This window comes from Zootoca vivipara, chromosome 13, assembly GCF_963506605.1.
Source record: "Zootoca vivipara chromosome 13, rZooViv1.1, whole genome shotgun sequence".
Taxonomy (NCBI): domain Eukaryota; kingdom Metazoa; phylum Chordata; class Lepidosauria; order Squamata; family Lacertidae; genus Zootoca; species Zootoca vivipara.
In genome coordinates this window covers 51,016,058-51,244,452 of record NC_083288.1, presented here as the reverse complement: position 1 = coordinate 51,244,452, position 228,395 = coordinate 51,016,058, and the positions used below count along the sequence as shown (strand labels likewise).

Here is a 228,395-nt window from a genome sequence, read left to right as displayed (position 1 = left end):
CAAGATTTCCGGTTGCTGGGCCTTAAAACCTACACACCTGAACTGTTACTAGTTTATTTCTCTCCTTCCTTTCAACTATCCTGGAATTCAGGTTAGTATTAAGTAAAGCCAAGCAGCTTGAGAGTCAGTGTGGCGTGTGTTCAACTAGGACATAGGAGACCAGGGTTCAAATCCAAACACAGCCATGAAGCTCACTCACTACTGAGCAACCTCTGGCCAGTCACTCTCCCACCTTAGCCTACCTCACTGGGCGTGTTGTGAGACCTACGTGTTGCCACCTTCAGCTCCTTGGAGGGAAGGTAAGATATGAATGTACAGTAACAAGTAATATAATAGGTCTGTGTGAAGAATGGCTGAGCTGAAATGGGAAAAGCCCACCTCTGTAATAAGGGCCCAGAGAGGGGTGGAAAGTGTATGGTCCAAGGTCTAAGAACTCACATAGGAACTTCTTGCCAAGTGATCAAACCGGTCACAGGAAAAGCCGAGTTGAGATTCAATTCCTTCTTTCTTGATCCTGAAATGGCAGGCTACTATATATCTTCAGGTGCTGCTGCAAATTCTCAGGCGTGTCTAATCTAATAAAATAGTGTGACGTTTACTCGAGCGTTTACACTGCTGCAAGCAGGTCCAGAAAAAGTCATGTATCTTGGATCTCGGGAGATGGGAAAAGCTCCATTATGTGCTTTGCAATTTGAACAATGAGCATCAAATCTCCCCAGAGGGAAAGTGAAGTGCTGCTTGAATCCACAAAAATGCAGGCCTTTCCAGGCTAATGAGGTTATCTTTCTGCTGCTGATCAGTAACCCTGAATAGCCCTCATTTGGAGCCTGAGCATTCTTCCACCCCTCTAAGTTTTTGAGGCCAACACCCTGCTTAACAACCCACCTTCCAAAACGCTGCCTGGAGAACTAGCAGCCATTATTCTGCTAAGAGGGTCTTGCCCGTCACTTCTCACCCAAGAGTTGTGGTCTAGTCACCTCTTCCTCCATGTAGGTGGCAACTGCCCATGTACACACGCAGGATCTGGTCCTGGGATTCTAGTCTAGAATACCTACCCCTGGGATAGCTCAGTCAGTACAACATGAGACTCTTGATCTCAGGGTCATGGGTTCGAGTCCCACATTGGGCAAAAGATTCCTGCATTGCAGGGGGTTGGACTAAATCAGGCATGTCCAACAGGTAGATCGTGATCTACCGGTAGATCACTGGACGTCTGTGGTAGATCACCGGTAGATCAGTGGCTCCCCCCAAAGAAGCTAAAACTTTGGCTCCCCTAAAAAAGCTCAGCATCTTTGACCTGCACCCCTTATATGACCTGAACTACCAAAAATAGGGCTTTCCTTCCTAAAAAAAGTTCAATGTTGCTTTCCTCTTCCCTAAAGAAGCACAACAACTTTGACCTGAACCCCCCAAAAAGGGGGGTAGATCACTGCCAGTTTTTAACTCTGTGAGTAGATCGCAGTCTCTTGGAAGTTGGCCACCCCTGGACTAGATGATCTACGCGATCCCTTCCAACTCTACATTTCTATGATTAAAAGTAGCCGCCCCATCACCCATTTATTTGGCAAGCCACTTTGCAACCAGATCCCAAACCCCTGCAAACACAGAGAGCCAGTGTGGTGTAGTGGTTAAGAGCTGTAGACTCGTAATCTGGGGAACCGGGTTTGCGTCTCCGCTCCTCCACATGCAGCTGCTGGGTGACCTTGGGCTAGTGCTAGTCACACTTCTCTGAAGTCTCTCAGCCCCACCCACCTCACAGGGTGTTTGTTGTGGGGGAGGAGGGGAAAGGAGATTGTTAGCCGCTTTGAGACTCCTTCGGGTAGTGATAAAGCGGGATATCAAACCCAAACTCTTCTTCTTCTTCTTCTTAACCCCACTACTACAAGTTCACTCCCCAGGTATTTGCAATTTTAAATTGCAAAATTCCCAATTAACACCGGGACGCCGATAACTCTTCCTCAATCAGTACAATCACGCAGAAAATCTCTAGAGGCTCAATTTTTCTCTTTATATATATATTTTTAATTAGCATTCCCCATCCCCTCTGGTTACAGAAACTGCCAGGCAGAGCACAGCCCTGATAGGAGCAAACTCAGGGCGCGGTAGTGAAGATGCAAGATTGAAATGGGGGAGGAACTTTTTTTTCCCCCCGTTGAGTATTTGAGACCTCCTACCCCTTAAAAAAAATGGGGGTGGGGAAGAGAGAGAGGAGGGGAAAAATGGTATATGGGAGGGAGAGAAGGGGGGGAACCACCAAAAGAAAAAAAGAGGTATTTTATTTTAGCCACAACCACCTCAAAGAAAGCCCAGAGCGAGGGAAGGGGAACAGGAGGAAGAAGTGTGATTAGGCATAATGGAAGGAGGTTTAAAGGGTGAGAGAGAGGGAGGAAAGAAAGAAAGAAAAAGAAAGACCCTCCCCTTTCCTGGGACAAAAAGGCTCTTTAACATAAAATCAACAACAAACAACAACAAAAAGTGCAGGTCCCTTCAGGAGCACATGCCCCCTGGTGGCAGCAGGTGGAGGCACGCCTTACATGCTGCCATAGACGCTCTCGTCGCTGTAGGCAATGTACAGGAAGAAGTCCTCCTCGTGATGTTCCTGGAAAGGGGGGCGGGAAGAGAAGAGGAAAACACTGGAGCCAAGGTGTAATTCAGGAAGGGGTACAAGCAGGCAGAGACCAGGGACAAAGGTGCCAAGGTTCAATCTTAAGCCTTTCTGCCAGCTCAGAGTAGACCAGTCAGAGTCCTCTACTTCCCAGGCATTTGGTAGTTCCACTGCCCTGAGAAGTTCAAGGGGTGGTGGCCCAGAAGGGAGCCTGCTCTGTGGCAGCTCCAGAGGAGGGGAACTCCCTCCCCAGAGAGATGTGCCTGGCACCTTCACTGTGTAGCTTGCATCACTTGCTGAAACCCCCCCCTCTTTGCCCTGGCCTTTGACAGCTCAGAGGCAGCGTGGTATTCAATGCTAGCAGCTCCACGAAAATGAATGGGCTTAAATTAATATGCCCATAACCTTTAATGGGTCTACTCACAACAACAAGACTGGCATTCAATACCACCACTTGCAGTTTTAATGACCCGCCCTCTTCTTTGGTCCACATAGGAACAGATTCTAGGCTCGGTGGACTAACAGTCACCAACAGCTAATTCAACCCTAATTCACGTCTACCTCTCCACTCCTGCACATGGTAATACGAATTTACTCCACGCTTTGGTTTCAAGCGGGGGGGGGGCAGGGGTGGTGTGGCAATACATCCCCCCTCCTCCCGTTTTCCCTTCTGAATGCTGCAGCTGGTTCAACCCCTTTCTTTTAATTCCCCTAGTTTGTTTTGTTTTCCCCCAACCTGTTTGCTACCCATTAACTGAACATTTCAAAGACTGTTGCAGAGTGCCATTTCTCGGGTGATGCACATTTTCTTAAAAAAAAAAACCCTGTGCAGGAGACATAAGGCACACCCCACCTGGTAGAGCTGCCCCATGGTGGCGCTGGTTGGGGGGATGACGTTGTTGACGAAGAAGAAGAGGGCGTCCTCTGCTCGGAGGTGGATTCTTTTCCGGATCAGGAAGTAGAACTGCCCAACTGAAGAAGAGAAAAGGGGGGGGGGAGAAAATGGATCTGTTAGCTGAAGGAGTAGAAAACTACAGAGATTAAGACGAGATCTTGACATGCCAACGAGCTGCACCCAATTTCATCAGGTGCCACAAACCTAGGTCTCCGAAATCAGCGGGGATCGCCCAGACAGCTTCATCCAGCCCTCCACTTGACCCTCCGATGTGCGGACATCTTGCCCCCTCCCCTTACCAAAGGATGAACAAGGAGGTGACCCCCTACCCCATGGGTAGGCAAACCAAAGCCCGGGGGGGGGGCTGATCCAGCCCAAACGCCTTCTAAATCCAGCCCGCGGACGGTCCGGGAATCAGTGTGTTTTCACATGAGTAGAATGTGTCCTTTTATTTAAAATGCATCTCTGGGTTATTTGTGGGGCATAGGAATTCATTCATTTTTTTCCTCCAAAATATAATTCAGCCCCCCCAAAGGTCTAAGGTACAGTGGACCAGCCCCCTGCTGAAAACGTTTGCTGACCCCTGCCCTACCCCCTCGTACAGCCAACTGCCCCAATCCTCGGACTGGGGCCCTGTGCCCCGTGCCATTCAACTGGGCACGTACCTGTGAGGTCTGACGGGACAAGGTATTTCTTCTTGTCCAGGTCTCCTATCCGGGCCTTGGGCGCCTTTTCCACAATGACCTGCAAAGTTGGGAGAGAAGGAGAGGCTGGGTCAGCGAAGGGCAGAGAGGAAGAGTTCACGCAGCAGCACCAAAACATTTCCTAATTACAGGAACGGTTGAGCAACCGGACGAGTTGTTCGAGGAAGAGGTGAGGCCGGCCGGCCGGCCGGCCTGCCAAGAGAAGCTTTTGCTGGTGACAGTGGGAAGTTGGAAAGCCGGTCACAGCAGGGCTGAGACAGCGTGACTCATGGGAGGCCTTGAGAAGATGAGGAAATGTTTCAGCAGGATAGAGCCTCAGAACCCCGGGCCAAAGCAGAGGTCAGATTTAGTACGGAAGAGCCTGCTGGATCAGACCAATGACCCATTCAGTCCAGGATCCTGTTCTCACGGTGGCAATCCTGCAGGGAACCTGTAAGCAGGATTCGAACACAAGAGCCCTCTCCCCTCCTGTGGTTTCCAGCAACTGGCATTCAGAAGCATAGCCATCATAACTAGTAACTGTCAACAGCCCTCTCTTGCTCCATGAATTTGTCTAACCCTCTTTTAAAGCCATGCAAGTTGGGGGCCATCCTGTACAGAGGAGCTGCAAACCTCCTTTTATATGTCCTGAATCCTGTCCAGGAATTTCCTCTGCTTGGCTAAGTGTAAAGGTTGCAAGAATAGCAAACAAACCGAGAGGAGGCGGGGACAGCCTCATTCACAACTATTCCCGGAAGAGAAAGAAAGAAAGAAAGAAAAGCTAAACATTTGCACACAGGGGATTGCAAGCGGCTCCCTGAGATGATTAAATGTCACCAGAGATTTTTAGGACTTTTTAGGACGTCATTCCCAGCGCACCTCCTCCCAAGCAACCTGCTAAGGCAGCCTTTTCCCTTCTGCAAAAGATTGCCAACTTTTCCTTTAAGTAGCTGAGCTCCTGTGCTTTTAACAAATGACAACAGGCAGAAATTAAACAGGTGTACCTCTCCCCATCATGCATCCCCAGGCTGAGGAAAGGGAAGCATTATCACCTGCTGAATGAATTCTTGTCAACCAGGCAGCTCATAAAGGGATGAGATCCTTGGCCAGGAGAAGGTGGAATGCTTCATTCCAAATCTGACAGATCACCCACCTTTTTCGGGGTGGGGGAATAAAAAAGCTTTCCGTCTGTCAAAACCTTCGTGCAATACAGCTGAGGAAGCCTGGGAAAGAGTCCAGAACCTCCACAACCTGCATATGAGGCCCCAAGATTGCTCCAACTGCACCTTTGCTTGAAAGGCTAGTTTTGTTTTTCTTTTCGTTGTTAGTCAGGGAGGAGTTCAAGTAATCAGATACCAGAAGCCACGTGGAAACCTTCCGTTAGCCGGGAGCCCTCCAGGTTTGTTTTGGACTACAGCTCCCATCAGCCTCTGGTGGGAGTTGCACTCCAAAACAACTGGAGGGGCACCAGGTTGGCAAAGGCTGTGTGGGATAAACAACATCAGCAACATGGGGATAACAACAGAGTCAAGATAGATATGTTCCAGACAGCAATGGCTTGGGGAGAGCAGTCGGCAAGCAGGAGAAGCATCACTCTGATCTACATTAAGGGTCCCCCATTAGAAAAAGATGGGCCTGGAATAAGGCTCTAGCTTCCCCCTTCCTTGCATTATTTATTCATTACATTCACATCCAACCTTTTTCGCTATGGACCTTGAGGTTCAACGACCCTGTGAGGTAGGGAGAGTGCCTGGCTCAGGGTCACCCAGTGAGCTTAATGGCTGAGTGGGGATTTGAACCCTTGTCTCCCATGTCCTAGTCCAACGCTCTAACTCAGGGGTCACCAACCTAAGGCCCGGGGGCCGGATGCAGCCCAATCGCCTTCTCAGTCCGGCCCGCGGATGGTCCGGGAATCAGCGTGAGTAGAATGTGTCCTTTTATTTAAAATGCATCTCGGGGTTATTTGTGGGGCATAGAAATTAGTTCATTTCCCCCCCCCAAAAAAAACAGTCCTGTCCACCACATACCGGTAGTCTGAGGGACGGTGGACCAGCCCATGGCTGAAAAAGGTTGTTGACCCCTGCTCTAACCACTACGGCATCCTGGCCCACATTTGGTAATCAGGACGTTCCATTTTGTTCCCCTGGAAGGGTTCCTGTGCCGTTATAGGGTTGCAAAATGGAGAGGAAGAGATTCTCAGGCATCGTGCGTGGGGGGGGGGGGGGTTGAGCTTTGCTTTCATTTCTGCAAAACCATCAGGCGAAGCAATAAGGGCCTCAGACCAGGCCAATCTGACTGTGTGGCAAGGTTGTTTTTCCACCATAACCACCCAGAAGAAGGGGGAGGGATGACACCACAAAGCAAAGCACCGCCTCCCAAAATTCTTTTATGATGCCATCTCTCTCACTTCCTTCAAGACCCACTTCTGCCTCCAGTTCGTACTCTGTAGAGCGTATCGATGGCGATTATAAATGAGAGAGCTGCAGAAAGGAAGTATACAACCTGTCCCCAGTCTCCGGAACAGAGCAGGCCATAAATCAAAATGATAGGAAAGCTCTTGTTCTCTTGCCACAGCGTTCTCGCCATGGCTGTTCTCCGTACGCATAAAACATATACGTATGGCAACGCTTCATACGCCTGGCAAAAGCGGCTGCAGTATACGCACTGTCTAGGACACATTTACTCCAGCCTAAATCCCACAGACTCGAGGGGGGGGGCGTCCTCCTTGGGGCCTGCTGGGTGTACCAGAACTGCACAGCCCAAGTCTGTTTAAAAAGAAAGTCCTTAAATGTGCCCCAAGTTCCTTTCCGTATTTTCAAGGGTAACCCAATCCCTGTTTACTCCAGAGAAGCCACCCCCTTCCCCACCAATACTATCCTCCCTTAGCACCAAGGAGATCACTTCCGCTTGTTGTTTGTCTGTTCACAAGCCAACTTTGAAGGAGGCGCGGAAGTCTTGCATTTTGCTCCATTTGCGCCGCTCTCCAGCCTGCAGGACTTCTCGCTAAATCCCGCCCTTCCTCCCAAAGGAGCCCCGATCTTACATATTTTAAAGCTGCCCTTATTTTGCGAAGTGGGGAGGGGCGACTGCCGGAACAAAACAAGGCGCGGGGGTTTCCCCTCCCTGGGACTTCTCTTTGCCCTGGAAGCAGGGAGGGTTTAATGAACAGCGCATATACTACGTATTATTCCTATTGTTTTGTAAGCCGCCCGGGGAAGTTTAATGTATGGGGGGAAGCACAAAAATAAAATAAAAACACCAGCAGCTGGAGGAGGAAACAGTACTTTGGGGGGTCCAAATAGGATCGCCTATTGCAGTGACCGCCGCCCTTTGTTTTGTAAGCCGCCCGGAGCGCTTTGTAAGACGTGGGAGGGCGGCGCCCACAAAGGGAGCGGAGGGAAGCAAAGGGGGTCGGAAATCCCCTTTAGGATCAGAGGTGGGTGGGAAAGTGGGGCGCGCGAGGGGGGAGGGGCATTAAAGCGAGGAAGGGGGCAAAGGGGTATCTCTCTCTCTCTCTGGGGCGGAGGGATACGGGAAGGTGCGTTGTGTCGGGATTGAGGGGGGTCCCCTGCTCCCCCTTCTTTTCCTCCGCGCTCCTCTCGGACTCACCGGGACTCGGTCCGGGTACTTCTTTCGGATCTTCTCCCCCTCCGAGCGGCGCTTCTCGAACGGGTGCTCCTCCTTGTACACGAACTTCATGGCGGCGGCAGAGGCGGCCGGGCGAGGAGGCGACGGAGATGGACCAGCTGACGGGGCCGCGCCACACACACTCACGCGCACTCACGCAGGCGCGCGAGGAGACGCCTCCGCCTCCGCCACCTCCCCTCTCTCTCTCGCGCGCAGGGATACGCGGCTCAGCCCAGGGGGCGGAGCAAGCCTCGCGGCCGCCAACCACAACGCCGACAGCGTAGGCGCTGCCCTCGGAGGCGGTGCCGCGCCGCGTCGCCGGCGCAAGCGGCGAGCGAGAATACGGAGAGCCGTTGGTGGCTCCTCTCCTCTCACGAGCGTCCGTTAGAACGTGGGAGAGACTCCGCCGCCGCCACTGAGGGAGGCTTTGCGGCCTCCGCTTTCCCCCCCCCTCCGGCAGCTAGCGAGGGCGCTAGGCCCGCGGAGGAGGCGGCGGGACAGCCCTCCCTGCGCTAGTCGCGTGGCTGCGAGGGCGCCATTTCCACGCAGGTGGCGCAGTTTGCGGTAGAGAGGGGGCAGCTCGCGCTGGCGGAATAGCGGAAGGCGGCTGGCGCTTCAAGCCCCGCCGGCCTTTCCCAGCCCCGCAGCCGCCCGGTTGTGAGGTCCAGGGGCCGGCCCTGCCCGCGAACATCTCTCAGGGCCCCCGGTGTGGTGTCAAAAGTGTTACGTCAAATGGGATTCACGAACGCGAACGGCGCAAGCGCTGCGCCGCTGGCGTGCCATTTTGACACCAAAACAAAGTAGTCCGGGGGGGCGCCATTCCTCCTCTCTCTCCGGGGAAGGGGTCGCGTCGAGGGGGGTGGAAAGCGGGGCGGCCGAGGGCTCAGGCACCCCTAGCCGGCGATGTAAAACCGGAGGGTGTTGTTTTTATTTTTAAAAATGAGGTGCGGAAGGATCGGGAGGCGATGGCGGCGAAGCGACTCGTCATGTGACTGACGTCAGCGGAGAGGAATTGTCACGTGTACCCGCCCCGGAAAACAGTTGCGGAAGGAGGGGGAGCCAGTCACGTGAATGGCGACCAATGGGGGGAGGGGAGGGGGAGGACAGCCTTCCTGTTGCTCTGGCAGGACGCCTGGCCTTCCCTTCCTCCCCCCAAATGGGAGCCCTGCAGTGCCAATAAATAACCCTTCTCGGGACACGAGGATCAACCGGGATCCAGCAGGGGGCAGCTTAGCTCAGGCACAAAAACAGGTTGGTGGGGGGAGGAGGATGCTTTGCCTATATTTGGGGGGAAAGCTTCTCCACCCCCACCCCCTTTTTGGATACTGGCTGGTGGAGAAAGCGCCCCGCGGTGGAAATGCAAGCAATTAAATCAAACCTCCCCACCTCCTGAGAAAGCCCCCCCCCCAAAAAAAACCCCACTCAGCGGCTGGCTGGCTTTCTTCCTAAGAAGGTGGGTTCTACCTTTTGCCTCCCTTTCACTATCTGTGCCACTTCCTAGCAGAGGGAGGTGCGAAGAAAAACAAGCTGAAAAGAGGAGGAAGAGAAACTAATCAAAGGAGAGGAACCATTTCTCTGCAAGCTGGAGCCTGCTGGGCACAGGTGGACTTAGGGTTGCCAGACTCAATAGTGGACAGGACTTCTGTGCCTTTAATTGCCCTGCTCTCTGCAGACCCTTTGCTTGGAAATTAAACAAAGGCTCTGCTGGTTTCTCTTAAAGGTTTCCAGACTCAAAAGAGAGCAGGGCAATTAAAGGCACAGAAGTCCTGTCCTCTATTGAGTCTGGCAACCCTAGGTGGACTGGTTACCCAGGCACCAGGGGATATCACAATTAACAGCAACATGGGAGATGGTGGCTTTACAGACCCCATCTGCAGCAGGCCTCCAGCAGTGTAGCCATTCACTCCTGGGCACAAAGGTGCTTGGTAACTATCTGTCCCATTTCATTGCATCTACTCCAAGCCCCAGGGATAAAAAGTTGCTGAAAGGTGAGGAATTGAAGGAAGAGATAAAGGCACTCTAGGGAAACATCCCAGCACAGATGATTTAGCTCAAAGCCTCATTTCTAGCACAGGGGGACAAGCATTTTGACAGTGCTATTTAGAGTTCCCATGTCTGGGCTGGGCCTTAAATTAAAAACTCAAACCTAGTTTCAAAGCAAGTATGTTGCTCTTAAGCCTTTTCTGCCAACAACTTCATTTTCTAGGAAGGTGCTATCCTTCGCTCTGCTAGTGTAATTAGACGGGTAGGAAAGTATCTCTCTCCCTTCCTCAAACATTGCAGAGCCCTGGAATGTACCACCCTGGCCTGTGAGACTGAGGCTAAAGGGCATTACTATCACCTGTAAAGAGAGGAATCTATTCTCTGCCCCCCCACAAGCCCACCTTCCTCATAACTATTTCCCTCACTGATCTATCTTACCAGCTCCAACTATAAATAACAGTGAACCCTGCTCTACCCCTACGCAGACAATACTCCCCCCGTGAAACCCCCATCAATGTACAGGTCTCAATTTGGAAGGGAGATGAATTAAGATCTCAAAACCAGTTGTACTGCAAAACCAGCCAGCCACTCAACCAATGCGATCTGCTCCATTCCCCATCGGCAATAAGAACTCCTGAAAATCATTTAGGGTTGTCGGGTTGGTTTTTTTTTTCTCACCTCAGTTCAAGGCTATAATATCTCATCATTCGATCCCTCCCTGTCCCCCCAAAAAAGTCAAAAATAAAATAAAACATGGGGCAGATTGGAAGGAGTGGCCTCCTCAACACAAATCCAATGGAGGGGGAAAAGGGGGGTGGGAAGAAGAGACACTCCTACTAAAAAAAGGGGGGGACACACAAGACTTTGGGATGGGTGTGTGTGGAGAAATTAAACCAGGTCTGTCAATCATCTAAAAAATAGATGGCCTTAGATGAAAGGGCTTCTCTCTTTATCAAGAGTGTAGGGAGGGAGAAGAAATGAAAACAAAGGAAAATAGATCTTTGTACAGGGAGCTCGGTCTTTAAAATGAGAAAACGCAGCCTCGTCTCAAAGTGTCCGTCGCACTCCTCCGTGCGGCTGGCTTGTTTCACCCCCTTTCTTGTACATCTGCCTCCCCCCCAAGCAGTTGGTGCCATCGTGCCAATGGCGCCAGCCCCGCTGGCTGCCCTGCAAGAGTCATGACCAGTCCCCCAGCGGGCGGGGCGGTGGTCAGCGGTGCAGCTGGCTGGCGCAGGGAGAGGCGGGCGGGGCTGCCCACCGGCTCACGTTGAGGGGCGCTGGCTGGCTCACTCCCAGCTCCTCCCCTCCTGGTTGGCTGAGTCCGGACACGTTCGCCAGAGTCCAAGCGACCAAGGCGGGGGGGTCACGATGGCGGGATAAGGCAGAGGTCGCGGGCCAAGCCCTGAAGAAAGGAGGAGCCACCGTCACCAAAGGCGATGCTGGTGCAGGTTCCGGCTCAACACCGACCGCACGTCAGCTGTGAACCTGGAGGGGGAGGAAGCAGGGGAGAGACGAGAGTAAGAGCCACGCAAGGCCTGCATTTTCCACGGGATTCAGTCTCGCACATCAACCAGTTCTAGGGCAATAAAGATCGCATACAAGCAAAGCGACAACCAGACTCGAAAGCCTGCACAAGAGGGGAGGAGACCACAGTTGGAACACCGTGTGTGCAATTCGGGTCACCACCGCTCGAAAACGCCACTGTAGTAATGGAAAAGGTCCAGAAAAATGCAACCCAAACAATTATGGAACTCCCTGCCGCAGGAGGCAGCAGTGGCCACTAGCTGGGATGATAATAATAATAATAATAATAATAATAATAATAATAATAATAATAATAATATATTTATACCCCGCCCATCTGGCCGGGCTTCCCCAGCCACTCTGGGCGGCTTCCAACAGAAAAATAAAACACAGTAATCTATTAAACAATAAAAGCCTCCCTGAACAGGGCTGCCTTCAGATGTCTTCTAAAAGTCTGGTACAGTAGTTGTTTTCCTCTTTGACATCTGTTGGGAGGGCGTTCCACAGGGCAGGCGCCACCACTGAGAAGGCCCTCTGCCTAGTTCCCTGTAACTTTGCTTCTCGCAACGAGGGAACCGCCAGAAGGCCCTCAGTGCTGGAACTCAGTGTCCAGGCAGAATGATGGAGGTGGAGACGCTCCTTCAGGTATACTGGACCAAGGCCGTTTAGGGCTTTAAAGGTCAACACCAACACTTTGAATTGTGCTCGGAAACGTACTGGGAGCCAATGTAGATCTTTCAAGACCGGTGTTATGTGGTCTTGCCGGCCGCTCCCAGTCACCAGTCTAGCTGCCGCATTCTGGATTAGTTGTAGCTTCCGGGTCACCTTCAAAAGTAGCCCCACGTGGAGCGCATTGCAGTAGTCCAAGCGAGAGATAACTAGAGCATGCACCACTCTGGTGAGACAGTCTGCAGGCAGGTAGGGTCTCAGCCTGCGTACCAGATGGAGCTGATAGACAGCCGCCCTGGACACAGAATTGACCTGCGCCTCCATGGACAGCTGTGAGTCCAAAATGACTCCCAGGCTGCGCACCTGGTCTTTCAGGGGCACAGTTACCCCGTTCAGAACCAGGGAATTCTCCACACCTGCCCGCCTCCTGTCTCCCACGAACAGTACTTCTGTCTTGTCAGGATTCAACCTCAACCTTTAAAAGAGGATAGGACAAATTCACGGAGGAGGAGGGCTACCGATGGCTGCTAGCCAGGATGACTATGCTCTCCCTTCACAGTGAGAGGCAGCAATGCTTCTGAATGCCAGTTACTGGAAACCACATGAAGGGAGAGGGCTCTTGTGCTCGGATCCCGCTCCCTGGTTTCCCCTTAGGGCATCTGGTTGGCCACTGAGAACAGGATGCTGGGCTAGACCGGGCATTGAACAGAGCCAGCAGGCTATTATGTTCTTATGAAACACACACACACACACACGGCTCTTCTAGAAAGACCCACAGAATCCCCGTTTTCTCCTCCCAGCTCCACCCCAGAGCTTTACCTCAAGGCATCAAGCATGGGGAGCAAGTTGAGAAGTGCTGTGTCACTGGGATCGCTGAACCAGGACTTGATAGGTATTGCGTTATCTGCCGAACACACAGAGAGACACAAACACAACCATCACTGCGCTTGAACCACACCCTGCCCCCTCTGTCCAAACCTTTGCTTTGGGTCAAACCACTTAAGATTGCCGGGGGGAGGAGAGAGATACAGAAGGGGCTTGTACAGCCGAAGAATCTTTTGTGTGTGCATGCGCACGCACACACAAATCCCAAAGTGGAGTTTTAGCCTTGCCTTATTCCCAATACACAAGCACTGCGGGGGACTGAACAGAGAACACTTACAACATATTCCTGCATCACTACGGATTGAAAGAGATGACCCCTTAAGATACATTTTTTACACAATTTTAAAAAATAAGGTATGTATAGTTGCACCCGCAATTGCAGGTGTATTTTTTTTTTAATTAATCTGGCTGCCCGGCAAATGCTTGTTGCAAAAAGGAAGCTCCCATTAACTGTACGTGCCCTAAGGTGATGCAAATCCTTGTGAAGGAACTCACTTTCATTAAAGGCTAGAGAGAGAAGACTTGGTTCTATTGGACCACATCAGAATGGCTTGCCAGATCTGCTTGAGCGTAACAGACAACTCAAAAAAGCGGAAGCAGCAGGAAGACGAGAAGAACGCTTGCTGCATATAAGCAGAGAACTAAGCAGGATGCTTCAATACCATCAAATGAAATAATTTTCTCAGCTGGTGAAAATGAAGAACAAATAGCCGATGCCCAAGTTATGAATGGACATTAGGAAAACCAAGACAGAGTGCAACACATTGGAAACGCATAATGTTGCTAGGCAGAGCATCGGATATAGTGTTGGTCTGTGTGTGACAGCTGCCATCGCCGCTGCTGGTTTGATCACTGAAGAAGACGAGACACTTGTAGATGATCGCAATAAAGTCAAGAGCCCAAGAAAAAGTGATGAAATCCCTGGATCAGGAATTTGATTAACTCCTGTCAGAAGGGTGAAATTGACTTCATCTTCTTTGATGGCTGCCAAAATAAAACTAAAGTTATGCTGAAAGCGGACAATTCAGATAAGCCGCCCTCCAGCATTGTCACAGAACAGAATTATCGCAGTTTAAGATGATTTTTTAAATTTAAAAATGTTAAAAATTGGGGGTTGTCTTATACATGGATAGTGTTGAGGGGTGATGGGCGATTGGTTGCAGCCACGAGCAGGAGATTGTCAGTGGTTATTTGGCAAGTCATTGGCGGCTGTGGCAGGGCCTGCTGTTGATCGGCTGCCGCTGCAGCAATTGTGTGGGCGATTGGCGGCGAGCGGGCAGACGATTGGTGGCTTTGGAAATTGTGAGCGTCAGTCACAAAAAAAATTGTGAGCGTCGGTCACAAAAAAAAGCTCAACAACTCACGGTAATCTCCCCCCCCCCATTTTCTTAATTTGGAGTCCCCCAAAATAGGGGTCGTCTTATACACGGGGGGGGGGGGCGTGTTATACATGGAAAAATACAGTATTCCGTGAGAGGTGAGCCGGGTGGAAGACATCTCTACCACTTCACTCAAACAGAGAAAAAACAAGTTGAAGTTATTGCTGATAATCTTGTGGATTTCATGAAGGGTGTTGAGATTGCAGGCCATTGGAGGCGATTCTACAATTGATAACACTGGCTCGGAGAGCGGTACCATGCAGTGGGTAGAGGTCAAGCAGGGTCGTAAGCTGATCTGGTTTGCTTGTGCCCTCCACGCACTGCGACACTTGATCGCAGCACTCGATGGAAGACCTTGTCTAACAAGCAAGTAAGACAGGCAACATTGGCAAGATGCTACACACTGCTACAGAACTTGAAAGTGATCCTCCATGTACCAAACTCTCCATTGCAGAGCCTCTCACTTCACTGAGTGGCAATGCCGTAAAGCAATGGTCCTCAACCTTGGGCCCCCAGATGTTTTTGGCCTACAACTCCCATGATCCCTAGCTAGCAGGACCAGTGGTCAGGGATTATGGGAACTGTAGTCTCAAAACATCTGGAGGCCCAAGGTTGAGGACCACTGCCGTAAAGGATCTGTCTACTGATCAAGTGCACAGGTATTGGATCACACAGGAAAATTGGTCCAGTGAGCCATTCAAGGTGGTTAACAACAGCAAACGGGCGTTGTCGCATATGGGTTTCAAAACATGGCCTCAAAGGCAGCACCCTCAGCAACTTAAGACTGATACATGTGTACCTGCTGGTTCAACATCAAAGTAGAACACTTTTGGGTGGAGGGCCCAAGCCACATCTTGTTTCAGCCGCAAAGAGTGAGGCTGCAAAAGGAGGTTGTCGTGGAAGGTGTTTGGCCAACCACCCAATGCTCAGCATGGCATGCATTTAGCAAAATGATAATCCAGACACTCTTGTGCTCAGGTGACTGTGAGGAGAGGACAGCTGGAGTCCAAAATATCGGTGACTTGAGGTGTGGAGATGATGACATGATCTTTGTGTACCATCCAAGGAAGACACTTTCCAGCAACCCCAGCGCTTCATCCCTGTTGGGAGCTGACATACTGGTCTGACAGGCTATAGGAACCTCCTTTGACATGTAAACTTGCTGCAGTGGAAGTAAGTTTGCAAATTTTACAATGGCCTTGTCATGCTTAGTCTATAGCGAGGCGCGTGAAACAAGTCACGGAGGCAACAGGTAGGGTGTAACTCATGAGAAGCGTGAGGCATGTATCAGAGGCCAAGAAGTGAGCATTTGATGTCCAAGGATGCAACTTCTTGTTTGCATTTCTTCTTAGCTGATGTCATTACTTCCTGATGTTGTTTTGTGATTACAAGTACGCTTAGGAGGATATGTTTCATGCAGAGAAACTAAAATGTTTACAGCATCACCAGACATTTTCAGAAGGTAAAATTAAAAATATTTGGTTTACCAAAAGCAGTTTACGTGCTTTTTAATCGAACGTAGACTTGCCAAGTTCGTACAAAAAGAATAGCAGATTTGAATTCTTCGCACCCGAAAACGTGTTTGTAAGATACCTCGCTGAATATACAGTGGTACCTCGGGTTAAGAACTTAATTTGTTCTGGAGGTCCGTTCTTAACCTGAAACTGTTCTTAACCTTAACTTTAGCTAATAGGGCCTCCCGCTGCCGCCAGAGCACGATTTCTGTTCTCATCCTGAAGCAAAGTTCTTAACCCGAGGTACTATTTCTGGGTTAAGCGGAGTCTGTAACCTGAAGCGCCTGTAACCCGAGGTACCACTGTATCTGCAAGAATTCACCCCCTAAAATGGCATGCCCTCCTGTGGGAATGAGTGGCTCGCTCCTTAAGTACTCGGGGACAGGAGTGAGAAGGGGGAAGATGCAGCAGGACCACCATGTGACGCCCTGGGCTCCAAAGAGCGGCCCCTCACCCAGGCAAGCAGACCCACTGGTCAAGGGCACAGGAAGCCACCCCTCACCCGCCACCCATTTTCACGTGGGGCAAAGGGGACAGCAGGTCAAGCCCCCTACCTGGATGGCTCCTGTAGGCTCCTGGCGAATTGTCCAGGATGACTATGCTGGACAAGTCGTTATGGACGACGGAAAGGTCTTTGATGTAACTGCCCAGCTCCAAAGTGCAGTGCTGGAAGGAGAAAGAGAGGGGGGGGAGGTATGTTTGCACACAGGACAGAAATAGCAATCCTCTCTTAAACTGGACAGGGCTGCAGCTTGGTGGTGACGGGTGGGTGACTTGTGGAAGTCTGCTGTTAAGTTCAGCACACCTCAACCCGTGTGGACTTACCTTCCAAGTTCCGGACTGCAGAATCCGGGACTGGCAGCCATTTGACACCGGAAGTTGCGTCGATGTAACTTCCGGTGTCGCTTTGCCCTTCTATGGGCACCAAAAATGGCCGCCGCCAACACCGGAAGTCACGTCTATGCACTTCCGGACATGCGTAGATGCGACTTTTGAAGCTGGCGGCAGCCATTTTTGGTGCCCATAGAAGGGCAAATCGGAAAGAAAAAAATGGCCGCCGGCAGAAAATAACGGAGAAAAACAGGAGACGAAGTGATACGGGGGACCACCGGGAAAAGGTAAGTAAAAAAGGGGTTTTCCCGGGGAAAACGGGAGACTTGGCAGCTATGGTGATGGATCAGCAGATGATGCAGAGCCCCAGCTGGGTCTTCAGGGGTTTCCTGCTCCCAGCAGAACCGCTTCTTCCAGAGTCCCACGGTTAAGGGGAAATCTCTTCTCCCACACTGTTTAAAGTGTTCATTATTTCCAGACACAAGGCAAAGCTTAATGCCACTATGGACGACTTCATACAGTTCTTCTGTATGAGTAAAGATGCATATGTACGGAGAGAAAGCTATTGCCATGCTAGCTGACACCGCTGTGTAAAACCCACAGCCTCCCCTCCCCTGACTCTCACAGATTCAGAGTCGGACCCTGACAGCAAAGCAGGAGAGCATCAGGACGGGACTTCACATAATGAAAGCAATGCCCCAGAGACTATTATGCCCGTCTCTGCATTCCTGAACCAATGGGAGGGCGAGTGACTCAGCCAGTCAAGCCTTGCTGGCGTTGCTACGGTAACCCCAGTGCACCTGGCACCCTTATCCCAGAACGTCCAGATGTGCCCCTCATTTGGCAGCAAGCAAGCCGAGGTAGAGAGCCTTCCCTCTGAGCCACGGCTACATTGCCAGGGTGGACCCTGCTTCCCCACTCCAGAAGCTGTTTCACAGCCCCAACGTACAGCTAGCCATAAGGGGCAAAGGACTCACCTGTCTGTAGTATCTTCTCTTTAGGATGCTCCTATTATTGTCTAGCTTGTCGGCCACAGCAGAGCCATATATTTCCATGCTGGCCGTGAAGACCACCAGCTCATACCACTGGCTCACCTGAGTTGGCGGGAGGAGGAGGAGAAAAGGAAACAGAGAGGAAGAAGTCAGAGGGGAGCCCCCTTTCTCCTTCACACATAAAAAGAAGCCCCTTTCACTCTCGCAGGCTCCTTTCCAGGCAGATGAAAGCCCAAGATTTGGACAACTTTCACCCGCACATAATCCAAGTTAGACTTTCAGGAAACGCCATCAAATCTCCCCAAACCTTCCAGGCCCTCCCAATACAGATTACATTTAAGCATCACTTAAAACTTGTTGGTCTGAAAAGCTCATTATGAAGGGATTGTGGCAGAGTTATTACCCCAGCCCCTCCAAAGAATGACAGCCAAGGCAAGAGTGCAGCAGGCACCCATTATTAGTCCTGCAAGAGAAGGGGTGTGCAGAAGCACCCCCCCTCTGTTCTCAGTCCTTAACAGAAGAAGCTGCTCCCTGCTCATAGCTCCTATCAGCCTGCAACAAGAGCCTTGTGACGCTTTGGGGGGCTTTCAGTGAACACCTCTTCCTCTTTCCCAGCCTCCGGAAGACTCTTCCTCCCCTCTGGCAGCTTCTCAGGTTCTGGCCAGCCCTCGCACTCTTAAGTCTAAAGCTAAGTAATGATGGCGCCAGGCAAGCCTCCCTGGGGAGAGCATTACACAAGTGCGGAGCCACCACTAAAAAGGCCCTCTTATTGTGTCGCCACCCTCCGCAATACCTGGAGCTCAGGTGATAGTTGCAGTGTTTGGGTTGGTGCATGTGCTTTTATGTATTCCATGCTTTGCACCCTTCCCTGGATTTGAAGGAGATGTTGACTAGCCTTAGTAAGCAAAGTAAACACGAGCTCCACAGGCCCGCTTCAAATTTTTCCGAGTTTCCAGGAAGAAGGGGGAAGTTTTCAGAGAGAAAGTGAAGAGGAAAGGGACTACTACCCTACAGAAGGTGGGACGAATTGCTTTGAGCAGGATTAACGTGGATTAGGCTAGACAGGTGCCGGCAATTAGAGGCAAGGCTGGCTGATCCAGTTGGGTGTGGGATCAGCTCTCCACCCTTGAACCAGACAAGGCAAGGGTGGAGCAGGCCAGAATGGATTTAGCACACCAGCTCCTCTCCCAGGCAGAGCTGGCTCTGGGAAGATGCATCCCTGGGCATGTGCATCACTCAAATTCAATACATTTCCGGGTGATGCGCATGGGCAACGCACAACACAATGTCTTCCCAGTTGCCCTGGCCGCTACTCACCCCCCACCAATGTCACTACACCACCCTCCAAGTAAACTTTTCCCAAGCTGGAACCCTCCCTACGTTTTGGACTACAACTCCCATCAGCCCCTGCCAACAGGCGCTGACGGACAGGCACGGTGGAGGACAGAGTCCTTCAGCATCCGCAGTGTGCCGGGTTTGCTCATCCCTGCTTGGCAGTTTCTCCACGGAGCTCAGTGAGGGGAGGAGGATGGGCCTCCCGATATAGTCCAGCTCAAGGGTGTGAAGCTCTGGACTGGAGGAGCATGCCCAGTGAATCCGTGGCAGTGTAGTGGTCACAGCTGTGGGTTCAAATCCGCACTTGGCCACGTGCAGCACGCTGGGGTGAACTTGCAGGCCGGTTGCTATCACTTTTAATAAATAATAACAATAATGGCAATGTTATATAATCAGTAAAATAAAATAAATAAAAGATCCGTCTCGCGCACAAGCTTCTTACCACTTCTAGGAAAAAGTCCACGTGAGGCCTCTTGTGTACAAAAAAGCGGACTGGATGTTTGTCTATGACAACCTGGAAACAGAGGAAGGCCTTTTAGTCAAGGCCCGGCAAAACAAAATAAAGCCCAGAGCCTTCCTGATGCTGTGGACTACAACAGCCGGTGGCTGGGGCTGATGGGAGTTGTAGTCCCAACACCAGCAGGAAATCGGCAGGTGGGTGAAGATAACTCACTGACAAGTTATCTTAGGGCTCCGTAGCTGCCTCTGATCCTCACAAAACGAGGCCAAGCAACCCCAGTGGCTGGTGTGGGTTGCTGTGGGAACTCCGGGGCTTCACCTAAGCCAAGGCAGCTGCTTTCTAAAGCCAGGAAAACAGCCCTGGACATGTGAAGAATGCAGACTGGCTGGTGAAGAGATCCTCTGTGATGGCTGCACCACCGCAAACTGGCTCAAGGTTGCTAACCCTCCCTGCTGCACCTTGCGGAGGCCAAGAAGGCCTCCTCCTCCTCCCTTGAGCCTACACAGCTGCTGTCAAGGGAGTGTGCAGGTCAGTAACCACAGAGTTCAAAGATGGAGTTAACTCTTTGTTAGCTGAAAAGCAGGATCTCCACAGACTTGACTGAGTGTCAGGCTCAGGCCTAATGAGCAAAACAGCTTGTTCCCAGGAGTCTCCCTCCATGAAAACCAGTGGCAGAGACTGAAGGCCCCCTCCTCTCCCCAGGACTTTCCCCAAGCAATCAGAGACAATATACCGTGTTTTCCTGTGTATTAGACTCAAAAATCATGTCAAAAAACTGGGGTAGTGGCATGGATAGTGGATGGGATAGTGGCATGGAGGGGAAGCTGTGCCCGGCGGCTCGTGCTCTAGGGAGCTTCCCACCCACATTGGCATGGGCGGGAGCGGCTGCCCACTTTGCCAACCCCCAGCAACGGCCCTGCTGGGGTGATGGTGCGCGTGCAATTCCCCCTTAAAAAAAGCTCAACAACTTTGGGCCATCTCCCCTCATTTTCTTTTAATTTAGTCCCCCCCAAAATAGGAGGGGGCATCTTATGCATGAGGGCGTCTTATACACCGAGAAATACGGTATGTGCACATCATCAACCTCTCCTCCACCCTCTTCATGCCTCTTCAGGTTCTGGAAGACAAGGGTGGAGAGGAGCTGTGACTCTCCGCCTGTCTCTTGGGCTCCCACCCTCCTGCTTCAGCTTTTTCCTCTCCCAGCTCACTAAGCCCTGTTACCCCTTGGGCTTCCGACACCTCCTCCTCCCCGTTTCCTCGCTCTTGACCACTCGTCGTCATCCCACCACCAATCCCCGGGCTCTGAGCCTTCTTCCCTGGGTGGTTCTGGAGATGGATCCTCCCACCATTCCTCTGCGTCCTTCGAGCCCCTGCCCTCTGCGCCCCTTGCGCCGAGCTCCTTCTGCACCCAAGAACGGCTCACCTTAAGGATGAAGTCGGGTGGAGTGCCAGGCCTCACCGTGGGCCGCAGGACTCCGTCGTGATGGGAGTGGATCAGCGTCTCATCCAGGTCGAGCACAAGGATCTTCCTCTTCACCTGGTCTGGTGGAGGTGGGGAGAAGAGTGTCAAGACAAACAGCTCAGTGCCCTACACACCTCCCTCTTTCCAGTGCTCTGGGGAAAGCCTGGGTCAGGGGGAGGGAACCAGGGAGACACCCCCCTCCCCACGGGGCAATGTACTTACTGAGGCGCTCCCGTGAAACTTTGGAAAGGGGAAGAATGTCGTAGCGCACCGTCTGGTACTGTATCACCTGCCGGACAGACACAGGTAAAGGGGGGGGGGTTATGAAGGGTGGCCCAGAGAGAACATCTGAAGGGCCAGTGTTAGAAATTAGGCAGATGCCAGGCGCGTTTTGCGACCAGCACTGGTCCACCTGCAGCCCTGTGGAGATCTCTGGACGCCAGGTTGGCGACGGACATTTCCATCTGGCTGGCCCCTCAAACCTTCTTAAGCAGGTGAGCAGCAGAGCTCATTTCTTGCATTTATCTCCCACCTTTTCCTCCAAGGAATACATGGTCCGGTCCACTCATCAGTTAATCCCTACAACGACCTTGTGAGGTAGGTGAAGAGGCAGCGACTGACTCCAAGGTCACTAAGGACTGTGCTAGGATTTGAACCCAGAACTCCCAGGTCTTCGTCTGACACACTCACCACTGCAACCACCCTGACTTCCTAGAATCCTTCTGCTATGGGGCAGCTCTATAAATTAAGTGGGTAAATAAATATGGGGGGAGCAAAATGTCACATAGAGAAGAAATATTTTCCTTGAAGCTTGAATTTCTCTTATTCGGGATTGGTTGACTGGATGTAAATCGCTTTGAGACGTTTTCTTTAAGATATATGTAAAGCGGTATAGAATTGAAATTAATAATAATTTGCACTGCATGAACAAAATAGCGCCCCTAGACATTCCGTTGTGGCAACCGTAGCTGAGGTTTAAGGTGCCCTTCTGGCGATTAGCTTATATATACGAATTTCTAACACTGCAGAAGGCAGGACACTCAAGACCAGAAAAGCTGGATATCAAGAGAGGTCTCACCCTGCCTGCATCGCCTCCCTAACCAAGCCGCTTATTCCAGGCCCAGCTGAGAGAGGCAGTTGTCACTACTGATGCTGACAGCCTCCAGGATACCCTTGTGACAGAAGTTTTCCATCTCTGCAGATTTAGGACTTTTTAAAAGGCAAACCCCACAGCAACCAGCCTGGCACCTGGCACTTAGCTGTTTTGAAAGCCGACCCTCTTCCTACTTCCAAGGAAACCGCTATGAAGTGGGGGGCCTGGCCACTTGCTCATTTCCGCTGAATTCTGCTTAGCAGGAAAAGGGTGTCAACTCCACGCAGCTTGGAAAGGAGAAGCTGGGTGAACTGTGCAGGGCACCCTCCCCGCACCCAGGCTGTGCGTTCTCCACACATTTGAGAAGCTCGCTGGACGTGACCAAAGGGGCCAGCCATGGCCTCCCTCAGGCTAGCCTACCTCTCAGGGTTGTTGCTGCAGGGATTAAATGGTGGTGGTGGTGGGGAGCCATATACGCCACCTTGGAAGAGAGAGAGTATAAATGCAACAAATTACAAACCCAAGTTGCAGCCAGCAGAGTATTCTGGACCAGCAGAAACATTATACAGAGAATCCCGCAAGCAAATCACACACACACCCCAAGTTCTCGGGTATCCTCCCCCCACAATTCACTCTCATATCTCTCGCCAAAAGACCTTCCGTTTTTTGGATTTGTTTTTTTTCAAAAGGCAAGAACAAAAGAAGCTGCCTTGTACCAGTTTGGCCTATTTGTCCACAGAGCCTAGTACCGCCTGCTCTGGCTGGCAGAGGCAGACTGTTCCCGTCACCTTCCGGCAGAGATCCTTTTAGCAGAAGGCGGCCCCGGGGATAAAAACCTTCTGAATGCCAAGCAGATGCCCTGCCACCGAGCCAAGGGCCCTCTCCTTAAACGGAGAGCAGTGAAGGGACTGAGCTCTGAACCAAAAGGTCTGCCTTAAGAGAGTCACTTTTGCCCTGAGCAAATTCATTTAGGCAAGTCGAACTCCCAGTCTCTGTCCCAGCCGGTGGGAGGAGAATACTGATCCACCCTCCAAGGTTGCCATTAAGGAAGGATTCTTGACGTAACACTCTGCCTGCATTCCAGGATTTTTCCTGGATTTTACCACCGGACCTGCCTCAGAGGCCAGGAAGGGACACACCAGGTAGCCAGGTTGCTGTTTGACTGATCAACAAACCACTTCTCAGCCAGAAGCTATCATCAAAGTGGCGTAAAGGGGGGGAAATGATTACACTCCAGAAGTCATTTCTACCATTATACAGTTAAAATGCTGCCATCTACCTTCGGGGAATCATAGTACTGTAGAGCTGGAAGGGACCCCGAGGGTCATCTTATATGGGGATTTGAACCCCTTTCTCCCAGGCCACAGTCCAGCACTCTAACCCCCGCGACGCACTGCCTCTTGCGAAAGGCCCCCTGCCCCCAGCTGCACAATTTCCACACCGAGAGTGCAGAAGGCCTTCGGATATTCACACCATGCCTCCTGGAGCATCTCTGGAGAAAAGGCCTCTAGGAAACGGGATGGGGAGGGCTCAGAGCCCATGCCAAAGAAGGCCCCTGCAGATGCCAAGCCCTCTCTGGTTTGGAGGGTCTCCGACAGCCACAGAGGGCAGGTAAGGTCTCAGCTGCCAGCCAGAGCTGACTGCACTGGGCCAGAGAGGCCAATGGTATGACTCTCCACACAGCGGCTCCTCATCTCGTGCCTGTCCAGGTCTATTTTTGCCTTCCACCTGCTGCTTTTCCTCAAAAGGCTCCTCTGCAAGGGCACATGGATGGCCGCAGGCCCAGGGGTCTGTCTCTCGCTCTCTTCCCGCCCCCCCCCCCCCGACCTGGCCTGCCTCCTTACCCACCCACACTCGCTCACATGAAAGCTGCCCCCTCAACTGCCCTTGGCAGGCACCTGCAAGTCCCATGCCTGCGGCCGACACCCTCCCACCCCACGTGGTCCCCTCCCAAAATTAGCCAGGGGCAGCCTCTTGCGACTGGGAAGCCAGCCAGAGGCCAGGAGGCACCTGTCCCAGAAGAAGGCACTGGAACTGGGGGGCTGGAAGGAGCGATAGCAGGGATTGGAGGCCCAAGGAAACAGAGCAACCTCGGGGTGCAGAGGGGGGGTGGGGATCAAGGAGCACCCTGGGCCCCAAACCATTATAATGGGGGCAGCCCTGTCTCTTCTCTCTCTCTTTCTCTCTCTTTCTCTCTCTCTCTCCTATACACCCTTGGTGAGAGGCCATCTGGGGCCATGGCAGCAGATACTACAGTTTAGCTCAGTGTTTCTCAAACTTGGGTCCCCGGCTGTCGCTGGACTACAATTCCCATCACCCCTGACCACTGGTCCTGCTAGCTAGGGGTGATGGGAGTTGTAGTGCAAAAACATCTGGAGGGCCGAGTTTGAGAAACACCGGTCTAGCTAGTCCTTCCTATGCTTTGACCTGACACCCAGTGTGGCACAGTGGTTAGAGTGCTAGCCTTAGTACCTGGCTGGAAGACCAAGGTTCAAATCCCCAGGCAGCCATGAAGCTTTCTGGGTGTGGCCTTGGGCCAGCCACTCACTCTCAGCCAGTGTTAAAAACTCAAGATATAAAAGCCAGTTGCCAAATGGCACCTTAAATCTAGGTTTCAGTCATCACAACGGAATATCAATTTGCCAGGGGGGTTGGACTAAATGACCCTCAGGGTCCCTTCCAATGCTAAGATTCTCAACTACGTTCCTTGATTGTCATTCCTTGACAACAATTCACTTGCCCCAGTATGCAAGGAGGAGAAACACACAGTGAAATGGAAATGGTATTAACTATGGTCCAAGGCAGAGGTTTTTAAACGGAGATTGCCAACCTGGTGCCCAAAAATCTCTGCGTAGTTGCAATTGGACCTGTGCCAGTAGCATAATTTGCCTGGTGCCTGGTTAATTCCTAACACTGCTCTCAGGCTAACCTACCTTGCAGGGTTGTTGGGAGGATAAAGTGGGGGCGGGGGGAAATGTATGTACACCTCCTGAGGGCTCCTTGGAGGAAAGGTGAGATATAAATGTCTTCTCACACAGACAGAAAAGTTGGCAGAGAGGTGTAAGCAGCAGAAGTCAAGAGTCCAAGCCTTGAAGCACATGTCAGTGTGAGCGTCCTGGGGGCACCTCTACCTTCCCCCTCTTATCAAACAGATGGTGGAGGGAGGGATTTATGAGGCACATGTGGACTTAACCCTCTACTCCAGAGTAACCCCACTCCCCGTGGGTTGCTCTCGTAAAGACGGCCTGAGAAACTAAACCAGAGGCTTTACTTCCTCTCCAAGTCGCTGGGGCCTCAAAGTGCAGAACCTCACCATCACTTTGAGAGAGCTTCGGAACTTGTTGTGAAAGGAAGTTTCTGGGGTTTGGTGTTGACAAGTGGGTTGTTATTTTAAAAAAAGAAAGAAAGCCTGTGTGCATTTAAGTTTTCTCTTACTAGAGAGAGGCTGAAGAACAAAGAGAAAAGAAGCCGAGTGAAGAAAGAGACGGCTTTTGCACTCCCCATGTCACACATTGTTTGGGTTTGTGCTCTGGGTGGGACGGAAAGGGGTGCCCTTAGCCGCCTGACGCAGAAAGACAGACAGACAGACAGACATCTGGTCTGGCCTGGCGTCATTTGCTAGCCGTTTCTTTGGGTTACCAGATGAGCCTGACAATTCCTCAAGAACCCGGCACAACACGCCACTCAGCTCCCAGCTTCACCTGCCACAAATTTCACCCTGGACCTCAACATTCAAGAGCTAATTCTGCAGTGGCACCCGGAGGGAGGAGCCCGCTTCTGCCCAGGGCCCTCCTTGCTCAGGCTCCTAGAAGCTCAGCGCTGGAGTCTAGGAAAAGGAAACATCCGAAGGGCGGGTATTAACATTAACAGCAAAAGCATTGCCATTGCCTTGTCTACTGTCACCAAGCCACTCTAATTATTTCTTCTGATATGACTGTTCCCTACCCTCTCTCCTCAGACGTCTGCCTCTGAAGACGATGCAGAAACTTCAGCTGGTGTAGAATTCGGCAGCCAGGTTGCTCACCGCAGCAAGAAGGTTCGAGCATGTAACACTGGGCTGGCTGCCAATTAGTTTCTGGGCCCACTCCAAAGTGCTGGTTTTGACCTATAAAGCCTTAAACAGGTCAGGACCATAATACCTCAAGGACCACCTCTCCGCATAGGAACCAACCCAGACCCTGTGATCAGCACCTGAGGCCCTTCGTCATGTGCCTCCTCCACGAGAGGACAGGCCTTTTTTGCAGTGGCTCCCTGTTTGTGGAATGCTCTCCCCAGGGAGGCTCGCCTAGCACCTTCATTACATATCTTTAGGCACCAAGCAAAAATGTTTTGGCTGATTGACATCCTATGGCCTCCTAAATACGTTCAGGCCATGGGAGGGATTATCGGTTTGATTTTGTTCCTGTTTTTATTAAGTATTTTCTGCTCTCATTTTTTATTTTTATGTTGTGAACCGCCCTGGGATCTTCGCATGAAGGGTGGTATACAAATTTAACAAGTAAAATAAAAAAAACTCCTGAGCTGCCTTGGAAAAAAATCCAACATCCACTTTCCTTGTCTCCTAGAAGGGGAACAGACACTCCCAATCACAACCTTTCTGTTAGGAGGAACGCCCCCAGCCTCACTCAAGACTAGGCTCCCTCCACCCTTGGCAATTTGCTGCACTCCAGATACCCTGAACTACCACTCCCAGCCAGGACTAGGTTAGGGAAGGTTGGTCAACAACACCAGTCAGCATTGGGGGGGGGGGAGCAGCTACTCTCAGGGGAGCAACCAGATGGACTGGGTGCATTTAGGGTGTCTGGAGGCAGCTGGGGTGTGTGGATGGTGGCCAACTAATTGAGGTTGAACCCCAACAAGACAGAAGTACTGTTTCTGGGGGACAGGGGGATTCACTGGTCCCAAATGAAGTAACTGCTCCAAAATGACCAGGTGCACAGCCTGGGAGTCGTTTTGGACTCACTGCTGTCCATGGGGGCACAGGTCAATTCTGTGTCCAGGGCCTGGACAGAGCGGTTTGGCAAAGCATCATAGATTCTCATGCCAGCCAACAGTAAAGCACAGAGTGGGCAGCCTAAATGGGTTTCAAACCCTTCACGTGCTCAACTCCCCACAGTCTAAACAGGAATCAGAGGGAAACAAGGTACTGTTCCGCTGGATGACTTCTCCCAAAGCACCCTGCCGTCGCCAACCCCAAGGAGGAGATCCAGGCTGATCCAGCAGTAGCTGTGCATGGAAGGAAAGACAGCAAGTGGGAGTCACACAGGCAGGCAGGCAGGCAGGCACACACACACACACACACACACACACACACACACACACACGGCACTTGCTTCCTTATATTTCTGCCAACAGCAAACTTTTGGAACACACACACGCGCGCCACAGTGAGGGCATGGCATCCCTGGTGCCCCACAGCTATCTTGAACGGCAAGTATTTTAAGCATATCTTGAACGGCAAGTATTTTAAGCACTCTTCCCCAGCAGCTGTCCCAGGACCAGCAGGGAGACCAAAGGGCTTCAAGGTAGCTCCTCCGCCTCATGATATCCCAACCTAATTTCCCCCAAAACTGGTAATCCAAAACCAACACCTGTAGAAACCAGCCGCACAGATATAAAATTATCAGTGTGCCACCTGGTAATAAACTCCCTGCCATATGCCAGCAGCATCTAGACAGAGCTGCTTCACACACACACACACACACACACACACACACACACACACACCCCTACCCTCCACATATTTCACACATATTTCACAGCTTCAAGTACAGTATCTTATTAGTCAAGTGTCAAAGAAATGGGCTCACGAACCAGTCTAGTTTGGGCTTGAAACTCTCAAGTGCAAACACGGCAACCTGCTTAACTGTGAGTGTGGTGAAAGTGTGGTGAAAAGCTTATCCTGCAAGAAGGAAGAGATGAAGGCTGCCTCCCCCAACAACATGCTCCAGTTGCAACTGTCCCAGCATTCACCCGGTCAAGATTTATTTCAATTTTACACACAAGGTAATCGAGATGGAGTGATCTATAGGAGAACCGTGCACTACACCCGAGAATCCCACGTCTAAAGCCAGCCCAATACTTGAACTGCACCCAGAGTCCTCAGCATGGTAGGGGCACAAGGAAGGAAACAGAGGTCCGTGGGAAACTTAGGAGAAGGAAAACTTCAGGTACCCTTTCATAATTAGGTACAGGTTGTCCCTCTCTCACACAAACGCAGGCAGAAAAACAACAATGGCTGTAGCTAAAGGAGCAGTCAAGCTTGCCTCAGTATGCAAGGAGAACACTGAAATCTAAACAAACACTGAAATATCCAGGATCTCAAGCTTCACACTTCCTGTCTCCATGAAAACCAAAGCACCCGGGTTTCCCCTTCAAATCCCTTCTAATATTTGTTAACAGAATCAATGGACCTCAGTGTTGTTCCCACCCTCCAAAATCATCTGAAACAAACAGAAATAATGGAAATCCAAGGATGAAAAAAAAACAGATTGTGACCCCCTCAGGCTGGAAATCGCAAAGAAAATTGTTTTGTAGTTCCTACTGCTTCTAGTTTCCTTTTTGTCCAGTCCCAGTTCACATATGCGGCAGGGGTGTACTGAACTGGGGTGTAAAGCAGAAATAGCAAATGGGTGCCCTCCAGACACTGAGGATTACAAACTCCCCCCCCCCCCCGCAGCCCTAGCCAGATTGGCCAAACGACAGGGAAGATGAGGTTTGCAGTCTACGACCATCTAAAGCCGTTGAGAGAAAAAATAAAGTGGCAATCCCTGCAGATTGATTCCTAATGATATCTGAGAAAAGCACCCAAAGTTTGATGAAACTGTGAGCTGAAGGAACAGGAAACTGCACGGCACCATTAAGCGTTATAAGTGTATTAATCGGTGTAAACAAGTTTTACATACGTATAGTTTGTAAAGGAATTTCAGGCTCAACACACAGGCCTGATGTTTTGTTTCAACTTAGCTCCCAATCTCAGAAATACCCTTCCTCTAAGGCCAAATGGGTTCATGGGGAAGTTACCCCCCCCCTGTTTTGGTACCCCATTGTTTTCCTATAAACTACTTCTGCTGTGACCTACGGTAAGGAAGCCTCTTCCAACACTGTATGCTCCAACTGTTTTGGACTGTAACTCTCCTGCAGCATTTGGGTTAGCTATATTCCAAAACCAAGTTGGGAAAGGGTGGCTTTCAAGAAGCCACTTCAGAAGTGTTAAGTTACGTACTACACTTTTAAACTGGGCGACACGTTCACTCGCTGCTATTCACTATCTCCACTATCTGGGCTTGTGAGTGTTTTAGGGTACTTCTTGTTTTCTTTAAAGCTGAAACGACACTTGCAAAACTTTTAGTAAAACATCCGCTGCAGGGTCAATGGTGAGACATTGTAACGACCGGCTGAAAAACCATGGACCAAATTTGAAAAGGGACTTGAACTGTCAGCAAAGTCTGAAACCGGTGCATTTCCTCGCTAGCTCAATTTTAACAGCATCTGAACTGTTTGCCACAACACGAACCAGACACCAATCACCTTAGGGTACCTCCAGCAAGGGGAGACGCCTGAGCCAAGGCCTTGGTACAAACCCCAGGCCAGGATTCTCAGCTCTACACTTGGACCTCACTCACACAAACAAGTAAAACCCATACCCAGGAAAACTCAACAAGATGTTAAGTCGTTATGACCTTCCACCCTGGCCAAAACTTCGTCCATGGAACTAGGCAGGTACGCACAAAGTAAGGTATGCACAAATACCTTCCTCTATGCAAACACACCCCTCGAAACAACTTTCAAGGAAATAGGGAGCATGTATGTAGTAGCTATGTAGCTCACAGGTAGAGCATCTGCTTTGCATGCCAAAGGTCCCAGATTCAATGACACCTTGGAGAGTTGCTGCCGGTCAGCACAAACAACAGCGAGCGAGGAGGACCAATGGTTCTGACAAGAAGGCAGCTTCCTATGCTCTTATGTTGGGCTGGCGGAGGGTCACTCTGGTCGGGAGGGCAGAGAGTTGCAAACCGAGGAGGATTCCTAGCTTGAGGCGACCCCACGCTCCCTGCCGCTTTAGAGGGGCGGCGGCGGAGGGGGCCAGCGTCTGACTTTTAAAAGGGAAAGCTCGCTCTGCACATCCTCAGAGGCACTCTTGCCCTTGGAGCGCGGGAAGGCAGGGGCTCTTTCCAACCCGGAAACGACACCCACCCACCTCGGGGGTCGGGGGGCTATACTCACGGTGCGGGCCTGCCGCCGCAGCAGGTACAGCAGGAAGCCCCAGAGCTTGGCGGCGAAGGCGAGGAAGGCCCGGAGGCCCAGCAGGCACTGCGAGCGCATCATCCCGCCGGCGGGGCCCGCCGCGCCCCCGGCCCGGCCCAGCTCCGCCAGCTTCCAGCGGGGAACGGAGGCCGGGCGGAAGGAAGGAGGGGAGAAGGGGGAGCGGAGAGGAGGAAGAGAAGGAGCCGGGGAGGGCGGGAGGGGGGAGGGGAAACCGAGGCGGGCGAGGGGCCGCCGCCCTCCGCCTCAGCCCGTGCCCGCGGGCGCCGCCATCTTAACTCCCCGCTGTCGGTCGCTACCGGCTTTAGGGGGGAAGCGCTCCCCCCCTCCCCCGCCGCCGACCGTAGTCCTCTTCTTCGGTCCGCTTCCGGGGCAACCGACCCAGCGCCAGAGACTGCTTCCGGGGGCGTGCGGCCGCGTCCAATCAGAAGCGGAGGGAGTCGCAGCCACGGCGCCGACGAGAGCACTGCGCCTGCGTTGAGCGCTGGAGGAGACGGTTAAGTAGCGGGAGTTGGAGCGTGTGGCGGTGGGGGGCGGGTCGGGGGAAGAGGCATGCGCGAGGACAGAGCCGCGCATGCGGCCAAGGTTGGGGTCTAGGAGGGCGGTGTTGCGCACGCGTGAAACGAAACACACAGAAACACAGCCAGCTGAAGGAAAAAACCACGAGGGTGAAGTGAGCAGGCGCGCGCTGATTAGAGAGTCTTCAAGTCTGAGCATGCGCTGAACGCACTTGGAGGCGGGGGGAAACAACGGAGAGGGAAAGGCGCTTGCGCTTAGAAAGCAACACGCTCGCTTGCGACTACAGTAGATGTATAGGGATAGACCCACACGCAGAGTGTTCCTTCCGGACACAACATGCATTTTTAAAAAATATATATAAATAAAAATAAATTAAATATTCCCCTGCTGGGAAAGTCGCTCATAGAAAAGAAGCGAGAAAGCCGGAATTTTTTGCACAACTCTGATTGGGCACGAGCACAAAGAGACTGCAGCTAGAGTGCCCACTCGGGTCTTGTTGTGCTTGGCAAATGTATTTTTGCTTTTCTTTTTCAAATACAGGTTTGGAGATGGGGCTGGACTGGCCCCCCAAGTCCTCTGTCCTCACCCAGGCTTCCCACCCGCCTCCTGCCACTTAACTGTCTCCTCCAACCTAATCCTCGTTTAAAGCCATCTAGATTGGCGGACATTGCTGCCTCCAGTGGGAGGGAGTTCCGTAGTTTAACTCTGTGCTGGGTGAAGAAGTGATTCCCCCATCCCCGGGGCAGCAAGTGCTGTGTCCAAAAAGGTGGTGGGCTTTTTGTGGTAGGAGGAGGGTCCACGCATGAATACTGGGGAAGCCCATCTTAGAAGGTAACAGGTGTTGTTGCAAAGGTGAAGAGGGTTTAGAATTAGAAGAATCAGACTATGGCACCAGGAAGGTTAAACCATGGGTTGTCAAAAAAAGGAAGAGGGGAGAACCTTTGAAGCATAAGCAGGCAGCTTTCAGAAAGAAACCACACTTCTTTGAAAGCAAGCGAGGCTGTCTGAAAATAAGAAACTCTCTGCTACTAGAGATTCAGCCTCCGCCTTCCGTGCCAACTTTCAAACGTCTGCTGAAAACCAATTCTCTTTTGCAAGGCCTAGGCAGGCAGTTTAAGAATATATCGTTCCACAATGGTTAACTGACATCTGTTTTTAACTTTTCATGGGCTTATTTGATGGCTTTATGTATTCATTGCTGCAAACCACTTTGATATCTTGTATACGGCAGTATATAAATAATTTTATATAAGAAAATAAGGAACATCCAAAACATTTATAAAGTAAGCCTGCCATACGCCCTGGATTTCCCGGACATATCCAGGATTTGTCCTTCGGAAATAGCGCCTGATTTCCGAAAATCATTCGTGAAAACCCGAGTGGAAGGCAACCCGTGCCAGAAGTGTCGATTTTTTTGGCGAATTCCCTATTATAAAGGAGCATAGCTTCATACTTTCACAACACGCTAGAACAGAATTTATGTTTGGTTGTAAAGAAAACCCAACACGGAATATTTGCCAAACAAACTATTGTGTGAAAAATATTGATATGGGTGTGATATGTCAATTTTTCCTAAAAATAAAATAAAAAATAAATCACCAATCCATGTCTGGTTTTTTTTAAAAAAATCTTAATTTGTTTATCCTCAAAAAAAAAAGTTCTTTCCACAGAATAATTTCCTGTGTTAACCCCCTCCTCTTTGCATACCCATAACAGGACGGGATCAGGATTGTGTCCATTTAGCATGTAAAAGAGATCGATTGTGGCAGCTCCTGAAAGGACACCCAGAAGTCTTCCCCCCTCCAGGGAGGATTCCTTCCTATTGGCTGTGCACATCTATTCCCAAGGCGAGGGATAAATTCCCCTTCGCAGGTAGGTCCAAGGCGGATGTTCTTGTGGGAAGAAGCCGAGAGGGGGCCATCCAAGACGGCGGCTTTCTATAAGGCACCGGAACGTTCCATTCGCAGCCAACTCTCCATCGCTCACACATCCAAGTCGTCGTCTGGGTCTTCCTCATCTATGTCATCTGCGGCATCCGGTTCGTAATAGATCTTCCCCTGGCTGGTCGGCGTCAGAAGCAGAGATGACTTTCTGTGACAGGACGAGAAGGGGCGGTTAGAGGCAGGGTGGAAATGCCGGTCAGAGAACAGCCTTGCCCCCTGGGTGGTTTTGAACTACAACTCCCATCAGCCCCTGCCCGTGCAAAATTTTAAAAACTACATAAAACATAAATCAGGTCACGAACATCCAATTTCTAGTGCTGCCCAAAAGTCCCTCTGGAAGTTGTTAGGAAGTTGCAGCCATGGGCATCCTTTTTTTTTTTTTTACAAAGAGTAAGGTCCCGTCTGCGCTTTTAACGTTTAAAGCCATTTCTTGCCATTTTAAACAGTCATGGCTTCCGCCCCAGGGAATCCTGGGAACTGTGTTTGGTCCAGGGTGCTGAGAGTTGCCAGGAGACCCTCCTGTTCTGCTCGGAGAGCTGCAATTCGCAGAGTGGTTTTAACAGAATGGTTTTCACAGTCTATCCCTCTTCCCAGGGAATTCTGGGAAACTAACTCTGAGAGCGGAAGTGGAGGGGCTCCTACATTAAACACAGTTTAAAACAATTTAAAATGACAGGAATAAGGCAGGTCATGAAAATATACACCTCAAGGAGGTCACAGAAGGCCTGTGCAAAGAAGAGCGCCCGGTAGCTTAATAGTGAAGGTGCCGGAAGCACCTCTGTGGGGAAGGAGTTCCACAACGTAGGGGCCACCACAGAGAAGGCCTTCTCATAGGCTGCTGTTCCCACCCCACAAACTTCTGAAGGTGATGGAATAACCAAGGGGGCTTTCTCCCCCGAAATCGGGACCTGAGAGTGACCGCAGGGAAGGAGGTGGCCTGCCAGGCATTGAGGCCTGAATTCGAGTTCTGTAAGCTGTTTGCATAAAATACAACCCGGATAAAAACAGCAGACTTGAAAAGCAAACGTGCAGAGTAAAATTCTATGTCTGGGCAGGCTTTTAAGGTTTTTAATTGGGCTGTGAAAGCAAGTCAAAAACACTTGGCAAATATAGTAAAGGTAAAGGGGCCCCTGACCATCAGGTCCAGTCGTGTCCGACTCTGGGGTTGTGGCGCTCATCTCGCTCTATAGGCCGAGGGAGCCGGCGTTTGTCCGCAGACAGCTTCCGGGTCATGTGGCCAGCATGACAAAGCTGCTTCTGGCGAACCAGAGCAGCGCACGGAAACGCCGTTTACCTTCCCGCCGGAGCGCTCCCTATTTATCTACTTGCATTTTGATGTGCTTTCGAACTGCTAGGTGGGCAGGAGCTGGGACCGAGCAACGGGCGCTCACCCCGTTGCAGGGATTCGAACCGCCGACCTTCTGATCGGCAAGCCCTAGGCTCTGTAGTTTAACCCACAGCGCTACCTGGGTCCCAAATATATTTGCAAATGTAGACAACAATAAATCCACTTCCCCCCGACCGAAGGACTTACTTTTTGTCACTGAACTGGTATGGGAGAGGGACGGACTCCTTGGCCCGGCGTTCAGCCTCCGACAGGCGCAGGTTAAAGGTCAAGTTGGCGGCTGGGTCAGCCTGAGAGGGGAAGAAGCCCAGTCAATACCAGCACAGCAATGGGACAGCCGCTAGAAATCTCAGCCTTGGAACATGGGTGAAATGCGTACAAATTTAATGTGGCAGAAGCGGGTGGGCCTGAAACCCTAGTGCCGCGCCAGCCAAGATGGTTACATTGCACCTTCCCTGTTGCAAGCGGTGTGTCTCTGTATGCCAGTTGTTGGGAATCTCAGGTGAGGAGAGTTGCTGTTGCATTTGGGTCTTTCTTGCGGGATTCCCTTTCCCCCAAGGAAAGAACGCTCAGAGCCTGGGGAGTGGGACAACGATGAGTGGTCAGGGGAAGAAGACTGGGAGGAGGACGGGCCTGAAGGGGTAACAAGGCTTAGTGAGTGGGGAGAGAAATCCAAAATCAGAGGCAGAAGATGAAGCAGGAGGGAGGCCAAGAGGCAGAAATAGGTCAGGCTGGTGCAGATTCACGGGGGTCTTCCCCTCCTGCTGTAACAAGCTCCCCCCAGTCTCCCAGAACCAGAAGAGGGCTGAAACGGGCGCAGCTGCAACAGGATTCGCGCAGGCGCAGTCTCCAATCGCTTGGGGAAAGCCCTGGAGAGAACGGGACCTGGATGGCTGTGGGGAGGTGGGGACTTTCCGTCTCAGCAACTGATTCACAGACCTACCCAGCTGCTGTGCTCATTGCGCCTGACAGCCAAGTCTGTGAAGATTTGTGTTTTTTTTCTAATAAAGAATTACCGTATTTTTCCGTGTATAAGATATTTTTTCCTTAGAAATAATTGAGAGTCGTCTTATACACGGAGAGCAGGGGGGGACGGGCAATCGGTGGCAGCAGCCAGCAGGAGATTGGCGGTGATTTGGCGTGTGATTGTTCGCTGCGGCAAGGCCTGCTCTGACAACTGGCTGTGGCTGCAGCGATGTGTGAGATTTGCATCAGCGGGCAGGCTGTAGAGCAATTGGTGGTGTTGACACCCCCCCCAAAAGCTTGGCAATCTCCCCCCCCCCAAAAAAACCCTCAACAACTTTGGGCAATTCCCCCCCCTAAAAAAATTGTTGCGGTCCAAAAAATTAGGGGTCGTCTTTATACGTGGGGGCATGTTATGCACAGAAAAATACGATAACTCCATTTTCAAACTCTGTGATTTACTTGACAGGAGCCAGGGCATAGTAGCCATTAATAGCCCTCTCCTTCACGAGATGGCCATTTCTGCCATGAGTTTATGTTCTGCGTGAAGGGCTCTTAAAACCTTTCCTGAATCTCCCAACACTCAGTTTCGTTGGCAGTCCACGAGTTCTAGCGTTACGAGAGGAGGGGGAAAAGCTTTGCCTGAAACCCCGGAGAATCGCTGCCAATCGGTGTAGACCAGGCATGGCCAAACTGGTCCCTCCAGCTGTTTTGGGACTACAATTCCCATCATCCCTGACCCCTGGGTCCTGTTAGCTAGGGATGATGGGAGTTGTAGTCCCAAAACAGCTGGAGGGGCAAGTTTGGCCATGCCTGGTGTAGACAATACTGAGCTAGATAGGCCAAAGGCAGGTTCCTATGTTCCAAGCAAAGAAAGGAGGTTCCGGATTCCCAGCCCCCACCTTACCATGTTCAGTTTCTGTTAATTGGTTCTCATGGGAAACTTACAGATTCTGGCTTCACACAATTAACTCAAGGCAGTGCCAATTTACTCTTGGCAGAAAGCCAAGGTCTGCCTGGCCTGGCAACAGCTCTCTGGTTGGTTAATGACCAGCACTGAACTCTGTTATCTAGGAATGCTAGCAGTTGTTTCTTGTTGGGTGTTAGGAGTAGGAGTGCTGCGTGTGGTTGGGGAGAGAGAGAGAGAGAGAGAGAGAGAGGATTTATTTTGCTTTGCTTTGTATGCAGAAACTCTGCTGGTTTTATTTGCTTTTAATAAATCCTGTAAATAGTTATTCTGCGTCTAGCCGACTAGTCATTTCCACCTCAACTTGCTTCTGCGCTGTGCAGGAAAACTCTGCTACGTTTGGGCTAAAGCCACTAGAGCTATGCCTGACACTTCAAAATTCTAAGATACCATTCCTCCACTTGCAGACTCGCCCAACACAACCTCCCTGGTGCAGGCGGCCGGCTCGTGAGCCCCAGAGCCCACAGAGCTGGATGCTTAACTAAATAAGCAAGCAAGGTCACTTACCGTAGGTGAGGCTTTGCCATCCTCTGAACGGCCCCCTTCGGAAACGCCGTCCTGCGGCAGCTCACCAAGGTGCTTCAGGAGGAAACCCGGAAGGAGAGTAAAGCGTTCTTTCTGGAGGAGCAAAGGAAGGGCGGGGGGTGTCAGGAGCAGGTCAGCAATAAATCACACCTAGTAAGGGAAGTTAACTCTTGGTGCAAGGAAACCGGGTCTTCTCAGGGGGCAGGACTTCCACCTGTTGCTCCGCCCACTTGTGCCCACCCCACTGCACTCCACAGTCATATTCCTGACACCTGGCCAGCCTCACCTTCCGCAGCACTTTGCCGCCTTTCTTCCTGTGCAACGTGACAGCGACTCGGGGAGCCTCGTCCCCCTGGGACGCATTCCACGGCGCTGGCTCGAGAGCCACCACAACGCGAGCCAAAGTATGCAAGGTTTCTAGCTGTCCAAGCTGGTGCAAGTCGCCATGGAGGAGGATCACCAGCCGGGCAATTTTCAGACCTGCAGAAGATCAGGAAATGTTGGGAAAGCCATGAGACCTGTCATGTCAGCTCCACTTCCTGTTACAACACCAGCAAGTGCAAAAGGCTTTCTCTTCTTTTTTTAAATATATTTTTATTAAAGATGTCTTAGTTTACAAAAAAATACATGTGTTGTCTTTTTCCCCAAGTTGTGTTTTCTACAAATCAGTTCCATTTGTTGTGAGACACTGGTGTTACATACAGTGTTAGACAGGGGTCAGCAAACTTTTTCAGCAGGGGGCCGGTCCACTGTCCCTCAGACCATGTGGGGGGCCGGACTATATTTTGAGGGGGGGGGAGTAAATGAACGAATGCCTATGCCCCACAAATAACCCAGAGATGCATTTTAAATAAAAGGACACATTCCGCTTATCTAAAATCACGCTGATTCCCAGACCGTCCGCGGGCCGGATTTAGAAGGCAATTGGGCCAGATCCTGCCCCCCAGGCCATATCACCCCTTAACCTTCTCTTCTCCAGGCTAAACATACCCAGTTCCCTAAGCCGTTCCTCATAAGGCATCGTTTCCAGGCCTTTGACCATTTTGGTTGCCCTCTTCTGGACACGTTCCAGCTAGTCAGTATCCTTCTTGAACTGTGGTGCCCAGAACTGGACACAGTACTCCAGGTGAGGTCTGACCAGAGCAGAATACAGTGGTACTATTACTACCCTTGATCTAGACGCTATACTCCTATTGATGCAGCCCAGAATTGCATTGACTTTTTTAGCTGCTGCATCACACTGCTGACTCATGTCAGGTTTGTGGTCTACCAAGACTCCTAGATCCTTTTCACATGTACTGCTATCAAGCCAGGTGTCTCCCATCCTGTATTTTTGCCTTTCTTTCTTTTTTTTTTTTTTTGCCCAAGTGAAGCCGTCTTCTTCTATTTGTCCTCATGTCAGTTTCAGTTTATTTGTTAGTTTTTCTAATAAGGCTGTTTCCCATACCATTTGATACCATTGGTCCATGTTTACTCCTGACAGGTCACCCTGTCACCCTAAGGGAAGTAATGGCCTGGAAATGATGCCTTATGAGGAACGACTTAGGGAGCTGGGTATGTTTAGCCTGGAGAAGAGAAGGTTAAGGGGTGATATGATAGCCATGTTCAAATATATAAAAGGATGTCATATAGAGGAGGGAGAAAGGTTGTTTTCTGCTGCTCCAGAGAAGCGGACACGGAGCAATGGATTCAAACTTCAAGAAAGAAGATTCCACCTAAACATTAGGAAGAACTTCCTGACAGTAAGAGCTGTTCGACAGTGGAATTTGTGGAGTCTCCTTCTTTGGAGGTCTTTAAGCAGAGGCTTGACAGACATATGTCAAGAATGCTTTGATGGTGTTTCCTGCTTGGCAGGGGGTTGGACTGGATGGCCCTTGTGGTCTCTTCCAACTCTATGATTCTATGATTCTAGGTCTCTCCAGTGTCTGGCTATGATGTTTCTGGCTGCTGAGAGTAGGTGGGTTTCGAGCTCTTTATGATGTGAGTGGGCGTTATTATATTGGGAGATGTTTACTAGATTGCAGCAGCCTTTTGACACCCCCCCCAAGACCTCAGCAATCAGGCAGGGATATAAGGGAGCAGGCTGTCCCCAAAGTATCCTGGACCTAAAGTTGTTAAGGGCCTTCTAAATGCATACAAGAAAATTAACGTCAGAAGAGTCCCGCTGGATCAGGCCAATGGCCCATTTAGCCCAGCATCCTGTTCTCACAGTGGCCAATCGGGTGCCCATTATGGGAAATCTGCAAGCAGGATCCGAGCACAAGAGCCCTCTCCCCTCTTGTGGTTTCCATCAACTGGCAAGTCAGAGGCATTGACTCTGGAGGCAGAGCACAGCTAGTAAGCTTTGAAAGCCCTCTCCGCCATGAATTTGCCCAACCCTCTTTTAAAGCTACCCTAGGCTTCCTTGAAAACATCTCCCCTCTCATCTCTCACCAGCAGCCTTTGCTCTCCTAGGCAGCTGCGGAAGGACCTGGCAGACGCCAGCAAACGGCAAGCGGAGAAGCAGCCAGCTCAGCGAATCCAGCACGACCGTGGCAGGGCCTGGAGACCCTGCAGCCAGGCGGCCCACCAATTCCAAGGCAGAGAAGTCCCCCAGGGTCAAGCCGCTGGGCTCCCCGGCCCAGCCCAGGGGATCCCGGAAGGCATCGTGGAACCGTATCCTTGGATAAAACAGATAATAATAATAATCACCGCCAATGGGCCAGATTAAGGCAGGACTATCTCTAGAGGAGAAAGAAAATCCTACAGGAAAACTGTTACATTATAGAAACCAGGTGTGTGTGTTTAAACCAGTGTTTCCCAAACTCAGTTCTCCAGTTGTTTTTGGACTTCAATTCCCATCATCCCTAGCTGGCAAGACCAGTGATCAGGGGTGATGGGAACTGTAGTCCGAAAACAGCTGGAGACCCAAGTTTGGGAAACGCTTGTTCAAATCTACTTACCAAAGTTTCTAAGCATTCAAGGGAAAACACCTTAAAGCCTTAAAATTTTAATTTTTCTTTGGTCATGCATTTCTAACGAGAGCATCTACCTCTGTTTGTACGATAAATCTGTTTAATAATTAAATCTCTTGTTTATTTCATTATATATATTTAATTAAGTTTACTAACTGCATACATTAAAAGGTAAAGGGACCCCTGACCATTAGGTCCAGTCGTGACCGACTCTGGGGTTGCGGCGCTCATCTCGCGTTATTGGCCGAGGGAGCCGGCGTACAGCTTCCAGGTCATGTGGCCAGTATGACAAAGCCGCTTCTGGCGAACCAGAGCAGCGCACGGAAACACCATTTACCTTCCCCTCTGTAGCGGTACCTATTTATCTACTTGCACTTTGACGTGCTTTTGAACTGCTAGGTTGGCAGGAGCTGGACCGAGCAACGGGAGCTCACCCTGTTGCGGGGATTCGAACTGCCGACCTTCTGATCGGCAAGCCCCAGGCTCAGTGGTTTAACCCACAGCGCCATTACATAATATTAATTGACACTTTAATTTGCAATATCATAGCTGCCAAGTTTTCCCTTTTCTCGCGAGGAAGCCTATTCAGCATAAGGGAAAATCCCTTTAAAAAAGGGATAACTTGGCAGCTATGCAATATGGAAATGTAATTCAGCGTGTGGCCCGCGGGTCCTACGTTGAAGTGCTCTGGCGGCCCACTTGGTATGGAAAGTTGGACCGTCCCATTCTAAGCGGCGTGCAATTTTTTTTAAAAAACACATGCAATGGGTAAGATCAATTGGAATTAATCACGAAAGCACAGAGTGTCTCTAACACTGTTCACAACATACAATTACAATATAAAAATTGCAAAATGCATCATCAAAACAGGAACGAAAACAAATAATCGCCCCTCCCACAACACATGTCAATCATCCAAAGGCCGGGTTGAAGAGGAACGTCTTCAGCTGGTGCCTAAAGGTGTATAATGAAGGCACCAGGTAAACCTCCCTGGGGAGAACATCCCACAAATGGGGAGCCACCGCACTGCAGAAAAGGCCCATTCTCAAGTTGCCACCCTCTGAACCTCTATGAAGAAAGGTCTCCGATGATGATCTCAGGATCCTAGCAATGACACCCCTGAGGACCTCGATGACCAGGCAGGTATATAAGGGAGGTATCCAAGACCCAAGTAGTCCCAGGCTTTGTGAATTCATTCAAGAACCTTGAACATGGCCTGGGGTCATAGGGGCAGTCAGTGCAAGCTTTTAAGCACTGCAGTGATGTGCTAGCAATGGTCTGTTCCCATCAACAAGCCCAACTGCAGCACTTTGCATGGGCTTGAACCTCCAGAACAGGTCTAAGGGTAGCTCCACATAGAGCATGTGCCTTAAGCGGGTCTGGAGGTTACCAGCGCATGAAACACACCGGCCAGCCTATGCCAGTGGCTTTCTCGCACTCACCGGGAGGTGACTTGGGCGCTGAATCCAGTCTTGAATTCTTCTTCCGGGACCTCAAAGCTGAAAACGTGAACAGATTCGCCCCTAAAGGAGGAACGGGGGGAAGAGCTGATTATGCTTTCAGGGGAGAGAGGAAGGGGTCCCTTCACGGTCCAAAGCAGAAGAAAGCAAAGATGGAGGGCAAGAAGATGGCGATAAGGTTGGGCTTCAGAGGGAGAACGTGGGCTAGGTTCAAGACTGCTTTGGTGATCCACACTTGTCTGAAAGGATTAGGGTGACATATTGCGGTTATCGAGCATCAGGAGTGGCGGGGTTGGAGGTGCAAATCTCGTTCAGAAAGTCACAACTTATTCACATTGTGAACTTATTCAAATGTGAATAAGTTTTGGTGTATTTTATTTTTATTTTTTTATGTGCTTTTTTGTCTTTCTGTAGTAGTTTTTTGGTCTTCTGTCTTTTTAATGCAATTTTTATAAAATCAATAAAACTATTTTTTTTAAAAAAACAAACAGAAAGAACTCACAACTTAAAGTTTGATGTCACCAATAAGGGCATATCAAATGACTACAGTGGTGCCTCGCTAGACGAATTTAATTCGTTCCACGGGTCTTTTCTTATAACGAAAAATTCGTCTAGCGAATCCCATAGGAATGCATTGAAATTTTTTGATATTTTTTTTTTTTGCCCATAGGAACGCATTAATTGAATTTCAATGCATTCCTATGGGAAACCGCGATTCGCTAGACAAATTTTTCATAAAACGAATTCGTCTAGCGAGGCAACCTCCGCTCGAAAAATCCTTTCGTTAAGCGGAAATTTCATTTAGCAGGGCATTCGTTAAGCGAGGCACCACTGTATTTCAGTTTGGGTACCAACTGGCGCTACACCCACAATACAACAGGAAATATTATTATTAGTATAACTGAAAGTTTACAGGCCACTATTCCATAAAGCTGCACTCAGCAGCACACATACCCCTCTGCACCTTATATTTCCAGCCACTCATAAGATTCCCCCTCTCCCCTGTATATGATCTTTTGAGGATTTCCTCGTGGATCTGGAGAGAGGACGGTTGGAGCTGCCTTGCCCGCCCACCCAAACCATGCCTGGTGGTGGTGGTGGTGGTGGTAGTGGGGAGTGAGCTAAGTGCCCAAAATCTCAAAGGCGAATTTCACCCACCTTTGGGCCGACGCTTCCACGAAACTCTTGAGGAGGGTGCGGCCCTCGCAGGCGACGGAGTCTGCAGGAGGAAAACCAGGGATGAACGGAGAACAGATTGACCACCTGAAGTCTTCCCGTTATAATAATAATAATAATTCACTATTGGTACCCCACCCTTCTGACTGGGTTACTGCAGCCACTCTGCGCAGCTTCCAGCATATACAGGTGAAACTCGGAAAATTAGAATATCGTCGAAAAGTGCATTTATTTCAGTAATGCAACTTTTTTAAAAAATTTTTTACATATGCTTTCTTTTCGAAATTCCACAGTAATCATTCAAATAGTTACAATAATACAAAAATAGACATAAATAAAAATCGCTATTACATTTCATTAATGACATTCCATTTATAATTGACCTGCCTAATGACAAATAACTACAATTACAACAAATAAAGGCTTGACATATCTTGCTTTGCATGTCATGCATCTATCTCATAGATTGGTTTCACCTTTTAAGTTTCATTACTGAAATAAATGCACTTTTCGACGATATTCTAATTTTCCAAGTTTCACCTGTATAAAAACAAAATAAAGATTGCCTCATACACCACCTTCTGCCTTCATTCCCCTCCAGGACCCCACTCTTTCACCTGAATCCTCCCAGACCACACCTCTCCCTTAATCCCCTGCCCCACGACCCCTCCATTCCCACAGCAGCTGCTAGCAAAGTGGGGCAAGAGACTCCCCTCCCCTAAACCTTACAGAATTGCAGAGTTGGAATTGGATCCCCTGGGACATCTAGTCCACCCCCTTGCAATGCAGGAATCTCAGCTAAGGCCTCCCTGAAGGGTGGGTCCCTGCCCCGCCCCATCCCAGTAGGGAGGTCCTCCTTCTCTTCCCTCCCCCACCTCACCTTGGATAAGGACGAGACCCTCGGCCCCTCCGGCCACCAGCTCCCCAAGCATGCCTCCCCCGCCCCTCTGCGCGGACGCCTTCGTCCTCGCTCACGCCGCCCGGCGCACTCCACTGACGTCACTGTACGGACAAGCGGGCCGCAGCGCGAGAGAGCCGTCTGCGAAGGCCCTTTGTACGGAAAGCCGTACATGGGCGATGCCATGTTGAGGGAGGCGGTTAGGAGGCACCCCCCCCCTCCTCGATGCCGGATTGAAGTGACCTGAGGGAGAATAATTCCCCTGCAACACGGGAGGCCCTCCCCATAATTAAAATAGCTGCCGTGAACGCGGCTTTGAAACGCAAAGGGTCCTGTCTCTGTGTATGCAGAGAGAGGAGGTGTTTTTTTTTTGGACAGGCAGAAGTCGGGACGCCTTAAAAAGGTCTTCATTTGTCTGACTGGTGGGGGCTGACGGGAGTTGTAGTCCAAAACAGCTGGAGGGCGCCAGGCTCGCTTGCAGGTATCCTTTTTGGGAAATATTTGCTGAACGAGAGACGCTGCGCCTTTCGAAGCAGCAGCTGGAGTTAAAAACGGTAAACCGCCTTGGCATAAAGGCGGTATGTGAATGCAATGAATGAATTCACAATAAAGAAGCAGAACATGTACAAGAGAGCATGGCACTATCCTGGGGGAGATTCAACCTGTTGAATTTCTGCCTGCCGTTTGGTGCTTACATATCCGACAGGCGCCTTTTATATTGTTTCGTTGGTGCCTTTGAAGACCTCCCTTTTGCAATATGCGTTTTTAAGTGGGTCTTTTCGGCGCCTGCTGAATACCTTCCTCTTCCAGCAAACCTTTTAAGTAGATATTTCTCAGGTTGCATCGGCTTTAGAATTGTTTCAACATAGGGAAGCATGTTTTAAATAATGTATGAGATTTTGTAGTGGTTGGTTGCTGTTTTTTGGTGATGCTTTGAGATATTTTATATAGGAAGCGATTCATAAGTGGAATTAAATGAGGCAAGTCTCCAATAGGCAGAGAACCAAGTCAGCGACCCTACTGGGCTCAGGCGAAAGGGGGCTGTGGAATGGGTAGGAAATGGGTGGTTGCAGTGATGATTCTAAAGTGGAAGAAAGATCACACACACGTATTGGGGCTTGTGCAATTAAGTTCTACCTAGATTAGATCCACTGAAATCAATGGGCATGACCATGCCCTCACATTGGATATAACCTACAGATCATCCTAATCTGTGAGCAGCGAGATTAATCCAGGGATTCCAGTGTTTTCTGTTTCTGTGGTGTCTTAAGGATTTGTGGTTTTATTTACATATGCAGCGTATACGAACTGAGCATAGGATGGAAAGGCTCAACGCATTAACATCCCGCCGGATCTTCCTTTTACATTAGTTGCAGCTTTGAATTTACCACAGCATATCTGTGCCTCCAACTTCCAGCCTTTCCGGCTCATCTCATGGAGATCACACTCTGCTGTTCTCCTCCCTAGAAGCTAGATATTGAGTGGAGAAAGGGCCCACCCATTAGCCTGGATGGGACCACCCCTGAGTGAGAACAGTACAGTATAGGTGGGTTCCCACAAAGCAAGACACAAGTGATAACAGCAAGAACCTTTATTGAGCTACATAACTGGGAAAAGGGGGCAAAGCAACTGCTTATATACATTCCTGAAAGCCTGGGCCACTCCCACTCCCGACGTGATTGGCTGTCTAAACTTCCAAGCTGCAAATCACAACTCAAGAGTTCAAGAGCCAATGGCAGAGGCCCCAATCCTGAAATGTTCTGTGATTGGACATTATGTATCGAATCAGAACACAGGAGCTCAGATTCCTTAGTCCGGACTCAAGCTCAGGCAAACAGACCCACTGAATACATAACAGGAACCATCACTTGGCAACGTTTTGGGGTGCTGATGAGGACATTTAAATGGCCAGCTAAGGCAATTCTCTTGCAAAGATGCTTGTCTGACTAGGTTCAGCAGCAACAGAATCCTCTGTTAGAGTCAAACCCTCACTGGGTAGAAGACCCAAAAAATTGGGGACTCAGAGCATCATCCAGACTGACCCCACACACACCCGCCCAAACACACAACAATACAATTGCACAGAGGCAAATCCACTTTCAACTTGTTTTATTAACACGTGCACACACAAAATTAATTACAACTCCCCACTGAGAAGCATCACCCCCCGAATCTCTGGTACACGAACTGGGTTATCATGGCAAAAAGGACGAGAGCAAGCGAAGATACGACGATAATCAGTGCCATTACCATCCCGGAATCCTTCATCATCACTGCAAGGAGGAACAGCAAAACTCCAGTGAGGATCATTTTCTCTTTTTTTTAAAGGCCCTGTTCACATTGTTTTTTTTCCAAATGCGATATAGCAGGGTGCTAGCTAAGGGGGGACGGTTTGGGCCCAGATAATCTGAAAGATCACATCTCCCTTTACAAACCTGCCCAGGCGCTAAGGATCATCAGGTGAACACCTTCTCTGGATCCCATCAGCATCATGCTTAGGGGTGAAACGAGAGCCTTCCCTGTGGCTGCTCCCAGATTGCAAAATTTCCTCCCAAAGAGAGATTAGACTGCCTCTCTCCTTGTTGTCCTTCCCCCAAGCAGGCCAAGATCTTCCTGTTCAGACAGGCCTTTGGAAACTAAGGAGCAGATTATGCTGGTGGCTGGGCCTATTTTGGAGCTGTGTCGCAGAGCAGCAGACCCTCCAAGTGTCCCTATTTTCCAGGGGCATCCCTGATTTAGAGAAGCCACCCCAGTTTCTGATTTCATCCCAGAATGTCCCCCTTTTCCTTCGGGTGTCCCTATTTTCATGGAGAAACATTGGAGGGTATGGAGTCATCGGACCCCCGAGCTATCTGAAGGCAATCCTGTATAGGGAAAGGTTTGTTTTTTTTAAAAAAAAAAAAGTTTAATGTTTTTATTATATATGTTGGAAGCTGCCCAGAGTGGCTGGGGCAACCCAGTCAGATGTAAAATAAAAAAAATTCCTTCAGTAGCACCTTAAAGACCAACTAAGTTTATATTTTGGTATGAGCTTTCGTGTGCATGCACACTTCTTCGGATACCAGTCAGATGTGTGAGGTATAAATAGTAAAATCATCATTATGGAATGGGACGTCCCTATTTTCATCGGAGAAATGTTGGAGGGTGTGGAGCAGGGGTCAGCAAACTTTTTCAGCAGGGGGGCGGTCCACTGTCCCTCACACCATATGGGGGGCCGGACTATATTTTTTTGGGGGGAGAGAACGAATTCCCGGATTTAGAAGGCGATTGGGCCGGATCCGGCCCCCGGGCTTTAGTTTGCCCTGTATGGAGACTACCTTGGAAGGCAGTAGGTTATATTTTCCTTGGTGGTTTTAAAGCAGATATTGGATGGCCATCTGCCAGGGATTCTTTAGCTGCATTTCCTGCATTGCAGGGGGTTCGATTGGATGACCCTTGGGGGATCCCCTTCCACTTCTACAATTCTACACTGTGCCTACAAAGCTCCCCCTTTCATGTTGTTTGGGCAGCCCTGGGATCCTGGCGACAGGGACCCTGCTGCAGAAAGAGTTAATGGTCTTTGGCCATCTGAGTCCTCTCTACTATTGGGAGTAACCAAGCAAGGGAGGGGCAGATTCTCAAAGAAGACCAAGAGCCGAAGGATAACAAGCTCGTGTAGCCCTGCTGGGCTGCCCAGAGGAAGCACAGCAGGGAAAGGAGTACGACAAGGTTGTATATTATCTCCCTGCTTATTTAACTTATATGCAGAATTCATCATGCGGAAGGCTGGACTAGATGAATCCCAAACAAGAATTAAGATTGCCGGGGGAAATATCAACAACCTCAGGTATGCAGATGACACAACCTTGATGGCAGAAAGTGAGGAGGAATTAAAGAACCTTTTAATGAGGGTGAAAGAGGAGAGCGCAAAAAATGGTCTGAAGCTCAACATCAAAAAAACAAGATCATGGCCACTGGTCCCATCACCTCCTGGCAAATAGAAGGAGAAGAAATGGAGGCAGTGAGAGATTTTACTTTCTTGGGCTCCTTGATCACTGCAGATGGCGACAGCAGTCACGAAATCAAAAGACGCCTGCTTCTTGGGAGAAAAGCAATGACAAACCTAGACAGCATCTTAAAAAGCAGAGACATCACCTTGCTGACAAAGGTCCGTACAATAGTTAAAGCTATGGTTTTCCCAGTAGTGTTGTATGCAAGTGAGAGCTGGACCATCAAGAAGGCTGATCGCCGAAGAATTGATGCTTTTGAATTATGGTGCTGGAGGAGACTCTTGAGAGTCCCATGGACTGCTGGAAGAACAAACCTATCCATTCTTAAGGAAATCAGCCCTGAGTGCTCACTGGAAGGACCGATCCTGAAGCTGAGGCTCCAATACTTTGGCCACCTCATGAGAAGAGAAGACTCCCTGGAAAAGACCCTGATGTTGGGAAAGATTGAGGGCAGAAGGAGAAGGGGATGACAGAGAATGAGATGGTTGGACAGTGTTCTCAAAGCCACCAACATGAGTTTGACCAAACTGCGGGAGGCAGTGGAGGACAGGAGTGCCTGGCGTGCTCTGGTCCATGGGGTCACGAAGAGTCGGACACGACTAAACGACTAAACAATAAATGCAACAACAAAGCCCCGCTGCATCTCACGTGCCGACTTGTGCTTCACAATCACCACTTTCTCCTCTGCTTTTGGAACTGTGCTCTGGGTTGAAGCAGGGGTGATATCCTCATTGGACTCCGTTTGAATTAAAGATGAGTTCTCTGTAAGTGAAGAAAAAGGAAGAGGAGGAAGGAGGAGGAGGAGACTTCTGTAACTTTCCAGATTCCTGTGATTCATTCTTCAACGTTCTGCATGTGGGGAAATTCCCCTCCGGGGGGGTGGGTGGGGGGTGGTTCAAGTACAAAGGCTCACCTCAAATCCCCAAGGCTTCATTCAACAATGCAATTCCAGACAGTTCAGAGAGTCTGTGAGAGCATTTCCATTAGGACAGACACAAACAGACAAAACTACAACACAATTCAAAGTGTTGGTGCTGACCTTGAAAGCCCTAAACGGCCTCCGCCCAGTATACCTGAAGGGGCGTCTCCACCCCCATCGTTCAGCCCGGACACGGAGGTCCAGCTCCGAGGGGGCCTTCTGGCGGTTCCCTCCCTGCGAGAACCGAGGTTACAGGGAACCAGGCAGAGGGCCTTCTCGGTGGTGGCGCCCGCCCTGTGGAACGCCCTCCCATCAAGATGTCAAGGAAATAAGCAACTATCGGACTTTTAGAAGACATCTGAAGGCAGCCCTGTTTAGGGAAGCTTTTAATGGTTAATGCTGTATTGTGTTTTTAACATTCGGTAGGGAGCTGCCCAGAGTGGCTGGGGAAACCCAGCCAGATGGGCAGGGTATAAATAATAAAATTAATTATTATTATTATTATTATTATTATCATCATCATCATCTTAGCTCTTTATCCTTTGCCCAACCCCATTGTCCCACCATCTCATCCAAAAACACTCTTTGGGGAAAAAATTTTTACTCAGCCCTTTTTTTTTTACTGTACATGTTTGAACCCTCCTTATACCTTATCTACAGTTGTTTTCCACTTTAACATTCAGCTGTTACATTCCTCTTTAACCATTTGCCAGTTCTGTGGTCGGGCTTCATTACTGCATATGAGCCACTGGTCTCAACAATAATTTAACAGAAATTCCACCTCACCCGTTCACCAGTAACTCAAAAGGAGAATTAAATAAAAGACGACGCATGACTCTTTCCCTTGAACCCATTATAACCATCAAGCTAAGGCTCCAGTGGTGGCCAAACTCAGCCCTCCTGACGTTTTGGGACTACGATTCCCATCATCCCCGACCACTGGGTCCTGTTAGCTAGGATGATGGGAGTTGTAGTCCCAAAACATCTGGAGGGCCAAGTTTGGCCGCCACTGAGCTAAGCCAAAAGACACGCCCCACGTTTTTAGGTCAGCGTTCCCTCTCCAGATATTTTGAACTACAACTCCCATCACCCAGGACAATTGGCTAAGCTGACTCAGGATGATGGGAGTTGTAGTCCAAGGCATCTGGAGGGCATCGGAGGGAGGCTCACCAATATATACCCATGATGCTTTTGGTTTCAGGGACACCTGCCTTGCTGCCAATAGACATTTCTTTTCTGTCGCCCAGCAGCTCTTCTCAGTTTCGCCAGCATCTCGGAGCCTTTTGCTTCATCGATATTCCTTGAGCCTCCTAAGGGCATCTGCCTGGGAAAGAGAGAACATCAGTCTGGGGGGAAAAACAATTTACATGAAAGGGCGAGGGTGCATTGTACCAAAGCTACAGACTTAAAAGGCCCATTCAAATAATTCTGGGCCACTGCTTCCTACAGGCAGCACATCAGCTAACCTATGGAACCCGCGGCCATAGGCTCAGAAATACAGGTGTTGCTCAGGTTTGTCGTTCCCTGCCCACCACGCCCAACCACACCTGCACCAGGTGAACTAAAACTCTTCATCCCTCCCACCCCAAATCACATATGCCTGTCCTGCTCTCCAGTTCTCATGGCTTGGAGGGGCGAACAAGGAAGTGTGGTAGCCTGCTCTCCTATTGCGATAATAAATATTCCCACAGCTTGCCTTAAATGGTGTGTTGTCCTTAAAAAGCCTAAGATATACTACTGGTTGGGGATCTGCATTTTCTACCTTCTGGTCCCTCGTAACTGGCAGGTGGCCGTGGCTACAACATTAATCATAGAATCATAGAATTATGGAGTTGGAAGAGACCACAAGGGCCATCCAGTCCAACCCCCTGCCAAGCAGGAAAACCATCAAAGCATTCCTGACATATGCATGTCAAGCCTCTGCTTAAAGACCTCCAAAGAAGGAGACTCCACCACACTCCTTGGTAGCAAATTCCACTGCCGAACAGCTCTTACTGCCAGGAAGTTCTTCCTAATGTTTAGGTGGAATCTTTTTTCTTGTAGTTTGAATCCATTGCTCCGTGTCCGCTTCTCTGGAGCAGCAGAAAACAACCTTTCTCCCTCCTCTATATGACAACCTTTTATATATTTGAACATGGCTATCATATCACCCCTTAACCTTCTCTTCTCCAGGCTAAACATACCCAGCTCCCTAAGCCGTTCCTCATAAGGCATCGTTTCCAGGCCTTTCACCATTTTGGTTGCCCTCTTCTGGACACGTTCCAGCTTGTCAGTATCCTTCTTGAACTGTGGTGCCCAGAACTGGACACAGTACTCCAGGTGAGGTCTGACCAGAGCAGAATACAGTGGTACTATTACTTCCCTTGATCTAGACGCTATACTCCTCTTGATGCAGCCCAGAATTGCAAGCCAAGATAGAGGATATCTGTGGCCCTGCAAGTCTTCTGGGACTCCAGCTGTCGTCAGCCCCATCACCGGCCCTGAATTAAGGGGCGACACTCTGCAGGTGCCCAGAGACACTCTGGCCACATTCACACTATAAAACACTAAGATGCCACCTTAAACAGTCATGGCTTCCCCCAAAGAATTCTGGGTACTGTAGTTTGTTATGGATGGGTCCTGAGCAGGGTCCCCAAACTAAGGCCCGGGGGCCGGATGCGGCCCAGTTGCCTTCTATATCCGGCCCGCGAAAGGTCCGGGAATCAGCATGTTTTTACATTAGTAGAATGTGTTCTTTTATTTAAAATGCATCTCTGGGTTATTCATTCATATTTTTTTCCAAAATATAGTCCGGCCCCCCACAAGGTCTGAGGTACAGTGGACCGGCCCCCTGCTGAAAAAGTTTGCTGACCCCTGGGTCCTGAGACTGGTTAGGAACACCCCCCGTTGCTTTCCTTCTAGAATAAAGAGGTTGCTGTTGTTATAGTAAGACTAAGAGCCACATTCCAAAACAGTGCTTTTCTTCCAGGACAAAAGATGCCGGTACCCTCAAGTACCCCCAGAAAAAAAGCACAGGGAATCCCCCGTATCCCCTCACAATTACGGTAATCAAATTCCCCGGGAAGAGGGACTGGTGGTTAAACCACACCAAAAACTGTACGTCTCTGAGGGGAATAAGGATCACTTTAAAAAAAGATAAAAATTAAAACCAACCTTAGCTCACAGAATTATTTTGGGGAAGCCATGGCTGTTTTTAGAAAACATCGAAAGGCAGCCCTGTTTAGGGAAGTTTTTAATGTTTGATGCTTTATTCTATTTTTAATATTTTTTGGGAAGCCGCCCAGATTGACTGGGGAAACCCAGCCAGACGGGCGGGGTATAAATAAATTTATTATTATTATTTGATATATTACCACTTTAAATGTTTATGTGGTAATGATGACAATAAGCCTTTGTATTTGTGATTTCCCTGTCTTCCAGAATGGAAGTTGCACCAACAAATATAGGTTTTCCCAGCTCAAGTCAACCTGCGAGGTCATTCCTTATAGGGGGCCAGCCATCCCCTGTTCGCAGGCCCATTACCCTCTCTCCCCAAATACCTTTCACAATTTGTTGCAAGCCTTGGACAATGACACTCAATGAGGACGGCAGACGGCAGGCTGGGCTCAGCTGTGGTGGGAACAGGCCTTTCCGCTTTGTAAAACAAAATATTTCTGTAGATCATGGTGGCCGGAGTCAGCTGTTGGGAGAATAAACAGAACCACACCGCAGCATTGATCATTTGCACACACAAGCCCAGGTGTCAGGGTGATGGACACAACTCTAAGCCTTAATCCACACCTGCAATTAATTTTTATTTTATTCATTGCATTCGCAGCCCGCCATTTTCTCGAAGGAGCTCAACACATGGTTTGCTCCCTCCTCATTCAATTGCACAAGGTAGGTTCGGCTGAGAGACACCCGGTGAGCTTCACAGCCAAGTGGAGGGATTCGAACTCTGGCCTCCCAGGTCCCTGCAACCATTGCGCCACACTGCCTCTTGTTGGCAAGCAATGGGGAATTCCCAGGCGCACCAGGCTTGAGAAATCCTCAGGCAGCCCAAAGGCAGGAAAGGAAAGCCCGACATTTGTCTGTTCCCGACATTTCAACATCGGCCGGAAGGAAGAATGCAGAAGACAGAGGAGGAAGCCTAACAGCTCACCTGGACCTGGGAGCCGCACGCTTGGAGGGCAACCGCAAAAACCACCGTTTCTTTTTCGAGGCTCGTATAAGGACAGTCTCCCAGGGTCAGGTCACTGGGTTTCACCAGCTCTTCGGCTCCTGGGCTTCTCTCCACCGACACAATAACTTGGGACTGGTCACATTTCACCTTCACCCAGTAAGGCCCAGTTTGCTGAGCCCACCAGGTCTGGGTCGAAGGAAACCACTGTCCTGTATGAACTCTCAGTGGGACTGGCATCACCCCCATAGCTAAGCAAACTAACAGCAAGCCATAGCCCCCCATTCTGCATACCCTACAAGGCCTTCTGTAGCCCATAAAGGAGAAAATACCCCTAGCAGCAGCTTTTTATAGCCTCACCTGCATCAGGTGATTAACAAGTTTTCTCCCCTCCCACCCTTCATCACACACCTGACTTAGACCAAAAGGTGATTGCTATGGAGTATTTTCCTCTCATGGTATGAGATGGTTAGAGCTCCAGTTTCCAAGGCTCATTTGTCATTTTTCCAGTCCTGTGGAACTCTCTGCCACTAGAGAGTCAGCAGGTGTCTTATGTTCTTGACTCTTAAATGCCTGCCGTAAAACTTTCCTATTCCAGCAGGTTACGCAGGCAATTATCTTTCCACAACAGTTACCTGTTTTTCATTTTCTATATGGTTCTTGTTGTATGGTTTTATGTTACAGTTAGTGGGACGCGGGTGGCTCTGTGGGTTAAACCACAGAAGTGGCTTAGTCATGCTGGCCACATGACCCCGGAAGCTGTACGCCGGCTCCCTCGGCCAGTAAAGCGAGATGAGCGCCCCAACCCCAGAGTCGTCCGCGACTGGACCTAATGGTCAGGGGTCCCTTTACTGATGTCAATAATGTAATTTGCTGTAACATTACATTATTATATCATGTAATGTCCGCGGAGGACCTTAAGGTCCACAAATAACATTTTGGAGATCCCGAGCCATAAGGTGCTTAGTTTGGCCTCAACTAGGGCAAGGGCCTTTTCAGTACTGGCCCCGACTTGGTGGAACGCTCTCACAGACCAGGGCCCTGCGGGATTTGACATCTTTCCGCAGGGCCTGCAAGACGGAACTGTTCCGCCTGGCCTTTGGGCTGGACTCAGTCTGACCCCTATGTTTTCCTCCCTTATGGTTTTGATTTGGGCTACTTTAAAATGAGGCTGCATAAAAATTTTTTTTTAATTTAAACTGTATTTTAACCCGTATTTTAATTGTTTTTCTTTCTTTTAAGTCTTATTGTAATTTTACTAGTGTCAGCCGCCCTGAGCCCGGTTTTGACTGGGGAGGGTGGGGCATAAATAATTTTTTTTCTTGTTATGTTATTATTAGTATTGTTATCATTAATGATCAATTATTGTTGACACATTGAAATATTGCACTTGCATCGCTGTCCTATCCTATTATTAAATATCAATAAGCAAAATAATTGTTGACGCATTGGAATTTTAACAACAACGTATTAATATGTCAGGTAGAATTAATAATGACTGAATAAATAAATAAATAAATAAATACATAAATAAATATCATTTATGCATTTGGTGTTTTAATGCAGGTTGTAACCCGCTTTAAGGTCCCCCCCGCCTTAAAAATATAAAGCGGCATGGGAATGAAATGAACAATAAATTGTCATTATTAGACACTGATTACACCACCGACTCCCTCGCTTCTCCCAGATAGAGGGTTGTCCCTGCTGCCGTAAAGCGCTCCTGCCGGAAAAGAAAAGACGGAAAAGAAGGCACGCAGCCGCGGCGCCAGCCTGCCGTAAAGCGCGCCACCGCCGCGCTCCTCCGTCCGTCCGTCCCTCCCTCCTGCCGTAAAGCGTTCCGTGCGCCGGAGCGCCCTCCTGCCGTCAAGCGGGTCGGCGGAGGCATGCCCTTCTGCCGTCAAGCGCGGCCGTCCGTCGCGCGCGGCTGTGCGCCCTGGTGCCTCCGCCGTGGGTGGGGGGGAGGCGGCGGAGGGGGCGGCCTGGTCCGGGGGGCGGGATGCTGGGCGGCGGCCTCGGCCCGGGCGGGGAGCGGCCGGGTCCCGGCTCGGGGGTCTCTTCGGCGCTGCCGCTGCTCCACCCTCGCACGGGGCGGCTGGTGACGGTGTCTCGGGGCGGCCGCAGCGCCGCCCGCTCGCAGCCCGGCCAGGAGTTCAACCACGGGCTCGTCCTCAGCAGGGAGCCCCTCGCCCCGGGGGCCGTCTTCACCGTCCGCATCGACAGGAAGGTGAGGGGGGGGAGCAGGGAGGGATGCGCTTGTTGGGTTACAGCGAGGTGAAGATCAGGGTAGGCGGAGGTGGGGGGGGATGTAAGGAGAGTGGGGTACGTGGAGGGTAGGTGAGGGGGATAACTGAGGTAACGGTGGCAGAAGATGAAAGGTTGAAGATCAGGGGATGTGGAGGGTAAGTGGGAGGGTAACTGGGGGTAAGAAGAGTGGGGTATGTGGAGGCTGTGGGGGTAACTGGGGTAACTGGGGGGTAAGATGAAAGGTTGAAGATCAGGGTATGTGGAGGGTGGGGGAATGTAAGAAGAGTGGGGTATGTGGAGGGTAAGTGGGAGGATAACTGGGGTAACGGGGATAACGGGGGGGGGGGGGTAAGATGAAAGGTTGAAGATCAGGGTGGGTAGGGGGTGGGGTGACTGGGGGGTTAGGAGAGTAGGGTAAGGGGAGGGTAAGTGGGGTGAATAACTGGGGTAAGATGAAAGGTTGAATATCAGGGGATGTGGAGAGTGGGGGATGTCAGAAGAGTGGGGGATGTGGAGGGTAAGTAGGGATAACTGGGTTAAGATGAAGGGTGAAGATCAGGAGATGGGGTGACTGGAGTAGCTGGGGGGTAAGAAGAGTGAAGAGTGGAGTATGTGGAGGTCGGGTGGGGGGAAAGTGGGGAGATAACTGGAGTAAGGTGAAGGTTGAAGAGCAGGATATGTGGAGAGTGGTGGGATGGGAGAATAGCTGAGGTAGGAAGAAGGTTGGGCTGGGAGTGGGGTGGGAGCTCAGCTGGGCTTGTATGTAGGAAATCTCACTTTTATCCCCCCCCCAAAAAAAAACTGTGGCAAGTGCCAGAGGGAGGGAGGGGCAACGGTTGCAGGTGGGGCAACCGGAGGAGTGGAAAGCAGGGTGTTCGGAGGGTGGCTGAGTGGGAGACGTGTTGGGGTAACTGTGGGTAGGAAGAAGGGCGGAATAAGCAGGGTAAATGCAGGGTAAGATGAAGAAGGAAGATCAGGGTGTGTGGAGGGTGATTTGGTGGCAACTGGGGTGTGTAGAGCATGTGGGGCTGGGAGATCAGCCTGTGGGGTGCAGAGATGAGTGGGGTGGAATGGAGGTATATGAGAGGTAAAGGGAGGTTGAGGTCTGTGCGGAGGAAGAAGAATGTGAGCTCCAAGGGTCCATATGAGGCTGTATTCATGGTCCTCACCCCACTGCATTTGGTGCTAACAACAACCCTGTGAGGTAGGCTACACTAAGGGAGAATAGAGGCATCAGGGGCAAGAGGTGACTGAGAGGGAGTGGGGAAACAGGTTATGGGAAGTAAGGGCCACGTGTGCCGAGTTCAAGAGCAGTGAGGGCCGAGAATGGATCACTTACTCTAAGAGCCAACGTCAGTTGTCTGTGTACAGTAGACAAACTGGAGCCACAGGAAAACAAGAGAGGATGGCGTCTCCATTTAGAAAGGGACTGCAAATTTAAAATCCAACATGTATCATAATGCCGTTTCGCAAATCTCTGGTGCAACGACCTATGGAATGCTGTGTACAGTTCTGGCTGCCTCGCTTCAAAACATGTGGAGTTGGGAGAAGTTCAGAAGGTGGAGAAAAGTTTTTCTCATTTCCATAACAGTATTTTCATAACGCCAGGAAGCTGAACAGTTGGAAGGGTCAGGGCAGACAAAGAAAAGTACTCCTTCACACAGCGCTTTGTTAAGCTATGGAACTCACTGCCACAAGAGGTCGCGTTGCCCACCCACCTGAATGGCTTTAATAATGGATTGCACAAATAGCCTATCAGTGCCATCTAACCACAATGGTTTAGCATTCTCCCTCCACTCCCAGAGGTGGGATGTCTTGGAATACCAGCTATTGGGAATCAGGGCAGGGGGTGCGCAGAAAATGCTCTTGTGCTCAGACTTGTGGCCTTCCCTTGGGGGCTTCTGGTTGGCCACTGTGAGAACAGGATGCTGGACTAGGTAGTTTGTTGGCCTGATCCAGATGCAGGCCTCTTCTGATCTCACATGTCGGCAAAGATAGGCGTATTCTAGGAAAGGGCTTATCTGTCTGGGAAAAAGCCCTGCAATGGTGCTCTCTGTCTGCTTGCAAATTTTGAAATGATTCTGTCTGTCCGCTCTTCCCTTTGTATCCAGGGCAACCTAGGACGTGAAAAGCAGCAAACACAATTGCTTGTTTTGAACGAGCTCAGATGGGGAAGTGGGCATGGTCAGCTAAGGCAGAAGAAGTTTTTTAAATTTTATTTCCTGGCCTGGAGGAGAGTGTTTGCCTCCAAGGTGCCATGGGGGCTTCAATTTGGAGAAGCAGGACCCTGGACTAGTTGTCCTTCTGTCTGACCCGGAGCTGCTGATATGATATGATCATTTCCTGAGCAGAGAAAGAGAGGGTGCTAATTCTGGCCCAATACCCAATTTCTAAACATTTTCCTTCTCTCCTTCCTAAATTAGAATTCTCCTAGGTAGCTCAGGAGAGCTGGGGAGGGGGGTGCAGATTTGTTTTTTTTTAATTAAAAGAAATCATATGGTGGAGGGGGAAAATGGCTCATTTTTAAAGTTTTCTTTTACATCCCACTTGAGAGCTGTTTCTCCTTAGAGGCCTTAACTCCAGGCGCTGTTGACTTGAGCCTGTCAGCTCAGGAAGTACCCCTGTGCAGGTTAAGAGTGCTATTCCTTTGAAAAAGGGCTGCACCCGTTGAGTATTAATTATGGTTTTGTATGGTCCTTTGATTAGAATCTGTATTTGTTTCAACTGTGATTTATTTCTGCTCCCTGCAGTCAGGGAAGGGTGGGCTGTAAGTACGTAAAATTAAAATAAATAAGTAATAGAACTGTAGAGCTGGGAGGGCCCCATGAGGGTCATCTAGTCCAACCCCTGCAATTCAGGAATCCTGCCTGTGGTCATCCCTGGGTGGGCTCGAATCACTAACCTTCTGGTCAACAGCCAGGCGCACTGACCCATTGCGCCACACTACGGCTCTAGCAGCCCCAGCCAGCACAGGTCAAGTGGTCAAGGATGATGGGAGTTGTAGTCTAAAGCAGCAGGAGGCCGCCATCTTGGCTACTGCCCCTGTTGTAAGCAAAAGCAGGGTCTTCCGTTGCAGGGTGCGGTGACTCTGCCTTCATATCTTCCTCTTCCTCCTTTCTGCCAGTGTTTGGAATTCCCTGGGCGGTTTGCTACTGACGCCGGTCCAGTTGCAGCTGCGCGGAGATTTCCGGGCACCGGGTTGGCAACCGACGTCTCCATCGAGCCAGCTGACTCATGCGCAGCAAAAGGCGCATGTCTTGTGCACCTGCGCTGCCGTGCAAATCGCAGACCCCTTGCTGGGCATCTTAGTCCTCCCTTGTCACATCAATGAATGTGTAGGGCTGAGTGCAGAGATATTTGACTTTGCTGCAGCCGTTCCACCCAAACGGAACTCACAAACCACCGTTTAAAGACCTCTGCCCTAGCCCATAGTCAATACTATTTCCATTTTCCCTGTGTGTGTGTGTGTGTGTCTCTCCTTCTTGCATACCTGGAAAGCAGGTGGCGCTGTGATCTAAACTAGTGTTTCTCAACCAGTGTGCCTCCAGATGTTTTGGGACTACAACTCCCATCATCCCTAGCTAGCAAGACCAGTCGTCAGGAATGATGGGAGTTGTAGTCCCAAAACATCTGGAGGCACACTGGTTGAGAAACACTGATCTAAACCACTGAGCCTCTTGGGCTTGCAAATCAGAAGGTCGGCTGTTCGAATCCCTGTGACGGGGTGAGCTCCTGTTGCTCTGTCCCAGCTCCTACCAACCTAGCAGTTTGAAAGCACGCAAGTGCAAGTAGATAAATAGGTACCACTGTGGCGGGAAAGTGAAAGGTGTTTCCGTGCGCTCTGGTTTCCGTCACAGTGTGTGCCAGAAGCAGTTTAGTCATGCTGGCCACATGACCTGGAAAGCTGTCTGTGGACAAACACTGGCTCCCTAGGCCTGAAAGCGAGATGAGCGCTACGACACCATAGTCGCCTTTGACTCGACTTAACTATCCAGGGGTCCTGTTGTAAGAACAAGCTACAATCAAGCAATATAGTAGAATCAATCAGATTGGAAGGGATCCCCAAGGGTCATCCAGTCCAACCCCCTGGCAAACAGCCGTTCCGTTGTAGCGACCATGTAACCCAGGTTTAAGGGGCCGCTTGGCACCTAGCTTATATATATCTATGAGTTCCTAACACGGGTCTCTGCCTCCTGCAGGTGAATTCCTGGAGCGGCTCCATCGAGATTGGCGTGACGGCTTTGGACCCGAACCACCTCGACTTCCCCAGCAGCGCCACGGGACTCAAGGGCGGCTCCTGGATCATCTCGGGCTGCTCGGTGCTGCGGGACGGGCGCTCTATCCTGGAGGAGTATGGGCAGGACCTGGACCAGCTGGGCGAGGGTGACCGCGTGGGGATCCAGCGCACAGCCAACGGGGAGCTGCGCCTCTGGGTCAACGGGCAGGACTGCGGCGTGGCCGCCACGGGCATCCCCCTCCACGTCTGGGCCGTGGTGGACCTGTACGGCAAGTGCACCCAGATCACGGTGGTGCCCAGCAGCCCCGAGGAGGCGGAAGAGGGAGTCACTCACGAGGAAGGTACCTGCAAGGCATCTCGGGCATGTGGCCGCTTGGTTAGAGGCCAAGGTTGCAGGTTCGATCCCCGTAAGGCACAGCCGCCTATTCCTCCATTGCAGGGGGTTGGGCTAGACTAGAGGATCCTTGGGGGTCCCTTCCAACTCTGTGATACTTTTCCTTCCCCCTTTTCTAATGTTAAATTTCATTTTTTTTATTTTGACAAAGAAATAATCCTAAATAAGAATGAAAATGTGCACCCCACCTCTGAGACCATTCCATTGTAACCATCCAACCTCCCAAAATTTCAACACCTCTTGCGATGGTTTGATCCCTCTCCGTTTTGACACTACAAATTCTACAAACACCTTCCGTATCTCCTCGAAATAATTTCTCCTCCGTATTCCCCATCTTACCTTCACAGCACATGTTAATTTATCATAAATAGCTATATCCCATACCTCTTTATACCATTCTTCCATTTTATATTCCCCTTGCCCCTTCCGCTTCCTAGCTATAGTAATTCGTGCAGCCGTCAATAAATTTGCGAACAAGTCCTTCATAGCCTGTGAACCTTCCACCCCATTGTATATCGATAACAATGCTACCTCTGGACTTTCAGTTGGCTTGAACCCGGTGATTTCTGTTATCTCCTTAAACCCCCTTTGCCAGAAAAAAATGTACATATTTACACCCCCACCGCATGTGAACATAATTCCCGGTTTCCTGGCACCCCCTCCAACATAACATTGAATATTCCTTGTTCATTTGATTTAATCTGACTGCTGTTAAATACCATCTCCAAACTAATTTATAAGAATTTTCTTTTATCGTTATAGACAACATTTTGCAACGTACGATTCTCTTATATTTCCCCCCAGCTTTGACTATCTATTTGCCCTGTTGTCTCCTCTGCCCACAAAACGTCACACATTCAAAGGCTGCCTTCAGATGTCTTCTAAAATAATTGTTATGTCCTTGACATCTGATGGAAGGGCAACTTACAGAGCAGGTGCCACTACCAAGAAGGCCCTCCCTGGTTCCCTGTAGCTTCCCTTCTGCCAGTTAGGGAACCTCCAGAAGGCCCTCGGAGCTGTATCTCTGTGTCCGGGCTGAATGATGGGGGTGGATACAGGGCCGAATAACAGCTGAAGAACCCCCAACAGACGGCCATGAAGCCTTTAAAAACCTCCAAGGAATGAAAGTCCACTACCTCCCAACGGAGACCGTTCCGCCGTCGAACAGCTCTTACTTACCCTCAGAAAGGTCTTCCTAATGTTTAGTTAGAATTTCTTTTCTTACCACTTGAATCCCTTGGTTCAAGTCCTCCCCTCCGGAGCAGCAGAAAACAAGCTTGCTCCTCTTCTCCAGGTTAAGCATCCCCAACTCCTTGAACCGTTTCCCAAACTCTCTCTCCCCCCCCCCCCAATCTTGGTTGCTCCTCCTCTGCACACATTGGGTGTTAATTGGTTTTTTTAAAAAAATCGTTGCATCCAATTATTCAACAATAATTGGATCATTATTCAACAACTAGTGTAATTCAGCCCGTTGAATAAACGGGTGCTAGAACATCCCGGGGTTCGGAGTAGCGCTTGTGCAGCGCTTCTCCGAACCCCGGGACCTGTCCTTGTTGTCGGCGGCAGGGGGACAGGAACGAAGGAGGAGAAAGCAGCCCTTTCTCCTCCTTCCTTCCTCTCCCCCAGCCGCCGATAGGAAGGAGACATCCCGGGGTTCGGAGAAGCGCTTGCGCAGCGCTTCTCCGAACCCCGGGACCTGTCCTTGCCGGACACACACACACTCTCTCCCCCCCCCCACTGCCAATGCTCAGTCCGGCTGGGAGCAGCGGTTGGCGGCCGCAGGAAAACGGTAGGTGGGGGGTGGGGAGAGCGCGCGTGTGTGTGCATGCAGTCTCTGCATCCAATCCCTGTGTCTGTGGGGCACATGCGCAGTAGCGTGGACACAGGGACACAGGGAATCTGGACGCAGAGACACTTGCACTTTATTATATAGGATGATGGGAATTGTAGTCCTAATGATTCATCATGTCATGAACACTTTAGCTGAGATTCCTGCATTGCGGGGTGGGTGGGGTTGGACTAGATGACCCTTGGGGTTCCCTTCCAACTCTACAATTTGATGAGTGGGATGAATCCCGGAAGGAATTTGCTGAGATGTCGCTGCAGTCGGTTCGGTCTGGCCGTTGAAGCTGGGGGATTTGCTTTGTGTTGTGTTCCCTGGTGGCCTGGCTTACTTGCTTAAGGGTGAGACAAGATGAGAATCGAAGGCGACTCAGCCCAGTGCCTGTAATAGTGGATTAATATTAGATTAGCATTGCCTTAGGCAAATTCATGAGGGACAAGGTTATCAATGGCTACTAGCCAATTTGGCTATGCTTGGAGGCAGCAATGATTCTGGGTACCAGGTGATGGAAACCTCCGGAGGCGAGAGTGTGGGTCTTGTGTTCGAATCCTGTTTGAGGGTTTCGATTGGGCCCTCTGCATGGCCGCTGTGAGAATAGGATGCTGGACTAGGTGGGCCACTGGCCTGATTTGGCAGGACTCTCATTGTGCTCTTATGACCCACCTGGAGCCGGAGCCACTTTCTCTGCTTTTGGCAGACAGACGTGCCGTGATCTGAATCGTGGGGGCCGATCTGATTCTGTAATAGCGCCAGAGGGATCTGTGCACTGCAGTTAGAGGGCATTGCAGGTGGTGTTGAGTCGAATCCCTCACCTCCTTTCCCCGTAATTTTGCAGCGCTGGACCTGCCTTGCAACCAGAACCGGCCGGATAAATTTCCCAACAGCCTGGAGTCGGAGAACGGTGAGCATTTCCTTTCCGCTCTGGAGGACTTTGGGGGCCACCCACTACAGCTGCATGCCTGGAGATTTGGGAGGGCCTAAAGGAATAGGTGCTTCACACAGCAAACTGTGGAACTCACTGCCACAAGAGGCGGTACGAAGATGAGGCAAAGTGACGGAGGAGAGGGCCATCGATGGCCAATGGCCGTAGACAAATTAATACTGCCCGTGGCGACTGTGCTCTGCCTCCTGTTTGGGAGGCCGCTTGTCTCTGGGTTCCAGTTGCTGTGAATCACAAAGGGGGAGAGGGTCGCACTCAGGTCCTGCTAGTGGGTTTCCTGTGGGGGTGTCTGGGTGGCCCCTGTGAGATCACGGTGCTGGACTTTGAGGAACTGCTCTGAGATCTACAGCTAAAGGGCAGTATGCAACACATTTAATAGAGGCATCTCTCCACTTCCGCAGGAGTTATGTTCCCAGGTACCATGCGTCTACGCAAAATGGCATATGGGGGGAGGCCTCCCCCTAAGAAGCCTGTAAACACCCTCTAAACTTCTGGAACCCCTTGAAAAGGCCAAACGTTCAGTGCAAAGGCTCATGGGATTTCCCTTGCAAAGGCTCCCAGGACTGCTAGCCATTTCCCTGCTCTTTTGGCACTATTTTCTCAGTTTAAATCCATTTATTTGTCGACGCTGTGCATATACGCAGTCACACACAATTTGGCCACACGATGCAGGGACCCAGGTGGCGCTGTGGTTAAACCACTGAGCCTAGGGCTTGCTGATCAGAAGGTCGGCGGTTCGAATCCCTGTGACGGGGTGAGCTCCCGTTGCTTGGTCCCAGCTCCTGCCAACCTAGTAGTTCGAAAGCACGTCAAAATGCAAGTAGATAAATAGGAACCGCAACAGCGGGAAGGTAAACGGCGTTTCCATGTGCTGCTCTGGTTTGCCAGAAGCGGCTTTGTCATGCTGGCCACATGACCTGGAAGCTATACGCCGGCTCCCTCGGCCAATAATGCGAGATGAGCGCGCAACCCCAGAGTCAGTCACGACTGGACCTAATGGTCAGGGGTCCCTTTACCTTTTACCCTAAGTGGGGAGATGCCTGTAAATAAGAGAAAATAATAAATAAAGGATGGGTTGTTGGCCTGATTCAGCTTTCCTTATGCTCTTTGCCCCATTGACATTGGGAACAAAACAGGGCCCTGTAATTGGGCATGCGTTGGGGACCCCTGGTGTAGAAAGGACGTTTAATATTGCCACAGTGTTTGGTGGTCTTTCCTCTGTGTGTGAAGAAATACCTTCTGCCTTCCTGTGGGCTGATCTTAGGAATTCCAGGGTCCTTTGCTCCCAGTAGATGTGCTGAGATCTTGGGAGCTATTTTGGAGTGTGTACCAAGGAGGGTCTTGCCCCCTTCTTAACAACGCTCTCCTCCTCCTCCTCCTCCTCCTCCTCCTCCTCCTCCTCCGGCCTGCAGGGTTCTCCAGCATGGAGCTGTCGGAGGTTGTGAGCAACGCCATCCTGTCGGCCTACAACGGGAGCCTGCTGAACGTCAGCCTGGGCAGCCCTCCCTCGGACTCTGCCTCCTGCGGAGCCCCGCCCATGACCTCCAACGACGCCCTCCTCTTCCACGAAAAGTGCGGCACCCTCATCAAGCTCAGCAACAACAACAAGACGGCCGAGCGGAGGCGCCCGCTGGACGAATTCAACAACGGCGTCGTCATGACCAACCGTCCGCTGCGGGACAACGAGATGTTTGAGGTGAGAAGGGGAGAATTTGTGGCAGAGGGAAGTCCAGAATCAGAGGCAAGAAACTGGAGCAGGGGGGGGGGTCAAGGGGCAGAGGTGAGTCAGGCCGGTGAAGAGTGTCTCCCCCTCCTGCTGCGACGAGCTCCCTTCTTCCCTTGTCTCCCAGAACCAGAAGAGGCGTGAAATGGGCGGAGGAGAGGTTTTCTGCGTGTAGGCGCAGTCTTCGATTGCTCTGGGGGGAAAAGCCCTTGAGAGGAGACTTCCTGAAGTTTAGTTGCACTCTCCTTTCTTGTCATTTTGATTCATTGGTCTGCCCCCCCCCCCCGAGCAGCAGGAAACAAGCTTCCTCCGTCTTCCATGTGACAGTCCTTCAAATATTTAAAGGCGGCTATCACATCCCTCTTAGTCTTCTCTGGACTTATCATATTTTCTCCCATTTATGAAAAGGAAAATACTGTTGGTGGGTTGGGGTGCATTACTAGCAGAAAGATAGGGACGCGGGTGGCGCTGTGGTCTAAACCACAGAGCCTCCTGGGCTTGCTGATAAGAAGGTTGGCGTTTGGAATCCCTGCGACGGGGCGAGCTCCCGTTGCTCGGTCCCTGCTCCTGCCGACCTAGCAGTTCAAAAGCACGCCAGTGCAAGTAGATAAATAGGAAGGTAAATGGCGTTTCCGTGCGCTCTGGTTTCCACCACGGTGTCCTGTTGTGGCAGAAGTAGTTTAGTCCTGCTGGCCACATGACCCAGAAAGCTGTCTGTGGACAAACGCCGGCTCCCTCGGCCTGAAAGTGAGATGAGCGCCGCAACCCCAGAGTCGCCTTTGACTGGACTTAACTGTCCAGGGGTCCTTTACCTTTTACCTTACTAGCCGAAAAGCAGCGCAGGGACGGGGGCTCCTCCTCCTTTTTTTGCTTTTATAACTCTTCACTTTCAGTTTCTGCAAAAGAAAGGATCTCACTGACACTGATGGTTAGGAGGTAGAGATGAAATCAGCAAGAGACCTTAGTGACAAATTCATGGCAGAGAGGGCTATTGATGGCTACCAGCCACGATGGCTCTGCTCAGCGTCCAGCGATGCTTCTGAATGCCGGTTGCTGGAAACTGCAGAAGGGGGAGAGTCGCTCTTGTGCTCTGATCCTGCTTTCAGGTTTCCCATAATGAGCATCTGGTTGGCCACTGTGAGAACAGGATGCTGGACTGGAGGGGGGCCCCTTTGGCCTAAGCCAGCAGCCTATTCATATGTCCTTACTTAAACAGCTATTGAAGTATCGCCTCAATACAGGAACATGCCAGGCTGGCAGCTGCATAGTTACTTAGAGGAGAAAATTCTGGCAATTGCAGCTTTTTGCCCAGGAGGAAAACCCATCTAGGCTTCCCTCTTCTGCACTATCATTCAAGCGTCAAGAGCCTTCCCTCCCTCCCTGGTTGTCCCAGAGCCGTGGCAGCTGATCCTGCGTCCCTCTCGATGTTGCTAGACTCCAACTCCCATCAGCCCCCATGCCAGCATATCCAGTGGTCGGGCACAATGGGTAATGTAGTCTAGCAAGCCTTCCCCAACCGTGAATCGCTACAGCTGTTTTGGACCGCAGCTGTCCAGCTGCATGTTGTCCGGGGGCGGGAGGCTGATGGGAGTTGTAGTCCAAAACAGCTGGAAGGACACAGTTTAGGGGAAGGCTGATTTAGGTGCCTGATGTGGGGAGGAGATGGACAGAAGGCATCCAGAGAGATACAGGTCCCAGGGGGTGGCGGGCCAGGGGTGGGGAAGAGGGCTAGGTCCTTGGGCGTGAAAAATGACTGACGATGTAAGGGGGAGGGATTACAGAGGAAACCCCCCCCCTTCATCAGAAGCAGCCCGTCTCCAAGCAGTCATGAGAGCGAGGGGTCTGAAGAGGTGAGTCAGGAAGCGGAGAAGGAGTGCCAAGGCTCTGGCAGCACTAGAGAGCCCCTGCTCCATAGGCAGGAAGAGAGGGAGGCGGAAAGAGTGGACAGGAATAGGTCAGACAGAAGACCCGTCCCCCCGACGCAGGAATTACAGAGGAGGAGGAAAGGGAGGCGCTTCTCAGTTCCGAGGCTTTTATGCTGGTCCCAAATGCGGAAGGGGGTAGTGCAGGAATCTGACTAGAGCGGGTAGACATGAAATGAGCAATCCGTTACACTGTAAATAATGTGCACCAATAAAAGCGTCTGAAAGACAAGCATGTCGACGGTCGTTACTCAAGAGTAGTCACAACAAACCCTGACAGACGGCTCTGCTGCTTTTCCAGATCCGAATCGACAAGCTGGTGGACAAGTGGTCGGGATCCATTGAAATCGGGGTCACTACCCACAATCCTAACAACCTGGAGTACCCAGCCACCATGACCAACCTGCGTTCAGGTAAGCCTCCTCGCTCATTCTGTTGGGGTTTGTGGGAGAGGAAGGGCAGGAGAGGCGCTGGCTGCTTTTAACAAGGCCTCTGTAGGACTACTGCGGCACGGAGAGTTTCTTTATTTCTAGCAATTCCGTAAGGTTTGGGCACCACTTGATTGGGAGCCGCCCAGAGTGGCTGGGGAAACTCACCCAGAAGGGCGTGGTACAAATAATAAATTGTTGTTATTGTAAGAAAAACAGTAAAATTGTCGGTAAAAAATAGTTGTTTTCACTACTCAAAACATTTCAAAAATTTGAAATCAGCAATTTAATCTGATTTGAAATCAGATTAAAGCACACAGCCTTCTAGATAACTGGGTAGGCTTGTTGAAATAAAAGTAAAATAGTTACTTATTACCTTGACATCTGGGAGGGCGTTCCACAGGACGGGTGCCACTACCGAGAAGGCCCTCTGTCTGGTTCCCTGTAACCTCACTTCTCGCAATGAGGGAACCGCCAGAAGGCCCTCGGTGCTGGATCTCAATGGTGGGGGTGGAGACGCTCCTTCAGGTATACAGGACCGAGGCCGTTTAGGGCTTTAAAGGTCAGTACCAACACTTTGAATTGTGCTCGGAAACATACTGGGAGCCAGTGTAGATCTCTCAGGACCGGTGTTATGTGGTCCCGGCGGTCACTCCCAGTCACTAGTCTAGCTGCCGCATTCTGGATTAATTGCAGTTTCTGGGTCACCTTCAAAGGTAGCGCCACATAGAGCACATTGCAGTAGTCCAAGCGGGAGATAACCAGAGCATGCACCACTCTGGCAAGACAGTCTGCGGGCAGGTAGGGTATCAGCCTGCGTACCAGATGGAGCTGGTAGACAGCTGCCCTGGACACAGAATTGACCTGCGCCTCCATGGACAGCTGTGAGTCCATGGAAGAGTAACAATAGGCAGCGACTTCCGAAGTGTAGACGCTTCCTCACTAGGAGACTGGTGTTTCTTTCAGAAGACAAATGAAGGCAGCCCTGTATAGGGAAAATTTTTTTTTAATGATTACTTTTTTTTAATAAATGTTTTAATGTTTTGTTGTGTCTTTTATATTTTGTTGGCAGCTGCCCAGAGTGGCTGGGGGCAGCCCAGTCAGGTGGGTGGCATATAAATAATGAAATTATTATGATCCTTGCGATGGTTGTGAAGCTGGTATTTATGTGGCACGCAGCAGTCAAGTGGGCACAGATGGGGCAGTGATGATTTCACAGGTAAACTGGCCCCAGGTTGCTAAAGGTCTTTATACACCTTGAATCTGATGTGGTAGCCGATTGGCAGCCAGCGCAGATCTCTGAGCCCAGGTGTCATATGCTGGGAGTGCCTCACCCCTGCTAGTAATCATGCTGCAGAAGCTCCAAGTACCTGCGTTTGACTCCGGAGGGGATGCGTTGGTACCCGGCTCCATCGGCAGCCAATCAGGCTCCTGAGTCCCGCCTCTTGTCATCCCCACCCAGGAACCATCATGATGAGTGGCTGCGGCATCCTGACCAATGGGAAGGGGACGCGGCGGGAGTACTGCGAGTTCAGCCTGGATGAGCTGCAGGTGAGCTGATTGGTCCCATCCCCCAGTCCTTGTGGGGACTCCCTTCCACTCTCCCCAGAAATCCACCCCTCCATCGCCTCTCTGTTTCTGCAGGAAGGAGACCACATCGGCTTGACCAGGAAGTCTAACAACGCACTTCACTTTTACATCAACGGCATCGACCAAGGTCGGTGTGCTCATGAGGTCTAGGAACTTCAAATGAAAGCTATGCTGGGCTTTTTAAGGATTAGGGCGATGTTGAGGCCAAGGAAGGGGTGGCGTTGAGAGGGAGGCTGTTTATAAAACTAGGAAGGAGGAGGAGTGTGGCAGATTGAGGCCCATGAGGTTTGGGTGCCTATGAACTGCTCACACAGGAGGATGGAGTTGGGCTAGTTTGGTATTACCAGTTTTTTTAAAACAATCTGCAATTGCACCTAAAAGTAGTTGCCAGGTGAACAGAGTGTGAATTAACTTCATTTTTGGGGTATCTACCGGTAGTTCAGGCATCCCCAAACTTCGGCCCTCCAGATGTTTTGGACTACAATTCCCATCATCCCTGATCACTGGTCCTGTTAGCTAGGGATGATGGGAGTTGTAGGCCAAAACAACTGGAGGGCCACAGTTCGGGGATGCCTGATTTAATTCATCTCCAGTATCTCTTATACAGTCATACCTCGGTTTAAGTACGCCTCGGTTTGAGTATTTTCAGTTTAAGTACTCCGTGGACCCGTCTGGAATGGATTAATCCACTTTCCATCACTTTCAATGGGAAAGTTCGCTTCAGGTTAAGTACAGACTTCCGGAACCAATTGTGTTTGTAAACCGAGGTACCACTGTATGTGCTTTGAATGCTTTAGACCAGGCATAGGCAAAGTTGGCCCTCCAGATGTTTTGGGACTACAACTCCCATGATCCCTAGCTAACAGGACCAGTGGTCAGGGATGATGGGAATTGTAGTTCCAAAACATCTGGAGGGCCAACTTTGCCTATGCCTGCTTTACGCACTTTGAGCCTTTAAGGATAATAATTGCTGGGGGAGATAAACAATTCATATCCCACTCTGTGTGTTTCTGTGCTGATGTTTTCTTGGGCCCCATTCATACCATACATTTAAACCACTTTGAACAGCCATGACTTCTCCAAAGAATCCTGGGAGTTGTAGTTAGTTCTGGGTGCTGATAGCTGTGAGCAGACCCCCTACCCCTTTCTCAGAACTACAATTCCCAGAGTGAGGTCAATCCCTTGTTCCCAGGGAAATGTGTGTGTCTATCTTGATATTTCCTAGTTACAGGTACGTAGCCGTGTTGGTCTGCCGTAGTCGAAACAAAATGAAAAAATTCCCTCCAGTAGTACCTTAGAGACCAACTAAGTTTGTCATTGGTATGAGCTTTCGTGTGCATGATATTTCCTGAGACTTTTGAAGTCCAGGATGGTAACACCCTGAGAGCTGGTTTTTGTCTGGCCAATGGTAATTTGGACGGACTTGAACTCTGAACTGAATGCGAGTCAAGCTAGCTCATTTCGTAAAGGGCACTGGATCTTGCCTGACAAGTGTGGTCCTTGATCTGTGCAGCAGCCTGCAAGCCGCCTCCTCCTCCTCCTCCTGCACGGTCCAGATCCATTCTCTCCCCGCTTCCTTCCAGGCGTGGCGACCACCCTCACCCCGCTCGTGGTCTATGGTGTGGTGGACCTCTACGGCATGGCCGTGAAGGTCACCATCGTGCACAACCACAACCACAGCGACCGCCTCCGGCGCAACAACGCCATCATGAGGGCCCTCTCGCCGGACGTCGGGCGCCGTGCCATCGATGCCGCGGGGAGCGAGCCCGAGCCGGAGCGCCTCCTCTTCCACCCGAATTGCGGTCAGAAGGCCGCCATCATCAACGAGGGACGAACCGCCCTGCGCCCCCAGTACGTGCCACGAAGCCCTTCTTCCCCTGGGGACCGAGGGGGTCTGGTCTCACACCAAGACACAGTTTCCAACAGGATATTAAAAACACGATAAAACCATCAAACATTAAAAAACTTCCCTAAACAGGGCTGCCTTCGGATTTCTTCTAAAAGTCAGATAGTTGCTTATTTCCTTGACATCCGGTGGGAGGGCGTTCCACAGGGCAGGTGCCACCACCGAGAAGGCCCTCTGCCTGGCTCCCTTTAACTACACTTCTTGCAGTGAGGGAACCACCAGAAGGCCCTCGGAGCTGGACCTCAGGGTCAAGGAAATAAGCAACTATCTGACAGAAGACATCTGAAGGCAGCCCTCTTTAGGGAAGCTTTTAATGTTTGATGTTTTAACGTGTTTTTAATATTCTGTTGGAAGCTGCCCTGAGTGGCTGGGAAGGCATGGCCAGATGGGCAGGGTATAAGTAATATTTATTTATTTATACATACCCCGCCCATTTGGCTGGGTTTCACCAGCCACTCTGTGCAGCTTCCAACAAAAGACGGAAATACAGTAGTCCAAATATTAAAAGCTTCCCTAAACAGGGCTGCCTTCAGATGTCTTCTAAAAGTCTGGTAGTTGTTTTTCTCTTTGACATCTGGTGGGAGGGCATTCCACAGGGCAGGTGCCACTACCGAGAAGGCCCTCTGCCTGGTTCTCTGTAACTTGGCTTCTCGCAGTGAGGGAACCGCCAGAAGGCCCTTGGCGCTGGACCTCAGTGTCTGGGTAGAACGATGGGGGTGGAGATGCTCCTTCAGGTCTTCTGGGCCGAGGCTGTTTAGGGCTTTCACGGTCAGCACCAACACTTTGAATTGTGCTCGGAAATGTCCTGGGAGCCAATGTAGGTCTTTTAGGACCGGTGTTATGTGGTCTCGGCGGCCGCTCCCAGTCACCAGTCTAGCTGCCGCATTCTGGATTAGTTGTAGTTTCCGAGTCACCTTCAAAGATAGCCCCATGTAGAGCGCATGGCAGTAGTCCAAGCGGGAGATAACCAGAGCATGCACCACTCTGGCGAGACAGAGCTTGCTGATTGGAAGGTCGGCAGTTCAAATCCCCACAATGCGGTGAGCTCCCATTGCTTGGTCCCAGCTCCTGCCAACCTAGCAGTTCGAAAGCACGTCAAAAGTGCAAGTAGATAAATAGGTACCGCTGTGGCGGGAAGGTAAACAGCGTTTCCATGCGCTGCTCTGGTGTCGGTGTTTTGTCGCCCCAGAAGCAGCTCAGTCATGCTGGCCACATGACTGGAAAAACTGTCTGCAGACAAACGTTGGCTGCCTCGTCCAGTAAAGTGAGATGAGCACCGCGGCCGCTCCCAGTCATCATTCTAGCTGCCGCATTCTGGATTAGTTGCAGTTTCCGGGTCACCTTCAAAGGTAGCCCCATGTAGAGCGCATTGCAGTAGTCCAAGCAGGAGATAACCAGAGCATGTGCCACTCTGGGGAGACAGTCCGCGGACAGGGAGGGTCTCATCCTGCGTACCAGATGGAGCTGGTAGACAGCTGCCCTGGACACAGAATTGACCTGCGCCTCCATGGACAGCATTGAGTCCAAAATGACTCCCAGGCTGCGCACCTGGTCCTTCAAGGGCACAGTTACCCCATTCAGGATCAGGGAATCCTCCACACCCGCCCGCCCCCTGTCCCCCCAAAACAGCGGTCAGGGATGATGGGACTTGTAGTCCAACAACACCTGGGGGCCCGAGTTTTAGAAATCCTATTGAAGACGGTCTTTGAAGCAGGAGGACCAGTATTCCGACCCCTGCATAAGGCGTGTTGGGATGCAGGGCTCCTCCCCAGAGCCAGCTGCTCTCAGCCCTGATCAGAGAAGCCCCTCTAACTGGCCACTCTTTAACGGCGCTCTCATCTCTCCAGCGCCACCGACGATTTCAACCACGGCGTGGTCCTGAGCAACCGGCCGCTGCGCAACGGCGAGGTCTTCCAGGTGCGCATCGACAAGATGGTTGACAAGTGGGCCGGCTCCATCGAGATTGGCGTCACCACCCACAACCCCACGTACCTGCAGCTGCCGTCCACCATGACCAACCTGCGATCAGGTGAGAGGCCCTCTCGCCGCCGGGGCCTCCTTGTGGCTGTGGTGGGAACAGCACCTCTTCCAACTTGAGCGCTCTTTTTTGTAAATTTTATTTATTTGGGGTTTTCACATTAAAATTTTACACCCATATCAACATACAATATGGAAACAAGGTTCCACAGAATCTCCTGGGCTTCTGTCCTCCTCTTTGTGGGTCCTATTCTTAATCCTTTCCTCCTGCATCTTTTATAATATTACAAATCTTTTACATCTCCATTAGATCCAAAATTCACCATTAGATCCAAAATTATTCCACTACTACTAGCGATTTTAATTGTTTACAATGATTTTTTTCAGATAAATTATAACTTTCCCCCATTCCTTATTAAAATTTTGGTCTTCCTGCTTTCTGATTCTTCTGGTCATTTTTGCCATTTTGGCGTAGTCCATCAACTTCATCTGCCGTTCTTCTCTTGTTGGGAATTTTTCTTCTTTCCATCTCTGGGCTAGTAGCAATCACGCAGCCGTGGTCGCGTATACAAATAGTCTTTTCTGCTCCCTTGGGATTTCGGCACCTAAAACTCCTAAAAGAAAGGTTTCGGGTTTTTTTTAGACAAAGTTATTTTAAACATTTTTTTTCAGTTCAGCTTTTCTTGGCTCGTGTGTTTTGGCTCGTGTGTTTTTCCCAATGCTTATTTCTCTCCCCCCCCCCCCAATCTCTGTTTCTCAAGGGGGAGATTGGGGGAAGGCGTCTTGTGTATTCAGGCTGTCAAAAGTTTAAAAAAGAGGCATTGGTTAACCATTGGAGAAGGACGCATTCTTAATTTCCTGCACAGGCCCCGGCGGAATAATAATAATAATAAAGTTTTCCGCAGGCATTTCAAAGGTTAGCACAGAAGTCGCCTGCTGAATCTCTGGTGGCAGAGGGTTCCTCAGGACCGGGCCGATGACACTGAAGGCTTAGTTTCTCATTGTTGTCGTCAAGCGGGCTTCACCGACCTCGGGGTATGGCCAGCGATGCTCCCGCAGGTGATCTCAGTGGTCAAGCTGGGATAGAAAGGTTCTGGCAGTCTCCTGGACCTAAGTTGTTCAGGGCTTTGCAAATTTATTAGCTTATTTAATTTATTAAAACTTAATCCTGGCTCCGTAGTAGATGGGAAAGCTTGATGGATCTGCATGGTCCCATTCTGTCATTTTGCTGATCATGAGGGCTGGAAAACCTGTTTGGTTTGGGGACTTTCTTGTGAATGAAATCCTGGGATTCTAAGTCTCCTTCCCCATCTTTCTCACTTGTCTGTCTCCCTGCTGACCTCCCGCAGGTACCTGGATGATGACGGGGAACGGGGTGATGCACAATGGGACAACCATCTTGGACGAATACGGCCACAACCTGGACCGCTTGAAGGTGAGTGGGGTGTTTTTTTGTGGGGAGGGACTACAATAATAATAGACAAGAAGTCTTCAGAACCTGTGGGGTTTACTTCTACACGTGAAGGATTGTTTTCTGCTGCTCCAGAGAAGCGGACACGGAGCAATGGATTCAAACTACAAGAAAGAAGATTCCACCTCAACATTAGGAAGAACTTCCTGACAGTAAGAGCTGTACGACAGTGGAATTTGCTGCCAAGGAGTGTGGTGGAGTCTCCTTTGGAGGTCTTTAAGCAGAGGCTTGACAGGCATATGTCAGGAATGCTTTGATGGTGTTTCCTGCTCGGAAGGGGGTTGGACTGGATGGCCCTCGTGGTCTCTTGCAATTCTACGATTCTATGATTCTACGTTGTATTTGCGATGCTCTATTGCGTTGTCGTTAATTATCGTCTGTAAGCAGCTTTGCAATTCCAAAGCAGCGTAGAAACGTGGAAAATGAAATCAAACGATGTTGAGGCCCTTGCATTAGAGAAGGGAGATCACAGAAGCAGGTATGACTGGTCTCCAGATTCGAACTCAGCAAAGGTTTTCTTTCTGCAAGTCCAGTAAAGCTGAGGACATCTCTTACTGCTTGGGGGGAAAAGGGCTTATTTTATTTTTTAGAATATATCTTTTTCACATATAATAAACCCAATTTAAAATAATCTGTTATTTCTTAGGGAAAAGGGCGATAGCAGCTTAAAGTTAGAACCGCCACTCAGAACAACTTTTTAACGCATACTAAGGTCTCCTTTCTCAACCTTGGGTCCCTAAATGTTCACAGATCATACTCTGAAGATTCTCTAGTCCAAGCATAGGCAAATTCGGCCCTCCAGATGTTGTGGGACTACAACTCCCATCATCCCTAGCTAACAGGACCAGTGGTCAGGGATGATGGGAGTTATAGTCCCAAAACATCTGGAGGGCCAAATTTGCCTATGCCTGCTCTAGCCCAGGCACCCCCAAACTGCGGCCCTCCAGATGTTTTGGCCTACAACTCCCATGATCCCTAGCTAGCAGCACCAGTGGTCAGGGAAGATGGGAATTGTAGTCCAAAACATCTGGAGGGCCGAAGTTTGGGGATGCCTGCTCTAGTCCAACCCCCTGTAATGCAGGAATCTGCCCTTTACGGGGATCGAACCTGCGACCTTGGCGTTATCTGCACCCTGCTGTGACCAACTGAGCTATCCTTGTTGGACTACAACTCCCATCATTCATGGCCCGTGGTCAGACATGATGGGAGTTGTAGTCCAGCAACACCAGGGGACCCAAGACTGAGAGAGGCTGTGTCTGTTCCATTAGGACTCTCCAGATGTTTTGGCAAATAGACAGGTTCAAGGGGAGAAGGCTTTCAGTGGATACTAGCAATGATTCTAAATCGCACAAGACGAGAGAGTTGCTCTTGCCGATGGGTTTCCCACGATGGGCATCTGGTTGGCCACTGTGAGAACTGGATGCTGGACTAGGTGGGCTGCTGGCCTGATCCAGCGGGAATCAAATTCTGGAAGTCAACCCCCCCCTTTTGTCCTGTCTAATTTTTCTTCCTCCTGCCTCCCTCCCTCAGGCAGGAGACACTGTGGGCGTCGTGCGCAAGGAGGACGGGACCCTGCACTTCTTCGTCAATGGGGTGGCACAGGGCCCTGCCGCGTGGAATGTCCCGCCCAACATCTATGCCGTGGTGGACCTGTATGGGCAGGCAGCCCAGGCTACCATTGTGGATGACACAGGTAAGTAGGGGCGGGGGGTTGCGGGGAACAGGATTTTGGGGAGGGGGTGACGTTGTTTGCGGCGGCTTCAGGCATCATGGGGAAAAGGGGTGCGAGATTTCATCGCAAGTCTGATCTGTAGTCGGAGGAGTTTGTCGTTCTGCCCGGACACTGGGATCCAGCGGCGAGGGCCTTCTGGCGGTTCCCTCCCTGTGAGAAGCCAAGTTACAGGGAACCAGGCAGAGGGCCTTCTCGGTAGTGGCACCCGCCCTGTGGAACGCCCCTCCCATCAGATGTCAAAGAGAACAACAACTACCAGACTTTTAGAAGACATCTGAAGGCAGCCCTGTTTAGGGAAGCTTTTAATGTTTAATAGATTATTGTATTTCAATGTTTTGTTGGAAGCCGCCCAGAGTGGCTGGGGAAACCCAGCCAGATGGGCGGGGTATAAATAATATTTCTTCTTCTTTGTAGCTGAGTAAGATTGTCTTCCCTAAACACGGTTTTAGCAGTGAGTCCAGAAGTGACTGTGGATGCCAATTTTGGATCCACACGTCCTTCCACCGTGGGGACATAGGTTTCCGGGCAGGAGGGTTTGCCAAACGTAGCTTCCTCTTAGCACATTTCTCCTTTTCGTCCTGAGTTACCCTATTTCGTCCTGAGTTACCCTATTCACAAGGCAGTTTGCGAGCTGAAGGAACCGCAATGATCACACACCTTCAAACATAGAATCATAGAATAGAATCATAGAATCATAGAGTTGGAAGAGACCACAAGGGCCATCCAGTCTAACCCCCTGCGCCAAGCAGGAAACACCATCAAAGCATTCTTGACATATCCCTGTCAAGCCTCGGCTTAAAGACCTCCAAAGAAGGAGACTCCACCACACTCCTTGGCAGCAAATTCCACTGTCGTACAGCTCTTACTGTCAGGAAGTTCTTCCTAATGTTTAGGTGGAATCTTCTTTCTTGTAGTTTGAATCCATTGCTCCGTGTCCGCTTCTCTGGAGCAGCAGAAAACAACCTTTCTCCCTCCTCTATCCGATCCAGTACAAAAAAACGTCATTATAAAAGCATAACTTTAAAATAAACAACTTATATCAAATAAAGCAATAATCCAGTGTTTCGGGTACCTTCTTCGGGGGGTGCTCTCAAACACCCCCAGCTTGATTCTTTGATCTCGATCTTCTGCAGGCTTCCGCAGTTGTTGTTTTCTTATTTATTTATTTCCCCCCCTTTGCCCCCTAAGGTCCCCCAGGAGGAAAGGATTGCAGCATTTGGGAGTTTTTAGTTTGGAGAAAAGGAGAGTTAAGAGGTGGCCCGGAAGAAGTTTATAACCTTACCTGTGGCTGAGAGAAAGTGGAGAGAGGAAAGTTTTTCTCCCTCTCTCCAAACACCAAAACTTGTGGGCATGTCGTGAAGCTGGATGTTGGGAGATTCAGGACAGATGAAAGAACTCTTTCAGGTGGCTCATAGTTGAACTGGGGAACTCCCTGCCACTGGAGGCAGGGATGGCCACCAAAGTGGGCATCTTTAAAAGAGGATTGGATAAATTCCTGAAAGAGCAGAGGGCCTTTGGTGGCTACAAGCCCAGGGTGTCTCTCCTCTGCCTCTACAGCTGGAGGCAGCGATGTTTCTGGGTACCAGCTTCTGGAAACCATGGGAGAGGAGAATGTTGCTCTTGTGTTCGAATCCTGATTCTGGGCCTCCCTTTGGGGCAACTGCTTGGCCACCGTGAGGGCTGGCTGCTGGAGTAGATCCAGCAGGCTGTTCTTATGATGGTTCCTAAAAACATAACAGCTCAAATGTGAGAAGAGAGACCTGGGCAAAGGTGTGTGTCTCGAGCATCCTCTGGAAGCTGCGGTACCTCGTCCCTATTATTTCATTTCTGTGGTCTGGCAGCAAAAGTTGCATGTGGGTTTCAGTGTCTTAAGATGGTATTTAACTCCGAGTAGGCTTGCTAAGGAGGAGGGACGTGGGTGGCGCTGTGGTCTAAACCACAGAGCCTAGGGCTTGCCGATCAGAAGGTCAGCGGTTCGAATCTCTGCGATGGAGTGAGCTCCCGTTACTCGGTCCCAGCTCCTGCCAACCTAGCAGTTCGAAAGCACACCAAAAAGTGCAAGTACAGTAGATAAATAGGTACCACTCCGACGGGAAGGTAAACGGCGTTTCCGTGTGCTGCTCTGGTTCACCAGAAGCGGCTTAGTCATGCTGGCCACATGACCCGAAAAACTGTACGTGGACAAACGCTGGCTCCCTCGGCCAGTAAAGCGAGGTAAGCGCTGCAACCCCAGAGTCGTCCGCCACTGGACCTAATGGTCAGGGGTCCCTTTACCTTGACTTGCTAAGATGTATAAGACTGAACCAGATAAGCGCTGGAGATGCAGTGAGGTTGAGGGGATGTTATTTCATATGTGGTGGACCTGTAATATGGTAAAAGAATGTTGGGAAATAATCCATAATGAATTGAAAAAAATGTTCAAAAGTACTTTTCAATAACAAAACAAAAACCTGAGTCTTTTTCGTTGGGGATAATTCAGATGGAAATTCCCAGATGTCAAAAAAGGTTACGTATGCCACTACTGCAGCCTGTGTTTTGCTAGCCCCAAAATGGAAAACGAGCGAGGTCCCAACCAAAGAAGAATAGCAATATGATGGAATATGCACAGCTTGCAGACTTAACATATAGAATAAGACAGGCATGTCCAACAGGTAGATTGTGATCTACCGGTAGATCACTGGACGTCTGTGGTAGATCACTGGTAGATCAGTGGCTCCCCCCAAAGAAGCTAAAAAACTTTGGCTCCCCTAAAAAAAGCTCAGCATCTTTGCCCTGCACCCCTAAAATGACCTGAACCACCAAGAACAGGGATTTCCTTCCTTAAAAAAGCTCAATGTAGCTTTCCTCTTCCCTAAAGAAGCTCACCAACTTTTACGTGAACCCCCCAAAACAGGGCTTCCTTCCTAAAAAAAGCTCAACAACTTTCACCTGAACCTCCCAAAAGGGGGTAGATCAGTGCCAGTTTTTAACTCTGTGAGTAGATCGCAGTCTCTTGGGAGCTGGCTACCCCTGGAATAAGAGAACAGGAAGAACGTACGTTTAGAGAAGATTGGAAAACGTTTATTGAATATATGGGGGGAAATTATGTACACTTGAAAACGTTGGCAGCATTAAGATAAATTCAACAGTGCGAATCAGTTTTGATGGATGTAATAATGGAATACTGAATGGTTTAGTTTATGTAAAATATAAAGGGATTTTATGAAATGCAAAATGAGCCATGGAAAGAGAATAAGGGAAGTCACTGATATTTCAAGGATGTTTAAATGAGTATTCTGAATTGTAAAACAGAAAGTTGACTTCCTCCTGCCCTTCCTTTCCCAGATCTCCTTCCGCTCCCTGACGACCTCTCGGAAGGCAACAACCAGCTGTCTCCCAGCAGCCCGTCCTCAGTGGCCTCTGGGAACGACCTGCGTTTCCACCACCTGCACGGCAACAACGCCGTCATTACCAACGGCGGCCGCACGGCCCTGCGGCAGAACTGCCGGAGCGAGTTCAACGACGCCATCGTCATCTCGAACCGGTCAGTGGCCAGGCGGGGACGGGCAGCAGCACTCCTCTTCCCCGGACAATCCCAAAACGACGCGCCTCCTTTCGGGGAATCGCGCCGCAGCCTGAGGCTTGGAAGCACAGGAAATGGTTTGCACCCAGCAAATCCTTAAGAGATCCAAGTTTAAATAGCAGGACTGTCCTTTTTCTGTACACGTCAAGAACGGCTTTGGCTCAGAGCAAAACCTTTCTGTGTTCAGGGCTGGTAGAGTCGTTTGGCTGTTACACTAAACCAGTGTTTCTCAACCTTTTTTGGGCCACGGCACACTTCTTGCGTGGAAAAAATCACGAAGCACACCACCATTAAAAAAGTTAAAAAATTTAACTCTGTGCCGCCCTATATTGACTATAATTATGACTGTATGAAACACTTGCCAATTGCTATGTTGGTTGCAATCTCCTGTAATAAGGCTTCACAAGGCGTCAGGCTCGTTTGCACTGAGCTTTGGGAAAGAGGAGGAGAAATATTGCTTTCCGGCGGGTTAGTGTTGATCATTGGCGGCCGCCAGGCACGTGACAATGTAAATCGCCCTTCTCATCGCCGCACGCCGTGGCACACCAGCCAGCGTCTCGCGGCACACTAGTGTGCCGCGGAACAGCGGTTGAGAAACGCTGCACTAAACTGTGGTTTAATGTTATGGGAAAGAATTCTTATCTATACAGTGGTGCCTCGCTTAACGAATCCCCTGCTTAACGAAATTTCCGCTTAACGAAAGGTTTTTTCCTAGCGGAGGTTGCCTCGCTAGACGAATTCGTTTTTATGAAAAATTCGTCTAGCGAATCGCGGTTTCCCATAGGAATGCATTGAAATTCAATTAATGCGTTCCTATGGGCAAAAAAATTCTTTAAAAAATTCAATGCATTCCTATGGGACTCGCTAGACAAATTTTTCGTTATAAGAAAAGACCCGTGGAACGAATTAAATTCGTCTAGCAAGGCACCACTGTATGTATGTGTGTGTGTGTGTGTGTGTGTGTGTGTATATATATATATATAACAACAACAATAATTGCATCCCACCTCCAAGACCATTCCATTGTAACCATCCAACCTCCCAAAATTTCAACACCTCTTGCGATGGTTTGACCCCTTTCCGTTTTAACAGTACAAATTCTTCAAACACTCTCCATATCTTCTCAAAATCATTCCTCCTGCGTATCCCCCGTCTTACCTTAACGGCACATGTTAATTTATAATTAATAGCTATATCCCACACCTCTTTAAACCATTCTTCCATTTTATATTCCGCTTGCCCCTTCCGCTTCCTAGCTATAATGACTTGTGCAGCTGTCAATAAATATGTGAGCAAGTCCTTCGTAGCCTGTGAACCTTCCACCACATCGTAAATTGATAATAATTCCACCTCTGAACTTTCAGTCAGCATTATCCCAGTGATTTCTGTTATCTCCTTAAACACCCTTTGCCAGAAAAAATGTATATATTTTCACCCTCACCACGTGTGAACATAATTCTCGGTTTCCTGGCATCCCCTCCAACATAACACTGAATATTCCTTGTTTATTTGTTTTAATCTGACTGGTGTTAAGTACCCTCTCCAAACTAATTTTCTTTTATCTTTATGGACAACATTTTGCAACGTACAGTTCTCCCATATTTGCCCCCAGCTTTGACTATCTGTCCCGTTGTCTCCTTTCTCCCCACTTTTAATTGATCTTGCTGATCCTCCATTTCTACTAATATTTTATAAATTTCACTGGTTTCCTCTTTTGTAACTATATTTTCTTCTTTATCTCCCCTTTTTATAGTCTTTTTTTCCTTCAAATTTTTTTTATTCTGTGCAGTTCTTGTTTTCCCTTAGTCACTTCCTTGTCCGTTGCTCCAGTTGCATACAGTTAAACCAAGTTATTTTACTTCCTGCCAGAGCTTCTCTGGAAATAATTCTTACGGGGGACCCTCCTTTTTTTCCCCACTGCAGGTCCCTCCGAGACGGGGAGCTCTTTGAGATCGTCATTCAGAAGATGGTGGATCGCTGGTCTGGCTCCATCGAAGCAGGTGAGAAATACAGGGAGGTCGAAAAGGAGCAGAAAACCCTCTCTTTCTTCCCTTGAAACTTTTCTTTACCCCCCCCCCCCTTCTCTCTTCCCCACCTTCCCAGGGGTCACTGCCATCCGCCCAGAGGACCTGGAGTTCCCCAACACGATGACTGATATCGATTACGACACATGGATGCTAAGGTGAATAATAATAGTAATTATTATTATATACCCATAGATACTCGAGTATAAGCATATGTCAAGAATGCTTTGATGGTGTTTCCTGCTTGGCAGGGGGTTGGACTGGATGGCCCTTGTGGTCTCTTCCAACTCTATGACTCTATGATCCCTGACCATTGCCCCTGCTTAGCTAGGGATGATGGGATTTGTAGTCCCAACAACAGCTGGAGACCCACGATTGAGAAACCACTGCTCTAACCACTACACCACGCTGCCAGGGGCAGGGTGGAGAACTGACAGCAAGAGGAACTCATTTTCAGGGCAAGAGGCATCAAGAAAAGATTGCAGGCTGAGAAACAGCTACGTGGCACAGTCCTTCCCCTCTAGAATGCTTTAACCCGTACTTTTGAATCTTCTTATTATTATTATTAAAATGTGTATACCGCCCTTTCTCCACAGATGTCAGGGCGTTTCAGAGCATAAAAGCACAAACTACATAATAAAAACAAGAACAAAACAAAGCACCACCCTAAAGTGGATTTCTGGGCCTTGTATAACGGAATTTGAAAACGCCAGGAATGTTATAATAGACTCCAACTGTGGAAATCAATTGCACCCATTAAAAACACCCTGATATTAAAATACCTGGGTGTAAGTAGAAAGGTTTTAACCTTGCCATGCCCTTGTGGACAGCCCCGGCGCAGTGTCAGAGGGAAGGTGCTGGGAAAGAGCTGCGATCTGGGGCGGAGACTGGCTTTCAGGCTCCGCATGAAGGACGTCTGCCTGAGCCACTGAGGGAGGCAGGACGCTGGGGCCTGCGGGCCCCTTTTGTCCTGATCTGGCTGCTGCAGGGCTGCTCTTACAAGCTGCATGTGCCCCCACCCCAAATCTGGCCCGGCAACCAGGGCTGTTTGGCAGTTTTCACGCACACAGAAGCTGGTAGAGCCGGTGAACCTTGGCCCTGGTGCCAAAAGCATCAGTCGGATTAGGGATACTGATTTGAGCCTTTGAAACAGAAGAATATCATTTGCAAATAACACCCATTCGTCGTCTCCGTCTCCTCCTCCTCCTTCCTCTTCTTCTTCTGTGATTCCTTGTAGCCGAGTAAGATTGTCTTCCATAAACAATGAGTCCGTAAGTGACTGTGGAGACCAATTCTGGATCCACACATCCTTCCACAGTGGGGACATTGTCGCCCCTTGGATCCCGTACACTTTGCAAGTCAAAGGTTTTGGCTTCCGAATGCCACAAATCCGGAAGTGAGTGTTCCGCTTTGCAAACCTTCTTTGAGACCCGAACGCCCGATGCAGCTTCCGACGGGCTGCAGGAACTTCCTGCAGCCTGTCGGAAACTGCGCCTTGGTTTCCGAACATTTTGGAAGTGGAACGGACTTCCGGAACGGATTCCGTTCGGCTTCCTAGGTATGACTGTATTAGGGGGAAAAGAATAGACTTAGCTGTATGTTAACATAGGGTAAGGTAACAACAGTATTGTTTTTTTTTCATTCTCAATTCCCCTTTTTCTTTTTCTTTCTCACTCTTTCTTCCTATAAATGAAGTTTTCACAATGATATATTAATAATAAAGGACACTAGTGCTTGGGGCTGGGAAGGGGGTTCCGCAGCAGAGGAAGGAGCTTCCCACAGAGTCCTCTTCCCTCTTTCTCTTCCTCCCTCCCAGCGGCACGGCCATCATGCAGGACGGGAACACGATGCGCAACAATTACGGCTGCGACCTGGACTCCCTGACCACAGGGTCGCGCATTGGAATGATGCGCACGGCCAAGGGCGACCTGCACTACTTCATCAACGGCGTCGATCAGGGGGTGGCCTGCTCGGGGCTGCCTCCAGGGAAGGGTAAGCGCATGAGGGGCTGGGAGGGACAGCAAGACACCTGCTCGCCCCGGGTTCAAGTCCCGCCAACGGCATCTCCAGGCAGGGCTGGGAGAGACTCCCGAAACTTTGGTGCGTCCCTGCCAGTGCTTAGTTGGATAAGGCCGAGCTTAGTCTGCTCATGGCAGGGTCCCAGCCAACATCCCTGCTAGGGATGTGATGGGTAAGTTCTTGCAAGGCAAGAGAGGAAGGCCTGGGAAGAGGTACCAAAAGCATCCAAGTTACAAGAAAGGAGATTTGGACGAAACATCAGGAAGAACTTTTTGACAGTAAGAGCTGTTAGGCAGTGGAACGGACTCCCTCGCGAGGCAGTGGTCTCTCCTTCCTTGGAGGTTTTTAAACAGAAGTTAGATGGCCATGGATGCTTTAGCTGAGATTCCTGCATTGCAGGGGGTTGGGCTGGATGACCCTCAAGGTCCCTTCCAACTCTAGTATTCCACGATTCTATAAGTCTAGCTAGGCAGCTGGGACTGGCCAAAAGTCCCCGGATATTCCAGCGTCTGCCACCCTCCAGATGTTTTGGACGACAGCTCCAGATGTGAGACCCAGGCAGCTTGTGGTTGGCGAAGGGTGGAATATTCTAAGCCAGGACACCCAGGGAGGCTGACAGATCTTGGGAACTAACCAGTGGGTGTTTGTGCGCATAATTAGGAACCTCTGTGACATGTTTGTGCTGGCTGTCGCGGAGAGATGAAATGAGCTCTCCGTGGCTGGACTCAAGGTTGGCCTTCCGTTAGCTCCTTCTCCCAGGGATGCTTTTTGATGAAATCACATCTGCAAGTCAGGGTTTGTGGTGGAAGGAGGAGTGGAGACTGAGATGGCTCTTGCGCGCTTGTTTATGGAGTGGGGTTCTGGAATGGTTCGGAAAGGGGTGTGTTTCTGGCTTAGAGATGTCATTAAATGCTGCTCAATATTGATCCAGAGTAGATTCCAATGTATTAGTTAGCAGAGTAAAAACTTAAACACGTTGCAGGATTCCCATAAAAATAGACCAGAGGCAATGAATATTTCCTCCAGCAGAGCTTTACTGCTCCTGAAGGCAAATGACCATCATGGTCACAAATCCAATATGTCCATATGAAATCCAGTTGCAGCAGACTTAACTTAAACTTACAATATCTTATCATAAGTCTAAACCTTAACACTAAGCTTACTACGTACAGAACACCACACCAGAAGGAAGAGAGATAGACCTTGACAAAAGAGATAGCAGAACCAGTTTAAGCCAGCTGTCCTCAGCTTCTCTGAAGGTATAACCCAAACATCATGAACCTTCTGCTTGTTTCTTTCACCCAGAGAAGCTTCCAGAACCCTCTTGAATTAAGTAGAATAGGAAAGATCTCTACACATCAGGTCAATACTTTCTGCACTAAGAAATGCAAACTGACAAGAGAATCCTAGATACAGCGGGGGTCATCTAGTCCAACCCGCTGTAGTGCAGAAATCTCAACTAAGCATCCATGACAGATAGCCTTCTCTCCAAGCTAAAATGCCCAACTCCCTCCACCGTTCCTCATCTGGCTTGGCTTCCAGACTCTTGGTCATCTTTTGTGCTAAACCAGCCTTTCTCTCCCTTCTGTCTCCCCCCCCCCAAAAAAAAAACACCCTGTCCGCTGCAGAGGTCTACGCTGTGGTTGATCTGTACGGCCAGTGCGTCCAGGTGTCGATCACCAGTGCCACGGGGCCCATGGACAACAGCCTGTCCACCAGCAACATCACCGAGAAGTCGTTCCCCATCCATTCGCCAGGTGAGAGCAAAACTGGGAACGCTCCCTGCCTGGAACCCTGCAGAGCACTACTGGTAGAATCAGTACAGGACCATTAACGATAACTTGGAAGTCGAACGGAATCTGTGCCGGAAGTTGGTTTGGTTTCCAAAACATTCAGAAACCAAGGCACGGCTTCCGATTGGCTGCGGGAAGCTCCTGCAGCCAATCGGAAGCCACAGAACCCGTGTCGGACGTTCCAAAGAACATCCGCAAACCGGAACAGTCACTTCCGGGTCTGCGACGTTCGGGAGCCAAAACATTTGACTCTCAAGGCATTTGACTTCCGAGGTATGACTGTAATTATTATTATTTTTTGTACCCTGCCCATCTGACTAGGTTGCCCCAGCCACTCTGGGCCGCTTCTAACAGAATTAAAAGCATAATAACATATCAAACAGGTGGTATTTAACACCCACCAGATTGGCAACGATGTTTTTAAAAATGCCTAAGAAAGAAAAAGGTATATGTTGGAAGTGTAATGAAAATAAGGGATTTTTTTTCACATATCGTGGTCCTGTAAAACAATTAAGGAATATTGGGGAAACTATATATAATGAAAAAGATTTTTTTTTTAATCTTTCCCCAAAACACCTGAGATTTTCCTCTTGGGGATGGTAACAACGGAGGCCCGAAGAAAACAAGAGAGTTTATTACTATAGGCAAAGGTGGAGAACTAAGTGTAGCACCCGCTAAGGAAGAATGCAGCATAAAATGTTCAAATATGCTGAACTGGCTGGTCTGACGAACAGGATAAGAGAAAATGGAAGATTAGGAATATGAGGAGGAATGGATAATGTTTATTGAATATTTTAAGAACCAGTATAGACAAATACGTAGCTTATCAGGTGTCGAGTGAATCCAGCAGAATTGAAATAGAGTATTTAATCGATAACAAACTGGATGGTTAAAAAGATGTGGATTACGCACAGTAGTCAAAAAGCAAAAGGAACCAGGAAAAGTGTGGAAGGGAAGTCACATGGTATATTTATACATGCTGTATTTGGTATGAAGTTTGAAGGGGAGGGGGGGGTTAAATATGCTCGCTGTTCCTGTTTTTGAAAACACAAATGAAAAAGAAAAAGAAAACATCAAACATTAAAAACTTCCCTAAACAGGACTGCTTTCAGATGTATTCTAAAACGTTGTTTATCTCCTTGACATCTGACTGGAGAGCTTTCCACAGGGCAGGTGCCACCACCGAGAAGGCCCTCTGCCTGGTTCCCTGTAGCCTCACTTGTCGCAGGGAGGGAACCGCCAGAAGGCCCTTGGAGCTGGACCTTAGTGTCCGGGCTGAACGATGGGGGTGGAGACGCTCCTTCAGGTCTACTGGGCCTTTGAGGCCGTTTAGGGCTTTCAAGGTCAGCACCAACACTTTGAATTTTGCTCGGAAATACAGTCATACCTCAGTTTAAGTCCGCTGCGGTTCGAGTACTTTTGGTTTGAGTACTCTGCGGGACCCGAAAGTGTTTACTTCTGGGTTTCGCAGCGCACCATGCGCAGAAGCACTCTATCGGTGCTTCTCGCACGTGCGCTATCGCCGCCCTGTTTAAGTACTTTTCGGGGAGAGAACAGCTCCCCGGAACCAATTGTGTACTTAAACCGAGGTACCACTGTATATGGTCCTGCTCCAAGTTTAGCTGCCGCTTTCTGGATTAGTTGTAGATTCTGACTCACCTTCAAAGGTAGCCCCACGTAGAGCACATTGCAGTAGTCCAAGCGGGAGATAACAACCTCTCTCTCCTGCCTCCACCACCACAAACCAGTTTGCAATCTTTCCCATCCATTCTTTTTCACCCCCTCCAGTCCCCGGCGTCGCCCACCGTTTCCACAGCAGCTGCGGCAAGAACGTGGCCTTCCAGGACGACGGCTGCCGGGCCGTGCGGGTAGCTGGCTATTGCCACGGCATCGTCTTCAGCATGAAGGAACTGAAGACAGATGAGATCTTTGAGGTGAGGACTGCGTGCGCGAGGAAACACTTGCGTGTGTGGAGGAGGAAAGAGCAACAGCGTTCCTCGTTCCTCCTCCTGAAAAAAACTGTAGCTGTGGCTGTTATCCAGTTCCTTCTCGGTAATCCACAGCCAGATCCTCTCTCTGCCCTTCGTCTCTCCCTCTTCTCCCCCAGTTCCTTTTTAGAAAATTTAAGTTTTGGAACTGAATTTGACTGGGGAACTGCATGCCAGTTATTGCTTATCATTTCCCCCTAGCTTCCCCTGACCCATAAGATCAGGCCCTGTTTTGTTTTTCTTCACTTGAATTCCTCTTTATATTTCTCTCGGATCTGATTTTTATACTGCCATTCCACTGGTTTTATGGCTTGTTTCAATGATACTGTTTGCATACTGCACAGCACTAACACCCAACAGCCCCGAGCCACCATGGCTCGGCTCTGCCTCCACGGTCCGAGCCAGCAGTGTCTCCGAATCCCACCTGCCACAGCAAGGGAGAGCTGCTCGGATCCTGCTTGTAGGTTTCGCTTTGGGGCACCTGGTCGGCCACTGTGAGAACAGGATGTTGGCCTTGCTGGGCCCCTTGGCCTGATCTGGCAGAGCTTTTCTGGTGTCCTTAGGAGATTTTGAAAAGTGACTTACAAATGCTTTTAAATATGAACATAAGTACAGTGGTACTGTAGCCTTATCAGCTACTAAGGGTCCTTTAAGTTGCGCCCAGGCAGGACAGAGATAGCCAATAATGACACCGGGGGTTGAATCCAGAGAAAGAGTTTAATTCTTAATTAATTAACAGACTCTAGGTGATCAGCTCACGACAAGAGAAAAGAAACACAAATTGCAAAGCTTCTTATACACTTCTTGGGCTCCTTTCCCCCTCCTCTGTAACTGTGCGCACGCAAGGGGGTCACAAGTACATATATGGATCTTCCTGTGTCCGATCCTGTGCATAAACACATGCTGACTCATGCTGCCCCCGGTAGCATCCTCACTATGCGTCAAGGATAGCAGCTTCCAGCGTCAGGCTGGCAGATAAACCTCTCTGCCTCTCATTCTGTGTTCCAGACAAGGTCAGCTCTTAGCCTTGATAGCAAGTCTCACTGTTGCATTGCACTTTTGACACACAGAGGCATAGAGGTAAAGAGGAAAGCATTTTTAAGAAGCATTTTAGGAGGAATATTGGGGGGGGGGCAATGCAAACTATAGGATCAGATCTAGCTCAATAACACAATTGGCAAACCCCTCCCTTCAGTACCTTGGTTCTTAAACTTAATCTGTTCCAGAAGTCCGTTCCAAAACCAAAGCATGTTCCAAAACCAAGGCACGCTTTCCCATAGAACAGGGGTCAGCACCCTTTTTCAGCCGTGGGCCGGTCCACCATCCCTTAGACCATGTGCTAGGCCGGACTTTTTTTTTTGGGAGGGGGGGAATGAACGAATTCCTATGCCTCACAAATAACCCCATTCTACATTCTACTCATATAAAAACACGCTGATTCCCGGACTGTCCGCGGGCCGGATTGAGAAGGCGATTGGGCCGCATCCAGCCCACGGGCCTTAGGTTGCCTACCCCTGCCATAGAAAGTACAGTGGTGCCTCGCTAGATGAAATTAATTCGTTCCACGGGTCTTTTCTTATAACGAAAAATTCATCTAGCGAATCCCATAGGAATGCATTGAATTTTTTTTGAATTTTTTTTGCCCATAGGAACGCATTAATTGAATTTCAATGCATTCTTATGGGAAACCGCGATTCGCTAGACGAATTTTTCGTAAAACAAATTCGTCTAGCGAGACAACCTCCACTAGAAAAAAACCTTTCGTTAAGCGGAAATTTAGTTAAGCAGGGCATTCGTTAGCCGAGGCACCACTGTATTGTAAAAAGGATTAATCCATTCCAGACTTTTAAAAACAACCCCTAAAACAGCCGTTTAACATGAATTTTACTATCTTAACGAGACACCACGGATCCATAAAATGAAAGCAATAAACAGTCACAAGAACAAAAAAATGGAGCCACAAAAACGCAAAATAAATAGCAAAAACAGCCAGACCTCAGCGTAACACTCAAATCGGAAGCATGGCACTCCAATCGGAAGCATAACACTGAAAACGGAGCATGTTCGGCTTCTGGAAAAAAAGTTCACAAACCCGGAACACTTCCAGGTTTGCAGTGTTTGGGTTCTGAGTTGTTTGAATGCCACGGCATTGGAGAACCAAGGAACCACTGTAGTGCCCCATTGAGCTCTCCCCTCCTGCCTGCTCCCTCCCCCTCCAGGTGAAGATTGACGAGCTGGACGAGAAGTGGGCAGGCTCTGTCCACGTGGGCTTGACCACCCTCCTGCCCTTGGACGCTCCTTACACGGTGGCTGGGCTGCCGTCGTCCCTCCTGGACCTCCGCTCCAAGGTGACCTGGCTGGTGACAGGCTCCGAGGTGCGTCGGAACGGCATCCTCCAGAAGCAGAACTACGGGTGCTCTCTGGAGCGCCTTGGGGTGAGTGCAGGGTTTTGTTTTGTTTTTCAGGGGGTGGGGGGACAGGGAGAAAGGCCTGGAGGGAGGCTTTGGGATCCTCTGCGTGGAAATGGATTTAGGCACTGGGAGAAGATGTATTGCTTAGTTATTATCCTTCCTTTACTCGTGTGAATGAATTCAGCCGAGTACCACCCTTTGCAACTTTGATAATAATAATTTATTACTTACATCCCGCCCATCTGGCTGGGTTTCCCCAGCCACTCTGGGCAGCTTCCAGGAAAATATAAAAACAAGAAAACATCAAGCATTATAAAACTTCCTGATACAGGGCTGCCTTCGGATGTCTTCAAGAAGTTGTGTAGTTCTTTATCTCCTTGACATCTGAAGGGAGGGCGCCACCACCAAGAAGGCTCTCCGCCTGGTTCCCTGTAACTTCGCCTTTTGCAGTGAGGGAACCAGCAGAAGACCCTCAGAGCTGGACCTCAGTGTCCAGGCTGAGCAATGGGGGTGGAGACGTTCCTTCAGCTATACCAGGCCAAAAGCTGAGACGAGGTCGATTTAACCTTCTAGAAGCAATAATTCAGGATGCTTTTCCCTTATATTATCTCTTTTTGCCTCCTTAAAAATAACAAATGCCCACACATTGTTTTGTGAAGATGTAAAAGTGGCCTTGCAACCTAGGCCTTGAAGCAGCAGTTATACAGGTGAAACCTGGAAAATTAGAATATCGTCAAAAAGTGCATTTATTTCAGTAATGCAACTTATTATTTTTTATTTTTACAAATGCTTTCTTTTGGAAATTCCACAGTAATAAAACAAATAGTTACAATAATACAAAAGGAAACAAAAATAAACATTGCCATTACATTTCATTAATTCCATTCCATTTATAATTGACCCGCCTAACAACAAATAATGACAATTACAACAAATAAAGGCTTGCCATATCTTGCTTTGCACGTCATGCATCTATCTCATATCTTGGTTTCACCTTTAAAGTTGCGTTACTGAAATAAATGCACTTTCCGACGATACAGGATTCTAACTTTCCGAGTTTCACCTGTAGCAGCAAACGGAAGGCAGGTTTATAACTGCTTATCGAAGTCTCAAAAGTACAAAATGGTGTCTGAGCTGCAGAGCTCAAGGGAATGGATGTGTGGTCAGCTAGGAAGCATGATGGAGAGAGAGAGAGAGAGAGAGAGAGAGATGGATGTCTAGGCAGGAAGGAACTATAGAGTGTTACAGCTTCCTGCCAAGACGGACAAAGGAAGCGATCTCAGAGTTCTCTCTAGCAAATCTTACGTAAAAGCTCCTTGAGGCTCAGCCCCTTCACCTGCCCATCTAGCAAAGCATGAATTGTTGGTTTGACGGCAGTTTCATCCCACCCTGGGGTCCTCTGATCCCTGCTACCCCTGGAATAAACAGAGAGGCCAGGAGGAACCCTGTGGTTGGGTTGGGTTCCTTGGGGTTCCATCTTTGTTAAAGGAAAGCTGTATTTGTAGACGCCCCAGGTACCATGACCTGTTCTGCTTTTGATGCTGCAACTCCTGCTAGGGGTTTTTAGCCAACCAGGCACCCTCTGGGCATTTGGGGCCTTGAATCCTAGCAGAGCCGACAGTGACCCTTTCCCTTCCGGACAGGTGGGGAGTCGCGTGGGGGTGAAGCGCTGCCCCGACGACACCATGCACATCCTCGTCGACGGAGAGGACATGGGCCCAGCGGCGGCTGGAGTGGCCAAGGTAAAGAGCCGGGCGCAGGCTGAACGTGGCCCCCGCTCCCTCGGTTATTCCCGGAGGTTTTGGTAACTCTGTACCACACACTTTTGTGCCCCACAACCCTCCTGTGGCATTAGGATTATTATCATACTGCTGGTGCCAAAATAGGCTTCCGAGCGGCTTCAAGTATAAGGACAAACCTCCCTTTGCTTACTCAGCCCCGGAACGCCTGGTTTTTCTTTCAAAGTAAGTCGGGGAGACCTTTCCAATCCGGTCTCCAGGCCGGTCTTCGTCATCATGAGCCGACAAGAGCCTCCTTGTAAACGTGGCTCACTGCCTCACCGCCCTCGTTGCCCAAAGTGCCGCCGACAATGTATCCACAGTGGTGTCATAAAAAATATTTGGTAACATAGTTGGGCTCCATACCTGCCAAGTTGCTGTCGGAGAAATAAGGGACCGGGCAGAAGTAGCAGACCGGAAGTAGCGCTGCAGCCATTTTGGAACTGGGCGGAGCATGCTCAGAAGTGACTTTTGATGCTGCTTTGCCCAGTTCCAAAATGGCCGCCGCGCCAGAAGTCGCACTGCAGCCATTTTGGAACTGGGCAGAGCAGCATCAAAAGTCGCTTCTGAGCATGCTCCGCCCAGTTCCAAAATGGCCGCCGCGCCAGAATAAACCGGGGGAAAACAAAAGAAAATCCGTTTTTTCAGCTAGGAACAGCTGGAAAAACGGGGATTTCCCGGGGAATACGGGAGACTTGGCAGCTATGGTGGGCTCTATCCTTCTTTTTTAAAGAATTCATTTTCGCTTTTACCATTTTATATCATACATGAATCATAATCATTTTACAAATAGGATTCTCAGAATCCCCGAACTTCCCTCCACTCCTCCATGGTTCCCCCAGATATTCTCTTCAAACTGCATCGTATCATATTCTCCATGTTTTTTTCAAAACGCAATTTTTATCATAGTTCTCACTTCACTGCAAGTGTTTTTTAAAATCCTGCCAATGTTTTCAGTTGTTTACAGTGTTCTTTCAAGTAACTTAACCCCCCCCCCATTCTTTATTAAATTTATTGTCCTCTTGATCTCTGATTTTCCCGGTCACTTTCGCCAGTTTGGTGGTGTATCATCCATAGGTTGGGCTCTATCCATCAGGTCTCTTAGGTTTTCCCATCTCCTCCTTCCTTCACCTTCTTCCCTGCAACCCATTTTATTATGACTCCACCGTATTGTAAACTCCTATGAAACAGACTGTCTCTCTTCCTTCAAATAATATGATTCACATTTCTATATAATAACGCATGGAAATGTAGCTGATTATAGTCACTGTATCAGATTACAGTGGTGCCTCGCAAGATGAATTTAATTCATTCCATGGGTCTTTTCTTATAACGAAAAATTCGTCTAGCGAATCCCATAGGAATGCATTGAATTTTTTTTTAAAAAAAATTTTTGCCCATAGGAACGCATTAATTGAATTGAATTAATTGAATTTCAATGCGTTCCTATGGGAAACCGCGATTCGCTAGACGAATTTTTCATGAAACGAATTTGTCTAGCCAGGCAACCTCCGCTCGAAAAATCCTTTCGTTAAGCGGAAATTTCGTTAAGCAGGGCATTCGTTAAGCGAGGCACCACTGTACCTGTTTCTGAAGCCGCAGGAGGGGAGAGCGGCCTTTGTGGTCTGATCCTGCATTTGGAGCCCCTTGATTCCTCCACCCCTCACCCTGGCTGCCCCTTCCCCGCAGAACGTCTACGTCGTGCTCGATCTCTACGGGAGAGTCACGTCCGTCTCCATCGTCAGCTCCTCCCTGCTGGAAGAGGCAGACGGCACCAAGCCGCCCTCCGTCACCTCGGAGCCTTACAGTGAAGAGGAAGAAGAGGAGGAAGCAGCCACCCCCGTGAGTGCTTGCAATGAGTGTGTCCCAAATATCGGGAGGGAGGGAGGGAGGGGGTGGCATAGGGAGGGTCCTCGCGCTCTCTCCCCCCCCCTTATTCTTATATATATATAAATTTATTTATTTGGTTTTCCAAATTAAAATATTACAGAGATATATCAAACATAAATCATAAAAACAAGATCCCAAGGAATCCCCTGGACTTCCCTTCTTAATCTTTTATGACAGCCCAAATCTTTTACATCTCCATTGCGTCCAGAATTCGCCCTTAAACTACAAGCGATATTCCAATCCTACTAACAATTTTGACTGTTTACAATGGGCTTCAAGATATAAATTTCCCCCATTCCTTATTAAAATTTTGGTCTTCCCGATTTCTGATTCTTCCGGTCGTTTTAGCTATTTCGGCATAGTCCATCAACTTCGTCTCTGCCTTTCTTCTCTGGTAGGGAAGTAAAAAATAATAAGATGCCTTATGATGCCTTATGAGGAACGGCTTAGGGAGCTGGGTATGTTTAGCCTGGAGAAGAGAAGGTTAAGGGGTGATATGATAGCCATGTTCAAATATATGAAAGGATGTCATATGGAGGAGGGAGAAAGATTGTTTTCTGCTGCTCCAGAGAAGCGGACACGGAGCAATGGATTCAAACTTCAAGAAAGAAGATTCCACCTAAACATTAGGAAGAACTTCCTGACAGTAAGAGCTGTTCGGCAGTGGAATTTGCTACCAAGGAGTGTGGTGGAGTCTCCTTCTTTGGAGGTCTTTAAGCAGAGGCTTGACAGGCATATGTCAAGAATGCTTTGATGGTGTTTCCTGCTTGGCAGGGGGTTGGACTGGATGGCCCTTGTGGTCTCTTCCAACTCTACGATTCTATGATTCTATGAGTAATTCTTCTTGGGAATGTTTGTTAAATTTGTATCGTGCGAGAGCAGTGGTTCCCAACAGGTGGTCCGGGGACCCCCAGGGGTCCGCGAGCTATGCCAGAGGGGTCCGCAAGATGCTATTAGAATAAAAAATATATTAAATATATTTCGTATGATAACAGATTTTTTGTTTTGGCCGCTTCCTGCATGAGCAGAGTCTAGCGCAAAACTAGAATTAGGGAGGCATCATGGCGCGTGCCACGGCGCCACGGAGCTCCTAAGGGCAGCCAACGTGGTCGCGTTGCCTGAGCGACTCCTGAGCCGCGGGGATCGCCGCCGTTGCCGTGCGAGGGTCGGGGGGAGGCTCGGTAGACCAGCTGAGGAGTCCCCCCCCCAGCGAACCGGAATTTGGAGCCGGAATCTGGGGCGCCCGGCTGCTAATCAGCCGTTGATCAGGCGGGAACCCGGGACCCGCAGGCCTGGGATCTCCCGCCTCGCGGCACGCCGGGGCCTCGAAGAGTAAGCGGGGCGATCTTTTGCACTTACTACTACTACCATCGCCGCCGCGCTCAACTCGGAGGGGGAGAAGAGAGGAACCTTGTTCCAACCTCCGACCTGTCAATCATCCTCCCTACTGCTGCTGCGCCGCTGCACCAGGGTCGCCCGGCTATCCGGAGCCCCGGGACTGGAGGGACCCAGGAGGCAAGTGCGGGGGTGCCTAGGGAAGGAAAGAGGTCCTGGCCTCGCTGCCCCACTGCCGAGCCACCGCCATTTCTTCCGCCGCCGATATTGAAAGAGAGGTAGGCCCACCCTGAGCCCACTTTCCCGCCAAGTGAGCCAAAGGCCCAGAGGAAGGCCCAGTGGAAAGGCCTCGATTTTTCTATTTTCAAATATATATTTATTTTTATTGTTATAATTTTTTATTGTTATAATTTTTTATTGTTATAATTTTTTGAATTATTTTTATTATTATAAAAAAAATTTTTTTTGAACATATATATATATATATGTATATATATATATAGGGTTCTTTTTTAAAAAAAAAAAGAAATATAATTTTTTTTAAAAAAATTTTTTTTTTAAAGATATTTACGTATTACACACACACACACACTTCTCGTTTCCTTCTTTTAGAAAATATTCCTTTTCCTTAAAATTTTTCTTCTATAAAAATAGAAGTGATTTTTTTCCCTCTCTCTCTCCCCCTTTTTTTAGAAGAAGAGAGAGAGGGAGAATAATATTTTTTCCTTTTTTTTTATCTTTAACTGTATATATATATATATATATATTTTAAAAAAGAAGTATCATTACCCTTTATCCCTTTCGCTTTTTAACACCCAAACCCCCTCTTTTCATACACTTTAACCCTCTAAGAAAAATTCTTATTTTTACCCTCCATCCCACTTGTTACTTCTGCCCCTTTTCTCTCTCTCTTTTTCGACTCCTTCTTCCCTTTAATTTGAATCCCCCCCATCTACTCTGTTTATCACCCTATCTCCAATAGGGTAGCCTTTCCTCCCACCCATCACCTCCCCCTTTTAAAAAATAAAATAAAGTAAAGTAAAATAACTTAAAAAACAAAACAAAAAACCCCCACTTCTGTTATACCTTTATCTTCCTTCCTTCTTTCCAATACATAAACCTTTATCTTCCTTCCTTCTCTCCAATACATAAACCTTCTCCTTAAACCCCTTCCCAGAAGCTGGATTCCCCTTTATTCTTCTCTTCCTTATCTTCCCCTTCTACCTCACTTCTCACCCCACCCTCACTTTTGTTTTATACCCTTTTTGCTTGCTAGATTGCTTACTTGATCACCTCTAAATCGAACCCCCCCTTCATTTGCCTGTTTGTTTGTCTGTCTCTGCTTGTTTGTCTATCTGTCCACTGGTACACCCACCTCTCTGAGTACCAGACCACCGCTTTGACAACACTGTTGAGGCGAACACGACAACCTCAGAGGCGTCCTTATAACATCACCAAGGCATGACACAAATGATTGCCTAAACCGAACGCTCTGCAGAAGCCACCAGTCAACAACGCCTGATTAATCCAATAACCCAACACCCAGAAATCATCATCGCCATAACTCCTAACCGTAACACGTCCCACTCTGAGAGAATGCCAAACAAACCTCAAACCAAGAACGTCAAGGAAATGAAGGTGTCACCAACTAAAAAGATGGTAAAAAACAATGAGACCGCAACACCTCCTCAAAATGATGAAATATTACAACACCTAAGAGAAATGGAAGAGAGGATGACAAGTAAATTGGAAGCTGCAGTGGAAAATGCAACGACCCCTATACAGCTACTAATCAGTAATCTTACCTCCAGAGTGGAAGCTCTAGAAAAGAAGAATCAACTGCAAGAAGGAATAATAGAGCAATATCGGGATGAAACCACACGCATGAATGAGAAATTGTGCGAACTGGAAAGAGAAAATGAAGAATTGAGAATTAAACAAGCAGACATCGAAGACCGAAACAGACGCTGCAATATCCGCTTCCGCAACTTCCCAGAAAAAGCAGAGGAGAAAAGCCCAGCAGACCTAATTGTGAGCTGGTTGAAAGATACAATCCCAAATCTGACACTCGAGGTTTCCGATCTGGAAAGGGCACACAGAGCTCTAAAACCTTTGCCAAAACCTGGTGCCCACCCAAGAGACATCATAGTGTGCTTTTCACGCTACAGAAAAAAGGAGGAGATATGGAACAGCCTCAAGAACTCAACCAATCTCCATTACAAAGACAATTCCATATTGGTCCTACAGGATCTATCCCAGGACACCCTAAATCGGAGAAAAAACCTACGTCCATACACTCAGCTTCTTCAGCAAAAAGGGATTCGATACCGTTGGGGCTTTCCCTTCCGTCTCATCGTGACAACCGATACAACGCAATACATGGCTACCAACGAAAGGGAAGCCCAACAACTATTGAGGAACCTTGGGCTCGACCCTCCATCGAACCAGCAACAGAAAGACCCACCAAGTGACAGCCGAGATCAAGAAAGTGGAATAACAGTAAATGAATGGATGGAAGTAAAGAGGGGAAAGAGACAACAGAAGCAATACATCAAGACTCGTCGATTCAACCATCTACCATCGCGCACAAAATCATTCTACCGAACATTCTCCACAGGACGCCAAACCACGATCAACCGAACCAAAACATCACTGAGGAACAACCCTACAACAACAACAACAACAACCACAGCTGAATGAGGCAACTGGAAAGCATCTCAAACTGCAGGACTGGTGATCCCCCTACCCCCTCCCCCCTCCCCATAGGCCTTGAACATAACTATCATCATCAATATCCCCCCCCAACACCACACCTCCATAGAATCTACCCCATCCCAACCCCACCCCGACACCAGTCCAGATAACCTCAATCACATTCCCCATCAACCACAGCCCATATCTCCAGTATCCCTTTCATACCAAACAAGAGAAAAACAGCTCCCCCAACATCCATAACACAACTCACTATCAGGCTAAAACATGATACCTATTCAACAACATGGTGGCACCAGAGCGCGCCAACACATACACACACTCTAACACATCAGTGATGTTGCTATTAACATTGGCAACATTGCTCACGAACCTTATACCTGACACTAACATTACAAAACCACTCTACACCATCTCGCTGATCACCCCCTGTCACAAACGACAAGGGGGAAGGCCTGTCCTTGAGTACAGCCCTTCACATCAGCCGAGATCAAGGACCAACCGGCTATTTGCCAAAAGGTCCAAAATACCCCAAACGTACACCTATATAACTACATATAGGAAACCCTCTATAATTTACCTCCCACTCTTTAACCCGATTCTAATTTTAATCCCATTGAACCCCCACCCGCCACATCATAAGTCAGCGCAACTCCAATGGTTCAATACACAACACGAAGTGAGGGACATAGGACAACCCAGACGGGTTGGCAAGGAACCATCCTACAGAATGAATAAACAAGATGGCTAGCTTAAAAGCAATCACACTAAATGTGAGGGGGCTGGGAAATCCCATCAAGAGAAAACGTATCACCTCATACATAAATACCATGAAACCACACATCACCTTCCTACAAGAAATACACAACCCACCCAAAGGGAACAAACTCCTGAATGACCCTCGTTTTAGTCAACAATGGGTAGCACAAGGCTCAGGAAAGGCTCGCGGAGTAGCTGTAATAATTAGTAGAGACTTAAATTTCAAATCCATAACAGTCCTAAAGGACAAAAAAGGTAGATTCATTTTCATTAAAGGAATACTAGATGGCAAAATTAAACTGACAATTGGCTCATTATATGGCCCTAACTCGAGACAACTTGAATTCTTTCAAAAAACACTAAACAAGTTCCTTTCTTTCTCTGAGGGGGAAGCAATTCTAGGAGGCGACCTTAACTTAAATATTAAGGGCATAACTCTGGAAAACACACATCCTGTAAACTTACAGGCAACCCTCCTCAACCCCCCCTCCCAAACAACTAAGGCTTCTTACAAGTTACTAAAAATGTTAAAAAACAGGGGTCTCTATGACATCTGGGGCGAACACAACCCAGGAGACACCACCCACACATTCCAGTCCGGACGTCATGGTACAACGTCCAGACTGGACAGCATCCTGCTCACACAGGGTCTGATCCCCTTGGTAGAATCAACAAACATAGGCAGCATCAAAATCACAGATCATGCCCCAGTAGAAGTCACTGTTAAAATAGGTGAAGAAACGCAAACCACTCCATCATGGTCTTTCAGTCCCATTCTAACCACAAACACCCAAATTAGAGCAAGTATCACAAAAACTCTCCAAAACTATTTTAAGGAGAATGATGTAGACAATATAAATACCCCCCTCTTATGGGACGCTATGAAAGCGGTGACCAGAGGAGTTTGCATAAAAGAGAAAGCACTCCTTAAAAAACAAACCTCTTCAAAAATTAACAAAATAGAACAAGAAATTATTGCCCTCTCATCACGTTACAAACAAACAGGTTCCAAAAAACTACTTAAACTTCTAGAACAAAAGAGAAGAGAATTAGACTCCTTAGAAATCAACAAAACAATGATCAATATTTTATATTCTAAACAGCGCTTCTATGAGTACGGAGGGAAAAACTCCAGACTATTAGCAAATAGATGCAGGAAAAAAGCACTTAAAACAAGAATACACTGCATCACCAAAAAAGATGGCAACGTAACATTTTCCCCGAAAGAAATAACTTCTGAATTTGCAGAATTCTACTCCAACCTGTACACCTCCCACAACCCATCTGAGGAAGGAATTAGAAAATTCCTGGCAGGACTGACCATGCCCACTTTAACCGATGAAGAACAGGAACGCATGGACAGCCCTATCACCCCCGAGGAAATAGACACAGTTCTTAAAAACTTGAAATCACACAAAGCACCGGGCCCAGATGGCTTCACAGCAGAATTCTATAAAAAATTTAAGGAACCCCTGCTGCCCTATATGTTACGCCTATTTAATGATATCATGAAAGGGGGGCTTATCCCCAAAACATGGAATCACTCCAAAATAGTCTCCATCCCAAAGCCATTGAAGGACAACCTCAAAGTAGAATCTTACCGCCCAATCTCATTAATAAATCAGGATTACAAGATATTTACATCAATCTTGGCCAATCGCTTAAAAATCTTCCTAGGTAATTTAATAGTCCCAGACCAAACCGGTTTCGTCCCTGGTCGCAACATTACAGACCCTATCAGGAAATTACTGAACTTAATTGAACACAGCAAAACAACCAAACTTCCACTGACAATTATGTCCCTAGATATCCTCAAAGCTTTTGATTGCTTAGAGTGGAAATACTTATTAGCGGTACTAACTAAAATGAAATTTGGCCCCAACTTCCTTCAAATTCTCAAACAAATATATTCTCAAGCCTCAGCAAATTGCAGAATTAATAATATGAACTCAAACACCATAGCAATCCAAAGAGGCACAAAACAAGGATGTCCGCTGTCTCCATTCTTATTTATCCTGGCTTTGGAGCCCCTAGCGATCCGAATCCGAGCAGCCACAGACATCAAAGGAGTGGAAATAAAAGGCAGAAATTATAAGTTAGGGCTCTTTGCAGATGACCTAATGGTCACAACATCAGACCCCTTAAATACAGCAACCTCCCTAATCAGAGAACTCAACGCATTTGCAATGGTGTCGGGCTTACAGGTAAACTTTGGTAAATCAGAAGCCATGTGCTTCAACACCCCTCCTCACATCCAAAAAGAACTTACCAATATCACCAAAATAAAACTCTGTCACACCAAATTCAGATACCTAGGAGTACAAATAACCAAGAACCTCAACAAATTATACCTCCACAATTACAAACCCCTGTGGCGACAAATAAACAAAGACCTAAAAAGATGGGACAGTATGAGTTTCACTCTTTCAGACAAAATAGCCATGGTCAAAATGGTCATCCTCCCAAAACTAACCTACCTATTCCAAACCCTTCCAATTTGGATCCCCCCAACCCAACTTCATAAATGGCAGGGAAAATTACATTCTTTTATTTTCTCACATAAAAAACCAAGGATTAGCATCAAATACCTTCACCTCCCCACCTCAGCAGGAGGATGGGGAATCCCCAACATAGAAACATACTACAACGCCAACCAAATACGCCATATAATCCCATATATACTTGAAGACGAGACTAAACAATGGGTACATCTGGAAAGGGACTCAATTGAAAATATCTGCACCACAGCATATCCATTTCTCCCAAACAAATTAAGGAAGATTCCCACAACACTCAACAGATACACACAAACCATGTTCAAAGCATGGAAAGCAGAAACTAGTAAATTATCTCCAACCCCATCCCCATTAACTCCCCTGGCTTACCATCCATTGTTCCATCATGCAGCACAAAACCTCCAGATGAAGACCTGGCAAACCAAAGGTTTACATCGCTTAATAGACTTTTATAAAGACAACAAACCTTTGACACCACAAGAAATACAGGACAAACTAGAAGACATCCCAATGCCCTGGTTAGCACAACATCAACTACATGCCTTTCTGAACAACCCAACTGTAAAACCAGCAGCAACTAGACCCCTGACAGCTTTCGAAAGCCTCCTCCAATTGCCAAAAGGACACGGAAAAGGGATGGTATCTGCAATTTACAAGATACTAATTCAGACTCCCATAGATCCTCTGGACAAGATAAAACGACAATGGGAGGATGACATAGGGTATGAAATCAACCCTACCCAATGGACTAAAATGTGGTCGAAACCCCCTTTCAAATCTATATCAATGAAAAGAAAAGAACTCTCGTTGAAACTAATTCACAGATGGTACCTGACTCCACGAAAATTATCACTAATACGATCAGGAATCTCATCAAAATGTTGGAGAGGATGCACTTCCACAGGCACGTACCTCCACATGTGGTGGGAGTGCCCTAAAATTCAATCATTCTGGAAGACATCCATGCAAGAAATTTGTAACATAACTAAGCAAGTGCTAGAAATTACCCCAGAATTGGTTTTACTAAATATCTTTCAGGATAACAACGCTCACGCAAATCATAAAGAACTTATAATCCATCTGTTGTCAGCAACCAGAAATATCGTAGCCAGGCACTGGAGGGACTTATCGGGAGTGGGCTTGGACCAATGGTACCAAGTTGTATGGGAAACAGCCTTGCTAGAAAAACTAACCAGTAAGCTGAAACTGACACGGGGACAAACAGAAGAAGACACCTTCACCCCAGTATGGTTCCCCTTCATCACTTATACAACCCAACAGGACAATGACAAAAAATTACCGTCAGCATACAAATCAATATGGCTAACTTGATCAAAACACCCTCCCTCCCCACTCACGCAAGAAATTAAGGATCATCACAGCCAACCATAAATGAACAACCACATTCTAAGACAAATCCTGACCTCTCTCACCAACAAAGAAGCACGAACTAACAACAGAGAACCTGCACAAATGACGCTGACGCTGAACCCCTACACATATCAAGAAAAACAGAAACATCGGCAATCCACCACACCCAACTCCCCATCCCACCTACCTCTTTCCCCCCTTTCCCCCCCTTCCTCATAATGTCTCAACAAGTAAAAAATTGATGTGTAAAAATGATGCATGAAAAGAAAGAGACATTGCACTACCTTTGTAACCTAAGAAATTCTTTAATAAAAATAATTTACAAAAAAAAAAAAAAAATTTGTATCGTGCCCTTCATCTGCAGATCTCAGGGCGCTGCACAGCGTAAAAAATGCAATATAAAAGCACAAGATACATGATAGAAAACAAGAACGACAACCAAAAACCCCCCAAAACCCTCCCTCAAAGGCACTTAAAAGGGGTGTAAGATGTTACACCCCCTTATGCCAGCCTTGCCAACCTCCCAGATGCATTTGACTACAACTCCCATCAGCCCTCAGCCGGAACAGGCTGTTCCCCCGTCGGCCTCCAGCGTCCTACGGCTGATGGGAGTTGTAGTCTTATCGCACCAGGAGGGCTTCTCCCAGCCCTACCTGGGATTGACCGATAATAAAATAAATCACAATAACAGAAGCCGGGACTTTCTCCAGGCTCCTCCCTTCCCCGGTGCCTCTAGCCAGCTCTTTCCGTCCGCCTGACTCTGCGTCTCTCCCTCCCCCCCCCCCCCCAGTGCGAGAACGAAGCGCCGGCAGCCACGTCCTCCATGGAGTTCCTCGAGAACCACGGCAAGAACATCCTTCTCTCCAACAGCAACCTGACGGCCACTCGCGTCTCCAGCTACAACCAGGGCATCGTGGTCGTGGCCCAGCCTCTGCCGCCCCAGCAGCTCTTCCAGGTGGGTTCGAGGAGGAGGAGGGCAGATGTTTGGGGCCACCAAAACCTCTGGAGGGCATGGGGGTTTGCGAAGGCTGTTTCAGGATAACAAATGTTGTTGTTGTTGTTTAGTCGTGTCCGACTCTTCGTGACCCCATGGACCAGAGCACGCCAGGCACTCCTGTCTTGCACTGCCTCCCGCAGTTTGGTCAAACTCATGTTGGTAGCTTCGAGGACACTGTCCAACCATCTCGTCCTCTGTCGTCCCCTTCTCCTAGTGCCCTCCATCTTTTCCAACATCAGGGTCTTTTCCAGGGAGTCTTCTCTCCTCATGGGGTGGCCAAAGTATTGGAGCCTCAGCTTCACGATCTGTCCTTCCAGTGAGCACTCAGGGCTGATTTCCTTCAGAATGGATAGGTTTGATCTTCTTGCAGTCCATGGGACTCTCAAGAGTCTCCTCCAGCACCATAATTCAAAAGCATCAATTCTTCGGCAACCAGCCTTCTTTATGGTCCAGCTCTCACTTCCATACATCACTACTGGGAAAACCATCATTTAAACATCCCTAAAATATCAATGACCTCCCTTCTTCTCCTTTCATGGTTCATTTTTGCATATCATAAATCTCTGCATATTTTACAAAAGGAGACTTTGCGAGTGGCTTCCTGGGGGTGGGGTGGGGGTGGGGAAGCGTATTTCCTTCCCTAATAAATCGTTGCATGCCACCCCCAATCTCTGAGTGTCACAAGGTTTTGGGGAGTCCCAGACATGCTTACCCAAGGTTTGTGGTTGCTTTTGGAAAACGAGTCACAGCGGAGATTTGCCATGTATTTCGGAAAGATGGTTTATTTACACAAGCCTCACCCTGGGGCTATCATTGCCTTAGTTAGCTTTTAACACATGCTGATTCCAGAGGGTTAGAAGTGTCTAGTGCACAGCTTACACACCGTGGGTCTAGCGATCGCTTCACACAGGAGAGTAGCCTAGCTTAATAAACTTTTGACACTCCAAGCCTTAATGAGATTCTAGCACCCAATGGACCAGCGTTGGATTTAGGGTGGTGTCGGGTGCAAAATAATAACAACAGTCCTATATTTATACAGGTACCTGCACAATTATTGTGAAAATAAATATTATGGGGGTGCCAAATTTTGTCCTTGCTCAGGGCGCTGTCCCCTAACTGGACCCAGGAGTTTAGGGGAGTCCAGCACCCACAAACTCATCAGAATATATACTTAAACGTAAGTCCCACGGGGTTCAGTGGGGCTGATCCTCTCTCTTGCTGCCCCCCAGGAAAGTAAGACAGGCACTTGTAATGTGTGTGTGTGTGTGTGTGTGTGTTTCTGATGGGGTGGAGGTCAGCTTCTCAAAGCGGTGAAGAGGAATAAAGAGGGAGTTTATTTTTAACAATATTATATATATATAAGAAACCCCATTCACCAACAGGTCCCCTGGACCCCTGACCATTAGGTCCAGTGGTCGTGACCGACTCTGGGGTTGCGGCGCTCATCTCGTGTTACTGGTTTGTTGTTATTTAGTCGTTTAGTTGTGTCCAACTCTTCGTGACCCCATGGACCAGAGCACGCCAGGCACTCCTGTCTTCCACTGCCTCCCGCAGTTTGGTCAAACTCATGTTCGTAGCTTCGAGAACACTGTCCAACCATCTCGTCCTCTGTCGTCCCCTTCTCCTAGTGCCCTCCATCTTTCCCAACATCAGGGTCTTTTCCAGGGAGTCTTCTCTCCTCATGGGGTGGCCAAAGTATTGGAGCCTCAGCTTCAGGATCTGTCCTTCCAGTGAGCACTCAGGGCTGATTTCCTTCAGAATGGATAGGTTTGATCTTCTTGCAGTCCATGGGACTCTCAAGAGTCTCCTCCAGCACCATAATTCAAAAGCATCAATTCTTCGACGATCAGCCTTCTTTATGGTCCAGCTCTCACTTCCATACATCACTACTGGGAAAACCATAGCTTTAACTATACGGACCTTTGTAGGCAAGGTGATGTCTCTGCTTTTTAAGATGCTGTCTAGGTTTGTCATTGCTTTTCTCCCAAGAAGCAGGCGTCTTTTAATTTCGTGACTGCTGTCACCATCTGCAGTGATCAAGGAGCCCAAGAAAGTAAAATCTCTCACTGCCTCCATTTCTTCCCCTTCTATTTGCCAGGAGGTGATGGGACCAGTGGCCATGATCTTGTTTTTTTTTTATGTTGAGCTTCAGACCATATTTTGCGCTCTCCTCTTTACCCTCATTAAAAGGTTCTTTAATTCCTCCTCACTTTCTGTCATCAAGGTTGTGTCATCTGCATACCTGAGGTTGTTGATATTTCTTCCGGCAATCTTAATTCCGGCTTGGGATTCATCCAGTCCAGCCTTTCACATGATGAATTCTGCATATAAGTTAAATAAGCAGGGAGACAATATACAACCTTGTCGTACTCCTTTCCCAATTTTGAACCAATCAGTTGTTCCATATCCAGTTCTAACTGTAGCTTCTTGTCCCACATAGAGATTTCTCAGGAGACAGATGAGGTGATCAGGCACTCCCATTTCTTTAAGAACTTGCCATAGTTTGCTGTGGTCGACACAGTCAAAGGCTTTTGCATAGTCAATGAAGCAGAAGTAGACGTTTTTCTGGAACTCTCTAGCTTTCTCCATAATCCAGCGCATGTTTGCTATTTTGTCTCTGGTTCCTCTGCCCCTTCGAAATCCAGCTTGCACTTCTGGGAGTTCTCGGTCCACATACTGCCTAAGCCTGCCTAAACAAATATATAGCAGATAAATAAATCCTACCTACGGCAGGCATGTCCTAGGTCCGTTTTGGGGGCTTAATCTGGCCCCTGGGGCAGTTTATTTCCTGGGATAAAATCCTAAAAAAACCCTCAAGAACTTCAAAAAAAGGTCAGCAACTTTGGTCCGGCCCTTGGCTCTTCACTTCTTTGAAAAAAGTTTGGACACCACTGGTCCATGGGGAGGGTTACTGTGTATGCTGCTATGCTCTGGATTTTTTGCGCTTTCATATTTTAAACCGCCCCGCAGTCCTCGGCTGGAGGGCTGTACGGAAATTGAATGAATAAAAATAAATAAGCGGTGTCGCACCAATGTTAAGACTGTGGCACATGCCGGGAGGGGGGGGTGTTCTTGCATGCTGTCTCTACCCCTGCCCCGTGGCAAAACCTCTCGGCTCACATCCTGCCCTGTCTGTCCTCAGTTCCAGATAGACTCCTTGAATCAGCAGTGGACGTCTTCGCTCTCCCTGGGGGTCATTGGCAGTTCCCCCGAGCGGCTCAATTTCCCCGCCACGGCCTGCTCCCTCAAGCGCTCCACCTGGCTGCTGCAACGCGATTCGGTCTTCCACAACTCCCTGAAGGTGAGGGGAGGGAGGGAGGCGGTGGGCCGGGCTCCTTTCAAATACATTCTGTGGCTCCCCCCCCCATCATATATTTATTTATGGTGTTGACATTGTTTTAGAAAAAAACTGCTCCTTTTCCCTTATGCGGTATCCAAGACTTCCCTATCATTGCATATGCAGAGGGATACGTAAGCGGAGGTACAACTGTACATACCCTGTTTCTCCGAAAATAAGACGTAGCCATAAAATAAGCCATAGCAGGATTTTTTCGCATTCAAGGAATACAAGCCATACCCCGAAAATAAGCCATAGTGATAGGCAGTTTAACCTTTTAGGTTAAACTGTACCATACTTAATAATAATCAAAAAGACATCCCCTGAAAATAAGCCATAGTGTGTTTTTTTGAGGAAAAATAAATAATAGAATCATAGAGTTGGAAGAGACCACAAGGGCCATCCAGTCCAACCCCCTGCCGAGCAGGAAACACCATCAAAGCATTCTTGACATATGCCTGCCAAGCCTCTGCTTAAAGACCTCCAAAGAAGGAGACTCCACCAATAAGACGGTATATATTGATTAAGCCCGCCTGCCAGATGAAGACACAGGGGGCAGGCCTTCAAGTTGCGCTGATAATCCACCCCCAGGCCAATAGCCAAGTGTCCCAATCCAATCGCATCAAAGCAAACCATTGTTGGCACCTGTCTGTCTCGAGAGACAATGGAGTGCGCCTCCAGGGGCATTGTGCCTGGAGTTCCTGGGCTGCCCAGAGGACAAGACCCCCCTCTCAGCCTTGCAGGTGTGGCTCAAAGGAAAGGTTGGAATATTTTCTTATTTTCTCTGGCTATATCTGTGTCTAGTATGCCCAATTAAAAAATTTTTTTGACCTGGTAATATATTGCAAATCCTTATGTGTGTGTGTGTGTGTGTTTGTGTGTGCTATTAGGGTGATGACTTTTTTACAACCTCATTTCCCTGAATCATAATTTGATGAGCTTTCATTAAAGATTAGATAAAATCTTACTTTCAAAGAGATAAGATTAAAAAAAAAACCTCACGCACAAAATGATTTTAAAAAATTTATTTATCAGTTTTTTTACCATTTTTGAAGTCGCTGTAAGCAGATATAAAATTGAACCCAAGCTTTAGAGTCACATATATACAACATTATATAGGGTCATCAAACACACAAGGAAGCTTTTTTTAGCTGCAGTAACAGTATAGACGCCGCTAGAGGACGATGTTTTGCTACCTCTCCTGTAGGTTCTTTTCCCAGCATGCCCGGCAGGGTCTGCTGGCTGAGATTTGAGGTCCCAAAAAGGGGCTTTTACCTTGCGCAGGTGTGACATTTGTATACCCTATGTTGCTGAGAACACTCCCCATTGTGGAATGTGGTGGTGTGTCCAAATTTGATACGAAATATATACTGTATAGAATTGTTAATACAATTTTATGAAATGGTAAAACAGCATACAAAAAATTTTAAAATGATTTGTGCATGACCTTTTTTAATATTTCAATGGAATATACCTCATTTTAGTCATTAATAGGCAAAAGTTCATCCATTTGTGCTACAGGAAATAATTTTTGAGGGGAAAAAAAGTCATCACCCTAGTGTGCTATGCAAAAAATCGCAATGCGGGGGAAACTGTGAAGCCAGCCGGTGCTTCTACACAGCTACATCCTTCTTTCAGACATGGTGATCTATCATCAGTATATTGTGATGTCTAGCTGTTGATGCATCACAGTGGAGTTCATAAGTTTGGTCAGTACATTTCCGAGCACAATTCAAAGTGTTGGTGCTGACCTTGAAAGCCCTAAACGGCCTCAGTCCAGTATACCTGAAGGAGCGTCTCCACCCCCATCATTCTGCCCGGTCACTGAGGTCCAGCGCCGAGGGCCTCCTGGCGGTTCCTTCATTGCGAGAAGTGAGGTTGCAGGGAACCAGGCGGAGGGCCTTCTTGGTAGTGGCACCCGCCCTGTGGAACGCCCTTGCATCTGATGTCAAAGAGATAAACAACTACCAGACTTTTAGAAGACATCTGAAGGCAGCCCTGTTTGGGGAAGCTTTTAATGTTTAATAGATTATTCTATTTTAATATTCTGTTGGAAGCTGCCCAGAGTGGCTGGAGAAACCCAGCCAGATGGGCGGGGTACAAATAATACATTATTTTTATTTATTATTATTCATGGACCATGTGCGCAGACTGTCCACCCTTGTGGAGCTGAGTCCCCCCCTCTCCAAACCCGTCTTCTCCTCCTCCTCCCGCTCCAGATCTGCGAGAACTACGGCCCCAACTTGGACACCTGCCCCGAGGGGACAGTCCTGGGCCTTTTGGTAGATTCGAGCAGCTGCCTCCACCTCTACGTCAACGGCATGGACCAGGGGGTGGCCGCGCAGGACATCTTGAACCCCTGCTACGTCCTCATCGACCTCTACGGGCAGTGCGAGCAGGTGAGAGCGGTTTGGGTTTCCCCCCGAGGATGGATTTGGGACAGAGAAAAGAAAGTCCTCCTCGGCGCAGCTCATAGTTAAACTACGGAACTCCCTCCCGCAGGAGGCAGTGAGGGCCAACAGCCTACTGACTTTAAAAGAGGATTGGACAAATTAATGGAAGACAGGGCTATCGAAGGCTCCTAGCCAGGGTGGCTACATGTTCTACCTATGAAGACGGTTCAGAAACTTCAGCCGGTGCAGAATTCAGCGGCCAGGTTGCTCACCGGAGCAAGGCGGTTTGAGCATCTCGCACCGATCCTGGTCCGTCTGCGCTGGCTACCAATTGGTTTCTGGGCCCAATTCAAAGTGCTGGTTTTGACCTATAAAGCCTTAAACGGCTCAGGACCACAATACCTCAAGGACCGTCTCTTCCCATAGGAACCTACCCGGACCCTGAGATCATCTTCTGAGGCCCTCCTTCGTGTGCCTCCTCGAGAAGTCCGGAGCATAGCTGCCAAGTCTCCCGTTTTCCCCGGGAAATCCCTGTTTTTTCCAGCTGTTCCTAGCTGAAAAAACAGATTTTTTTTGTTTTCCCCCGGTTTATTCTGGCGCGGCAGCCATTTTGGAACTGGGCGGAACATGCTCAGAAGCGACTTTTGATGCTGCTTTGCCCAGTTCCAAAATGGCTGCAGTGCGACTTCTGGCGCGGTGGCCATTTTGGAACTGGGCAAAGCAGCATCAAAAGTCACTTCTGAGCATGCTCCGCCCAGTTCCAAAATGGCGGCAGCGCTACTTCCGGTCTGCTATTTCCGGCCCGGTCCCTTATTTCTCTGACAGCAACTTGGCAGGTATGGTCCGGAGGGTGGCAACACGAGAACGGGGCCTTCTCTGCAGTGGTGTCTTCATTATACAGTCGTACCTCGGGTTACGAACTCCGCAAACCCGGGAGTATTTTCACCACGCGTGCATGCGCAAAGCACGAAAATCGCAGAAATGGCACTTTGCGCATGTGCAAAATGGCGCTTCGGGTTATGACCATTTCGGGTTACGAATTGCGTCCCGGAATGGATCGTGTTCGTAACCCAAGGTACCACTGTACACCTTTAGGCGCCAGGCAAAAACATTACTTTTGAACCAGGCCTTTGGTTCATCTGATTTACATCCAACACTCTTTTAGAATGTGGTGGGCTTTTGGGGGGGGGCGGTATTACTGGGTTGTTGTTTTTATTTTGATGGTATATTTTGTGGTTTCATGTTTTGATTTTGTTCTGTGAAGTGCCCTGAGACCTCCGGGTAAAGGACGATAGAATAATGCCTCCACAGTCAGGGGCAGTAATGTTTCTGAAGACCAGTTGCCCAGATCTCTGTCCTTCTCCTCCCTGCTTCTCAAGCCCTGCCTTCTTCCTAGGTAACCATCGTGACGAACGACACTCCAGCCGTGGGCGCGGAGGGAGCCGACCCCCACAACCAGGGCGACATGGAGAAGGCAGACATGGTGGACGGTGAGCAAACAACCCCCCCACCCCCGTCTCCCCTTCGCTTTCCAGGACTGGGCTTCCTTGTTTTTGCAACCTTTGCTGCTGCTCGCGGTGCAAGTTCCGATAGCCAAAGGTGACACAGAGCACCTGGAGGTGTGGATGTCTGGCTCACCTGTATTGAACACCTGTATTTGCAGGTATCAAGGAGAGCGTCTGCTGGACTCCCCCCGTAGACCTGAACACCATGAAGACCTGTGAATACCACGCCCTCTGTGCCCGCTTCAAAGACCTCCTGCTGCTGCCCGGTGAGCAAAATTAGGCACATTTGCATGGATTTGCATAATTTATTCCATGCTGGCTGGTCCTACCGGTAGGAACATGCACAAATTAGATTTATGCTATTTTTTATTTTTTAAACTGTTTAGGAGAGAGCCTTCTCCAGCCAGTTCCCTTCGGACATTTTGGACTACAAAGCCCATCAGCCAGCGGGGCTCAGACTGATGGGAGTTGTAGTCCAAGACATCTGGAAGAAACAAGATTGGGGAAGGCTTTCTTAGAAAAAGAGGAAGGGTTTGGAAATCAGACACCGCTAATTGAATACTGCAGTTAATTGCTTTTTTAAAAATGGGGCATCTCTTCCAGACAGGCCTGCCAGGGACAATGCACCCTTACAGAATTACAGTTCCCAGAGTTCCCTGGGAAGAGGGGCTGATTGTTAAACCACTCCAGGAGAGGGGGAAGGAGGGGTCTCCCAACAACTCTCAGCACCCTTAACAAACTACACTTCCCAGGATTCCTTGGGCAGAAGCCATGACTGGTATCACAGTGTTTTAAATGCACGATGTAAATGTGGCCTGCTTATTTCATGACATTTCATGAAATCACTTGGTTGTAAAAACAACAACCACCCTGAGAATCGGGTTATTGTTAAGCAAAATTAACAATAATTTGAAGGCCTTTGAAATTAAAATGGACTAAAAACAGATTGGGGTAGATCTACACACAGGAGAAACACGTGATAAATAAGTCAGAAATTAAATTGTTAAAACAAAAGGGGGGGTGGAAACGGCTATGGCAGGGGTCCCCAAACTACGGCCCCCGGGCCAGATGCGGTCCAATTGGCCTCCCAATCCGGCCCGTGACGACCCCCGCCGCTGCCCGCTCTTACGGCGCGGCGGCGATCTTCAAAATCTGCAAAAAAACGCCGAAAATCCTTTGTGCGCATGCATATGGGCCTCTCCCGACCCAGAAGAGGTCATTTCCGATGCACTTCCGGGTCGGGGGGAGGCCCATACGCACGCGCACAAGCGATTTTCAGCGATTTTTTCCCGAGCGTGTGCGCATGCGCACGGGCGCGCACTCCCCCGCCCTCCAGCCCGCTGCGTGCGCACTCCCCTGCCCTCCGGCCCGCCGCGCGGTCGGCGCGGCGGGCACCGGCCCAAAGCCCGGTAAGTCTGGGGACCCCTGGGCTATGGAAAATCGCAAAAGATTTTTTTATTTTTAGTTGCTCTCCAGTGCCATCTGCTGTTGCATGTTTGTAACACACTCAAAACACTGTGTTTTTTTTTACTAATGTAGCTGAGTCCTCGCACAAGTTTCTAACCTAGTGGGTAAACACAACTGCTTTTGAGTGATGTCAATAGGCAGGGAGTTCCAAAGTGTAGGCGCTGCCGCACTAAAACAGCTTGCTCTTTATTAGTTTTTCAAAATGCGAACGCTACAGCCTTGCCAAAGGTTCTTTTTCGTGTGCCGTGGTAGAACACACAGGGCATATTTTGGGTCCCCCTCTCCTGTTTTTTCCTGACCTGCGCCGCTTCTGCCTCATCCGCCCTGCCCCAATCTCTTTCGCCAGACGACTACTTCGTGGAAGACCCCAAGTTCAGCCTCTGCTACTGCGAGTCGTGTCACAAGCTCCGGGGCGACGAGGCCTATTACAAGCGGGGGGAGCCTCCCCGGGACTACGCTCTGCCTTTCGGGTGGTGCCGTTTCAACCTCAGGTACTGAGGCCTAACGCCGAGTAAATTGGCAAAAATGTATACAGTGCTACCTTGGTTCTCAAACTTAGTCCGTTCCGGAAGTCCCTTCCAAAACCAAAGCGTTCCAAAACCAAGGCACGCTTTCCCATAGAAAGTAACACAAAACGGATTAATCCGTTCCAGACAACCCCTAAAACAGCCATTTAACATGAATGTTACTATCTTAACGAGACCACGGATCCATAAAATGAAAGCAATAAGCCACGGAGCAATGGATTCAAACTTCAAGAAAGAGGATTCCACCTAAACATTAGGAAGAACTTCCTGACAGTAAGAGCTGTTCGGCAGTGGAATTTGCTGCCAAGGAGTGCGGTGGAGTCTCCTTCTTTGGAGGTCTTTAAGCAGTGGCTTGACAGGCATATGTCAAGAATGCTTTGATGGTGTTTCCTGCTTGGCAGGGGGGTTGGACTGGATGGCCCTTGTGGTCTCTTCCAACTCTATGATTCTATGATTCTATTCTATGTACTGCAATCACACAATCAATCAGTCAGTAGCTGAACCGGGTTCCACACAGTCACAAACACAAAAAATTGAGCCACAAAAACGCAAAACAAATAGCAAAAACAGACAGACCTCAGCGTAACATTCAAAACGGAAGGGTGGCACTCAAAACAGAGCACGTTCGGCTTCTGGAAAAAGTCCGCAAACCGGAACACTTACTTCCAGGTTTGCAGTGTTTAGGTTCCAAGTTGTTTGAGTACCAAGGCGTTTGAGAACCAAGGGACCACTGTAAATCTAAATCAAACAAGTGTTGCAAATGTAAAGAGAAAGAAGGTTCTTTTTATCATATGTGGTGGTCTTGTAGCAAAGTTAAAGCTTCCTGGGAAATGATAGATAATGAATTGGAAAGGATTTTTAAAAGCACTTTTGTTTAAAAAAACAAGCCAGAAGCTTTTCTTTTGGGAATTATAGGGACAGAACTACCTAAATTGTTTAGAAACCTATTCATGCATGCGACTACAGCGGCAGGAATGTTACTTGCCCCGAAATGGAAAGAAGCAGAAGTCCCAGCAAAGGAAGAATGTATGCAAAAACTTGTGGAATATGCAGAAATGGCGAAACCTACCGGGAGATTAAGAAATCAAGACAACAAACTTTTTATAAAAGAATGGAAATGGTTTATTGAGTATTTACAGATAAATTGTAAACAGATAAGAACACTGGCGGGATTATTGTAATAACCTGCAGTTTTATAAGAGTATATATTTGAAGTAGATGAATAAGTGAGCGAATTAAGTTAATTTGGATATGCAGAAGATACTAAAAATGAATTTAAGGCAGGCATAGGCAAACTCGGCCCTCCAGATGTTTTGAGACTACAACTCCCATCATCCCTGACCACTGGTCCTGTTAGCTAGGGATGGTGGGAGTTTGTTCAGTTTCTGATAATTGGTTCTCATGGGAAACTTACAGATTCTTGCTTCACACAATTAACTCAAGGCAGTGTCAATTTACTCTTGGCAGGAAGCCAAGGTCTGCTTGGCCTGGAAACTACTCTCTGATTGGTTAACGACCAGCACTGAACTCTGTTATCTAGGAATACTAGCACAGTTGTTCCTTGTTGGGTGTTAGGAGTAGGAGTGCTGCGTATGGTTGGAGAGAGAGAGACAGAGAGGATTTATTTTGCTTTGCTTTGTATGCAGAAACTCTGCTGGTTTTATTTTTTTTTAATAAATCCTGTAAATAGTTATTCTGCGTCTAGCCGATTAGTCATTTCCACCTCAACTAGCTTCTGTGCTGTGCAGGAAAACTCTGCTACGTTTGGGCTAAAGCCACTAGAGCTATGCCTGACACTTCAAAATTCTAAGAGAGTTGTGGTCCCAAAACATCTGGAGGGCCGAGTTTGCCTACGCCTGATTTGGGGAACTGCAGAAAGAGGGGGAAGGAAGTCAAGTTTTGAAATGTTGAAATGATTGTAAAATTTGTGAAATGTATAAATCTGAAAAGCATAATTTTTTTAAAAAAAAAGTAAAGGGGGGGGGGCACACAAGGAGTTGCCTAGAAGCACAAACCACAGAGCTGTTGGTCTCCCTAGGCTGAAGTGAGACGGAGAGAATTGCTTCCATCTGGCAATATAAACTTCAGAAGATTCCTCCTGGATCAGGCCAATAGTCCACCTGTTCTCACAGGGTTTCGCACTTATTGCATTCCTCCTTTTCTGTGGGTTTGTTCCCCCCCACCCCACCCCACCCCACCCCAAAGTAACCCTTTCCCGTCTTCTCGGCAGGGTAAATCCCCGGTTGGAGGTGGGAAACACCTGTAAGAAATGGCACATGGCCTATCACGGGACGAGCATCGGATCCGTTCGGCGCATGCTGGACCAAGGAGAGCTGGTGCCAGGTAAGGGGGTGGTGCGGAGGTTGTGTTTGCTGGGGGTGGGGGGATGCCAACTCCTGCCTCTGCAATGCCTTTGTCACCGTCCCCTACAGGACAGTTCCCTCCCCCCCGCTCGACATCGTCGCTTCCCCCCCCCCCCAAGCCCATCAGGAGAGGCTGACCCAACCTTGCGTCTCTTCCTCCTCCCTTTCCGCAGGAAGCACGTCGATCCTGAGCTGCCGCCCGGTCAAGGCGGACCCGCAAGGCGGGGGCGGGGGTGGCGGGGGCGGTAGTGGGGGGTACCACGAGCCCGAGGAGAACAGCTCCCACAGCCGTGAGGACCTGCAGCGCGTCCTGCTGTCTCCCACGCTGCGCTACGCCGGACTGGAGCCTTTCGCCACCAAAGTGCAGTACGTATCCCGGTGTGTGTGTGTGCGTGGAGCAGGCGGGGCGCCAGTGTGGCACAGTGGCTGCTAGAGCAGCGTTTCTCAAGCTCGGGTGCCCCGCTGTTTTGGGACTACAACTCCCATCATCCCTGGCTGCTGGTCTTGCCTGCTAGGGAGGATGGGAGCCGTAGTCCGACAACAGCAGGGTTGAGAATCGTTGGCGTTGAGAGTGTATGACCCTAGGAGCTGGGGGGACAAGGGTTCGGCTCCCCCAGCTCAGCCATGAAGCTCCCCTTGTGTGGGGGGGGGAGGCCCAGTCACTGCCTTTCTCTGCCTAGCCTACCTCACAGGGTTGTTGTAAGGAGGAATCGACCAGGAGGAGAAGCATGTGGAAGCAGTAAACAGAATTTTAAAAAAGCGAGGGAGGGAGAAATAGGCTTCTTCTTTCCTCTCCATCTCAAGGAAGCAGACCGTGAGAGAGCAAGCAGGGAGACCGTCCAGGTGATGCTGTTTTTGGATTGAGAAGCAGGGAAATGGATTCTCAAAATCGAAGAGTTTAGAGATCTCTCCCCACACACTCGCCCCCCCCCTCAAAACCCCTGGTAACTTGAAGACAGTTGATAGGATCAGGCCAGTGGCCCATCTGTTCCCATCAGATGTCAAGGAAATAAACAACTACCTGACTTTTAGAAGACATTTGAAGGCAGGCCTGTTTAGGGACGCCTTTAATGTTCGATGTTTAATCATGTTATTAATATTCTGTGGGGAGCCGCCCAGAGCGGCTGGGGAAACCCAGCCAGGTGGGCAGGGTATAAATAATAAATTATTATGATTATTATTATATCACAGTGGCCAGCCAGATGCTCATTACAGGAAACCTGCAGGCAGGATCCGAGCACAAGAGCTTTCTCTCCTCCTGCGGCTTCCAGCCACTGGCATTCAGAAGCATCTCTGCCTCTTGACTATGTAGCCAGAGCAAAACCATCCTGGCTGGTAGCCGTCAGGAGGCAATTTCTGGAAACCTCAGGATGGGAGAGCGGCTCCCCTGCTTGCGGGTTTACCCTAATGGGCACCTGATTGGCCACTGTGAGAACCGGAGGCTGGACTAGCTGGGCCACTGGGCTCATCCGGCAAGCTCCTCTTAACGCTCTTACGTTAAATTCTCAGTTGGGGAATAAACGGGAGACCTGGTGGAAGGCAAATTATGACCTCAGCCGTAGGGACCCTGGACCAGAATGACCACTGCAAGGTCTTTCTAATAATAATAATAGTAATTATTATTATTATTTATACCCCGCCCATCTGGCTGGGGCGGCTTCCAACAGAATAATAAAATACAATCATCTATTAAACATTAAAAGCTTCCCTAAACAGGGCTGCCTTCAGCTGTCTTCTAAAAGTCTGGTAGTTGTTTTTCTCTTTGACATCTGACGGGAGGGCGTTCCACAGGGCGGGTGCCACTACCGAGAAGGCCCTCTGCCTGGTTCCCTGTAACTTGGCTTCTCGTAGCGAGGGAACCGCCAAAAGGCCCTCGGTGCTGGACCTCAGTGTCCAGGCAGAACGATGGGGGTGGAGACGCTCCTTCAGGTATACTGGGCCTTTGAGGCCGTTTAGGGCTTTCAAGGTCAGCACCAACACTTTGAATTGTGCTCGGAAATGTCCTGGGAGCCAATGTAGGTCTTTCAGGACCGCTGTTATGTGGTCTCGGCGGCCGCTCCCAGTCACCAGTCTAGCTGCCGCATTCTGGATTAGTTGTAGTTTCCGGGTCACCTTCAAAGGTAGCCCCACGTAGAGCGCATGGCAGTAGTCCAAGCGAGAGATAACTAGAGCATGCACCACTCTGGAGAGACACTCTGCGGGCGGGGAGAGTCTCATCCTGTGTACCAGATGGAGCTGATAGACAGCTGCCTTGGACACAGAATTGACCTGCGCCTCCATGGACAGCTGTGAGTCCAAAATGACTCCCAGGCCGCGCACCTGGTCCTTCAGGGGCAGCGTTACCCCATTCAGAACCAGGGAGTCCTCCACACCTGCCCGCCTCCTGTCCCCCACGAACAGTACTTCTGTCTTGTCAGGATTCAACCCCAATCTATTAGCCCCCATCCATCCTCCAGGCACTCACACAGGACCTTCACTGGTTCCGATTTGATTTCTTAAATGTCAGGGTTTTATTTTCTCCCCCATCTGTGCCCTCCCTCCCTCCCTCCCTCTGCCGACACTTCCCCTCACCTTAGAAGGTGGTAGACCCTCCTCCTTTATAGGAAGTTGCCTGGCCATCAGCGATTTGTGGATTTCAGGAGGTCGGGTGACCCTCCCCTGATTCTGCCTGCCTTCTCTCCCGCAGATTCAAAGACCCAAAGTCCCACCGGCGGCACTCGGCCCAAGTGGCCTTCCAGGTGTGCGTCCGGCCCGGGTCCTACAAAGTCTGCGCCCAGTCGCTGGCGGCCTCCGAGCCCCTGGACCCCCGCTTCAGCAGCGCGGACATCGAGTGGGTCACCAAGGAGAAAGGTGCTACCGTCCTCTACGGGCTCCTCGTCCGCGTGGAGTGAGGACCACCCCCCCAGCCAGGAGCGCTTACGATGACGACGCTGCGGCGTTTGGCGGGGAAGAACGGCGGGGGAAGTGGCCGTTGCCAAAAAACAAACTCCCGACCCCCTCCCCCTGCTACGCACAGACTGGTGGGGGGGAACGGGACGACGGCTACGGCAATCGACAGGCACAAGAGACTGCCCCCCCCTCTCTCAGTGGGGCAGAGGACGGCGTCGCCCCCCCCTGTGGCCACTGATGGCTGCTTCTTCTACCCCCCCTCCCCAATTTTTTCCTTTTTTTGCACAGAGACAAGCTAAACTTGGGGGGTTTAGGATGTTTGGGGAGTGTTGAATCTTGTATTTAAGAGCATGAGGGGAAGGGGGGTTGGGGTAAGCGGGGTGGGGGAATTAGTTGCCACAAAAGGACTTCCGCAGATTTTGGGGTGCGGGGGCTCTTTCTGGAACACCCAGGGCTTTCTATACCGGCAAAATTAATCTTTCTCCTCCCTCGCCCTTCCAAACTCGCCCTCCCTTTCCCCCTACCTGCAGTGTTGAGTCTGTTCATTGGGAAAGAATAGGAAGTGGGGGTTTTTTTGGGGGGGGTGATATTGGCTCCCTCTGTTTTTCTTCGACGGCTGCATTGCGACAGGATCGGAGATTTCGGGAGGGTGGCATGAAGGGGGCAGGGGGTGGGGTTGACCCAGCCGCTGCCCCCCTCCCTGGAAGAGAGATGGGTTTCATCCTCCCCACCCCCCCCGCTTTATTCAGCCTTCTGCACCAACTCTGTTTACCGCCCCCAGTTATGCCCACCTAAGAGAAGACTCCGGTGATCCTTCCTCTCTTCCGACCCCCCCCCCCCCGGTACAACAAGCACATAGCCCTCTCCCCCCCCAAATAAATTACCTTGCTCTTTTTATCCTGAAGGAGCCCGGCACCCACTTCTCAAGTGTGTGTTAACACCGATTTTCCCTTCTCAAGCCTCTTGATATTTTTTCTCTCGCCTCTCTCTCTTCCCTTATTTATTTAAAACCTTGTGTTGGTTGTCAAATTAAAATTTAAAAAAAATGTGAATTTTCTTGAGGGGCGAAAGGGTACATGGCTTTTAATGCCCACCCCGCCCCCCTTTGATTTATATATATTTTAAATGATATTTATGCTGCTTTTTCACTTTATTTGTTGGAAAATGACATGCATTGGGGTGCTTTGTTTTTGTTTTTTTACTTCTGTAAAAAAAAACTTTGTTTCCCCTTTTTTTTTTTTTGAACAAAAGTTTAAAAGGTTGTACAGTGCGTTTTCTCCCCAACTTCCTTGCAAGGGTTTATAAACCAGGATTCAGCTGGTTCAGTGTCTGTGTCTCTTTTTCCTACAACCGAAGAAGAGCCTGCTGGATCAGGCCGGCAGCCTACTCAGTCCAGCATCCCGTTCTCCCAGTGGCCAAACCAGATGCACGCAGGATTTGAACACGAGCCCGCTCCCCTCCTGCAGTTCCAGCAACTTGTACCCAGAAGCATCGCCGCCTTCCGCTGCGGAAGGGGAGAGCACAGCTGCCGTTAGCCCTCTCCTCCTCCAGGAATTTGTCGGATCCCCTTTTAAAGCCACCCAAGTTGGCCTCCTGTGGCAGGGAGTTCCGCAGTTTAAATGTGAGCAAGTACGTATTTCTCCATTTCCTAAATCTCCCACCGTTCAGCTTCATGGGATGCCCACGATTTCCTGTGTTAGGAGGGAGGAAAACTTTCCCTTTGCCGCGCTTAATTTTACAAGCTTCTATTGTGTCGACCCTTAAAGGTCCCAAATGTTGCAACCTTTGCTTTGCATGGGAGCCGTGGAAATACATTATTTTGGGGTGGGGTCCCGTTTTCCTGGAGCCGCAGAAGATCGTGGATGTAACGAAGGGCCGAGGGGTGGGGTGACCCCCTTCCGCTCTTTGCGGGGTGAGAGTTTGGAAGCAGCATTGGAAAGCTGCCTTATATCCCAGCACTGGCTGGCAACATCTTCTCACTGTTGCCGCCCATCTCTCCCAGCCCTGCCTGGATGATGCCATCGGGCATTGGACCTGGGACGTTCTGCACGCCAAGCAGCTGCACTGCCACCCGAGCCACAGGCCTTCCCCGTGATTTGCAAGGAGTGGACATCTCCATAGGCGCCGAGCCTGTGTCACTCCTTGCCACTTGGCGGGCCTGGCTCTGGCTGCAGGGAGACTTTGCGAGTGGCTTCCTGGGGGTGGGGGGTGGGGAAGCTGTTTCCTTCCCTAATAAATCGTTGCATGCCACCCCCAATCTCTGAGAGGCACAAGGTTTTGGGGAGTCCCAGGCATGCTTACCCAAGGTTTGTGGTTGCTTTTGGAAAACGAGTCACAGCGGAGATTTGCCATGTATTTAGGATAGATGGTTTATTGACACAAGCCTCACCCTGGGGCTATCATTGCTTTAGTTAGCTTTTAACACATGCTGATTCCAGAGGGTTAGAAGTGTCTAGTGCACAGCTTACACACCCGTGCCTAGCTTAATAAACTTTTGACACTCCAAGCCTTAATGAGATTCTAGCACCCAATGGACCAGTGCTGGATTTAGGGTGGTGTCGGGTGCAAAATAATAACAACAGTCCTATATTTATACGGGTACCTGCACAATTATTGTGAAAATAAATATTATGGGGGTGCCAAATTTTGTCCTTGCTCAGGGCGCTGTCCCTTAACTGGACCCAGGAGTTTAGGGGAGTCCAGCACCCACAAACGCATCAGAATATATACTTAAACGTAAGTCCCACGGGGTTCAGTGGGGCTGATCCTCTCTCTTGCTGCCCCCCAGGAAAGTAAGACAGGCGCTTGTAGTGTGTGTGTGTGTGTGTGTGTGTGTGTGTGTGTGTTTATGATGGGGTGGAGGTCAGCTTCTCAAAGCGGTGAAGAGGAATAAAGAGGGCGTTTATAACAATATTATATATATAAGAAACCCCATTCACCAACAGGTCCCCTGGACCCCTGACCATTAGGTCCAGTGGTCGTGACCGACTCTGGGGTTGCGGTGCTCATCTCGTGTTATTGGTTTGTTGTTGTTTAGTCGTGTCCGACTCTTCGTGACCCCATGGACCAGAGCACGCCAGGCACTCCTGTCTTGCACTGCCTCCCGCAGTTTGGTCAAACTCATGTTTGTAGCTTCGAGAACACTTTTGAACCATCTCGTCCTCTGTCGTCCCCTTCTCCTAGTGCCCTCCATCTTTCCCAACATCAGGGTCTTTCCCAAGGATTCTTCTCTTCTCATGAGGTGGCCAAAGTATTGGAGCCTCAGCTTCACGATCTGTCCTTCCAGTGAGCGGAGAGGGCTGATTTCCTTCAGAATGGATAGGTTTGATCTTCTTGCAGTCCATGGGACTCTCAAGACTCTCCTCCAGCACCATAATTCAAAAGCATCCATTCTTCGGCAATCAGCCTTCTTGATGGTCCAGCTCTCACTTCCATACATCACTACTGGGAAAACCATAGCTTTAACTATACGGACCTTTGTTGGCAAGGTGATATCTCTGCTTTTTAAGATGCTGTCTAGGTTTGTCATTGCTTTTCTCCCAAGAAGCAGGCGTCTTTTAATTTCATGACTGCTGTCACCATCTGCAGTGATCAAGGAGCCCAAGAAAATAACATCTCTCACTGCCTCCATTTCTTCCCCTTCTATTTGCCAGGAGGTGATGGGACCAGTGGCCATGATCTTGGTTTTTTTGATGTTGAGCTTCAGACCATATTTTGCGCTCTCCTCTTTCACCCTCATTAAAAGGTTCTTTAATTGGTTACAACCATTTAAAATCCAGGAAACGGTTCAAAGCAGGCTGCAATGCCAGGAAATATGATGGAGCTCCAAAAGAGACACGTGTCTCAGGTGGGGAAAGGCCAGCGGGCAAAGAGGGCGCCAGCAAGAGCACTTAGCGCTCCTTTTGCCTCTCGGACTCCTGGGTCCTTTCACATCTTGGGGGGGGGGGAGGCGACAGGCCCTCCTTCATTCAGCTCGCTCCCCACCCCTCACACAGACAGGAGTCCCCCTAGGACAGTTCCCCCCTGCTCCAGCACCCCATATATTTTTTTATCGAGGGGTGCCAAAAGTGGCAGGGCTCTTCCGCCCTCTCGGACGCCTGGGTCCCTTCCCCTCTGAGCAGGAGCACGCAGGACTCCTGGGTCCCTCTCTCAGTTGGGGGAGAGCGATGAGGCCTTTCCCAAACTCCTGGGTCCCCTTCAGCCAGTGGGGGTGTGTGGAGCCTGCCCGGACTCCTGGGTCCCTCTCTCAGTTGGGGGAGGGGAAGCCCAGTCCCGGACTCCTGGGTCCCTCTCTCAGTTGGGGGAGAAAGGGCAGCCCTTTCCCGGACTCCCGGGTCCCCTTCAGCCAGTTTGGGGGGAGGGTGGACCCTGCCGGGACTCCTGGGACCCTCTCTCAGTTGAGGGAGAGCGGGGAGCTTTTCCCAGACTCCTGGGTCCCCTTCAGCCAGTTTTTTTGGGGGGGAGGGTGGAGCCTGCCCGGACTCCTGGGTCCCTCTGTCAGTTGGGGGAGGGGGCAGCCCAGTCCCGGACTCCTGGGTCCCTCTGTCAGTTGGGGGAGAAGGGGCAGCCCTTTCCCGGACTCCTGGGTCCCCTTCAGCCAGTTATTTTTTTGGGGGGGGGAGGGTGGAGCCTGCCCGGACTCCTGGGTCCCCGTCAGAGGGGGGGGCGGGGCGGCTGTGACCCGGAAGAGGAAGCCGCGCAGGGTGTTGGCGTCGCCTCTCCCGGGCTTCTCCTCTTCTTTCCCCGCGGCCTCCGAGGAGCCTCCGCCTCCGCCTTCTCGCCTTCGGGTCCCGGGCGCCCCGGGCAGCCGGAGAGGCCGCGATGCCGGCGCTGCTGGAGAGGCCGAAGCTGAGCTCGGCCATGGCCCGCGCCTTGCACCGGCACGTCATGGTGGAGAGAGAGAGGAAGCGGCAGGGTGAGAGAGAGAGAGAGAGAGAGGCGGGGGAGGGGTGCATTTGCATGCATTTGCATTTGCATGCATTTGCATTTGAGATTGTGTCCCCGCCTGCAAGGTGCTCAAGGCGGCGCGGAATCCCCGCGACCACAAACTTGCGGGATTCCCCCAGGATTTTTGTAGAGTTGGAGGGGACCCCGAGGGTCATCCAGCCCAACCCCCTGCAATGCAGGAATCTCGACTGAAACTTCCAAGACCTTCCAACCTCTGCTTAAAAAACCTCCAAGGAAGGAGCATCTTCCCAGGGAGACGCTTCCCCTGTCAAAAAGGCTCTTGCTGTCAGAAAGCTCTTCCTGATGTTTAGTCAGAATCTCCTCCTTTGTAACTTTAATCTGTCCAAACCTCTAGAGCAGGAGAAAATAAGATTGCTCCCTCTTCCATGGGGCGGCCCTTCAGGTATTTGAAGGTGGCGGCCAGATCTCCTCCCAGTCCCCTCTTTTCCAGGCTAAACATACCCAATTCCTTCAACCGTTCCTCATCGGGCTTGTTTTCCAGACTGTCTTGGTTGCAAATATCCTTCTTAAATTGTGGTGCCCAGAATTGGACACAGGACTCCAGGTGTGGTCTGACCAAGGCAGAATAGAGCAGGACTATTCCTTCCCTTGATCTGGACACTACTTCTGTTGGTGCAGCCTAGAATAGCATTCACTTTTTTTGCTGCTGCATCACAATGTTGGCTCACGTTCAGCTTGTGGTCCACCGAGACCCCTGGATCCTTTTCACATGGATTACTGGCAAGCCAAATGTCCCCCATCTCATATCTGTGCAACTGGTTCTTCCTGCCTAAGTTGGTGCAGAACCTTAATGTGTCTTGAACGGAGTTGAGGCCCCTTGGAAGCTGCATTTTGGGAAGATAATTCCTCCCGACTGTTTTTGTGCCTTTTCCTCCGTGTCCTGCAGAGGAGGAGGAAGTCGACAAGATGATGGAGCAGAAGATGAAAGAGGAGCAAGAGAGGCGGCGGAAGAAGGAGTTGGAGGAGCGGATGTCTCTGGAGGAGACGAAGGAGCAGGTCTGTGGGGCGGCCCTGTGTTCCGGGAGGCCTCCATCCTTGGAGACCTCCCGGCTCACCTCGGACCCCTTTTGCACCCGCAGGTCATAAAGCTGGAAGAGAAACTGCTCGCCCTACAGGAGGAGAAACACCAGCTTTTCCTTCAGCTGAAAAAAGTGCTTCACGAGGAAGAGAAACGACGTCGCAAGGAGCAAAGGTTGGCGAGGTCACAAGCGTTGAGTGATGCATGCTGGGATGGGGGGGAATCCTAACTGTGTGTTTTATGTTCGTGGGTTCTGAACTGGCTGTGAGCAAGCAGGAGCAAGGCCACAGGGTCCTCGTGGAGAGGTTGAGCCAGGGTTTGGCCGCCGTGAAAAAGGCGAATTCCATGCTTATTAGGAAGTTATTAGGCAAGAAATTGGAAATAAAACTGTCCATGGCCTGTTCTGGGGTGTGAGCGTCATTGGAATACTGGTCTCCACATAGGGCTGGGCGATGTTATGTTGCTTTGACTGCATACTCTATACTTGATTTTCTTCAAATTGTTTTATTTATGTTTCATTGATTTAATATGCTGTAAACCAGGGGTCGGCAAGCTGTGGACCATGGGCCACAAGCGGCCCACAGGGGTCGTTTAAACGGCCCACAAGCCGCCCGCTCAGCAAGTCCCCGCGCGCTGCGCTGAACGGGCGCAGCATGGAGTGGGGACTCGTTTCCGCAGCGGCGGAAATTGCGTCTGCGCATGTGCAGACGCGATCCGGCCCACGGAGCGATCTCCACGGTAGTGAACCGCCCCAGGCGAGGTAAACCTTGCCGACCCTTGCTGTAAACCGCTTTGAGCTTCTTAAAAATATCAAGCGATATAGAAATTAAAAGAATAAAATAAAATAAATATGTTGGGTATATCGTCCAAAACTGGTTTGAAGTCCATTAGCACGACACAGTCATGCCTCAGAAGTTGAATGCCTTGCAACTCAAACGTTTTGGCTCCCGAACGCTGCAAACCCGGGAATGAGTTTTCCGGTTTGCAAACGTTCTTTGAAACCCAAACGTCCAATGCTGCTTCCGTGGCTTCCGATTGGCTGCAGGAAGTTCCTGCAGCCAATCGGAAGCCGCACCTTAGTTTCCGAACGTTTTGTAAGTCAGAACGGACTTCCGGAACGCATTCACTTTGACTTCCGAGGTACGACTGTACCAGTTTCGTAATTTTGGACATGGTAATTTATCGCGAATTGTGTTGTGTGTAGAAATATATTGTTAAAAAAATTAAATTGTCCAGCAGCACCTTAGAGACCAACTAAGTTTGTTCTTGGTTTGAGCTTTCGTGTGCATGGACACTTCATCCGCACGCACACTTTCAGAAGTGGTGTGTGTGTGTGTGTGTGCGCGCTATGCAAAAAATCACAATGTGTGGGGAACCGGGAAGTCAGCCAATGCTTCTCTCAATTCCTGTTGACTCTGCCGGCTCAGCTCTCCCCTTCCTTCATGCCAAAGGGGCCGCGAATGGCGAGAGCAGGCGCCGGCAAAAATCAGTTTTCTTTCTCAGCTGGGTTTCCTTGCCGCCATTATTGCAGGCGATTTATTGACCTCCTTCCTCCTGTCCACAGCGACATGACGACTCTGACGGCAGCCGCTTACCAGCAAGGAATGGCTGTCCACGCAGGGACTCACATCCTCAACATGCAAGGTGTGTTTCTTTTTGACCACGTCGGTGGGGAACTGAGAGGATTTGTGCAGAGTTCGGCCACGGATCAGGCAGGTGTGCTTCAAACACCTCCTGGAACGATGCTCAGGGTGCGTCCCTCCTCCTGGAAAGTTCGTGGAGACTCTTGCTATCCAAACACACACATTTCCCCTCTCGCTTTCCCCTCCCCTTGCAAACCCAGACACTCCACCACCGAGGGGGGGCCCCCTCTGCTGATCTCAGTGGAAAGGGAGAGGCCCGCGGGCCTTAAGGGGGTGCATCCTTTCGTTGCCGTTTGAAGGGGAGCCTTTATTTCCCCACCCAAAGTCGCCTTGTGCTGAATCGGGCCGCCAGTCTCCACCTGCGATCCAGTTTTAGCGAGAGATGTCGGAAATCGAACCCGGGACGTTCCGTGTATAAAGCAGAGGCTGCGCCTCCGAGGTGCCTCCCCCTTGTTAGGATTGCTGGCACAGGAGAGGGGAGGGCAGAGGAAAGGGAAGACTTGGCCCTCCACCCCTTTGGGAAGGAGTTTTCTCGCCCTCTGTACATCTTGACGTCAATGGGATTCCTTCCCTTTCTCTGCAGGAAGCCCTGGAGGCCATAACCGGGCCGGAACCTTGATATCTGCTGATCGAGCCAAGCAGATGTTTGGACCTCAAGTGATCACAGTGAGTGCCCCCCCCAAAAAAAATCTCTTTTTTAGCACTCAATTCAAAGTATTCCCCAAAGGATTTATTAATTTATTTGACAAGAGGGGGGCACGTTGCTTAATCAGCAGAAACCTCCTTTTTAAAAATAAAAACAAACAATTAATTAACTTTATTGTTTAAAAAGAAATTTACATAGTATAGAATAGATATATCATCGGTATACAAAGATATTTCGATTTCACAAATACATAACAAAAACAAAGGTTACAAAAATGGTGTATAAATAATATATAATCAAACACAAAAAGCTTTGTTTGTAACATGAATGGCTTATAACTGGTATATATCGTCCTGTTCTATCTTAGATACTTCCAGACCTCCTTATTATACAGTATCAAATTCTTTCTGTTCCACGGGCTGATGTTATAAATTTCCTGTTTCCTTTTCAAGGAAAAGGAAAGGAAGTTGTTGAGCTTTTTATCGCGGGGTGAGGGGGGGGGCCCTGTTTTTTGGGAAATCTCAACAAAAATTGACGTTTTTGAGCTTTCTCTTTTTTTTGGCACAAACAACACTGCCGACATGGGTTGCCATGCGTCCGGATTTTCCCAGATATTTTTCTGATTTCCTCCCGGATGCTGCTTCCAACTACAGTATTCTGGGTATGCCCCCCCCCCCAGATAAACAAGACAAAACGGTTAGTTCTTCCCTCACAAAATGGCTCCCCTTTCAAAATGGCGGACGGCAGCAGCTCTGCCTTTGCTATTGCTTCTGTTACGGTGGTTTTTTATTTACTTGATAAGCCGCCCTTCCTCCCGAGCGCCACAGGCCCGTTTACGGTAGGGAAACACAAAAAATCTGTCACGTGGCAAATAAGACAAAGTGGTTAGTTGTGAGGTGGGGGGAGCAGGACACCCAGGAGGCAGATTTGGTGCGCCTCGCGGGAACCCTAAGGGACGTCTTTCTGCTGCTCCAGAGAAGCGGACACGGAGCAATGGAAAGAAGATTCCACCTCAACATTAGGAAGAACTTCCTGACAGTAAGAGCTGTTCGGCAGTGGAATTTGCTGCCAAGGAGTGTGGTGGAGTCTCCTTCTTTGGAGGTCTTTAAGCAGAGACTTGACAGGCATATGTCAAGATTGCTTTGATGGTGTTTCCTGCTTGGCAGGGGGTTGGACTGGATGGCCCTTGTGGTCTCTTCCAACTCTATGATTCTATGATTCTTTGTGCACGCTTTGTCTCTCCAGTCTCGCCACTTTGCCACGCAGCCGACTTTCGCCACCAGCACAGCAGAGCACGGCCAGTACCAAGGCGGGCAGTCCGGGCACGGCCCTTATGCCGTGGGGCAGAGCCAACACACGGTGCCCGTCAGCTACGCCAGCAGCCAGTCGATCCGAGGTGAGGATGGAGCCTGCAAGAGGGGCGGGCGGGTGACCGGTTGCCACGCCAGAGCCCTTTCCCTCCGCGGCGTGGGAGGCAGGGACAGAGCAAGCCGGGCTTTCAACCCACTCTCCTTTTCCTTCCAGGGCCTTCTGCTTTCCCCACCATGCAGTACTTGCCGCAACAGCAGGCCGGCTACACAATCCACAGCCACTTCCCCACTGCTCAGCCTGGTAGGTCTGCAGAAGTGTTGGCAAATCCTAATAAATAATAATAATATATTAGAGTTGTGATGGGTGTGTGTGTGTGTGTGGCTGTAATTGTGTTTTTATATTGTTTTTTATGGGATGGCATTGAATTTCGTTGTACTATGTACAATGACAATAAAATATCCTATTCTATTCTATTCTCAGCCACTCTGGGCAGATTCCAACAACGTATTAAAATACAACCATTCATCAAATATTAAAAGCTTCCCTAAACAGGGCTGCCTTCAGATGTCTTCTAAAAGTCAGATAGTTCTTTATTTCCTTGACATCTGATGGGAGGACGTTCCACAGGGCAGGCGCCACCACCGAGAATTGCCTGGTTCCCTGCAATTTGGCTTATCGCAACAAGGGAACCGCCAGAAGGCCCTCGGTGCTGGACCTCAGTGTCCAGGCAAAATGATGGAGATGGAGACGCTCCTTCAGGTATACTGGACCGAGGCCGTTTAGGGCTTGAAAGGTCAGCACCAACACTTTGAATTGTGCTCGGAAACGTACTGGGAGCCAATGTAGATCTTTCAAGACCGGTGTTATGTGGTCTCGGCGGCCGCTCCCAGTCACCAGTCTAGCTGCCGCATTCTGGATTAGTTGTAGTTTCTGGGTCACCTTCAAAGGTAGCCCCATGTAGAGCGCATTGCAGTAGTCCAAGCGAGAGATAACTAGAGCATGCACCACTCTGGCGAGACAGTCTGCGGGCAGGGAGGGTCTCATCCTGCGTACCTGATGGAGCTGGTAGACAGCTGCCCTGGACACAGAATTAACCTGTGCCTCCATGGACATCGGTGAGTCCAAAATGACTCCCAGGCTGCGCACCTGGTCCTTCAGGGGCACAGTTACTCCATTCAGGACCAGGGAGTCCCCCACACCCACCCACCTCAAAAAAACCAGTACTTCTGTCTTGTCAGGATTCAGCCTCAATCTGTTAGCTGCCATCCATCCTCCAACCACCTCCAGACACTCACACAGGATATGAGCCCCCCGGATCAGTGCAGCCCATCTAGTCTGTCATCCTGCTGCCAAGCGGATGCTCACAAGCAGGCAAGGAGCACAAATACTGATACAGTAATCAGAAGCATCTCTGCCTCCTGGCTAGAGGCCATCGGCGGTCCCCTCCTCCTCCGTGGATTTGTCCGATCCTCTTTGAAAGCCATCCACGTTTGTGGCCGTCCCTGCCTCCTGAGGCAGGGAGTTCCAGAGCACCGCATGAAGGAGGAGTTTCTTTGATCCGTCCTGAACCTTACGCCGTCGCGGTTTCTGGCGTTAGGAGGGAGGGGAGAAAGCTTTTCTCTCCCCCTCTGTCTCCACGACAGGCGTTCATTTCATAAACTTTTCTCCTTTCCTCTATACGGAAAGGTCCAAAATGCTGCAGAACCTTTTCTCCACGGGGCGTTGCTGCATCCCCCTTAATCATTTTGAATGATCGTTGTTGAGATTTGGGAGATAAAAGCTAAGATTAATATCGGGTGTCTTTTTATCGAGACTGAAAAAATAATGAAATGAAAATGAAAACACAGAGAAGGGGAAAAGAAGATGGAGAGACAAGACGGAAGGAAAGGAAGGAAAGGAAGGAAAGGAAGGAAGGAAGGAAGGAAGGAAGGAAGGAAGGAAGGAAGGAAGGAAGGAAGGAAGGAAGGAAGGAAGGAAGATAATCCCTTTGATCATTTAAGTTGCCCTCTTGGTCCGCAGGATCACACAAGCAGCTCAGGTCTGGCTGGCCTGAGGCATTGCCCTTTTGCCAAGTGGTTAGTTGGGGTGCCTGTCATGGGTTGGTACCCTGGGATTTTCAGTCCTGAAAACAAACGTGTTCTGTGCCCTGTGGTTGATGTATCAGCAGAAGCGACCCAAGCAAAGGCAGTGCCTGGGAGATAAAGATTAGGAAATTGAGATGGAGGGGGATTGGTTTGAGATGGCAGGGGAGCTGCACTGGGAGATGCTGCCCGAAAAGGAAAGAGAAAACGAACCAGCTCCACACTTCTTTCAAGGCCCTGTCCCTTTAGACTCGCGCTTAGCTCTTTAAAACCTTCCCTTTCCAGGTTTCATTCCTCCGAGCACAGCCATCCCTCTGCAGAAACAACTGGAGCACGCGAACCAGCAGTCGGGATTTACCGATTCGGTGAGTTCGCACCCGGAGCATCACTCTCTGAAAATATCCGTGCTCTTTTGTAGAGTCGTAGAATTGGAAAGGGACCCCGAGGGTCATCTAGCTCAACCCCCTGCAACGCAGGAATCTTTTTGCCCCAACGTGGGGCTCGAACTCACGGCCACGAGATGAAAAGCCCTATTCTCTTACCCACTGGGCTATCCCACAGAGGTCTTACGAGACGGCTAACAATATTTAGAAACCCACATGGCAGTGGTGCGTCATCAGCCGCAAACCTAAGTAGGATCCAATTGCCCGGACCCAAGCAGGACATTGCTCACAAAATCTCGTGGCCGGCGCACCTTGGTTCACCTTGCCCACCCTTCTCCAAAATCCCCTGGGCTGAGTGGCTTTTAGGGATGGAGCGAGGCGAGTCTCTCTAGGAGCAGAGAGGCCCCATCCTGTCCCACTTCTGACGGGCATCCTGGCCTCCATACCTTCTGTGGGGTAGGGTCACACGCAATGAGGGTCTCGCGGGGCAAGGAGGCGAGGTGAGCTTCAGCACAGCGCGAAGGTTTATGGGTTTTGTTTTGGGGAAACGTCGGCTTCAATCGCACCATATATTTAAACAGCTGCGGTTCCCCCCAGAGAATCCTGGGAGTTGTAGTTTGTTACAGGTGCTGCGGGTTGCTAAGAGACGCAAGTCCCGCCCCCTCCTAAGGAGCTACGGTTCCCAGAGATCCCTGGGAAGAGGGATTGGTTGTTGAACCACTCTGTAATACCTCTCTGAGGGGGGGGTACGGGTCTCCAATAAAAAATAAAGACCCTCAGCTCCCAGAATCCTTGGGGGGAAAGCCATGACTGTATAAAATGGCATCGCAGAGGTGCGAATACAGCCATTCTCGACTGTTTCTAACCACGCGGGGGGGGGGGGTAAATTTTAAGTTTGGGCAGGAGCCTGGGAAGAACGTTTGCCTGCCGGGACTCTGCCATGGAATACTCAGAGCAGGTGCAGAGCGCATTACCTGTCGCCTCGAGAGGCGGTCTAATTTCTCTGCTCTCCCTCTCCCTCTTGTCCTTGCCTCTCCAGTCGACCCTACGTCCGATGCACCCCCAAGCCCTGCACCCCAACCCGGGCCTCCTACAAGCCCCCCAAATCCCTGTCCAGATGCAGACAGCTGCAAAGGTAAGCTTAGAATCTGTCCCTTTTCCTGCTTCCGCTCCCCCCCTCTTCCCAGCGCTTCCCAGTTATACGGTTCTCCGTGCCCGTAATGCGTTGTTGTGGTTCCTCTTGTTTTTAGCCTTTTCTGAATCTTGCCTTCCTTCGGCTTGTCCCAGGTGGGTGCCTCTCCCACCTACGTCGCGACGCCCAGCCCCTTTCCATCCTGCTCTCTCCTGCTTGCTGATTTTTGTCCCCCCCACCCCACCCTGCTTTCTCTCCTTTATAGCCCAGTTTGGCGTACACCCACCCGGCCCGCCCGGCTTCCCCAGGCAGCTTCTCCCACGGAACGGCCCCACAGCAACCCCACACAGTAAGTATCTCGCCGGGTGGGTGGGTGGGTGGGGAGCGGCGCTCGATCCCAAGCCTTGCCGTGCCATGGCAGTACCTCTGAGCGTACGCAGAGGGGCTCTCCTCACTAGTGTGCCGGCCACAGCTGGCCTCTGCACAGCCTAAGGTTTGGGTCATTCTGCAGGTGGGGAACCCCCACTGAAAAAGGCCAATCCCCTGCAGCAGCACCGCCAACCAGGCTTCCTGTCGGATGCTGCCAACTTAGGTGCATCAATTTATGTGGGTGGCGCTGTAGTCTAGGGCTTGCTGATCAGAAGGTTGGCAGTTCGAATCCCCGCGACGGGGTGAGCTCCCGTTGCTCGGTCCCAGCTCCTGCCAACCTAGCAGTTCGAAAGCACGCCCAAAAGTGCAAGTAGATAATAATAATAATTTATTTATACCCTGCCCATCTGGCTGGGTTTCCCCAGCCACTCTGGGCGGCTTACAACAGAAAAACGAAATAAAACAATAAAACATTAAAAGCCTCCCTAAACAGGGCTGCCTTCAGATGTCTTCTAAAAATCTGGTAGCTGTTTTTCTCTTTGACATCTGTTGGGAGGGCGTTCCACAGGACAGGCACCACCACCGAGAAGGCCCTCTGCCTGGTTCCCTGTAACTTGGCTTCTCGCAATGAGGGAACCGCCAGAAGGCCCTCGGTACTGGACCTCAGTGTCCAGGCAGAACGATGGGGGTGGAGACGCTCCTTCAGGTATACTGGACCGAGGCCATTTAGGGCTTGAAAGGTCAGCACCAACACTTTGAATTGTGCTCGGAAACGTACTGGGAGCCAATGTAGATCTTTCAAGACCGATGTTATGTGGTCTCGGCGGCCGCTCCCAGTCACCAGTCTAGCTGCCGCATTCTGGATTAGTTGTAGTTTCCGGGTCACCTTCAAAGGTAGCCCCATGTACAGCGCATTGCAGTAGTCCAAGCGGGAATACCGCATCCAAGATGGCGGACGGAGCTCCATTCGTAAGTAGAAACATTCGTAAGTAGAGGTACCACTGTAAATAGGCACTGCTCCGGCAGGAAGGTAAACGGTGTTTCCGTGCGCTGCTCTGGTTCGCCAGAAGCGGCTTAGTCATGCTGGCCACATGACCCAGAAGTTGTACACCAGCTCCCTTGGCCAGTAAAGCGAGATGTGTGCCGCAACCCCAGAGTCATTCGTGAATGGACCTAATGGTCAGGGGTCCCTTTACCTTTACTAGAATACAACACTGCATTTGTTTTAAAGCGGTACCTTGGTTCTCAAACGGAAGTCTGTTCCAAAACCAAAGCGTTCCAAAACCAAGGCCCGCTTTCCCATAGAATGTAACGCAAAACGGATTAATCAGTTTCAGACTTTTAAAAACATCCCCTAAAACAGCCTTTTAACATGAATTTTACTATCTAACGAGACCATGGATCCGTAAGATGAAAGCAATAATCAATGTACTGTACTATAAAATAGACAGTCTTGTAGATGTTAAAAAATTAAAAAAAATTCCTTACCTGCACTGATGATAATTATTGTTTGGAGAGGGGGGGGGGCTTTTATCCATTTCCACAGTCACACAATTGATCCATCAGTAGCTGAACTGGGTTCCACACAGTCACAAAAACAAATTAACCAAAAAAAGCCTCAAAAACGCCAAACAGCAAAAACAATAGTGCCAAACTTAATCCGTTCCTGAAGTCCGACTTCTGAAATGTTCGAAAACCAAGGCGCACCTTCTGATTGGTGCAGGCACCCTGGAAACAATAGCCGACAGTCGCATCAGACGTTAGTCTTCCAAAAAACATTCGAAAACCGGAACACTTCCTTCTGGGTTTTCGGTGTTTGGGAACCGAGGCGTTTTGAGAACCAAGGTACCACTGTAACATCTCTCTCTCTCCCTCCTCCCCTCTTGCAGTCTGGTTTCCAGGCCTCCCCGCAACCAGCACCTCGGCACCCGTTTATCCAGCACCCGCAACAGGGCCAGCGCTTCTACCACAAGTGAGCCCCCCCCCCGCTCTTGTTGCTTCGACACCCCCCAACCTCAGCCCAAGTTCCAGCGCAAAGGAAGAAAATATACTTGGGATGACCATGTGTGCGGCTTTATTCTCCCCCCTTTCTCTTCGCTGTAATTTGTGAAAACAGAGATTGCACTCTAAATAAAACTTTGTATAATTCGAGTAGCGTTCAATGGTGCGTGTGTTTCCACCCCCCTTACTATCTTGCCTCAATAACAGAAATCGGGAGTCTGGCTTAAACATTAGGAAGAACTTTTGGGCAGTAAGAGCTGACCAGAAGGTAGTGGACTCTCGTTTGAATTTCTAAGCGGAGGGAGGGAAGCAGTGTGGCAGAGCCCACGTGGCTTGTAATTTAGTATGACACTTCTCCTGAGCTGGTGCCCATCACGTTCTGGACCGGATGCCTTGGCTAATGCCTGGTGGGAGTTGTAGTCCAAACATGTCTGAAGGCCACTAGCTTTAGAGTATAAACAGGCCATTTTCGAACTTAGGGGCAGGTCAGTGGGAAGAGACGTAAAGGCTTGTTCATCTGAATCCTGCCAGGAGCAAAGGGTCCAAAGTGCTTTCCTGTTGTCAGTCCCCCATTTCTAGGAAAAGCAGCTTTTTTTGTGTGTTTGCACCCGCAGTAGCTGTAGTTCAAGCACACTCACAGGTCAGGTTAAAAGCAAAATGTATGAAAATTTACTGCCCATTGTTCTAAGGGGCGCTACCGATGTTTTTCGGACGGCAGCTGACCTACGGGTCGTGTTTTCCACTCCTGCTTCTGTATATAAAACAACTGTCCTCCATTTTATACGGAGAGGCAAAAAGCCTGCTCCCCCCTGCACCAGTTTCACTAACAGGCATGGGGTACAAACAGCCACTGGCCTTTGGTTTGAGACATTTTCTGCGGCCAGCAAGGTTGAGCATAACATGGCAAGTAATCTTTCTTTTCTCCACCCCCCCCCAAAAAAAGAAACCTTGGTCATTAACACATGATGAGATTGTGAAAGTTAAGGGCTTCTGAGAACTGTCCTTTGACAACAGCCATCAAAAACAAATATTCCAGGTAGTGCGTTGAACAAAAATTCTATGAAACACTCGATGCGGGAGGGAAACCTCCCCGCTCTACAATTCTATGATAATGCAGTAGTTTTAATGAGCTTGCTGGTAACGTAACCCCCACCCCGGTCCCTTACAAATTACACACGCACAGCCAGAAAAGGGTTTTTCATATTAAACTTGTTTTTTTATTATTGAGGTTGATTAACAAATGTGTTGGATTAACAGGGGGAGAGGGAGGAGGAGGAGGCCACAGCGCTGACCTGTGAACAGCAGAGGGGAGTAAATATGAACCAAGGAAATGGGCAGTGGGGGGGTGGGGGGCTAGTTTGTTACCTACCCCAGAAGACCCCTTACCCTGAACAGCTCTTAAGGTGGGGGATGCGCAGTTACCCAGCCTGGGAAGAAGGGCTTGAGGCGGAGGGGGGGGTGTTTGCTAGAGACTTTCTAGCTAGCTCCCAAGGACAGAAGGGGCTCAGGAGGCAGCGACAGCACTGGTTGCCAGGAAAAGGGGGGGGGTCCTTGAACATGATTGACAGGGATCAGAGCCCAGGTGGGATGAGGGCGAGGGGCAAAAAAAAAAAAAAGGTGTGTCATTCACCAGGCAGCCGCGAGCGCGTTTCTTCTCCCATTTGGGGGGGGCAGAGTGCTGTGCCTTTGGCAGGAACACCCCCTGCCCCCCACTTCCAGATCTTTTGGGGGGCCCGCTTCTGTGCTCTAGAACGGAAGGGATTAAAGAAGGGAGTTTTAAGCAAGCTCAGCAACTAGAGCAGTGATCCTGCCGCCGCCGCCCCCACAAAAAAACCACATTTAATGGGTTAACCTCCAAAGCACAAGAAAGGATGCCGTCCCAAAAGAATCGACCAAATTGCCGCAACCACCACTATGCCGGGGGGGGGGGGAGTCCGACAGCAGAGGGTGCCATGCCTCCCCTTCCCACGTTGCCTCAACAGAAAACGCTCACGAGAACAAACACATTTGACAGGGTTAAGAGTGCGACTCTTCGCAATGGTAATTTTTTTTTAATTTCTTTTTTTCTTTTTTGCTCAGTTTGTTGTTCTGGGAAAAGAGGCAGCTCCCTCCTCAGCGCCGCCACCTCTGAACAGAAAGCATTAAAACTTGAGAGAGAAAAATCAACATGAGTCTCCTGCAATTTCCCCCCCTCCTAGCAGTTTAAATATTTTTTTCCTTTTTTTTAAGTGCAAATTCTCAACTTCTCTTGCCAGAAAACAACTGTAGTGTTACTAGCACCCGAGAGAGGGGAGGGGGGGCTGGGAGGACCGGGGTGAGAGGGGGACGAAAACAAGTGAAATAATAACAAAAAGGAATACAATTAAGCGTCCAGCTTTTCTGCTTTAAAAAGACCACAAAAAAGTTTCTTTTCTTTTGTTTTAATTCAAAAGGGAGTGAGTGGGTGTGGGAGGGTTTTGCGTTTTTGTCCTTTTTTTGCTTTTTAGAGGAGGGGAGAAAGAAAAAAAAAAGAGAGATTTGGGTGGTTTGGAGCCAAATCTGACAGTCTGCGGGTTGCGATCCTCTCTGGTTCATAACAAGTTGAAACTGCTGCCCTGCAAGGTGGGAGAAAAAGAAGAGAAGCTGGAGAAGGGGCAGGAAGGCAAGAGACTCCTCCTCTCCCATCTCTCGCAAAGGCCTTGCACGTTTCCCTTCCATCTCGAGCGAGCAGGACGGCATCCTTCCGACCTGGGTCTGCACTCACCTGTGGTTCCTTTATTTAGCCATGGCCTTGATAGCAACTGCAGCTTCCTCGGTCATTGCAGACAGTACGGTGATCTGAGGAGGCAGGAAGCAAGCAAGAATCAAGAGCTGGAAGGGAAGGAGGGCCCGTGCTGGGTCAGGCCAACGGCCCCCTCTAGTCCAGCATCCTGTTCTCACAGTGGCCAACCTGATGCTCATTATGGGAAACCCACAAGCGGGATCCGGGGTGCAAGAACAGCCCTCTCTCCTGCAGTTCTCAGCAACCGATGTTAAGAAGCATTGCGGCCTCCCGACTGTGGAAGCAGAGCCCAGCCATGGTGGCCAGGGTCCGCTGAGGTCGTGCTAACCCCAGCCCAGGCATGATCCACAATGGGCACCCGGGCTTTGCTTGAAGACCTCCAGCGAAGGAGAGCTCACCCACCTCCCAAGGCCGCCAGTATCGCACATAGGAAGCAGGCTTCTACTGAGTCACACCGGCCTGCCTAGCTCAGGGGCACCTGCTCTGCCTGGCAGCAACGCTTCTCCAGGGTTTCAGGCAGAGAAAAGTATTTTCCCACCTGAAAATGCCACTGGGACCTTCGGCAAGGGAAGCAGATGCTCTGAGCTGCAGAGTGACTCCAAGCCCTGTCGTCTGAAGAAGCAGCAGCAGGGAAGAAACCTGCTCCGTCTACTGTGCAACACCCCACCTTGCAGGTGAGGACCAGCGCCCTGTTTCCCCTCCTCCTTCCTTAGCTCATCTCCAACGTCCTCAAAGACACAGCAGCGGTGGGGCATTTTGCCTTATGCGCACTCAGATTAACGCCAGGCACGCTCTCTCTCCTTCTCCACTCCACCCGCAAGAAAATCTTACCATTTGGTGGCTGGGAAGCCCAGGCAAGGCCCGTCTATGGCCCTGGGCAGCTCAACTTTGCAACTTCCTAACAAAGCTTAGTTTGTCTCCACTGTTGCTTATGTTACACCAGACGGGAAAACATGGTGCTTCCAGAATTTAAAGGCTTGTGGAATCATTCCTGCCTCTGGCTGGGATTGGAATTTGGTATTCTGCCTTGTTTTTACCCTGCTTTGCAGTCATCACCTTGCTTTGCCATCCCAGGCCTCTCTGGGCTAAGGAATGCTGCTGTTAAATACACCCCCCCACACACACACACACAAATCACTGGCCTCTTCCCCTCCGCCCCCATGATCTCTTACCAGGATTTCTTCGCCACAGTCATATTTCTGTTCAATCTCCTTGCCCAGGTCTCCCTCGGGAAGGCGTAGATCCTCCCGGACTTCCCCACTGTCCTGGAGCAGGGAGAGGTACCCATCCTGGATCCCAATAAGCTGGAAGAAAGAAAGGAAGGAGGGCAGAACAGTCAGCGCTGAGCTATCGGGCCACCCTTCCTGACTTAAAAAACTCAATGAAGTAGCATTTTGGCAACACAAGGAGAAGGCCTTTTCAGTGGTGGCTCCCTGCTTGCGGAACGCTCTCCCCAGGGAGGCTGGCCTGGCGCCATCGTTGTGTATCTTCAGGCAGCTGGCAAAAGAATTCCTCTTTAACTGCCTATTAGCTTTTAACTATCTATGGCCATTTAGAGTGGTTGGGATGTTTTAGTGAATTTCACTCTCCCCCCAGGTTTTAATGGAAGCAGTTTTTTTAAAGCTGCTGTGAGTTGCCATGGTAGAAAAGCAACTATTGATTTTAATAGACAATAATAACCCGTTCCTGCTCACCTTGGCATGGAAAGGAAGGAGTGTCTGTTCCTCCAGCTGCCTTGGCCTGCCACTTTTTTGAAACTACCCCAAGTTTGTAACAGATTATTTGTCAGGGAACAATCCCACGCCAAGAGACAAAACTAACAGTCCCTGGGGCACATCCAGCAGCAGCAAGAATCATATGAAAGCTCAAAACTGAGGGAGAGGGTCCAAAACAGCTTAAAATGTTTCTCTGGAAGGGCAGAAGACTGCCTCCATTGCCCACCGCAGCTGCTGTGTGGCAGGGCCACTTTGCCTATCCTTGCTACAGCAGCCACCGCTAGCAGTCTGCCCAGTTTGCAAGCCAGGCATGCCATAGCGGGTGCACACCAACCAGCCCCACGGAGCTCACCAGGCTAGCTGCCAACCCTCTCCTTCCGGGATTCCCATCTCCAAAGTGGGGGAGGAAAGAACCCCACCCAGCTCCACCCGCCTACCTGGAAGTCATTTCTCTTAATGTTGGGCACATCCATGTTGTGGGTGGAAGGGCAGATATCTTCATATTTTTTCCCAGTGAAGATGTCTATGCCAACAAGGTGCACCTACAGTGGGGGTGGAGAAGACGACAGGATGTCAACGGGGGCACATTTTTTAAAAAAGCACCCAGGTGTTCCTGCAGGAGAAGCCGGGAAGAAACAGGCAAGGACCTTGTTCTGTCTCAGGAAGGGACACCGGCTCCCTTCTCAACAGATGCAGTCCCTCTATCTATGGTAGGCAGACACAGGCACAAACGCACCCAGTCTGGAAATGGGGGGCACGCTTTGGTCTACTGCAACCAGATCCCTTGAAAGCCCATTGGCACCGTATCTGCCTCTGCTCGATCTGGACTCTCTGTGCCTCGCACACCAGTCTCCTTGTCAAGTTGCCAACTCCCTCAACAGCTAGGCCTCACCTCCAGCCCTTTCCCCTTCCTTCCTTCCTTCCTTCCTTCCTTCCTTCCTTCCTTCCTTCCTTCCTTCCTCTCTCTCTCTCGCTCTCTCCAGTTTCCACATTAGGGTAGCAGTATGGTGTGGGCTATTTATACACTCAATATTTACCTTTTTATTTTAAGAAACATATAAATCAGGAATACCAACAGCCACGTTTTGCAGTCTCCTCTCCACTGGCCTTTCACTTTTCGGGTTATCCAATTCAGAGACTGAATTTCCACAAAGTTCAAAGCATTACTTTAACACCCCCTACCCTTTTTTTTTTGGTTTCTATTTCTAGTCCATCTAAGCTGAAAGACTTGCGGGGGGGGGGGGAGAGAGATTCAAACAGGTACTAACGTGATTGTTCCACAAAAGGTTGCCCCCAAGAACCTGATTAGCCCCAGCCACCAAGAGGTCAGTCCATGGAAACACGCCTTGCAACCTAAAGTGTTCAGGTGTCATCCAGACAGTCTTCAAAAGCCACCAGACTTAACAATGTCATTGACGTGCAATGAAAGCAGGTCTCTTGGTTCTTCACAGGAGAGGAGAACACAGGCTCAGTAGACAGACTGAGAAACTTTGGGTATTTTTGTACAACACTTAGGGGACAAAGCAGGCTTGGTTCTTAGCCAGGGTTCCTCAACAGGTGCCCTCCAGGTGTCTAGGACTACAACTACTGTTGCCAACACAGCTCAAGAGATTAAACATGTATGTTGACTTGCATTTTTGGCAAAAAAGCAGGCCTCTCAACACATTCCAAAGCAAGCCATTCCTCGGAGCTAAGGGCTGGAAAACGATCTCAGGAGATAGAGAAGCTAAATGGCAGCATGCCTCAGAGGTCAGGTGGCTGAAAGGTGACCGGCACAGGCCACGGAGGAGAGAGCAACGCTTTGCAGACCCAAGAAGCCTCACAGAACATTTTCATTCCATCTTGCGCCTTACTTTTCAGCCTTTCATATTGCAAACTGCCTTGAATTCACTGGAAGAAAGGATGTTTATAAATGTAGACAACAATCTCAGCCAGGAAGGGCTGCATGCAATGGAGGAGAGAACAACAAGAGGTTCAAATTGTGCCAGGACAGAAAGAGAGACAGACACAGGGAAAGGAATCAACCCTCTGGCTCCAGGCTTATTGTCTAAGCCCAGCACCTTCTCCACACCTGGTGCCCTTCTGGCATTTTTTGCGCTACGTACCCCATCTTCTAAGGCAGTGACTTTTTCAGGTCACTGCCCCCTTAGTTCCGTAAACTCATCCCCAGTGCCCCCTATCCTATAAAAAACATTATTCGGAATAGCAGTTTGCACCATCCACTAAGGAAGATAATAACACAATAAAATTTAAAACCAGAATAATTAATTGCACAGGTAGGTAGCCATGTTGGTCTGCCATAGTAAAAAGAAAATTAAAAAAATCCCTTCCAGTAGCACCCTAGAAACCAACTAAGTTTGTCTTCTGTTTCAGTGTATCTGAAGAAGTGTGCATGCACACGAAAGCTCATACCAATGACAAACTTAGTTGGTCTCTAAGGTGCTACTGGAAGGAATTTTTTTTTGTTGTTTCAATTAATTGCACATTTATTCAAAATCCAACTTAAACTATTTAATTCATTCATCCATGAAGAGAAAGAGTTAGGGATTGGCCAATAAATATATATACAGTGGTACCTCGACATCCGAATGCCTCAATGTCCGAAGGTTTCGACTTACAAAGTCGGCAAACCCGGAAGTCTTTTCGCCGTGCACGGTCTGCACATGCGCAGAAGCTCAAAATCGCGCTTCACGCATGCGCAAAATGGACGCTTCGGCGACCGAAGGTTTCGACTTACGAAGAGCCCCACGGAACGGATCGCCTTCGTAGGTCGAGGTACCAGTGTATGGACTGTGCCTGGATCAAGGGACTGCTCTTTTTTAAGTTCTCAGAGTTCTTAACCTACCTCAAGGTTTGTCATCTGAACTAGCCAGATGTTTAAATAAGAATCAGTGACTGTCAGTCCATCATTTGGAAAATAAGACTTGAGAAACATCTTGCCCCAAAATGGCAAGTAGACATTCCCTTTTGGCGACTGCAACCTTGGTTTAAGAAGCAATTTGGTCCCTAGCTTATATATCTGAGTTTCTAACATTGCTGCACGTGAACATGCACAAACTCCTGCTGCAGTACCAAGCACAGGTTTGCCATATTTCAAAAAGTGAAAATCCGGACACAAAAGATGTTGGGGTTTTTTTTGCCAAAGTTGTTGAGTTTTTGAAGTAGAAGTTTTTTTAGCTATTCTTTAGGGGAAACGCCAAAAAAATCAACACATGGGCTGCCATATGTCTGGGTTTCCCCACACATTTTAGTCGATTCTCGAAAATCCCACCAAGACACCATTTTCGATGAATGAATTCCGGCTGTGTCTGGGAAATTCCGGCTGTATGACAGCCCTAGCCAAGCAGGCAAATTCACACCAAGAGCTGTCCCAAAATAGGACCACGAAGGCAAACTAGCCACCAGCCGCTGTGGGCGACACACACTCACTTTGGCATGACCGTGCTTGCCGGTCTTGGAAGTGGACATCTCCACAATCTTGCAGGGACGCCCTTTGAGCACCACAAAGCCGTTCTTGCGGAGAGCGGAGCACTGCATGGGGAAGGTCGCGGAGGCCCCGGCATCGCCGGTCTCGAAGTCTAGGTCATCAGCCATGGTGGAACAGATGTTATGGAAACTGCTGGGGACATTGGGGAGCGGGGAGGAAAGACAAGGAAGAAAGGTTAGGCAAACTCATCGCCATCACTTTGCAAAATAAAAAGGCTTGGCTTGGTGCTGCCGATCCATTTCTCATCTTTAGGCCGGAGTGAGTCAGGGTAGGGCAATGCCTGGCTAATGGCAGGCATGGATGAGGTAGGCGCAGTTCACGCGATCACCCTGTGCATGTATAGAATTCAGCATCGAACGGTGCTCACAGCAGGGATCCATAAAAAGTAGGTACACATGAGACAACAATGGCTACTGACCCTGAGGGCTGTGCTCTGCCTCCAAAGTTAGGAGCCAGCCACACCTCTCAATACCAGTTGCTGGATATGCAGGGAAAAGAATGCCATTGCCTTGCGCTCTGGTCTTGCTTGCGGACTCCCCACTGGGGAATCTAGTTGGTCACTGCAGGAAAAGAATTGCTGGGCTACATGGGCCCCCTTTTGGCCTTATCCAGCTGCAGGCTCTTCTGATGCTCTTGCCGGAAAATGTCTATATCCTAAGTATGGGGTCAAGGATTTTTGGTTGCTTAGCTATGCTAACAAAGTGACTCGCACCCCTGAATTAAAATTTCTGAAAGCTCACGGCAACCAGGAATGGATTTTTGTGCGGCAGGACTGTGAGCTCAGTTCAGTTCCAAGACTTGGAACAAATTCCTGGGCTCAGAATTCTAACTCTTTTAAGATTTTTTTCTCTTTTGCACCCAGCTCTAATTGGCAGGTTTTTAGGTTCTATTCAAAAGAAACAGCTCCTGAAGTTGGCCTACATCAAAGAATATCGCATCCCAGGAACCCCACCTTCCTTTTAATCAGGTTCTGGCTGTGCAGAGGAAATACACAGCCACGGCCTCTGAAGCGTCAAAGAAGAAGCACTCAGGTCACATTCAGCTACCAAGGCTTATATACAAAGCTCCCCCCCCCCAAAAAAATCCATGGTAAAAACTCTGAACTGCTTTTTGAGTCCACAAAATATCCAGTGGCAATGAATTCCACAGGTTAACCACTTGCCATGTAAAACACTTTAGCTTGTCAATATCGCACCAGCCAATTTGTTTCATTAGATGAGCCAGTTCTCAGTTAACAATGCTCTAGGCAAGAGGAGTGCAGGCTCATAGCTGCTCTCTAGTTATAAGCATGGCCATAAGGCTCCACGCTTAAGTCACTGCTTATGTGGGGGGGGGGGGGAGGACGCACTTGCATGCCTGCAGTCTTAGGCAGACAAACACACGCCTCAGCATGAGAACCAAGGCGGTACGGCCAACAGGATTAAGGGAGTCCAAAAATCCAGCTGTCTGGCTCTGCAAGGGGGGAGTCTGCACTCCAGGAAGTCCAGAGCTCTGCTCGCAATCTCTGCATGCCAAGAGGAAGCTGCCATGGCAGCAGAAGCGGAACTAATCCAGAGTTTCCAGTGTTGTGCAAGGCGGGCACCTAAGAATCTAATGCCTGCTCATGGGAATTTGACATTTTTCCAACACTGCACGCAATGGAATCAATTCTCACCTGTGACAAGGGCTTAGCTGCCTCGCAATAGCCCTAGTTTCTGTGATGCCCGTGTGTAGTGTATTTGGGGGTTCATGTGGGAGCAGGGCCACACTTTTGGTTCCACACACACACACACACACACACACACACCAAATCACACCGGCTTCCTTCACTTATTTCTCTTTCCACGTTGCCTTGACGCCTGAGCTGCTGGTTGTGTTAAAGAGTTCTGCACAACTCAGTGTCCCAACTGCACAGAGGTCGCCCATTAATTCAAGCATGTGGAATGCGCAACTGCTGAAATAAGCTGGTGTGATGTCCAGGGCGGGGGGGGCTCTACCCCCAAGCAAATTCCAAAACTGCCCGGCACACATACCTTTTGGCCTGGGGAGCCACAAGCTATTTTGGCAAAGGTTCAGCGGGGGGGGGGGGGGAGAGAGAATATGCAATGGAAGTGACCAGCTTCTGTGCCTTGACAGTAAAACTACACCAGATTATGAGCATCACACTCTGGAAGACGTGCTGCCCCCTAAACTAAATGCTGAGCCAAAGGCAGAGATGAGGGAAAGTGAGAAAGGCACCTGCCTTGGAGAACAATCAAAGTTGCCTGTTCATCCTCCCCATTGCCACTTCGGAACTTACCTGGACTAGTTGTTTAGTGCATTTTTATTATGGAAATTTAGCATAGCTTTTAAAGTTTTTTTTAAAAAAAAATCAAAAAAGTGCCAGAAGTAAGAAGTACGGTAAGTATTTAGAGTCTGAAGGTTTTCTGCTAGCCTTTCCCTAATGCAAGTCATTACAATATCAAAGGTTTAAGATCTTGGGATGTAAAGTAATTTAGGGGTGGGGTGGGGAGAGGGGAAGAGAAAGCTTTATTTGAGAAAAAGACTACTGTATTTGTGTTCTCACTGTGTATAATGAAAAGCCTTCACTTGTTGGGGCTTGCAAGTGAGACCCCTAAGCCCCAAGGACTGTGATGAGCAGTAAGTCTATTCCAGAGATTTGCCTTCTATTTAAAAACAAATAAAACTCACAGCAATGGCTTCAGCATGCAGATGGCCACCCACCAGGTTTAAAAGGTCCTGAGTAGATATTCCAGGTAGAGCTCAGAAACACACATTAACATCCCAATCCCTGCTAAGGAGGAGGACCGCTCAGCAACTACGTTTTGGAAAGAACCGAGGCGCACACACGCTTCCCCCCCCCAGCTGCCAAGTCTCCCCAAATTACCAACTCGCACTCTGAGGGTGCCTCTCAGCGGGCCACGAGATCCCTGACAAAGGCCAGGCCTCGTCTCATTTCATGCAGGCACACAGCTCCCAAGTTGTCCGGAACCCTCCCCATCTTACATCAGAGCTGGAAAAACTAGATTTGATTCAAGGAGGTGCTGCAGGCTCACCCTAGCGTTAAGACAAAGCGGAGCAGAGCCAGTGGCGGCTGCAGCCACAGCTGCTCTGCTCAGCTACTACATGGCCGCCTGGCACTCCCTCCCAAGCCAGGAGGAGCATGTCGGTTCATTTACCCTCTCCAGAGATCTGCTGAGCTCGTTTTAGTTCCAGCCGCCGCCGCTGCCGCCCCACCTCCTCCTCATCCAAAAACCGGCTTCTGACCCGCACTATGCTCCGATAATTGATTAGGACAACTGTTAACTGCAACAGCTTAAGTAGCATGACATGTCCCTTTGCAGACAGCAACGGGGGTCACCACGTGCTTCCGATTTTTGTCTGCAGCCGTGAGGAGCAGTGGGAAAGAGGGAGGGAGCTGCAGAGAAAGGCAGGAAGTTTTAGCCCCTTCGCAAGTGAGCAGGCAGAGAGGCCGTCCCTGCCACATGTTTGGAGGGAGACTCCCTCTCTTCCTGCCAACACCAAGCATGATTCAGCTAAGCTGCCACTGCAGAGAGCGCCACACGTGGCCAAGGAAAGGGGAAAAGGGGGGGGGATTACCACAGCATTTGGATGGAAGAAATGCCCTTTACATTTACGGACAGTGCCTCTGCACCCACCCACCCCCCATTTCAGATTCCATGGGGAAACATCCCCAGCAAAATATGGAGAGTTTCAGTTACTGCATTCTCCATTTCTCATGTAAGGACAAAATTCCTAGCAATTCTTGCCCTGCGGTTCCCAATCACCAAGCACAGATTCAGTGGCAACACAGCTGCTCCAGGAAAGGCCTCTTTCAGTCACAGTCATTCACACCCAGCCCAGGGTCCCTGTTACTCAATGGAAGCCCAGCCGCTGCCCACACACACCTCTGCCATCCTGAAAGGGGATCAGAAGCCATGCCCAGAGGGGAAACAAAGTGCTATGGTGAATGGGATCCCACCCCCTACACCAGGGAAGCAGGAGATACCACCAATATGGCTGGTCTTGCAAAGGAACATGCAGCCTCATAGCACCTTTCTGCCTCTCCTTGCATGGGAACAAGTTTGGAAGTTGCAACCCTGGACTCATCTCCCTGCCTCCCCTGCTTTCCAGGCAGCTTGGCCTGCTACTTGAAAGTCTTCAAGCCATGCCGAAACCAGCTGGGGAGACAACCGAGCTCCATCCCTCCCAGCCAGGAGAGAAGGATCTTCCCCCTCCCAACTTCTTAACCATAAATGAGTTTGCTGACTTTCTTCAACAAAACTGCAAAGGTGGAGGAATGGTTCATGGGAATCAGGAGCTTTAAAATACGTTAGCTATACCCTCATGCATTCAGTAATATATTTATAACCACTTTGGAACTATGCCGCCACTCTTCACCCCCTCCCCACCTACAAAGGGAGGGGGGATTCATCGCAACAGGCATGTATTTTTGTGCTATAAACTGCCCTGTGGATCCTCAGATGAAGGGTGGTATAGAAATCTAATAAATTTATAAATATATCCCGGGTTCCATACTTAAAAGACCCAAACTTCAGTGTCAGGGGGTTTCTCCACCCCTTTGTCAGTTCCTGCAGGGCTACTCTCCTCAGTTCGGAGCCCTAAACTGAGGGCAAGGGGGTGAAGACACCGCCAGCCACTCTTTCACACATGTACCCAAAGGGTAGCCATATGCTTCAGCCACTCCAAAGCTCACTCTCCAAGGAACCAGCCCGCCAGAAACACCAGACAGCTAGTCTACGAGATCCCCAACTGCCATCTTCCTGCCCCAGCACTAGACCTTCAACTGCACTCCAGGCCAGCTGTAAGTCAATCCTTTCTGCTAACCTGGTGCAGTTTCTCAACCCACTCAGGCACCACTCCCTTCCTTCATCAAGCCCTAACTGGGGCCAGCCCTTGTCTGAGGGTGGAGAATCATCTAATTCTCCCCCAACAGCTAACCTATAACAGCACCCTAGAGACAAACTAAGTTTGTTCTTGGCATAAGCTTTTGTGTGCATGCACACCTCTGAGGGCAATTCCAGCTCTCTCTAACAAAACCTTACTTTGATACCTACCAGCCATCTCCCTAAGCCGTAAACTGGGGCAGAGCTGGTGACCCTAAACAAGATGTCAATTCTCTGGGGGAGAAACGTCCTCCAGCTCTATTCCTTGCAGAGCAGCCCTTCAAGGTATATTCCCACCACACCCATCCCCTACCTTCCCAAGTTCAGCTAAGGACAAGCCTCCCCCCTTGCTGAGTGTGGGAACCTCCGCGCCCCTTCCCCTCCCCGAAGGCAGCCCTGACCCCCTTGTTGAAACAGATCGCCCCCCCCCCGCCCGTGTCCTCAAAGACCTTATTTCCCACAATCGCAAAGCCAGCAGGGCGTAAAGCCCCTAGAGCAGGGAGCGGACTTCATATAGGAGCCACACACCCTTCCCTAAAGAAAACACCCTTCTTTCTTTGTACTCCAGCTCAACCCCCACTCCAGAACCAATGCCTGCTGGTGCAGGACCCTAAAACGTAACCCTGTGCAATTGCATGAGGCGACCCCCCTCCAAGGCCACTGGCCCTGCCCCAAATCAAAGGGTCCCCACCAACCCCTCCCCTTCCTTCGCGCTTTTCTTCAGCCCAGTCCCAACGCAAAAGGCCCAAAATCTCAGTGAAATGGTCATATAGTCCACCCGCAAACCCCAATTACCAGGAGGCAAACCCCCCTCCCGTATTTTTTTTTAAGGTCGCTGGGACACTCCTAGGGATACCCCTCTATGGGCTCCCCATTTCCCCACCACCATCACCACACACAGTGTGTAACCAAAAGGAGACCCAGTGCAAAGTAGGCCTCGGCCAGGCATGACTCGCCGCCGTCTACCCCCCTCCCTCCTCTCCCGCTCCGTGAGTCAGACCAGCCGAGGGGCCCGGCCTGGCCTCCCAGCGCAGGCCGCGGCCTCGCCTCCTCCTCCTGCACGCGACACGGGGGGCGCAAGGCTCTCCTCCCCCCACCGCCCCTCACTTCTCCCCCGCGCTCTCTCTCTGACCCCCCCCACTCTGAGGAGAAGGAGGGGGAGGGGAGGGTGCGCGCGGCACCTCGTTCCGTGAGGGGGGAAGGGGAGCCACGCGGCGGCGGAGGCGCCGGTCGGTGAGGCTTCCCCTTCCCTCCCCCCCTCCCCTCAGTCCGCGCCGCGTCGCAACGGCCGCTGCTGCCGCCGCCTCTCCCCGGCGCGCGCGCGCACACACGGGACAGCTCCGCACACACACACACTCACGCGCGCACCAAACTCACCCGCCCGCGAGCTCAACCGCCGCCGCCGCTGCCTGCTGCAACCCAGCCCGCAGTGCGCACGCGCACTTATCGCCTCCTCTCGCCCTTTCCCCCCCTCCCGCCTCTTCTCGCGCTGTCGCTTTTTTTTCCCCTCTCTCTCTTTTTTTTTCCTTTTGCCGCACGCGCACTGGGAGGAAACGCTCGGCTCCAAAAAAAAAAAAGAAAAAAGCGAAGGCGGCCGCAATGGGTGGGAAGGAAGAAAGGTGGGGAGGGGAAGGGAAAGAGGCGGAGCCTCGTCTTCCGACGCCGTAATGCGCCTGCGCCCTGAGTAGGCGCCGGGGCGGCAATGAGCGTGCGCGTCTAAGGGGCGAAGGAGGCTACGCATGCTCGCGAGGCGACAGGCGGTGGGGGGTTCTACTGCGCATGTGCATTTGGAGAGGGGGAAAGAACCCCAACTAGGAAACGTCCGGCTTCATCGTTTGGGACTGAGTTTATACAGCGCGCAAGCGCGCAGAAAATGCGTTCCTCCTCCCCCCGCGACCATTTGTTTTCCAATGCGCATGCGCCAGTGGTCCTTGCCCGTCCGGTTTGAGTTGCGCCTGAAATCCCAATGAGACTGGCTTCCCTACCGCGTCAATGTTTGTAGATGCGCATGCGCTTCTGCTCCGCATGGGTTCCGGCCGACTCTCCTGCGCTCGCTTGCCGAAACTCTCAGACCATAGAGTGCGCGCGCGAGGAGGAGCAGAGAGGCACGCCCGAGCCCTTTGGCCTTTTTTTAGCCTCCCACGCGGTCTTCGGCGGCCATCTTGGCCGAGAGAGTTGTCCGCCATGGTTACCAAGGGAACCGCGGGTTGCAACCATTCAAACGTGCCCGAATAAAGCGCGTGCCATTCTAAAAGGTGAAGAAATAATGAAAAGGGCGAAAACTTCATACCGGCGACCAGCCATTCCCAACAACCAGAGCTCCCTGTTTAATAACATTGTAATTTGGTTAGGATAACTATGCTATGTTTTCCTTTCCTTCAGTGAAATGGTCATTTGCTAGGTCTTGGTCTGAGGCCGTAACTCACATTTGCCATCTTTTTTCTCGCTTAAGTTATTTTTATTGATTATAGATTGGTAATTCTTTATTGTGGTTGATAAGTGTGAACTGCTTAATTATGATTTGCTGATGTTTTATTTTACTGTTTACTATTAGATTCTGCTGTATTGTTGAATGTTGCTTTGATAAGTTATTTATTTTAAAAGTTATTGTGACTTTTATATTGGATCAGATTGTTACTGTTTGATGTTTGATTACGTTTTTGTGTTGGAAGCTGCCCAGAGTGGCTGGGGAAATTCAGTCAGATGGGCTGTTTATAAATAAATAAATAAATGTCTAGTTTCATCACTTTGATCCTCTTGACTTAGTTTCCTGAACCTGATAGTTTCCATTTATATTCCCGCAGTCTTCAGAATGAGGGATATCAGAAGCTACTTGCAGATAGTTGTGTGGCAACAAAGTCAACATTCCTTTAGGGTTCCCAGTACGTTTCCGAACACAGTTCAAAGTGTTGGTGCTGACCTTTAAAGCCCTAAATGGCCTCGGTCCAGTATACCTGAAGGAGCGTCTCCATCCCCATCGTTCTGCCTGGACACTGAGGTCCAGTATCGAGGGCCTTCTGGCGGTTCCCTCGTTGCGAGAAGCCAAGTTGCAGGGAACCAGGCAGAGGGCCTTCTCGGTGGTGGCGCCCGCCCTGTGGAACGCCCTCCCATCAGATGTCAAAGAAAAAAACAGCTACCAAATTTTTAGAAGACATAATAATAATAATAATAATAATAATAATAATAATAATAATATAATTTATTATTTATACCCCGCCCATCTGGCCGGGTTTCCCCAGCCACTCTGGGCAGCTTCCAGCAGAAACATTAAAATACACTAATTTCTTAAACATTAAAAGCCTCCCTAAACAGGGCTGCCTTCAGATGTCTTCTAAAAATCTGGTAGCTGTTTTCCTTTTTCTGAAGGCAGCCCTGTTTAGGGAGGCTTTTAATGTTGAATAGATTATTTTATTTCATTTTTCTGTTGTAAGCCGCCCAGAGTGGCTGGGGAAACTCAGCCAGATGGGTGGGGTATAAATAATAAATTATTATTATTATTATTATTATTATTATTCCTGAAATCAGCTCCCACCCTCTGCTTCCCTTTCATTCTCCCACTAGTGGTTTTCAGCCCGTTTAATAACGGGCGCTAGAATCCTGGGGTTCGGAGAAGCGCTTGCGCAGCGCTTCTCCGAACCCTGGGACCTGTCCTTGCTGTCGGTGGCAGGGGGACAGGAACAGAGGAGGAGAAAGCGCTGCTCTCTCCTCCTCCGTTCCTCTCCCGCAGCCGCCGACAGGAAGCAGACATCCCAGGGTTCGGAGAAGCGCTTGCGCAGCGCTTCTCCGAACCCTGGGACCTGTCCTTGCTGTCGGCGGCAGGGGGACAGGAACGGAGGAGGAGAAAGCGCTGCTTTCTCCTCCTCCGTTCCTCTCCCGCAGCCGCCGACAGGAAGCAGACATCCCAGGGTTCGGAGAAGCGCTTGTGCAGCCTCCGAACCCTGGGACCCGTCCTTGCTGTCGGCGGCAGGGGGACAGGAACGGAGGAGCGCTTTCTCCTTCCTTCCTCTCCCCCAGCCGCCGACAGGAAGGACGCGTGCACTCTCCCCCCCCTGCCTCCTCCAACCGCCGCTCCTCTCACGGGCCAGGGAGGGTTGTGAGGAGGCCTTCGCCGGCCTCCACCCTCGCTTCCCTGACGTGCCCTGCAGTGAGGCGGTGTCCGGCGGGAGCGGCGGTTGGAGGAGGCAGAGGGGGGAGAGTGCGCGCGGGCAGTCTCTGCTGTCCAATCCCTGTATCCCTGGGGCACATGCGCAGTACCTCAGAGACACACGGGACAACTGGACGCAGGGACATCTTGGACATTATTATATAGGATTCCTAGAGAACAGGAGCCAGGAGCAGCCCTCCATGGTGCTTCTTCCAATGGCTCCCCTCTCAGGTTCTCTCTCCAGACTCTTGCACCAACCACCAGATACCCACTTCACATACCAAACCATGGGTAGGCAAACTAAGGCCCGGGGGCTGGATCCGGCCCAATCGCCTTCTAAATCTGGCCCGCAGACAGTCCGGGAATCAGCATGTTTTTACATGAGTAGACTGTGCCCTTTTATTTAAAATGCATCTCTGGGCTATTTGTGGGGCATAGGAATTTGTTCATCCCCCCCCCTAAAATATAGTCTGGCCCCCCACAAGGTCTGAGGGACAGTGGACCGGCCCCCTGCTGAAAAAGTTTGCTGACCCCTGTAGCAAAGAATCATGTTTCAACCTCCTGCTTGTATCTGACTCCAGAATTACTGTCTCTTTCCCCTTAGAGATGGAACTGCCATTCAAACTGCCTCCATGTGACCACATAATTTCCTTTTAAGTCCCTCCACAAAACCCACATTGCCTCTGAAGTTTTTGTGCCATCCAACATAGCCCTGCACTCCTCCAGACTACATCTCCCATCATCCATGAGCCATTAACCATATTGGCTGAGGCTGATGGGAATTGGGAGTTCCAACATCAGGAGGGCCACAGCTTGCCCACTGCTCTGCTCCCTATGCTTGTGGCCTTCCAGAATTTGTTAGACTCCCATCTGCCGTTAACTCCACCCACAATGGCCAATGAGCAAGCATGATAGGAGTTGTTGTCCCAACATCTGGAGGGCAACAGGTTGGCCAGCCCTGTTTTACAGGGAGCGAAGTCAAAGGAGTAAATGTAGGCAGGGTTTCCCAATCATCCCTAGCTAGCTCCAGTGGTCAGAGGTGATGGGAACTGCAGTCCAAAAGCAGCTGGAGACCCAAGTTTGGGAAACCTGGTGTAGCAGAAATAATAACATATTATTCTACCTGCTCATGGCTCCATATTAGAATCATAGAATCATAGAGTTGGAAGAGACCACAAGGGCCATCCAGTCCAACCCCCTGCCAAGCAGGAAACGCCATCAAAGCTTTCTTGACATATGCCTGTCAAGCCTCCGCTTAAAGACCTCCAAAGAAGGAGACTCCACCACACTCCTTGGTAGCAAATTCCACTGCCGAACAGCTCTTACTGTCAGGAAGTTCTTCCTAATGTTTAGGTGGAATCTTCTTTCTTGAAGTTTGAATCCATTGCTCCGTGTCCGCTTCTCTGGAGCAGCAGAAAACAACCTTTCTCCCTCCTCCATATGACATCCTTTCATATATTTGAACATGGCTATCATATCACCCCTTAACCTTCTCTACTCCAGGCTAAACATACCCAGCTCCCTAAGCCGTTCCTCATAAGGCATCATTTCCAGGCCTTTGACCATTTTGGTTGCCCTCTTCTGGACACGTTCCAGCTTGTCAGTATCCTTCTTGAACTGTGGTGCCCAGAACTGGACACAGTACTCCAGGTGAGGTCTGACCAGAGCAGAATACAGTGATACTATTACTTCCCTTGATCTAGACACTATACTCCTATTGATGCAGCTATACTCCTATTGATATTCCCCACTTTCCCCCCCCCCATGTTTTTGGGGAGGTTGGTTTTAGATTGTAACCCCCTCAGCTAGGGAACCTATCCTATCAATTCTTTCTAAAGCATGATGCACATAAAACAGTGGTTCCCAACAGCCTGTTGCAATTGCGGGTGCTAAATACTGTATGATTCTTAACTGCATTTTTACACACATCTTGTGGAGCACCTGTGAAACTCATGGAGGCAGTTCATGTGGCCTGCAGACCACAATTTGAAAAGCCCCGGCATAGTCGACACTATATAAAAATCCTATATAATAAAGTGCAAGTGTCTCTGCGTCCAGTCCCTGTGTCCCTGTGTCCGCACTACTGCGCATGTGCCCCACGGACACAGGGATTGGACGCAGAGACTGGATGCACACACACACACGCTCTCCCCACCCCCACCTACCGTTTCCATGTGGCCGCCAACCGCGCTCCCGGCCGGACTGAGCGTTGGCGGCGGCGGGGGGGGAGCGTGCGTGTGTGTGCGTCCAGCAAGGACAGGTCCCGGGGTCCTGTCGGCGGGAGGGGGACAGGAACGAAGGAGGAGAAAGCAGCCCGATGCTCCGCGCAGCGCTCACATATGTTCTAGCGCTCGTTTATTTAATGAAGGAGAGGTCCCGGGAGCACCGGATCGAGGAGCCAGTCTGCAGAGTCAGCGCCCAGCAACGCCGTGCTGGATTGAGGAGGCGATGCTCCGTGCGGCGATGCTGGGCGCTGAGTGCAGACCGGCTCCTCGATCCGGTGCTCCACGCAGCGCTGATCAATGCCGACCCGGCAGGCCACCGGATCAAGGAAGCGGCCTGCCGGGTCGGCACTCAGCAGCGCTGACTCTGCAGACCGGCTCCTCGATCCGATGCTCCGCGCAGCGCTCACATATGTTCTAGCGCCCGTTTATTTAACGGGCTGAATGACACTAGTATGTATATATATATATATATATATATATATATATATATATATATATATATATAAGTTGATTTCATAATGTACTGTTGCTTTTGTGGCTAATCGTTTAGGTTTAGGTTTTTGTGGTTTGTGGGTTGTTGTTTTTTTGCTTGTGTGTTTACATAAATGTATGTTCAAACCATCTCTACCCCAGAAAATCTGCCAGAGCAGCTTGGCAAGTAATCAACGTAAACCCTGTTGCTGCCCTTAAGGCTTGCAAAGACATGACACAAAAGGAGGGAGCAGAAGCAAACTCGGGTCCCAGATTTTTCATGCTGCAGGGTTCTTATAATTATTAGCTTATATGGAAACAGGTGGCTCATACTTCCAAGAAAAAGAGCTTGCCAGCCTCTGAAAAAAAACACTGGTGACCCAACCAAGCAGAGGCAGCTAACCTGTGGCCCTCTAGATCAAGCATAGGCAAACTCGGCCCTCCAGATGTTTTGGGACTACAACTCCCATCAACCCTAGTTAACAGGCCCAGTGGTCAGGGATGATGGGAATTGTAGTCTCAAAAAATCTGGAGGGCCGAGGTTGAGGAAGCCTGCTCTGGATTTTGTCTGGACTCCAGCTCCCATCAGCCCCAGTCCACATGGCCAATGGTCAGGATGATGGGAGCTGTAGTCTAAAAGGAACCAGGGTTTGTTCCCATCAACTCCAGTGCAGATGGTTCCTGTTTCTTCTTCAAAGCGAAGCAGGAAACGGATGGGCCAGCCTCTATGCTGGGGAGGAGGGGCCCAGTCTAGCTGGCGAGAGCGGCAGCAAGCAGATATTTTATTTCTATTTCTTTATTTCTATATTGCATTTACATTTCAACTTTTTCTCCAAGGAGCTCAAGGTGGCATGCACATGGTTCTCCCCCACCCTCCACGTTTAATTCCCACAACCCTGCAAGGTAGGCTAGGCTCAGAGGCAGTGCCTGGCTCAAGGTCACACAGTGAGCTTCAAGGCTGAGTGGGGATTCAAACCCTGTTCTCCGAAGTCCTAGTCCAACACTCTAACCGCTATACCACACTGGCAGTCCCTTACTATCTCCCACTTACTTCTTCTCTTCCCCATTCATTGCTCTGAATACCTTTTTCTTGTTTTAAAACTCCTGGTGCCATGAAACGTCTCAGCGATTGTACTGTACTTGCAATACCAGTAACACATTTAATAACACACAGTTCTGGTTCATTGTTAGGGCAAAATTCTGGGTGCAAGAATGCTCAGCCACCCAGCTCATCAGGCAAGGGCCTGTGGTCGTTGCGGAGTATAAAAGGAAGGAGTCCAGCCACAATCCGGAGCAAACAGCAAGGTTTATTACTGCGCAGCAGGTTCAATGCCAGACTGAACACCATGAACAGGGCTGCAAGAACTTTTAAAAGTTCCCACCACCATCCCATAATGCACATCGAAAGCATCATACATACATCACTTGTGACAGGGTAAAACGTCAGAAAATGGGAAGGTGCAAGGGGCATTAGCATACAGGTAAACAGGAGGTAAACAGGATTAACATAAGGTAACAATGCAGGATGTCCCAGGACATTGATAAGCAAGTACCAGTAAGTATCTGGGAGGGGATCCTTGAGTACCTGGCGGGGGGGGGGGAACAATGGGTCCAGGTGTGAGTATTGCCTCTGGCTTCGGAGGGTCGGGAATGGCAGGAGATGGTACCTGAATGCATTATGGATATGCAGAGGAGCACCACCCTGGCTACGTGACCTCTCTCTTAAAGGATTATGGCTGTTCCCTTGGCCAGAGTCGCAAAAGGGGGTTTCATTTAGAAATACAGATACACGGTATTCATTCATAAAGAAATATGGTTACATAGAGTCTCAGGTAACAGAGAAAGGGTAGGAAAGGGAGCCTTTATTACTCAGGGCTTGATCTTGAGGGGTTCGTGTTGGTGCGATACTAGAGTGGTGTTGTAGGATCAGACGGGGTCCCCTTGAGGGCATTTGTGCCAATCTTGATTCCCAAATGAAACCTCATTTGGGTGCCCCCCCCTATAAAATTCCCTAACATTCAGCAAACATTTTCAGCAGGGGCGCGGTCCACTGTCCCTCAGACCTTGTGGGGGGGCCGGACTATATTTAGAGGGGGGGTGAAGAAATTCCTATGCCCCACAAATAACCCAAAGATGCATTTTAAATAAAAGGACACATTCTACTCATGTAAAAACACACTGATTCCCAGACCGTCCGCGGGCCGGATTTAGAAGGCGATTGGGTGGTATCTGGCCCCTGGGCCTTAGTTTGCCTACTCATGCTAGAGGTACAGCATGCAGGATGCAAGTGGAGACACCAGGGGGCAGCTGGAGCAAGGTGTGAATCAACAATCAGCCATGTGATTAGAATATATAGGATTGTGGAATTGGAAGGGAACTCCAAGGGCCTTCTAGTCCTTCCCCCTGCAATGCAGGAATGATAGCTAAGTAATTCCTGACAGCTGGCCATTCAACCTTTGTTTAAAAACCTCCAATGATCAGATACAGAGGAGGTCAGAGACCTACACATTCCTATAGTGAAGAGCAGATAGGTAAAGGTAAAGGGACCCCTGACCATTAGGTCCAGTCGTGACCGACTCTGGGGTTGCGCGCTCATCTCGCATTATTGGCCGAGGGAGCCGGCGTATAACTTCCAGGTCATGTGGCCAGCATGACAAAGCCGCTTCTGGCAAACCAGAGCAGCACATGGAAACGCTGTTTACCTTCCCGCTATAGCGGTTCCTATTTATCTACTTGCATTTTGACGTGCTTTCAAACTGCTAGGTTGGCAGGAGCTGGGACCGAGCAACGGGAGCTCACCCCGTCACAGGGATTCGAACCGCCGACCTTCTGATTGGCAAGCCCTAGGCTCTGTGGTTTAACCCACAGCACCACCTGCGTCCCTGAAGAGCAGATACTGGCAGGAAAAACTTTTGTCATCCTCTTACCTCCTTTTTCAAAAGCACACATCAGTCCGCCTTTGCACCTGGATGCCCCTGCCAGTGGCAAATATTGGCTGATAATCCTGTGTCTGTGGGGGGTAGGCGGTCACCCTCCCCTTTCCTTTGCTGGCGCCTGCTGTCCATCTTTGACTGGGTTGTGTGAATAAAACAAGAACCTCATCTGATCAGGCCAAAGTCCTATGTAGTCCATCATTCTGTTCCTCACAGCGCCCAATCGACATCCCTCCTTTCAATGAAAGGACCCTCAAGACTGCATATACAATAAAGACCACAAACATAAACCACAAACTCTGGTCTTGCACAACTCAGTTGCCCTTAGCCCCTGACTGTTGGGAGTTCTGTGTTCTTTCTGCCAGGGAATCTTTCATACGTGTAAACCTCCAAATTTGTGGGGCGAGCAATGCAAACAGCTGGTCTCAGCAATCTGTATCGACTACATCAGTTAACCCCCCCTGGTTCTATAAACTTATCTCCGGTGCCCTACTACACTATCCTATGAAAAGCATTACTCAGAACAGCACTTTGCACAACCAGCTAAGGAAAACAATGACACAATTAAATTCAAGACAGTTGATTGCACATTTATTAAAAATCTAATTAAATTTATAATGTTGTGAAAACTATGGTTTTTCCAGTAGTGATGTATGGAAGTGAGAGCTGGACCATAAAGAAGGCTGATCGCCAAAGAATTGATGCTTTTGAATTATGGTGCTGGAGGAGACTCTTGAGAGTCCCATGGACTGCAAGAAGATCAAACCTATCCATTCTGAAGGAAATCAGCCCTGAGTGCTCACTGGAAGGACAAATCGTGAAGCTGAGGCTCCAATACTTTGGCCACCTCATGAGAAGAGAAGACTCCTTGGAAAAGACCCTGATGTTGGGAAAGATGGAGGGCACAAAGAGAAGGGGACGACAGAGGACGAGATGGTTGGACAGTGTTCTCGAAGCTACCAACATGAGTTTGACCAAACTGCGGGAGGCAGTGGAAGACAGGAGTGCCTGGCGTGCTCTGGTCCATGGGGTCACGAAGAGTCGGACACGACTAAACAACTAAATGACTACACAACAACAACATGCTAGAAGCCACCGGCACAAAGCAAGTTTATGCTTGCAGCCTGCTGAGCCTCATGACAGCACAGGGAAGGAGGGGGCTAGATGCTTCCCATTTTACTGACTGGGACACTGAGGCTAAGCGAAGGCATATACCCACATATAGATGCCGGGGGCTGAAATCACACTCCTAAGTTTTGTTTCCCTGAAGTCTTTTGTCATCAAGATTCTGCTGGAGCTTCCTAGAGAGAAAAATTGAAAAATTAAAATGAGAGAGAAATCGCACCTGAAACCCAAAGAGGAATATTCACTCAGCAGAAAAGGTTCTCCACCACAGCTGAGCAAAGAAACATTGGAGCAAGTGGAAGGCTACTTTTATTTTTTTTGTCAACAAGGCATTGTAGGCAGTCCAATCCTGTGCCTATTTACTTGGAGGTAAGTCCCACTGTGTTAAAGGGAGATTACTCCCAGGAAAGCAATTACAGTACTTGGGCACAGCAATTCTAAGCTGGCAAAGGCAAGCCTACCTCTTGTGTAAATTAAGCTGCTTCCTGACTTCTCCTGGCCAGGGGGATAGCTAGACAGGGTGTAAAAAACCATAAATCTTACAGGGTGTAAACCATAAATCTTAATTTTCTGCCTTTCCATTAAATTTAGTTACACCTGTGTGTTGTTGTTTTTTTTGTTGGTGTAAGTTTCACCAGGCTATGTGGGCTGGACCAATGAATTAAAGTAGTTAGGATAACTTTGGTTATCTGTTTCTGCATCCCTGACATTCCCCACCTCCATTTGCACTTTTTATTGATTTTATTTATTAAAAAAATATACGGTATGCCGCCATGTCATTAAAAAAAAATCAAAGCAGTTTACAGCAACAAAAGCATAAAGCTGTACAACAAAACCATTAAAAAACTAAAAACACACGTCACTTATCCAGTGTGGAAGGATGTGTTTTTAATTGCTTGCATAGTTTACACCAGTGTAACTTCTGCCAGCTTAATTCAGGCGTGCACGGCTCTCCCACAGCCAGTTTAAGCAGATATGCTGGTTTAAGACCAGGTCAGGGTGGGGTGATGAACCACAGCAGCCTAACATCTCCCAGCAATCTGTGGCTTAGGAATGCACCTTAAAAACCAATCAAGCTCTGAATCCCTTTATCTCTCGCAATGCCAATACAAATACAAATAAATGCCCTACCCATGTGGTGCTGACACAAACCCTACACTAACACTATGCAATAGAACAGAAGAGCATTAACCCCCCCTCTCTCCACCCCCCCTTCTGGCTTTCTTTTCCCCAAACTGCATGATGTCTATGACAATAGCGTCTGTGAACTGTGAAAAAGACTATCGAAAATGGAGACGCAATGTGTCATTTTCCTTGTTCATTAGTTTGTTTCTTATCACAATAAAATATTTAATTAAAAAATATTTTTTTAAAAAGGCCCAGGAGGCAACATTCTATGACAGAAGCAGCCAAGAGGCGGCACAGAGGCAAACTAAGAGTAACTTTTTGTTACACTGTCCCAAAATAGGGGAAGTGCTTTCAAGATCTGTCCCCGGCTGACCTGGCAGCGTCTGATGACATTGAGAGCTGTAGCTTTGCAGAGTTTCTACCAAAGCAGCAGAGCACCTTATTTTTAGTTAATGGTTATACAAGGAAATGGGGCTGTTGGACTTTTACCTTGCCTTGATAACAAAAAAGGGAGATTAGAATGCACACTGATTGTGAGGGGGGGTGGAGTGGAGAGAGGGAAGAAATCAGAAATCGAAAAGAGGATGAAAATGGAAGAATCAAGTTATCTGCTTTGGGGCAAGGGGGAGTTTGTTTGACCCTGAGAGAGAGGGGGGGGAATTGCAGGTCACAAAGGTGCTGTGCCCTGCTGCCAAGTGAGAGAACTTCATCCAGTTCCTCGATGAAGAGATTATTCTGTCTCATCAGAAGTGGCTGAATTCTCCTCATTTCTCTACAACATTACCTTCAGGTACAAATAGTGGTACGAACAAGCAGTCATCCCCTCTGCATGTTTACTCGGAAGCCAAGCCTCACTTGGGACTTGCTCCCAAGTAAGCAACAGCTACAGAATTGGATGCACAGATTGTTCAGGACTGGTACAAAAGAAAGAGTTAAACTGTTTGCAACTGCAGATCACCCACTTTCTTTTGAGGAACCACAGGTGCAAATCAGTTAGGAGGTATCTGCATCATGTATATGGTTCTATATAAAGATGGACATAGCATGCATGCAAGCCTCAAAGGACAAAGCCAATGTACACCTATATGTGTGTCAGTCGATTATCATTTACTTTTGTGTGCTTATATTGTAAACTGCCCTGTGATCCTCGGATGAAGGGTAGTATAAAATTTAATAAAGAATAAAAAACAGGCGGATATACATGTTGAATACTGTATACAGAATACAGTACAGTGGAACCTCGGTTTACGAACACCTCGGTTTACAAATTTTCGGTTTACGAACGCCGCGGACCCATCTGGAACGGATTGATTCACTTTCCATTACTTTCAATGGGAAAGTTCGCTTCAGTTTATGAACAGACTTCTGGAACCAATTGTGTTCATAAACCGAGGTACCAGTGTACATATATAATACATGCAATACACACGAATGCAAATGTAAGACAGCAAATGACTATCAAGCATGCACAATCAGGGCCAAAAATGTTCTACAAAATGCAAAGACCTGCATGGCTCCTGCTTGCCAAAAGATGCAGAGATGGCAGCTAATACGCTAACAATAAAAAAGTACTGTATGTTCAGAGCCTCTGGAACCAACAGCGTAGCTATTGCAAACCAGGGCCAGGAGCAAAACTGATCTGAAGGCCATGCATCTGTAGTGCAGAGACTGCATTTCACTTTCGCAAGTTGCAACACAATACATGACAAGGTCCTGCGTTTGCGGAGGCGTCAGAAAGTGAAAGAGCTGGCGGCGGCGGCGGCGGCCGTCCACAACTCTTGCTGCACTTCTTGGAAACAAAGTTGTGCAGGCAGCCCGGTGTACGCGTAAGCAAGTCCGTCCCGCTGGTTTGCAGCGGAGGTTTTTCTTCCAGCCCGGCACGGAGTGCAAAACTCTCCGCAGTGCAAAACTTTTGCAGAGGCGGAGCGCGCGCAAAGCAATTCATCGCCGCCTTGCCATCTCAGCCGCGGGCGCTTTATTCTTCTGCTGGCGTCGCTTCGCATCCTTCATCCCACTCCGGCCCCCACGTGGCCGCGGCGCACCTGAGCGGGACCCCGCCGTCCAATGGGAGCGCGGGGCGTGGCCGCAGGGCGTGGCGGTGCCCCCCCCATGCCTTATCTATATATAAAAAGGGAGGGGGGGTCCGGCGCGGCCGGTAGGCAGGTGCGGGGTGCTGATTGGCCGGAGGGCGCGCGGGCGTGCGAGCGAGCGGCGGCCGTTGCTGATTGGGCGTTGGGCGCCGCGAGGGGCGAGGGTGTGTCCGTGGGCGCGAGGCGGGCAGAGGCAGAGGCAGGCGGGCGGGCGCGCGGAGAGGAGGAGGAGGAGGAGGAGGAGGAGGGGGCGCTTCGCCGACGTTCGGCGTTCGGCCGCGGCGGCACCAACGGACGGGACTGCCGGGCGGGAGGCAGGCAGGCAGGCGGCCAACAGGTGGAGGAGGAGGAGAAGGCGGAGAGGCGGAGGCGGACGCAGCCGGCGGGGATGCTGAGCGAAGCGGAGAGCGTTGGAGGAGGAGCCGTTACCGGCCCCGGGGAGAGCCCCGCGGGGGAGCCCGCGGCCGGGGTGGCCAAGCCCGCTCCTCCCGCGGCAGCCTTACCCGCGGCACCCGCGGCCGGCGGCGCAGCTCGGAGCCAGGCGGCCAAGCGCGTCTTAGGTGAGGGGGCTGAGGTGGGGGGGGGGGCTGAGGAGGGAGGAGACCCTCTGAGGGAGCCGTTTGCCCCGCGAGCCCCTGAGGGAGGGGCCTGAGGGGTGGGCGGGGCCAGCGCGGAGCTCTGGAGCGGGGGATGTGCTGGGTGGGCGGGGCCACTGGGGAGGGGAGGGGCTAGGCGCCAGGGAGGCTGGGGGCTTGTCCCCAAAAGGTTGGAGTGGAAAAACACTTGGCAAAGTTTGTAGTAGGAGTGCTCTAGAGAAAAAAGTGTTTTAGGGAAACTCAGGCTCTGAGGTGTGGGGCAGGGGTGTGGCTTAAGAGGTTGGGGGCGGGGTCGCTTGGGGGCGGGGCTCGTGGGGCAGGTGACCAAGGTTTTTTTTTCTTCGCGTGGGGAACTCACTAACTTTGCAAAGTTTGTAGGAACACCTTTTTAATGAAAAAAAGTGATTAAGAAAAGCGCGGACTCTGAGGTGTGGGGCAGGGGGTGTGGCTTGAGGGATTGTGGGCGGGGTCACTTGGGCAGAGGCGGGGCTATGAGTCAGGGAGGCTGAAGGCTGGTCCCCAAAAAGGTTGGGGCAAAAAAACACTTAACTTGGCAAAGTTTGTGGCAGGAGCAGTTTATATATATATATATATATATATATATATATATATATATATATATATATATATATATATATATATATATAATATGGTCAGGCTCTGATGTGTGGGACAGGGGTGTGGCTTAAGAGGTTGGGGGCGGTGTCCCTTGGGGGCGGGGCTAGTGGGGCAGGGAAACCCACTAACTTGGCAAAGTTTGTAGGAGCACTTTTTAAATGAAAAAGGTGTTTAAGAGAAGCTCAGGCTCTGAGGTGTGGGACAGGGATGTGGCTTGAAGGATTGTGGGCGGGGTCACTTGGGCAGAGGCGGGCCTGGGAGGGTGGGAGCCACATCTCCAAAACGTTAAACAGCTTGTTTGGCATGGGGGTGGGGGTGGGGTGTTAACCAACTTGATACAGTTTGCGTTAAGAGCACTTTTTAAAAGAAAAGTGCTATATCAGGCTTTGAGGCAAGGGGCAGTGTTGTAGCAAAAAACACTAACTGCCCTAAATTTGTGGAAGCAGCACTTCTTTTTTTAAAGCGAAGACTAAATTATAGCAGAGCAAGTTTTGAGGTCCTAAGAATGGGGAGCGTCTTAAGGGTCTGTGCACAGAGTCACTTGGGTGCGGAGATGTGGCTCATTTGACAAAAACACTAACTTGGCCAAGTTTACTTTGGGAGCCCTTTAAAACAGACTGAGGTGTGGAGCAGGGGGGTAACTTAAGGGCTTGTGGGTGGGGCAGAAGGGCTAGACACCTGAGAGGGTGGGGGTCATTACCGCAAGGGATTGGGGCTTAATTGGCTAGATCCTTAATTGGCTAAATTTGTTGCTCTAGCTCAGCGGTTCCCAAACTTACAATAATTTTGAGAGTTTTAGTCTTACCAGCATACTACTACTTGGGGAGAAATAATTTGGGGAAAGTTTTACTTAATTCCGTTTTGTGTTTGAATTGCATTCCACAGCTCTTTTTTTTGTCCTGTACCATTTGAAATGCTTTGAGATCCCCCACAGGGGGTCTACATGCCACACTTTGGGATACATTTCTCTAATACTGGGAAATAGCTTTTCATGTACCCAGACTTTGTTAGGGGGGGCAGAACTATCTGTGACATGATTGGTCAGCTAAGTGTTTATTTTTCTTTACTTGATGGGGGGGCAACTGCCCCCTGTGCCCGCCCCTGCTATGCCCATGCATGTACCTGGTTCTTTTAAGAGGGGAAGGACCTCACCACACATGCCACCTTGAGCTCATTGAAAGTGGGATATAAATGCAAGCGTTAATTAATTTTAATTAGGAGATACTAGGGTTTGAATATGAGTTCAATGCATGTTGCCCATTGGTGAAGCTATGGCTCCTCCCTTGCTGGCAGAGGAATTTGACCCTTTTGCCTTGGAAATAGTTTAAACTCTGCCACCTCTCCTCTCACATTCCCCCATCATAAAGAGATGCCCGAATGGTGTGCTGTAGCTTTTTACAGGATAAGCACTTATGTACCGGTAGGTAGGATGCTCGGAAGTGTTCTTGGCTTGGGGCTGGTGAGAGGGGGTTGTTTAGGGTTTCATGGGAGAGATGGGTATGGGGCTGCTTGCTTCAGAGTAAAGGTGTTGTTTTTGCTTAAAATTCCTGGCCTTATAGAGAGAGAAAATCCCCTCATTAGTTTACTTTTATTGTTTGCATTTATATTTCTAAAAATCTCAGGGTGTCATACATCTTTCTTCCCCTCATTCAGTCCTCACAACAACCATGTGATGTAGGTTAGGTTGAGAGGCAGTGTCTGAACCAAGGTTACCCAATGAGCTTCATAGCTGAGTGGGGATTGTGAACCCTGGTTTCCCAGGTACTGGTCTGACACTCTAACCACTATGCCACATTGGCTAGACCTCTGGCAGTTGAAACTGATGCAAATGAAGTTGGAGCCATGAGAATTCTGCCTCCTAAAAGTCTATTGATGGAATTGACCAATGACGTAAAAGTGTGTACTGCTTCTTTAAAGCCTAGAGAAGCTGGGACTGTATATTGCCATGTTAGGTGTCCATATGAGTTCTCTGAAAGGAGGACTGTGTCCACTAGATTCTGTTTTAAAACATTTCTATGTCACCCTCTTTAAACCACTCACAACCCCCCCAAGGTCATACAACAAAGTATATACGGTAATAACTATGCAGTCATAGTGGGTTGAAATAAAAATTAGCTAGTCTTAGGGCAAATCTTAGCTTGTTTTGGAACTCCTGACCTGAACCCAAACTCTTAATGCTTGCTTGGGGTATGGAAGTGGCTCAGAGGTGTGCTTAGAAGAGAAAGATGTTTCACCAGGTGGGTAGAAGTGTATCTGCCTCTCAACATGTTAATTTTTCTTTCTTTCTTGCCAACAACTTGCAGCCACCCAGGTGCAGGGCACTGTGAAATGGTTCAACGTCCGCAATGGCTATGGATTTATAAACAGGTGAGCCTCCCTCGTTTACCTCCCCAAAGGCTTGGAAGATGCATGAAACTCTGGGGCCTTTTATTTTACATGCTTGTTAATTTATAAATTTGATTTACGTTCCATCCTTCCTCCCAAAGGAAGAACAGGCTTGGTTGCAATGGACTCTTCATCTAGGGAGGTCAGAACCAGCTGGAGTTCTGTCAACTCCTGATCAACAAAATGCAAAACTTTGAGTTTTACAACCAAACTTTTAAGGAAGACTACTATAGTTTAATCTATTGAAATTTATTGACTTAAATAATAAACTGACAGTGATTACATAAAAAAGAACCTTCCTGGATCAGACCAGTGGCCCATCTGGTCCAGCATCCCGTTCTTCTAGTGACCAGCCAGATGCCTATCGGAAGACTGCAAGCAGGATCTGAGTACAGTAGCATTCAATCTTAACAAGAAAGTCCCCCAATCTACTGGATTCCCACTACGGTGGCTGATGGTAAAGGAGGCCAGGCTTGACTAGTAGCAGGGCCGTCTTACCCATAGGTGCCAGGGGTGCAGGGCTCTCAGGGGCTCCAGGTCGAGAGTCCGGGGAAGAGCCCACCCGTCGGTTGGAGCGCTGTGGCGGGTTCTTCTGCTGTGCGAGTTCAGGGGTGACTGAGCCAGCGAGACACTGAGGCAGCCAGCTGGCTCTGCCCTCCTGCGCGCCTGGGACTGGGCAACCGGGGAGGGGGGCGGGCGGGCGCCAGGCGGATCTTTGCACCCTGGCGCCACATATGCTTAAGACAGCCCTGACTAGTAGTTATGTCTTCAGTTCGTTTTGAACGTTGACTGTGAATTAGCAATGAAGAGAACTGCACTTTGATGAAATGAACTTTCTCTTAAGTGAACTGAGCCTGAAATTAAGCCTAGTGCTACAAAACAGAGCTGCTTCTCAGTTCCTTAATTTCTCTTGGAGAGCCTCTGAGTCACAGGAGCAAAGACTAACCCAGAAATTGTCAGCTGGTTTGCTTTCACGGAAAAAAAAAATGTGCCCCACCCAATATAACTCTAGTGAAAGACTTGAGCATACCTGAGCAAGATTTCCAGTACATCCTTGTAGAACTAATCTACTGAAACACAAGAACTCCTTAACAGGTCTCTATGTGAATGCTCGGAAGAGGCTTCCTTGGACCTTTGTGCATTTGACCGAATCTCCTTACAAACAGAACACTGTTTTTGCTCGTGTGTGATTTTAGAAATCTGGGCTGCTTGGTTGGACTAATCTGCCAGACGTGTGTGGCGTGGCTAATACAAACAGCTGATTAAGCCAAGAAGCAGAGCGGTGACACTCCCAGCGAGCCAGCCAAGGACTTGGGATTGCTTATCCATTCTGTGTGTTAGTACTGTGATGCCTTCTTTGGGTGGCTGTATGTAAATGGAATTGGCTATGCTAGCAGAAAGCCACTGCTTAATACTAATAGCATGGATTTCTGGTGAAGGTGATAGAGCAAAGCAGGGACATAGCCAGGATCAAAATTAGGGGGGGCAAGGGGCGGGGCCAAGGCACGGGGGGAGGGGCCACAGTGGGGCAAGGAAAGCCATGGTCGTTCAGGGGCGAGGGGGCGCCAGGATCAGCCCGAAATAGGGCTGCTCTGACTCCCTTCTCCCCCTCCGCGATCGGCAGGGGCGAGGGGGCGCCAGGATCAGCCCGAAATCGGGCTGCTCCGACCTCCTCCTCCCCCTCCGCGATCGGCAGGGGCGAGGGGGCAACAGGATCAGCCCGAAATCGGGCTGCTACGATCCCCTCCTCCCCCTCCGCCATCGCCGGGGCGGGTAGAAGGAAAGCTGGCTTTCCCTCCACCCGCCCCACAGCCAGCAAGGGAGAAGGGAGACGTCCCTTCTAGCCGGCTGGCTGTGGGGCGGGTGGAGGGAAAGCCCCAGAGCCACGCAAAGCGTTTGGCTGGCTTTTCCTCCACCCGCCCCACAGCCAGCCAGGGAGAAGGGAGACGGCACCGGGCGACGGCGGGCAGCAGGGCAGGCTGGTCACCAGCAGCCCTGCTTCTAGGGGGGGGGCAACTGCCCCCCCCGCCTACGCCCATGGAGCAAAGAGCTAGAAGATTTCAGATGCTATGTGTGTAACAGCAGTGTTTAACTTAAAGGAGACCTGTTGTCAGACTGGGAATGTCTGTATTTTATTAAAGTCAAACTTCTCATAACACACAGCAGAAACTTAGATAGCAATCACATGAATCAGTTATAGTTCTCCTTCTACGCTTGTGGAAAACACTGCCTGTGTCTCATTTCTCTCAGCTTCCTCAGACTAGGTTAGCTGGGTGCCTGTCCCAGTTGAAGAACTACCAAGTGGGTATGGTGGTAGTGACCGTGACCATAGGTTGGTATAGGAACAGACACGTTAAAGCTGTGTTGTGGGTGCTGGGCACGTTACTCAAATTGCAGCAGGGTCAGGTGGGGTATTGCCCCCCCCCACAAACGTTTTGTTACTTCCCTGCCTCCAAGCTGTGGGAGATGGGATCTGGCTAAAATTGGGAGAGGATTATTGACCTCATACCTCCCCACTCCCTAATTTGAGCCCTCATTTGGCATACATGAAATCCACACCTCTCACCCTCCGAGTATTCTGAGCTTTGTCTCCATCTCCTTCCCTCAATACAGGAATGATACCAAGGAGGATGTGTTTGTGCACCAGGTAAGAAACACACTAAAGTTCATTCTCTTTGCCCTCTTCTCTGTTATGCTGTAGGCTTGTGTCCCAATCACAAGCTCACTCCATGTGGTAAATAAGAGTTAGCAAACAGAAATCTGAATTATGGGGCTCTGCTGGATTTCCTCGAGGAAATTTCGAGGTGGGAATCATTGTTTGAATTAAAGACAGACCCCCCTAAAGCCTTCTCTTTAGGTGATCAGATGTCCATTAGATAGGCACTAAGCTTTAAGGACGCAAAGCTTGTATTGCTGAACTGGATGGGTAACTTATTAAATAGATTTTTTAAAAAATCCTTCCAGTAGCACCTTAGAGACCAACTAAGTTTGTCATAGGTATGAGCTTTCATTATCTGAAGTGTGCATACACACGAAAGCTCATACCTATGACAAAGTTGGTTGGTCTCTAAGGTGCTACTGGAAGGATTTTTTTTATTTTGTTTCAATTAATTGCACATTTATTCAAAATCCAACTTAAACTATTTAGCTTAATTCATTCATCCATTGAGAGAAAGAGGTAGGGATTGGCCAATAAATGTATATACAGCGGTACCTCGACATCCAAATGCCTCGATGTCCAAAGGTTTCAACTTACAAAGTTGGCAAACCTGGAGGTCTTTTCGCCGCGTGTGCGTTCTACGCCTGCGCAGAAGCGGTGCGCATGGTCTCCACATGTGCAGAAGCTCAAAATCACACTTCACGCATGCGCAAAATGGACGCTTCGACAACCGAAGGTTTCGACTTACGAAGAGCCCCACGGAACGGATCGCCTTCGTAAGTCGAGGTACCAGTGTATGGACTGTGCCTGGATCAAGGGACTGCGTCAGACCAACACGGCTACCTACCTGTAACTAGTATTATTAAATAGATGTGCAACTCTTTTGTACATTAGGAGCTACCTCTTTTAAGGTAGGTTAGCATTGCCATCCAGATAAAGCTTTAGAAGAACTTCAGTTACTACAAGTTATTATTCCTGTAAACCCCAAACAACATGGTTCTCCTAGGACTACTCTGTCTATGTACATGGTTTGGAGAATGTTCTATTCTTAAAACTTGCATCAGTAGCCAAATAAGTCTGCTAGTAGTTATAAAAGAACATTGAAAAGAGCTACGGTATCTCCAATTGTTTGAGAGTTTGCTAATTCAGTTAGCATATAGTTATTGTGTATTCTCTGTAGCTGATGGGATAAGGTATTTGCTTTCTTCCCCACTTCTCAAGGAAGAGAGATGCTGCATCCCAGAAACTTGGTGTAGCTAAAATGGTTTGTTGCTGGTGCTTACAAAAGGGTCTCACTCTCGGTTTAACTTGGGAATTGGTAAAAACTTGAGAATGTAGCATGAGTTACATCGCCTTCCTGAAAAGTTCATGTTGTCTTCTCTGCACTTTACTAGACAGCAATTAAGAGGAACAACCCCCGTAAATTCCTCCGAAGTGTTGGAGACGGGGAAACGGTGGAGTTTGATGTTGTGGAAGGAGAGAAGGTAAGTTGTGGAAGGAGAGAAGGTAAGAGGACTGTGGTGCTAGCCTTCCAGCCGTTGAAGACTGTGATGGAAGAGTTTTTCCCACTCCCTTTGTTCCTTGTTTTCTTTTGCAGGGGGCTGAGGCAGCCAATGTGACTGGCCCAGGCGGCGTTCCTGTGAAGGGCAGCCGCTATGCTCCCAACCGCCGCCGCTTTCGCAGGTTCATTCCCAGGCCCCGGCAGGCCCAACAGCCACAGGATGCCACCCGGACAGAAGGGGCCGCAGAGACGATCAGCGAGGGGGAGAGGGCTGATGATGCTGTACAGCAGCGCCCTCGAAGGAGGCGCCCCCCACCATTTTTCTTCCGCCGGAGATTTGTGCGGGGGCCTAGGGCTCAAGCCCAGCAGCAGCAGGCCCAGCCAGCAGAAGTGAGTCCTCTGTGGGGCTGGAATTCTCTAGAGAACCTGTTGAGAGGTGGGAGATGCACTCACACACAAAACACAGCCCTACACATAAGTGAATTTGTATAGAATGTCGTTGTGCCAAACGGCCTTCATCACTGAGCCATGATCTTCTTTGGCGATCACTTGTAGCTGAGTAAGATGGTCTTCCCTGAACACAGTCTTAACAGCGACTGTGGAGGCCAATTCTGGAGCCACACGTCCTTCCACAGTGGGGACATAGGTTTCCGGGCAGGAGTTGATCACGGTGAGGGTGTGCCAAGCGTACCTTCCTCTTAGCACATTTCCCACTTTCATACTGAATTCGAGTCTCTTCAAAGCCCATGGCACCTTTGTTAAAGGCTGTTCTCCAATTGGAGCGCTCGCTGGCCAGTGTTTCCCAGTTGTCAGTGTTTATAAAAACGATTTGGCTTGAGAGTTTTTGAACCTCTTTTGTTGACCACACTTTCAATTTTCAAGTTTAGAATAGAGTAGTTGCTTTGGAAGACGATCATCAGACATCTGAACAACATGACCAGTCCAGTGAAGTTGATGTTGAAGAATCATTGCTTCAACACTGGTGCTCTTTGCTTCTTCCAGTACCCTGGTATTAGTTCACCTGCCATCCTTTGTACCAGTGGTTCTAAGTGGCTCTTCTGGCCTTTGGGTAAGAGCAGCTTGAGATAATACCCTGAGGAACTGAAGGCATTGTGATATTTCTCCCTCAGGGCAGTGAAAGCACAGAACCCAAAGATGCCACCCAGCCTGAGGGAGATCAGCAACAGCAGATCCAGGCTGGTGAGAGAGCCCCAGCCCCTCGCTTCCGTCCCAGATACCGCAGGTAAAGCTGCAGGCAGCACCATCATATCTGTGACTTCACCCAGTAACACCCAGGGGTGGTATTTCAGTTACAAACCATCTTTCCCTTCACAACATTCCCTCTGGGGACCTACATACGCATGATCAAAGCAAAGAGTAGGGTTATTTAGGCCGGTGTCCTCTTTGTATGCTGTTCACATGCTTGATGTACAGGAGAATCTTCCCTACTCTTTAAGGCACAGCATAGTGTTTAAAGCAGGCATCCCCAAACTTCGGCCCTCCAGATGTTTTGGACTACAATTCCCATCATCCCTGACCACTGATCCTGTTAGCTAGGGATCTTGGGAGTTGTAGGCCAAAACATCTGGAGGGCCGCAGTTTGGGGATGCCTGGTTTAAAGGAATAAGGGGAGTACAGTCGTACCTTGGAAGTCAAATATTCTTTATATCCTGCCGCTTGTCCCAGAAGGGAGAATGGGGTGGCTAGCAACTTAAAACAATACGTTAATCATTAAAAACTTTTAAACCACAAACTAATCTTCATCAATAAAAGCAGCATCAGGTAATATAGCCCTGAGACCAACCATACTCCAAAGACCTGAACGCACAGGTGAGTTTTCAAATTATGCCTGAACATAGCCAGAGGGAGGAGGCGGCTCCATAAGCAGAGTGTGACTATCCTTTGCTTTTCCAGACCTTTCCGCCCCCGCCCACCGCAGCAGCCCACCACTGAGGGAGGAGATGGCGAGACAAAGGCGGCACAAGCCCCAGCGGACGGTATCCGCCCTGAGCCCCAGCGCCAGCGCAACCGACCTTACTTCCAGCGCAGGCGCCAGCAAACAGCTGCCGCCCGCCAGACTGCAACTGAGGTGAGATCCAGGGACTACTGATCGATCCTACAGATGGATAGGATGGGATCTCTGGCCATCAATACCAGCCTCTGTTCTTCCATCTCGGTCACTTTGGAAGCTCTAGAAACATGGCTGTGTTTAGTGCATTTGTTAAAAATTCAATGGCTGAGATAGATGGGAAGCCTTATCTATTTATTTTTGTATTTCTTTACTATGTATTTTGTTTGTTTCAGAGAGTTAGCAACTCTCAAAGCGGCTCACATCAGTTAAAAATAAAGGCGTCCCCTGGTAAAACATAATCTAAAGAGATTTCCCTTTTCCCTTTTGTGTTTTTTGCTTTTTGGAATAATAAAATATGTTGAAATTTAATAAATAAATAATACTCTAAAGAGAGTGGGTTCTTTATCTTAACCCAAGTGCTCATCAAATGCTCTGAACAGGAGGAACCTTGCTCTCCAAAGCTCTCCAGATAATTCTGCAACCATTGGCTTAAAAGATGTACAAAGCAATGTGTTCTGTACACTGCAAACATGGGTTAAACTTCTTAAAGCAGTGGGATTTCAAACTGGCTAGTTATAGTCTGCTCTCCTAAATGGAAGTAGAAGTAATTTGAAAAGAGGTAAAATATAGCCAGTGCTTACTTAAAAATTTGTTTGTCCCAACTGTGTGATATTACAAAGCAGGGAGGCAAAACGAATCTCCTTCACTTCCAACTCCGTCTCTTTTTCCTTTTTTACTGGGGTGGGGAGCTCCCCCTGTCATTTGCTTTATTTATACCCATGGCTCCTATGCTCAGCCCTCGCAAGAAATGTAAGCAATGCAAACAGGGATCTGCTAAAGAAAGAAATCTCTCTGCCTGCTGACGTGGCAAAGCTGCCTCGTTCTTTCTCAGTATCCAAATCTCCCACTCGCTGTTTCGAAGGGCTGTGCGATGGGCAAGATCTTGTGCCCTCCTTTGACATAGGTGAGGGGCACCCATAAACCTGAGCTAGGTTTCTGTAGATCCGGAGGAACTGCACACTCTGCATGCGCATTCAACTACCAAACCTAAAAATGGACTGCGTGTCAATGCCGAACTCTAGTCAGAAACCTAACCCCGCTTTTCCCCCCTGCCCAAGGCTACCACAGCTACCAAAGAGCAGCCTGCTCCGAGCTCTGCTGCTGCTGGTGGAGACACCCCGGCCACTAGCACACCTGCGATGGCTCAAGAAGCAGTGGTGGAAGCCAGCAAGCCTGCTTCCCCAGCCCAGGAGAGTCCCTCCCAGCCGCTGCCGGAGATCCAGCAACAGCTTGTGGATGTAAGTAGATGCTGGCAGTGAAAGGCCCTTAGTTCCCTTAGAGTACTCCGTTCCCAGGACAAATTCACAGAAGCAAGCCAGCCCTATTCTAACCAGAGATGTTCCTGGACAGGGGCTGCAGGGAGTTGCAGTCCTACGGCATGTGGGGGGGGCACAGGTTTTGCCTCTCCCTGTTGTAAACCAAGGTGCATGAAGGAGCGTCTCCACCCCCATTGTTCAGCCCGGAGACACTGAGGTCCAGTGCCAAGGGCCTTCTGGCGGTTCCTTTGCTGCAAGAGGCCAAATTACAGGGAACCAGGCAGAGGGCCTTCTCGGTAGTGGCACCCGCCCTGTGGAACGCCCTCCTACCAGATGTCAAAAAGAAAAATAACTACCAGACTTTTAGAGGACATCTGAAGGCAGCCCTGTTAAGGGAAGCTTTTAATCTTTTAAGAAATTAGTGTATACACAGAAATACAGTGGTACCTCTACTTACGAATTTAATGCGTTCCGAACGCACATTTGTAAGTCGAAAAAAGTCAAATCTCATAGGAATGCATTGGGAGAAAAAAATTCGAAAGTCGAAGCAACCCTATCTAAAAATTCGTAAGTGGAAAAAATCCTATCTAAACCGCATCCAAGATGGCGGACGGAGCTCCGTTCGTAAGTAGAAACATTCGTAAGTAGAGTTATTCGTAAGTAGAGGTACCACTGTATTTCTGTTGGAAGCCGCCCAGAGTGGCTGGGGAAACCCAGCCAGATGGGCGGGGTATAAAGAATAAATTATTATTATTATTATTATGAATTCTGGTTAATGCAGGCTGCTAAGAGCCATTAGGTCTTTCTGGCCCGCTGTCGTGTTTTCCTTTGCCACATGGTGTCCTCCGTGAGTTAACTTCAGAGAAGTAAAGTTATTGGTACAGAAAGGGGCAGGCTTGCCAGCAGGGCTATTTTTTCTTTACAGATCTCAACACCTGAGCCTGGGGGAGAGCTGGCCCCAGCCCTACTGGCGTGATGAACCTGCACACGGTGAGGGGATGCCAAGAGCTGTGATCTGGTAAGGACGCCTGGGCAGGAATGCTAAAACTGAACAGAGATGCCGTCGATTTATTACATTTGCATTGTGCCATCTGAGGAACCCAGGCAGTGCATAAGTGGTCTCTCCTCCACACTTTATCCTCACAGCAACCCTGTGAGGTGGTTTAGCCAGAGGAATTGGCTCAAGGCCTGCTAATAGCTGGATGAGACTTTAACGGTTGGCAGTCTGCTAAGGTTTCCAGATTTGAGGCACTTGTGTGCCTTACATCTGCTAGGAAACAGTCTGAATGGAAACGTCTAAATCTTTGAAGCAAGCTAGTTTTTCTTCCCCGTCCTTTGGGTTCCACTACTGTTGTGCCATAGTGCTTCACTGGGCATATGATTTCAGAAGTGAAGAATAAGTAAAGATGGCGAGATGTGCTGGGCCCCGTCTCTGGTTGTCAGCCTCTTCTGAAAGGGAGCTTTTTGGCATTTAAGAGCTGCATGGCAAAGGAAGGAAGAAGTCACACCTCCTGAATTACTTCTAAGCTCTCAAAGGCACAAGAGGATGCTTTGAGAGGCTTGAGGGGTTATCTCTAAGAAGAGGGATTAACACATCTTGCTGAAAATTCAGACTGACTTCTGTTTCTCACCATAAACTACAATTTTCAAGGTTTTTTATGGGAAACATTGATGCTTAAAACTTGCATCCCTGCAGTCTGAACTATGCCCCCATAACTTATGTACTTCTTCTAGAGCTTGGTATTTACCTTGTGGGAATAGCAGCCCTCTGTCCTATTCTGCAAATGCATCCCCACAACTTCTGCTCCCCGAGGGCGGCTGCTTCCAGCTTCTCGTTCTGTCTCTGACCGCATCTTTCCCCTTCCACAGGTGTCCTCAATGTGCCTACAACCCAAGTTACCTCATCCTGCACTTGAAGAGACCCCAAACTTCACCAGTACCCCCTTTGCTGCTGTTGAAGCCCTGAATGTGAAAAAAAATTAGTAAACCCGAGGGGGGGAATTTGACCAAAAAGATAACTCGCTTTGCTTTAAAAAACCTTCTGAGGGGTTTGTCTTCCCTCTCCCACAGCTTTGCCAGTTTGAGACAAATAAACTGGCTGTTGAATCTTCAGTTACTTTTTTCTCCCCCATTGTTGAAGAACACCCTGTGTGAACCATTGTGTGCAGTTTGGGCGTCAGTAAAAAAAAATTGCACAGACTTGGTGTCCCTTGTGTTTTCTTCCCACCCCCAAGGAAATAAATGTTATCTTAAGGTGCTGCTTCGTCCTTTACCCCACAGCTCTTGGTGAGGGCATTTGCGGAGGATCCTGATCTTAAGGAATCCTAAAACCTACCCCATAATCCTTAAAAAATAACTTAAGAGGAAGTGGAGAATAGCGCCTGGCACCAAAGTGTTGCTGCTTGCAGAGTACTTTGCAGAGGGGCCGCAACCGACATTTGGATGGATAGAGGTCAGAGATTCTCCAGGAGTAGGGAGAATGCCATAGGGAGCAGCAGCCCCACACTAGGCTGCTTTTTAAAAGAGGCTTCTTTTTAAAAGGTGGCACCTAATGTCCTCAAGTGCAGACAATAATATAGTGGTTATTGTAGTAGCAGTCAGCCTATAAAAGGAATTTACATTTGCTTAACTTGCTGCTTCCCAAGGGAGTGTTTTTGCAAAAAGGAAGTTGCTTTTCCTGCTAATGCGGTGAGCAGGAGAGCTTCAGACCCAAGTAACCACTGGTAGTGTCAAAAATCATTTACCTGGTGCGTAGCCCAAGTCCGGTGTGTTTTACCACGGTTGGTAACAAACCACTTGGTCCAAAACATATCCTACCCCAGAGTTCTAGAAGAACTCAAATGTGAAGTTTATGGTCTGCCACCAAATATGTAACTTTTGTCTCTTAAGTTTGGCCTTGGAACCTGAAAACAGGAAAGTGACCACTGTAACACAAGTGGGTTTTTTTTTGACAAAATGTAGCCCAGGATATTACAGGCCACTTTCCTTAATGTGTGTTCTGGGAAACTTAATGTATGTGTTGATTAAAGACGAAATTTTCAAGGAAACAAAAGTCTTGCTGAAAAAGAATTGACGTCACTTCTCTGCAAAGGGAAGTCCTGTCTAGCTTGGTGTCGTTAATGGACATTACTAGCTTAGGTTCATTAATTTCAGTGGCTTTCCTCTGAGGAGGACTTGGCTGATTGCCACCTGATGTGCACTTGTCAAAAACTTTTTGGATCGGATAACAGGTCCTCTTAAAGCTACAGTAGGAATAGAATTAAATGGGCAGTTCTGCCAATGGGGCTGTAAGAAGTGGGGTGCCCCATGGATCTGAATTTTGTTGTTGTTTAGTCGTTTAGTTGTGTCCGACTCTTCGTGACCCCATGGACCATAGCACGCCAGGATTTAGATTTATGCTTTTTAACATTCATAGATCGGGAGTTAAGAGGTCCAATGCAAATAAATCAGTATGCAATGCAAATAAAGTTGAAAAGATTAAAAAGGGATTGTGAAGTACTTCGAAAGGATCTCTAAACTGGGTGGGTAGGCATTAAAATGTGGCTCAATTTAAACTATTTTTAAATTTAGAATGCATCACTTTGAGACGGTTGTTTAGAAAGCAATGAATAAATTGATGATAATAAAATAAAAGTAATGCACATTGGGGCAAAAAAGAATTCAGCTTCAGATATACACACGCTAGGGAGCATTAGGCAAAAGATCAACATTAAAACTGCCAATATTGTAATTCCTTAAATCTACGGTGTGTTAATGCTTGGAGCACTCTGTACAGTTCTAGTCTCTGCATCTCAGAAACGGCATTGTGGAAGGAACTGGAAAGGCTGGAACATTTGGGGGCTTTTAATTTGGAAAAGTGAGCAAGAGTTGACATGATTAAGAGATGTCAAATATTATGTACGGCTCGGGGAAAGTGAAAAGTTTGTCTCCTTTTCCAGAACCCAAGGAAGGTTAACCAAGGAACCTGAATGTTGGGACAGGCAAAAGGAGCTACTGTTTCCCAACAGCGCATAGTTAAAACAACAAATCTATAGTGTGGGTACAGTTGGATGGCTTTAAAAGGGAATTAAGACAAAATCATGGAAGACAGGGCTATTGGTGTCTACTAGCTGTGGTGGCTAGGGACGCAGGTGGCGCTGTGGGTTAATGGTCAGGGGTCCCTTTACCTAGCTGTGATGGCTATATATTCTCTTACTAGAGTCACTCTACTTCTGAATACCAGTTTTTGAGGACGGGAGTGCTATTGCATTCGGGTCCTGCTTGCATGCTTCCCAGAAGCAGCTGACTGCTCAGCGTGGGAACAGAATACTAGATTTCATGGGTCTTTGGTCTGATCCACTCCTAAGTTCTTGCGTCATTGTCAACACCTTGAAGATCTCACTGGACATGCCCACATCATATGCCTCAACATGGTATTTGCAGCATTACACTTCCAGCATCTACCAGTAATAAATACTGTATATTCCTGCATATAAGACTACTTTTTAACCCAGGAAAATCTTCTCAAAAGTTGGGGGTCGTCTTATATGCTAGGCCATATTTGTTATACGGCGAGCATATCCCAAACACTATATTTTAACTGGAAAAGTTGGGGGTCGTCTTATACACCGGAATATACGGTAATGCCTTCCTGTAAAGACATTGTGGAACACAATATAACTGAAACATCAATTGTTGCTGGGTTAATCTCAAATTTTAAGTCCCTTGGGAGGGGCCACTTAGCTCAGGAGTAGAGGGTGCTGTTTGCATGCAGGAAGGCTCTGGCTCAATCTCCATTTAAGAGACATGGCACCTGCCGTTAATTCAAGTAGACACCGCTAGAGCACATGGGCCGGTGACATGGCTCAAGCTAATACAACCCTGTATCTTGTACTGTAAAGGCCTGGCAAAATTAAGCAGCCTCAGTTGCTCTCTCCTTGGCAAAAACTGACTCTTTGGGGGTGGGAGAGAGTACAGCCAGTTTCTTTGCTCATATGCAAAAAGATGTGCAGCAATGGGCTTGAGCATGGGTAGGCAAACCGGGGACCGGGGCCTGGGGGCCGGATCTGGCCCAATCGCCTTCTCAATCCGGCCTGCAGACGGTCCGGGAATCAGCGTGTTTTTAGATGAGTAGACTGTGTCCTTTTATTTAAACTGCATCTCTGGGCATTTGTTCATTTTCTTCTAAATATAGTCCGTCGCCCCCCAAAGTCTGAGGGACTGTGGACCATCCCCCTGCTAAAAATGTTTGCTGACCCCTGGGCTTGAGCAAAAAGGATGTGCAACATAGGGCAAAATATTCCTTGAAAGTTGAGGAACAGGTCACAGTGATCAATTGCCAAAGAAGCTTGTGGCATTGTTAGGAAGCTTTCCAGAAAACTCCCATATTATCTGTGTGGTACAGTGGTACCTCGGTTTATGAACACAATTGGTTCCAGAAGTCTGTTCATAAACTGAAGCGTTCATAAACTGAAGCGAACTTTCCCATTGAAAGTAATGGAAAGTGAATTAATCCGTTCCAGATGGGTCCACGGTGTTCGTAAACCGAAAATTCGTAAACCGAGGTGTTCATAAACCGAGGTTCCACTGTATTTTGAACTATCCTGTTCCTTTTACTTTTTTTGAACAGATTGCTTATGCATTAACTATTTAGAACTGGAGAGAACTAATGTAAAGCAACCAACAGCCGTATAAGAGTCTATTCTTTATATACAAATACTTTTTTTCCTTGGAAATACAAACATTAACATGCGCACGCACACACAAACATGCCTGTAATCTCGAGAGTCTCTTCCTCCAATTAAATACACAGAAAACAGAATCCCTTTGCACAGTCCCAAGGGAAACCCTTTACAAAGTGGGTGTCATCCCCCCCCGCCTTTCTTGCTTCCATTTAGTTTTTTGAGTGCTGGGTGGCTAACATAGCCTATGGAGTGATGCAGTCCATTTGCTCTTGTTTTAAATAATAATATAATTTTTTATTTATACCCCGCCCATCTGGCTGGGTTTCCCCAGCCACTCTGGGCGGCTTCCAACAGAAAAATAAAACACAGTAATCTATTAAACATTAAAAGCCTCCCTGAACAGGGCTGCCTTCAGATGTCTTCTAAAAGTCTGGTAGTTGTTAAAAGTCCACCTTTAATAGAAAATGCGTCCTAGCCCTCTTGGGGTTTAAGTGCCATGGTAAAAAGTGCTGAAGGATCGGTGCAAAGCTCAAGCAAGCCACTAGAAAGTTCACTACACGTGTTCAAGTCTGGATTTGTAAGATGGTGTGGACCCCGATGGCACAGCTTCACAGGGCCTGTTCTACAAAATTAAAATCCCTTTATAATTTCCATTGCTCACAGACAAGAAACCCAGTGCTCACATGCTCAGCATCCTTACAAAGCTAGGATTCCAAGACATCCTTGCAAGGCTTAGGGTGAAAACCACCAATGGTTTCAAACTAGTTTGGCGATACCTAAAAACGACTGGATTAGCCAGGTTTCCTGTGGTTTAATACTTGCCAACGAGGATTAATGCCAAATGATATAAATACACATCCTTGCAGCTGTTCTGTCTAGAAGAGAACTTGTTATTTCACCTTCCCAAGTATTGCCCTTGAGGTAGGGTGTGGGGTTGGGCTTCATAACTGGTGAGGCCAGGACATTTTCCCAACTAGATCTCCGTTCCGGCACCTCTCAGGTGGGTGCTATTGCCATTTTAAGACAATGGACACGTACACCAGACTTTCTCAACCTGGTGCCCTTTGGATAATTTGGACTACAACTTCCCACCAATTCAGGTTGCAATTGACCAGGAGGCCTTCCTGGATTTTTCTCTTTTCCCCCGTTTTTGTTTTGCAAGCAAATACCTTTTTCAGGGACGCGGGTGGCGCTGTGGGTTAAATCACAGAGCCTAAGGCTTGCCGATCATTAGAAGGTCGGCAGTTCGAATCCCCGCAACGGGGTGAGCTCCCGTTGCTCGGTCCCAGCTCCTGCCAACCTAGCAGTTTGAAAGCACGTCAAAATGCATGTAGATAAATAGGTACCGCTCTGGTAGGAAGGTAAACGGTGTTTCCGTGTGCTGCTCTGGTTCGCCAGAAGCGGCTTAGTCATGCTGGCCACCAGGGCCGTCTTAAGCCCATCCAGCGCCCTCCAAGGACCCAGGAGTGGCAAGCGGACCACGGCAGCAGTGGGCGGCCACCTCCAAAGACTCCGCACTGCGCCTCCTCGTTTCCCCAGCGCTGGGTTCCGCTCAATCAAGCTTCGCCACCAGCGCGCGCACTGTGGGACCAGCAAGAGCTGCTTGGGCGCTGTGCGCGCGCTGGTGGCGAAGCTCGACTGAGCTGAACCCAGTGCTGGGGAAACGAGAAGGAGGCGCAGCGCGGAGTCCTCGGAGAAGGAGAGAGAGGCGGTGCAGCCTCTCAGCTCGTGGAGCGCAGTCCTGGCCAGATCGCCGGAACCCTGCGCTCACTTGGCGCCCTTCCAGCGCCCGGCGCTGTAGTTCTCCGCGCCACTAGCCTCTATGGCTAGGACGGGCCTGCTGGCCACATGACCTGGAAGCTGTACGCCGGCTCCCTCGGCCAATAACACGAGATGAGCGCCGCAACCCCAGAGTCGGTCACGACTGGACCTAATGGTCAGGGGTCCCTTTACCTTTACCTTTTTACCTTCCAGAAAACCAAGCTATACATTTGGAATCAAACTGATAACATTTATCAGATGACAATAGTAGAGGATGAACCACACACCCGGACTCAATCACCTACAATTGAGTGTTTTTAAAAAAATATACGACCCTTAACTTGCAAGCAAGCCACATTGAAATAAAGGAAGGGGAAATCCTTGCCACAGATTCCCTTCTTCACACAAGGTGGCCTTTTTTGAACTGCTATGGAGCATCCATAGAGCCCTATAAACCACAGGGTTCTATGCGCTGTCCATGCGCTCTCGAGAGAGAGCAACAGGCTTCCATGATGGGATGTCACCATCTTCTCCCTGCTTCCTCATAATCTGCTCTGGAAGGTTTGCAGGACCCTCTGGAGTAGATGGAGGGAGGTGAAATCCCGTTGCACAAGAGGAAGTCCACCCGTGTAACTTTAGATTCTGCTCACAGTGAGACCTCTTGGTTTATTCATGGCGTGTGGCGGTTGCATTTCTTTGCGCCTCTGCGCCGACACGCTAACCAAAGGAACCATGAGACCCAGGCAGGTCTGCCAAAGAAAACTCAATACCGCTAGAAAAGTTAATTCCCGGGGTGTTCTGGGGGGGGAAGCAATTGCTGTGACGTCCTCCGCAAGTGGCCTTGCTGGTGGTATAAATAATATTCCTCGCGGGAGGGAGTTCCAGAACGGGAGAATAAGCTGTTGGGCGCATCTGTCGAGATGGCCTTGACATTCAAAGCTGGAGAACGGGTGACACCCTCCTCTCTGCACCCACTATGTTGAAAACACAAGTGATAACAATTTAAACAGTCATGGCTGCCCCCAAAGAATCCTGGGAGCTGTAGTTTGTAACAGATGCTGAGCATCATTAGGAGACGCCCCCCCCAAAAAAGTCCCTGTCCCGGAACTACAGTTCCCGGAGTCCTCCATGAAGAGGAATTGTTAAACCACTCTGGGAATGGACTTCCAATGACTCGGCACCATTAGCAAACTACAGTTCCCATAACCAAACACTGATTAAAGTGCATGGAGGGAACGGGGCCTCAGTCTGCACCCCTACTTCCCGTTCTGAGCTGTATTCTGACCCCCCTGCCCTACTTCAGCCTGCCACAGAGTCCTCAACAGAGGAGTGTTTAGGGAATACACACGGTGGTTGCTAAGCACGGCCAGGGCAGCCATTGCTGCTATTGCTAGGCAACCACGGCGCAGGCAAAAGTGGGGTTTTGGGGGGGTTTGAGACCCCAGCAACGTCACTACTGACCATAATGCCTCACCATGAACATCCAAGGATGTTTTTAGAATCATAGAATCATAGAGTTGGAAGAGACCACAAGGGCCATCCAGTCCAACCCCCTGCCAAGCAGGAAACACCATCAAAGCATTCCTGACAGATGGCCATCAAGCCTCCGCTTAAAGACCTCCAAGAGGCGCAAAGAAGGAGACTCCACCACACTCCTTGGCAGCAAATTCCACTGCCGAACAGCTCTTACTGTCAGGAAGTTCTTCCTAATGTTCAGGTGGAATCTTCTTTCTTGTAGTTTGAATCCATTATTCACTCCCACCCTCCAGTTCTTAATTTCTAGGAGGAGATGGGTCAGCCCTCGGACCTAAAAGCTCTGACCCCTCCCCACACCCTCAAAGTGGGTGATGGGACAGGCCTGAGTGTGGCTCCTTAGGGTGTGAGCGGAAAAGAACTCAGCACACGCTCTGCGGCACTCTTTTCTCAGCTGCAACAACTGCTTTTGTAAGTCAGGGCTGAGCCCTGGCTCGATGTGAAAATGGAGTCAACATATAAATAACCCGAATATCGGAGAGCAGATTAATTTAGTCGCTGTCCTCGGAATTACTTCCACCCCACCGTCCACTGTCCCCTTTTCAGATTCAGCCTCTGCCTTTGAACTTTGCTTTTGGGGAGACTGCATTTCCTGGGTCTCGATAGCACGCCGGCCTCCGAGGGCATCTGCTCTCTGTGCAAATTCCCCATGATCCTTTTATTTACAGAATCGGAACTCGTGGCTCCTGGCTCAACACCACAAGCTTCTTGTCCTCCGAAACAAAGGAAGCGGAGCGAGGGGCCTTGCGTCCCTCACTCCCGACCCCAATCCATCAACCTGCTTTTTATTAATGCTTTTCCTTCCTTTCTAAAAAACTGACCTAATGAAAACAAAGAAACAAAGAAATTAAAGTGCTAGGCAGATCCTGGGAGCTCTTGCCAGCCACCCTGAACACCACAGTCCACATCTGCCATGTCTTTGGGGCGCTAGGGTTCTCCACCTGCCCAAAACCCCCACCCACCCCAAGGCTTCCTCTCATTCATGGGCGTCTGGGCTCAGTTCGTCCAGTTCCGTGTATGGCTTGATCTCTCGTTCTAGCAAAGACGGCGTCCGTCGGAATGTAGCGGCAATCTGGTCAAAGGTTCGCCCTCGCGTCTCGGGCACCTTGATGTACGTGAAGATCAAGAATACGAAGAGAAGGGCTGCGAAGATGAGGAAGACGTACGAGTGGAGAGCTCCCTGCAAGGAGGAGGGAGAGGAGAGCGTGAGCAACTGTAGCCCTGCCAGATCTCGCATGGTGCAGGACCTCAAAGTGCCACAGCTTAGGGGCCGCCACAGAGAAGGCCCTGTTCTGGGACGCGTCACCCCCTGAGCCTCCGAGTACGGGGAAACCACCCTGTATTAAGAATTCTAAGGTCTCAAATATAAATTAAACGTTCATAAATGTACAAGGCAAACACATACATACAGGTGAAGAAGAAGAGTTTGGATTTGATATCCCGCTTTATCACTACCCGAACGAGTCTCAAAGCGGCTAACAATCTCCTTTCCCTTCCTCCCCCACAACAGACACCCTGTGAGGTAGGTGGGGCTGAGAGACTTCAAGGAAGTGTGACTAGCCCAAGGTCACCCAGCAGCTGCATGTGGAGGAGCAGAGACCCAAACCCGGTTCCCCAGATTACAAGTCTACCGCTCTTAACCACTACACCACACTGGCTCTCTTCACCGAGATGAAACTCGGAAAATTACAATATAGTTGAAAAGTGCATTTATTTCAGTAATGCAACTTATTATTTATTATTTTTCTTTTAATTTTTACAAATGCTTTCTTTTAGAAATTCCACAGTAATAAAACAAATAGTTACAATAATACAAAAATAAACATCGCTATTACATTTCATTAATTACATTCTATTTATAATCGACCCACCAATGACAAATAATTACAATTACAACAAATAAAGGCTTGGCATATCTTGCTTTGCATGTCATGCGTCTATCTCATATATTGGTTTCACCTTTTAAGTTGCGTTACTGAAATAAATGCACTTTTTGAAGATATTCTAATTTTCCGAGTTTCACCTGTAAGTATATAAACCATGTGTCTGAAATAGTACAGGAGAGCAATCCTGGAGCCATTTTGACTCTCCCAATGACCTCAAATATTCCTCTGCAGGAAGGGAGGAAAATGGGGGAAAGCCTTCCCATGGTCTTTTCGCTTGCAAAATCCTGTCTTAAGGGTGTATCTGTGTATGAATAGGCTGAGCCTGTGACCTGGATTCAGGAAGTAAAGTATGAACCATCACAAAAGAATAGCCAGGCTGCCCAGGTAATGCAATCAGTGACCATTATCAGGTATCCTGGCAGGCAGGATTTCTGCTGAAGACTGTCTCCTTCTGTGATGTATGTATGATGTTTTCAGCTACAGGGACGGCAATTTCAAGAGCCTATATAAGGGCTTGCGCACCATTGTTCTGGGTTCCTTCTCCCTCCTGTGTGTGGAGAGTGGGGACCCTGTTGCAACAGTTTAATAAAGATCAGGCTTACTAGCCGCTTTGCTTCTCATTATAATCTGGTTGGCCTCTGTTATTTTCGCCTACCGATAGGGAACCCACTTAAGGACTCTATACGGGCTCCAGAATACCCCATAAGGGAAAGAGAGCAGTTTTTCTTATAACAACCCAGAGTGTCCCCTCTGCCAATCTGCAGGGAAGGAGGCAGTCTTTCAGATATTTGGGAGGTTTAAACACCAACAAAAGCCCCTTGGATTGGGGCCGGAATTGAACTGGCAACCAGCGTAGCTGTTTTAAAACAGAGGCTACATGTGATCCATAGCTGCCTAGTCTCCCGTTTTCCCTGGGAAACCCCCGTTTTTCCAGCTGTCCCTAGGCAAAAAAACGGATTTTTTTGTTTTTTCCCGGTTTATTCTGGCGCGGCGGCCATTTTGGAACTGGGGCGGAGCATGCTCAGAAGCGACTTTTGATGCTGCTCTGCCCAGTTCCAAAATGGCTGCAGCGCGACTTCTGGTGCGGCAGCCATTTTGGAACTGGGCACAGCAGCATCAAAAGTCACTTCTGAGCATGCTCCACCCAGTTCCAAAATGGCCACCGCGCTACTTCCGGTATGCTACTTTCGGTCCGGTCCCTTATTTTTCAGAGAGGAACTTGGCAGGTATGATGTGATCTGAATCGAACTTTGTATTTTTATGCCGTGAATCTTCAAGCGAAGGGCAGTGTACAAATTTAAAGGTGTTTTGGACCCACGGAAGTCTCCTAGTCGCCTTCAAGGACGAGCCCCCACATGCAGCGCATTGCAACAGTCCAGTCAAGAATTCCCCCTAGACCGTCAACAAAGAAAGAAAGCGCTTTCCCATTGAGCTATATGTCATGTACCCCCAAACTCGGCCCTCCAGATGTTTTGGGACTACAACTCCCATCATCCCTAGCTAACAGGACCAGTGGTCAGGGATGATGGGAATTGTAGTCCCAAAACAGCTGGAGGGGCCGATGCCTGAGCTATGTGGTCCTCAATGGAGAATCCTTGGTGGGGGAAATGAAGACCCCCCCTGAATTCTGGGTGTCACATTCCTTTCCATTTGATGCCCAGCTCTGCTTTCAGGCACCGGGCAACGTGCAATCCCGCTCACAAACACGGGGGGTTGGACTAGATGACCCCTGGGGCACCCCCCACAAAAAACTCTACGGTTCTGTGATTCTGAGCCAGGCTAGCAGCTGAAACTCACCTCGATCGAGGGGAAGCTCATCCCAATGATGAAGTTGCAAGTCCAGTTGGCAAAGCCGGCCACGGCCATTGCAGCCGGGCGGGGACCCTGGCTGAAGAGCTCCGCCACGATGAACCAGGGAATGGGACCCGGGCCGATCTCAAAGAAAGCCACGAAGCCGAAAGTGGCCACCATGCTGAGGTAGCTCATTGCCGGCACGCGGTCCTGCGGTGCGTGAAGAGAAACGGGAGGCGCTGCGTCAACCCTCTCGCAACCAAATGTGTCGTATGCATATGTAACATATTCTACTTTAAAACTAGGAAACACACAAGGAAGATGAAATCAATGGCAAAAGCTAGGGATATCCTCTCCGCCCAAGTATCTTGCTTTTATGTCCAAGGCATAGGCGATCAGTGCCAGATTTATGAACACAATTGGTTCCGGAAGTGCGTTCAAAAACTGAAGCGTTCATAAACTGAAGCGAACTTTCCCATTGAAAGTAATGGAAAGTGGATTAATCCGTTCCAGATGGGTCCGTGGCGTTCGTAAACCGAAAATTCGTAAACTGAGGTGTTCATAAACCGAGGTTCCACTGTATAAGCTAAGCTAAACAAGCTCTAGCTTAGGGCCCCACTCTCTTGGGGCCCCCCAAAAAAAACCAAAAGAAAAAAAAACCTGGATGTACATTTCCAAAATATAAGATAAAAAACAAATAAAATAAAACCTACCTGCAGCAACAGGGTTTTGCGTTGTGTAGGCTCCCAGGATGTAAGTCATCGGCCCCACCTGCTAGCCTGCTCCCTAAAATTTCACGGGTTTGCTCATTTCTATATATATAGGGTGCCTACATTCTCCATGGACTGGTTGTAACAATTACTTTGATAAAATGCATATTTTGTTGTGCGCAAATGGGTTTCGATACCTATGAGGTCCATAAATGACCATATAGCGTCTATTCAACCCAAAAAAACAGTGACCATTTGTTGTTGACAAAGGACAGCTGGACATAGAAAGGGGCCCGTTACCTTCAGTAGCTTAGGGCCTCACCCAACCTGAATCCAGCCCTGTATGTGAGAGCTGAAATGATGACCCACAGATGAAATAGCCCCAACAGAAGATTAGTCAAATCAGCATTGGACAGGCCTAGGGCACCCTGGTGCTCTCCAGCTGTCTTGGACTACAAATCCCATCGTCCAGAGCCAGCACGATGCTGGCTATGGCTGATGGGAGTTGTAGTCCAAAGTAGCCAGGTGAAGGCTGTCCTAGGCCAAGGAAGGGCTACATCCTCCGCCCAGTTACTCACCGTCAAGCCCTGGGCCACTGTCATAAGGATGGCACACACAGCCATCCCCGCCAATCCCAGCATATGCAAGGTCCGCCTGCCGGCTCGCTCTACCAGGAACACCTGGGGCAGAGAAGAAAAGATGAAGAAGGTTGCCTGTGGCCTACTGGGCAATGGTGAGGCCTACTCATTTTTCCCTGCTGGGCAATGCTGCGGCCTACTCAGTTTTCCCTGTCCCAACCCACTCCCCACTGCTTTGGCTGACTCAGGGTTCTTCCTCCCCCCCCCTGGCTATGTGTGTCCCCCCTTTGTTGTGCCTCATCCCTGTGACCCCCCCCCCCCCGTTGTGAAAGCCCCATACAGTATTCTGTTTGTTTTTCCCTGCTTGGCAATGCTGCAGCCTATTGAAAAAGCTGGGCCTTGTTGCTGCAAAAGGACTGTTTTCAGTTGGTTGCTGCGGAATTTTGCGATGTCATCTGGCGGCGCAGCTTTGGAAGCTGCAGCGTGCGATCTGCCTTTCTATTGGATGCTGCTGGAGTCTTCAGAGCTTCTGGTGGTGGCGTCTAATTTTGGCGCCACTTTTTTGTGTTTAATCATTATTTTAGGTGTGAAAGGTGTGGTTTTTTGGGGGGGTAATTATGCCAGATCCCTCACTGGTGGGCATGGAATGTTGTGGCCAAATTTGTTACATTACTGTTCAGCAGTTACGGAGAAAGGCTGTGACCTCCGCGTGCGCAATGCCTACATTTTTATATATAGAGATGCATCTCTGGGTTATTTGTGGGGCCTGCCTGGTGTTTCTACACTAGTAGAATGTGTGCTTTGATTTAAAATGCATCTCTGGGGGGTATTTGTGGAGCATAGGAATTCGTTCATTATTATTATTTCCCCAAAATATAGTCCGGCCCCCCAGAAGGTCTGAGGGACAGTGGACCGGCCCCCTGCTGAAAAAGTTTGCTGACCCCTGATTTAACCTCCTGTAACTGTCCTCACTGGGGTGGGGGAAGGGAACAGAACTGAGGACCCTAACCCTTCTTAACAAGGAGGGCAGATATTATGCAGAACCTAGTTAAACTGTGGAACTCCCTCCCACAAGAGGCAGTCACAGCCACCAACTTGGATGGCTTTGAAAGAGGAACGGATGAATTCATCCAGGAGGGAGCTATCAAAGACTGTGAGCCACACTGGCTATGGCACAATGCTTCTGAATACCAGTTGCTGGGAACCACACGAGTGCTCTCGAGTTCAAATCCTGCTTGCGGGTTTCCCACAGGCATTTGGCTGGCCCCTGTGAGAACAGGATGCTGGGCTAAGGTGGGCGACTGGCCTGATGCAGGGGAATTCTTAAGTTCTCAATGCACTGTTACTGCTATTATTACTTTTTTATTAAATGCTTATAAAGATTTGCTGGGCATGGATACAGCGACGGGAGGTTCTTACCGAAACGACGGTGAACACTGTGTTCACGGCGCCAGCTCCGATGGTGGCGAAGATGGGTTTGTCCAAGCCGGCCTTTTTGAAGATGTCAGTTGAGTAATAGAATATCTAAGAGGACAGAAAGAGCGATCAAAGAACGGTGTCCCCTAGCAGGGCTGGCCCAAGACATCTTGCCTCATGAGTGGACCAGCTCTGCCCCCTTCAGAGCTTACCTTCCAAGTTCCGGACTGCAGAATCCGGGACCGGCAGCCATTTGACACCGGAAGTTGCATCAATGTAACTTCTGGTGTCGCTTTGCCCTTCTATGGGCACCCAAAATGGCCGCCGGCGGCTTCAAAAGTAGCTTCTACGCATGACCGGAAGTGCGTCGACACAACTTCCGGTGTCGCCCCGCCCATCTATGGGCACCAAAAATGGCTGCCGCCAACACCGGAAGTTACGTCTATGCACTTCCGGACATGCGTAGATGCGACTTTTGAAGCTGGCGGCGGCCATTTTTGGTGCCCATAGAAGGGCAAATCGGAAAGAAAAAAAATGGCCGCCGGCAGGAGAAAATAACGGAGAAAAACGGGAGACGAAGTGATACGGGGGACCACCGGGAAAAGGTAAGTAAAAAAGGGGTTTTCCCGGGGGAAACGGGAGACTTGGCAGCTATGCCTTCAGAGCCATCTAACACCCCCCACCAAAAAAATCCCACTTCCTCTCCTGCTCCTGTTCAACACCTTCTTAACTGCTCAACACCTACGTTGCCTCTTTTTTCACCCCAAAATGAAAGCAGTCTGGAATAGAGGGAGGGAGCAGGGAGGGAGCTACGGCCCAAGACAGGGAAAGAGATGCTAAAGGAATAGCGGCATTAAATCTCCAGGGCCTGATGCGCTGCACCCAAGGGTGGCAAAGGAGCTTGCGGGTGTCATCTCAGAGCCTCTGTCTATAATCCCTGAGAATTCTAGGAGAACAGGGGAGGTCCCTGCAGACCGGAGGCGAGCAAACATCTCCCTCCCCGAGAAAGGGGAGCAAAGCCAACTTGTTTTCTCCTGCTCCTGAAGGTAGGATCTGAACCGGCGGCTTCAAATCGCGAGAAAGGAGATCCTGACTAAACCTCAGGAAGAACTTTCTCACGGTAAAAAAGGTAAAGGACCCCTGGATGGTTAAGTCCAGTCAAAGGCGACTCTGGGGTTGCGGCGCTCGTCTCGCTTTCAGGCCGAGGGAGCCGGCGTTTGTCCACAGGCAGCTTTCTGGGTCATGTGGCCAGCAGGACTAAACCGCTTCTGGCGCAACAAAAATACAGTGATGGAAACCAGAGTGCATGGTAGGCTGTTTACCTTCCCGCCACAGTGGTACCTATATATCTACTTGCGCTGGTGTGCTTTCGAACTGCTAGGTTGGCAGGAGCTGGGACCGAGCAACGGGAGCTCACCCTGTCACGGGGATTAGAACTGCCGACCTTCTGATCGGCAAGCCCAAGAGGCTCCAGCGCCACCCACGTCCCTCTCACGGTAAGAGCCATTCAGTGGTGGAACGGACTCCCCTTGGAAGGTGGCGGGCTCTCCTTGGTTGGAGGATTTTGAGCAGGGATTCTTCGGCTGAGATTCCAGAATTGCAAGGGGTTGGATGAGATGACACCTCGGGGTCCTTCCGAACTCTACAGTTCTATTATTCTTCCTCCCTCCTTCCCACAGCTGCCAAGTCTCCTGTTTTCCCCGGGAAATCCCCGTTTTCCCAGCTGTTCCTAGCTGAAAAAAACGGATTTTTTTGTCCCCCCCCGGTTTATTCTGGCGCGACGGCCATTTTGGAACTGGGCGGAGCATGCTCAGAAGCGACTTTGATGCTGCTCTGCCCAGTTCCAAAATGGCTGCAGTGCGACTTCTGGGGCGGCGGCCATTTTGGAACTGGGCAAAGCAGCATCAAAAGTCACTTCTGAGCATGCTCCGCCCAGTTCCAAAACGGCGGCAGCGCTACTTCCGGTCTGCTATTTCCGGCCCGGTCCCTTATTTCTCTGACAGCAACTTGGCAGGTATGCCATCCCCCTGCAGCAAACTCACCGCGTTGACACCGGAGAGCTGCTGCGAGAGCTGCAAGACCACTGCAATCAACAGGGGCTGGCGGTAGATGCGGCAGCGGAAGAGCTGCGCGATGGAGACTTTGCGTTCCAAATCCATGCGCCGCTTCTCCTCCTTCATCTCCGTCAGAGCCGCGGTCACGTCCGCCTGGCCCGTCAGCCGCTTGAGACCTGGAGGGGGAAAGAAGCGGCAGCGTTACTGTGCGTCTCGGGGGGAGGTTGAGCAGGAAGTGGGAGAGTTAGAAGGCTCAGGGGGCGGCAGGACGCGAAGAAAGGCAGATTCCGTTCGAGGGATTGAACGTAAAACTGCCAATATTGAGTAATGGCGTGATGCGAATCAATGGCGCGACTGTATTTCGAGCACTGTGTGTTGCCTCTCCTTGTAAAGGATATTGCAGAGTTTGTCGGCAGAAACCGGAAAAGGGACTTACGGCTAGACAATTAGGAAAAACAACAACTATGTAACTTTATTTCGATATATGATTACAAGCCGCGAGGCTTTTATATACACAAAGATGGAAAGATTCATCGTTACCTACCACGGAGGAATGGCTGGTTTAAAATTATTGGACCTAGCCGAGATGGCGAAGTTGACGGGTTTAACCAGAGAAATACCATTGCCAACATTTACTAATGATTGGAAACTTCTTATAGGCTTTTTACGTGAAAAAGAAAATGGGCATGATATCTGCGATTGAAGATCAGGTTTATAGAAAGTGGGTTTGTTGGGTGCCGGAGTGGATGTGTGGGATAATTTTCTGCATATCGCCGATAAACGAAGAATCAGAAGTTTTCTTTTTTTTCTTTTTCTTGCTTTTCTTTTCCCTTCATCTTTCCTCCCCCCTTTTCTCTTTCTGGTCTGTGTTTTAATTTAGGTCAACTATTTGTTTTGATAAAAATGTATCTGACATCAACTGTGGTGTATTTCCCCCCAGTTTTTAAATCTATTTAAAAACAAAATAAAATGATGTTGTAGTCACGTGAATTCGCTGTAACTCCTGCATTGCCGGGGGTTGGGCTAGAGAGCTTTGCGGGGATTCAACTACACAATTCTACGATTCTATGAATGGGGGAAAGGCAGAGGGATAGGAGAGGGGGAGGGGGAGATCTCACTTTCTTTGGCCTTGGACTCCTTGTTGCGGATGATGTAGAGGTATCGAGGGCTCTCGGGACAGAAGGGGAACATCAGGAGCTGGAGGATGGAAGGGACCACCGAGATACCCAGCAAGAGGGGCCACAGCTCACTCGTGCCCAGAAGACTGTCCAGACCAAACACCTGTTGCACGAAAAAGCCAGGTAAGGCACTTGACACATTTCTCGTTTCATTCATTTTTTCAAAACAGATTTTGCAGATTCCACTGAACATGCCCTCCCGCACCCCGTTCTGGGCAGAGCAGAAAATACGGGAAGGACGTTTTCGGCCATAGTTGTAAACTATGCAGAAGATGCCAAACAATTTGAATTTTCAACAGAGAACATCAGAGAACCACATTTCCACAAAGCCATCAGCTAGAGCAGGGGTTCCCAACAAAATTTTCTCGAGGACCCCTCATCGAGCCGCTATTGTGACAAGGACCCCCATTAATTTCTAATCCTAAATCTAATTCCTAATCTAATTTTTCCAGTAAATTTAACACTGATCTTGGAAGGGTTAGGTTCAAGGGACGCCGACAATTTAGGTTCAATGGACACTGACAAGATCGGTTCGAGAGTCACTGACTTACTTGCTTGAACATCAAATGCATTATCTTCCTCTTCATCTGTAGGCCTTTGTCGTTTTAACGAGCCACTTTTTAACCAACGGTCCATTTTTAACTACGTGAACTGTAGCTTCTGCGAAAAACAACGCTTTGTTTACAAACACTACTGTTTTGCAAAGAGGCAGCGCGCGCCAGGGAGGAGGGAGGGGAATGGAGAAGACAGGGTACTTGCGCAGTAGCGCACAAATGAAGCTGACGCGCACAAAGCATCTTGGGGAGGTGAGCGTTAGTAGAATGCGCGTGCTGCCTCTTTGCAAAACAGTAGTGTTTGTAAAGCGCCACCTAACGGCATACAGCAGAACTACTGCCTCTATCTAATTCTAGTTTTGCGCTACTCTGCTCATGCAGGAAGCGGCCAAAACAAAAAAAATCTGTTATCATACGAAATATATTTAATATATTTTTTATTCTAATAGCATCTTGCAGACCCCTCTGGCATAGCTCGCGGACACCTGGGGGTCCCCGGACCACCTGTTGGGAACCACTGAGCTAGAGCATGCAAACTAAGGCCCTGGGGCCGGATCCGGCCCAACCGCCTTCTCAATCTGGCCTGCGGACGGTCCGGGAATCAGCGTGTTTTTACATGAGTGGAATGTGTGCTTTTATTTAAAATGCATCTCTGGGTTATTTGTGGGGCATAGGAATTCGTTCGTTTTCCCCTCTCCCTAAAATATAGTCCGGCGTCCCACAAGATCTGAGGGACAGTGGACCGGCCCCCTGCTGAAAAAGTTTGCTGGCCCCCGAGCTAGAGCCTTCATTTCCTTAGCCAATTTCCCCCGATAATCCTATACCCCATACTTTTTGCGGCCACACAGAAATACAGCCGTACCTCGGAATTCAAATGGAATCCATTCCGGGAGTTCCTGCAAGCCAATCGGAAGCCGTGCCGGACATTCGGCTTCCGGAAATCGTTTGGAAATGGGAACACTCACTTCTGGGTTTCGATCGTTCAGGAGCCACTTTGTTCAGGAGCCAAAGCGTTTAAGATCCAAGGTACGACTGTATAGTTAAACTGCGGAACTCCCTGCCACAGGAAGCAGTGATGTCCAACACTTTGGACGGCTTTAAGAGAGGACTGGGCAACTTCACAGAGGAGGAGAAGGCTATTGGTGGCTACCAGCAAGGATAGCTATGCTTCTGCCTCTGTGGAATTATTATTATTATTATTATTATTATTATTATTATTATACTTTGCTATGAGCAGATACACTTTGAATTGTGCTTGGAAACGTACTGGGAGCCAATGTAGGTCTTTCAAGAGCGGTGTTATGTGGTCTCAGCGGCCGCTCCCAGTCACCAGTCTAGCTGCCGCATTCTGGATTAATTGTAGTTTCTGGGTCACCTTCAAAGGTAGCCCCACATAGCATGGAGGAGAGCCCTGGTCTCTTCCTTTTGCCCAAACGAGACAGGCAGTGCCTTCTGCCAAGTTCCCCAAACACAGGGCAGAAATAGGTTCTGTCTGGTAGCCACTGCGGGGAAGTCCCAGTGAGGACCAGCGGGGAGGTGGCCACTTCCCCAAAATCCCTCTCTGGAGCTGTCCAGACATCTCCCCGCAACTTCCTTAAACTTCCTTCCTTGTGCTCCGATTGCCTGGGGGAACAGCCTGTCACATAACGTGGGTTGGAAAAAACGGACAGCGGTTATGCAGTCCCTTGACCCTCATATTGGGGTCTGCCCCATCACCGGACCTCAGAAAACCCTGTATGGTCTGTCGCTGCATCAGAAAACTCAACAAAGAAATTACAGTGGTCCCTTGGTTCTCAAATGCCTTACTACTCAAACAACTTGGAACCCAAACACTGCAAACCCGGAAGTAGGTCTTACGGTTTGCGAACTTTTTTTCGGAAGCCGAACATGCTCCATTTTGAGTGCCACGCTTCTGTTTTGAATGTTACGCTGAGGTCTGTCTGTTTTTGCTACCGGTATTTATTTTGCATTTTTGTTTTTGCGGCTCTTTTTGTTTTGTTTTTGTGACTGTGTGGTATCTGGTTCAGCTACTGATGGATTGATTGTGTGACTGCAGTACATTGTTTATTGCTTTCATTTTATGGATCCATGGTCTCGTTAGACAGTAAAATTCATGTTAAAGTTCTCTTTTAGGGGTTGTTTTGGAATGGATTAATCCGTTTTGCGTTACTTTCTACATAGCTGCCAAGTACCCCGTATTTCCCGGGAACCCCCGTTTTTCCTTACTGTTTCCCGGAAGTTGCATCTATGCATGCCCGGCCAGTGGCCCATCTAGTCCAGCATCCTGTTCTCACAGTGGCCAGTCAGATGCCCATTACAAGAAACCCACATTCAGGATTCGAACTCAAGACCCCCTCCCCCTTGCAGTTTCCAGCAACTGGTATTCAGAAGCTTGGAGGAAGAGCTCAGCTATTGTGGCTAGCCACCCTCGATAAACCTCTTCTCCCTCAATTTACTGAGGAAGTTGACATACCGCAATCAGGACTCATTTTCCGAGAAGCTGGCCAATGGTGGTTCCATTGTAGTGGGTTGGGCTAGATGACCCCCGGGGTTCCCCTTCCCGCTCGACAGTCCTGGGATTCTATGCTATGTGTGTGTATGAGGGAGAGGGGAGGGAATTGTTCATTACCTGGGCAATGAGGATTCCGGTGACAATGGCCAGCTGATTCAGTGTGCCCAGCGCCCCACGCAGGTTGGTAGGGGAGATTTCGCCCACGTACATGGGCACAATTCCCGAAGCAAATCCTGGCACGGAAGGAAACACAGGGTCAGTCTGGGAAACAGCCAGATTAATGTGACAAAATAGGAGCTGCCTTCGAAAGGATCGCAGAACTGGAATACTGTGTCCAGTTCTGGGTGCCACATTTAAAGGAGGATGTTGACAAGCCGCAACAAGGGACAGAAGCCGAGCCTGATGAGGAACGGTTGAAGGAACGGGGCATGTTTAGCCCGGCAAAGAGGAGACTGAGAGGAGATAAGAGAGCCATCTTCAAATATTTGAAGGGTTGTCCCATGGAAGAGAGAGCAAGCTTGTCCCCCCCCCCCGCTCTGGAGGGTAGGACTCGAACCCGTGGCTTCAAGTTACAAGGAAGAAGATTCCGACTAAACATCACTCAGAGATTCTGAATGTCTGGAGGCGGTTGGAGGATGGGTGGCGGCTAACAGATTGAGGTTGAATCCTGACAAGACAGAAGTACTGTTTTGGGGGGACAGGGGGTGGGCGGGTGTGAAGGACTCCCTGGTCCTGAATGGGGTAACTGTGCCCTTGAAGGACCAGGTGCGCAGCCTGGGAGTCATTTTGGACTCTCCTCTGTCCATGGAGGCGCAGGTAAGTTCTGTGTCCAGGGCAGCTGCCTACCAGCTCCATCTGGTACGCAGGATGATACCCTCCCTGCCCACAGACTGTCTGGCCAGAGTGGTGCATGCTCTGGTTATCTCCTGCTTGGACTACTGCAATGCGCTTTATGTGGGGCTACCTTTGAAGGTGACCCGGAAACTGCAACTAATCCAGAATGCGGCAGCTAGAATGGTGACTGGGAGCAGCTGCCGAGACCACATAACACCGGTCCTGAAAGACCTACATTGGCTCCCAGGACATTTCTGAGCAAAATTCCAAGTGTTGGTGCTGACCTTGAAAGCCCTAAACGGCCTCAAAGGCCCAGTATACTTGAAGGAGCGTCTCCTTCTCGGTGGTGGCACCTGCCCTGTGGAACACCCTCTCACCAGATGTCAAGGAAATAAACAACTATCTGACTTTTAGAAGACACCTGAAGGCATCCCTGTTTAGGGAAGCTTTTAACATTTGACGAATTATTGTATTTTAATATTTTGCTGGAAGCCGACTAGAGTGGCTGGGGAAACCCAGCCAGATAGGTGGGGTATAAATTTATTATTATTATTATTATTATTATTATTATTATTATTATTATTAGGAAGAACTTTCTGATGGTAAGAGCTGTTCGGCAGCGGAACAGACACCTTCGGGAGATGGAGGACTCTTCTTCCTTTAAGCAGAGACTGGGTCATCATTCATGGATGCTTTATCTGAGATTTCTGTGTTGCAGGGGGTTGGGCTAGATGACCCATGGGGTCCCTGTCCAGCTCTACTGGAGCCACAACTAATAATAATAATAATAATAATAATAATAATAATAATAATAATAATAATAAATAATAATAATAATAATAATAATAATAATAATAATATACTTTTTTATTTACTAGTGTAATTCAGCCCGTTGTGTAAACGGGCACTAGAACACCAGCGGGATAACCCAGAGCAGCGCTTCTCCGAACCCCGGGATGTCTCCTTCCTGTCGGCAGCAGGGGGACAGGAACGAAGGAGGAGAAAGCAGCCCTTTCTCCTCCTTCCTTCCTCGCCCCCAGCCGTCGACAGGAAGGAGACATCCCGGGGTTCGGAAAAGCGCTTGTGCAGCGCTTCTCCGAACCCTGGGACCTGTCCTTGCTGGACGCACACACGCGCTCTCTCCCCCCCCCCCCCGCCGCCAACGCTCAGTCCGGCTGGAAGCAGCAGTTGGCGACCACAGGGAAACGGTAGGTGGGGGGGTGGGGAGAGTGTGCGCGTGTGTGCAGTCTCTGCATCCAATCCTTGTGTCCGTGGAGCACATGAGCAGTAGCGCGGACACAGGGACACAGGGAATCTGGACGCAGAGACACTTGCACTTTATTATATAGGATACCCCGCCCATCTGGCTGGGTTTCCCCAGCCACTCTGGGCGGCTTCCAACAGAAAAATGAAATAAAATAATCTATTAAACATTAAAAGCCTCCCTAAACAGGGCTGCCTTCAGATGTCTTCTAAAAATCTGGTAGCTGTTTTTCTCTTTGACATCTGATGGGAGGGCGTTCCACAGGGCGGGCGCCACCACCGAGAAGGCCCTCTAACTAAAGCTCTTCGATGGTGGCATCGCATACAGAAAGGGCATGAAAAAGGCAAACAGAATGCCTTTTCCCCGCCTTGCTAAATGAGGCCGGCTTCCTTCTACAGATGACTCCAGGAAGCCCCAAAACAGGGTGGGACAGGAAGCGCCCCCTTTTATTCTTCACAAGACGTACTTCTGCCTTGGCACCGTGCCCCTGGCCACGCACCCAGTCTTGCTGACGGCTAGCGATGACTCTTCAGTCCAAAGGTTCATCCGAGATTCTTGTCTGCTGCAGCCGTTACTCAAATGTTCCCTCTCTGCGCCTGGCAGTTTGTCACGTTACAGTCCAGCCGCAGAGGATGATCTCCAGCTGAGTCACACATGGAACCAACTAGCAGTCGCTTTGGCGAAGCTTTATCTCACCCCAGGGAGCCACATGGCCATGGTGGGCGGAGCCACAGTCAAAAGGGGAGGAGCAACTAACTTAATTTTAGACTTTGTAGGCTAATCTCTCCCGGAGGTGGGTGTGCCATGAAACGAATAATGCTCTAGTCCAGGGTGGATAAAAATCAATGATTTTTTTTTTAAAAAATCGGATTTTTAAAATAAAATGCTTTTGGAGGAAAAATCTTTCTAATGATAGTTTTCTATTTAAGTTACCGTACATTATTGTCCAAAGGCTATTCATCAGGAAATAAGGATTTGTTTAAAGTTCTTCATGTGTGCTAAAACTCAGTCTAAGTTGTTGTTTTTAATTGTTTAACCACATCAGTTAACAAACATGGATACATATGCTATAATGCTATTGTTTTAGTTAAACAAATTGTTTAAATTGTTATTAAGGAAATTGTTCTTTTTTCTTTTCCTTCCTTCCTTTCTTTCTTTCTTTCTTTCTTTCTTTCTTTCTTTCTTTCTTTCTTTCTTTCTTTCTTAAGGGTTTTAGGAAATTGTTCTTTTTCTCCTTCCAATAAAGTACAGCAGAAAAGTTGTCCAAATATTAACAGTTCACTTATTCAACCTCGCAATAATTTCATAATTATCTGCCTATGTATTTCTAATAGTATAACCAAATAATAATAAGTAATTTTTGATATAACTGTAAAAACTACTCTGAAAATTTATTATTCAAAAAATGAAACCTTCCATCTGGTTGTAAATACTGAGATTATACCAGCAAGAATGAGTATTTCTGTTAAAAAATAATTTAAATCAAGACTTACTGACTAGTGATTTAAATCTATTTGATTTAAATCAAATCCACCCTGCTCCAGTCTCAGCCCCCCCCTAATCCCAGAGGAACCCCAGAAGCGACTTAATTCATGAACGCATATAGCATTTCCCTAATTTTCATTCCCACACCCCCTCACTTGAAAAGTATAAGGCATAGTAAATATTTATTTACGCCAGCGGGATAACCCAGAGCAGCAATTTGAATCGAGACTTGAAATGTAGAAGATCTGAAGGTCACAGGGTGGTTTGCCGCATAAAAACACAAGGTGGGAACGCAAAAAACGTAATGAAACAAAAAACAAACCAATAACAAACACATTTAAAAGAATAATCAGCCAAAGGACAGGTTACAGAGAAACATTTTCGCCTGGCACTTAACTGAGGCCCCACCGACAAAAATATATCCAGGTTTTCTTCTCTATTCCCACTGGCATCACTGGTTCAAAACCAGTGTGTCCTTTCGTAGAACTGTAGGGTTAGACGGGACCCCCAAGGGTCATCTAGCCCAACCCGCTTCCTTACCTGAGAAAGCCCCAATCAGGAACCGTCCGATAATCATCATCTCGTAGGACTTGCCGAGTTTGGCCAGGCCCATGAAACCGCCACCGAGGAAGGCCAAGCCATTGTTCACAATCATCGCCCTCTTCCTAAAACCACAGAGGAAATGAAAGAGTCTGTTGTTGTTTTTCGGCTAGTTTCAAAGAATTTAATACGACGTTTCATTTATTTATTGATTACAATCATATAGTCCATGCCTTCCCTCCGAGGAGTCTGAGGGTTGACGTAGAGCAGGGGTCAGCAACCTTTTTCAGCCATGGGCACCGCGGTCCACCGTCCCTCAGACCATGTGGTGTGCCGGACTATTTTTTTTGGGGGGGGGGGAATGAACGAATTCCTATGCCCCGCAAATAACCCAGAGATGCATTTTAAATAAAAGCACACATTCTACTCATGCAAAAATACCAGGCAGGCCCCACAAATAACCCAGAGATGCAATTTAAATAGAAGGACACATTCTACTCATGTAAAAACATGCTGATTCCTGGACTGTCTGCGGGCCGGATTGAGAAGGCGATTGGGCCGCATCCGGCCCTAGGTTGCGTAGCCTTGACGTAGAGGGTTCTACCCCACCCTCTCGATCCCATCTCACGACAACCTTGCAAGGTAGATTAGGCTCAGAGGCAGCGACTGAATCTCAAGGTCACCCAATGAGCTTTCGGGGCTGAGTGAGGATTCGAACCCTGGTCCTGCAGCCTGAGTGACACACTAACCACTAGACTGACTTACGACTCAAATCCCCTTAGAGATTGGTCAGGGGGTTGGAGCGACTCTGCTATGAATGAAGGTTGCAGCGTTGAAGTTTTTGTTTTAGTTTAGAGGAAAGGCGAGGAAGAGGCGACAAGATTAGACGTTTAGAAAATGACGCGTGGTGTAGAGAGAGCGGATAGAGAAACGTTTTCCTCCTCCTCTCAAAGCACCAGAACTTGTGGACATTCAACGAAGCTGCACGTTGGAAGATTCAGATAAAAGAAAGCCTTTCTTCACAGAGCGTGGCGTTAACCTGCGGAACTCCTTGCCACAGGAGGCAGCAATGGCTACCAACCTGGGTGGCTTTAAAAGAGAACTGGGCAAATTCACAGAGGCCACAACAGCTATGTCAGTGGCATCTTGTGGAGGCAGAGCTTCTTCTTCTTTGGCGATCCCTCGTAGCCGAGTAAGATTGTCTTCCATAAACACGGTTTTAACAATGAGTCTGTAAGTGGCTATGGAGGCCAATTCTGGATCCACACATCCTTCCACAGTGGGGACATTGGTTTCTGGGCAGGAGTTGATCATGGTGTGGATTGGCCAAGCGTGCTTTCCTCTTAGCATGTTTCTCCCTTGCGTCCTGAGTTCGAGTGTCTTCAAAGCCCATGACACCTTTGTTAAAGGCTGTTCTCCAACTGGAGCGCTCGCAGGCCAGTGTTTCCCAATTGTCAGTGTTTATACTACATTTTTTGGCTTGAGACAGTCTTTAAACCTCTTTTGTTGACCACCAGCATTACGCTTTCCATTTTTAAGTTCGGAATAGAGTAGTTGCTTTGGAAGACGATCATCAGGCATCCGCACAACATGACCAGGCCAACGAAGTTGATGTTGAAGAATCATTGCTTCAACACTGGTGATCTTTGCTTCTTCCAGTACACTGCTATTAGTTTGCCTGTATTTCCAAGTGATGCGTAAAAAATTTCGGAGACACCGTTGATGGAATTTTTCGAGGAGTTGGAGATGGCGTTTATAAGTGGTCCATATTTCACAAGCGTATTAGTAAGGTTGGTAGTACAATAGCTTTGTAAACAAGCATTTTGGTTTCCCTGCGAATGTCCGGGTCCTCAAACACTCTGCGCTTCATTCGGGAGAAAGCCGCACTCGCAGAGCTCAGGCGATGCTGCATTTCGGCATCAATGTTGGCCCTTGTGGAAAGATAACTGCCCAGGTAGGAGAAGTGATCGACATTTTCCACTGTTACACCATTGAATTGGAGCATAGCCATATTGCCTAGTAGACATCGAAAGCCCTCTCCTCCTCCATGAATTTGCCCAATCCTCTTTTAAAGCCTTCCAAGTCGGTGGCCGTTGCTGTGTACTGTGGCTGGGAGTTCCACTGGTTAATTCTGCGCTGTGGGAAGAAGGGCTTTCTTTTATCTGCCCCACCCCCTCCGATCCTCAGGCCGCTGTCTAGAGAGGATCGCTAAAGAGCCACCGGAGCAATATTTTATCTCCTGATATCAGTGCCGAGAGATAATCTCGCCCTTTAGACGCCCCTCCCTAACGTTCAGATCGTGAGATAAAGCGTGAAGGCTGGCAAGTCTTTTTGCCACAGGATGCCGGGCTGGATCCGGCCCACGCTCAGCAGGCAAGGCTCCTCTGCTGTAGAAGAAACGATTATGTGTTCGCTGCAAGAAACGAGGGATTAAAATCCCAGATCCAAGTTGCGGCTTGCAAATAGTCTCTGAGGGCAGAACGTGCAAAAGCGTAAAATCAAAGTTAAGTTTATACAAGCCTCAACCGCTTGCTGAAAGCATTTTTTATTCAGGCAAGCCAATCTGGACACGTCAACGTCGATCTGTTTTAATCTCTCGTCAGCCTGCTGTTGGTTTTAATTTATCGTTTAAACAGTTTTCACCGTTTTTATTTATATCTTTCATATTTATAGAGGCCAATCGGAATACAAATGCCATTTTCTGATAATAATTCCTCTTTATGTATTAACTGACAAGATTTACGTACTGCCTGGTTGTCGTGAAACCTCTACGCAGGTTACAAGAAGCATTAAGGCTATCGATAAAATAAATACGTAGAATTTTCGTATTTATTGTCAACCACTGAGAGGTTTTAGGACAATCCAGCAACATATAAACCCCATTTTCTGAGAAGACTTCTTAGCTATTGGCTGCTTATTTTCTGGCAAAATTTATATACCGCTGGGTTGTCCTGAAACATCAAAGCAGGTTTACAAGACATATTAAAATGATCAATTGGGGGGAGGAAACAGTTTAAAACACTTACAAGATTGAAACAGTAGACAAAAAAGTGATCAAAACACCTCAATGGACATGTTTCTGGAAAGGTTTTAAGCAGGTGACGGGAAGGGTACAGCAAAGGTGTTTGCCTGACATCAAGAGGCAGGGAGTTCCAAAGTCTAGGCCAGTGATGGGCAACCTTTTGAGCTTGGTGTGTCAAAATTCGCCAAAAAAATGAGCATAACTCGGGTGGTGTGTCACTTCCAGAAAAAACCATAATTTCACGATATTTATAGTTTAAATAACAAAAATGTATAGTTGTAATATATAACTGTATTTAATAAACCAAAAACTAATGATTTAACCAAACCAAACCAAAAACCCCTTATTTATCACAAAGTGCCCAGAGTTGTTGAGCTTTTTGGGGGGAGTTGCTGACCAAAGTTTTGGAGGATTTTTGGGGGGTGCAAAAGTTGCTTTGCTTTTTTGGAGGGGGATGCCCCAAAGCTGCTGCACTTTTTTTGGGGGGGGGGAAGAGAACAGAAATAAATGACGAATAATACCTTCGCTGGAACTAACATGCAGCACCGACATAGTCTGCCAAAGCGACAAAAAAACCAGCACAGAACGGGTTAAAAAATGAACGCTGTTACACCCAATCATAGTCTGCCAAAGCGCCAGAAAAAACAGCACAGAAAGGGTTAAAAACCAATCTCTGGCTACCAGCAACAACAACAAAGGATCCGGGTTTTAACAGCGGAGACAAGCTGTAGCAAGACAAGCTGTAGGAGGAGTGGGAGAACAAATGGGGGGGGGGACCAACAGCAGCGTGAATGGGCCGATGGGGCGTGTGCCAGCAGTGAGGGCTCTGCGTGTCACGTCTGACACGCGTGTCATAGGTTCGCCATCACTGGTCTAGGGGCTACTACACTAAAATACAGTACCTGATTTCTTGCAAGAACAGAACAAATATGTGGCACCTGTAAGAGTGCCATTTCTGCAGATCAAAGCACACAAGCATACATTTATGGGTAAGGTGACCTTGCAAATAACTATTAGAACTACTTCGTTCTCATTTCTGGGCTGGCTCCTGGGCTGGCTCCTATAGCAGGCAGAAACTCAACAGGTGCCGCCTCTTCCAACATAGCCAAGTAGTGACAACCGGAGCTTCACCTGTTGAATTACTGCCAGTCGTACGGTTATTACATGCTCACAAACACTACGGGGGTGAAATATTGGCAATCTGCCCAATCATCGATAAATTTGGAGTGATTGGTTGTAGTCAGGGTGGGCAAAAATGAATGTTTTTTTAGAAAAAAATCAAAAAAATTGGATTTTTTAAAATTTAAATTGGATTTTTTAAATAAAAAGATTTTGGAGGAAAAAACTTTCTAAATATAGTTTTCTATTTAAGTTACATTATAGTCCAAAGGCTATTCATCAGGAAATGAGGGTTTGTTTTAAGTTTTTCATGTGTGCTAAAACTAAGTTGTTGTTTTTTTTTAAAAAAATCATTTAACCACATCAGTTAACAAACATGGATACATATGCTATAATGTTATTGTTTTAGTTAAATGAATTGTTTAAATTGTTAATAAGAAAATTGTTATTTTTCTCCTTCCAATAAAGTACAGCAGAAAAGTTGTCCAAAAATAAACAGTTAAAGGATTAAACTTCACAATAATTTCATAATTATCTGTCTATGTACAGTATTTCTAATAGGATAACCACATCAGTAATTTTTGATATAACTGTAAAAACTACTCTGAAAATTTATTATTCCGAAAATGAAACCTTCATCTGGTTGGTAAATATTAAGATTATACCAGCAAGAATGAGTCTTTCTGTAAAAAAATAAAATAAAAAGATTTAAACCAGGTCTTACCGATTAGTGAATTAAGTCTTACTGACTAGTGATTTAAACTGTGATTTAAATCCATTTGATCGAAATCAAATCCACCCTGCGGTTGTAGTTGCCCAGGGATGGGCGCTCTCTGCACATGTTCAGAGGAACCCTCTGCTTCCTTACGGCTTCGCACGGAGAGGGCTTACCTGCCGAGCCATTCCGAGACAACGCCCACCATGAAGGAAGAGATCATTCCGCCGATGGAAAAGATGGCGACCGACAGGGACCAGAGCGTTTTGAGGGTGTTGGGATCGATATACTCCCCGTTGCGGTGTAGCCAAGTAGCATTGTAGTTCTGCTCGATGATCTGAGCGAAGCGGGAAGGAAGCAGGGTCAGTTGGGAAAAGCCTCTCTTCTATCGCAAACCGATCTGTGCCGTCTTCGGATGGAGGGCAGAAGAGAAGCTTGCTTCTTTTTAATTATCACGAATATTATCAACAACTTTTTTATTTGTCATTCATAGATATACTGTACAAAAATATCGACCCATTACAAAAGTATCTTTCTATACTATACTAAGATAGCTACTTAAGTCTAAAGGAAGAACAAAGTCAGGAAGATGGGGGGAAACCAAGAAAAGGAGATTCCGGGAGAGAGAAGGGAAAAGAAGGAAAAACTATAGAAAGATAGGTAAAGGGACCCCTGACCATTAGGACCAGTCGTGACCGACTCTGGGGTTGCGCGCTCATCTCGCATTATTGGCCGAGGGAGCCGGTGTACAGCTTCCAGGGCATGTGGCCAGCATGACAAAGCCGCTTCTGGCGAACCAGAGCAGCGCACGGAAACGCCGTTTACCTTCCCGCCAGAGCGGTCCCTATTTATCTACTTGCATTTTGATGTGCTTTCGAACTGCTAGGTTGGCAGGAGCTGGGACCGAGCAACGGGAGCTCACCCCATCGCGGGGATTCGAACCGCCAACCTTCTGATCGGCAAGCCCCGGGCTCTGTGGTTTAACCCACAGCGCCACCCGATAGAAAAGAGTAAAAGGACTTTCAGCTCTCTGTCCTGCAACTTCATTCCTTCAACCATTCTATCTTCTATAAACCATTATTTTTTGATCTTCAAACCCCAATATTACAAGTTCATTTTTCTCTTTCTTGCAAAAAGAGAGAAATTTCCAATCCTTAACAAATGTCGGTGATGATTTTGCTCTAATTAAACATGTTAACTTTGCCAGTATATAAATTTTAATAATAATAATAAGTTTCACAATTTCTTTTTCAAAAAGGAAAATGTGTTTAAAATACCCTGATTTGCATTGCAGGACCCACAAGCACACAAACACACATAGACTAACCAACATTGCTGATTCTCCTCTCTCAACTACCCCAACCTTTAACTCTTTTCTATTGTGTATCTTAAATTGCAAGTACGAAGGCAGGGCCTGGCTTCTTATTTATTAAGTTTATCAGAGCAAAGCAAACTATATCAATAATCTGCAGTGAATTCTTTAGATTACTATAATAGTTTGTGGACAGAGGAGCTGCTTGGCATGCAGAACATCTCGGGTTTAGATCCTTGGGATTTAGGGCTGGGAACGCCCCCTTTTCTGAAACCCTGGAGAGACGCTGCCAGTCAGTGTGGAGCTGCCTTTCTCAGCTGCGGGTCCCTAGGTGTTCCTGGACTACAACTCCCATCATCTTTAGCTAGCAGGGCCAGTGGATGATGGGAGTTGTAGTCCAACAATACCTGGGGACCCCAAGGTTGAGAGGGGCTGGTGTGGACAATACTGAGTTTGGTGGACGACTGGTCTGACTCTGCAGGAGGGCATCGCCTTCTGTTCCAAATTGTTTTTTCATTTCATTTAAGGAAATTCATTTCATTTTTCATTTAAGAAAATCCATATACCACTTGATTGTACAAAAAAGAAAACCAACCTGAGTTGCTTACAAAATTTACAAATTAAAATTGTCGATAAAAAGCAGTCCAAAACAGGTATTTGAAAAACATTCGGAAGAACGTTTAATGCATATTCTTATACAGTGGAACCTCGGTTTTTGAACGTAATCCGTTCCGGAAGACTGTTCAACTTCCGAAACGTCCGAAAAACGAAAGCGGAAGCCTCAATACGATAGGGAAACTAAAAACGGAAGCCTTGTAGCACGTTCGGCTTCCGAAAACCATTCGAAAACCGGAGCATTTACTTCCGGATTTTCAGCGATCGGCCTCCGAATCGTTCGAAAACCGAGGTTCCACTGCAAGACAAAATGTTGCTGCTTTGATTTTTTAAAAATATATTTGTACAGTCCCTATAAATTCATAATAACAATGTAGTATTAATTCACTCTGTAATTTTCCTGTCCTTTCATACCCAATAATATACTTAAAAAAACAGAATTATCTTCCATCCATTCTTTCATCCTCTCCAACCTGCTACCCCCCCCCCGATGTTTGGGACGACCCCTCTCTTTTCTGCCCAGCCAGCCTTGGGGTCTGACCCTCTTTCCTCCCAGGGGAACACACACACACAAACACCCCACAAACCTCTTGCGGTGCGTTGATGACTCCAATGTTGTATCCAAACTGCAGGGACCCCAACACGGCTGTGAAGACGGACAAGATTAAGGTGAAGGTTATCCCACTCCCCGCATCTTCCTCTCCTTCCTGGGAAAAAACACAGGGGGATAAAAGAGCATGGGCGATGGATCCCTTTTCTCGGCTCACAGCTGGATTCCGGTCGCCGCCCAGAGCCGCTTCGCCCCGCTCTCTGTGGCACCCCAAATCTGCACCCAAAACCACCCAGCAAACTCACGTTGGAAACTTCGTGTCCAGAAGACGGTTCACAGAGATGGCGTTAAGGAACTCCAGAGTCCCAGGTTATCCCTATACAGTGGTACCTTGGTTCTCAAACGCCTTGGTTCCCAAACGCCGAAAACCCGGACGTAAGTGTTCCGGTTTTCAAACATTTTTCGGAAGCCGAACGTCTGATGCGGCTGCCGGCTATTGTTTCCGGGGCGCCTGCGCCTTGGTTTTCGAATATTTCGGAAGTCAATCCAACTTCCGGAACGGATTAAGTTCAGTGCTTTTGCTTTTGCTAATTATTTTGCGTTTTTGGTTTTGAGGCTCCCCCCCCCCTGTTAATTCATTTTTTGTTACTGTGTGGAACCCAGTCCAGCTACTGATTGATCGATTGCATGACTGCGGAAATGGATAAAAGTCCCCCATCCACACAATGACTATCGTCAGTGCAGGTAAGGGAAAAAATGTACTTTTTATTTTTATCATCTACGATACTGTCTTATTTATTTTATAGTACAGCACATTGATTATTGCTTTTGTTTTACGGATCCATGGTCTCGTTACATAGTAAAATTCATGTTAGATGGCTGTTTTAGGGGTTGTTTTCCAAAGTCTGGAACGGATTATTGATCCGTTTTGCCTTACTTTCTACGGGAAAGCCCGCCTTGGTTTTGGAATGCTTTGGTTTTGGAACGGACTTCCGGAACCGATTAAGTCTGAGAACCAAGGTACTGTACATTTATGATGAATTCTCCCTCCCTCCATCGCTTTGTTGTTTAGAGACAGATTCTTCTCAGGTTGCAGGGTTTTTTACAACTTCCTTCTCACCTTTCTCTCTCTCTCTGTGTGTGTACCTGAAGGTGAGAGGTCACCTTCAAGCCGAGAGAGAAATGGAGCAAGCATAGCTGCCTTTTTCTTCTTCTCGGGACTAGTTAGACCAGAACGAGAAACCTCTGTGTGGTTGCCTCAGCCTTGGAAACGAACATGCCAAGTTGGAAAAGTTCGGGGAAAGGAGTACCTAAATAATTGAGGGGATGGAGCAGTACCCCTCGGGGGGAAAGGGTTTCAAGGGCCAGGGACTTTTTAGCTTAAGAGAAAAGTTGAGTGAGAGGTGACAGGATAAAAAAATTATTAAATTATTGAATTTCCCTAGAGAAAATTATAGAATTATGCAATGGGGTGGGGGTGGAAATGGATAGAGAAAGGTTTTCCTCTCCTAACACTAGAACTCCAGTGAAGCTGCATGTTGGGAGATTGAGGACAGAGAAAAGAAAGCACTTTTCTATGCAACACATCGTTAACCTATGGAACTCCACGCCTATGGAGGAAGCCCTTTCTTTTATGTTCTTAAATTCTCACTATATGTGAGGGACAAGCTTTCCCAGCTTAGCCTAATCCACACGCCTCGAAACTTATCTGATGTTATTTTCAGTGTTGCTTTCGAACTGTTCTCATTCCATTTTGCAGATTGCCTTGAGAAACAGGTGTATTGGAGGCAATAATAATAATAATAATAATAATAATAATAATAATAATAATATTGTACCCTGCCCATCTGGCTGGGTTACCCCCAGCCACTCTGGGCAGCTTCCAACAAAACGTAAAGGACATAACAAAGCCTCTTGAAATCAGTGGACGTAGGTATTATGATTGAGGCACGCGGGTGGCGCTGTGGTCCAAACCACTGAGCCTAGGGCTTGCCGATCAGAAGGTCGGCGGTTCGAATCCAGAGGAGGGCAACCAAAATGGTCAAAGGCCTGGAAACAATGCCTTATGAGGAACGGCTTAGGGAGCTGGGTATGTTTAGCCTGGAGAAGAGAAGGTTAAGGGGTGATATGATAGCCATGTTCAAATATATAAAAGGATGTCATATAGAGGAGGGAGAAAGGTTGTTTTCTGCTGCTCCAGAGAAGCGGACACGGAGCAATGGATTCAAACTACAAGAAAGAAGATTCCACCTCAACATTAGGAAGAACTTCCTGACAGTAAGAGCTGTTCGGCAGTGGAATTTGCTGCCAAGAAGTGTGGTGGAGTCTCCTTCTTTGGAGGTCTTTAAGCAGAGGCTTGACAGGCATATGTCAAGAATGCTTTGATGGTGTTTCCTGCTTGGCAGGGGGTTGGACTGGATGGCCCTTGTGGTCTCTTCCAACTCTATGATTCTATGATTCTAATCCCTGCGACAGGGTGAGCTCCCGTTGTTCGGTCCCTGCTCCTGCCCACATAGCAGTTCGAAAGCACGTCCAAGTGCAAGTAGATAAATAGATAGGTACTGCTCCAGCGGGAAGGTACACGGCATTTCTGTGAGCTGCTCTGGTTTCGCCAGAAGCGGCTTAGTCATGCTGGCCACATGACCCGGGAAAACTGTCTGCGGACAAACGCCGGCTCCCTCGGCCTGTAAAGCGAGATGAGTGTGCAACCCCAGAGTCGTCCGTGACTGGACCTAATGGTCAGGGGTCCCTTTACCTTACATATAATGATTATGTAAGGAATAATAGCAATCACGATGATATTCAAATGTGCGTTGGGGGTAGATGTGTCCCATTTGGACACCAAAACGGTTCATTTTTCCGTTCCCAAACAGAGGCATCCTTGAGTTTTATGGGAAGCCCCCAGAAGAGAGATGTTGTTGGGAACTTGGGAGAGAGGGGAGAATCAGTGCTACTCCATAAACTGCCCTGTTTGTCTGCCTCTGGTTTTAACCTTGGTGAAGAGAGAACAAATTATTCCCTATTTCCTGTAACGCCAACGTCGTCGTCCCCCTCCAGCGTGTGGCACCAGAAGGAGAGAGGAAATGAGCTTTGGAAACCAAAGATGTTGCAAATTGCCATCTCTTCCCAGTTCCCAGGAACTAGGGTGAGGCCAGCCTTGCCCAGAGAGGATTGTGCTAGGGTTGGCAGGAGAAATGTCAATATTTGACATCAGTGATTATATTATCCACTATCATCGTCTCTCCCCTCACCACCAACAGCGAGAAGTTCAGCCAAGTGGGAGAACAGCCCTAAAAGATCACATTTGTGGAGGGGGGGGGGTCACCGGAAAGAGGGAGAATGGACACAAACACACACACACACCCTCGACTGTTTTTGGCCTTGTGGAAAAACGTTTGCAGGAGCTACCCGGGAAAAGCCGTAGGACCTCACAGCAAAGGAAATCGCCCTTCAGCCACCGCTCAGTTCAACCACAGAATTTGCTCTCGTGAAAGACAGCGATGGCCACCAGTTTCAATGGCCTTGGAGAAGAAGAGGATCAGGGCAATCTATTCATTTACATTCTTTTCCGAAAGGAAAACGCAGCAAATTTATCAGGATTAACAGCCGTTGACGACGATCCGAAAGTTAAACCAACAACAAAAGGAAAAGCAGGTGGAACCTCTGTTATTTTTTTATTTTGGCAGGCACCAGAAAAAAAGTAAAGTTGTCATCAAGAGGCGGGGAGTTCCAAAGTTCAGGTGCAGCCACGCTAATACAGTATGGTCTTACAAATGTGGAAGCCACCCGATCTCATAGGTAAACTGGTCCCAAGGTGGAGGATCAATGGCAAACAGCCACAATGGCTCTGTTCCTCCCTTGCTGGGATTCAGAAGCGAGGAGAGGGTCGCCGTTGCGCTCAGTAGCCCCCAGGGCATCTGGTTGGCCACCGGGAAAACAGGACCCCGGACCTGGGGGGCATTTTGTCTCCCACATATTGCACCATCGAAAGCCCATCTGCCAACAGATAGGAAGGCGTGTTGTAACACAGAGCTCTTCAGTGACGCGCCGGCAGACGAAGCCTTCCTGTAACCCCACGTCCCGCACGTAACCCCAGGATGGCACGCCAGGGGGCACAGCCTCAAGGCCGAAAGTTATTTTGCCGCCGGGCAGAGGCGCAGAAACGTGCCCTGCTTCCACCTTTGCATAACACTCATGCCAAGGCTATTTAGGCATGCGAGGTGTGAGAAATGCCTGTCCAAAGCTATAGGGCTCCCCTCTGCTCCGGTGCCCCTTGTGGGTTTCTCATTTGTGCCAATTTCCTCGCGTTCAAGAGTTTTGCCGCCAGCTCCCTGGCAAAGGATATCTTGCGCTCTCCTTCTGCCACATTGAAAATGTGGTTTGCCTTCCTTTAACGGCCCAAATCCTCCTAAAACATCCGAGTTTTCGGCTTCCGGTGGAACGCCTTCCACATGCCCAGACTGGCCGCCACCATGCCCCGTACCTGCCCTGCCCCTCGTAAGCCAGGGATCCCTGCCAACACCACCACGGCCCCATACGACCTCTAGGCATCATCAATGCAGTCCTCCACCCCAGAGCTGGCTGCATTTTCGGTTAGAGATGACAAGGGAGCTCATTCTGCACGAAACAGCTGCCTTAAGACCATCAGAAAAGCCAGCAGGATCAGGCCGGTGGTTTCACTAGCCCAGCATCCTGTCCCTCTCAGGGGCCAACCAGATAGATGCTTTTTTCTGGGGAACCCGCAAGCTGGTACCGAGTTCAAGAGCTACTCTCCCCTCTGGCGGCTTCTTCTGGCGACTGGTTTGGACGGCACGAACCGTGGAGGGCATCGCGGGGCTAGTAGCAGCCTCCTCTCTGGGGGGCTGCAAGGAGTATTTGGGGCTAGGAGGGGGGCTGCCAAGGGGATGCCACACATACCTTCCTCCGAGGGACCATCCTGAGCCGGCTTTCTGAGGCTGTCCTCCAAGTGACTCATGCCTCCTCCTCGCTGCTGCAGTTGCTGGAGGCCTGTCCCCTCCCTCTTCCTCTGGGTCTGGTATTTGGGGCGAGGCCCGTTTCCATAGCACTGGGCAGGGAGGAGCAGCCAGACGGCCAGGAAGGAGCCAGAGGTGAGAGGGGGGGGGAACCCTGCAGCCTGCAGCAGGCTGTGCGGCCTAGCGGGCGAAGCAAAGCTCCCTTGCAAGGTTATAATTTCCTGGCATGGCTTTCCCCCTGAGCAGGCAGGCAGAAATCCAACACGTGGAGCTTTGTTGGTGCGCTTCACCTGTTGGATTTCTGCCTGCCGTTTGAGTTTTAAGAAGAAATTCTGCTGGCTTGTGGGTCAGAGTAGGTAGGGGCTGGGAGCTCCTTTTGAGGGGGGAATCCAACACGTGGAGCTTTGTTGGTGCGCTTCACCTGTTGGATTTCTGCCTGCCGCTTGAGTTTTAAGGCGAAATGCTGCTGGCTTGTGGGTCAGAGTGGAGAGGGGCTGAGAGCTCCTTTTGAGGGGGGAATTGTGGGTTGCTGTTTTTTTCCTGAAAGCCGGTAGCGAGCTGGAGGAGGAAAGGCAGGCTTTAAGGATGGCTGGCTGAGGGTTTGTGCTCTGCTGGAGAGGAGAGAGACAGCAGTGGGACTAAAGTTAGTGTTGTGTGTGTGTGTTTATTAGTGCATTTGTTTTCCGGCAATCTGGGAGATGGCCCTCCCACCGAAGGCACCCAGGGGAGGCTGTCCTGACAGACACCAGCGCAAGAGAGGACCATATTAGGGGATAGTGCTGGAGCTTCAGAAATGTAAACACGGAAAGGGCTTCTTGACCCCAAAAAAGGGAGGAGGAGAAGGAGGGACAGCAAAGGTTAACTGGCAACCACGCTCAAGTCATTTCCAGCAAACCTTTAAGGGTCTTTTTTTGGCATCCAAGCAGCATATTAAATTTTGCTGAATGACAATTCGCTCCTGCGAACAAAGGATGGCGAAGGGCCTCTGAGCACGTGCAGAGTTCCCTGTATTTGTTTGAGCAGCTGCAACAAAGGACGTTGCAGTGGCACAAGGGGGCGAGGAAGAACCGCAGGGCAGAGCAGGGGCTCGAGCCCCCGTACCTATTACTGAGAAATTAACCGCTGGGGGATAGAAGATGAAAACCCTGGTTTGGGGGGAAATGTAGAGGAGACCCCCTTAATTTTTTTGCCTCCCTAGTTTACGACAGCTTTTCTCCACATTTCCTCTTAGAAGTCTTGGCATGAGGGGAGGCAGTCTGCAAAGCGCCCTTCTCCAATGCGGCGCCCTCCAGGTTTCTTGGAAGTCGTAGCTCAAGGTGCCAGGAGGGCGCCCGGTTGGCAAAGGACGCTGCAGTGCGTACGTGCATGAAAATGCGACCGCATTTAAAGGACGGTGTGCCACTTCCCCTCCTCGGCGGATGGATCTAAGCCTGCCTGCCTCCTGAGAGTGCTATAAATAAGCCCCGCCAGGTCCATTGTGAGATCAAAACTTTTTTCGAGAGCTTCAAAGGAGGAGGAAGCTCTGCACAGGGTCAGTTTGCTTACAACGCCCCGTTGCGGCAGCCGGTTTAGGGCTGGCCGGTGCAAAGATAATAAACGAACATGAAAGAGAAGAGAGAAAACACAGAGCCCTGGTGGTTCTGGACAAAAGGCCCACCTGCTCCGTCATCCGATGTCTGACTGCGCCAGCCCAGGTGTGGCAAAAACACCCTCTGTCATTTACCCTCCTCAGCTGCCATGGTTCAAAGGTAGACTGCGTCCGGACATGGGGGCTCCATTTACCCAGGGTCATTCAAGGTCACGATGGAATATTTGGGGTGGGTGGTTGGTTGGGGGAAACTGAGCACATGTTTATTTCTTAAAAGTACGTTTCCGAGCACAATTCAAAGTGTTGGTGCTGACCTTTAAAGCCCTAAACGGCCTCGGTCCAGTATACCTGAAGGAGCGTCTCCTCCCCCATCGTTCTGCCCGGACACTGAGGTCCAGTGCCGAGGGCCTTCTGGCGGTTCCCTCACTACGAGAAGCCAAGTTACAGGGAACCAGGCAGAGGGCCTTCTCGGTAGTGGCACCCGCCCTGTGGAACGCCCTCCCACCAGAGGTCAAAGAGAACAACAATTACCAGACCTTTAGAAGGCATCTCAAGGCAGCCCTGTTTAGGGAAGCTTTTAATGTTTGATGGATTTCTGTATTTTAATGTTTTGTTGGAAGCCACCCAGGGTGGCTGGGGGAACCTGGCCAGATGGGCGGGGTATAAATAAATTATTATTATTATTATTATTATTATTATTATTATTATTATTATTATTAAAATTGTTGTTGTTGTTTAATTGTTTAGTCGTGTCCGACTCTTCGTGACCCCATGGACCAGAGCACGCCAGGCACTCCTGTCTTGCACTGCCTCCCGCAGTTTGGTCAAACTCATGTTCGTAGCTTTGAGAACACAATTAAAATTAGGCACCGCCCAATGGTTAAAAGGGAAAAAACCTCCAAGTGGCTTACGGTAAGATAAAATGGGAAATTCGAGGGGGGGGGTTACAATGCTTTGAAACGTACGGATGAAGGGAAGAAGAAGAAGAAGAAGAAGAAGAAGAAGAAGGAGGAGGAGGAGGAGGAGGAGGAGGAGGAGGAGGAGGAGGAGGAGGAGGAGGAGGAGGAGGAGGAGGAGGAGGAGGAGGAGGAGGAGGAGGATTAAAACCTAAAACCAACTTTCTATATGCCTGGGTAGGCTTGTCAAAACAAGGATGTTTACAGGGGGTATCAAACAGTATCCAGCGAAGACACTGACGGATGTCAATCAGCAGGGAGTTCCAAAGTGCGGGAGGATTCAAATTATTATTATTATTATTATTATTATTATTATTAGAATTGGGCTACCTACCTGTGTGAGAGGATCCATGCCATCACAGGACTGCCCTCCGGGAACAGAAATCCTCGGTAAGAATTTCCATATACCTCCTCTTTATTTGGCCTCGCTGTCCCCCCCCCCTCCCCACAACATTCAATCCCTTTCCCAAGTCTCTGGGGAAACCAAGGTTTCATGTGCCGTTTCCAGCTCTGAGATGGGAAAGCTGCCAAGCCAGCTAGGATTTCACCCTCTGTTTGGGGGGAGGGAGGGCACGCGATGCATTTGAGTGGCAGGTGATGGGCATGGGAGAGAGTCCAGTTACTCGCTCACGCAGGAGACCCCCGCAACATCCGTGTGTGTGTGTGTGTGTGTGTGTGTGTGTGTGTGTCCCGCCATCCTCTTCTCCCCCCCCCCCAAAAAAAATGACAGCAGCATCTTTGACTGGCTCTGACATTCAGGTTGGGAAATTGGATCTGCTTTAGAAGCTACCCAAGCTTCTCGCTGCCCCCTCCATCCTTCCCGAAATGGGAAGGGGGGGTGAGCCTCTGCGGGTGCCTTGACAACCCCTGCACCCTGTCAGTCAGCGGGTGGCCTGGCACTCAGCACCTGTTCGGCTGCAGGGGGAGGGAAGTCTTATAGCAGAAGTGTAATTTATTTTTTTTTATTTTTTTTAACGGCCAGGGGGGAATACACAGAGACATGTGCCCTGCCTCCATTACTCAGCGTAATGGGAGACAGGCCTGTTCTGGATGGAAGCGGCCAAATATGGCTTTCCCCCCCCTCTCTAGCAGCCGAGGTTCATTCCTGCCTCCAGGCCTGGAAGAACGGCTTTTACGTAAAGTGCTTTAAAAAAGCAAGTCCCAACGTTTCTCCGATGGGAATAGGGATGTCCGGAAGGGCAAGCGGGGCATTGCGGGATCAAATCAGAAATGGGGATGGCTTCATTTTGGAGGGCAACCAAAATGGTCAAAGGCCTGGAAACGATGCCTTATGAGGAACGGCTTAGGGAGCTGGGTATGTTTAGCCTGGAGAAGAGAAGGTTAAGGGGGGATATGATAGCCATGTTCAAATATATAAAAGGGTGTCATATAGAGGAGGGAGAAAGGTTGTTTTCTGCTGCTCTAGAGAAGCGGACATGGAGCAATGGATTCAAACTTCAAGAAAGAAGATTCCACCTAAACATTAGGAAGAACTTCCTGACAGTAAGAGCTGTTCGGCAGTGGAATTTGCTACCAAGGAGTGTGGTGGAGTCTCCTTCTTTGGAGGTCTTTAAGCAGAGGCTTGACAGGCATGTGTCAAAAATGCTTTGATGGTGTTTCCTGCTTGGCAGGGGGTTGGACTGGATGGCCCTGGTGGTCTCTTCCAACTCTATGATTCTGTCCAGTGCCGAATTTACATGTAAGCTAAACAAGCTCTAGCTTAGGGCCCCACTCTCTTGGGGGCCCCAAAAAGATCTAAAGGAAATATTAAAAAAAACCTGGATGTACATTTCCAAAATATAAGATAAAAAAGAAATAAAATTAAACCTACCTACAGCAACAACAGTGTTTTGTTTTGTGTTGCATACGGACGTATTAGGTTTATAAATGACCATATAGCATATATTCAACACCAAAAAAAACCAGTGACAATTTGTTGTTGACAAAGGACAGCTGGACATATAAAGGGCCCCATTGCCTTCAGTAGCTTAGGGCCTCATCCAACCTGAATCCAGCCCTTCTTCTGTTGATCTGGGACTGTCCCGGGAAAATCGGGGCACCTGGAGGGTCTGCAGTCTGTTGGCAATCGCTGCTGCGGCAGTACTGGCTTGCAGAGGAAGCCCCCCTCCCCCCCGTTACCCTGGGAGCAAGTTCCCTTGGGATCCAATGGGGCTTACTTCCGAGTAGGCAAAGCTAGGGATGGGTGGCACTGCCAGCTAAACTAAGGCAGGAAGAAAAAAGCCACAGTGATTTCAAAAAGAGTCAGTTATATTATATTGCTGTCACCAATAATTGCATTTATATCCCGACTTTTTCTCCAGGGAGGTCAAAGTCTTGTATAGGGCTCTCTTGTGGCTCTTCCTCATTTAACCTCTACAACAGGCATCCCCAAACTGCGGCCCTCCAGATGTTTTGGCCTACAACTCCCATGATCTCTAGCTAACAGGACCAGTGGTCAGGGAAGATGGGAATTGTAGTCCAAAACATCTGGAGGGCCGAAGTTTGGGGATGCCTGCTCTACAACAACCCTGCGAGGTGGGTCAGGCTGACTGAGCCCAAGGTCACCCAGTGAGCTTCATGGCTGAATCAGGCTGATTTGAACCCTGGCCTCATCCAGGTCCTAGGCAGACACTCTAACCACTATGCCGCACTGCCCCAGCAACTTAATCTGGTTGATAATCAGATATTCTGCACTTCGGTTTTGTTATCTTAACCCACGCGCAACTGTACTCTGCCTATTTTAGAGTTTTGGTTTTCCAGCTTTCAATTCCCGTCTGCTGTTATAGCCATTCTATATACAGTATGTACATAGAGGGACCCAGGTGGCGCTGTGGTTAAACCACAGAGTCTAGGGCTTGCTGATCAGAAGGCCGGTGGTTCGAATCCCTGTGACGGGGTGAGCTCCCGTTGCTCGGTCCCAGCTCCTGCCAACCTAGCAGTTTGAAAGCACCTCAAAGTGCAAGTAGATAAATAGGGACCGCTCCGGCGGGAAGGTAAACAGCGTTTCCATGTGCTGCTCTGGTTTGCCAGAAGCGGCTTTGTCATGCTGGCCACATGACCTGGAAGCTATACGCCGGCTCCCTCGGCCAATAATGCGAGATGAGCGCACAACCCCAGAGTCGGTCACGACTGGACCTAATGGTCAGGGGTCCCTTTACCTTTACCATATATGTACATTACAAAACGATTTAAAAAAAACAACAAGCAAAAGCTTTACAAAAAATGAGAGCGAGGATAATCTGGAATTATTTGCTAAAAGCTTGATCTTTATTTATTTTACACCTTTTCATGGCAAATGTTTGATTGTATTTATGCCGATCTTATAAAAGGTTGTAAATATTTATATCCTTGTCTATGTAAAGTGATTCATTGAGGATTTAATATGAATCTGTGTGTCTAGATTTAAAGGAAAATAATAATAATGTAGTTTTGATTTTGAACCTAATGCTTTGTGTTGTATGTTCATGCATATTATTAGGTAAAATAAAATTAATGTGTTTTTTTAATAAAGAGAGAGAGAGAGGAAGGAAGGAAGGAAGGAAGGAAGGAAGGAAGGAAGGAAGGAAGGAAGGAAGGAAGGAAGGAAGGGAAGTGGTTGGGTCTACAATTTGCAAGCAGTCACAACCCAATATTTACTTGTCATGTTTAATTATGGTGAATTCTGTGCAGTATGGAGCACCGAGGGAACCATTAATTGAAATTAATGGACATGACTAACTCAGGTCTACTTTTTGGCCTGAGACCTGGGAGAGACCAAGGTTCAAGTCCCTTGAGCCACCAAATTCACTGGCCTTGGGCCAGTCCCTGCCTTTACTCAGGCTAACCTACCTCACAGGGTCGTTGTGGGGTTTAAATGAGGAGCGGGAAGAGAAGCATGCAAACCGCTTTGTGCTCCTCGGAGAAAAAAGTTGGGGTATGAATGCAAAAAAATGAGCTTTTTATTTATTTGAGAGATGGTTCCTCTGAGTATGTGCAGAGTGGGAAAATGTCTCTCGCCAGGAAGTAAAGCTCAGCATCGCCCTACGGGAGCAGGTTTAGGGACCAAAGCTTCTAGATCAGAGACTCTTTAGCCTGGTGGAGTCTCACCTGAGAAATTGATGCTCTCCCAGCCAAAAGGAAAATCCAAAATATGGGCATAATCCTGCATTGATGGAAGTTGGCCTGATCTTGTGGGGGTTATACACCTTCTGAAGGAGCAAGTGTGCAATGTGGGGGCCTCCTGTCCACGACAGCTCGTGGCCCAGCTTCTTCTTCTTCTTCTTCATCATCATCATCTTCTTCTTCGTCTTCTTCTTCTTTGGCGATCCCTCGTAAGTAAGATTGTCTTCCATAAACACGGTTTTAGCAGTGACTGTGGAGGCCAATTCTGGAACCACACGTCCTTCCACAGTGGGAACATTGGTTTCTGGGCGAGAGTTGATCACGGTGAGGGTTTGCCAAGCGTGCCTTCCTCTTAGCACATTTCTCCCTTTCGTCTTGAGTTCGAGCATCTTCAAAGCCCATGACACCTTTGGTAAAGGCTGTACTCCAATTGGAGCGCTCGCAGGCCAGTGTTTCCCAATTGTCGGTGTTTATACTACATTTTTAAAGATTTGCCTTGAGACAGTCTTTAAACCTCTTCTGTTGACCACCAGCAATACGCTTTCCATTTTTAAGTTTGGAATGGAGGAATTGCTTTGGAAGACGATCATCAGGCATCCGCACAACATGACCAGTCCGACGACGTTGACGTTGAAGAATCATCGCTTCAACGCTGGTGATCTTTGCTTCTTCCAGGACACTGGCATTAGTTTGCTTGTCTTCCCAAGTGATGTGTAAAAATGTTCAGAGATCCCATTGATGGAATCCTTTGAAGAGTTGAACATGGCGTTTATACGTGGTCCGTGTTTCACAAGCATACAGCTGCACCCCTATCTGGACTAGGTGAGTCTAACTTTCTGTTGTCTACGCTCTGGTATCCTTTAGGTTTGATTACTGCGATGCGTTATGCCATAGGGTTGCCTCTGAAGACGGTTCGGAAACCTCAGCCAGTGCAGAATTCAGCGGCCAGGTTGCTCACAGGAGCAAGACGGTTGGAGCATAAACGGCCTTGGTCCAGTATACCTGAAGGAGCGTCTCCTCCCCCATCGTTCTGCCCAGACACTGAGGTCCAGTGCCAAGGGCCTTCGGGCGGTTCCCTCGCTACGAGAAGCCAAGTTACAGGGAACCAGGCAGAGGGCCTTCTCCGTAGTGGCACCCACCCTGTGGAATGCCCTCCCACCAGAGGTCAAAGAGAACAACAACTACCAGACCTTTAGAAGGCATCTCAAGGCAGCCCTGTTTAGGGAAGCTTTTAATGTTTGATGGATTTCTGTATTTTAATGTTTTGTTGGAAGCCGCCCAGAGTGGCTGGGGGAACCCGGCCAGATGGGCGGAGTATAAATAAGATATTATTATTATTATTACTATTATTATTATTATTATTATTATTATTATTATTATTATTATTATTATTATTTCACCGATCCTGGCCCAACTGCACTGGCTGCCAATTAATTTCTGGGCCCGATTCAAAGGGCTGCTTTTGACCTATGAAGCCTTAAACGGCTTAGGACCACCTCCCCCATTTGAACCACCCGGGACCCTGCGATCGTCACCCAAGGACCTCCTTCGTGTGCCTCCTCCATGAGAGTCTGGAGGGTGGCGACACAAGAACAGGGCCTTGTTTGCAGTGGCTCCCCCGTCTGCGGAACACTCTCCCCAGGGAGGTTCGCCTGGTGCCTTCAATATACAGGCAAAAATGTTCCTCTTCTCCCAGGCCTTTGGCTATTTAAATCTATGGCCATTTAAATCGGTGTGGGTGTATATGTATTTTTTTAGTTTGTTACTTTGTTAAGCATTTTATTTTATATATATAATGCAAACCGTTCTGCGACTTAATAAATTAAAATAACGTTTATAAGCAGGACCCGAGCCACACACTAAAATATTCCAGGATGCCAAGGCTAAATATTGCAGGATTTCTAGGTGCTCTGAATAACGCAGGCGAGGCACACATGAGGTAAGAGATCGGTGTGAAGCGCGCTTGTTTGCGCATGAGCTAAATGACAGAGGCGACGCAGGTACGATCCTGTTCCCCTGCTAGGTAGCAGAGTGCCAATCGCAAGATGCAATGCAGCAGTCACACGGCCACATAATGAATTTAGGGTATTGCGCTTGCTGCAGGTCACGCTCCCTACATGCGTGTGCTTTCCGTGATGTCACAGAAGGTAGATCTGCTTTGCACATGCAGCAGAACGACAGACAATTGCTCCGGTGGATCTGATTTAAATCAAATTGATATAAATCACGATTTAAATCACGAGTCACTAAGACTCGATTTAAATCATTTATTTATTTATTTTACAGAAAGACTCATTCTTGCTGGTATAATCTTAATACAGTGTTTACAAACCAGATGAAGGCTTCGTTTTTGGAATAATAAATTTTCAGAGTAGTTTTTGCAGTTATATATAAAAAATACTGATTTGGTTTTACTATTAGAAATACATTGACAGATAATTATGAAATTATTGTGAGGTTTAATAATTGAACTGTTTATATTTGGACAACTTTTCTGCTGCTGTACTTTATTGGAAGGAGAAAAATAATCATTTCCTTAATAACAATTCAAACAATTTATTTAACTAAAAGAATAACATCGTAGCATATGTATCCATGTTAACTGATGTGGTTAAATGGTGTTTATAAAAATAAAAAACCAACCCCTTAGACTGAGTTTTAGCACACATGAAAAACTTAAAACAAATCCTTATTTCCTGATGAGTAGCATTTGGACTATAATGTAACTTAAATAGAAATCTAAAATGATTTCCCCCCCAAAAGCATTTTATTTTAAAAATCTGATTTAATTTTTTTTAAATCCGATTTTTATTTTTTAAAAATCCGATTTTTATTTATTTATTCATTTGAAAACCATTGATTTTTAATCCACCCTGCACAGATGCAACCCGTTCTGGGCCCAATCCTGCCTATTGAAAAGGGACTATATATGGGGAGCTGTTTACGAGAATTTTGGGATACCATATATTAATGAACTTAAAAAGATATTCAAATTCTCATTCACAAGAAATAAAAAACCTGAGGCCTTCTTATTAGGAATTGCATCTATTGAAATTAAGAAAAATCTTAGACCTCTTTTCATGTACGCAACCACAGTGGCTAGGATTTTAATAGTAAAGAACTGGGAAAGTGATAACAACATCCCCACAAAAACCGACTGGCAAGCAAAATACTGTAGGTAGGATATTTACAACTTGCAAAGATGACAGGGAAATTAAGAGGAAATTCAGTTCAGAATACCTTAAAAATTATTGTGATAATGGTAAACTCCTGGCAGACTTAGAATGAATCTTGAAATATAAAGAGAGTACATAACAGAATTTACATAACAGAAAAGGGAAAGCTAAAAATAAATAAAAACGAACTGTGTACAGATTAACAAACGTTAAATAGTAAAATGAGAAGAGTCAGAAGTAATGTTTAAGGTGTGTTTATGTTGCTGTGGGTTAAACCACAGAGTCTGGGGCTTGCTGATCAGAAAGTCGGTGGTTCGAATCCCCGCGACAGGGTGAGCTCCCGTTGCTCGGTCCCAGCTCCTGCCCACCTAGCAGTTCAAAAGCACATCAAAGTGCAAGTAGATAAATAGGGACCGCTCCGGCGGGAAGGTAAACGGCGTTTCCGTGTGCTGCTCTGGTTCGCCAGAAGCAGCTTTGTCATGGTGGCCACATGACCCGGAAGCTGTCTGCGGACAAACGCCGGCTCCCTCGGCCTATAGAGCGAGATGAGCGCCGCAACCCCAGAGTTGGACACGACTGGACCTGATGGTCCGGGGCCCCTTTACCTTTATGTTGTAATGTGTGTACTGTGTCTTGTTTGTATTATATGTAAAGGTAAAGGTAAAGGGACCCCTGACCGTTAGGTCCAGTTGCGGACGACTCTGGGGTTGCGGCGCTCATCTCGCTTTACTGGCCGAGGGAGCCGGCGTACAGCTTCCGGGTCATGTGGCCAACATGACTAAGCCGCTTCTGGCGAACCAGAGCAGCGCATGAAAATGCGGGTGGCGCTGTGGGTTAAACCACTGAGCCTAGGGCTTGCCGATCAAAAGCTCGGCAGTTCGAATCCCCGCGACGGGGTGAGAGTTCGAAAGCACATCAAAGTGCAAGTAGATAATTAGGTACCGCTCCAGCCGGAGGGTAAATGGTGTCTTATATGTACTCTCGCGCAAACATCTCTCCCAAGCCCCAACTTCCTTTAATGTTTTTCTCCAGGCTGGGGTCGCAGAATCATAGAACTGTAGGTTTGCAAGGGACCCCCCAAGGTCATCCAGCCCAAGGCAGAAATGGCAGCTAAGGCATTTGCCAATTACTTCTATTGATTTTCCAAGTTATTACAAATCATAGCCAAATCAATTCAACTTATAACCATTTCCAAAACCAGCTTTCCGCTCTCCTTATATGTCCAAACTGAACCCCTGTCACTGCTTCGATTCTCCGGTTAACATCCCCCAGTATTTACCGATAATATTATTATTAGAATGTATTTTAATTAACTGACTGTGCGATTTTATGTACACTGTGCTATTTTTACCTGTCGTTCGCTGCTTTGGCTGGGGAGGGCGGGATACAAATAAAATATTATTATTATTATTACTATTATTATTATTAATCAGCTCGCAGCTGAGATGTACCCTTAAGGTCTGATCGTGCTACCTGGATGGAGGATAGAATACAGGAAACTGTATAAAGGTAATATTTATGCATTCATTCTCCTGCCTGTTTTGTTCTCTAGCCCTGCACACCAATGGCACCTGGGATAGAAGGGGAAAAGAGCGTTGAGCCTTTGCAACTTAGGGCAAGTCTACCTACCTACCTACCTACCTACCTATCTATCTATCATCTATCTATCTATCTATCTATCTATCTATCTATCTATCTATCTATCTATCTATCTATCATCTCTCTGAGTCTCAGTCTTTCTACCTGCAAAGTGGGCGTAAGAGCGGCCTGCTCCACAGGGTCGTTTGAAGGTCAGTTTTTTCAAGTTAGTAATGCAGGAGAGCTGTGGGGGGGGGGGGTGTTGCGGCTTGATCTAAGAATTGCAGCAGAAAATGCAATGTTAGGGATTGGTTCAGTCGCGTTTCCTCCCATAAGAACACACCACAGTAATTGAAATTCCTAAACAGCTACTCAGGTTGGTTTATAGGGGTTATAATTACCGCGGTTGTTTGATGGCGTCTCTCTCAACAGAGCGGCATAATTGGGCAAGCGGGGTGAGGGGGTGGGGAGAACGCTGCAGAAATCCAGCGGTTTGGGAACGGTTTTAATTATGCAAATGAATGCATCATTTGCCTACACGGACGCATGCATTTATTAAAATGTATACAAACCTTGATGGTTAAAAAATAAGAAGGTCAGAAGGCTTTACGAGAAAAAGACCAAACAATAAAAAGCAAAAACTTTTGAAAAGTTAAAGGAACGATAGACGAAAACAGCTCAGTCGGTAGAGCCTGGTGAGACTCTGAATCTCGGGGTCGTGGGTTCAAATCCCACGCTGGGAAAAAAGATTCCTGCAGAGCTGGGGGAATAGATGAGATAATGTGGGGCAGAGAGGGAGCTGCAGGGCTTTCAGGGACAACAGGGAGTGGAATATCAACTTCCTGCATTCCTATCGACCTTCAGGCTTTCACTCAGAAACATGAGGACTAGAATCTTGCTTTATTTTCAGCGGGTCTGACTACAGCTCAGGGACAGAGCACCTGGCATTATCCCCTGCCCCAAACCCTTGAGAATTGCTGCCAATCAGTGCAGGCAATATTGAGATAGATGGACCCGCGGTCCAACTCAGTACACAACAGCTTTTTGTGTCCCTGCGTTACTCACGTAAGCAAACCAAGCTACACGCAGCACATAGGTCATTCGCTCCCATGAGATGTAGTGAGGGCATCAATACAGATGGCATTAAAAGAGGGTAAGGCTACAAATGCCTTGGAGCCATGATGGCTGTATTCTCAAAGGCAGCATGCTTCTAATATCATCACAGAATGGTGGAGTTGGAAGGGGGACCCCCAAAGGACATCCAGTCCAGCCCCCCCTCTCATCGCCTTTTGTTCTGGAGTAGGGTGGGGGGCTTAGCCCTGTGGCAGAGCCCACCATTTGCCTGCAGAAGATCCCGGGTTCAATCCTGAGCATCTCTGCTTCAATGCTGCTAGATGGCCGGCCTCTGACAGGCGGAAATCCTCCGGGGGAAGGCAGACCAATGGTCTGGAGCAGTATAAGGCAGCTTTCTGCGCTCCCTCCACGTGACCAAGGGATCCGGCCTGTGGTGACGAACGGGCACGATTCGCACTCGGACCCCGAGCATCCAAAATGAAATCCACTCAAGGAATCATCTCGAAAGGAGCTGGGCCGGGCACAGCTCCTTGCAACCTGGCACCCAAGTGCCGAGACTGTCCCCAAACAAAAGGAAGCATTCCAGGGATTCCTGCTTTGCAGGGGGTTGGACTAGATGACCCTTGGGTACCTCCCAACTCTATGGTTTTTATATATATATTCCTTCCAGGCCACAATGGGTCACAACAGGTGCGCCTCAAAGAAGACAATCCATTAAACGCCCCATAAAAAAATCTGGTTTCTTCACTGAGCATTAAAAACGTTGCTAGTAAACATGGCTTGGTGCCTTGATTCCCGAAATTCCATGAGGTCTAGAAACCCTCCGTTTTGACAACATGAAAAATGCATTGGATTCTTTGCAAGAGGCCCCTTTTCCGCCCTCCCTCCCATCCCGGGAACCCACAAGCTCTGTCATTCTTCTGCGTCTACTGGGCGTGGTTATTCTGCGGAGAACAAGGGTTGCCTTAAAAGGCACTTTGCAGATGCTCAGAGGCAATATTCTCAGGGGCAGGGAGAGGGGAATGATACAGAAGCTCAAAAATCCCTAGATGTGAAATCAGGGCTGAATTCTCTTGACGCCTCTCTGGCTGAAAACTAAGACTGTCTCTCTTCCCACCTTGCAAGGTCGTTGTGCAGGCGAAAGCAGAACGGGGTGGAAGGGGACGCTAAACAGACACCGCAAAGAACTTGTTTGTGCGAGGACCACGGGCCACAGAATTACAGAATTACAGAGCTGTGGGGCCGGAAAGGGATCCCTGAGGATCATCCAGACCAACCCGCTGTAACGAATGCAGTCAGCACCTATTCTGGAGGCATCTGAGAGCCGCAATTGGGTGAAAAGCGACTTGGGGAGACGCCCTGCTGAAGGCAGCGTGGCTTAACCTCCGAGTAAACATGACCCTCATTTCACAGTTGCAGGAACACCCTGAACCAAGAGGTATAAATAGTTGCTCGCATGATACGACATGAAACCCAAGTCTTAATTTGAAGTCACAACTCGGAGGCATTTAAAGAGACGTTTGTAGGCAATGGAATATTCCGAGGGACCCCAGAAGAAGCAATGACCGCCCAAAATGTGCTCCCAGATCTATGGGTCTCCTTGAGCTTTGGGTCTCAGCACCCTCACAGCATTAATCCCCTCCCCACCCTCTGTGCAGACCTGCCACCTCTCCTCCAGCCCCGCACCCCACCCCAACATTTACCTCATCCTCGTCCTCTCTCCGTATCTGCTGGAAACCAGCTGGCATCTCTGTGGAGAGTTCAAATCCCGCTTGAGATGACACAGAGAGTCGTCTTTTCTTTCGCTAAAGGCTTGCCCTTCTTCTTTTGGGAAATAAGTTTAAATCCAAAGTCAAGGTCAAGGCGGGGATTGAAGGTGTGGAGTTAATAATAATTGGAAAACAAAACAAAAAAACACAAGGGGAGTCCGGAAATGTCCCGAGGGGAGGAAAGTAGGGAAGAGAGAGAGAGAGAGGGAGGGGGGGAACAGGTGGAGAGAGAGAGAGAGAGAGCAGCTGAAAAGAGAGAGAGGGAAAAGTTTAATGGAATGAAGGGAATGGAAGAAAGAATGAAGAAAGGGAGGAAAGAGAGGGAGAGTGAAGGAAGCAGAGGAAAGGTGAAATGGTGAGCTAGAGGAATAATTCCAAAGAGGGGACAGAGGGAAGGGAAGGAGGAGAGACGGGCAAAGAGGGAACCAAGGGGGAGAAGATGATAAAGAAAGAAAGAAAGAAAGAAAGAAAGAAAGAAAGAAAGAAAGAAAGAAAGAAAGAAAGAAAGAAAGAAAGAAAGAAAGAAAGAAGGAAAGAAAGAAAGAAAGAAAGTTGAGGGGTAAAGAGGGGAGAGATATAGAGAAGAGGGGAAGGAGAAAGCCGCGAGGAAGGAGGACTGAGGAAGACCCTCGTGCAAAGAGCTGGCAGGTCCGCAGTTTGGCCAGGGCTGCGCTGGGTTGGGGAGGGGGCAAAGCAAGCAGCACGTCCCCCCCTGCCACGCCCCGCCCCGCCCGCTCCCATTGGCTGGCGGGCTCGGCTGGCACCAGACCCGGCAGGGCGGGGGTGGAAGGAGGCTCCTGGCTGGGTCCCCCCAGGGCGGGGTCGCGAAAGGGGGGAGGTCGAGGCACGCGCCTCCGTGGTCCCTCTCCGTAAAATGGGCGCAAAGGAAGCCCACCGTCTTTGCAGGGGGTTGGACTAGATATCCCCTTGGCTCCCCGGTCCTAAGGGACGTGGAAAGGGCAAAGCGCTTCTTCTCTTTTTTTTGACAGCGGAGAAACGATTTGTTTTGTCTCCAAATCGGTGTCCGCACCCTGCTTTTTGTTATCGATCGCTTTTTTTAAAAAAGAGGCAGTGTGGCCTATTGGTCGGAGTGTCAGGCTAGAGACCAGGGTTCAAATCCCACCACTCGCCCAGGAAGCTCCCTGCGTGATCTCGGAGCAGCCCATTTCTCTCCTCGGAGAAAAACGGGGGAGATAAATGCAATATACAGCATGGCCTTCCCTCCACGGAGGTCAAGGCGAAGCGAAGCTCTGATCCCTCACGACAACCCTGCGAGGTAGGCTGGGCTGCGGGAGGGGGACTCCTGCGGCTGATGGGAGTTGTAGTCCCAGACACCTGCTTGTTAACCAAGGCATAGCCAAGGAAGGTGGGGGAGATATTAGTTGCCCCCCCACCCACCCACTAGGCAACGCAGCCCAATCCCTTCAACTGACCTCACGCACCACCTAAAATTAACCTCCATCTCTGTTGATAACAAAGACTTGCAAAGCGTTCTCCTTGCAACTCCTTAAGTGCTACAAACTTCAGACTTTTTGTTGGGGGGGGGGCTCATTTTCCTTCCTCCTGCTTCCTACCCCTTCCACTCCGCCTTCTGCCGCAGAACTGAGGAGGCGGGAGGGATATCCCCAAAGGGCATCTAGTCCAACCCCCTGCAATTCACACTTACATGCATTCAAACCTTCTTCGCTGCCCCTTTGTGACATTTTGGCCGGAGCTCGTAAAGATATTACTGGCCTGTGGCTTTTTTTTTTGACATCACAACAATCCACAGGCTTCTCTCTCTCCTGGGGGCGGGGAGTAAGAAACCTGATATTTGAGTTCATAGCCAGAGAGAGAAGGTTGGGGGGGGGGAGGGGAGAGGAAAAGGTCTTCCCTGCTTCTCCCTCCCCCCAAGTCTCGTGTCAGCTGTCCCCTTGGGTGGCCTTTAGAGAAGTCTTGGTGCCCTTCAAACACCTCTCCCTCCCCAGGGATGCCCCCCCCCGCAGACTTGAGTCACACACACACTGCTGGCACCTGGCTCAGCTTCTCCCAAAATAGTCCGCAACCTACATCTCCCTCCAGCACCTAGGAGGAAAAAGTGGGTGCTGGGTTGTGTGTGGGTTTCAAGAAGGGGAGACTGGAAGCCAGGATGGGGGAACAGAGCAGTTTCTCAGTGGGGGGGGGGAATGGACTTACGCTACTGTTCAGCCACGTTGGCATTTTCTTGGACTCGAACCTCTGTTTTATATGGCAGTTATCCATCACCCCTGGGACTCCCAAAGGGATTTGAAATGGACACCCTTTTTAGCGAAGAATCTCCTTACGTTTCTTGAATCACGGAATAGAAGGATTGTAGAACGGGGAGGGATTAGCACTCTGCCCAACCCCTTGTGATGAGGGAACCTTTCGCTCAGCGTCCTGAAATTAAATGTGGCAGTGTGTGGGATTTTCCGAGGTCATTTCTAGGACTTCCGGGCAACTTCAGCCGGTGGCGCAGCGGTCCAAGTCCATGGGATCTGCCCTCAAGACTAGACTGCCTTTGTGGGGCTTCTCTTCAACCCGATCTGGAAGCTGAAGTTAGCACAGAATGCTGCAGCGCGATTGCTGACCCTGTCGGCATAGAACACCTTTGTTCGGGGATCTGCACTGGGTTCCGATTCGTTACCTGTCCAGGTTTGAGGTGTTACTATTACTATAAAGGACCCTTGACCATTAGGTCCACTATACAAAGTCCTTATTAACCTTGGGACAAGTCTTACCTGGATATTGCCTTACCCCATACATGGAAAGAGGCAATGTGGCACAGTGGTTAGAGTGTCGAACTAGGAGCTGGGAGAGAGCAGGGTTCGAATCCTCCCCGCTCAGCCATGAAGCTCGCTCGGTGGCCTCGGAGTCAAATCTCAGCCTAACCTACCTCACAGGGTTGTTGTGAAGACAAAATGGAAAATAAAGGTGGCAGAGAAATGTAATAAATAAAATGTGTTCTTTCAGCCGCTTTGATTTGCGGAACTGGCACCGTCCCAGGTACCATGTAACACCCGTTTGTAAGAAATCAATCTTTTAATATGGAGGCAACTACTCTCTGGAACTCCCTGCTGATTGACACCAGCCAGGGCCCTTTGCAGCTCTACTTTTGATGCCTGCTAAAACCATTTTTTAGAGGGACGCAGGTGGCACTGTGGGTTAAACCACAGAGTCTAGGGCTTGCTGATCAGAAGGTCGGCGGTTCGAATCCCTGTGATGGGGTGAGCTCCCGTTGCTCGGTCCCAGCTCCTGCCAACCTAGCAGTTCGAAAGCACGTCAAAGTGCAAGTAGATAAATAGGTACCGCTCCGGCGGGAAGGTAAACGGCATTTCCGTGTGCTGCTCTGGTTTGCCAGAAACCAGCTTAGACATGCTGGCCACATAGCCTGGAAGCTGTACGCCGGCTCCCTCGGCCAATAATGCGAGATGAGCGCCGCAACTCCAGAGTTGGTCATGACTGGACCTAATGGTCAGGGGTCCCTTTACCTTTAAAACCATTTTTGCTTAGACAAGCCTGCCTAGGTACGTGGAACTAGGTACGCTGACGGTTTTTTCAGTTTATTGCTGGCTTTGATTTCTTGAACGCTCAGGTTTTTTAATTAACAATTACAACCGTTTTAATCTTTTTGTAAACTCTGTTGAGGTTTCCTGCAACCAAGCAGCTTATTATTATTATTATTATTATTATTAATTGAATTTGCATACCGCCCTATACCAGGGGGTGGGTCCTCAGGGCGGTTCACAGAATAAAATCAAGATATAAAACCACAAAATACATAATAAAAATAAAAACAACAACCCAATAGTGTGCCCCCCCCAAAAAACAGGGTGTAAATCAGATCAATCAAAGGCCTGGTTAAAAATGAACACTTTTTTTTCCTGGCACCTAAAGGTGTATAATGAAGGTGCCAGGCGAACTTCCCTGGGGATAGTATTTTTAATGAAGTAATTACAAAAAAACCCAAAACAAAACACCAAAACAAGAACAACAGGACACCTGCTTTGAGTGCAGAAGAACCCAGTTCTTGTCCCTCGGCATCTCCTGGTTGAGCTGGGAAAGGACACCCTTCCCCAATTAAAAACCTGCACGCCAACCTTCCCCAACGGGGTGCCCTCTGTCTTGCACTACAGTTCCCCTTGCACCCAGCTGATTCTCCAGTCAAGGGATGGGTTCAAACGTGTGTGGGGTGCAAGGCCAAGCCAGGATTCCAGGGGACAATACCCAAGCTAACCTCCAGACAGGGACAGTTTTTCTCCCTGTGGCCCGTAAGATGGGGTTGGGCTTGGTGACCTTTGAGGTCCCCTCCAATTTTGTGATTCTGAAAAGATCTGGCTCCCAAGGTCACCGGGTCCCTTGGGATGTGAGCTCCCTCTGTTGGCGAGAAGCAGGTAAAACCAGAACATAAAAAGTTCAGCTCCGGGTCAGGCTTAGCCAACAAGGTGCCCGCCAGGCGTCAAGAACTACAATTCCCATTATCCCTGACTCTTGGCTAGGCTGGCTGAAGGTGATAGCGGCTGCAGGAGGACACCGTGATGGCTGCCCTTGCTCCAGGCCTCAAATCCAAAGGCTGCTGGTGCTCTGCACGTGCTCAGAGGCACTGTCTCCTTGACACATTTTCCTCAGGCGCTGGTTTTAAATCTTCCTGGTTGATGGAAGATCCAGAGCAGGGCCCCCTCTTCTCACCTTCTTAATTTTTTATGCAAGCAGGTTTATTTTTGCAGGGTGGGGAGGAAAACCAGCAGCAAAAAATTAAGTAATTGTCCGATTCTTAAGTCGCTTTGTTTGTTTTTTAAAAAATAATTTTTATTCATTTTCCATTAACTTCATGTCTGAGAATACATCATAATCAAATTACATTCATACTTAGAGCGATAAAACAAAAAGGCAAAAAAGACCTAAAAAAGGCCAAAAAAGAAAAAAGAAAGAAAAAAGAAAAGAAAAAAAATACTGAACAAAAAACTTCAGAACAAAAAAACTTCTTAATTCATATCATTTTCATAACAATTTGAACTTCCCCGACTCCCCCCACTCTGGGTTCCTTGTTAATTATCAGTTAGGCAATTTCCACAGTAATAATATAACCCTTTTTAATACTCAAAATTAACTTTTCTACTTTGCACATAATGTTCATATTTATATATCTATATACAGTATTTATTTTCATAATTCCAATTCCCAAACTTAAATCAACTCTATTTCAATTCTTCTATCTTTTATTTCTTCCCTTAACTTATTGTTTTTTACCAGGAATGTATATATTTCAATTTTTAATCAATTAATCTATCCTCCTTCCTTATCACTAATTAGTTCTTAAGTCGCTTTGGGCGAGGTAAAGCGAGGGACAGATTTAACAAACGGATAATAAAACGATGAGATGAGTTTATCACAAAGCTCAGTTGGTAGAACATGGAATCTCAGGGTGGTGGGTTTGAGCACCGTGTTGGGCAAAAGATTCCCGCATTGCAGGGGGTTGAGCTAGATGACCTTTGGGGGATCCCTTCCAACCATTCCATGATTTGATTTGGGAGACGGAAAGAATGGCTACAGGCCAAGCCCCTTGAGAGGAGGAGGAGTAGGCAGCAAAAGGACCTCTTGTGCCAGAGGGAGGGGAGCGCTACTGGCCGCACGAGGTTGAGCCGGTGCCCGGGGCCTGTATTTTTAGACTGTGACCGTCCATCACAGCCGTCAAATGTCAAGAACTCGGCGGGAGGCATGTGGGATCTCGTGGCCTCTGTGTCTGAAGGGTCAGCCAGCCGTTTACCTTTCTCCGGGAACACAGCGGCCCTCGTGACTGGCACAACCCCTTTAGGAAGTCTTTCCTGCAGGGTGGCATGGGCAGACGGGGGGGGGGGGCAGGTGGGCGGTCTGAGCCACTAAGACGGCAGGCTTCATCCTGCAACCTTTGGGAAAAGAGTACAACCGACTGGAAAGATGCAATCAATTGCAGTAATTCAGTTGGTCTGCTCTTGTGGAATAGGATAAGGTTTGCAGAAGGTGAAGAGGAAGAGGTTTTATTATATGCTGTTTGCATTTTAACAGATTTGGCTTTTAATTTAATGAGTTTATTTACCTTTTAACGACGACCATAATTACGTAGGCAGCTGCCTTATGCAAAGTCAGAGCACCGGGGATCATCCAGCGCCAGTTCTGTCTACACTGACCGGCAGGGGCACCCCAGGATTTCAAAGCAGGAATCTCTCCCAGCCCTATGATATGATAGCCATGTTCAAATATATGAAAGGATGTCATATGGAGGAGGGAGAAATATTGTTTTCTGCTGCTCCAGAGAAGCAGACACGGAGCAATGGATTCAAACTTCAAGAAAGAAGATTCCACCTAAACATTAGGAAGAACATCCTG

The 228,395-nt window shown here is 49.0% G+C and overlaps 8 protein-coding genes across 12 annotated transcripts; 3 read left to right on the top strand and 5 right to left on the bottom strand.

The window, feature by feature from the left end:
- Positions 1 to 1,998: 1,998 nt before the first annotated feature.
- On the bottom strand, positions 1,999 to 7,964 carry GABARAP (GABA type A receptor-associated protein). Its single transcript, XM_035136505.2, has 4 exons — positions 7,793 to 7,964; positions 4,166 to 4,244; positions 3,459 to 3,577; positions 1,999 to 2,599 (listed from the first exon to the last, which is right to left on the bottom strand). The coding sequence occupies exons 1-4, from the start codon at positions 7,880 to 7,882 to the stop codon at positions 2,531 to 2,533; spliced, it is 357 nt and encodes a 118-aa protein (XP_034992396.1). The 5' UTR covers positions 7,883 to 7,964; the 3' UTR covers positions 1,999 to 2,530.
- Positions 7,965 to 10,704: 2,740 nt separating this feature from the next.
- On the bottom strand, positions 10,705 to 30,600 carry CTDNEP1 (CTD nuclear envelope phosphatase 1). Its single transcript, XM_035136110.2, has 8 exons — positions 30,164 to 30,600; positions 21,067 to 21,133; positions 20,806 to 20,924; positions 19,365 to 19,436; positions 17,573 to 17,689; positions 16,319 to 16,430; positions 12,806 to 12,890; positions 10,705 to 11,278 (listed from the first exon to the last, which is right to left on the bottom strand). The coding sequence occupies exons 1-8, from the start codon at positions 30,263 to 30,265 to the stop codon at positions 11,218 to 11,220; spliced, it is 735 nt and encodes a 244-aa protein (XP_034992001.1). The 5' UTR covers positions 30,266 to 30,600; the 3' UTR covers positions 10,705 to 11,217.
- A 1,574-nt stretch (positions 30,601 to 32,174) lies between these two features.
- ELP5 (elongator acetyltransferase complex subunit 5) lies at positions 32,175 to 42,992 on the bottom strand. The gene is made up of 8 exons (XM_035137177.2): positions 42,935 to 42,992; positions 42,037 to 42,097; positions 40,861 to 40,941; positions 38,898 to 39,124; positions 36,751 to 36,944; positions 36,447 to 36,557; positions 34,199 to 34,299; positions 32,175 to 32,812 (listed from the first exon to the last, which is right to left on the bottom strand). The coding sequence occupies exons 1-8, from the start codon at positions 42,984 to 42,986 to the stop codon at positions 32,704 to 32,706; spliced, it is 936 nt and encodes a 311-aa protein (XP_034993068.2). The 5' UTR covers positions 42,987 to 42,992; the 3' UTR covers positions 32,175 to 32,703.
- Positions 42,993 to 53,981: 10,989 nt separating this feature from the next.
- Positions 53,982 to 116,415, top strand: NEURL4 (neuralized E3 ubiquitin protein ligase 4). The gene is made up of 29 exons (XM_060281922.1): positions 53,982 to 54,243; positions 58,463 to 58,841; positions 61,573 to 61,638; positions 63,090 to 63,373; positions 65,624 to 65,735; positions 67,213 to 67,301; positions 67,395 to 67,467; positions 68,924 to 69,191; positions 71,094 to 71,275; positions 72,573 to 72,658; positions 74,225 to 74,387; positions 77,751 to 77,949; positions 79,912 to 79,988; positions 80,092 to 80,170; positions 81,829 to 82,004; positions 83,660 to 83,788; positions 85,613 to 85,758; positions 88,032 to 88,247; positions 89,867 to 89,965; positions 91,691 to 91,843; positions 101,375 to 101,539; positions 104,724 to 104,882; positions 107,138 to 107,317; positions 108,708 to 108,801; positions 108,975 to 109,082; positions 110,630 to 110,774; positions 113,041 to 113,153; positions 113,347 to 113,539; positions 115,860 to 116,415. Exons 1-29 carry the CDS (start codon positions 54,016 to 54,018, stop codon positions 116,062 to 116,064), a joined length of 4,566 nt encoding a protein of 1,521 aa, XP_060137905.1. The 5' UTR covers positions 53,982 to 54,015; the 3' UTR covers positions 116,065 to 116,415.
- A 4,334-nt stretch (positions 116,416 to 120,749) lies between these two features.
- Positions 120,750 to 131,764, top strand: GPS2 (G protein pathway suppressor 2). Of its 2 annotated transcripts, none has more exons than XM_035135451.2 (11): positions 120,750 to 120,977; positions 121,917 to 122,026; positions 122,110 to 122,222; positions 123,613 to 123,692; positions 124,275 to 124,357; positions 125,583 to 125,733; positions 125,862 to 125,948; positions 128,015 to 128,094; positions 129,152 to 129,247; positions 129,510 to 129,593; positions 131,503 to 131,764. In XM_035135451.2, exons 1-11 carry the CDS (start codon positions 120,884 to 120,886, stop codon positions 131,587 to 131,589), a joined length of 1,065 nt encoding a protein of 354 aa, XP_034991342.1. In that variant the 5' UTR covers positions 120,750 to 120,883; the 3' UTR covers positions 131,590 to 131,764. The 2 variants fall into 2 exon arrangements, with proteins under 2 accessions (XP_034991342.1, XP_034991341.1); XM_035135450.2 differs by having other exon boundaries at positions 123,580 to 123,692.
- Positions 131,765 to 132,802: 1,038 nt separating this feature from the next.
- EIF5A (eukaryotic translation initiation factor 5A) lies at positions 132,803 to 145,947 on the bottom strand. 3 transcript variants are annotated; one of them, XM_035135455.2, is made up of 6 exons: positions 145,841 to 145,947; positions 139,520 to 139,706; positions 136,528 to 136,632; positions 135,548 to 135,679; positions 134,358 to 134,431; positions 132,803 to 133,360 (listed from the first exon to the last, which is right to left on the bottom strand). In XM_035135455.2, the coding sequence occupies exons 2-5, from the start codon at positions 139,682 to 139,684 to the stop codon at positions 134,369 to 134,371; spliced, it is 465 nt and encodes a 154-aa protein (XP_034991346.1). In that variant the 5' UTR covers positions 139,685 to 139,706; positions 145,841 to 145,947; the 3' UTR covers positions 132,803 to 133,360; positions 134,358 to 134,368. The 3 variants fall into 3 exon arrangements, with proteins under 3 accessions (XP_034991346.1, XP_034991343.1, XP_034991345.1); XM_035135452.2 differs by having other exon boundaries at positions 132,803 to 134,208; positions 145,841 to 145,946; XM_035135454.2 differs by having other exon boundaries at positions 132,803 to 134,208; positions 139,520 to 139,709; positions 145,841 to 145,895.
- A 12,886-nt stretch (positions 145,948 to 158,833) lies between these two features.
- YBX2 (Y-box binding protein 2) lies at positions 158,834 to 176,133 on the top strand. Its single transcript, XM_035135914.2, has 10 exons — positions 158,834 to 159,139; positions 162,097 to 162,160; positions 164,792 to 164,825; positions 166,232 to 166,321; positions 166,435 to 166,728; positions 167,469 to 167,581; positions 168,253 to 168,427; positions 169,528 to 169,707; positions 170,651 to 170,743; positions 171,595 to 176,133. Exons 1-9 carry the CDS (start codon positions 158,968 to 158,970, stop codon positions 170,699 to 170,701), a joined length of 1,173 nt encoding a protein of 390 aa, XP_034991805.1. The 5' UTR covers positions 158,834 to 158,967; the 3' UTR covers positions 170,702 to 170,743; positions 171,595 to 176,133.
- Positions 176,134 to 177,471: 1,338 nt separating this feature from the next.
- On the bottom strand, positions 177,472 to 222,710 carry SLC2A4 (solute carrier family 2 member 4). 2 transcript variants are annotated; one of them, XM_035135432.2, is made up of 11 exons: positions 221,967 to 222,710; positions 202,855 to 202,974; positions 200,517 to 200,677; positions 195,485 to 195,609; positions 191,479 to 191,594; positions 188,236 to 188,398; positions 187,106 to 187,293; positions 185,067 to 185,171; positions 183,648 to 183,749; positions 182,366 to 182,569; positions 177,472 to 179,862 (listed from the first exon to the last, which is right to left on the bottom strand). In XM_035135432.2, the coding sequence occupies exons 1-11, from the start codon at positions 222,009 to 222,011 to the stop codon at positions 179,659 to 179,661; spliced, it is 1,533 nt and encodes a 510-aa protein (XP_034991323.2). In that variant the 5' UTR covers positions 222,012 to 222,710; the 3' UTR covers positions 177,472 to 179,658. The 2 variants fall into 2 exon arrangements, with proteins under 2 accessions (XP_034991323.2, XP_060137902.1); XM_060281919.1 differs by lacking the exon at positions 221,967 to 222,710 and adding an exon at positions 207,735 to 208,027.
- Between the last annotated feature and the right edge of the window lie 5,685 nt (positions 222,711 to 228,395).

Coding starts and splice junctions, on each gene's coding strand:
- GABARAP (XM_035136505.2), bottom strand. CDS start 7,882: ATGAAGTTCGTGTACAAGGAGGAGCACCCGTTCGAGAAGCGCCGCTCG. Junction 4,245..7,792: donor AGTACCCGGACCGAGTCCCG/GTGAGTCCGAGA, acceptor CCAACTTTGCAG/GTCATTGTGGAAAAGGCGCC. Junction 2,600..3,458: donor CCATGGGGCAGCTCTACCAG/GTGGGGTGTGCC, acceptor CCCCCTTTCCAG/GAACATCACGAGGAGGACTT.
- CTDNEP1 (XM_035136110.2), bottom strand. CDS start 30,265: ATGATGCGCTCGCAGTGCCTGCTGGGCCTCCGGGCCTTCCTCGCCTTC. Junction 21,134..30,163: donor TGCGGCGGCAGGCCCGCACC/GTGAGTATAGCC, acceptor TCTGTCCGGCAG/GTGATACAGTACCAGACGGT. Junction 12,891..16,318: donor AGCCTACAGGAGCCATCCAG/GTAGGGGGCTTG, acceptor TGTGTTCGGCAG/ATAACGCAATACCTATCAAG.
- NEURL4 (XM_060281922.1), top strand. CDS start 54,016: ATGCTGGGCGGCGGCCTCGGCCCGGGCGGGGAGCGGCCGGGTCCCGGC. Junction 82,005..83,659: donor GGGGCTGCCTCCAGGGAAGG/GTAAGCGCATGA, acceptor TGTCCGCTGCAG/AGGTCTACGCTGTGGTTGAT. Junction 88,248..89,866: donor GCTCTCTGGAGCGCCTTGGG/GTGAGTGCAGGG, acceptor CCTTCCGGACAG/GTGGGGAGTCGCGTGGGGGT.
- ELP5 (XM_035137177.2), bottom strand. CDS start 42,986: ATGCTTGGGGAGCTGGTGGCCGGAGGGGCCGAGGGTCTCGTCCTTATC. Junction 39,125..40,860: donor AGCGCCCAAGTCACCTCCCG/GTGAGTGCGAGA, acceptor GTTTTATCCAAG/GATACGGTTCCACGATGCCT. Junction 36,945..38,897: donor TAGGAGAGCAAAGGCTGCTG/GTGAGAGATGAG, acceptor GATCTTCTGCAG/GTCTGAAAATTGCCCGGCTG.
- SLC2A4 (XM_035135432.2), bottom strand. CDS start 222,011: ATGCCAGCTGGTTTCCAGCAGATACGGAGAGAGGACGAGGATGAG. Junction 191,595..195,484: donor CCTGATTGGGGCTTTCTCAG/GTAAGGAAGCGG, acceptor CTTCCGTGCCAG/GATTTGCTTCGGGAATTGTG. Junction 188,399..191,478: donor CCGGAATCCTCATTGCCCAG/GTAATGAACAAT, acceptor TTCGTGCAACAG/GTGTTTGGTCTGGACAGTCT.
- YBX2 (XM_035135914.2), top strand. CDS start 158,968: ATGCTGAGCGAAGCGGAGAGCGTTGGAGGAGGAGCCGTTACCGGCCCC. Junction 159,140..162,096: donor GGCGGCCAAGCGCGTCTTAG/GTGAGGGGGCTG, acceptor AACAACTTGCAG/CCACCCAGGTGCAGGGCACT. Junction 168,428..169,527: donor CCCGCCAGACTGCAACTGAG/GTGAGATCCAGG, acceptor CCCCTGCCCAAG/GCTACCACAGCTACCAAAGA.
- EIF5A (XM_035135455.2), bottom strand. CDS start 139,684: ATGGCTGATGACCTAGACTTCGAGACCGGCGATGCCGGGGCCTCCGCG. Junction 135,680..136,527: donor TTAAGAGAAATGACTTCCAG/GTAGGCGGGTGG, acceptor TCTTTCTTCCAG/CTTATTGGGATCCAGGATGG. Junction 134,432..135,547: donor ACTGTGGCGAAGAAATCCTG/GTAAGAGATCAT, acceptor CTGCCTCCTCAG/ATCACCGTACTGTCTGCAAT.
- GPS2 (XM_035135450.2), top strand. CDS start 120,884: ATGCCGGCGCTGCTGGAGAGGCCGAAGCTGAGCTCGGCCATGGCCCGC. Junction 125,734..125,861: donor CAGCAGCCAGTCGATCCGAG/GTGAGGATGGAG, acceptor TTTTCCTTCCAG/GGCCTTCTGCTTTCCCCACC. Junction 129,594..131,502: donor CCCCACAGCAACCCCACACA/GTAAGTATCTCG, acceptor CCCCTCTTGCAG/TCTGGTTTCCAGGCCTCCCC.